General features: G+C 36.9%; 3 protein-coding genes across 6 annotated transcripts; 2 read left to right on the forward strand and 1 right to left on the reverse strand.

Moving 5' to 3' along the window:
• Positions 1 to 6,527: 6,527 nt before the first annotated feature.
• Positions 6,528 to 71,184, forward strand: NRPD1B (nuclear RNA polymerase D1B). Of its 2 annotated transcripts, XM_090019449.1 has the most exons (19): positions 6,528 to 6,601; positions 6,929 to 7,015; positions 9,849 to 9,975; positions 10,083 to 10,198; positions 16,513 to 16,584; positions 17,512 to 17,673; positions 18,501 to 18,659; positions 18,772 to 18,927; positions 19,084 to 20,814; positions 20,887 to 21,062; positions 25,639 to 25,714; positions 25,819 to 25,946; positions 29,813 to 29,982; positions 31,827 to 32,101; positions 33,171 to 33,344; positions 33,456 to 33,596; positions 33,703 to 35,210; positions 43,544 to 43,658; positions 70,532 to 71,184. In XM_090019449.1, exons 2-19 carry the CDS (start codon positions 6,932 to 6,934, stop codon positions 70,748 to 70,750), a joined length of 5,589 nt encoding a protein of 1,862 aa, XP_089875575.1. In that variant the 5' UTR covers positions 6,528 to 6,601; positions 6,929 to 6,931; the 3' UTR covers positions 70,751 to 71,184. The 2 variants fall into 2 exon arrangements, with proteins under 2 accessions (XP_089875575.1, XP_089875574.1); XM_090019448.1 differs by lacking the exon at positions 6,528 to 6,601 and having other exon boundaries at positions 6,851 to 7,015.
• A 1,019-nt stretch (positions 71,185 to 72,203) lies between these two features.
• On the reverse strand, positions 72,204 to 230,620 carry PDS3 (phytoene desaturase 3). 2 transcript variants are annotated; one of them, XM_090019452.1, is made up of 15 exons: positions 230,587 to 230,620; positions 229,810 to 230,116; positions 226,932 to 227,064; positions 200,363 to 200,451; positions 163,799 to 163,856; positions 161,801 to 161,956; positions 128,858 to 129,006; positions 104,151 to 104,270; positions 94,034 to 94,247; positions 93,815 to 93,917; positions 93,592 to 93,639; positions 78,201 to 78,246; positions 77,794 to 77,981; positions 77,164 to 77,326; positions 72,204 to 72,636 (listed from the first exon to the last, which is right to left on the reverse strand). In XM_090019452.1, the coding sequence occupies exons 2-15, from the start codon at positions 230,029 to 230,031 to the stop codon at positions 72,577 to 72,579; spliced, it is 1,749 nt and encodes a 582-aa protein (XP_089875578.1). In that variant the 5' UTR covers positions 230,032 to 230,116; positions 230,587 to 230,620; the 3' UTR covers positions 72,204 to 72,576. The 2 variants fall into 2 exon arrangements, with proteins under 2 accessions (XP_089875578.1, XP_089875579.1); XM_090019453.1 differs by having other exon boundaries at positions 230,282 to 230,589.
• A 20,230-nt stretch (positions 230,621 to 250,850) lies between these two features.
• Positions 250,851 to 266,857, forward strand: ATO (splicing factor-like protein). 2 transcript variants are annotated; one of them, XM_090019455.1, is made up of 12 exons: positions 250,851 to 251,162; positions 254,131 to 254,244; positions 256,849 to 256,953; positions 259,651 to 259,793; positions 259,955 to 260,051; positions 260,493 to 260,657; positions 262,978 to 263,049; positions 263,914 to 264,069; positions 264,202 to 264,279; positions 264,490 to 264,618; positions 264,703 to 264,849; positions 266,259 to 266,857. In XM_090019455.1, exons 1-12 carry the CDS (start codon positions 250,989 to 250,991, stop codon positions 266,403 to 266,405), a joined length of 1,527 nt encoding a protein of 508 aa, XP_089875581.1. In that variant the 5' UTR covers positions 250,851 to 250,988; the 3' UTR covers positions 266,406 to 266,857. The 2 variants fall into 2 exon arrangements, with proteins under 2 accessions (XP_089875581.1, XP_089875580.1); XM_090019454.1 differs by lacking the exon at positions 256,849 to 256,953 and having other exon boundaries at positions 250,857 to 251,162.
• Positions 266,858 to 287,357: the final 20,500 nt, after the last annotated feature.

The raw sequence follows: 287,357 nt of genomic DNA on the forward strand, positions 1-287,357 counted from the left end.
GGTTAAGACATGTGAATGTTAATAAAACCAAAATAATAATTTGCATAAGATTGTTACCTTTACTTAAAATATATAGAATTTGAAAATGTGATATCAAGAAAAATGTCTAGAAAAACATTTTCTAAGGGTAGTAGGACGTGTGACTTACTAGTTATACTAGATATACATATAAGTGGACCAATAACAATAGAAATACATAAAATAAATTAAATTTTATCACATACATAGATGATTATAACATATATGGATACATCTACATGATCTCTAGGAAATTTAAAGCTCTAAAAAGCTTAAGACATAAATCAAGTTATTAGATTTGATAAGGGGGGGTAATATAACTTTGATGAGTTTAAGACTTTCTGAAATGATAATAACATAACTTCTCATATAAATATGCCTTATACATCTCAAAAAAAACATGTATCAAGAATAATGAATAAAACTCTAATGGATATGTTAAGATTCATATTGACACATGCAAATCTTTCAATAAATTATGGAGAGAAACAATAATCATTGCCATGTATATTCTAAATAAGTTTTTTTATAAGAATTTATAGCTTACACATCATGAGTGGTAGACTAACAGGAAGCCAGACTTGACTCACTTGCGAAAGTGAGGGTCACTTGCTCATATGTTGATTTTTAAACAGATGAAAGACAAGTTAGATAGGAAGACTATCAAGCGCATATTCATGGGGTACCCAAAGGCATATTTAATATATAATTTGAGAGAGAATTTATAGAAAAGCAGAGAAGTGGAATGCTCATAAACCAAAGAAAGCGGTTTTGATCATGAAGATGATGATATCCTTCTTAATATCATAAATGATTTTGTGGTACCTACTCAAGAGTTATAGCATAATGATCCAGTTGTGAATGATGATCAAACTTCACAATCAATAACTGGATATAAAAAAATAAGAACTCCTTATTCTTATTTAAATGATTATTACACATTATTGAGCTAGAAATTATGTTAGTTCATGGTCTTGAATGAAATTATTGATAACTTTAATTTTGATGATGAAGTTGCTTTTAATGAACTTGAACATTTGATGAAAGCAATGAAATACAAGATGAACTCCATAGAAAAGAATATAGTTTGATAACTACTTACCTTTTTTTTGACGAGAGTTGAGGTTAGGCTGGCTTCTGCCAATTATACAACTATGCCATTGGGTTTTGAACCTGCAATGTCCCAACACAAGGTGACATGCACTAGTTGCTCTTACGAGACAAGCAGAGCCCCCGTTGAGAACTACCTTGCTTAAACAATACAAGGCAATTGTGGTAAGTGGGTCCTCAAGATAATGCTCAAGACAAATCAAACCATTGATAAGTTCATGGTAAGATTAGTTGCAAAAGGCTATTCTCAACGAGAAGAGAGCAAACAAGAATAAACTTGTTTTTTTTTAGCTTGACCTCTATTCGTATTATTATGGCATTGATAGCTTATTTTGACATTGGTCTATATCAAATGGATATGAAAATGATATACTTAAATGATGAATTAAATAAAAATATTTTTAATGGAGCAACCAAAAGGTTTTAAAATTTAAGGTCAAGCAAACAAAGTATACAAGTTGAATAAATCCTTGTATAGATTTGAGCAATCACCTAAATAGTAGTACTTGACATTTTATTATGCTATAACCAAGTTGGGTTATGAGGCAAATAGTATATACCACTGTGTATATGCCAAGAATTACGTGAGTAGGATTATTGTGTTATCCCACTATGTTATGACATATTAATTACATAAAATGAGATACACATGATAAATTAGACCAAGTGATGGTTAAGTTCTTGATTTGAAATGAAGGATATAATGAAGTCTCGTATATCCATAAAATTAAAATACAGATAAATAACAAATTGAGATTGATATGGCTAAGTAAACAAAAATATTTTCTCCATATTCTAAAGATATTTAAAATTAAAAGTACCAAGGCAAAAGATACTCTTATAACAAAAAGCCTAAAACTAAGTAAAAATGATTGTTCAATATATGAATAAGAAAAGTTAAATGTTATTTATGCTTAGACAATTGGAAGGTTGATGTATACAATACTTTGCACTATACCTGGTCTTAGTTTTGTTGTAAGTATAGTTAGTAGATATTAAAGTAATATTGGGGTCCCTCATTAGTAAGAAATGAAGAAGTTATTTCGATATCTAAAAAGAACTAAAAAACCAAGCTATGTTATCAGTCAAATAAATTAAAGCTTGTGGGTTATTCAGATGCGCTTTGCTAACGATGGAAATGAAATAAAGTTCACCTTTTGTTATGCATTTATGTTAGGAAGTGGGCCAATTGCATGGTCATGCAAGAAGCATGGGTGTGTGACACAACATACCTAGGAAGCCGAGTTTATTTATAAGGCATTGGGGTGTGAACCAATACTACCCATAAAATGATGTAGGCCCATTCCAATATGCCAAACCCCTTGGGTCTTGCTTGGGCCATCTTCAATCATAGTAAACCATTACAATTCAAAGAAAATTGTTGTATTCACTTAAAAAAAGCAACTTGAATGGATTTTAATGACTTTACACATCCTAAACAATCACGTCTTAAGTTTTAAGCAATATATTATTACCAACGTGTATAACAAAAAGGAGCAGAATTTATCAAAGGAGGCTTCATTTGTTTCATAGGAGCTATCAGTGCACATATCTCTATGGTGGGACATTGCAGGTTCAAAACTTGAGCTATACGTTGAATAATAATCTGTGGGGGGTCTACCTAACCCCAACTTGCATTTAAAAAAAAAAGCCAAATTCATAAAACATTATTTACTTCGCCATGTATATTGTCAATCAACATCATAATGTCAATTGCAAAGCAACCTTCATTACCTAGTTCAAAATCAACTACAAACACAATGCATCTATAAAAAAAAACATAAAAAATGATCATATATATTGTAAAATTAATTTAACATATTTTCTTAAATGCCCCACAATTTTTAGTATTATCTCTATGTCCAAAATCATAAATATCCTATTTAAAAAAACCTTTTTACCCTTCCCACGTGCGACTTCCTAAATATAAGTGAATTTTCTTTCAAATATGTGTCTATTTTCTATAAAATAAATTTTTGTTCGCATATATGTATCTCTCCTTTTCGATATCGAAAACTCACATTTTCATAATCATTGAAAATCTGAGACACAAACTTGTAATTTTTTTTTAGTTATAAGTGAAAATCTGTCTAGGGTTATCATTTATGAGTTTCAAAATTGGAATAGAATCATGCTTAGTAGACTGGAAAAGGCCGAGCTATGTTTTTTTGTATGTTTTATACTACTTTTCAACTACCTGCATTAAAAATCAAGAAAAAAAAAATAAAAAGAGACAAATCAAAATACTAGCTTTCCAATGTCACAAAAATCACCGTGATATGATTAGCAATTTGAGAGAAGCGTTCATTTGAAGATAAATTGTTCGGTTGTTTCATTATATAGAGCATGCTTCTATTATAGTTTTGAAACTCTAATATGGGAACCCTAGAGAAGTTTTCGACTCTGACTCATAACAGAGAAATTATAGGCTTATATTTGAGCTTTTCAATGATTATAAAAACATGGATTTTGATGTCGAACAAGAGAGATACACACATGAGAACAACGACTATTATATATATATATACAATTTTTTCTCTTAAACATGCAATTTTCTCCTAAATATACGCAGAGTTCCTCCTATACATAAGATTTTTTCCTAAATATATATGGAGTTTCTCCTGTATATGCATTGTGTCTCTTTAACATGCAATTTTTTCTTAAATACATGAGATTTTCTAAGTTTAACTGAATGTTCACATGTATTTTTGTGCAAACTTAGTCAGATATTTGCGAAGTTTCAAAGTTTGAATTTAATAGGATGTTCACACTTATTTTTATGTAGTCTTCCTCATTATCCTTATGTAGACTTCCTCATGCTCATGTATATTCTAAACGGACTTCCTCATCCTCTCATATATTTTATGTGAACTTTCTCATTTTGTGCGGGCTTCCTCATCCTTGCCTATTTCGAACAATTTATCTTTCAAAGGACATTTCTCCTCAACTGCTATTGAGATCAAGGTGATATTGGTGGCATTAGAAAGCTAATGCTATGATCTGTCTTTTTTCTTTTTGTTGTTTTTAGATTTACAATGTAAGTGGTCAGAAAATATTATAGATCAGACATAAAACACTTAATCATGCTTATTTATTTTTTGTTTTAGAAATGTTGTTAGGGCTGTATCTGAGTGCCCATTCATCATTTTCCAGTGAACAAGGTGTTGTTGGAAAGATATTTCCATCTAGTTTCTTTTTTCTTTTTATGTTTTTTTAGAATCTTTCATTTTTTAGGTCATAATGTTTTATGAGAACAGGTTATTCAGTTGTTCAATCTGTAGAATATGTTTCTATTCCAGTTTTGAGACTCAAAAAAGGGAACACTAGAGGGGTTTTCAGTTATGAATCAAAATCTGAAAGTTATAATCATATGTCTAAACTTTTTTATGGCTTTAAAAGTCCAAGTTTTTGATGTTGAATTAGAGAGATACAATTTTGAGAAAAAAACTATTCTGCAAAATACAATCACATATTTGGGAGGAAGTTCACATGTGCGAAAGGTAAAAAAGTATTTTAAATCCAGATATTTGAGCGTTTGGACATTGAAAAAATATCACAATTTGCAGGCTATTTTAAAAAATGTTTCAAATTAGCCGTACAATATAGTCATTTTTCGTAAAAAAAAAACACACAATTAAGGATGAAAGGGAATGCATACAATTTATGAAATCACACAAAAAAGACTCGCTAGTATATTCAACAAAAAGAAGCCAAAGGACAAGCAACGTGTTTCAACTTATAGTTTGCCATAAAAAAAACCAAACGAACTGCTATATGCTTTGTATAGAGATCCCAAAACACACACACATAACTTATTAAAGTAGTTGGTCAAAAAGTTCTAAATTGGATATAATAAGAAAAATGATCACAAACTAGGCCACCCAAAGCCTGTGGGAAATTGTGGCACAAAACCACTTTAGATACTAACTAGTTTATTGAAAAAAAAACTAAAATTAAACCCACAGGATTTACGAAAACTAAACCTTAGGTATTGGAATGATATCATAAGTTCTAACATGCAATACTTGCAACAAAATACACAATCATGGTTTAAAAACACATAGAACAACCGCACAATATGCAAGTGTAAAAAATATTAAAGGAGCAAAACATGGAAGATGAATTCATAAAACTGGCAGAGTGAATTAAAACAAAAAAGAACAAATCCACTTTACACTAATAAAACTATCAAAATGATGAATACAAGTAAATATCAAACAATCTCATATTATTAAGTGAAGACCCTCTCTATATCTTAGCCACTGTATGTAAGTCTGTAACACTTATACCCTTCGGCGTCATGTCTCTTACTCGTGCCGAAGCAAGGTAACTCCCTGGGCCAAGGAGTGCACCCAGGTGTGGCTCAAGAGAAGTTAAGGCCTTGGGCATATTTCAATGGAGGCCCTCAGCTTGTGAAATATAAGCGGTATAATTTTTTTCTTCATTTGGGAAGTTGCAAGTTCAAATCCCAATGCTATAGTTTTATAACTCTGACTCTTAAAGGCTGACTTGATCGAGATCACCAGGTGCCACACAATGCTTCCAATAACCACGTGTAATTCTTCAGTTTACTTTACCACGAATGCAGAATTGGGCTCAACAAGGGCTCGTGCATTCCGCGCCGGGCTTGGGCAAGCTCGGTTCGGACCGACGCACGTGTGGACCGACCCGAGTATTGGTACCATACCAAAACGGCGTCACCGCATAATCCCGAAAGTACCACCTCACGAACTCCAACAATACAGAACCAAAACTATGCTGTTCCCAAGCAATCGCCGGTTGAGAGTAGCATAGTGGCATTTTCAGTATTTAAAGCAGAATTAGAAGGGGTTTTAAGTAAACTCATGAAGTTGGTAAAACGAAGGAATAAAAAGGGTTCAGGCAGTGGAGATTGAGGAGCACGCGTCCCACCACTTCACCGCTCTCCGCTGCAAGGAAAATGGCATCTTGAACCCAAACAATATTTAAAAAACAAGACCTCAAAAGTTCAGCCACCACGCGCGTGTTCCCCTAAAAAATACACAGAATGGTGACGAAGTGGCAGCGTTTTTGATGGTGACCTTGATTTTTAAGTCACAAGTCCGGACAAAACCCACTACCGTTTCCCGGTCCCACACCGTACGGAATTATGCCAGACTCAGATAACTGATACGTCACAAGGATGCGCCAAATTTTTATCTGTGTCGTGTCTCTTGTTGTATTACGTTTAGTTGATTGTTACACAAAAATATCGTGTCTCTGGTCCCGTGTCATCGAAAAAAGAGAGTAGAATAAAATAGTTAAATCAAACCAATAAAAAGAAAAAGTACAAATTGAAGAAGAAGAGGGCCTGACAGGGTCCAAAGGCAGTCTCTCTCTTCTCCTCTCCCTCCTCCCCCCCCTCCTCCTCCCTTGTTTACGAACAGAAGCCCTCCGCATGCATTGACGTAGAGGGAAGCTCAGAGAAGCAGAGAAGAAACCCTAGAGCCCCTAGGTGACGCCTCTCTCTCTAACTTGGCATTATTTATGATGCTGGGAGGCATTTTTAGTGAAATGCATTTCCCATTTGATGATTCAGTGATTTCCTTTGTTATCTCTCTTTGGTTGATATCACCACCGTTTCGTATGATGATGGCATCCGACGAACTTTCAGTTTCTTGTGTCGGAGAGCTTATGCTAAAATGTTTTTCGTGTTTGCGGTTCCGATTGTTTCTGCTTCGCCATCAGTCTGTTGTTCTTTTTTTTTTTGCTGCAATTAGCAGTAAGGATCGATTGCCGTGTATCCTGATGCTTTTCGATGATGCGTTGGTTGTGGGTGAAGGAAATGGAGAGCGTTGTGACGGCGTCCTCCTATCCAGAAGCAACGCTTCTTAGCGTTGGCTTTAACTTGTCATCATCCGATGAAGTTGTAAGTGCTGATCTTTTTCTTTCTTTTTTTTTCGCTCTTAATGTGATGTCATGCTATTTTTTCGTAGACGTGGTGTAGAAGTATTTTGTCTTTCCTCTATTTGTGAAAACAAAGGGTGCTTTCTCTTTTTCTCTCATATGCAATTCATTGTTAGTTTGGCTGCTATTTCTTCATGTTTTAAATAGATGCTTTTGGGCATATATGTGGACATGTATGTACACATGTCTGCATTGTGGTGTGCTTGACGGTAACACTCATATCAATCTTCGGTTAACATGGTTAATGACTATGCCTCCTTAATACGGCAAGTTTGTTGGTACCCGATATCTTTATGTTCTAAATGTAAAACACGGATTCCATGACGACATCACAGAAAACCTCAGGCATAAACCACACCCAAATGTTGCTTTTCTTAAGCAGCAAAACCCCATGTTAGCTGAAGTGAAGCCATGAAGATGATTACTATGATCTTAACACTAAGAAGAAGAGGGATCTGAAGAGCCATTCGGACCTAGTAAACTGTAAATCAACTATAGGACCTACTTGCCCATTTGCATCCTCAATCTCTTGACCAACTTCCCTTACGCTCACCATCTCCCACCATTCAACTGGAGATGGGGATGGGACAAGTGGGCTATTGAGGTGTGCGGGCTTGTGAGGCTGGCCAAGTTTGTCATGGCATGGTTGGTCAAGGTGTTCCTGTTCAAAGCAATGTTGTCAGTATATCGGCCAATTCTTGTCATATCGACCGAAAATTGATACGAAACAGACCTGAACCAGTTAATTTTCAAATCAATTTGAAGATGGTTAAAAATACTTTTTAATTTTTGCTTTAATATATTTTGGCATGTATCTGTCTGTGGTTTGGTTGTGCGAAACTTCTAAAAAAGCATGTGAAACCTACTTGCTTTATATGGGAAACATATTTCCGAATTTGTTTTGCAAGTTTTTCTTAATTAAGAACTTTTTTTCAATGAAAAGTTGAGATACATGTGTTATTCAAAATTGTAATTAATTATTTTAGTAGAAATCATTGTAATCATACATTTTATAAAAATATTAATCATTATTATTTCTCATAATATCAGTAAAAAAGTAAAGTTTACGTAAACTTATAATATTCCATATTGTCAACATTTGCTGTTTTGCTCGACACACACACACACAGCATATATATATATATATATATATATATATATATATATATATATAATGCGCTCCTGCCCACCTTTTCGTTCTGCCCCCTCATAAATCGTCTTTTTTGGCATTTTTTCTCACATCTAACGCAATAGATGTGATCTATAGGTTTTGTTTAGTGGGAACCGGCCTTTGGATCACCGTAATCTGACCTGTATAAAGGTTTTTCCGGTGATCCAAAATCAATGGCTATGAAGGTACCAGTTTTTCCTGGCTCATAAAACATGTTTTTTTCATCGAAAAAACATGCTCCAAGAGTCGATTCCAACTAAATCGAGCATGCTAAACACATCTAACGGTTCAGATCTGTCATAAAACACTTCAAAACTATGGGTCAGAACGATATCGTCATTTGCAGTTTTGCTGCACACTATATATCTATATATCTATCTCTCTCTCTCTCTCTATATATATATATATATATATCACGTTCCTTGTTTCCCACGAACCTTAGAAAGTCTTGTTTCCCATTTCCCATGAACTTTAGAAAGTCTCATTTCCCCTTTTCGTTTCTCAACATTTTTTTTTCTTTCCATTTCCCTTCTTGGCAACTTTGTGCAAATTTTTGAATGGGTGTGAGAGCTTGAGTGGCTAGAAAGGGCCTTGTACTTGGCCAAATATGCCACTGAGTTCACCTAAGGTGCTGTTAGCTTCTCTATAGGTGTTTGTCATGGTGCAAGAGCGTGGAAACTCTTAAATATGTGTGGGAGCTTGAGTGTCAGTAAAGGGGCATTTTTTTCGATGGTGTCATACCAATGTAGAATGGGAAGGGCCTCACCTCAGGTGATGCTTCTTAAATACACACACACAGAGATCCCATAAAATGATCATTAGAGTTGGTCTCCACGCTAGATATGTAGCAAGAGACATTGCTGAATGTAGTTGAAGGAGTGCTAGTGTTAGGAGAAAGGGGGAAGGGAAAAAGGTGAATAAAGTTGATCAACTCCTTTCCTTTACATTTGGCATTTGTTTAAATTGACCTTCAATACATGAGGTGTGCTTCTCACAAGTTGTTGTGCAGTTCATGCACCTCGTTTTGAGGCACACATTTCATGTCCTGAGGTGATGATCTTATGGCACCAGGCCCAATAACTTTACGCCCATCCTCACATGGATGTCCTTGTGTCATTCTTTCACATGGTACACCGTACATCCCTCCAAATGAGCATGTGTTGGTTTCAGATTTCTAATTTTTACAAACTTCTTACTTCTTCTGGTAGATCTCGGTGTGTTGCTATGGCTGTTTTACATGGATGACAAATTGGAATGTGAATGATATTTATTAATATCAGGATATTGAGGCACATATTAATCTTTGAAACGTATCTAAGGTGGACATGCTGATATAGATTTTTGCCCAACCCATGCAAATGATTTACTTGTATGAGTAGCATAATTGACAGATCAGTCAATGCATTAGAAAATTCATTTGATTTTTTTAGTTGGTTAATTGTTGATGGTTTGTATAAAGAAGTCGCAAATTTTTCTGGGGTTGAAGTTCCAGCAGGCTAGCTTTCTCATTTGCATACTTGTACTATGTTATTTGTGTTCTTGAATTGCATGCACTTGGTTTTGGACATTGTAGAAGTGTGGCAAATTGGCAATTAATATGGTAGCATTTTCTCTCTTATTTCAGCAGTTATATTCTGCGAGTGATTGCCCAATAAATTATCCTAACCAATTGATGAATCCATTCCTCGGCTTACCTGTGATGTCTGGTAAATGTGAATCATGTGGAACATCAGAACCTGGGGAATGTGAAGGTACAGACTTTTGAATTTTGATTGTTATTTCTTTAAGAAAAATCTTTAGTTGCGAGTTTTCTATGTTATAAACATGATTAAATATGTTATTTTTAATGTCTATGTAGGTCACTTTGGGTATATTCAGTTGCCAACGCCAATATTTCATCCACATCATGTCACTGAGCTAAAACGCATTCTCAGCATGATATGCTTGAATTGTTTAAAGATAAAGAAGAGGATGGTATGCATACTTTTGCTGTAACTGATATTTGCTTTACTAAATGCTTCTATATCCTTTTGCAGCCGGAACACATTGATCAATGTGTTAATCACTTCTAAATATCTATCATTTTTAGCATTGATGACTCATCATAGAGCTGTCTATTCTATCAGAATTTTGGCCTTTATAGATTATTGCCGAAGATCATCATAGAGCTGGCTATTCTATCAAGTTTTTTCTGTTTATAGCTTATGCCAAAGAGAAACATGCTGCAGTCTAAGTTTTGCTATTTTAACTTAACATCTTCTAATGTACCATTCATTCATCCGCTGTTGATCAAGTAAATGATTCTCTGCTAAATATGATTCAGGCAATTCTGTTTCCATGGTCACAAAGCTTTTTCAGCGTTCATTTACTAGGTTCAACTTATGTTCAGATTTTTCTAATGACTCCTTATAGATTCATGATGTACAGTTAGATAGATCATTTTGTTAGAATGGCTGGACCAGTTACCTAGTTGTGGTGATATCAGTGCAACCATGTGAGGGTGCTTTGTGTAATTGTCATCCAAGCTGCAACCAAGTAAATGTAAAAAGACTATATCTTCTAGCTTTTTTTAAGGGAAACAACTTTTGCTTAAATAAAAGTGTTGTGGTATTTTTCTGTTATTTTCCTCCGTGACTGGGAAAGGACCTGTATTAAGATGAGGGAGATCTATTCAATTCTCTTGCCTTTCCTTCTATTGATAAACAATTTTCATCTGTCAACTATATTTCGTTTGCTTTGCCAAATTTGAGTTAATGATAATCTGCATCCATCTGTCATTTGTAAGCTGGTGACTTGTCTTGCTGCCCTTTCTTATGATGGTACTTAAGTGCTAGGTAAGTAAGTCCGTCCTCTATATTGGACTTTTAAGTTCTTTGTCCAACTTCAGATAGAATTTCTTCCCTTAGTAATAGAAATACTTATGTGTAATCCTTTGTGCTTTTAGCTAGTACATGCGCAAGGAAATTCTCTCTCTCTCTCTCTCTCTCTATATATATATATATATATGTGTTTGTGTGTTTACTGAATGCTTATTAAAGAGAATTTGTAGAAGAAAGAATATGACAAGCAAGCAGCAGTCAACACCATTTAAGAAATGCAAAAGCAGCAGCTTAGATACATTAAAGTGTTGCCTAGAAGAAGAATGGTTCTCTTTCTCTCTTTCCATCCCTCTCTGCGTTTGCACATATGTGTGTATATTTGTGTTTATGCATGCATGCATGCACGTGTGCACATGTATGCATGTGTGATATCAAAAAGCTCAACGAAAGTGGACAGAAATCACACATGCTCGGTGTCAATGGGTCGGGTTTGACCTGGACCTTAACCGTACCATACCCTATAGGGTCAGGATTTGGTGATAAACAAGGTCCGATTAAAATTTGGGTTGGACCCAAAGGGTCCAATTAATATGTGGAGCTGGGTATGGTTTGTGAAATTTCATACCAGGCCTAGGCCCAACCCGAGTTTCGACTAAGATCCGCAAATTTCAATGTAAAAAAAATAAAAAATATTATTATACCGGGTATGGTCCAGGTCTGGTTCATGGGATCCTTATAGGATTCGGGTATGGTTTCTCTTATGGTGAGTTCGATTAGACCTGGGTCAAGACCCGGTACCATCATCTCAAATCAGCTATGTCACATGGGTGCGGGTGCAGCACTTTCAAAAAACATGGGTGCGGGGGTGCGGCAAAAATATAAAAAATTATATATATATATATATAAAGTCCAAAAGTTGGACATAAATAACCCTGGGTGTGTTGACTGCACCCAGGGTCAGGTTGACCGCATCGGGTGCGGGTGCGATGCGGGTGCGGCACCTAGTTGAAGAGTCCCCGTGACATAGCAAATCAGGTATGGGTTTGGTCCCACCTAGATCCAAACCAAACCCGACCTCACCTGTTGACACCCCTATGCACATGCATGCGTGTGAAATAAAAAAAGTTTGGAAGGTATTTAGCAGATAGAAAGAGATAACAACAGACCCAATAAAACTCAATTGTCAACACAATGAAAGTTGCAATCTGAATATGTTTACTTCTAGGAAAAATGATAGATGATGCATAAGCCTATTACTTGATTGACGTTGAAAGTGAGTAATCTACAGATTCAGATGTTTATGGTACAAACATAGAAGAAAGCATGAGAATGAGAGGAAGAATAGACTAGAAGCTCCATTCGATTGAGAAAATGTTGTAGTAATACGACAGACATGGGTCAACCCCTTTTTCCACAACTAAGATTATTTTCGACCAAAATTGCCCTCTTACATTGACTATCACACCTTTAAATGCTAAAGTACAAAACTACCCCTACACATGCATAGTAATACATAAATAAGTGTTGCCCACACTCGTGATACATAATATTACGTTTCTCAATGCTCTTCCTCAAACTTGAGATGATGTGAACACAATCATTCCAAGTTTGTAGAGGAATATCTGAAATGCTTTAAGAGGCAAACTCTTAGTGAAACAATATGCAATCTGGTGGGCTGTTCCAATGTATGACAATGAGATGACCTCCTCCAAGTATGCTTTGCCTGTGAAATAACAATCTATCTCATTATTTTCGTTCTCTCATGACACTCAAATTTTTTAGCTATATGAATGGCACTTTGATTGCCACAATCAATGGGGTCCCTCCATTTACCTTAATTCTCATGTCTTCTGGCAACCATATCAACTACACAATCTCAACAATGACTTGAGCCATGAGCCCATGACCCTATGCTCGGCCTCAGCTATAGACAAGGCAATCCTCTGTTGCTTCTTACTTTTCCATGCTATTAGAGTCGCTAAAAGATGCACATAATCTCATAGTAGAATGTCTATCCTATGACATCCCTCCAAAACTATGGTACCTGGACGCTCCATTTTGTCCTCCGTATCTGTGTCGACATGCTTTGAGACTTGGACATGCCATTTTACCCTCCGCACATAGAAGTTTGTATTCAATTTATAATTTATAATTATATTTTCAATTTATAACTTTATATTTTCAGTATATAATATATATTTTAAATATAGCATATATATTTAGATTATATTCAGTTTATTTTGAATTTATTTTGTATTTATGTGATATATATATATATATATATATATATATATATATATATATATATATATATATATATATATATATATATCAGTGTCCCCGTACCCACATTGTTGCTCTTCCTTCATTGTTTGTGATCCTCTGACTTAGTTCCACGTACACCTCTTCATTCTCTTCAATGCACTTAACCCCTCACTCATCGCTTGTTGCCATACAGGCTAGAAAATACCTTCATCATAGGATTTAGGTTCATGATATGAATGAATCAAGGTTAAAAAGCTTGGTGAGTGACAAAAAAGGATTCGTACAAAATAAAATGTATGAGATGAATAAAAGGATGAGTACTGCTATGTACCTGAGATGTACATTAAAAAAGATTGTATAAGTAATCAGTATCATATTCAAGTACAAATATGCCTGGTATAAACTTATTGAAAAAATACTAAGCATTATAAGCAGTTTTTGTATTACATAGGAGTTGTATACATTTTCATCTATTCAAACAAGTGAATAAAATTATAGTAATTGGACTACCAAGCTATTTAATCCAATAGTAGAAATTTGTGAAAAAGGAAGCAATTAGGTCTTGAACACTTTCCCAGTTTCCCTTATCCGTCGTTTTTTTTTCTTTCTTTCTTTTTTTATTTATTTCTTGAACTTAGTCCATCATTATATGGTTGCAACAGAATGTTCTTGAGATGCAAGTGGGAAATATGTAGATCATGACATGTGCTTTTTACAACCAAACTGATGACTCAACAAGTTGCACATTCAAATGCATTGATGATATCATTTCAAGATCTCGTTTGCCATAGAACTTACTCAGGGTTCTTACCTCTTTCTGCCTTGGACTGTTGGGGCACGGGTCACCAAATGCTTAAAGACCAGTATGCCGGTTTGAGATCATCTGATTTAAAACACCTTGTTGGCTTGGGAACTTGGTAAACACATCATTGACCATTTGCTATTCTTTTGATTTTGGTAGGTAAACCTATCCTTATCTTTTAGTGATGGTATTTGGACATGATGCTCCTACAGATATATAAATATTTCTAGATACTATGTTATTCTTGGAAGATATTGTATCTTATCTTGTGTATACATGTTGGGCTTGACATCTTTAAGGTCACTTAGATCAGTTGGTAATTCTCCAATGTTATCCAAGCTACGTTTATGATTGGCAACTAAGTCACATGGGTGCGGGTGCGGGGATGCGGCACTTTAAAAAACCTTGGGTGTGGGGGTGCGGCAGGGCAAAATTGTACATATATATATATAATTTTGAAGTTTTAACAGTTAACAACAGTAACACTATTATATATATATAAAGGGAACCTTGACAGTTTCAAGGTTGGCGTAGTCAGATAGACCATTTTCGTAGTCAACTATATGTCTTGGACTGGTCAAAACAGGGGTACATTAACCAGGTTATATGAACATATACATGCTTGAGTGATTCAATGTAACTCCATATTTCTAACATTAAACCTTCCGCAGCATGTGTCATTAAATGAGTTATGAAACGAACTGCAGCAGAATTATGACCACGCAACAGAAACTAAAATCGAGTACAAACACATAAGCATACACATGTACGAAGAGCAACCGGCAAAAGAACTTGAATGAAGAGAATACCTTGTGTTTCTTGAAATAGGAAAGTGAGCAACTGCACCTTAAAATATTGACAAATCAATAACTTCTGTAACTTGGTAGATCTTATAATCCTATGAACTGAACTTAGATAATGAATCAATCCCAAAACAAATAAATTAAACCCATTACATGCCCATAACATAGCAACACATTTTAAGCAATGGTTGATAGAACGACTTTTCCAAAAAGATGAAAGTAGCATTTGACCTTAAGTCATCAAGCATAAGCAACTAATAAAACAGATTATAAACGAAATAAAAAATCATGAAGCTCACAAAACCCATTTTAGCATAGAATCAAAAGCCCCAAAATCAAATAGTCAAAGATCCCCCAAAAATAAATACAAATTTCATTAACTATATACCTCTATAGCATCATCAATTCATCAAAAAATTTCGGAATGCCCAAACCCCCCAAATAACATTATTGATTTTTTTTTGGAATTCCCAAAACCCCCAAATAATATTATTGAAAAAATTTTGAAATGTCCAAAACGCCTATTAATAAAAAGTTAAAAACCCTAGATGCTACCCACGTATAATACAATCAGAGAGAAGAGAGACAGTGAGAGTGACGAAGAGCGAGTGAGAGACAACGAGAGTGACGAAGAGAAGAGAGACAATGAGAGTGACGGAGAGTGAGTGAGAGTGAGAGAGAGAGCAAGTCGGAAGGAGACATACCTGAGAACTGAGGAGGAGCGGCCGGAAGGAGTCGGAGATCGTCGGCATCGGCATTCAGGCTTCAGGAGGATTTTTCCCTAATCCTCCTTCTCTCACTCGCTTTTCATCGGGCGAAAAAAATATTCAGTCTAAAAATTCAGTCTAAAAATTGGACCTAAATGACCCTGAGTGCGTTGACCGCACCCAGGGTTGTGTTGACCGCACCCGCGTTGCATCGCGTCGACGCGGGTGCGGCACCTGCTTTGCCGAGTCTATGTGACTTAGATTGGCAACATTGGAGAACATTCTTGTTTGTTAATCAATTGGAAATTTGCAATTGAAGTTGATCTAAGGATGGAAGAATATCCATCTACTGCAGCAGTTTTCTGCTGATGTTATATTATCTTTTCTATTTTGAAAAGTTCTGAGAATTTCATAAGAATGTATTATATATTGATGCTTGTTTTTCTCGAAGGTTTAACCCTTATCCTGGTTTAATCAATTCTATCGATCAAGCTATTTTACCTATTATTCACAACTGAAATATTGGCTATAGAAAATTTCAATTCCTATATGCTAGTTGAATAGCACTATGAATGATATATATATATATAATGTATAAAGTTTTTCCTGTCTTGCTGGACTAATTTTAGAGTTTGCTGATGTTTAAAAAATCGAGATCCTCTTGCACTGGGTAAATAATTGCGTTTTGACTACGTAGTTTGCGGTTATGGTAACCAAGATAACTGGTTAATTATTTTGTTCTTGTAACTTATTACCTGACAATTAGCTCGTGGATTGTTTTTAATACCACTGTTTGCATTGTTGTTGTTGTAGCTTCTGTTACTATTTCTATTACAAATATTCACTAAATTATCTAATTCTTTCTTAATTGGGGTCTATCTGAAATCTTTAGGGCAAGTCGATTGCTGGTTCTGGCTTGACTAAGGTCTCAGGAATTTCATATCAGCCTTGCTCGAGGTGTCAGGTATACTTTCTTAAATTATTTTGCTTGCAATTGGGACTAAGGTACCTGAATAACCACAAGAGTTATACCAATCAACACAACAAATTTATCTCTACAATTCTTCTTGCTGGTCATGTTAGGAAGGCATCATAATGGCTTAGTTTTGATTTTGTAGGTTGATAGTGCATGTGTCATGAGACTCTTCTTGGTCAAAACCATCCATTGTTCTTGGACTACAACACAATGAAATCTATGTGTTTGTTCTATTACTGGTTGATTCCTTTGCCTCAGTTATGCTTGTGTCATGCTTCCACCTAATTAAGCTGCAATGCCAATTTATAATATCTCCATCTCTCTCATATATATATATATATATGCATATATATCGATATATCAGTGTGTGTCATGAGACTCTTCTTGGTCAAAACCATCCATTGTTCTTGGACTACAACGCAAGGAAATCTATGTGTTTGTTCTATTACTGGTCGATTCCTTTGCCTCAGTTATGCTTGTGTCATGCTTCCACCTAATTAAGCTGCAATGCCAATTTATAATATCTCCGTCTCTCTCTCTCTCTCTCACACACACACACACATATATATATATATATATATATATATATATATATATATATATATATATATATATCAGTGTGTGTGTGCTTCTCAAATGGTTGCTTTACACTTCAGATATCACTTCTATATTTTTTTCCTTTTCATTGGATCAGTATACTTTGCCATTGATGGTTACTTGTACCGTTGATCCTTATGTGTTCTCTTTGTTATCTGTTTCTGTTCTTAATAATTATTGATGCATGTTGACATAATTACTTCTATGTTTGGATTCTTACTAGCATATACTTCTTCCATGGTTACTTTAGCTGCTGCATATGGTAGGTATTTATTTGATGTCACTGAATTTTTTTTTCAAGTTATATTTTGATTTCAGATGTTTCCAATACTGTTAAAAGAGACGAAGAATGTTGATGGAGCTTTGTCTTTAGAGTTGAAATTTCCAAAAGGAAAAGAGCCTGTAGGATATTGGAGCTTCTTAGATAGATATGGGCATTCTTACCAAAATGGACCATGTCGACCTTTACTCCCTTATGAGGTGAGATTTTCAACTTGGTCAGTAGTGCATACCTTTTGAACTTTTATTTGTTCTACTTTGATAGCTGATCTGTTACACTAAGTTCGGTTGTTTTTGTTTCAGAGATCTCTTTAGGCTTATAGTCCATGGATTCTTCTTTTAATATGTGCAGTTTCTTCTTTCAGAGTTAGTTTATCATTGGATTAGCTTATTCATTAGTTACTCACTAGCATTGCTTAGGTTTTGCTCATGAAGAGCTGGCTCAGGTTCCTCTGTGTGCATTAAGATCAGAAATCTTGGTCATGATCTTTTGAGATGAGATGGGTTAATCCATTGTCAGGGTTACTGAAGTTGATATAACATATTGTTCTGAGTAAGGACTTAAAGAAGCAAATCAGCTGCTTCTGTGAAGATTGCACGTATTAACTGTAAATCATAGTGTTTAATGTTGAAATTACATGATTTTTAAACTTTCTATGATAATTAAAAAAATTTATATTATCAGTGTGATTAGTTGTCTTACTTAGCAACTTATGAACTATTTAACTGCATGTGCGATATATGGTTAATAATGATGTATGTTAGTTTTGGTGCAATTTTATAACAGCCTACTTCAGCTAAAACAACAAGCCCAGATGTGATGCTTTTGGAAGACATTTAAGTTTATGTTTAGTTTTCCATGTTCAATAAACAATCTACTGTTTCTTATTTTTCATTTTCTTCCTGTTATAGGCACTCATTCAACTTTCTTTGTACTTGATGTCTATCTTGAAATAATTTCATTATGTCATGCATTGGCTTGAACTGCTGTGCATCATCCTTAACTTGATTTTGCTCATGGTATTCAGGCTCTACAGATTCTTGAAAATCTTCCCCAAGAGACAACAGATGCACTAGCTAAAAGAGGATGTTTTGCTCAGTCTGGTTTTGTATTGAAATGCTTACCTGTGCCTCCTAATGGTCTCTGTGTACCTGACCTTCCTGATGCTATAACTAGCATGTCATCTGTAAGTTGCTCTTCCTCATGCAACTCTCGATGCTGTTGCTGAGAACATTTCTGGAAGACATTTTCTTATTCATCTTTTGTTTACATTGCTGCATCATTTTTTCCTTTTTCAGGATGCTTCCATGTCTATGCTCAGAAGAGTATTGACCAAGGCAGACATGATTAAGAAGTCACGATCTGGTTTTGTGAATTTTGAATCACATGAAATTGAGTCCAGTGATCTGCAGGCTGCATGTGCCCAATATATGCAGAAGAGAGGTGCTGCAAAGGTGCACATTATGATGTTTATTGGCAAACAAATGTTTCTACTTTCTACTGAAATTACTTGTTTTATGTCACAATCAACTAAATAATTATCTATCATGCTTGGCTTCTCTTGTTTGTTATGCTATGCAACTTAGTTCCTATTTCTTTCATTAATTCAGGCTCCTAAAACTGTTGAAAAGAAACTTCAAGTAAGTGGAGAAGGAAATGTCTGTGCAAAGGCATGGCTTGAGAAAATGAGAACACTATTTATTCGAAAAGGTTCAGGCTTCTCTTCTCGTAGTGTTATAACTGGTGATGCATACAAGGGAGTAAATGAAATAGGATTGCCCCTTGAAATTGCCCGAAAGATTACAATTGAGGAGAAAGTTACATCTATCAACAAGGATAAATTGCAGACTTTTGTAGAGAAAGGGTTATGCCTTACATATAAAGATGGGACATGTAAATATGCAGTGAAGGAAAGTTCAAAGATACCTCAGTCACTTAGAATTGGCCAGGTTATAAATCGAAGGATCATCGATGGTGATGTTGTCTTCATCAATAGGCCTCCTAGTACCCACAAGCATTCATTACAAGCATTTTCCGTGTATATCCATGATGACCATGTCGTTAAGATCAATCCCCTAATATGTGGTGCTCTTGGGGCTGATTTTGATGGTGATTGCATTCATATATTTTATCCTCAATCATTAGCTGCCAAGGCAGAAGTCCAGGAGCTGTTTGCTGTTGAGAAACAATTGCTCAGTTCACACAATGGATCATTGAACATTCAACTGGTGCATGACTCTCTTCTGGCTGCAAAACTAGTTTATATGATTTTCTTATTAGATAAAGCACATGCACAACAGTTGATGATGTTGACATCTCCCAAGTTGATAGAACCAGCAATTATTAAGGCAGCGGGAACTGGACCTTTCTGGACTTTTCTGCAAATACTCCAGTCTGCTTTGCCTGAATTACTTGATTGTGGTGGTCAGAGGTATGAGATTTGCAGAAGTGAAATTTTGGAATTTGAGGTCAGTAGAGGGCAGCTGAACACATACTTGACAGAGATTTTTACATCCATTGTTGTGGCAAAGGGTGCATCCGAGGCAATTAAAGTCTTTAATTTGCTACAGCCATTGCTTATGGAGCTTTTATTCTCCCATGGATGTAGTGTTGGATTACATGACTTCTGCATCCCCAAGGTTATTGTCTATGAGATTAGAAGACATCTTCAGGAGCTAATGCCTTTGCTGCATTTTATGAGGTCAACTAATAATGACCTCGTTGAGTCACAAATAGAAAGTTACTTACAGGAGGTCAAGCGTCCGGTTGTTCAGTTTATTTCAAAAGCATCATCACTGGGTTCACTCATTGATACAAACAGTGATCAAGCAATCAATAAAGTTGTTCAACAGCTAGGCTTTGTGGGCCTCCAGTTATATTCAAGAGGCAAGTATTACTCCAATGATTTGGTGAACTACTTTATTTCTCATTCTCAACAAAAATACATTGAGGGAAATCAGTACTCGCCAGAGTCGTTGGGTTTGGTTGGGAGCTGTTTGTTTAATGGGTTAGACCCTTTTGAGGATATGATACATTCTGTTGCATCGAGAGAAGGGATTGTACGGTCATCAAGAGGGCTTACAGAGCCTGGTCTTCTGTTTAAAAATCTGATGGCCATTCTACGGGATGTGACAATTTGCTATGATGGGACAGTTAGAAGCATTTGCACTAACTGTATTGTTCAGTTTGCATACTCCACTGGAGCTGGGCCTACTTCTGAGATTTCGTCTTCTTCTGGTGAGCCTGTTGGTGTATTGGCTGCAACAGCAGTTTCAAATCCTGCTTATAAGGCTGTCTTAGAGTCCTCCCCAAGCAACAATTCGTCTTGGGACAATATGAAGGTATCATACTGCAAAGCTGTTTAGAAATGCCTTATGACGTATGCAATTTTGACATTTTTTCCCCTTGAACAGGAGATTCTATTTTGCAAATTTAACTCAAAAAATGATCCTATTGATACTCGGGTGATAGTTTACCTGAAAGACTGCACTTGTGCCAGAACGTACTGCAAGGAAAAAGCAGCATTTATTGTTCAAAATCACTTGCAAAGGAAGACATTGAAAGATCTGGCAGCTGAGTTTGTGGTTGAGTATGTGACCAGTTTTGCATATCAAACATCTCCTTATTGCGAACCTTTATATTATATGAAATTTTACATGCTCCAACCTCTTCTATCTTCCCAGCAACTAGTTTTCCTTTTCACTGTAAATGACAGTTTAATATCTGAAATTTAAGTCTTATACACATATTGAAGCTATTCATTCAGTGGCTTTATCAAATGATATTTGTTTTAGACAAATTTGTCATTAGCAATTCATACAATGTCAGAGATGTCTTTTTTTATTTTCAAATGAGTTTTTATTGCACCATTTGATTTTCGCAGTAACTATCTGCAGTGCATTAATCATGGCATCATTGTATGAATTGAATGTGTGGTGCCACCTTTTTCTCACGTTCATCTTGTCCATCTTTTAATGGGAAGAGAAACTTTTCTTTTATTTTTGTGATTTTGTTTCATTCAACAATTATCTCTGTGTATCAGAAGGGGAGTTTAAAATGTTGTTAAGTTATTATTATTCTTTAATTGCTCTGCACGAATTACCCTTAATCAGATTTTGCTGCTGCTGATTATTTTTTGTTGCCATAAGCGAGTTACTGTTTGGCTAGTTTTACTACCGTAAGAGAGCTAGATCACATACCTGTGTCTGGTCTCTGTCTCTCTTGTGCACGTGCATGCATGAGCGTGTGCATGTGTGCTATAGCCACTGATACTGGTGAGTTTATAAGAGGTCTTGAACAGCTGTAACAAATTTTTAAAATGAGTAAATTTCACCTTCTCACCTGGGGTTATGACAATTTTGTCATGACAATTTCACAATATTCTATGAGAATTTTAATTAGATAATGATTTCCTGACTGTGAAGTCTGGTTGAGAAAGGTTATTGCAATATTATGTTGTCACTGTAAGCTGTAGCATAGACCTTTTTTTTTTGCTTTAATTTCCTGGCTGCACTTAAGGTTGCACACACATTGCTGAATTACTGTTTTTTTTTTTAAATGCAAGCAGGGGGATTATTCCCATAAGAATTCTAACCCAAGACCCCTTGGTTTTGATGGTGTAACCTAACCATCGAGCTGTCTCCTTCTCTTGGCCTGTGCACATTTTTTTAGAATAAGTGCATCACTACTCATTTTAATATTACATGTATTTTTTTAATATTCCAGTTTTCGGATTTTTCTTGTTTTCATATTAGCCAAGTTTTTTTGCATTATTTTCCCTAGAAAACAAGCTAGTTCATTAATTCTCCAAATGTATCTGATATTGGTGCCTTACTGTGTATATACTGCTTTAGTAGACTTTGTCAACTTGGCAAAATCTTTTTCACTCTTAAGAGTAAATGAAATATGATGGTGTTGTTAGGACCGTCAGAGTTGGTTTAGCAAATTGTAAAAGTTTGCCTGTTGTTTGAAAAAATATCCTTTACATTCCCAAAGTACTACTTAAAAAAATGTTATTTATGCTTTTCTATAATTGCTGAAATGCTCACTTATGGTGCCAATTAAGTACATTAGCACCACCTTTTTGTTTTAAGAATTAATAGGGATTGAAAACCTTGAACCTGTTTCACTCGCTAAAAGAAGTTGACATCAACAATATGCTATCTAGTGGAATTACCTACCATGTCCTGGTCTATCCAATTATATGCCAACTCTTGGTAAGCAGGGCAGCTATAAATGAGCATATGCATCAAGGTTACTAGCGTATGATTCTAGGGTTAAGGTTTCATCATTGACTTGAGGTGTAGATCCTAATTTAGAATATCATGGTCACAAATGTCGTTCTTGGCAATTTTTCAGCGATGAAATTTCTCAGGCGATTTTGAAAATTTTTGTTTTTTAGGAAAATCTTTTGAAAAATATCAGGGTTTTAAAAAATTATTATAAAAAATATATAATAAAACAATATGCAAACTTATTAAAAACTATATATTTAAGTGTAGTTTATAAGATATTATATTAATACAATGACCAAAATATACAAAAATACTAGCATGTTAAAGTGGAAGGTAAGAGGGTAATATCATGCATGGTTATAAGTTATATCTTGTAAAGGGGCAGAAAATAGTCCCATATCCAAGAGGACGGAGGAACACTGGTTTATGTCACCTCTATTTAAGAGAGTTGTCTCCCCTACCTTTAACACGTGCATTTCATGTGGACTATCCACATCATCAGTACCTTTCGTTTTAGCAAGGCAGGGTACATAAATACCCCTGCTTTAAATGATTATTCTTGGCTGCGTTGGTGGCTTCTCAGCTGCCTTAAATTCGTGATGTTGTCGCTTCAATATTGCGAGATATACAAATTAAGCAAGTTTTTTGAAATCTCGTGATATTCTCGGCTTTATCACGTTTTGTGATAATCTTGCGAGAATATCCCAAGATTTTCAAAATCTCATCGATATTTGTGACTATGTTTAGAATCAGTATTTGTGTTCCTATTTCTTTCTTGATAATTGACTTGTCTTGCTGTTTAGTCAAGTCTAATCGACCATGTGCTAGATCTTCAGGTTCAGACTGTATATTCTGCTTAGCTGATCGGGAATCCTACTTTTCTATATTGCCACTTCTCTATGTCTGCTACCATTTCTTGGCAACCTGCTATAAGTGAAAAATGTTTACATCGTTAATAGGACCATTACAAAATAAATGATTGAAGTAGAAATCAAAGGTTCTGGGCGGGATGTTATGATCAATGTTGTAAGTATCATAGTGTATTGTATGATACGTATCGTACCTGTTAGGTGTCCTGATATGATACACACCCATATCTCGATACAGGTTTGTATTGTATCTGTATCAGGTGTATCTTATGATATGCCCCTATATCTCACAATACATCTCGACACAGGGTGTATCTTATGATACACAATAAGTCCTGTTTAAGTTGCACTTATTTTGGTTTTTATTTTTTTGAAACACATAAGGCCCTTTGGGGTCAGTTCATGCTCATTCCTAAAGAGCTTGAGAGTGATTTTGGGGGAGATTTCTTGCAATAGAAGGAAGAACAAGAAGATAATCATGATTGACATTATTTAGTTCATTTTTGTTTGGATTTTGAAAAAACTTGGTTATGTAAAATTTTTAAATATTGAAAAACACTTTATGATATTATTTTCGTTTATGTAAAGTTGTAAACACACTATTATGAATATTGTGACATGTTAAATTAGTTTTGTTGTTTAATATGCATATTATTTCATCATTTGCATTTTTCTTGTGAGATGCATGCCATTCCTAGCATATTATCTTGATTACTGAATGTTCGATGTCTTATGCATGCCATTCATAGCATATGATTGTTTTGATGCGGTATTACAGTTTTATCTTATACAATTCATCATTGTTTCGTTTCGTGTTAATATGTTTTTAATTTTTCTGTTTTTTGGATTTATTGGATGTTTTATTTTTAACATACGATTTTTTATAATACAATACATATCTTATTTTGGTTATGATACAATATATATCTTATTTTAGTCCTGGCTGATATGGGTTCTGATACACTTTTTGCAACCTTGGTTATGATTCTAATCTTGCTATGGTTAAATTTACACTTTACACTTGAAATGATCAGGTGCAATATGATTGCACAAATATTTGTGCATTAAGCACCTGATCACCCTTCATCTTGGGGGCAGGGCCTGTCAGTTGTGGGGCCCAAGGCCTGATGGAGGGCAATCAGGTGCTCAATGCACAAATTTTGTGCCATGTGATTGCACCCGATCCGGACTCCACTTTACACTCCCTTGATCTGTACAAAGGTATAAGGTTTGATGATGAACTATGGCATATAATTTGGACTGGTTACATTCTGGCACTAAATGGATGTAATGATTATATCATTTTCAGGTTTCATACTTCGTATGATATTTATTTCCCAAAATTATTTATACATTTCTTGTGGTTCATTTGCATGGCTTTGTAAGCTTTCTTGCTCCAGCATTCCATAATTTTTTGGCGAATCATCCCTATCCTTAACTTCTTCCATTAGATGAGAAATTCAGTAGCTTGCAGCCTCTAAAAAAAGGTTAACTGGAAAAGGAAAGCAGGGAATAATCAACTTGAAGATGTAGAAAAAATTCCTTCCAAGATATATTATGCAAGATTTCCAAATGGTGTACTTGTCCCTGTTATTGCTGTCATTGAGACAAAACAATTTGAATCAATAAAAAGGTTTTCTGATGCAACTTGTATTCTCTACTTTAGAATTTTCATACTTTTTGCATATGTTTCAGCATTCATAGCTGTTATTTGCTGTTAGCAACACAGGTTAATCAAACGTTAATCTGTTATTTTGCCTCATTCTTCCATGTTATGCTACTTTGTACTTGCTAGATTCTAGTATGAATCTTGACTCACCATCTACTCTATGTTATATTGTTCAGTATCTAAATCTGAATTGGATATCCTCATGAAATTGGTAGAGTAGCATGTGAAGGAGTATTTGATGGAAATATGAAACACACAACTTAGTAAATAGAATGGGATAATTCATGTTGCAGACTCTCAAAATTTATGAGATTTATTACCTATATTTACTGCAAATTGTTATATTATCAAGCAAGAGACTTATCTAATTTTGTTGTTATCTATTAATTCCAGATTTCAAAATGAGGTGACTTTACCTCACTGTTCTGGTACAGTTCCTGGACTTGTGGGGCATGTCCATCTTGATAAGGTGATTTCTTCACACTACCTCATTTTATTTTATTTGGTTCAAAATTTTTTATTATTTCTATGTTCGTAAAATCTCCAACCCACACATTTTCCCATTTTCTACAGATGCAATTTGATAATGCTGGTTGTACAATTCATGAAATTCTACGTGAATGTGAAATTGTTATGAAGCAGTTTGGAAAGAAGAAGCATCCTCTCCATCAATTTTATACGAGAATTGCTTTAGATGCTCAGTAATATTCTTGAGCTGCCTCCTTGTTTGAAAGTTCTGCATTATTTATTGATTGAATTGCATTCATTTGCATTCTATATTTTTGCTACAAATCTTGTCTTTTGTGATGGTTTTTACTTGCAATTTTATTCTGTGTGAATGTATATATAAGTGCACATCTTATTTCAATGTCCTAGCTCGTTGTATTTTTGTGGACTCTGAAAATTGATGAGGAATACCATCTCGGTTTATTTTTCTGGAAATATTTTTTTTTTTAGTTTTTTGTTTTTGACAATGTAATGGTAAGTCCCCTTGTATTTTTTTGGTGGATTGTCAAAATGCTGGATGCTGAATCATTGAATCAACGGTTATTCCTTTAAAACCAGATTGCCCACCATGTGGATAACTGCCACCACTTCCATATCTTTCTCCATTTCTGTGCCTCCCATTCAATATATTGAATAAAGGGATTACACACGATCTCTCTCTACCGGAAGCCAATCCAGGGGTTTATGTTTCCAATACAATTCATCTCCCACATTTTTAGTGGATAAAGAACATGGCATATAGCAGGAGAGGGAAATCTATACAAGATGTTAGAAGTGGAAAATAAACTAACAAGAGCCTGCAGCGAATCAAAATTCTGCTCACATCCTTCAATAGAGCCTGAATATCTGGATGCTGAAAAGAATCTGGAAAAGTGAACAAAATAATGATCTTTTATCAATGAAATTAATGGGTTAGGCATATGAAATGATCAGCCTACTGATTAAATTAAGATATTTGGATTTCTTAGAGCAATGGTGCAGCATGCTTGGTGTAAATCTGTCACATGGGCACAGCTAAAAGGACAAAGAACATGATATTCTTGTGTAAATTGTTATTAATAGTACATAAAGGGACATGGTATGAGAGTAAATTGGAGTGTCCATTTGATATAGGTGCAAAAATTTGTATTCCAGTGGAAGATAGTGAGGGTCAATTAAACTTCTTGTTATTAGTGGTGCTGTCATATAATGTCAGCTTAGGATCAGCCTCATGAAAACATTATAATTCCCTGTGGAGGTTGGATGAAACTTTTCAATCTAGCTTCATATTTTTTGTTACTGTGGATTTTTAGCTTGGGAACATTGATGGCTTCCTCATAATTCCACTACATATCACTCCTTCCCACAAGTACTCCGTATGCTGGTTTCTTCAAGTCCTGATGCTCCCACGAAATCATGGCAAACATAGCAGGTGTAACTTCAATCTAAACAGCATTGATAATGCAATGAGTAATTATCTATGAATTTGATCTAATATATCGCTGTATAAGTTTTAAATAGGGCATTAGTGAGCCTTAACTCATCATAAATGTATCACATGTGAATGGAACTGGTGATTAGAGAACATAATTTCATTAGTATGTCTTGATGCAAAGTTAAAAACTATGTTGGCTAGTTGTATAAAGTGCTAATGCATGTGGACACTTGTTCAGTAAATGATACTGTTTTAGTTTTTGCGTATTATATCTTGATGAAGGTTTCCAATGTTGTGAAAAGCTTTCAGGTGTAGCGAGAAGTATCACCCAAATTTGAAGCGGGGCGCAATGAGTAATCCTCATGAACAAATAAAACTTGGCAAAATTTAAAAATACAAATAATTACAGACATTCATTTCAATATGAACCAACAACCAGTAACAATAGCGAAATTAAAATAAATTCCAATAATGAGTGATGACGTTAATGCAATAATTTGACCCAAGTATCTAACAAATAAAATAGCAATATATATATATATATATATATATAGATAGATAGATAGATAGATAGAGAGAGAGAGAGAGAGAGAGAGAGAGAGAGAGAGAGAGAGAGAGAGAGAGAGAGAGAGAGAGAGAGAGAGAACAATTACCTATAAAGCACATGCGGATACACTTTTTGATACATAAAAGGGAAATATTCCATTTCAAAAGATAGGGCCACCATGTGCATAACAGTAGGAAAAATGAAGATCTGGTGTCCTAAATCTGAAGGTTATGCAAGGATAATGGGATTATCTTGTGCCTAGACATTCTGTTCATACTTTAAAAACAAATGTTAGTTTGTGTTTTTGTACAAAAAGAAAATCAAATTTCGTTAATGGACGATAAATGTGTCAAGTGTCTGCATGAAAAGAAGTCAGCATAGACTCCTACATCCTTTATTCACATTGCAAATCAGCAAATCACATCTAAACATCCAAATTTTATATGCAACCATCATATACAGGTTTATTGGATTTTCTATAAATCTTAAAAAATATCAGAAAATCTAAAAAATTAGAAAATGAAAAGGGTGAAAACAATACAAAAATAAATACGGAACCAGCTTTCCTAAAGCAACTTCTAGCGCACGAGACAAAAAAGAAAGAAAGAAAGAAAGAAAGAAAGAGAAAAATAAAAGAAGGAAAAAAGAAGACAAAAAGAAAAAATAAAGAAAGAAAGAGAGAAAAGAAGAAGACCGGAGAGACAAAAAAGATGAAAATAGAGAAGAGAATAAGAAAGAAAGGAGGAAGAAAGAAAGAAAAAGGAAGAAAAAGTAGACATCAACAAGAGAAGAAGAGTGCGAGAGAGAGGCATACCTTAGAATGTCAATGTCAGAAAGGGTTGCCAGAAGCTCTTGCTATGCTGGAAAATGTCATAAAAAAGGCACGTGAAGGGGAGAAGTCGGGATGGAGATGGATGCCAGAAAAAGTGGAGTCGAGAGGGCAGTAGTTAGTGTTTGACTAGGGAGCCCTAATTATCGCCCCCCCCCCTTTGTCCCTCCTTTTTTTTTATTTTGGGTCAAATGGGGGCTTTGAAGTTTGAACCCCATTTGAAGCATGTGCTTAATATTGGCAGTCTGCTTTGAGGGCAAACAATGCACCTCAAGGCCTATGTAACACACCTAACAATCTATGTCACATGGACTCTTCTAACAGGGCACCGCACCCGCGTCACACCCGCACCCAGGCGGGTGCTACACTTGGACACAACTTCCTTTGTGTTAGGTGAAGTTAACCACACTGAGGTCCATTTCTCTCCAAAAGTAGATTCAGTTAACCCTAATCGAATCCATTCTTATCTATATTATATATATAAATACATAAATACACACAAATACACAGTATATATAAATACATAAATGCACACAAATACACATAGTATATATAAATACATAAATGCACACAAATACACAGTGTTAACTTAAAACTGTTAAAAATTATATATATATCCTCCCCACACCCAAGTTTTTTTAAAGTGCCGCATCCGCATCCGCACCCGCACCTATGTGACATAGCTTACAATGTAGTGCATTACGTGCCCTCACCTCAAGGCAAAAGGTTGCTCGCCTTAAGGCGAGCTGTGCTTTTTTCGCCTCAAAGCATGGTTTTAATGGCACTGAAGGTTTACTTCAGTTGGTATCTGAAAATAAAATAGGAATTGATTAAAATATTACTTGTTTTAATGATATTATGGTGGATATAATTTTTCCAAATTGGTATATAATAATTCCAGTCTGTTGTCCCTGATGATAGGGCTAACTGTACTATATGTGAAACCTGATTGACATGCAATGTGCCAATGATGGACAGTGCATTCTTGTCAAGAGCTGGATATACCTCCTTGGCATCTCACTTATCTTCAAGAGCTACCTGAATGTTGAGTGCAAATTTATCAGGGTCACAAATGAATGTATAATGAAACACCACAAAGTGGAATTTTTATGCTGGAAATGTTGGGGTAAAGAAATGGCGATAGCATGGTATACAATGGGTTATTGATCTATCTGTCTTGTTCTTTGGATTATTTTTACCGTCACGGATTATCTGATTTTTTGGTTTATTCTTTTATTTGATAAGTGCCATTTTCCTTTTATCTTCATAGTGAGCGCTGTGGGCTTAATCTTCCCAGTCATAAGAATAGTTCCCGACTACCATGCTTGCGGTTTTCATATAAAGACAAAGATGGAGCATTATATGGTGGTTGTATTGAGAAGACTTTAAAGATATTGGCTAATGCTATTTGTCCGACTTTGTTGCAAACTGTTGTTCAAGGTATTTATTATTTCCTTATTTAGGGATTAGTTTATATAATGTATTCTCTACTGCTGTTTTTAGAAGATGCTTATATAAATATAAATAATACGTGTGTGTGTGTGTGTGTGTGTGTGTGTGTGTGTGTGTGTGTGTGTGTGTGTGTGTGTGTGTGTGTGTGTGTGTGTGTGTGAAACACTGCTTAGCAGCCTAGCACCAAGGGCAGGCCAGGTACTGTTTGACCCCAAGTGCCCAGGCGAATGCCTAGGTGGGGCATCAAGGATATATATATGTATAGGTTTAGTAAAAAATGTTAAAATATTAAAGTTTGTGCACATATTTTTTCTTATTTTATGAATTTTATAATTTTATTGTAATTTCCTTTTTTTGGTCTCTAGGTGCCTAGGCACCTGTGTCACATGTATACAAATGCGAGTAACAGGGCTTGATGAAGAGATACTTAGTACAATATGATAATTTCTAAAGTTTAGGTCATGGGAACACAGCTTCACACACAGAGATGTATATAGGCGTGCATTTGTGTGTGTGTGTGTGTGTGTGTGTGTGTGTGTGTGTGTGTGTGTGTGTGTGTGTGTGTGTGTAGAACTGCAATTTTAAATCACTATAATTAGGAACATTAAATGATGAAACTAAGCTACAATTAGAATGTAATGTAACTAATAACAAATTTTAAATATAGAGAACATGAGAGAATACAGAATAAGTAAATAAGATCGTAAAAGGAAATATATAAAGTTAATGACGTAGTGTTGATCAACTTGATTGTGTGAAACTGATTTGACTGTGTCCATGAAGTGTCTTGGAATGTCCATGAAATGTCCGAGAGTAACGTTGCGTGGACATAGAATACACATGCTAAGTGAAGTGTCCATGTGACAGCTAGACACTGTCTAACACATTTGACTACTAAAGTCAGTCAGAATCTTAGGCCACAAGAGTATTCTCAACAATGAGAAGTAAAAAGAGATGCAAATTGTATTCCATAGGGTTCAAGAAAACTCATGAATGAAATGTTTAGAAGATATAGAAAAAAGTTCATGACAATTCAGCACAAAATAGGGCCATAACGCTCTGCAACGGTTTCAGGCTATATCTTCCCACGGTATGCCATGGTTAAGGAGATACACATTTTCTTGAAGGAAAAGACAATTTATTTATAGTTATCTTCCTAATTATTTCAGCATGTGGATTTTCTATGCAATTTTTAAGATAAAGTGCGACTGAGTTGAAGTAAATTTCGATTCATGAGATACATTGTAGAGGAAGGAAAGGAGGTAACTATATTCTACCCACTGATTCATCATGTGTTGCTTTTGGATCCGTTCCAAAATACCCATGAGGACAAGGAACTTAGCTCCAGTTACTGGTTCTTGTTCTGTTTCAGGTTCGATATAAAAGCTTTAAATGTACAAAGAGAACTCAAATTGAAAAAGCAAACTTACATACTTTTTATTTAAACAATGTACAATGGTCTAGAGACCATTGCAAGAAAATCTTTATTTGGTCAGATAACACAAATAATATTATGTACACATAAACCAGAATGACTCCTATGTCAGAATATCCTTCTACAGAAAATCTTAGTTCCTTACTGGAAATATTTGTAATGGAGTCTCAAATTAATATTGTATTTTTGTTTTTTACATGAAATATTTATGAAGAAATCATGCATGATAATATTTGTATGTTCTTGCTCATTTTTATGGTGTAAAGAGTTCAAATTTTCACAGAAGCTTAGAGCATTAACTGTCATTTGTATGTGGCAAATTAATTGAAGTAATTCAAAGTCATTCATGGTATTGATGGTGTATGGGCTGACGCACATTCTTTATCTTCTGTTATAGGTGATCCACGAGTAGAAAGGGTTAACATCTTTTGGGTGAACTCCAGTTCAACATCTTGGGTTAAGAATTCTTTAAAGACAGAACGAGGCGAACTAGCTCTTGAAGTTGTGATTCAGAAAAGTGCTGTTAAAAATAAGGGTGATGCTTGGAGGATTGCCATGGATTCTTGCTTGCCTGTGATGCAACTGATTGACGTGACACGTTGTATCCCATATGGTATCCAGCAAATTCAGGAACGACTGGGAATTTCATGTGCCTTTGATCTGTCAGTCCAGGTACTATTCCCCAGCGTCTTATTGTTTGAACCAGAGTTACCGGAGGCTTCTTAGATAGGTGGGAAGCCCGCTTCCCGGAAACTCACTTCGGAAGCGCGATACTCGCTTTCGAAACTTGATGGGAGTCTCGATTCTCCCACGCTTCTCTTATGCTTTCCACATGCTTCATATATTCTTCTTATATATTTTCTCACTCTATTTTTCATATTTTTATGTGTTTTCTCTCAAGCTTCTCACTCACTTCCATGTGCTTTCTCTAAATTGGCAATCATTATTTTTAGATTTTGTTAAAAAATTAATTCTTACACTAAAAAATCATGAAATTTAAGAAAAGTCACTTTCATTTAGTTTTTATTTTTGTTCCATTTTGATTCTCATTCAATTCTTATATTGTTTTTTTATTCCTTGCTTCCTGCTTCCTATACATTTTAAAATGCATCGCTTCTCGCTTTCACTTCCCGTGCCGTTTTCCGCTTCCGCTTCTTGGTCTGGCAACCTTGGTTTGAACATATGGGGTATATGAGTTTTCCTTGTATTGAAGTTTTAGCAGCCTTCTGTGCATGCATATGCGTAAGTGCACAGTGTATTTTTTTCCTTGAAGAGCAGGGGGTAGTTGTTGGAGGGGGCAGGCATGTTGCAGATAGTTGCTAGTCGTGTAGGTATTTCTAATGTTCTCAAAACACAAAAGCTATCTGAAGACATCATGATTTGAATGTTACTTTCTTTACTGACAAATGCTAATGTCATCTTTCTATTCTCACCTTGTGCAAGATTGACAACTTTTACTGCTGATTTTTTTTTTTACAACTTGTATCTATGTTCATTTGCCCTCATTTGGATCTTTTCCTTTTGCCTTTTGGTTTCTATTCTGTTAACAAATTTTTGCAAACCTGTTCTTTGTATGACAAACACTGTCATGTTATTCTCTTATTTGTGATTCAACTCAGTTTTAAGGCATGACCATTTGAGATGTGTGATATCTGTGTGCTTTGGTTTCACCAATTTGGCGACAGCTACTTTCCTCTCACATTTTTCAAATGTCATGATGATACCTATCCTATCCTTGTAGAGATTATCGTTATCGATGAAAAATGTCGCAAAGGGCATTCTGAAGGAGCACCTTATTTTGGTGGGCAGCAGTATGTCCGGTACTGGTAATCTTGTTGGCTTCAATACTGCTGGATATAAGGCATTATTTCGCTCTTTTGAAGTGCCAGTGGCATTTACAGAAGCTACACTATATGTAAGGAATGCCTCCTGTGTTCTATTTTATGTCTGATGTTATTGATATCCTCTTTATCCTGCATCAAGGTTGTACTTGTGCTAATAATTTGATAATTGGTGCTCTGGATAGACACCAATGAAATGTTTTGAAAGAGCAGCAGAAAGGTGCCAGAGTGATTCTTTGACGAGTGTTGTTGCATCTTGCTCTTGGGGAAAGCGTGTAGCTGTGGGTACAGGAGCATCATTTGACATTAAATGGACCAACAATGAGGTTTTCTTCTTTAATATCTTCCTGGGTCATAGATCTATGAAAGGGTTTGAAATTCTTTTTAGATGTCTAATGATATTCTCACATTTCTTCTGTCCTATTATGCCAGATGGATTTGCTTGAAGCAGAGTGTACAGATGTATATAACTTTCTCCAGTTGGTGAGAAAAACGACGAGTGACAGAGAGATGAGCACCTTATGTCTTGGTGCTGATGTTGATGATCTTGATGATGAAAACAGAAGCATGGACTTCTGTGCATCTCCAGAGCATCCCTCAAATGGTGAGAAACTCTCTTTCGATGATAACACAGAAGATATCTGGAACTCTGACGGTAATCATGTCACTGACAAGGAAAATTTGGGCAAATTATGTTGGTCAACTGGACCCGATTTGCCTGTGACATCAAGTGGTTTGGGAGACTGGGGTGCTGAAACTCAAACTACCACAGGTAAAGTTTCTCAATGGGCTTCCAAACAAAGCACTTGGTCTGATTGTGATGCATCTGGTGGTTGGGGTGGATGGGGTTCCAAGGATGAGCAAGCTGCCACTGGTACATGGGGTGGATCGGATACAAAAGCTGAACAAGTTTCTCAGGTGGACCAATCAGTGGAGTCAAGTGGTTGGGCTTGTTCTGGAGCAAAAGAGAAGCAAAATCCGGATGAACATCCAACTGATGCACTGATGAAGAAACATGGTTCCATCTCATGGAATCATAAGGAAATGCAGAACCATGAAAATAATGATCTTTCTTCAGTTCACTCCGCTTCTTGTGCATGGAGTCGAAAAGATGAACAAGCTACCACTAGCTCATGGGGTGGATGGGAGTCAAAGAATGAACAAGTTTCTCAGATGGACCAACCAGTGGAAGTAAGTGGTTGGGCTCGTTCTGGGTTAGAAGGAAATCCAACTCTGGATGAACATCCCACAAATGCACTGGGGGAGAAACATGGTTTCAGTTCATGGAATCAGAAGGAAGTGCAGAACCATAAAACAAGTAATCCTTGTTTGCCTCTCTCAGATTCTCAGGGTGGATGGAGTGAAAAAGATGAACAACCTGAAAAGGTGCAATCCACCAAATTTGTTGAAGAAGTTGGTAATTCAAGTACGCAGCCCCTGATGGATCAAGGAACAAATGCTTCAAATAAATCAGAAGGTTGGAAAAGCTGGGGCACAACTGAAATTCAACAAAATGAAGCCAACATCCAACCATGCCTTGAAAGCAGTGCGTCCCCAGAAATACTCATTTCTTCCTTGTCTGTTCCTCAGAGTTGGGGATCTTCAGAGATGAATGTGAAGCAGAAAGAGAACACAAAATCTTGGAAAGCTTGTGACAAAGAAAGGGATTTTCGACGTCGGCCAAATCCACCTGGTTTTGCTTTTAAATCTAGACAGACTTTCGGGCGATCTTTCAACGCTGCATACACATCAGAGCGTGATGTTTCTACTGATGCAGTTCCTGTTGATTCCTCTGGGGAAACAACAGAAAATATCAATAAGAGAGGTCCTCTAACAGCAAGAGGAAGACCTATGGATATGTTCACAGAGGAAGAGAAAAAAATTCTTGCTGATGTTGAACCATTGATGCTGGCCATGAGAAGAATTCTACATGATGCAAGGTTTTTCTTTTTGCTTTTTAATTTCTATGCTAGCATGTGTTTTTACACTCTTTACTTTCTTTTACCCTTTCTTTTTTTTTTGGAATAATGGGGAGAAACCACTGGTGTAGTTCTGACGTTTTGTTGCAGGCTGAGACATTCCATGTTGACCATGATCCTGTTTCAGTGTCTTTAAGTGTAAAACTCCATGTGTAAAACTCCATGTGTACTCCCACCCTGCCCATCAAGGATAGTGTCCTGAGCAAGGTTTTTAAAGGCGAGAGGTGTATTGAGGTGGTTTTGAAAATTTTGAGTGAAGCCGAAGTCTCAATATATATAAAGGCATAAGTTAAACCAGAGTTGCCAGTCAAGGAAGCGGGAAGCGAAAGCGGGAAGCGAGGTACTTTTAAAATTTTAAGAAGCAGGAAGCGCAAGACGACTTAGAAGCGAACCAGGAAGCGTCTCGGAAGCGACCTAGGAAGCGAACCGGAAGCGACCTAAGAAGTGACATAAGATTCGAGTGAAAAACGAATAAGAATCGAAAGGAAAGCGAAAATGTAATTATATATTTTTATTTTATCAAAAAATAAGATTTATGTCATAATTGACAAAATAAAACACGTATCTAAGACAATAAATAATATAAGTCTCAATTATATAACAAATGCATCATATTGCAACTGTCAAACATTTAAAAAATAATACATCAAGAGAAGATCATAATTCACATTATTGCTGCAACCATTTAACAAATGCAATTAAGCACTAAATAATGCATTAAGAAAACAAATAAATTTGATTAAAAAACATACATTTTTCAACGAAAGAATCAAATGACTTGTTATTTGATGTTGTGATTGTTGTAAATCTTGTGATCTCTGCAACATAGAAAATGAGAAATTAATAAACTCAAAGATTACATAAAGATATGGGTAAATTTTTAAGCTATAAAGTTCTAAACTGTAAATTATAAGCTATAAAGTTCTAAACTATAAACTTAAAATTAACATAATCCACTACTTCACTTCATCGTGCAAGGTTCAAAATAAAAGTACATATCAAACCAACAAAATATTACAAGACCATGACAAAAAAAGTAACATAAAAGTTTCTAAATTTGACTACTCCAACTACATCATCAAAAAAATAATTAAAAATTCAAGAGTTCATTAATCTGTCATCTTTCTCTTCCCCTTCAAGTCAACAATAGATCGAGAACTTTGTGCATCATCACGTGCTTCTTGTCCTCCACGACCATGCCTTCTGCTCCTTCCTTCATTTCCTATAATGAATATGTAAAAAAATAAAAATGTTCAAAAACCTTAATTTAAAATATAAAAAATACATATATAAAAAAAAGTAAAAATAAAAAACACAAGATCAACATACCTTGCCTAAGTCTCCTGCTAAAGAAACGATCAATTCGGCCTTGAGGAACTGATGGTCGCTCTTGTATATTTGCAGTTCTACTAGCTCTGTTGGATTGATTTGTATCATCTTCAACTTCATTTGTACATATGATTATTGGAGGTAATGAAACTCTTGGTTGTGCATCTTTGTGTTTGAATTTGAAAATAGTGCTTGATTGTTAATCTCTCCAACGCATTTCCTCTAATCTCAATGTATTTTCTTCTACAATAGGAAGTTTTGGATTGATATCTCATTTTCGACTAGGTCCTTCTTTGTAGCAATTGTTGCACATTTTTATAACAAGAATATAAAATATGAATGCTAATAAACAATCAATGATAGAAAAAGAGAAAAAAATACTAAAACAAAAGTACAACACAGTTTAATTATACCTGTCAATCAATCGAAGATTGAAATGAATATACGCTAAGGTATCAACACGATTTTCATTAAACCTATTTCTTTTAACATTGTGAATATAACTATAGGTGCTCCACACTCTTTTTGCAGAAGATGTGCTAATAGGTTGAGATAAAACCTTAATGGCTAATGCTCTCAACTCAGGTGTATCACCACCATAAAAATGTCACCAATTAAGCACCGACATTGTAGGATTCAATGCATTTATTCTTGCTGCATTTCGGCTAAATCTTTCACTTCTTATGCAAAAGCCACAAGTTGTGACCTATAAAGTGTAGATAGCTCTTCATTTTCAGCAGATATGACTTCAAGCGTGAGCATTGCACCGTCTAAGATATCATTATCCTTTTCTGTAAAAAAAAATATTTAATAACTATAACAAAAAAATGCAAATGGAATAATAAAATAATTAAATCATTAAACTTTAAACTTTATTAAATAGATATAATAAAATTTTTACCAAGAGAAACTCGTTTGACCCCTCCTGCTGCTGGGATCTTGAGATACTTCGACTCGTAATATTTTGGAGTAAACATGTGGGCTAGACTATAGAGAGGCACATTCATTCTATCCCATCTATTTGAGACAATCTGATAAATCTTTTCATACAAATCTAGTTGTCCTTTTAGATTGTCTTTGATTTCTCTCAGCATGTTGTCCATGCCTTCGTACACTTCACCAATTATAGGGCCTTCCTGATCACAAAATTTAATCTATCTTATATATGGGTTTTGTAATCAATAATGCTAAACGTACAAAATCTCAATATTTTTCATCAAGAACCGTTGTTTCTGTTGTAACAATCCTTTTTTTTATAGTTTCATCCGTGCATGACTGCTTCCATTCGCTCCATCTATCTGAAATTACTGTGAGCCTTAAGTTCTCCCTCACATCAAGCAAGCGCTTCAAAGTAGTATAATGTGAAGCAAACCTTGTTTTTGCAATTTTTATTAGCTCTAATTTTCCATTGCTTCTAAAGATTGCTAGTGCTTTTGAATCATTTGTGATATACTTCACAATTTCTTTATTCTGCAAATATGTTTATCCCAACCAATAAAACTCATATGCCAAATCCTTAAAGATCAAATTAAGTGTGTGCACAACACAAGGTGACCAAAAAAATACTTATATGTTTGTTTTAACTCTTCACCTGCTAACTTGTAATTTGCTGCATTGTTTGTAATCACTTGCACTACATTAGAAGGCCCCACAAGTTTAAATCCCGTCTTCAAAAAGTCAGTAATGTTTGCAGCTGACTGTTGCACATTAGAAAAATCGCTTGCATATAAGAATATCAAGCCAAAACAGTTTGATGCAAGTATATTTATCAAGTGTTTGTTCTTGATATTTGTCCAACCATCTGAGACAATGGAAACTCCAAACTCCTCAAACTTTTCTCGAAATTCATTTATTTCTCTGTGAACACACTCTTTCTCACTGTCAAGCAACGTTGTTCGCGCTTTTTCATATGATGAGGGTTTATATCTAGGCACTTTACTAATTACAGATATCATCTCTTCCCAATATGGTGATTAAAGCACATTGAAAGGTATGCCATTTGCACACAAAAGTCTGATAATTTTGTGATCTACATCATCTCTTTCTACCTTTTTAAAAGTATCACGAATATCAACTGTTTTTCGGCTTCCACTAGATGATGTAGTCATTCTAATAGGCTTCTTCGGATTATCAATTCTTGATCTTTTCAACTCAAATGCACTTGATGAAACCTCAACTCGGCAAACTTGCCTCTTAATTTTTCTTGACAATTCTGTATTTTTTGCAACTACATGGCAAAAGGCAATCCCAACACTTTGTCCCTTTGGAGATCCCATGAGATGTGCAAAAACTCGAGTATATGACCCATGATAAATATTTTTGCAGTGCCTGCACATAAAAACCTGGGTTCCACCTTGCTTTCCTTGCCCACTCTTCTTTTGTTTCAATACATGGCGCCATAACACTGTTGTTTTATGCATGCTAAGTGGTTCATATTCTTGGTCATCTTCAGAATAGTAGTCATCCAAGTCATATTCTTCTTCATCTTCCTCATCAAAACAATATTCGTTTTTGTCCTCAAACTGATATGGACAATCAGAAGACCTCTTGCCCTTTCTTGTATTGTCATTCCCAACACCACTAGACGATTCATGCTCCAAATTATACAAAGAATCATCATCGTCATCATAATTATCGTGATCATAGCTTGTGATGGTCATTAATGAAGCAAAGAACAGGTAAATATACCTGCATCATAAAAGTATATGAATCATTTTAGAACACTTTAAAAAAGCTATTATTAACAACAAAGGATGGAGAGTGAAGAACACAAATCATTAATGAATCTGGAATGCCAAAACAAAAGGGGAAAAAAAGAGACCCAAAGTGAACCATGAACGTCCCTTGCAATAGAATTCTTGTAAATTACCGTGGGGTTTACTAAACAACAACTTCAGTGTCAGCGCACATAAACTAATCATGCTCATTTCTTAAAATAATCGAGACAATATGTATCACACAGCTTCGCAATCACAATCTAAATTTCAGAATTGTGAAACCAATCAGATTTCCTTTTTCTAATAGCATTAACATCCGTAATTAATACAGAGGAAAGCATCAAGCCTTAAAATTCAAGTTTAATTAAACTAAATCTCAAACAAACATGACAGTTGGAACACCACATATTTAATTTAAACCAGGAAATCACAAATAGGTAGAAGCCTGATAAATCCAATCTAAAAATAACTGCAGACTATAGTTCTATTTATTCTTATCAGAAATTTTGGTTTAATGGCCATCAAATCAAATTGAACGAATGAGTACATGAATCAGCCAAGAGTCCAAGACTCAATGCATATAACAAAATCTGTGTATAAAACCCATAAGGTTATATATATGATTCTTGAAAACCTGTCCGTAATAAACATCGGACTTATACACACAAGCATCGATAAATAGATTTAACTACAATCAGTGTGAACCCATTTTAGAAGGATGCATATTAAAAATCTATAATACCAATCAATTTATTTCAAACAGAAACAATCTTGATCATATGTGAACCTAGTACAAGAAACAAGCAAATCAACATTTAAACCAACATATCTAATATAAACAAAATTAAAATCTCAACAAAAGTCCTTAAAAGAAATTATATCTTTTTATGTTCATCTAAAACCCAAATCAGAAAACTGATACCCGAATCAGCAAAGACAGTCTGTGTTCCGCTCGTATCACAGGGGGTGTACCCGGAGTGATATAGCGATTCCTATACAAGGCGGCGATAGCCCCTATTCGAGTCTAAAGCCACTCACCCTAGGGTAACTGCGCCTACTGATTCCAATTTTTGACAGATTGCAAAAATCTGAATGAGAGACATTCAGACAGACTTAAGAAAAAAGAGGAAGAGGACATCATAACTGGTTTAAAGAAATAAAAAATTACCGTGTGTTCACCCGGTCGTCGGTGTCTGTCTGAGAGAGAGAGAGAGAGAGAGAGAGAGAGAGAGAGAGAGAGAGAGTCAGGTGAAAAACAAAATCCTAAGCCTTTGTTGTTTATGTTTTCACGATTTTTTTTAAAATGTCCATTTTGCCTTTATTCAAAAAATATTTTTTTTTAGTTTCTTGTTTTTCATGTGTTAATTTTGTTTTTAAAAAGGGTAAAATAGACATTTCATAAATGCGTCTCCCTTTAAAGGGGGACGTGCACCCCTTTAAAGGGGGACGTGTCTCCCTTTAAAGGGGGACGCATTTCCCTTTAAAGGGGGACGCGTTTCCCTTTAAAGGGGGACACACTTCTTCTGTTTTACGTGCGCTTCCCCATGCGTTTCGGAAGCGCCGCATTTCGTGCTTCCGAAGTGCGTCTCGGGGAAGCGCGCTTCCCCTGGTACATGTGCGTTTCCGGTAACTTTGAGTTAAACACACACACACACACATATATATATTTATATATATTTATATGTAATATAATTACTAAAAGGGTATTTCACTAGTAAGCTTCTAGTTTATGGCTTTGTGATAAAAAAATATTAGATTGAAAATGAAAAACTTAAATTAAAAAGTACAAATATTAAAATGGAATAGATTAAAGATGAAAAACGTTTTTTTTATATTTTCTTCTTCCCTAGCAAATAAGGACCGTGCCTTTAGTTTTCTGCCATTTATATCTCTTAAGCAAGTAATGCCCAAAATTACATTACATTTATCATTTATAGCATTCACTCTTTAAGACTACAATAAATAGAAAATTTCCCATTCTAATAGGTTTAAATGCCAACTGAAAAAAAAAACTAAAAATAGGGGAAGGCAACCCATATTTCAAGGCAACATGTGAAAAGCCAACGCCTCTTATTTGAGGCCTAGGCCTCTTTGGTAAAGAGGTGTGGGCCTCATATCCAATAAAGAGGCCCACGCCTTGAGGCTTCTTTATCGTAGAGTTTAAAGGCATACTCCTTTAACGCCTCAAAGAACGGCCTTAAAAATACTGGTCCTGAGTACTCATGGAGTTCTACGTTGCAAACACGGAAACAGACCATGGTCAGCATGCCACCTCTGGCCCATAACGGGATGTCTGAACCATACCAGTGGTTTCTCCTTGTAGAAAAAAAACAAGAGTAAATAGTGTAAAACTTTTGTTAATAACATCAGTGAAATGAAAGTGATGATGTCTCACTCCTGAAGGTACGAGAAAATAAAAAACAAAATATAGGGTTTGAAAACCTTAGTGTAGGTAGAAACATGTCCCCATTTTGGTCAGAAGCAACCTAAGAGTGGTTTTTCCCATCTATTTGGGTTTGGTCCAAGCACAAGTTTCTCATGGTACATGGGCATATTTTGATAACTAATTCGTGAATATCTGAAAAGTTTAATCTTTCCTTCCAAATTTTCCACCAGGAGAAAAGCCACCATTTCCAAAGTGCACACAGTTAATTTTCCTTTCACTCCCACGTTCCCGCCTCGTATAGACTGCATAGGATGAAAAATATTTGATGTGAAATGTTGTTCCCCTGGAAAAAGTAGTTTGGAAGGAGTCCTGAAAGACTGTGCATAAACGTGTAACACCACCCATTTTGATGATAGCGGAAATTCTTAGATTGGTATCCTAACCCAAAAGTGCATCCTTATATATTTGAGTGCATATTTCTTCAAGATTTGTCATTAATGCCTCAGTTACTTGTTTCATCAACTTTTAGTTCCCTGCAGAAAATAATCCATCATTCTGCCACTAGAGCGTACCCCAAAAGTGCATCCTTCTCTATATATTTGAGTGCATATTTCTTCACGATTTGTCATTAATGCCTGTCAGTTGCTTGTTTCATCACCTTTTAGTTCCCTGCAGAAAATAATCCATCATTCTGCCACTAAAGCATCATATATTTACCACACAATTTGTGTTCTGTGCACAGAAGCTAGGTTGCTAAAAGAAACGAGAAGATCAAATAAGCATGAGTCTTTCAAAACGGGGATTTCATTCTGTTTCCCTAGCATATAGAATTGCTTCTACAATAGTGCTTATACTTCAAGCAGGCCTTCATAAATTTTTGACTTCTACCTTCTGTTAATTTGGTCCTTTCAATCCTCTAATGAACTTGGTTGTCTATAGTTGGAGCTGACCATTATAAGTCACCAACCCATGTCGTCATCTATTGTAGGCTTCCATCATCGTATTGTATTAAAGCATCACCAACCAATTCATGCATCAAATGCTAAGGAATCCTCCAATCCAACCATGTTTCAATTAGTTACATTAATTGTGTTCTCTATATCTTTCCAAAGGAAGTTTCAGATGATACATTTAGCCACTTAGGGTGATATTATGGACGTATAGAGTGGTTTGCTGATAGGGGAGAAGTTATGCTAGCCCTCTTTCAGAGATATCTCACCATACAAGTTCAGACTCTTTAGCTTCCGTCACATTCCATAGGGTCAATCAGCATCTCTGCAACAATTTTTTGTTGGAAGAGTACAAATGCAACAGATGGGGAAAAAAGATCACTGGTTCTCTTTTTGTATTTATGTGAAAAGTGAAATTGGTGCTCTTGTTATCATTGACCTTCAATGCAGTTGCTGCTTTGAACATTTAAGAGCCAATTACATTCTCAAAGCTTGTTATTAGAACCTTCCATCTTGTTGTCCATGCATTTCAAGTGCACATGTGGTGGGATGTTGGAATCCTGATACCTTTATGAAATTAGCATGAACCCCATTCTTTAATTAGATGGTTTTGACTTTTTTTGCCCACTGATGAAGCAAACTTGCTGACTCTTGGGCAACTATAGCAATTCATTCTGACTCTTGGGCAACTATAGCAATTCATTCTGACTCTTGGGCAACTATAGCAATTCATTCTTTGTCAGCATTAGCAAGTTACAGCAGATTTTTGTTCCTTGAATATGCACTACATTTATCATTCTGTACTTCACTATTCTATGTTGTGTTTCTTCCACATTTGTTTGTCTATAAACTGAATAAACATGTAGTTGTAAATACGTAATGTGAAGTTTTTTTCTTCTATTTACTGTACAGCTACAAGGATGGTGATCGGCTTGCGACTGAAGATCAGACATTTGTGCTAGAAAACATTTTCCATCATCATCCAGATAAAGCCTCAAAAATCAGTGACGGTATTGACTTTGTGATGGTATGCTTTTCTAAACTTGGATAATTTTTATATGCCAATTCACACTCATCTGAATGAGCACATCTGCTCTAGTCAGATAGGATTCATAAAGAGTCATCCCCAGTTTTGCTCAGGCAATGCATTTGTGCAACCTTTTACTTGACCAGGAGGGAATTCGGTCAATTTGCTTTTAGTGAAGATGATTTTTTGCAAGCCTTCAAGCTATTCTGAATAACTACCTCTAGTCTTCTTTTGTGTGCATTAGATTCTTGATGGTAATATGATTGAAATGGTAATTAACCAAGCTCTAACATGGTTGAGGGTGTCATGTCGGTATTTTGTCAGTTGTAATATTATGGTAAACTGTTTTTCTTTGTGAGTTCAATATTTTGAGTACAACTGATTGAAAAGATTCTACAAATGAGGAATTTACTAGCAAGTATACTAAGTAATAGAAATGGTGGATGATGCAGGATAACTTCATAGGCTTGTATGCACTTTCCTGTACATTAATCCAAATGTCAATTATGGGAACTTTTTGTTATCTCAAATAGTGTAGAACAACAAGAGCTAGCCAAAAATCTGACATATTCTTTTAGTAGGAATAGTTTTATGAGAGTTTCCCATGTCTTTATTATCTTTCATTATTCATGTTTTGGTTTTTTTAACCTCCCATAAATGTAATTGGAGAGTACGTGCAATACCAATGTAATTTTCTATAGTTCTAACACGTGGCTGGTGACTTGATTCGAGACTCAACTTTCTGACTTGGCAAGGTCAACGTTTACTTTTTCATATAAAATTTGCAAAAGATAGATGAATAATTCCATTATATATAATGGCAAAAAGAAATAGTATTTTAGTAGCTATTAGGTAGAATTTAATAATTCTGTTTGCATCAAACTATCTAAAAGTACAAATTATTGAATATTTTCATAGGCAACTGGTGTATCAAACATCCATAATCGAGTACAGATTATCCATGTCCCAAATCAAGTGTCATGGAAAGGCCTGTTAGATTTAGAGAGTTCACCAGAAAGTGTTCACGATGAGTGAAGCATGAAGCTGAGGAAGAAGAGGCTGCTGCACAACCAGGCACCATCAGACTTACTGCCTGGGTCCTATTCATTTAACAATATAAAGAGGTAGGGTTACAAAATATAAGGGTCGATTCTATCCCTGATAAAATACAGAAAATTATAACTGTAACAAAAACAAAAGACGTCACATGGATCTGGATTAAAACAAATCCAGTCTGATCCATCCAATCTCCTTTTCTTTCACTCTCCCTCAAGTTGTACATGGTTTTGGACCATGGCCAACTTGCCTTTTAAAGCCCAAAATCTGTCCTTCGTGAGACCCTTGGTAAACATATCTGCCACTTGCTCTTCTGTACGGACAAAAAGAGGTTCTATTTCCTTGTCTTCAACTTTTTGTCTGATAAAATGTTCATTCTCAATATGTTTTGTCTGACTATGACAAATCGGATTGAAAGAAATGTTGATAGCACTCTGGTTGTCACACAATAAGATTGCGAAATGGGTTCTCCTATCTCAGTTAATAGATGCTGCACCCAAGTAGCTTCAACAATCGCAGCAGCCATCACCCTGTACTCGGCCTCTGTGCTAGACCTAGCAACCGCTTTCTGTTTGTGGCTGCTCCAAGACACTAAGTTTGGACCAAGGAAAATATAGTATCCTGAGACAAACTTTCTGTCATCTGGATCTCTTGCCCAATCAGCAGCAGTGTAAATAGTAATTTCATGAGCACTTGCCTTTGTCAAATTTGGTTTATATACAATCCCATCTCCAATTGTTCCCTTTAAGTAGCTCAATATACGTTTTACCGCTTCCATATGACCAGTACGAGGTTGATGCATGAACTGGGAAACTTGATTAACTGAATATACAATGTTAGGGCGGGTAAATGTAAGATATTGTAGCATTCCCACTATGCTACGGTATCCTGTTGGATCTTGATACAAGTCTCCATCTTGTTCACTAAGCTTCTGATGCAAAACACTAGGAGTACTGAGAGGGCGGCAATACTTCATCCCTGTTTTGGTAAGAACATCAAGAGTATATTTGTGCTGGCTTAGAGTCAGTTTTGCTTTATCTCTGTCAACTTCCACTCCAAGAAAGTAACGTAAATCTCCAAGATCTTTCATCTTGAATCTATAACCCAAAAGCTTTTTAATGTTCTCAATATGACTCCTGGAGTTACTTGTAAGAATAATATCGTCCACATATATAAGAAGGACGATAACAACATATTTTTCTCTAAACATAAAAAAGAAATGATAAAAGGCTGAACGACAGAACCCATGTTTTTGTATCTCAAGAGAAAAACTCTCAAACCACGATCGTGAGGCTTGTTTTAATCCATACAAGGTTCTTTTCAGCCTACAAACATGTGTCTGAGGGTTCTTTTCTGCATATCCAACCAGTTGCTCCATATAAACTTCTTCCTTCAATTCACCATGTAGGAACGCATTTTTGACGTCCAAGTGACTCAATGACCATCCATGTTCAGTAGCCAAAGATAGAATGATGCAAATGGTTCTCATTTTTACCACATGACTAAAAGTCTCATCATAATTCTGCCCATGCTCTTGGGTAAAACCCTTTGCAACGAGCCAGGCTTTATACCTCTCAATGCTGCCATCTGGTTTACGCGATTTTATATACCCATTTTGATCCCACAACATTGCGATCAACTGGCCTATGAACAATCTCCCAAGTACCACATTCATGTAAGGCTCCCATCTCTTCATTCATAGCTTCCACCCATCTGATGTGACAGCTTGATAGAATCTAGTCGGTTCACTTTCCTGTTCTAGTGAGGCAAAAAATAATCGAAGATCCATAGAAATTTTTTCATAACTAACCCACTTTTCAACTGGATGTCGAACTCTGCTAGACCTTCTTGGACCAGACGATTCATCAGAAACAACAACCGAAATGCCTGTCCCTAGGCTTAGATTTGGAACAACACTAGTATCACGTCTTACATATGTAATTCCACTGAATTTATTTACACTTGGATCTGTTGAATGATTGCTATCATTCATTTCTGCCGCATCATGAGGTAATGATTCTCGTGTGCATTCTGATAAACAACCTTCTCTTGTATTAGCAAAAAGTTCTGTATTCAACCAAGGATGATAAACCTCAATATCTGATGCTGATTCTTTCAAATGGAGGGTTTGATTATCAAGGTCCATCTCGTCAAATATAACATTCCTTGAAATTCTGATTTGACCATTTGAAGAATCGTAACAACGGTATCCCTTGTAGCTGTCGTCATAGCCAACAAATCTGCATTTCACTGCCTTTGCCTGAAATTTATTTCTTAAGGAACGGTCAATGTGAACATAACACACCCACCCAAAGGCACGCATATGATTATAATCAGGCTCGACTCCATATAGGGACAAATAGGGTGTTTTATCTTCTAAAATCGTCAGGGGCAACCTATTTATCACATAAACAGCCGTATGAAAAGCCTCGGTCCATAAAAAGATGGGAATTCTACTGTCATGTATCATACTCATCCCACTTTCAATAATGTGACGATGCTTCCTTTCCACAACTCCATATTTTGCTGAGGCGTGTGTGGACAGGAGACTTGTCAATTTATCCCATTACTTTGGAGATAATCAATGAATTCTGTGGAGGAAAATTCTCCACCTCCATCACATTGAAAATGTAAAATATTCTCAAAAAATTGATTTTTGACAAAAGAATGAAAGGAACGAAACAACCCAAGCAATTCATATTTTTGTTTCATAAAGAATATCCATGTATATCTGGAATAACTATCGACAAAAATGAGGTAATAACAAGAACCAGATTTCGACACAACCAGGGGAAGGCCCCCAAACATCAGAATATATAGGCTCAAAAGGTTTCGAAGCTCTTTTATTGATGGAATTAAAAGGTAATACATGACTCTTGCAAATTTGGCAACTAGAACACTTTTGACTACTCGACTCTTGTAAACTAGACTTTGGTAAGGCACCATTTGACACAAGTTTTTCAATAAAAGGATTACCACAATGACTAAGACGTGTTTGACAGACTCAAAAGAGACTCAGACGACATACATGGCGATGATGCAGAACTGATGAGCTTCGAAGAAGAGGGATGAATGGACACTGTAGGATCTTCTTTGAAGACATACATATTTTCCTGTCACTTTCCTTCAGCGAACTTCTCTTTCTTGAGAAGATCCTTCACATAGACAGAGAAGGGAGTGAATTCAACAGAAGAATGTGTATCATCAACAAGTTTAGAGACATAAACAATATTTTATTTTATATTAGGTGCATGTAACACATTGGACAGGTTGACAGAAGAAAGAGTCATGGGAATAATAACATTTCCAATATGGGAGATGGAGTGACGGGATCCATCCCCAATAACTATACTATTACTTCCAAAGGGACAAAGTTTGAAAGCTTACCAACATCTTCAGTGACATGGGCTGCTGCCCCTGAGTCCGCATACCACACACCTTGATAATTCTGCTTTAAGTTAAGCCCAGAGAGAGCTGCCAACATGAGTTCTTTCATTTCTCCACTGACTTTCACTGTATCTGATTCCTTTTTAGGATCTCCTTTGGGCTGTTTCCCTTATTTTGGGAGTTGAACCAACAATTTGCTTTAACGTGACCTTTCTTGTTGCATATAAAGCAAGTGGAAACAGACCGCTGATTTTGATGGACTGGAATAAAAGGTGAAGGAGAACTAGGCATAGGAAGTATACCTCTTCCACCATAATAACCTCTTCCTTGCCCATGCCCTCCCTGAAAAATAAAACTCCCACGTCCACAGGCATTGCCAGTGTTAGTCATGAGAACATCATGCGTAGGAGCCTGTAAGGAAATATGCGGAAAAGCAAAGAGTGCACTAAGCACTTACAACATCTACTAATGAACAAACAAAGAAGGGCTAATACCCAAACCCACAAGAGACAACACAACATAAAAATATAAATGCCTCTTATTGAAAGAGAGAGAGCTCTCAAGAGTAAGAAATACAAGAGGGGAGCACCCCTATTTATACACAAGAGAAGGAGAGGGAGAGGGCCAAGAGGCCTTAAAAGGAGAGCCACCTAGGGGGCTCCCCATGTAGTCGTTGGGAGCCCCCAACGGTCACTAATGTGACCGTTGGAGGCCCCATCGACTACATGGTGGGGCCCCTTTTGAGTGAGCAAAAAACAAAAAATAAAAAATACATTTTACAAAAAATAAAGAGAAAAATAAACTAAGAAAAACAAGTACCCCTATCGGGTACTTGTGAAATGACAGAAATACCCCTATCGGGTATTATATATATAAATATATATATATATATATATATATATATATATATATATATATATATATATATATATATGAATTACATATATTTTAACACCCTCCCTCAAGCTTTACGGGGATATAACCGAAAGCTTGTTAAGGAGAAACAAAAACCGAGGAGCCGCAAGAGCCTTAGTGAAGAAGTCCGCCAACTGGTACTCTGATGTGACGTAAGGTAGTGCTATAGTTCCTCTTAGGTATTCATCCCGAACGTAATGGCAGTCCATCTCAATATGTTTAGTACGCTCATGGAAGGTGTGATTTCTTGCAATATAGATTGCGCTTTTGTTGTCACAACACATCTTCGAAGGAGTAGAGATGACAATGCCCATATCACTGAGGAGGCTTCTTAGCCACACAAGTTCCATGGTTGTAGTGGCCATAGCACGATATTCTGCTTCCGTCGAGGACAATGATACTTTGTGTTGCTTCTTGCATCTCCACGAAATCATAGTCACCTAAGAAAACACAAAAACCGGTAGTTGAGACACGGTCATTGGGATTTCCTCCGCAATCTGCATCAGTATAAGCAATTAAATCAAGTGACGAGGCAGAAGAAAGAAAAACTCCCTTAGTTATGGTATTTTTGATATATCTGACAATCCTTAAGACTGCACTCATGTGCACGGTTGTAGGTGCATGTTGAAACTGACTGAGAGAGTGGACGGCATGAGCAATGTCTGGCCGTGTGATGGATAGGTAGGTTAGAGACCCAACAAGTTGCCGGTAGGGAGTAGGATCCTCGAGAGGTGTTCCATCTTCCAACCTTAATTTTGCATTGATGACTTCTGGGGTTTCTGTCTTCTTGTCATCGGAGATACCCGATTTGGAACAGATGTCAGCAGCAAGTTTCATCTGAGAGAGAATGTACCCTCGAGGAGAGTACGCCACTTCAATTCCTAAAAAATATCTTAAAAAACCAAGGTCAGACATATCAAAATTTTCTTTCAAAACCTTTTTAATATCATTAATGCCTTGCTCATCACTTCCTGTGATGATCATATCATCAACATAAAGTAGTAAAATAACTACAGAAGACCCTGCACTTTTCACAAACAAAGCAGTGTCAGTATAACATGAACGAAAATTTAAACTTGTCATTACATTACTAAATCTATCATGCCAAGCCTTTGGAGCTTGTTTTAAACCATATAATGCCTTTTTAAGTTTAAGAATTTTATTTTTACCAATACATACTCCTAGTGGGGGATCCATGTAAACTTCTTCATTTAATTCGCCATTTAGAAATGCATTCTTAACATCAAGTTGATAGATAGGCCATTTCTTTACAGACGCAATAGCAATAAGAGTCCTAACACTAGTCATTCTAGCAACAGGTGCGAAGGTTTCTTCATAATCTATACCATATTCCTGAGCATATCCTTTAGCTACTAATCGTGCTTTATAACGTTCTAATGAACCATCACTCTTGGTTTTAATTTTGAAGACCCATCTACATCCTATTGATTTCTTTCCAGTGGGTAACGAAGTTATTTCCCAAGTTTTTGCTTTTTCAAGGGCACTAAGCTCTAAGTTCATGGCTTCAACCCATTGGGGAATATTTTTGGCCTCATTATAGTGTGAAGGTTCATGAAATGAATGTAATGCAATTAGACATGCTCTATATCTAGGAGTTAGGGACTCATAGGAAACAAACCTATTTGGAGGATTGGAGATCCGACTGGATCTCCTTAAAGATGTTTCTTCAATGTCGGATCCTTGAGAGTATTTTTCTAAGGCACTTATCTGAGTTTGTTGACCACGCCTAACATATGTTTGGATTGGTCTATTATTCTCATCTACAGCATTATCAAGAGGGATTTCCTCTAGGTCATTCAAAGACTCATTAGAGATTTCCTCTTCTTGAGGAGTCTCATCTTCTTGAGATAGAAGATCAAATAAAAAAGTATATTCACTTTCGTCAATATCTTTAGTTTTCACAAAACCATTTTCATTTTCCAAAAATGTTACATCTTTGGATACATAGAGTTTGTTATTTTTCAAGTCAAAACATCTAAAACCCTTTTGATTTTCTCCATAACCCAAGAAAACGCATTCAATAGCTTTAGGAGATAATTTGTCCCGTTTATGAGTAAAGACAAAACATTTACATCCAAAAACTCTTAATCTATTGAAGTCAGGTGTTCTTTCAAATAGTTTTTCGTATGGAGATGTATTTTGTAAGGATGAAGATATCATTCTATTTATTAAATAAGTTGAGGTTAAGGCCGCTTCGGCCCAAAAATTCTTTGGAATTTCTTTGGAAATAAGGAGTGTCCTAGTGGTTTCCATGATATGTCTATGCTTTCTTTCGGCCAAGCCGTTTTGTTGAGGAGTCCTAGGACACGATCTTTGATGACAAATCCCATTTACTTCTAAATAGTTTTGAAATTCATTTGATAAATATTCTCCACCTGAATCGGATCTAAGAGTAGAGATATTACTTGAAAATTGATTTTTAACTATCATATGAAATTTTTTAAAAAACTCAAAGACTTCGGATTTTAAATTAAGAAAGTAGATCCATACATACCTAGTATAGTCATCGATGAAAGTGACATAATAGGAGTACCCTCCTTTAGACATGACGGGGGAAGGACCCCAAACGTCCGAATGGACTAACTCAAAAGGTCTTTTGGATACAAAAGTCCGGTTTGGAAAAGGAGTAGATTTCATTTTGCCAAAAATACAATTCTTGCAAACAAAATGTTTCTCATTACAAAATTTCTTTCCAAATGGAAAGGAGTACATTTTTGAGAAACTTGGATGTCCAAGTCTTTGATGCCAAATATCAATATTTTTATCTTGGACATGGTTACAAAAAGAGTTAATGGGGAGTTTCAAGTTGCTCATGTAATAGAGATCTCTCCTTCTATGGCCTTGCCCAATCAGCTTCCCGGACCGGAGATCCTGTATAGAGCAATCCTTAGTTGAGAAGGAGATTTTACATCCATGATCGCATATTTGAGCAACAGAGAGAAGATTTAAATTAAGTTGAGGTACAACTCTCACGTTTGGCACAAAGAAGTCTTTTGAAAAGTTTAAGGTTCCAAGACTTTTAACTTGTAAAGATGTACCATCGGCAGTTGAAACATAGGAGTTTTTAAAATTATTACATAAATCGGAAAGCTCATTTTCAAGGGGGGTCATATGAAAGGAAGCTCCAGAGTCAAGGATCCAAGACGACATACCTGGAGGAGAGGAGGAAGCTACGGCGGCACCCGAAGTTGATGGAATCTTGAGTAGAGTTTGTAGTGCCTCCGATAGTTGAGCAAGAGAAAAAGAGTCCGTTCCTTTGATTGCTTCCTCTTTCTTTTGAGTAGCTTCTTCAACGGAAGCAACTTTATTTTTTGGTGCTTCATTCAACTTAGGGCAATTAGGTCTTATATGACCCGGTTCTTGACAATGATGGCAAATGGCTTTTCTATAGTTGCCATTATAGTTATTTTGTCTTCCAAAATGTGGAGGTTTGTAGGTTTTCATATGGTTGCCGGGTTTGGATACGGCTAAGACATCATTTCCTCCTTTAATCATGCCAAGACGGGTTTCTTCTTGGCATATTTCGGCTATGGCATCTTCCAAGGGAAGAGGCTTTGATCTATGTAGGAGGGAGGATCTAACTTGTTCATATTCGGGCCTAAGCCCATGTAAAAATTGGAAAAAGTGTTCTTTTTCCATTTGTTCTCTCCTTAATTCCACATCTATACTAGAAACCCATTTTGGTTCTAGTAAGGATAGCTCATCCCATAGAGGGCCAAGAGTGCTAAAGTAATCCCTAACACTCATTTCTCCTTGCTTGATAGTCCGGATTTTTTCTTGAAGAAAGAATTGACGAGCAAGGTCTTTTTGTGTAAACATACCTTTCATGAAGAACCATGCTTCATTTGCCATCCTAAATTTGGCAATGTTGGCGCAAATCTTGAGCTCCACATTATTCATGAACCAAGCAAGAATCTTGGCATGCTTACTCTCCCAATCTTCTATTTTAGATTGGTGATCTTCAATGGCCTTTATGCGGGCATCTCCTTCAAGAGCTTTTTCTTCATCGCCTTCCATCTTAGTTAGTTGGAGTTGTGGTTCCGGAATGGTGCCCATAACGTATCCCCAAAGCTTTTTCCCTTTGAGGTTGTTTTCCATGGCGGCGACCCACATCATGTAGTTGGAACCATTGAGCTTGAAGGAGAGATCAATCTTTTGTTCTCCTTCCATAACAACCACTTACAAGAGAATATCAAGGAGAGAGAAACAAAAAAACAAATATAGCTACACCACTAGCTATATTAAAAAGAAGAGCATACACAAGGCTCTGATACCATGTAAGGAAATATGCGGAAAAGCAAAGAGTGCACTAAGCACTTACAACATCTACTAATGAACAAACAAAGAAGGGCTAATACCCAAACCCACAAGAGACAACACAACATAAAAATATAAATGCCTCTTATTGAAAGAGAGAGAGCTCTCAAGAGTAAGAAATACAAGAGGGGAGCACCCCTATTTATACACAAGAGAAGGAGAGGGAGAGGGCCAAGAGGCCTTAAAAGGAGAGCCACCTAGGGGGCTCCCCATGTAGTCGTTGGGAGCCCCCAACGGTCACTAATGTGACCGTTGGTGGCCCCATCGACTACATGGTGGGGCCCCTTTTGAGTGAGCAAAAAACAAAAAATAAAAAATACATTTTACAAAAAATAAAGAGAAAAATAAACTAAGAAAAACAAGTACCCCTATTGGGTACTTGTGAAATGACAGAAATACCCCTATCGGGTATTATATATATATATATATATATATATATATATATGAATTACATATATTTTAACAGAGCCAATGTTAAAGATTCTTCAGAAAAGCCCTTGAGACTCATCTCATACTGCAGAAGCTTGGCACGCAGATCTTCAAACTTTGGTAATTCAGGCAGGCAAAGTAATGATGTGGATAAGACGTGATATTCCGGGCCTAAACCACTGAGAGCTTGTTGTACCTTTTCTTTATCTGTTACCTCATGTCGAATTACACCCAGCTGATCACAAATATTCTGCATTTTGTTTAGATACTCCATCACTGACGAGGAACCCTTTTGTAACAACTGAAACTGACGTTTAAGATGCAACACACGTGCTTCAGATATTGGAGAGTATGTGCGAACAAGCTTATCCCATAATTTTGCAGCTGTACACTCATATGGGATTCCGATCAATACTTCTTGAGAAAGAGTTGAAGTAATCTAGGCAACAAGAACCTGATCCTTTTTCATCCACACAGTATAATCTGGGTTTCTGACAACCCTAATGACAACAACCCCTTTTTCATCCTTCTCCTCTCGAGAGATGAATTCTGGTGGTATCGGGACTGTTCCATCAAGGTGACCAACAAGATCTTGACTCTTAATGAATGGTAGGATTTGCCTCTTCCAAATTAGGAAATTCGAATTTGTAAGTTTTTCAGAGACAAGTTGGTTCAGGAAACTTGAAAAAGGAATAGAGATTTGAGAAGATGAATCCATTCCAACGACAGGCAAAAAGGGGGCAAGGAAAAATCAGAGATATTCTGCCTTTGCTGCAAACAAGAAGTCACGGCAGAATGAAAGAATGAAAAGAAAGTAAGAAAAGCTCTTACAAACTTTGAAAAGAGAGAAAAGAAATCAAGGAAGGTAGAAGATTGAAGGAAGACAAAATGTCGACAGTGCAAGAAACAGATTTTAGGAAGTCGACAAAGGGAAAAGATGGAAAAGGGAGGGGACGTCAGATCTGTATATTTTTTTACGCCAGATCAGATCTGTTTTGCGTCAAATCTGATTTGATTTTTTTTTGGATTGCGTCAAATCAGATCTGTTCTCCCCCCCCTTTTTTTTTGTTTCAGATCAGATCTTGCATCAGATCTGATTTGCGTCTCTCCCCTTTTTTTTGTTTCAGATCAGATCTTGCGTCAGATCTGATTGACACCAGCCAAGAAAGAAGATATGTATATATTTAAGGAAGATTTTGGATGAAGAGAGACTAAGAAGAATGAGGTAAGATGAAAAGAGGAATCAGATCTAGAGGTTTGAAGAGAGAGATCAGAGAGAATAAAAACCTGGAAGAGAAGAGACGATCTTTCTGGTCATTCCTTCTGGAGATGAAGTCACAGATCCATGTCTAAAACCTGCTCTGATACCATGTTAGATTTAGAGAGTTCACCAGAAAGTGTTCACGATGAGTGAAGAATGAAGCTGAGGAAGAAGAGGCTGCTGCACAACCAGGCACCGTCAGACTAACTGCCTGGGTCCTATTCATTTAACAATATAAGGTAGGGTTACAAAATATAAGGGTCGATTCTACCCCTGATAAAATACAGAAAATTGCAATTGTAACAAAAACAAAAGACGTCACATGGATCTGGATTAAAACAAATCCAGACTGATCCATCTAATCTCTTTTCTTTCAAGGCCTACCTATGAACTTGTAATCCTTCTCAACTTATCAAGATTTCAATGAAAAAGCATCACACATCTGAACTGTTTAAACTATTCTAATGAGCATCTCATACAATGACCACCTCATCCACATATAATATAAGGTGCAGCCTTGAGGAGTAGATGAAGCAAATACAGTAGGATCGTGGTTGCTTCTATTGAACCAAGGGGATTATGATGACAAAGTGTTTCTTCCAAACTAAGGCTTGGGTGCTTTCTTGATTCCATATAATATTCTATCAAGTGTGCACACCCTCACACTTAGGTTTATCATGCATGTTCTCACTGTTTATTATGCTTCCTCATCTAAGTCACCATCAAGAATACATGTATATGTTTATAGTTTTAGCTGCTAAAGTCTCCAACGTTTGGTAGCATCAATAGCAATGTGACTCCAAGTCGTCATATAAGCTACTACTGTAAAAGTCTTTGCAGAGCCGGTGCCAAATTAATGGTTATACCTTGCTACTAGAAGTCTTGCTTTATACCATTCAATTGTTCTGTGTGCTCTTGTTTTAATTTGTGTACAGCCTTGGGAGAAATATTTGTGTTTTTCTCTAGGGTGAGGAACCAAAACTGTGTGCTTTTTGCAAGATCTGCCAAGGTTAAACAAGGCTTTGATATGATTGTGTTTGGACATAGGAGTGAACAAGGGAAAGAAAATCTTGATAATTGACCAAGAAACAATTATATGAAACAAAGTGAGTGGAGGAATGGTTCTTTAATTAATGGTTCATGTTTGTGGTTGTTTCAATTCATAAATGTGCCTGTATATTAGCTATAACTAGAAGGAAATTGTGTTCATGGACCTTGCTATCACCTTTTATTAGTCACTGCAGAAGCTTGCGGATTAAGAATAAGAAGCCATGGTTGTCTTTTTAAAACTACTAATGAAGCACCCTAGATCCTAGCTCTTGAATGCCTAAAATATATGCTTCTATGATCATAATTTTATTTCATATAAAAAAATGATACTTTTTGTTGCTTGCACTTCTAAGATACCAGAGAATCACCTAAAAACACGCAAAAACTAGTAGTTGAGCGTCTTTCATTTGGATCTCCTCCCCAATATCAGTTTGAATAAGCAATTAACTCAAGAGAGCAGGAGGAAGACAATAAAATAACTCTAGAAGTAGAATTTTGTATATGAACTGTGGTGGGAGAATGTTGGAACTGACTTGCAGTATGGACTGCATGCGCAATAATAGGTTGGGCAATAGTGAAGTAAGTCAAAGCGCCAATCATTTGGCGATAATGTATGAGATCTTCCAAAGGTGACCCATCATCTTTCATCTTGACATTGATAACTTCTGGAGTATCTATCCATTTCTCACCAGTAATCCTAAACATGTCAATAATATCATTAACAAACTTGGTTTGAGTCAACAACTATCCTCTACGAGAATAAGCTACTTCAATTCTTAGAAAAAATCTAAGAAATCCAAGATCAGTTATTTCAAAATATTTTTTGAGAATAAATCTATTAATAGTAACTCCCTGTTTATCTCTACTTGTGATGATCATATCATCGACATAAAGAAGTAACATGACTTCCTGCATCAGATTTCTTAATTAACATAGTAGAGTCTGCATAACATGATTTAAATCCAAATGCAATCATAACAAATCTAAATCTATCATACCAGGCTTTAGGTGTCTGTTTTAAACCATATAAAACTTTCTTTAAATGAAGTACTTTTCCAGAAGGAATCTCATATCTAAGAGGTGAATCTATATAAACTTTTTCTTTTAATTCCCCCATTTAAAAATGCATTATTTACATCCATTTAATATATAGACCAACCCTTTATAACAGCTACAACTATGAGAGTTTCAACAGAGGTCATCCTAATTATAGGTGCAAAAGTTTAATCATAATCTATACCGTATTCTTGAGAATATCCTTTTGTTACTAATCTAATTTTGTATCTTTCTAAAGTCCCATCACTCTTGGTTTTAACTTTGTAAACCCATCTACAACCTATGGTTTTCTTTCCTTTAGGTAAATCTTTTATTTCTCATGTTTTTTATTTTTCAGGCTCCTATCCATTCCAGGTATTTTTTTGCTTGATTATAGGTAGCTGGTTCAAAATAAGACAAGATTTTGGCTAGGGAGACTCTATAGCTATGAGATAATGAATCATATGAAACAAATTTATCAGGAGGTCCGGAGACTCTGTCCGATTTTCTAAATTCACCTAATTATTGTCCTTTTAAGTTAGAATAATTTTCTAAGGCACTAGGTTGTCTCTTATTGCCATCTTTATTGAATTACTAAAGGCTCAATTTGGTCAAGGTTTTGACCATCATGGATATTGAGTGGTTCTTTGTTAATAACATCATTAATCATGCAATCTTCATTGCTTTTAGGCAATAATTATAGTAAAAATGAATATTCAGTGTTTCTCTTAGGCACACCTTGATTAAAAAAACTTTCCTTTTCTAAAAAATAAACATTTCTAGAGACATAGAGCCTATGTCATAGGGATTCGGCCAACCAGGTGTCGCACTCACGTCGATGCGACATGACGCGGGTGCGCGTGCGGGTGCAGCACTCGGTGCAGTCAACCCGACCCTAGATGCGGTCAACGCACCCAGGGTCATATATGTCCAAATTTTGGACTTAAAAAAAAGTGCCCGATGAAATGGGCTTTGGAGGATTAGGGCAAAACATTTTTTCCCTATCTCCTCTGTCTTCCGACCCCGACGCTGCGAGCATGAGTCTGCGACACCCCAACGCCGGCGACGCCTATGAGCTGCCACTGTCCGGCGAACACGACGCTTCCTCTCCATCTCCACGGTACACATTCTCTCTCTCATTCTCTTCTTCAATCTCTCTCTCCACTCGTCTCTCAATCTCTCTCCACTCTTCATTAACCCAATGGACTTTTGAGGGATATGGCCTAAATTGATAGGTTGAATCCACTAGTCCATGGATCCAACGGGTAAACATGCATCATTATAGAAGCCCTTTGGTTGATGTCTCTTTTCTAGTTTCAAATTTTTTTGCAAACCATTGTTTTAGATTTTTAGGTGGCCTGCCTCAAGGCATTTTGTGTATGCCTAAAACTCCACCATATGTTAAAAGAGTTGTATTCCTCCACTCCATGTTAGGCGTAGCCCATGTCTGAGGTTGCAACTTAGTTCATCATCTTTAGATCATTTGAACCCAATGCTTGTTTTGAAATTCTATAGTCGATGGGTTAGAAAGGTTTTCACTTCAAGGCACGAGGTCTATGCCTTGATGCATAAAGTCACATTGCTCACTTCAAGGTATGTATCGATGCCTCGAGGAACAAATAGATATGCATACTCTAAGAGTCATATACCGTACCAGATGTAACACAGGGGATACTAAACTGTAACTTTGGAAGTCTCTTCAATCATGCAGCTGTAAAACGACATAGCACATGGGCATTTGTTTTTTTCTCGTATATTTGAATGGCATTTGAACAGGTCTCATGTGGCCAAATCACCAAGACTACCTTATATATTTTAAACTATGCATAAAATTTGCAGGATGCAATGTCTGTAGTGTTACCGTTGTTAACTGTTAAAACTTAATATATATATATATATATATATATATATATATATCCTCTCGCACCCCTGCACCCAATTTTTTTTAAAGTGCCGTATTGCCGCATCCGCACCCATGTGACAACATATAAGCTTGTTTCTTTCAAAATCTTAACATTTAAAGCTTTTTTGGTTTTCTCCGTACCCAAGAAATACACAAGTTATGGCTTTTGGAGAAAGTTTGTCATTTTTGTTTGTAAGGACAAATCATTTACATCGTGAAGTCCTTAGTCTAGACTCTAGAATTATGGGGAGGAGTTTCAAAAAGTTTTTCAAAAGGAAAAATATTTTGGTGTTTAGTAAAAGAAATTCGATTGATAAGATATACGACGGTTAATGAAGCTTCGGCCCAAAACTCTTTTGGAACATGTTTTGAAATTAGGAGTGTCCTAGTGGTTTCAATAATGTGCCTGTGTTTTGTTTCGGCCAAACTATTTTATTGGGGTGTGTAGGCACAGGATATTTGATGTACAATCCCATTTGATTCAAGATATTCTTTGAAATCTTTTGACATAAACTTCCTTTGAGTCAGAGCGAAAAATGAATACATTGGTTTTAAATTGTTTTTTGACAAGATTATGAAAATGTTGGAATATTCTGAAAACTTTATGTTTGTGCCTAAGTAAATCCAAGAGAATCAAGAATAATCATCTACAAATATCACATAGTAAGTATAATTACCTTTAGAGGGAACGGGAACAGGACCCTGTACATCTGAGTGCACTAATTCAAAAGGTTTAGATGAGAAAAAAGTATTGTTAGGAAAATGAAGAGCTTTCATTTTGCCAAGAATACAATCGGTACAATAAAATTCTTCATTATAAATTTTTTTCAAATGTGGTACATAGTATAATTTAGATATATTAGGATGACCTAGCCTTTGGTGCCACCAAACAATGTTTACATTTTAAACATTACAACAAAAAGTTTCTTTTGGAAGAACTAGTCGGTCCATATAGTAGAGATCTCTTTCTCTATGGCCTTCCCCAATCTGCTTCCTTGGACCCAACTTTGGTTTAATGAGGAGACACTACATTTATGGTCGACAATTTGCGATACGGAAAGGAGATTTAAGTTTTGGAAAAATTCTAATTTTTGGAATACAAAAGTTTGAAATTTTTTCAAAATTCTCAATGCCCTTAATATCAAGGGAGGACCTATTGACTATAAAAACATGTGTTGTAGAATTAGTCCCATAATCGAAAGGTAAAGATTTATTTGGGGTCATATGGAAGGAAACTCTGGAATCCAAAAGCCAAGTAACCTTAACCGGAGGAGATGAAGTAGATACTGTGACTTTCGAAATAGATTAAGAGGAATTTTTGAGGAGTGGTTGTAGAGCCTCTACGGACATGGTTCCAATGGATTTGAGATCTCCATCGGTTTCATGCTTGTCATTTTGAGAAGCTCCTACGGATGCCACCTTTTCTTCTCTTCCTTTGAATTTGGGGCAATAGGGCTTAATATGCCTCGATTTTTCACAATTATTACATGATCTTTTTCCTCCTATCATCATTGCAAGGTTTTCCATGATAAGGTTTGGAAAAATGAGGTGGTTTGTAAGTATAGGTGTTGGGCCCAAGTCAAGATTGTTAAAAATGTAAATATTTACAGGCAACTCTCATAAATTTAAAAAGTTGCTTCTCAAGAATTTACTTCTTTCTTTGGAGGGCATCTTAGGTCTAGTTTGACCATTTGATCCCAAAGCCTTTCGAGAGCACTATAGTATTCTCTAACCGTCTTGTCACCTTGTTTGCAATTATGAATACGATCTCTTTGATCCCATTTATGAGCGACGTCTTTTTGGGTATAGGTTTGTTTGACAAACTCCCATGCTTCATCCACCCTTTCAAACTCAAGAATGTTGGAGCATGGTTCTTCATGCATGTTACTCGTAAAAAGGGAGAGGACCTTTGCATGGCCCACCTCCCATTCTTTGTAGGCTTTCTTATAAGTCTATCAAAGCCTTTTTTTCTCTCATTTCCTTTTAAAGTTTCCTTTTTTGCAACTCCATGTTCTTCTATAGTAGTTTTTGTGAGAATAGGTTGAAGTTATGGAGCGAAACCATCAACATATTGCCACAATTTCTTGCCCATTAGGATCCTTTTAACTGGCGTGGCCCACATGTTATAGTTGCTCCTTTCAAATTTGATGGGAACAACAATGACATCCTCTTTGTCGGCCATTGGAGAGAGAGAAAAGAGAGAAAGAAGAATAGAAGAGAGAGGTTGATGGAGATTCCACCAAGAGGAGGCTTCAATACGAGCTCTTAAATCTTCAATCACGAGCATGATCGTGGATCCACAAGCTTTAAGAGCCCAAGCTCTAATACCATGTAATGAAACAAAAAGAATACAAAGATTGCCTCTAAAGGGCTACAAGAATGCACAAATACAAAAGGATCACTTATGGGTCTAATACAATCTCTCAAAGGAGATATACAAGCACAAACGGCCACTTATAGGCCTAATACAAATTCACAAAGGAGATACACAAACACTTGGAGAGCAACAAAGTAAAATATAATGCGTGTATTATCACAAGTATGCTTAGCAAAGCATAACTATTACAATGGGGAAGATCCCCTTATATAGACAAAAAGAAGACAAAGGGGCTAGTCCAACTAGCCCCAACTGCTACTTAATATAAAAAATAAAAAAATAAAAAAAGAATTACAAGTCTTCCCTATTACAAAACAGAAAATAACTGAAATACCCCTGATGTGTATTTGACTACCCCCAACTGCTACTTAATATAAAAAATAAAAAAATAAAAATAGAATTACGAGTCTTCCCTATTACAAAACAGAAAATAACTGAAATACCCCTGATGTGTATTTCATATATATATATATAATAACAAATTAGGTTAACACCATATGAGGAAGAGATGCCACCACTTTTTTTCTCTTTGAAATAGAACAAACCAGATGGATTACAACCTCAGTACCCTAAGAATAATGAAGCACCCTAGATCCTATACCTTAAATGCCTAAAATATCTGCTTCTGTGATCATAATTTTATTTCATGGAGAATTGAGTGGTGAACTGAAAAAGTGCAATGACAAAGTCTTTGATATCAAAGATCTTGGACCATTGAAGTACTTCCTAGGGATTGAAGTAGCTCACTCAGAGAAAGGGTTTTTCATTTCCCAATGGAAGTATACACTTGATTTGCTGGAGGAAACTGTGAAATTGGGAGTGAAAACAATTTCTTGTCCCATGAAACTTCATCATCGTTTAAGTCCAGCTGACCCTGAACTGTTGGATGAACGCTCAACTATTTGATCATCCCCAGCTCTGATCTTTGATATGCAGTCCAGTGTTAAGTTGGTTCATGCTGGCACCATCGAGGTCACACCTTGAGCCTTTGCTGGGTGATTCAAAAATAGGGTAGGCAACAAACGTAGAGTGAACTGCTGTTCTTCAGTTTGGAGCAAGCCTTCTCTTCTTCAGGTGAGCAAGTGCTACAAAAGTTTCTCTCCTAGTCCTTCCAATAGTAGCATGCGATCCAAACTAACCCTCAACATGAGCCTCAAGTGGATTCACTTAATTTAATGATGAAATTTGATCTTTCAAGGCTCTATTTCTGGTATTTTGACCTGAACCTGCCAGAATCCTAATATATAAATAAGAAAACATCCTAAGGGTGAGGTTGTTAGTTTCCCGTTTTGCTTCCTCCTTTTCATCATTCTTCTCAAATTCACATGGCATGAAGCATAAAGCCCTTCTGGTGAGCACGTATCAATTGAAAGTCTGAACTAATTGTTTTTCCTTCCTGATATTCTTTTTCTTCGTTCTCTTATTCCTTCCAATCTTGGTCTGCCTCTCATCTTCCTATGCCTTTTCCTCTTCCTTTACAAGTTATCTATAAGAAAAATCCTGTCAAAGGACACACGACATTTCGGGTGTGTCCCTGGTGACACGAGCGGACATGCTGGCATGGACAATGACACATGTCTATTTTTAAATAATTTAAATAATATTTTAATATTTGAATTTGTTAATATAATTATATATTTACTAGTAAAATATAAAAAAATCATTTTTATTGATTACAAAATTAAAGAATTCCGTGTCCTCATGTCCTACTTTCTGAAAAATTTCAAACTTGTGAGTTGAACCTGTCATGTGTCCTCATGTTCATGAGTATTGGTGTCATAGGAAAAATTACTGACACAAGAGGATGTTAAAATATGTATCCATCCATATATATATATAATACTCGATAGGGGTATTTATGTCTTTTCACATAGTTGTTTTAATAAACAACTATTTTATTAGATTAGGTTTTTCTTTATTTTTATTTTTCACTTTTTTCAACACATGCCAAAAAGGAGCCCCACCATAGAGTCGTTGGGCCCCCCGCGGTCACAAATGTGACCGTTGGGGGCTCCCAACGACACTATGGGAGCCCCCTTTTTGGCCCTCCTTTTGGCTCCTCTTTTGAGACTATTCTTTTTGTATAAATAGGGGTGAACCCCTTTGTATCTTTTAAAGCTTTAGTGCTCTCTCTCTCTCTCTCAATAAAGAGATTTTATATTTGAGTTTGTGCTTTTCTAAAAGCTTGTGTGTGTATTGTCCCATGGTGGACTCGGCTATTATCTCTTTTATTTTTGTCCATTGTTGGACATTGTGAATACTCTTAGCATTCTTTACTTTTTCGCATACTTCGTTACATGGTATCAGAGCCATTCAATTCTTAGAGGAAGAAGCGCGATATTCATTTTCACATATATTGACTCTATCCTTCACACACTTTTGGTGACATCATGAAATCCAAAATCGACCTACCCTTCAAGCTCAATGGAAAGAACTACATGATGTGGGCATCGACAATGGAGAACAACCTCAAAGGTAAGAAACTTTGGGGTTATGTTATGCGTTCTATTCCGGAACCTCAATTGGAGCTCACCAAGATTGAAGGAGGCCAAAAAAAGGCTCTTGAGGGAGATGCTTGCCTCAAAGCCATTGAAAACCACCAAAAGAAAGTTGAAGATTGAGAAAGCAATCATGCGAAAATCCTTGCTTGGTTCATGAACAATGTTGAACTCAAGGTATGTGCTAACATAGCTAAATTTCATCGAGCCATTGAGGCTTGGTTTTTTATGAAGGGTATGTATACCCAAAAAGACCTTGCAAGAGCGTACTTTTTACAAGAAAAAATTAGAACCACCAAACAAGGTAATTCAAGTATACAAGATTATTGTAGTGCTTTAAACCTACTATGGGATGAGTTGACTCTTTTAGAGCCAAAATGGGTAGCTATGGAAGATGTTGAATTAAGACAAAAACAAATGGAAAAGATCGATTGTTCCAATTTTTGTTTGGACTACGTTATGAATTTGAGCAAGTAAGGTCATCACTTCTCCATAGATCTATTTTTTCTCCAATAGAAGATGCCATAGCCGAAATCACACAAGTGGAAACTAGGCTTGACATGAGTAAGAACATTGATAAAGTGTTTGCCGTATCTAAACCCGACAACAATGTCAAAACCAGAGTTGCCAGTCAAGGAAGCGGGAGCGGGAAGCGATACAGGAAGCGGAAGCGAGTCACTTCTAAAATTTTAGGAAGCGGGAAGCGCGGGATGACTTAGGAGCGAACCGGGAAGCGTCTCAGAAGCGACCTAGAAAGCATCTCGAAAGCGATATAGAAAGCGAACCAGAAGCGACCTAAGAAGCGAAAAATGAAGCGACATAGGATTCAAATGAGAAGCGAAAGGGAAGCGATTTTGGGATATGATTCCCAATTTTTATTGTTTTTATTTTATTTTATGTTGATTGCTAGATCATATACATGAATTTAGTGTTCATCATTGTAAAATTGGCTGAGCATTGGAGATTCGAGATATTGTATTTGTTGTTAATGTCCCTGCACACAAATAGAACACCAAGAAAAAATATGCAGAATATATCTAAAACTCGGCACGATAACACCAATAAAATATCATACAAGTAGCTTTATATGAATATGAATACTCAACTATAGGCACCAAAAGTAAGCGAGAACTAACAATAAGTTCACATCCAAACTGAGTATATCACATCCATACTACCACAAATATCATACATGATATCCAAGCCATCAATACAATGAGATGAACTTACCTCACAATGCCGATAAGCGCATGAAGCCAAATCCAGGTTACCGCCTCTAGTACCACTTCATAAGCATCACGAGAACTCAGCCATACATGAATAATATCAACCCAAATCACGTTTGTCTGATGGTATACATCAAAACGACCAAAATACAATCCATCCGAGACCCAAACACTCACCGATTGGATTACATTAAACAAAAAACCAAATCTGGACATAAGAAACCTCAATATCCAAAAATCACCAAAAAATCGATAGAAAATCAACCACTCAACTGATTGTCGGACGTCAGAGGTCGCCGAAAAAGGTTGCTAAATCGACTGAGCGAGAGAGGGAGGAGAGGCTCGAAAGAGGCGTGAAAAAAAACCCTAAGCCTCTCTTTCGAGTTTTTATTTCACGATTTTTTGAAATTTCCCATTTTACCCTTAATGAAAAAAATATTTTTAAAAAAAGGGTAAAGTGGTAAAATGCATACCCGTTTAATGGGGTACGCGTACCCCTTTAATGGGGTACGCATACCCTTTTAATGGGGGACGCGTACCCCTTTAATGGGGGACGCGTATACCCCATTAAAGGGGGACACACTTCCTGTCATAAGCGTGCGCTTCCCCACGCGTTTTGGAAGCACTGCGTTTCGCTCTTCCAAAGCGCGTATAGGGGAAGCGCGCTTCCCCTATAGTAGGGGCGCTTTCGGTAACTCTGGTCAAAACCTATAAACCACCACACTTTGGAAAACAAGGAAACTATAGTGGAGGAAGAAAGATGATTGTATGCCATCATTGTTATGAGCTGGGTCACATCGAACCCGCATGCCCAAAGCTAAATGGAACATTCAAGCCCAAGGTGGCTTCTCTTGAAGAATCTACCACCAACAAAGAAGATGAAGGCAAGAGTGGAGACCTTAAAGAAACACTTGGCCAAATTTCTATGGCTCTACAACAAATTCTCAAAGCCACTTCCTCCACATCGGGTGCGGCCATTGCGTCTACATCATCACCCAGTACGTATTCTTGGATCTTAGACTCCGGAGCATCCTTTCATATGACCTCTCATGAAAATGCTTTAACCGATGTATGCACCAATTCAAAAGGTTCATGTGTTTCTACGATGGATTGGGACTTTTTTAAAAATTACAAGTATTAGAACGCTACTCTAAAAATTCTCAAAACCTTTTTGTTCCTAAAGCAAGAGTTGTTCAAAAACTAAATTTGAATCTTTTTTCGGTTTCCCAAATTGCCGACCATGGATGTGAAATATCTTTTTCATCTAATGGTTGCTTTGTCGGATTGGGCAAGGCCATAGAAAGGGAGATCTCTACTATATGGATCATCTAAACCTTCCTACAATATCTTTTTGTACTTATGTTCAAGATAAAAGCATTGAAACTCGGCATAAAAGACTTGGACATCCAAGTTATTCAAAAATGTATCTTTTTTCATTTGGAAACGAATTTTGTTAGGAAAAAGACATTAATTGCAAAGATTGCATTTTGGGAAAATGAAGTCTATTCCATTTCCAACTAGAACCTTTCTTTTTACAAGGCCTTTTGAATTGGTGCGCTCAGATGTTTGGGGTCCATCTTCGGTTATGTCTAAAGGTGGTTACTCTTACTATGTCACTTTCATCGATGACTTCACTAGATATGTTTGGATCTATTTTCTTAGTCATAAATCAGAACTGTTTTCCTTCTTTAAAGATTTTCATATGAAAATACAAAATCAATTTCAAAGTAATATATCCATTCTTAGATCCGATTCCGATGGAGAATATTTGTCTACAGAATTTCAAAATTATTTAAAACAAAATGAAATGTCATAAAAAATCGTGTCCTAGAACTCTACAACAAAATGAACTAGTGGAAAGAAAATATAAGCATATTATCGAAACCGCTAGAACATTACTTGTCTTTAAAAATATTTCAAATTTTTTTGGGCCGAAGCCGTCTTAACCTCAACGTATTTAATCAATAGAACACCTTCTAAATTAAAGAATGCCTCTCCTTATGAAAAACTCTTTAAATTTTCACCCGACTTCAATCACCTTCGCATTTTTGGTTTTAAATGCTTTGTTCTCTTGCATAAGAGAGATAAGTTGTCACCAAAAGCAATTGAATGTGTTTTTGGGGAAAATAAAAAGCTATAGGTGTTTTGATTTCAAAAATAACAAACTTTATGTTTCAAAAGACGTGACCTTAGAAGATGAGAATGGATTTGAAAAACTCGATAAAGAAAATGAAATCGACTATATGTTTTTGCATGATCTTATGGATGATATATGTGATGATTCTATGAATCATCTCGAAAGTATAGAGGATACTTGTGATGTATCCAATATTGATATACCACCATAAAATGGTGGTATTAGTAATGAAAATATTAATGTTTACACTCGAAGAGATCAAGAAAGGGCTATTAGTGCTTTAGAGAAATTCTCTCAAATTACTGAATCTTTAAAAAAAACCCCGTTAGGCAATCTTCTAGAGAATCAATACCACCTAATCGGTTTGTGACCTATGAGTCCCTATCACCCAATTATCGGACATGTTTAATAACCTTACATTCATATTATGAACCCGCTCATTATAATCAAGCCAAAACTCTACCGCATTGGGTTGAAGCAACAAAGCTAAAATTAGATGCGTTAAAAAAGGCTAATACTTGGAAAATAGTCAAACTCTCTACACATAAAAAACCTATTGGATGCTGATGGGTCTTTAAGGTTAAAACCAAAAGCGATGGATCCTTAGAAAGATATAAAGCCAGATTAGTGGCTAAAGGATATTCGCAAGAATATGGAATTGAATATGAGCAAACATTGACCCCTATAGCCCCAATAACTAGTGTCAGAACTTTAATAGCTATCGCATCAACTAAAAAATGACCTATATATCAACTCGATGTGAAAAATGCATTTTTAAATGAGAATCTAAATGAAGAAGTATATATGGATCCACCACTCGGAGTTAATATTGGACAAGGTCAAACTCTTAAACTTTTAAAAGCTTTATATGGTCTTCAACAAACCCCCAAGGCTTGGTATGATCGATTTAGTGATAACATGATTAAATTGAGATTTCATTCCTGTTACACTGACGCTGCTCTCTTTGTTAAAAGTGTAGGCACTAGTATTGTTATCTTATTACTTTATGTTGATAACATGATTATCACAGGAAATGATCAAAATAGTATTGTTAATGTTAAAAATATGTTAAAAAATAACTTTGACATGTCCGATTTAGGCTTCATTAGATATTTTCTTGGCATTGAAGTTGCATATTCTCTTCGAGGATATATTTTGTCACAGATGAAGCTTGCTGAAGATATATGTACTAAATCTGGCATTTCAGATGATAAAAATGTAAAGACTCCAGAGGTAATTAATGCACAATCAAGGTTGGAGGATGGGGTTCTTCTAGAAAATCCAATACCTACAGAAAACTCATTGGATCTCTCACATATCTGACTATCACCAAACCAGACATTGCTCATGCTTTTCACTCTGCTAGCCAATTTCAACATGCTCCTACCACTGTGCATATGAGTGCCATGATCCGGGTCATCCAATACATCAAAAACACCATAACTAAAGGGCTATTTCTATCTTCATCTTCTTTGTTAAATTTGCTTGGTTATACTGATACAAATTAGAGAGGTAACCCGTAGAATCTCAACTACTGGATTGTGTCTTTTTAGAAGATTTTTTATTTGCTTGGAGATGCAAGAAGCAACAGAAAGTTTCTCTATCTTCTATTGAAGCTGAATACCGAGCTATGGTGACTACTACAATGGAACTTGTTTGGCTTCGAAGCCTTCTCAAAGATATGGGGGTTGACATTATTAGAGCTTCAAAGCTATGTTGTGACAACAAAAATATCATCTATATTGCCAGCAATCACACCTTTCATGAGTGCACCAAACATATAGAGATGGACTGTCATTATGTTCGTGATGAATACCTACGAGGAACAATTACTCTGTCATACACTTCAGAATATCAGTTGGCGGACTTCTTTACTAAAGCCCTTCCTGATCCTCGCTTCATATTGCTTCTTGACCAACTTTCGGTTATCTCCTCGTAAAGTTTGTGTGTGTGTGTGTGTGGGGGGGGTTAATATATATATATATACCCAATAGGGGTATTTATGTCTTTTCACACATTTTTTTAATAAACAATTATTTTATTAGATTAGGTTTTTCTTTATTTTTATTTTTCATTTTTTTCTTTTTTCTTTTATTCCACACATGCCAAAAAGGGGCCCCACCATAGAGTCGTTGGGCCCCCCTTTTGGGCCCTCCTTTTGGCTCCTCTTTTGAGGCTATTCTTTTTGTATAAATAGGGGTGAACCCCTTTGTATCTTTTAAGCTTTAGTGCTCTCTCTCTCTCGATAAACAGGGAAAGCATCCAATGACAAGTGTCCCATCTATTAGAAATTTAGAATCATTATGTAAAGGCGTCACAAGATACTTTATAATGACATTGCTCACATAATATTCATGATCAATGTATGAACATGATATTTTATGCTACTGCCACTGTTAATTAAACAAAATGCTGCCGAGAAGCCAATCAAATGAGTCCTAGGTCATCTGTAGCAAATATCCATGCTGTAACTGAAAATTACAGCATCCAGTCTTAGAAACGTTCCACATATTAAAATCATTATGTAATAGCGTCACAAGATACTTTATAATAATATTGCTCACATAATTTTCATAGCTATTACAAGATACTTTATAATAATATTTCTCACATAATATTCATAGTTAATCAACACATGAACATGTCATTTTATGCTACTGCCACCATTAATTAAAGAAAATACTGCTGAGAAGCCAATTGAATGAGTCCTAGGGAATCTGTAGCAAAATAATCAAAATATTCATGCTGTAACTGAAAATTACAGAAATACCTCATGTCCAGAAATGTCCAGGTCACTCTAGATCACTTAGAAACATTATCTCTAACACCTCCACTCAGATTGTGCATAGGTAAGAACCATGGACAATTTTCTCGTGCCTAAAGGAAGTGAGTGGTCTTGTGGAAATGTCTGCTACTTGCTGTTGACCTATAACAATAGGTAGATCTCTTGTCTTCTACTTTTTCATTTGTAAGTGTTGATCCAGTTGAATATGCTTCTTTTTACCATGATGCACGGGTTTCTTTTCTATGAAAACTGCACTTCTACTATCACAATCAAGAACTGACTGTAAGAGGAGGCTGCTGCCGGTGGCAGAGGTATTTTTTTATTTTAGTTTATGTCTGGTTTACATGGTCACTCAAACCACTGTCGTAAGGGTTTTCTCCAAGTAGCAACTTGAACATCAGAACACGTTTGGAAATATACCTTGCTTAATGCTGAATCGATTTAATTTACGAGTCATTTGTTTTTTGAATTATCAGATTGACAAGCATGACACTCACAAGGAAACACGGTGCTTTCATATTGTGTCAACCAATGGAACCAGTGCAGATTTTTCTTATTTGAAATGCATGGAGAATTTCGTCATGGAAAAACATCCAGAGTATGGGGAAGCATTCAACAGGAAGTACTTTCCCAAAAAGCGGCGTGCTGATAGCCAAAACACCCCGGGCACTCCAAGTGAAAGAATGAATTTGTAAATGGGTGAGCATTTTGCCAAAGAGAAAGCAAGACCAAACAGTGTAATAGGGCTACATTGCTGGATCTATGGTCACAGTAAAAGCTTCATCACCAGCGGAGGAACATGGCTGTGGCTTGGAAGGGAATCCCCTCTTGGTCTTTTTTGCAGTCTTGTGACATGAGATGAGCTGTTTTTGTTTTTTCGCCGTGTGCGGAACATGGCTTCGAAGGGAATCCGCATCTGGTCTTTTTTGCAGTCTTGCAACACAGACGAGGGGTTCTTTGTCCCCTCTTTTGTAAACGTGGTACGTGGTGTTGAAGCTGACCGTCTTCTGCCTTTTTTTCTGCAAATGTAATTTGATTGTATATCCTGTAAAATATGCTGACATTCCATTTCCTCATCTTGCAAACATGAACGTTCCCATGCTGAAGCAAGGAATGTCATTATATTGAATCTTTTTGGTTCTCTTTTCATGCAAGTGCTCATGGGTGGAGAAAAGGTTGAGCAGCATTTTTTCCTATTTTGAAATCATGGATATTTTGGATCATGAGTATGCATTAGATGTGCTCAGTTCATGGACAGTAGGCTTAAATTAATGTGTTGCCTGGTGAAAACATGAAAGGCATATGCCTACATTTTTTCAGTGTTCATCCATCCTGAGGGGGGAAAGAATGCACATGAGTGCGGATTTAGTTAAAGGTTAATTCATTGCCCAGAGTTGTGTTTGGGCAAGCCTGGTGCATGTGGTTGTTGCCATGGTAGGTTGTCACTGTTAACTTTTGTCTTGCATGATTCGATTATTTGTTTTTAGTACTCTGGTCCCAACCACCGGAGTGGTGTTTGGCCAAGCCCGGTGCATGTGGTTGTTGCCATGGTAGGCTGTCACTGTTACTTTTGCCTTTCTTGCATGATTCGATTATTTGTTTTGATAGTACTCTGATCCCAAACAATATCAGAGGATTTACATCCCCATAAGCTCCCCTGTTCAGCTCATCTAGCGCATTGACTACCTCAACTGAAGTGTGTTGGATGGATGCCCAAAACCACGTTAGGGGCGATGTTCAATTTTTTAGGCTGTTTTATTTTTTCTATCGTTTCAAACAAGTTATTCTTTATGAAAACGTTAAATGTTTTTAGCACTAATAGTAAAAGCAAACTTATTTATTTTAAAATATGCACACAAAATTTTCATTATATATATACAAACACACACACACACACACACACACACACACACAAGAAAATAGCTCATTTTAAAAATAAAAATATAATTAATGTAGCTTTAAAACTTCTATGTTAAGATTAACATTGATTGAAATAAGAAACCTCCAGGAGTGGTAGTATTTTTTAAAATACATTACTGTTTAAGGATTAACATTGCATCCATGTTCATCTGATTAAAATGACCACAATACCATGCTTAAGGATTAATACTGCATCCATGTTATTAAAATGACCACAATGCCATAAAGTGAGAAATTATGTAATTGCTTTTAAATGTGCATAAATAATAGATCCGTAGCGTAAACAAATTCTAATACGATAATCATTGTTTCATTCATTCGTTGTCATTATCATTCCTTGACCATTAGCTGCTTCCAACTAGCTGGATTTTCAGTTGCACCAGAATTTCTGGTTTTACAATTAGCTGGACATCTGAAGGAAACTTGTGGCAGTCTAGACGTTTGTAATAAAATAAGCTTATGAGGGAGAGAGCATGCCATGGTAGAGGTAGAATGATCGTGCATCCATAAAACAAGGGGAAGATCGATTACGGATAAAAAAAAATTATACAACGGAGAGAGAGAGAGAGAGAGAGAGAGAGAGAGAGAGTCTTCCACTCAGTTACGCTATTGTTGCTGACTGGCGTCTTTCTTCAGCCTGAGCAACCAAAATGTTGTAATCCTGCAAGCATCATCATCTCATGCATTAGCTAGGAAGTATGAAGCTGAACCTATCAAACAGTTACCATCTACCTTGTTAATCAATGTAAATTAATGACCAACCAACTGCCAATTGGACATTTATACTGATTTACTGCACATTAATAAAGAAACTAAATCTCTGGAAACTTGATGTTCCTGAATGGTTTTGTCATCAATTTAACTGCCACCCCCAATCTGCTCTGATTAGCTCAGCATGGATCTCATTGAGGAACAAAGAAATGATCATGACATGCAAACCTCTTCAACATCGTAAGCATCATCAAAACAAATCAACCAGGTAACCAGAATATCTAATTGAAACCGTATCAATCACAAGCACTTGAGGATACTAAGCTTATGATTAAGCACCTAGCTAACTATGACACATATTGGCATATGAAATGTGCTAAGTATTAAAGAATACCCACCAGGGGTATTATTATAATTCAAGTTAAATCATTTAATCAGTGGCATGCTTGTAATATTTTATGTTTTTGCATTAAGTGTATGGGTCATTCAACTAATTATAATGGTCCTGTAATATGTAACAAATGCAAACCTATTTGGATTGCCCTGATTAGGATACATTGCATATAAGAGCAAATATAGGTATTCCTCACTTTAGATATAACAAAGGGTAACGGATGCTAGAGCTCATTCTTTCTCCTTCTAATGTGTGGTTATACTAGATTTACAAGGTATCATAACAAATTTCCTTTATTTACAGGTATAGATACACCTTTATCATGTTCTTCATTTATATTGTTTAAGAGGAACCATCATGAGTTCGGAGATGAAAGTGTGAAATTGGGTGATTGGTTGTGCCCTGGTGAACACACTGGTAATCTGATGGACTGAATGAATATAGAGCAATGAGATGACGCCTCTAGGTACTCTTCACACACAAAGTGACAATTAATCTCTTAAGGTCTAGAGGACATAAAGATCTCCACCACTTCATGTGAAGATCCTTCACAAAAACTGAAGACAAAAAAAAAGAGATTAGTGAATTATATTGATCACATAATTGAAAAACAAAAAATAAGATTTCATTGGATGCTAAGAACAAGAAAGGAATTGGGAAAGAAAGCATTTTCAGATTTTGTACGGACAACAGTTGTTCCCACAAGTAATGGGGTGATGCTTTCCATCACCAGTGACTGTCCTACAGGTACCATGATAAGTTATGTCATTCAGAAGCGTACAAAAATCTTCAGTCACATGGTTTTCTGCCTCTGAGTTGATAGTACCAACTACAATGCTGCCCTCCATAAGAATAGGTTGAACTTATCCAAATGTTTCCAGAAAGATTCTGTAGCATGTGCATATTGCTGAAACCAGTGCTCAAAGTATCAACTTCTTGAGGCCAGAGATGGTACATGTGAAAACGATGGTGCTGGTCTTGTAAGTCGGATATATGTTAAAAATGACCTGAGTGGCCTTGTAGGACATGGTCCTTGAGTGGGATATGTACCAAGAACATGAAATCTTGATGGAATAGACACTGCCGGAGGTTATGTAGGAGCACATCGCCAATAAAAATCTGAGCACGTATGACTGCACTTCCCACACATCTGACAGGTAATAGCACTTGATGTATATCCATCAGAGAGCGTGGAGAGAAGATTTGTGAGGCATCAACCATAAATCTTTGGCAGTAACTCCTAAAGGATCATGAAGAAATAGCTCTCTAGAATGTGTGGTTATAGTAACCCACAACTGCCTGATCGTTCTTCCTCCACAGTACATACTCAGAATTCTTAATGGTAGAACCTTGAGTTGACTGATTATCCTTCTCTTGGGACACAATATACTTTGCAAGTAGCAGATGAGCCTTGTCAAGATCTCATCAAAACTAAGCTGCTAATGAATGAAATGATTTGTTTATTTCAGGTAACAAAACTAGAAGAACTTAACTTGTGTGTGATAAATTGATTGAGGAACCAGGAGTTAAGAGTAGAGCTTGATGACAACATGGGTAGGCACAAACACGATCAAGGATAAAGAAAGGAAGAAACCAAGAAGAGAACACAAACAGTTAATAAGAATAATTCAGAGCAGATTTGATTAAATTCGATCCTTAAAGAAAAGAAGCTGATGTATATAATCTTTTTATAAGAAATAGGGACAATAACAAAAACAAATACAAGAATTAAGAAAAGTAAAATACCAAACACATAAAATGAAGATAGAATAAATATAGGGCACAAGAAAAATTCTGCAAAAGAACAGAGAATCAGACACACAAGTTGACAGTAGTGCTGACATCAGCAACCCACGGGATTTTTTTTTTAATTGTGGGCAGATCTGTTTCACACATAATCCAGATCTGATCGAGATACCACCTTTTTTTTTGTTACGATACTATAACTACTGTTAAATTATGTATATATAAATATATATATACATATACTTATATATATACATTCGTATATATATAAGTATATATATGTATATATGTATATATACATAATATATCTCTTTTTCTTTTTCTGTACAAACCAAAAATCCGATAGGGGTGTTTTGGTAAATCCACATGTACTTTTTCTTTTTTGCCTTTTTTCTTTCTTTTTCCCCTTTTTCTTTTTTCTTTTTACTTTTTCAGTTTTACTTTTAAAGGACCATAAGGGGCCCCACCTATCTAGTCATTGGGGTCCCAACAGTCATATTTATGACCGTTGGGGCTCCCAACGACTAGAAGGGAGGCCCCTTTATGGTCCTCCTTTAGCTCTCCTCCTCTATATATAGAGGAGGCTCCCCCTTGTAAATGTATTGGGTTTTCACCCTTCTCTTCCTTTCTTCAATAATATCCAACTTATGACTTTAAGTCATTTTCTACTTTTGAGAGTTTTGTGTGTGCACTTTTAGTGTTTGTGCTCTTGGCTCTAGTGGTCACTCTTAAGGAGTGCTTTTTGCTCTATTGGTGCTTCCGCCTCTTTTCATTACAACTACTATAACTTTTTTTTTAATTGCAAAACATTCCTTTTTTTCATAAAAATGTCTACCAATAATCAGACCTCGTGAATGCTGATGATCAGACTTTGATGAGTTCTGATCCAAAAGAGTATGACAGGACACAAATCTATGGAAAATTTGTGGAAGAAAAATAGAGAAGAAAACAAATGAGAATGGGAATAAAGAATGGATACCAAGTTATTGCATATTCTTTGATAAAGATTTAATTTCATGGAAAAGCAGAAAACAGAAGAACGAGCAAATTTAAATATTAAAGCTAAATGCGGCACTTGAAATTATCATTTCTGATATGGCCTGGACACGTGGGTTAATTATTTGATGTCTTGGGAATGCAAGCATGTTGGTATATAGTATACTGTGATAATAGAATACTTTAGCACTAACTCTAAGAATTGAATCTGAAGAAATAGATGCTAAATTTATAAAGTCAAAAAATCAAATAGCTAATATATCCACTAAACGAATATCAAAGTCCATACATGTTGCGTGATGAACTAATTGAGGAAGCATATTAAGGAATATTAAAGAATACCCACCAAAGGTATTATCTTCATTCAGGATCAATGACATGTTTGTAATATTTTATATTCTTACGAGTGTATGAGAAACCCAATTAATTATAATGGCCCTGTTGTAATATGTAACAAATGTAAACCTATTTGTATTATACCTTCTTTAGAGTTTTTTATAAATAAAAAACAATGCAAGCATTACCCACCTTGTATAGAACAATAATGTGTCAGCTGCTAGCTTCTCTCTATTCTTCTAACGTGGATGATACCAGATTTACAAAATGCATCCAGCCAGGTTGTCTCTAGTACGAAAGATGCTATCCTGTTCTACTCCAACACTTTGGCTTAGTGGCTCATAAGTCAATGGAAAAGAATAATTGACTCCTAGAAAACCCACAAGCTTCATAAGCAGAACCTTTTATTTGTTGCTTATATTAAACAAGTTTTTCCTTTTTTTCTGATTTTCCTTCTTTTGTTTCTTTTTTCCCCCCAATGTTACTTCTGTAGGGATCTTCCATTATTATCGAAGATTCAGCATACATCGTGAACTATGTAACAAGGACTCTTCTAACAGGGCACCACACCTGCGTCGCACCCGCACCCAGGCGGGTGCAACACTTGGACACAGCTTCCTTTGTGTTAGGTGAAGTCAATCACACAGAGGTCCATTTCTATCCATTTTTATCTATATTATATATATAAATACATAAATGCACACATATACCCGTAGTGTTAACTTAAAACTGTTAAAAATTATATATATATATATATATATATATATATATATATATATATATATATATATATATATATATATATATATATATATATATATATATATATATATATATATATATATATATATATATATATATACCCTCCCTGCACCCCTGCACCCATTTTTTTTAAAGTGCCACATCCGCACCCGTACCCGCACCTATGTGACATAGATGGTGAACTTCACAGCTTGATGTACATTTCAGTATCCTTTTCTGGGTCCCTTAGAAGTACTCATTTACCTGCAGAATAGCCTGAGCACAAAGCTTGCCAGATAGAACAGCACCCTCCATTGATGCTAAATACTTCTGCTTCGTGAAGTCACCAGCTAAATAAAATCCTTTGATAGGAGATCTTTGCAATGGCCGGCATGGTTCACACTTAGGCACTGTTTTGTAAACAGACCTGAAAGCCCACATCACATGCAAGTGGAGTGAGAAAAAAAAAAGACAAAGAAAGAGAGAATAAGTTATCACAGAAATAAAAGAAGAAAAAATGCATTTAAGCATCTGAATTCCTTCCAATAGAAATTGTAAATGTTATTTTGTGATGCATTTAAATTTGAAATTAGTATTGAAAGAATTACCAACTAGTTTGGAAGTAACTAAACTTAGTCGGCTGAAATCCTGGTCAAGGCCTTTGGCCATGGTAAGTGGGGCCTATAAAAGATCTAAAGCCATAAACTTCAAGAAACAGGTAGCAGCGGTCGTGCTATTTGAGTCATGATACACTTTGTGACAAAGCCGACTTAGGCTACAAGAGTTTCAGAAACTACACAGAACACAGCATGCATCTCCTCGTTCAACCAAGCCATCACTACATCCAATCCTGCTGCTTAACAATCTCAAAAGTTCACGTCTCTACAAACTAACCTTGGAGTTTTGACAACATGATACTTCAAAATCTTTGCTTTACTCTGATCGGCAGCAATTTCATCAGGGAAGAGTTTTGAAAGCTCCTCCATAGTGGCTTTAATAATATCAGCATCATCAAGCGAAATCCATTCCTCTGCAGGTGCAAAAACTAACTCTAACATGGACCTATTTGGATCAAAATATTCCTGCATGCAAATGATAAAAGGTGAACAGAAGACAAAAATAAGGATGCTTTCCTATTTGACCATGTGAGCAACCTCTTAGGACAAAATCATATGGTCCAACTTAGCAGTATTTTAAGCAGTTAAATCCAAACAGAGTAGCCCTTTGCAACTCTGAGAAATGATATTGGTAACAGGGAAAGAAAAAGATCCTATAACCTAGCATTTAAATTGCTTCTATACCTTACAAGTAACAGACATGTCTGCATAGACACTTAGAAGGGGACTTCTGCAAAGTAAACACACAAACTCATGTTAGAGAAACAAGCTATCGACATTGCTGGCAAACTAAATCTGGATTCATGAAACTTCAGGTGAACCAGCTGAACAGCAAGCAGTTCTACATAGCAAACTCACAAAAAGATGATAAGCGTTACATTTAGAAGTTAAACTATATGTACAAAACCTTATTTATTTGATGAATGAAAACTAGAAAGCAAGAGGAGCTTCATGATTTAATATGACTAAAAAATGGGTAGGATATGCATGGCTGAAGAAACATCTATTACCATCTTCCTCTCCCTGAAAAAAGAAAATAGTAATGAAGTCTAGGAAACAGTTTGTGCAGCAAACAAGAAAATATTCCCAAATAAAATCCAGGAAACAGTTTGTGCCCCACAAACCTGTATTAGCAAACCAGAAAAGATCCCCAAATAAACAATACAGTGGAGATAAATGATATTATGTTTGACCTTGCAAATAATGATATATACCATGTGTGACATAGTAAGCACATGACAACCAAATACCCAGATATCTAGAATAAAACACAGATTCTTTACCACCTATTCTCAGAATCCACAGTACACCTAGTATATCAGATTTTCCCTAGCAAGGAAATTCATCATTCCAGTCAAAATCAAAGGGTGTCAATTACAAAAGAATCAAATGATCACATGCAGTATAATCAGCTTAGAATAGGTTCAGCTTATCTGGATGCAACAGCTGTCTTATTGTTTGTTTTGGGTTCAAAATAGTGCATGTCCTGTGTCATCAAGGCCCCAGCTCTAAGTAGAAGTCCAAAAACACAAGAAATGGAAGACCGATATAGGTTAATGGACCATGAATCAGAAATCATCAGAATCCAATTATAAGGTGCTACATCTAAGTGGAAAATGGGAAGATATTGACAAGAGCAACTCATCTGGTCATTCTGAAAAGTATATATGTTTTGTTCTTCCTGCCATTGAATGTACACAGGTTGAAAGAAACAAGTGTGAATCAGATTTGCGCTACCAGAAATCAAGAGAGAGAGAGAGAGAGAGAGAGAGAGAGAGAGAGAGAGAGAGAGAGAGAGAGAGAGAGAGAGAGAGAGAGAGAGAGTCTGCAGCAATACTCCATGCCAATCCCAATGTGGGACGTGTGGGGTTTTCTTTTAATAAAATAACTGCCTTTTGTGTAGAAGTACAAGAACGCCCCTTGTATTAATGTACATGATAATGTATAACTGAGAGCAAAACTGAAAACATACAATACATTAAAGAATATGTTACACGTTACATATGAATGTCAATATGGATCCAGATCCAAATATCACATCTCAACAGCCTCCCTAAATTGTGCATGGTGAGAATCATGGACAACTTGCTCTTCAAATACCAAAACCTCTGTTAACTTAGCCCTTTTGTGAACGCCACTTGATTTTGAGTTCCAATAAACTAAGTCGTAATCTCTCCACTTTCTATTTTGCTTCTGATGAGGCGCTAGTCTATCTCAATGTGTTTCGTCCTTCCGTGTTGTATCAGATTAAGTGAGATCTTAATCGCACTTTGATTATCACAAAACAATATGAAACTTAGTGTTTGCCAGGTTACCTCTGATGAAGCTACAACCATGGATCGATATTCAACCTCTATGCTAAAACGAGCCACTGCCTTTTCTTTTTTGCTGCTCCATGAAAAAAAATTCCCTCCAATAAAAACACAATATCCAGAGATTGACCTTCTTTCATCTGGATCTCCTACCCAATCCACATATGAAAAGGCCATCATTGTGATCATGTGTTCACTGTTATCTTTCTTTTTATAATAGAGTCCATCCCTGAGAGTGCCTTTCAAGTATCTAAGTATTCTTTTGACAACTTCAACATGACTGGTTTGTGGGCAATGCATGAATTGTGAAACTTGATTCACAACATAAACTGTAATATTGTGTTTTTTCAGGGTTTTTAAATTTGAAAACTACGAAATTTTGACTAAGTACTTTACTGAATATGATAAAAATCATGGAAAATATCCTCAAATATAGGTGACATCAGCTGGGTCTAGGTGTGGCCCAGCCCCCTTGACAAGACCAAAATGAGATGATTAATATTTATAAAACTTTTTGTTTTTAACATTTAAATTCAAGCGAAATTCAGGTGAAATTCGAAGGCAAAAATCAGGCAAGTATACCATTATATGCATCTCGTAATTCTGAGAACATTGGTATTTTGTTTTTCTAAAATCGGGTTATGGTTGAACCTGAAAATCATGTTTTTCAAAACAGACCTGCTTTTATTTTTACCTTTTTTGGATTGGCTCAGACTGGATCGGGACTCAGTCCAGGACGCATATTAATTAGTATCTAGTCCAGGTTGGGATCCATATGGGGTTTGGATATGAATTTGGATCTTGGATCTAGACCCATATCCAAAATCCAAGTATAACCAGTTTAAAACTTTAAAATCAATTTAAAGGTTAAATTGAGTAAGAATTCTGCTATGAGAGGACTTCCAGTGAGGAGCAACATCCTCTGAAATATTCTTAAAATCAATTATTTATTAATTAAATATTAAATAATTAATAAAAAATAATAATTAATTAAATTTAAAAAAATTATTTATTTAGATAAGGTGGAGTTCTCCATGGAGTAGAACTCTACCTAGATAGGTTTTCTAGAGGGGGCATCGCCCTCTAGATAGACCTCTAATTAAAACAATATAAAAAAAATATATATATATAAAGATTAAGGAGTGGTTAGAGAGATAAAGTTCTACCTTAGGTAGATCTCTACCCTCTATGGGAATAGAGAACTCTAGAGGGGGCGCCACCCTCTAGAGGAATCTTTTAGAGATTAAACAAAAAAAAAATAAAAAAATAAAATAGTCTAGAAAGAATATAAAAAGGGGGTTGGATTCTCCCTCTCTCTAGAATCGATATTCTAGAGAGAGAGGGAGCCCAACTCGTGGGAGAGAGAAAGAGAAAAGAGAGAGGGAAAGAAAGAAAGAGAAAAAGAAAAGAGAGAAGGGAAGAGAGGAAAAGAAGAAGAGGAAGAAGGATGAATCCATCATTCTCACCAAGAATCCGACGATTTTTCGATCCTTCTACTCTTCCAAAATAAGGTACGGGTTCCTCTCTAGATTCGAACGGGGAGAAATGGGTTTAAATCCGATTCATGTAAAATTTTCAAGGGAAAAATCAAATTTGATTTCAGAAAACAGGTTTAAACCTATGTTTTGAATCACGGTTTGTAAATCCTTAGATGAAGTAATCTTACCAACGATTTCTATGTTTAATCAAGGGTTTAACATGAAATATTTTCGAGTTTAAGTATGTGCTGTTGATTTCCCGTTCCTAATTCTTATTTTTATGCTGAATATATATATATATATATATATATATATATATATATATATATATATATATATATATATATATATATATATATATATATATATATATATATATATATATATATATATATATATATATGAATTCTTAGCCCTGCCAATTTTGGCATTGACTGGGTTTTAAATACTCATGTTAAAAAAGAAGAAGGTATAAATATGTGTAAACATATTCAGATCTATCGATCTTAGTGATCATTGTATAGGCATATTATCGAATCTCATGATTCATGCATCAAAAAAATAAAATATGTATGCTCATGGTGTAGATTCGGTTACATGTATTAATATTTTCTTTCTCATATGAAATCGGCATATATTAGTTCTGTTATCTTTTTGACACAAAAAGAAATTTATACAGGTTCATGCTCTTAGCCTATTTCGTCAAGGGATATCATGGTTCACACATGCAACAGATAACTGCATTTTTTTTTGTTGGGATCTGACCTACATCACATTATATATATATATATATATTTATATATATATATGCTTGCAGATCTGGTACAGATCTGCAACATATCTATATGTGTGTAGATCTGGCCCAGATCTGCCAAGTGTTCTATGCACGCAGATCTGATGATTGTCGATGGATTTGTGTCATGCTATTATGTTGACGAGATTTGAATCAGTTTGATTTCATATCATAAACTCTATTTTGATACTTATATGTGGACTATTATTAAATTAAGTTTGTTTGACTGAAAAATCAGATTTAAACATGCTTTATTGTGGACTGTTATTAGACTAAAATTTTGACCTATAATCAGACTTGATGGACTATGTTATTGACTGTTATTAAACTCATCATTGTTGGACTGATAACCAGATTTTTTCATGCCTTACCTAGGACTGTGTTGAGCATATTTTTGGTCATACTATTGGCCGACTGCTGGCCGACTGTCATGTAATATCGTGTTTTTCTACCGTTTTAAATTTTGAGATTTCAGAAAATTTGGTTAAGTGTTTTGGTAAAGTTGATAAAATCCTCGATCTTAGGTGGCGTCAGCTGAGTATGGGCATGGCCCAGGACCCATTGACAAGACCTAAACGAGCCAATTAAGATTTGGTAAATCTTTTTATTTTTTGACCTTTAAAATCGAGCGAAATTCGGAGGCAAAATTTAAGAAATATATCATTAGATGTGTTTCAAAATTCTAAAAATATTGATATTTTGTTTTTCTGAATTCGAGATACGGTTGGCCCAAAAATCACATTTTTTAAAAAATGACCCGCCTCGATGTGATTGGTTTTAGATTGGATCCGATCCGTTTGATCCAAGTTAATTTGAATCTGGACATAGTCCAAGACCCATATTAATTAGGATCAGATCCAGTTTGATATCCATATGGATATTGGACATGGATCTTAGATCTTGGATCCGGATCCAAAATCTAAGTCCAACTAATTTAAAAGTTTTCAATTCAATATAAAGGTTAAATTGAATGAAATTCGAAGTTAAAAAAGACTCCTAGAGGGGTGAGACACCCTCTGAAACTTTCTAAAATTTTATTATTTAATAATAAATAAATAAATAAATATTAAAAGTTAATTTCAAATAATGGGATATCGTTGGTTGTGAGGCTGGATCTCATAAGTAGAAATGCTTATGTTTTCTTTTGTGTAAAAATTTTGGTTTCATCTGACATATAAGTGTCTCTACATGCTTAAACTCTGTGTGGATCCTTTGATCTAAATGGCTGAAATGTTATGTTAATACAGTTGAAATTTAACTGTTACAAATAGATACAAAAAAAAGGGGTATTTGAATAAAGCCTGACCTGTGATTCCGGTGTGATCATTCACAATTTACTGATATACTTGTTTATTCACATCATATTTTCTACCTGCCTCGTTACTCTGGATTTGCTAAAGGGTCTTCCTTTTCATATGCTCTCTCAATATCGACTCTAATTAGATATGTTGCGATCTAAGAGGCTTTTTCCTTATAATTTGAAGAAGGTTGGCTGTGATTTTTAGTTAGGACTCCTATGCTTTCTCAGTATAAATTGTACTCAGAGATGTGATTTTCAGTAATATCTGTGTGACACTGTTACCTCTATGGGTTCTTGAATAGCTTCTGCCTGGGTTGACAGTTTTGCCAAGTCATCAGAAAATAAACACTTATTGTGAAAGGCTGTGCCAATATCAGGACACTAAAGTGTCCTACACATGTGCACTCAGATACGCACCTGCACACCAGTCACCTCACCTTCTCTTCCTTGTGTTCGGCAGACACCCCAACGACCCCCGCTTGGGCCGTTCCTCGCCATCGACATCCATGAGCTTTTCCCAAGCATCGATTCTGAGGTACGGGTTCTTTCTTTTGAATCATGTGAGAAATCGAATACCAATTCGATTTCCATGCAATATTTAGTGCAAATCCATGGTTAAAGAGTTGTTCACTCTAGATTACATGGATAAGGATTCATAGATCCTCTTTTATATGGGTGTTTTCGGTTCTTTACACATAAAAATTCTGTGTATGGGGTTTTTATACAAAAACGGATTCATATTGGGTTATGATCGAGATTTATTTCTGTTTGTTATGATCAAGATTTATGCTTGTATTTATACCTTAATCTGCGTTTTCTGTTCTTGAATTGGGTTCATGCTGGATATAGTTTGAATGACTTGATCGATGCTTATAAAACTGATTTTTTTTAGGCATAGTTAAGATCAATGCTTAGGTTTGCAAAATTGTTTTCAAGTTCATTGACTCAGCAAATTGCATATGGCTATATACAGATTCTCATATGAAAATTGTTCGTGTTATCCCCTGGTTTACATGTGTTAAAGATTTAGTTTTTTTTCTACGCATGTGAATGTATGGACATATGCATGTATTGAAAACATGGATCATGAAAGTTAATTGTTATTGCACTCGCATGCTTATATACTTGTATGCATGTTTTGCTAGAGGTGAATCAAGGAAAGAATGATATTTCTCTTGTACTTAGAATAGACATGTTATGCTTGATTAAGACATTAGTGCAAGGTTGCTTGCATATGCATGTGCATACATAGAATTGATGTATTTTGGCACGTACTTCATGGCGTGCGTGTTCACATATTTTAATTGGAACTGGTTCATGAATAAAAGTATGCATCCGAATTGAACAAAGACATGCTTATGAATATTTTTGTGGCATACACATGATACATGTTTGCATTTCTGAATATGCATATAACTTTTCAGAATGTGTGGTGTGCATGTATTTTGGTTCTCGAGACATGTCAAGATTTGAAATTATTTATATGCTTTGACTTGATGTGATGTGCTTAAGCATCATACTATATGAAGTTTGTTTCAAATGCATGTGCATACATGCATTGATGTGTGTTTCGCATGTACATAAATGCATGAGTTGTTCACTTGTCCCAATTGAGATGATTCATGAGTGAATGCATGTATGTGGAATGATTTCGTAAAAGCACATGCACATGAATGGTGAATACATGCATATGAATGTGACATCATGCACATGGTTAAATTGACATATATAAATATGCATTTGGAAGTGTGTTGACCTCATTGCATGATTTGTAGGTTGTTATGGTTTTTGCGTATGATGCATCGATGGTCTAAATGAATCATCACAGGCTTTGGTTGCTCTTTCTTTAATTGTTTAAATGCATCGCAAAAATCATATTTATATTATGGTTTTAATTGCGTTGTACTATTGTTGCCATGGGTGGTAGACCGTGAAGAGCTGCACATGTTGATTTGCGAGCTTATGGTTGCATGTTGATTTGCAAAATTATGTTATTAATTTTGCATGTTGATTTGCAAATGTAAAAAAAATGAATTAATAACAAGATAAAAAGAAAGTAAAAAACAATGTAATTTATATTTCCTTGATGTCCCTTCTTTAAAGTGGGAATCTTGGATATTGCGGTTTTGGGGAAACATTGAGGATACAAAAACTCCGTGTGTGTTGTTGTTGCCCTTGAACCTGATATTGAGGTTCTTCTCCTGGCTACGGTTTTAAAGAGAGTCCGCCACTTTGTTTGGGAGTGGTATATTTGACACAACTGTGGTTGTTTTGGATGCTGATGTTCCAGGTGTTCCCAATATTAGATGTTGTTTTCTAATGTTCCGATGGAAGGTGTTGTTTCCTTATATCGGTCAAGGGCTAAGTTTGAAATACACTAATAAAATACAAATTGTGTGTTAAGCTACCTTGGGTGTAAAACCCGTAATTTTTAAGGATTATTATTAATAAATAAAGAACTCATTTTTTTTATCTTCAAATTAAAAATGTATTTCTAGCTTTTGATTTTTATTTATTTATTTATTACATATTCATTTGTTCATTCAAGCCAATGAGGGTATAATTTGCATTTATAGAACTATTTTGAGCTATAAATCACTATTTATATATATATATATTATATTTAAATATATTTTTGATGGAGTTTGTAAATTATTGGAGTGTATTTGTGTATTATTTGGCTCTTGGTAATGATTTATAGGGTAATTTGCTACTTTTGACTAATTTTGTTATAATTGGCATTTTTTAGTTTTTGGCATTTGCGATCGCACACAAAGGGTTTGTTGTATTGCTTGGGTAGCGGTCTTTGCAGACTTCAAAACTCCTCGATCTTTTGAGTTTCGATTCATTGTTCTTCACATTATTAAGGTAAGATACCTTAACTGAACTTGTAGAGAGCATGTTTAGGCACTAATTGTATAAGCATGATGTCGTTGCACTGAATATTTAAATAAATTGCAAATATAAGATATGCTCACACACTTCACTTAGTTATGAATATTTAGGACTCTTGTGATTGAAATTCGAAGATCATGCTTGTCATGATTGTAGTTAGCAGAATATGGAGTGTGTTTGCTGCAGGTACATCTGTGTGTGGGTTTGAATGCTCGTGCACTTATGAATTTATAATATATACGCAATGTGTACCATTATACTTTGGTTTGTGCATACTATGTTGCTTTGTGTGTTTGTATGAATTTGATACATGATGCACATATAACTACTATGGATATGTATAAGTCGCGTTCGATGCATAATGTGAATGTTATATACATTGTCGTCATATGATGAACTTATTTATTCTTGTATGGAAGAATGCATGCGAATGTTATAAATTGTTTGAACTTGTATGTCTTGTTTGCTTGAGAAATATATGCGTATGATGTACGATAGGATGGTCAATGAGATTTTGACCAACTCTTACATAGCTATATCTAAGGTGATATATCAATTCATGTGGTGAAAAATGCATATGACTTTTATCGTGTGTGCAAATCTCGAACTACGTAGGAGTTATATATGTTGAGGTGTAGTTGCTTCGTCTTATAAAATGTGCATGTTCATGTATGCATGCATAAAACTCATGTTTTGTTTACGCATGCTTCGAGGTTCAATTTATGAAGTGCAATATTTTTTGTGGCGATGATATGATACGTAGAATAATATGCTTCTGTATGATATGATTTAAATGCCACGTGGAATGAAATTATGAATGCATGCGATAAATGTTTAAGTTCAACAATGAACTTTGGTTTATGAAGCCTTATTGGTTAAATGTGTGATTTTATAATTTTAATGCCATATGAAGTGATGTATGATGTGATGCTTTGATTGTATACATGTTTATGCCCGTGTTGATGACTACCTACCTTGAGAGTGGTCAATTGTATTGATGCATGTATCACAATAGTTTTCACTGGATATGGTACCCGTTGAGGAACTGTTCCCAAAGGATTCTCTGTGAGGGTGTGCATGACCAGATCAAGTAATCCGGCTAGAGTGGTAAGTCTCTATGAGGAAGTGCATTGTCCAAGAGCGGGTAGCCCGCGAAGACGATATATTCCTGTGAGGAAGTGCATTGTCCAAGACCAGGCAGACCATCTGTCTAGGGTGGTAACTCCTTGTGAGGTTGTACATTTCCTAGACCAGGTGATCCGACGTGAATTTTGTAAATCTTTATTATGAATAACCAGTGTTGTGAAAAAGCGTTGAGGCGTAACGAGGCGCTCCACCAAAATCTGAGGCGAGGCGTAAGCCTCAAAGTTTTTTTTTTAAAACTATAAAAAAATATCTAAAATTATAAATAAAAAAAAATCTTTATTGATGAAGCAACAACCAACAGGAAATAAAAAATCTCAAATAAATACTAAAAAAATATGAGAAAAACAAACGTATTATTCTGCGCATGAACTGCAGAAAAACAAATGAATTTTCATAAAACAATTTTTTGTCAAAAATTATTGTGTTTTCTTTGCCAAGAAAATTATGAGATTTGTGACACTACTTCTTACATTGAACGACGAGCTGAGTCCCATCCCTACTAGGAGCCAACTATACTTTGTTTGGTTGAATTCAGATACACCCAGAATGGATTGGATATCTGACATAATATTGACAGCCCATGCACTTCCTCAATTCCTCTTTCAGTTTCAATTACAAAATGGATTCAACCTGAACCCGATCCACTGACAACTTCGCTCACAATTAGGGCTATCAACGGGTTGGGTACTCGACCCAGAGTATACCCAAACCAGCCCATATAATAAATTTTTGGGTTCAGTTTTTGCCCGGTCATGATAATGGAATATCAAACTCAGACCTGCATAATTTCATAAATTTATTTTTACTCAAAACACATAAAATACTTGGATTCATACCCGACATAAATCATAACCCAAACCCGTCTTGCACTACCTGAATATTATTAGGGTACTTGGTATTTTTCATGCCATATCCCAGAATTCAGGTTCAGATTCAGATCGGGTCGGGTACTCGATACAAGCCTGACTCGTTGAGCCCTGCTCACAGCTCAAGGAACGCTCGCGCCCAACCATAGCAGGGAAAGTGGACAACCAACCTCCACCGCGCCCTCTTGCGCCCAACCGCCTCGGCCACTCGCCTAACCCGACGAACCCTCCTCACGACGACGGCGACAACGATGACGACAACAGCGGCGACAACCCTGTTGCTGCTGCTAGGGCAACCATCAGCGGTGGTGGCAGCGGACGAGGAGTACACGAGGGAGACGACGGAGGTGATGATGCTGACGATGGACATGTCAGATCCGAACGTGCCGTCGGCGGTGGCTGACCTCCGGCAGGCGTCCAACTCGCGGGTGGCCAAGTTCCGGCGGGAGAAGGCGCTGCTGGGTCGGGGGTTGCTGGTAATATCTTTCTTATGCTTCCTCCTGAACAAAGTGGTTCACCATCCTGTTGTCGAAGTCCTCCCCACCAAGATGGGTGTCTCCTGCCGTGGACTTGACCTCGAAGATACCCTCTTCAATGGTGAGAAGAGAGGCATCGAAAGTACCGCCACCGAGATCGAAGATGAGGACATTCTTCTCGCCCGCGCTCGTGGCATTCTTGTCTAGACCGTAGGTGATAGCAGTAGTGGTGGGCTCGTTGATGATACGATCACGTTCAAGCCAGCGATGACAGAGGCGGTGTGCGCCTTAGCCTGAGGTGTGCCTCGCCTCAAGGCCTATGAGGCGCACGCCTCAGGGGTATTGCGCTTTGTACCTGCGCCTCAAGGCACAAAGGCCCTCGCCTTGAGGCGAAGCGCGTTTTTAATAACACTGTGAATAACTAAAATGTTATGATGAATTAGGATGATCTTTTGAGTTGTTTGAGATAGTCAGTTATGAATCTATAGATTTGGCTTTTCTATTATAGCATGATTATATATTGAACTCAGATGTGATAATCATATCCTTATTGATTTTAGATCTTGATATGAGGTTATGATTGTGACGCTTATGTTAGCGTATAGGTGAATGACACATCACTCCTACAAATGACTAGATTTAGCTTATTAGGTGAATGACACATCACGCCTAGAAATGACTAGATTTAGCTTATTAGGTGAATGATACATCACGCCTACATAGTTTCATTGCAAATGATTGCATTATGATTGTCAGAGTAAATATATGACACCTATGTATCATGATTGATGTGTATCATGAATATTTAACTAAATTACTTATAAGGTATATACGTGTGTTTCACATTGGAATGGTCAAATGTGATTTGACTTATTGTTTATAACAATTATGAATGTATATGAAAATGATGCAATAATCTGAATGTCTTATATATATATATATATATATATAGGGTTCCTGGCAGTCAGAATCCCCAAATCTGCCGATTTGGGGTTTCCGACAACCCCTGAATACCCCTATGCCTTGAAAAAACTTAAAAACCCAAAATCATAGATTTAGAGTTTTTCATTAGCCTCGATCCATGATGAAATCCGAGGCATGGGCATAAGGTTTGGGCTACCCCGGTAATCTGAACCCCCAATTCGACCGATTTGGGGTTTCAGACAACCCACACCCCATACAAGACCCATGCTATACCCGAAAGAGAAAGTACAGGGTTCCTACCTTTTCCGACGAGAGGAGGAGGTGACTGCCGCGGGTGGAAGGTCGCCGGCTCCGTGATGGTGGCTGCCGCCGCGAAGGGTTTGAGAGGGAGGGAGAAAAGATGGGAGAGACAGAGAGAAGGAGAACGAGAGGGAGAACGAGGAGGAGAGGAGAGGAGAGGAGAGGAGAGTGGGAGAAAGGGGGTTTGAGGACCCCCTTTTGTAGGAGGGTGCCCGAAAAGGGAGGAGCCTCCTCCCGGCGGCTGCGCGCACCCCAACTTGATTTCGCACAACGTTAGGGTTTTGAACCCTAACGCCTTCCCCCATCTTTCCATTATCGGGTTCAGCCCCGTAGCGGCTCAACCCTTTAACATTTCATTTTTTTTTCATACCTTACGTATGCAGGGTGCGGTCTGGGTTCGGGTCCGAGACCCGGGAACCAACCTCTAGTTGGGTCCGCGCCTCACCCATACGATATGGATCCACAAGTTGGATCTGGATGGATCCAACAGTGGATCCTAGAGTTATATATATATATCCTATGTTTATTATTATTATTTTATATATATAATAATAGTATTATTATTTATTTATTTTTTTCTAATAGGTTTTCATGACACTATACATATGTACCCTTTTATGGATCCTGGATCCGAAATACAAATCCCAGGCCCATTCTGCATATTTCACATTATTTTATTTTATAAACAAAAGTAATTAGCAAAAAATTACGATTATTACAAGGCCCCTCTCTGTTTTCTCTTTTAGCAGAAGAGGGGTCGGGCCACTCTCTATTTCCTCCTTTTTCACAGAGGAGGGGTCGGGCCCCTCCCTGTTCCCTATGCTAGCAGGGGAGGGGCGTCGCCCCTCCCTGCTCCCTTTTCAGGCAGAGGCGACACCCCTGCCACCTCCCATTTTCCGGCAGCAGGCAGGGGCGAGACCCCTGTCTCTGCTATTTCAACAAGCAAGTGTGGGACTCCCCTGCTGCCTTTGGAATTCCGGCCCCTGCCATTTCTGAATTCTGGCAAGCAGGGGCTTCGCTCCTGCCTCCCTGTGTTCGGTTAGGTAGAGGTCGGGCCCTGCCCCTTTTTCTTTTCCTCATTCTTGATGATTTTACTAACATGTATACTTTTCGCAACTTGCGCAACAGAGCCCTCTCGTGCCCCGCGACCCAAGTCCATCATTAACTACGCTCGTAGGCGCACGCAGCCTCGCAACTCTCCAAGGTAGGGAAAAGTTGCACAAAGGACTATAAAGGACTAAAATAACACAATATGGATTAAAAATCTAAAAGGACAAATATATACGTATACGTATATCTATATATGTACGCTTTTAACTCAAGGACGTGGTTTCACGATCCTTGTCCTTTTACTTTCTTGTCTTTACATTTTCTGTCGCTGCCACGCTTTTATGTGCACAGACTCCTTTCCTGCATTTTAATTTCCGCCTTTACTTTCCTGCATTTATATTCCTGTCTTTACTTTTCTGCACTTAAATTCCTATCGTTACTTTTCTGTTGTTGCCACGCTTGATGTGCATAGGCTTTGTTTTTGCATTTCTGCTTTCAGTTGTTCTCTTGCTTTCTTGTCGTCTCACACAGTGCGTGGTCGTACTCTTATGGCTCCTTTCGCGCATTGCCTCACAAGGCGCGCTGGGTCACCTACCAACTTCACTCTTTTCAGAAAAAATGCGAAATTGGGTATAGGTGCTTTAGTCTCAAGAAAAGGGTTCTCGTCCGGGGCTTCGGCTTCTCGAGAGCGCATATATGCAAAGCAGGCTGGAGCACCCTAGCTCCTTGCTCCACTCTGAGTCGATGCACTCGGGAGTGTTTTGTTGGATCCAGTGCGATCCTAAGACTGGCATAATACTTTCTGCTTCACAATATGTTAAGCATGTTAGAAATTTCTTGTTATACTTTATGCTCTTGCGAAGCACTATGCTGGGTTCTCCTTGAGAGACCCATACCCCTATCATCGTAAACATCCACTTAAATGGATGATTCTACGATGAGTAGGATGAGAGGTCATAGAACCTCGAACGTGCAGGACGCACTAGATGAAACACATACAGTATGGTTACAATTCGCCTTCACAGGCAAGATGCTCGAGTGGGTCTAACAGACCAGAGCATGTAGAATGGGGCGGCAGTTAAGAAACCCCCACCGTGCCTATTCGCCTCCTACGGTTCATCAAGAGAGAAGATGAATGATACAAAAACTCCGATGGATAGGTCATTAATGACCACCCCACGGGCAAATGACTCGGCTTCCCCAGTCATCGGAGTTAGGGGAAAGGGACTACCGTAATTATCCTAGGTGGTAGCTCTCAGGTACTTCTGTAGAAGTAGGATGCATCCGTAGGCTACGAATGCCCTCGAAGAATTCTCTCTTTGTCACTAACCGTCTTCTTAGGGAGCGGACTCAGTCAGCCATCCGGGTTATCTAAAACACATGGCATAATAAACCCCCGAATCGGTCTTGGTTGTTTCTACGTTTCGCGTCTGTGCGTAACCATAGGCCAGCTAATATCGAAACAATAAATATCCTGTTCACACTTTTGATCACTTATGAGATGTATGATTTGTTTATGCTTAACTGTGGTACTTAGCTACTCCCTGCCTGTGGAATCAATTATCCACGTTAGCTCATCTTTGCTTATGATATCAATTAGTTGTACTAATATAGCTTATTTCTTGCTTTCATAGTTGTAAATTGTCTCAAACTACTTATCATATGGTTATTTCAGCTCTTTATTGTTTTACTTGCGTACCTACCAGTTTTTGTCGACTGACCCATTTTATGGGAAGGTGAAGATTAGGCGGTCTACTTGACGGCGATGATGTGATGAGAGATGACTCGAGGCCTCACTCTCTTGCTCACAGTTTTTGAGTCCTGTTTCCTTGTTGGAGTTTTGTCTCAGGAGGAATCCCCAAGCTTTTGTACAAATGATAGTTACTAATGAATATATTTTGATATCACTATTTGTCTTGTAAAAATGCTTTTGATAGTGGTTTTGAGCAAGCTTTTTGTGCTAACGTACCCAAAGTTGTCGACTTGTTTTATTTTCAAAATAAATCGTTTCCGCTGATTCTTTAAAAAAATTAAAAACTCTAAAACCCCCTTTTTATTTTCTACGTATTTTCAATGATTTACAAGTTTAAAATTTTGGGGCGTTACACTAGGCCTGCCTGACCTTATTACAAAGGTGAAATGACTAAAACACCACAGATAGGTATTTCAGTTTACATACATACATAATATATATATATATATATATATATATATATATATATATATATATATATATAGAGAGAGAGAGAGAGAGAGAGAGAGAGAGAGAAACAACATTAACATATTTTAACATTTACAAAAATATGTATTAGTGACATAATAGCATATAAGAACCAAATATTTCGAAACACTCATGCATAGAACACATCGAGTATAGATTTTGGATATGATTGGAAATTTGTCTTTAACATCAACTTTGGTATCCAGAAGTTATTTCATATGTCACTGATACTCTGTGGTTGGAAGATATGCAAGTTTTTAGTTAAAGTATTGCTATGGTTATTTAGCAACTTAGAGAGAAAATAGATATGGAACCTGCTGAACAGAAGATGATTGTAAGTGTTCTTTAATTTCCTGTCAAACCTGCAAAAGGAGTTTTAATGTGATTAAGATTTAGAAACAAGGAATCAGACACATCTTTAGCATCACAAACAAGAAAAATTGCATAAACGTTGAATCAGATGATGCATAACAATAGGATTGAGATTAGTACAGAATTATGAAAATAATACATGTAAATAAGAGAAAAAAAACTGACCATATGTGAACATTAATTACAGGCACTCCCACCAACTTTTCCAGCTTCTTAAAGTAAGAGATTTCTTTCCATTCTTGGGGCAGAAGAAGCTTCAGAATGTCAACTAAGTAAACATACAAGACCATGATGAAAATGGTCACTTCATTATCTTAAAATAGTGAAAAAGAGGTTAGACAAAAAGAACAAAATGAATCCAAACCACTGAAACAAAATTTGCACCTGGTGTTGCAATTACATAGGCATCTCCTTCAACAATTCTTCCATTACTAAGGATGAAATGCTTCACAGTACCATCATTGTTAAGCTCAATTTTTTGTAGTCGGGAGTTAGTCTGGACCTGGCCACCCAGCTGGTGAATATGATCCACAATTGGCTTACACAATCTCTCAGGAGGATTACCATCTAAGAATGCCATTTTGGAGCCATGTTTCTCCTGTCAACAGAAGCATATTCATGTTTCTTCTCCTTTTTCTGTGGTTCATCAATGCTAAAGCATTCCACTGTATCAAGAGTCCATTTGAAAAATTCAGGTATTTGGATTTGGAAACTAAGAAAAATAGGAACGAAATGTGGAAATTTGAAGAAATCTCCATCCCCTCTTTATGACTAGAAATCCCTCTAGATACCTAAAAGGTTTTGTATTTGAGATCTTCCAAAATTCTACTCTTTTTGGCATGTGATGGTGATCTGGTGGTTACTTGTCCAGAGAAACAGGACATTTCAAGCATTCCCAAACATGCAAGGATTTCACCAAGTCTTCACTAGTCTTATCAAATCTCATTCATCCATTTTCTAGGTTTCCTCCAAGCATTTGAAGGCAAATGAACCTTAACATTTTTCTAACTTCAGGATAAGAGCTCATGTCTCAGTTTCCACATCTACACATGAGAAAAGATATTCTTTCTGGCATGCATTGACTTCTTGGACTTGCAAATTTTAACGCTAAATATTCTTAAAATTTTAGCATGTCAATGTCTTATCATTCAGGTATGCAAGCATGAGGCTCCATTGTTTATGATACCATTTAACAGTTTAACCGGTCATATGCCTGTATGATGAGAAGTGTATTATATTGAATGTTAATGGTATTTTGGACATTTCAGTGAAGAATGACTTATCTGTAATATGTACTGTATGTATTTTATACCTGTCAATTAAGGAATACAGTTCTACCCTATACGCTGCAGATTGTGGGTTCCCTCATCAAGCTTGCAAAGCTTTCACTCCTTCCTCCTTTCTATCCTCCTCCTCTTTATTTTCTTTCTTATTCCATAAATTATTTACTAATAATCCATTTGAGTTTACACGTTTGCAGGTGGAATCAAAAGGTCTTCAAAAAAATTACTATAAATTTTAAAAAATGTCATTGCTTTAAAGGTGTTTGGCCATTGCAATCAGTTGAACACTGCTAGCATCAATTTAAAGTTACATAAAGGTTTTATATATATATAGTAGTAGCTGCCTACCACGTGCAAATGAGTGTTTTTGGGTTGTTTTCGCAAATCTGACCCTGCAGATGTGTTCGACATGGTTGATTTGCTAGGAAACAACATTTGGATCATGTTTTTCAATAAAAAAAAATGATTTTTGCCTTTAATATTTATCTAAATCTTAGATGGCCGATTTTTAAACCTTATAAAAACCTACCTGCATGTCGGAATCAGATTGGAATCAGACGATCCAAGAGTCGATTCCTATAAAATCGAGCATGTAGAAGTAGAACACATCTGTATGGTCAAATTTAAAGAAAACAAGGAAAATTCCTTCAAAAATCTGGTAGGTCATAAAAGTGGTAGGCAGCTACCACCTAACACATCTGTATGGTCAGATTTAAACAAAACATGGAAAACTCCTTAAAAAACCTGGTAGGCTGGCGGTAGGTCACAAAAGTGGTAGGCAGCTACCACCTACTATATATATATATAATTATATATGTTATTGTAATACACTCTTTAATTCACTTTGATCCAACCATAAGAGCTAGTACTGAGCTTTCAGAAATGTTCAGCATAGCCTATTTACCATTTCCAAGTGAGCTGAATATTACAATAAGCCATTTTCTGAGCATGGATATCATAGCATAACAGAGATCATAAACCCTTTATCCTCTTCGATAAATGAATCTTACACCTTACTACCTCTAATAAAACCTATGCACTTAGTAAATGTTAAGATAAGTTGACTACTTTAGAGTTTATCTATTCTCAAGGCTGTTTTGATATTTTATGAATAATGAGGGACCTAAATGTAATTTTATTCCTTTGGCTAATCTCTACTTAAACTAAAGGAGATTAGACCTAATCAGACAAAAAGACGTCTCTTTCTCTCTCTCGTCTCTTAGTCTTTTACTGTTTTGTTTGCCGCTTCACATGGTATCGAAGCCATCAACCTTGGGAGTGTGATTTCGGGTTCTGCGCCAAAGCTCGCGTGAAGGATATCAGATCGCGTGAAGGAGATCAGATCTAAGGTGTGTCCATTTTTTTTTTTTTTTGGAGGAACCGAGTGGTACAGATCTAATAACAGATCTGTAGTCTGACAAGAGTCATGACTCAGATTTGTAATCAGATCTAAAAGTCGTGGTGAAGCTATGTGTTTTCTGTCGACCAGATCTGGTGGATACAAGTACGGGTGTTGTGCTGACGTCGTAAAGTGGGTGACGGTCAGACAATCGTTATTTGTGTTTGTGTTATGGTGATGATTAAATACAGTCTATAGTCATGAATCTGCATATTGTGGAGCAGTTTTTTTTAATATCTGATCGCATGTTGTGGTTGGTTCAGATCTGATAACAAATCTGGGTGTTGTGAAGATTAAAATATCATATAGTCATGGATTTGTCTCCTATTTTTTTTCAAATCTGATCATATGTTCTGATTGGTTCAGATCTGATCACAGATCAAGGTGTTGTGGTGAAGACTAATCACCGTAGTGGATCTGCATATTGTGGAGCAGATCGTAAGTTCTTGAAGAACTCAGATCTAATTTCGTAGTGGATTGGAGAGTGGATTATATTTTTTTGTTGATAGTCGACCAGATTTACAAACTGTGACAATTTTTTTTGTGTGTGCTCGTGAACGTCTATTGCAGCAACGACATTTGTTGTGAATTCTGAGTTAGTGTTATTTATTATGGGTGAAGTTCCCAAATCTGATTAGAAGAATGAGGCTATTGGGGAATACAAAGCCTTTGCCAATCCTTTCTCATATGGTTCTTCCGTGAAATTAAATGAAACAAACTATGCAAGGTGGTCAAGAACGTTTATGATGTCGGTGTCTGGACATCGTAGAAAACATATTCTGTTGGAATCTGAACCAAATGATAAGACAGAAAAATACAACACTTGGGAAGAAGATAATGACATTGTTATGTCATGGATCATGAATAACATTAAACCTCATATTGCAGATGGCCTAATTTATTACAATACGGATAAAAAAATGTGAGACAATCTTCGAGATACGTACTCTCAAGAGACTAATGTGAGGAGACTAATGTGAGTCGTATTCTCCAAGTTGAACATGAGATATATAATTTACAGCAAGGTGATCAGACCTTGACCCAGTACTATGCTTCCGTTAAGGCTGCCTTTGAGAGACTTAATGCTCATATGCCTCTGTGTTGCTCAAAACAAAAGGATCATCAAGGACAGACTATGGTTGCTCAGTTTCTCATAGGCCTATCATCAGATTTCTAAGTTGCTAAAGTCCAAATGTTAACCGGGTCTGATGTTCCTACTCTTGCTGATGCATACAATCGATTGAGTAGACTTGCCATCTCTCTTCCACAATCTCAACCTGCATCTCAGTCATCTGCTTTAGCTGTTCCATCTAGTTATGGACGAGGAAATACTCTGAATGCTAGAGGCAGAGGTCGTGGAAGAGGTATGGGAGGTAGAGGTAAACTTTAATGTACCTATTGCGAAAAACCAGGACATTTAGAAGATCGTTGCTGGGATAAACATGGACGACCAACCTTTTCTCCATTGAAGCCAAATCTTCCAAAAGCTAATGTTACAAAATTAGAGGTAGAGAATGAAACTAATTCTCCTTGTGATTTTATCACTCTTAGTCGTGCAGAATATAATGAGTTGGTCGTTCATTGTCCTTCAAGTTCCTCTTCTCCTGTAGCTGATGTGGCCTACTCAACAGGAGACCATCTTTCTCCCCATGATAGTAAGTGGATTATTGACTCTGGTGCATCTAGACTTCTATGTGGAAACTCTAAAAATTTTTCAGATCTAAGGCTATTTCTGCACATCGGGGAGTCTCATTAGCCGATGAGAGTTTCTCCCCGGTTATCGATCAGAGAAATGTCTCTGTATCCTCTTCCTTGCAATTGAAAAATGTTCTTCACGCTCCTTCATTTCCTCAAAGTTTACTCTTAGTGAATTGCCTTACAAAAGAGCTAAATTGTAGAGTGATATTTGACCTTGTATGCTGTCATTTTCAGGATTTGCAGATGAGGAAGAAGATTGGTGGAGGCTATGAAGAAAATGAAGTCTACTATCTACATCACCCAGTGAGAAATATTTATGCTGCAGTCGATTATTCCTCGAGTCCTGTTCAGTGGCATCGTCGTCTCGGACACCCTTCATTGTCGAAGCTTCGTCGTGTCATTCCTCAAATTTCGTCTACTACATCATTCCAATGTGAAGCATGTCAGTCGGGCAAGCATCATAGGAGTTCGTTTCCTTCTAGTCAGAGTCAGTCAAGTCATAAAGTCTTTGAACTTCTTCATGCTGATGTATGGGGCCCTAGTAAGATTCCTACCAGGACCCAATGTCATTATTATCTTGTAATTGTCGATGATTTTTCTAAGTTGTCTTGGGTGTTCTTAATAAAAGAAAGATCTGAAGTTCCTAGTATCCTAAAATCATTGGTTATTGAAATAAAAACTCAGTTTAAGTCCGTTGTTAAGATTATCCGCACTGATAATGCCTTTGAGTTTAAAACCACAACACTATTGCAATTTTATCGAGACCCTGACATTCAACCTCAAACCACCTGTGCCTATACTTCCCAACAAAATGGGGTGGCTGAGCAAAAATACAGCATCTCCTTGATGTAGCACGCATCCTTAGGATTCAATTCAATGTTCCTGCTTTATATTGGGGTGATGCGGTTACCACAGCCTGCTATTTGATCAACCGCATGCCTTCATCATCCGTGGAAGACTAAATTCCTTTGCAAATCCTATATCCTAATGTACATCTCTTCTCTCTTCCGCCCAAGGTATTTGGGTGCGTTTGTTTTGTGCACAGACTTGAACCTGACCGTGATAAATTAGCCACTCAAGCCACTAAGTGTATGTTTATAGGCTATCCAAAAAATCAAAAGGAGTATCGATGTTATGATCTGATTTCCCCTGAGAGTATGTCAGTGCGGATGTATCCTTCTTGGAGTCTCTTCCATATTATTCCAATACTGGTGCTCGGTTGCAAGCTGATCAAGATGACTCATTTCCTCTTCCTGTTCCTCCTTTTTCTTTGGAATCGGTGCCCCCATTACCGAATCCAACTCCACATTCCTCACGGTTTCACAATCCTCCATTGGTGTATGTGCGTAGAGCTCCAGTGTCTCCATCTTCTTCTCCTGAGGTAAGTGCTCCTAATAACAATGACATTAATGTTGATGACAACAGGTCAATCGCTCTACGAAAGGGGACACGACAATGCACTTTATATCCTATGTCTCAGTTTGTGTCTGATGTCAGACTTGGTAATCAGATGAAAGAATTTATTTCAGCCTTATATGATGAAACTATTCATCTGAGTTATCAAACGACAGTACTCGATAGCAAGTGTAAGCAGGCTATGCAAGATGAAATGGATGCTTTACTGTCTTAACATACATGGGACCTCGTTGATCCCCCATTAGATGTGGACATTGTTGGATGCAAACGAGTATATACCATTAAGTACAACTCAGATGGTTCAATTGAAAGGTACAAGGCCAGGTTAATAGCAAAAGGTTATACTCAGACATATGGTGTTGATTTCTTTGAGACATTTTCCCCAGTAGGACGGATGGGCACCATTCGTCTTGTTCTCTCTATAGTCGTTCACCATGGATGGAGTTTGTGTCAGCTAGATGCGAAAAATGCATTCTTATATGGGGATCTGTCTGAGACAGTCTACATGCAACAACATCCTGTGTTCGAGGTTGAGGGGGAGTGTCAGAAGGTGTGCAGATTAAGAAAGGCAATATATGGTCTAAAGCATAGTCCTCCTGCATGGTTTCAAAAGTTGTTTGAGGTGATGTCAAAGTTTGGTTTTAATATGTCAGCGTCAGACCACACATTATTTATTAAAAAAACTAACTCATGCATAATAGTTATGGTGGTATATGTGGATGACATCATCTTTATAGGAGATAACATGAACGATATTGCAACTACAAAGGCTCATCTTCAAAAACATTTTGTTACAAAAGACCTTGGTTCCCTTAGATACTTTCTGGGCATAAAAGTGGCCAAGAGCAGTGAGGGCGTGGTTCTGTCTCAACGGAAGTATGTTCTTGATTTACTAAAAGAGACAGGAATGTTGGGAGCTAAACCAACAAATATTCCCATGGATCACAAAGTTCATTTATTGGATAAGGAGTCAAAACCTATTGATAGCAAGAGTTATCGCTCATTGGTAGGGAAGTTACTATATGTGACAGTGACTAGACCTGATATTGCTCTGCTTGTAAGCAAGGTTAGCCAATTCATAGACAAACCAAATGAGGTACACTGGAATGCTACAATGATGATACTCAGATACTTAAAATCTTCTCTTGGAAAAGGGTTGTTATTCAAGAAAGGAGGCACTCTGGAGGTAGTTGATTACTCTGATGCTGATTATGCTGGGTATGTAAAGGATAAGAAATCTACCACAGGATTCTGTGTATTTGTGGGAGGTAACTTAATTTCTTCGAGAAGCAAGAAGCAAACCGTGGTTGCTAGGTCAAGGGCTGAATCATAATATAGGGCTATGGCCCAAACGACAACTGAATTAATGTGGGTTCGAACTGTGCTAACTGATCTTCAAGTGAAGGTTTCATCTCCTATGGTGATGATGTGTGATAACAAGGCAGCCACATATATAGCCAATAATCTGGTATTTCATGAGAGGAAAAAACATATTGAAGTTGACTGTCACTACATACGAGATATGGTTCAAGCTGAACATATCTCTACCAAGCATGTAATCTCTGAGGATCAAGTTGCAGATATTTTTACAAAGCCTCTTGCCAGGTCCAGTTTCTCAAAATGTTGTGGCAAGCTGATCATGATTGATATCCATGCTCCAGCTTGAGGGGGAGTGTTAAGATAAGTCGACTACTTTAGAGTTTATCTATTCTTAAGGTTGTTTTGATATTTTATGAATAATAAGGGACCTAAATGTAATTTTATTCCTTTGGCTAATCTCTACCTAAACTAAAGGAGATTAAACCTAATTAGAAAAAAAGACGTCTCTCTCTCTCTCTCTTAGTCTTTTACTGTTTTGTTTGTCGTTTCACAGTAAATATAGTGTAATATATGGCCCTATTTTCCTAAGTTATAAGTCATAATTTTACTCCAAATATAGTGATTTATATAAAAAGTTAAACTTAGGTCCTTATCTGTCCAAGTGTTGTGAAAGGTGCCCATAGCAGAAAAATATTTTTAATAATTAAATTCTGAAAGATTTTTGCTCGGACTTTTGACACAAAGTAATAATATGTAAAAAATAGAATTTTTAAAAATATAAGACCAAAGAAATACTTAAGATTTCAAGAGGCACATTCTTGGACCCAACCTCAAATATCCAAAATTTGTACTTGAACCATGAAGTTGACTTTTTATCCTTCATGAATTTGAATTTTTAGATATTTTTAATGAATTGAAATATGGGAGTATTTGCTTATTTACATGTAAAATCTTAAGTAAATAGAGAATAAAAATAAAATAAATGTAAATGATAAATAAGTATTTGCTTATTTATATGTAACATCTTAAGTAAATGGATAATAAAAAGAAAATAAATGTAAACGAGGATACGTAAATAAGGAAGGCCAGGGGCTTACAATACATCTTAATTAAATGGATAATAAAAATAAAATAAATGTAAATGAGGATATGTAAATAAGAAGGATGACCAAGGGCTTATATGTAAATAAGTAGGAAGGTCAAGGGTGAAATGGTCATTTCACCCCAATCTCCCAACCGACTTGGCCCCGTCCTTTTGCCGCCTTAGCTCCTTTATAAATACCCCCTTAGGGGTTATGGAAAAGAGGAGAGAGAGAAGGGAAGAAGAGGAGCGAGGAGCATGGGAGACATGTGCCGGAGGAGCTTCATGTCCAGGTAAGTGATTAATTTCAGTTTTAGTAATTAGATTTTCTTAAATTTAGTTTTGTACGTAATTATAGTTTTGATAATTAGGATTAGGCCAGCTTAAGTTAATTATTTAAATAATTAGTTTTAGTTTTCATAATTAAACTTAGTTTAAGTAAGTAATTAGTCACATATTTCTGTAAATAGATTTAGGCTTTCTGAATTAGTTTCTTGATAACGAGATTACAATTTTGATAAATTAGTTATTGTAAGCAATTTGAATTAGCTGATTTACAGCATTTGCTTGAAATGCTCAAAAGTTCATTCATCCTCTTAATTACATATTTTGAAAATAAATATCGTAAACCAAATATTTTATTACAACTTTTGTATTTTCTAAAAGTTATTGATTTTTCAAACCTCACAAGGTTTTATTGTTATTAAATATGGCTTTAGAACCTCTTTCAAGTTAAATTGGTTTTCTAAAATCGTTTTGAAAATCCATCAGATTTCATAAATTGCTTCAAAAGTGATTAGCTATATCTTTATAGATTTAATTATTGTTTCAAGTTTCATTTTAGTTACATTTTATCTTCTTTAAATTGATTTGAAAACTATGTTATTCAGAAGTGTAATTTGGCATTGAAAATCATATGAAAGTTCATTTCAAGTGTTATCAAAACCCTTTATTCGAAAGGAATATTGTTGTTGATTTTTAGTGTTTGGATTTAAATATCCATTCACAAAAGTGTAAGTGGACCGCCAGCCGGATAGTATATGGACCCCGACAACCTTATCGGGGTTTAAGCCCATTTGGCTTGTTATTGGGATTATTGGCCCAGTTGACTTAGTCCTGACGCGGCCCTTTGACGTAGCCAATGGGAGGTGGAATCCCTCACCACTGACCGGCCCATTGGAGTTTCTGAAAAGGATATGGGATCTTTGGCTCAATTGGATATCCAATGGGTGGTGGAACCTGCCACTGCTTGTGTTATCGGCCCATTTGAAGTATAGAGGGATTTTATCTGCCAACTAAAATTGGGATTTAGTGGCCCTTACGACCTTCGATGGGATTGTGAATCGGATCTTTTAAAAGTGTTTTCTAAAAGTTTAAGAAAATGAGAAATGTCAGCTTTTGAAAAGAAATTTATGAGTTTGCAAAGTGATTTATAAAGTGTTTTAAAATCAATTTTATCATCTTTTATATATGTAATGCATTTTGAAAAGCTAGTTTTATTGTTCAATTAAATTTGCAAAAGTGATTTAAAATCTATTATGTTGTCTTTTTCGAAAATGTCCTTTTCAAATGTATTTTGTTAAAAAACCTCAAAAACTTAATTATTAAAATTGTAATTAGTTGCTTATTGAACGTGTAGCTCATTGAATGTTATTATTGTCTTTTTCAGAGTGAGAATTTTGATAGAAGTAGCAAGAATTTAAAGAGACTCATAGGATATTTCAACGAGGAGAGCGACAAGGAAGTCACGCATTTTAACCTTGGTGGAGATATTAGTTTGATCATTTAGAAGATATGATGATCATCTCACAGTTGTATTTTGTCTTGTATTGAAGATTTTAATGAAAGATGAGTTATTAGATGGAGTTGTTAGAATGTTTTATAAATGTTCATGTTCTTGCTTTTATAAAGCTTTGTTGGGTTATTTAAGCCCCAAAGACAGACATAAACGCAAGAATCACATCCGAAGACTGGACCAAATACGGGCTGGTTTTGGGGCATTACATATAGCACATTAAAAATATTCCAAGGGCTACATTTATCTACTCATGGTTGGATCCATACAGACTATAGTCAAATGGAATAAGGAATAGTAAAATTCAACATAAGAGACTCTATGTCTCTCTCTCATATATATATATATATATATATATATATATATATATATATATATATATATATATAGAGAGAGAGAGAGAGAGAGAGAGAGAGAGAGAGAGATGCGCACACACACATGTATGTATGTATGTATGGACTGTGAATGTGTGTGTGTGTTCAAAGAATTAAATGAAATATTTAAAGTACCTGAAGGAAACGGTTCAATGCAATCAAAATACACTGCATTGACAGCTCATCTGGATTTATGAAGTTTAAAGCCTTGGACATTGCAATAAAGACTTCATCATTTACTCGATCAGGTACACCCTGTGATTTCAATTTTGACAAATTGCAAACTAAGACTAGGAAATATTTTGAGCTACATAAAAGCATGTACACACATTTACTATACTGGCATTAGCCCAAACTGAAGAAACATTCACCAGCAAAACAGGAATTCAACGTTATAAAAGCACCCTGAAATGAATTTATGATGCTCATATCCTTATCATGCAACTGCCTAGCTAGCCATATGGTCATTCTTTTCAAGTACAATACCGAAGTAAAGGTAAACCAATAAACAATTTATGAAAGAAAACCATACGTGGACACTTCATGGGCATATATGAGGCACAAAACATACCCCTTTTAATGAAAAGTAGAAGACAAGGATATGTTCACATCTATATAGATTTACGGGTGTGCATATGGCTCTAAATTCCTCTTGCACAATTACAAAATACTAAATGAAGCATCAAGATCATGGATAAGTAATGTGAATGACAAATCATAAAAATAAAACACAGAAATTCAGCAAGATATTAAGATTTAAGATCATAAAAAACACAAACTGTAGGTTTTAACCATGTACGTAAAGCATTTTCAAGCATCTGATGTCAATGCTGGTGTCAATACCTTGAACCTATATGGATACATGGTGCTAATCTATGTCACAGAGACACATCCTTTTGGGTGCATGTCCCTAGTGACATGAGCAAACATGCTCGGACACGACGACACAGACACAAATATGTACACACATTATTTTAATTTTTTTAGTAATATTTTGATACTTTTTATTATTATTTCAATAAAAATGAAATTTTTACTATTAAAAGGTCAAAATATAGTTTCTATTGATTAAAAAGATAAAAAAAAAATCTAGGTCCTAACATCTAATTTCCCCCAAAAAATTGAACTTGCAAGTCAAACTCACGCCACGTGTCTTTGTGACATAGGTGCTAATGTTGCCTAGAAAATATATCCAAAAACAGCTAGTGCATGTTGTTCAATGAATCACTGTAAAAAGTTACAAAATACATAAGACGATAAATCCAAAAACCATTAGTGCAAAACTGTAAAATTATTCAATGTAACACATTCAAAATATACAAAGAAACCATTTCTATGTTACATATTGTTCTACACAATATATATACTATATATGTATGTATATACATGTCTTATATGTATATGCATATGTATTTAATATATGTATATAATGTATAATTTTATTTAATATTTTTTCTGCATTTTTTTTGTTTCTTTTTTTATTTTTTCTAACTAGCTGTCAGAGCCAGCTACCAGTTAGGCATGCCATGCCTAACGGCTAGTCCAACATGAAAATGCTTCCTTTTGGAACTAGAACTTTTGTGTCAAAAAAACCTTTTGAATTGGTGCACTCGGATGTATGGGGACCGACTCCGGCTATGTCAAAAGGGGGGTTCTCTTATTATGTTACTTTTATAGATGATTATAGTAGATATACTTGGATTTATTTCCTTAGATTCAAATTGAAGTTTTTGCATGTTTTAAAGAATTTCATAATCTAGTTAACCGATATAAAAATTTTTTGCTCTGATTTAGGAGAAGAAATTTATCTAATGATTTTCAAAATTATTTGAAGTGTCATGGGGTTTTACATCAAAAATCCTGCCCAAGAACACAACAAAATAGAATTGTGAAAAAAAACACTGACATATTATTGAAACTACTAGAACTTGGTCATGTCAAAAGAAGTTCCTAAAAATTTTTGGGCCAAAGTTACTCTCACTTCAGTATATTTGATAAATAGAATGCATTCATCAACAACAACAACAACTACGCCTTCATCCCAAAATAATTGGGGTCGGCGATATGAACCAAAAAAGAAAATCATTTTGGGTCTTCCACATGAATCCTTCTCCTCCAATCATTTCTATCCAATGCCATGTCCTCGGTGAGGTTCAAAGCATTCATATCCTTTCCTATCACCTCCATCCATGTCTTCCTAGGCCTACCCCGACCTCTTTTAACTAATATATTTTCCCATTTCTCCATCCTTCTAACTGGAGCATCATTCGGCCTTCGCCGAATATGTCCAAACCACCGTAAACGATTCTCTCTCAACTTATTTTCAATGGGTGCAACGCCTACCTTCTTACGTATCTCCTCGTTCCGAATCTTATCTTTTATTGTATTTCCACACATCCATCTCAGCATACGCATCTCAGCTACACTCATTTTTTGAATATGATTGGCAGCCCAACATTCCGTACCATATAGTAAGGCGGGCCTAATAGTCGTCCTATAAAACTTTCCCTTCAATCCCAATGGCATTCTACGATCGCACAACACTCCAGTTGCACTTTTCCATTTCATCCACCCAACCTTTATCCTATGATTTACATCTCCATCAATTTCTCCATACTTTTGAATGATAGATCCCAAATATTTGAAACAATCATCCACCGGTATTTCTTGCTCACCAAGCTTCACTACACTCCCATCACTACTTCGTTGCTTACTAAACCGACATTCCATGTATTCTGTCTTACTCTTACTCAACTTAAAACCTCTTGCTTCCAATGTCTGTCTCCATAATTCTAACTTAGCATTAACCCCAGCTCTAGACTCATAAATCAAAACAATATCATCAGCAAACAACATACACCATGACACATTTTCTTGAATTGATCTCGTAAGCTCATCCATTACTATAGCAAATAGGAAAGGGCTTAAAGCAGATCATTGATGTAACCCAACCGTTATAGGAAAATTGGTTGTCACCCCTCCACAAGTGCGAACATTGGTTACTACTCCTTCATACATATCCTTAATTATACTAATGTACTTGAGAGAAACACCTTTCTTCATCATTGTCCACCAGAGAACGTCCCTAGGTACTCTATCGTATGCCTTCTCCAAATCAATAAAAACCATATGCAAATCTTTGTTCCTCTCTATTTCTCTCAATAAGTTGTCTAAGAAGATGTATAGCTTCCATAGTTGATCTTCCAGGCATAAAACCAAATTGATTTTCCGATATCATGACAACCTTCCTCAACCTAGACAAATAGAATGCCTTCATCAACTTTGAAAAATAATTCTCCTATAGAAAAACTTTTTAAAATTAGTCTGGTTTGAAAATGTTGAGAATGTTTGGATGCAAGTGTTTTGTTCTTATTAAAAAACATGACAAACATTCTCCTAATGCTATAGAATGTGCATTTGTTGGATATTGTAAAAATATGTGTATATGTATATATATATTCTTATGTAAATATACATATATTCATATATTTATTTTTGGTCTTATAATAGTTAAATACCTATAGGGGCATTTCTATCTTTTTACATGTAATAAATATTGTGTATTAAAAATAGTATTTTTCTTCTTTATTATTTTCTTTATGTATTTTTTACTTTTTGTAATTTGGGAGTTCCTTGAGGGGCTCTATGGTCTTTCAGACCATAAAGTCCTTGGGAGCTCCACAAAGGTCTCTCCCTCTCCTCCTTTTTTGTGTATAAATAGGGGATATCTCCCCCTTATTCTTTTAATGCTTTTACAAGCATATTATCGATAAATCTCTTATTCTTTTACTTATTTGTGTTGCCCTTTGTTGGCTCTTTGTATTGTCCCTTAGTGGACTTGTGCTTATGCACTTTAATGCTTGCTTTGTATTGTAATATTGCATAATTTTTCATGATTTTTAAATTCGCAAAAAAAGAATTTTTAATTTTATATTTAATTAAAATGATAAAAATCATAGAAAATATATTAAAATATAGGTTATGTCAGCTGGGTCGGGGTATGGCCCAGAGCCCGCTGACAAAACAGAGTGAATTTCGTTTTTAACCTTTAAATTCGAGCGAAAATTGAGTAAAATTCAGGTGAAATTCGGAGGCGAAAATCAAGTATATACACTGTTAGATGCACCTCGTAATTCTTCTCGTGTTGGCGGCCTGTTTTTCCGAATTCGGATTACGGTTGGCCCGAAAATCGCATTTTTCAAAAATAACCTGCCTTTATTTTTGGCTAAAAATTCCTGCTTATTAAATTTGCCCAGAAAATTTCTTTTCTGCTATATATATATATATATATATCTTCTTTCAGCTTGATGTTGCCTAGCCGATAGTAGGCTGGGCATTACCAGTCAAGAGACTGCCTAGCCGACTGTCGGCTGGGCTCACAAATTGCAATTTTTTTTTTATTCCTGCATTCAGTCCATGTTGTTTTGTTACTACCAGTCAATAAATCAAAATCTGATCACATGAAAACTAGTCGGTTCATGAACTGGACAATGTCAGACTGTTTTCATTATGTAAATGGTCACATGCTGATCAAGACAATAAAACACAGGTTAAATTTCCAGTTTTACACCATGATCTAATCATGCTTAAGCACAATAAAGAATGGCAGCAAAACAAACTTTGGTACAGAAATTTCTGATCCAACATAAACCAAGAAATAATTATATTTGTTCTGTTAGGTACAAAATTTTTAAGGCGATATACACTTTATATATTCAAATCAATGGTACACGCAGATTTAAGATGGGCCAAATAAATCGAATCCTACTCAAACACATTCTGATTTTAGCCCAACGTGAAACCTAGTTCAAGAACAGCGATGCGGGCCAACATATGTGTATGTCCAGTTTACCACCTAATCAAAATCGATCTCAGCAAAAGAAGACTGATTCTTTTAGATTCATAAACACTAAACTAAGTCTTTTGCCTATAGAATCCCACGAGAAAAAAAGAAAGAACCGTATAACATGTCCATTATGAAAAGAATGTAGATATATAATCAGACTCAGATTTCAGCATGTTTTAGCATACACAAACAAGATACATGGTTCTTGAATCAGATACATATTTGTATCAGATTAAGCATGCTGGACACATGTTTAAATCCTATCACAGATTTACAAACTGGTTTGCATAATAAATACCCAGATTTATTATCAAACACAGTTTGCAACAAATTTGTCATATATATATATATATATATATATATATATATATATATATATATATATATATATATATATATATATATATATATATATATATATATATATATATATATATATATACGTGTGTGTGTGTGTGTGTGCATTGGTCATAAATAAAACATGCTTCTGCCAGGAGAAAAGGGGTTTAAAATCTGAAATACACAAGTCCAGCCATGCATATATCGATATTTCATAGGTTGATTATGGGAAACTAAATCAGATTCATGGTTTCCCTTCAAAAATATCCTATAAATCAGATTTAGGCTCTTTTCCCTATTCGAATCAAAAGAAAGAACTCGTACCTTTTTAAGAAGTAAAAAAAAAACGGAAGAAACGCCGGATGATCGGAGAAGATGATGGATCATTCCTCTCCCTCTTCTTCTTCTTCTTCTCTTCTCTCTCTCTTTCTTTTTTTTTTTTTTTGATCTATTTATAGAGGGATAGGGGGTGACGCCCCACCTCTTTCCAGCCCCTTCTAATGTGGGCTGGAGAGAGGACTTCTCCTTTTTGGGAGTCTCTCTTACTCACTTTTCAATTTTTTTAAAATTCTCTCTTTTAACTTTTTTAAATTTCTTTCCTAAAGAAATCTTTCTTCTTTTTTAATAACTCTTCTAATTTTTATCTCTTAGCAATTTAGGGAGTCCATTTAGTTAACCAAAACTGAAATTCAAAATTAATTTTAATTTAATAATAAATTAATTATTTATTAATAATTAAATATCTAGAAACTTTCAGAGGGTACCTTATCCCTCAGGGAGTCTTTTTAACTTTAGTTAACTTCAAATTAAACTTAAATATTGAATTTAAAGTTGTATTTTTGTTGGGTATGGATTGTGGATCTGGATTCGGATCCAAGATCCAAATCCATATTCCAATTGGATCCTGGGTTGGATCAATTCCTAATTAATATGGGTCTTTGACAGAGTCCAAATCCATTTTAATTTGGATCAGATACATTTGATCCAGTCCGATCCAAATCTGGACATGGCTTGTCGAGGTGGTCCTTTTTTGAAAAATTACAATTTTCGGGACAACTGGAGCCCGAATTCAAAAAAGTAAAATATCATTGAACTCAGAATTTCGAGACGCATCTAACGATATATATTTTGATTTTCACCTCCGAAATTCGCCTGAATTTAACTCAAATTTCGCTTGCATTTAAAGGTCAAGAATAAAACTCTTTATCACCTTTCGATTGACTTATCTAAACCTTGTTGATGAGACCTGGGCCAAGCCCAGATTCCAACATCATACTATAATATCGAATATGTATCGATTCTTCTTTAACACTTAGCCAAATTTCAGAAACATCTAAATTTAACTAAGTATAAAAATATACGATATTACAGATTTAAAGATGATGCAGATGATAAGAATAGCCCTTTAGATATAGTTTTGTTGATGTATTGGACTATTCTTAATACTGCACTCATGTGAATCGATGTGGGCATATGTTGAAATTGACCTGCAGTGTGCACAGCATGCGCAATCTAGCCTGGTGATGGATAGGTACATTAATGATCTGATAAGTTGTCTATAAGGAGTTGGATCATCTAATAACACCCCGTCTTCAGCTCTCATTTTTTGCATTTATCACTTTAAGAGTATCGGTATATTTTGTGTCAGTGATTCCTGAACGCGCAATAATATCAGCTACAAACTTGTTTTGAGACAAAATGTACCCTCTTGACGAGTAGGCCACTTCAATTCCTAAAAAGTATCTCAAAAAACCAATGTCAGTAATATCAAAAGATTTTTTAAGCATGATTTTAATTTCTTCAATTTCCTTCTGATCATTCCCAATGATGATCATATCATCAACATATAAAAGGAAAATGATAATTGAGGTACCTGTAAATCTTACAAAAAAGCAGTGTCAGTGTAACAAAATCCAAGATTCAACACAAATCTTGTCAGCCATCCTCCTCACTCTTCAGAAAATGAAATACCTAGAGATTTTCAGAGATTCTCTAGTCAAGTTTATGTCAGAAGGGCAAGAGATCATGTCACAGATAATGTTAAGGAGGATATGAGTTAGTCTTTTTTGAGAAGATCGAGAATGACCGTCATCCTATTCAAAGATGGGTCAGATATGATAACTTTTTCATGGATTTTCAGTTGTTCATGTCTCAAGTAGAGAAGCATGATGAACCTGGTAATTTTCATCAGTTCATTAAATCGCATAAATGGATAGGGGATATGAATGAGGAAATTGAAGCTCTTCATGAATGTCAAACCTGGGAAATTGTTCCTAGACCTGAAAAGAAAAATGTTGTTGGGTGCATATGGGTTTATAAGATTAAGTATAAACCTGATGGATGTATTGAAATATATAAAGCAAGACTTATGGCACGTGGTTTCACACAAGAATATGGGCAAGACTATGATGAAACTTTCAGTCCTATGGTTAAGATGGGAACAATACGGGTTGTTATATCTTTGGCTGTTGATTATGGTTGGCAGTTAAGTCAGCTTGATGTAAAAAATGCCTTCTTGCATGGAGATTTGAAGGAGGAAGTCTTCATGGAGCAACCTCCTGGATATGCTGAAGGAGAACCCAAGGATTATGGTTGTAAACTGAAAAGAGCTCTTTATGGATTAAAGCAAGACTCTCGTTCTTGATTTTAAGAGTTTTTCTCTCAAAATTCAAAACTATGGTTTTCGCAGATGCTCTCTTGATCATTCTCTTTTTATTTTCAAGGATAAGGATGTTACTACATTATTACTTATATATGTTGATATAATTCTCACAGGCAATTCTAACAGTCATACAGATTGTGAAGGAATTATTGATGCAAAATTTCAAGATGAAAGATCTTGGTGACTTTAAGGTATTTTCATAAGGTTGAGGTGGATAGAAGAGATGATGTTTTAACTCTTACTCAACATAAATATACTCTTGATCTTTTGAGCAGAGTAGGGATGCCAGATTGTAAGCCTCTAAGCACTCCATGTATTCTGCATTAAAAGCTGAGCTCAAATGATGAAGATTTATATAGTGATCTGACTAAATATCGAAGTATCGTTGGAATGCATCAGTATCTCACTTTTACCAGGCCAAACATCGTATATTCTGTTAATCAGGTTTCTCAATTCATGCATGAGCCAAGAACTAGTCATGTTGAAGCCGTAAAAAGAATTTTAAGATTTTTGAAAAGAACCAGTGTTGTGAAAAGCGTTGAGGCGTAGCGAGGCGCTCCACCAAAAACTGAGGTGAGGTGTAAGTCTCGAGCCATAAAGCGTAAGCCCCCAAATTTTTTTTTGAAAACTTTAAAAAATATATAAAAAATATCTAAAAATACAAATAAATAAAGAAATGCTTTATCAATGAAATAACAACCAATAAGAAATAGAAAATCTCAAATAAGTACTAAAAAATGAGATTAACATATAAAAGTAACTAAAAACTGATTACATAACTGGAAAATATATGACATTAACCAACAAAAGTTAAAATATACTAAGAAATTGATTACATAACTGAAATAACTGGAAAATATATGAAATTAACCTACAAAAGTTAAAATATATGAGATTATTCTAAAAAATATGAGATTAACTTATAAAAGTAACTAAAAAACTGATTACATAATTAGAAAATATATGAGATTAACCAACAAAAGTTAAAATATACTAAGAAACTGATTACATAACTTAAATAACTGGAAAATATATGAGATTAACCTACAAAAATCTTGTTGATTATGCCTTAGAAATTAAAAAAAAAAAAAATCCGCCTTGAGGCACAAAATGTCGCGACTCTACGTGAGGCACGCCTTTTGCGCCTTAAGGCACATTTTTAATAACACTGAAAAGAACTATTGGTAACGGTCTTCTTTATCAAAGAAATTGAATTGACAAGGGACATGAGATCATTACTTATATTGATGCAGATTGGGCTGAGGATCCAGATGAAAGGCGAAATGTTTCTGGGTATTGTATATTCATTAAAAAAAATGGTGTCATGGAGTAGCAGAAAACAAAGAGCCATTGCTAGATCTAGTATTTAAGCTGAATATAGGCCTATGGCAGCTGGGACCGCTGAAGCTACATGGCTTAGACATCCTCTTGTTGATCTTGGAGAAGGAATCTCACAATCATTTATGTTGTGTGATCGTTGAAGCTACATGGCTTAGACATCCTCTTGTTGATCTTGGAGAAGGAATCTCACAATCATTTATGTTGTGTGATAATAAGAGTGCTATTAGCATTGCTCATAATCCTATACAACATGGTCGTACAAAGCATATTGAGATAGATCAACACTTTTTCAGACAAAAAGTTGAAGACAAAGAGATAGAGCCTCGTAACATTCGTACAGAAAGCCAAGTTGCAAATTTGTTCACCAAAGGCCTAACAAAGCATCAATTTTGGTTCTTAAAGAACAAGTTGTCCATGGTCTATGGTCCATGGTCCATGCCCATGCACAACTTGAGAGAGGGTGATAAAATGTGATTCGACGTCATCAGATCTGGATCAGATCCAGATGCGTGCGTCTATCTTTCTTAGACTGTTATCTTTATGTAATGGTATTTTTGTTATTTGAATGTATTTTAAACTCATTGTTTTATTTGTTCATAATAAGAGAATTAAGGCATGCCATCTTATGCTTGGTTGCCGTTTCTAAGCATCTCCTCTCTCTCTCCTTCTTCCTCTTATTCCTTGACAGCTGAATGCAAACTGTGTAAATTATGGTAAATTCTTACACACCCAACAAGCCTTAGATGAGAAGAATACACCCATAATTGAAAATTTGAGATACTGAAAAAAGGTTTAAATCTAATTTTGGAATAACCCTCATATTTGGAACAAAACAAAAACTTCAAGGTATTGTTAAGGTTTCTTATACTTTTAACTTTCAAAGAAGTACCATCGGCGGTTGATACACATGAAAAATATAAATTAGCGCAATCGGATAATAGAGACGCATTATGACTCATGTGAAAAGAGACTCCCGAATCCAAAATCCAAGAAGACTTACCCGGAGGAGAACAGGAGATGGCGGTGCCAGATATAGGAGTGACTTTCAGAATTTGTGAGACGGCCTCCGCTATTTGAGCATTTGTTAAATCATTTAAGTTGCCCCCTTTCTTTGATTCTTGAGGTTCTTCACTTACGGCGGCCACTTTCTTGAGCTTGGGACAATCCGGTCTTATATGTCCCGGTTCTTTACAATGGTGACAAATGATTTTGCCTTTGTATCCTCCTTCATTATGTCTTTCTTGAAATGAAATAGGGATCTTCGAAACACGAGCTTAGATTCACAAGGGAAAGTGTCAAGAATGACACTAAAGCATTGTTAAAATATGTATATATAAATATATATATACATATACTTATATATATATACACATACGTATATATATAAGTGTATATACATATACATATACGTATATACATACATATTTTATTTCTTTTTATTTTTCTGTACAACCAAAAACCCGATAGGGGTTTTTTGGTAAATTATCATGTATCTTTTTTCTTTTTTTGTATTTTTCTCTTTTCTTTCTTTTTTACCCTTTTCTTTTCTTTTTTGTTTTTTATTTTTCCATTATGTAGGACCACAAGGGGCCCCACCCATCTAGTTGTTGGGGCCCCAACGGTCATATTTATGACCGTTGGGGCTCCCAACGACTAGAAGGGAGCCCCCTTGTGATCCCTTCCTTTTAGCTTTCCTCTTCTATAAATAGAGGAGGCGCTCACTTGTATTTGTATGGGTTTTTCACCCACCTTCTCTCTTCAATAATATTAATCTTATGCCTTGTAGGCACTTTACCCCTTAGTGGGTTACGTATGCACTTTTAGTACTTGTGTTCTTGGCTTCTTTAAAATGTGTTTGGCATTATTGGTGTTTTCACTATTTTCATTACAAGCATAACCCTTAAAAAGGGTATAACTGGAAACAAAATAAAAATAAAAAGGTATTCTTTATTGATATGAAAAACCAATTGCTTAAGCATTGGAATTCAATACAAGAGGGGTTGCACCCCTTTATATACGCAGCTGAAAGAGGAGGACTCAATAGAGTTGTTGGACACAGTCCAACAGCTCGAAATAGAGTCGTTGGACTGTGTCCAACAACTCTATTGCTAGTCAAGTCTGGACAGGACTTGACTAGCAACTGTCATTCTAGTTCAAACTGAACTAGATGACATAAAGACAAAAAATAAAGGAAAAAAAGTTACAGAAAAAAAAGAAATGAAAAATATATTTATATATATAATAATATTATTATATATATACAGTTTTACATAACACTCTCCATCAAACTTACGGTACAATGAGCGAAAGTTTGTCTAAGAGAAAGTGAAATCGGGCAGCAGCAAAAGGCTTTGTAAAGAAGTTTGCTAACTGATATTCTGAAGTGACATATGGCAAATCAATTATCCCGTGTAGATATTTTTCTCTGACGTAGTGACAATCCATTTCGATGTGTTTGGTGCATTTGTGGAATGTTCTGTTAATGGCAATGTAGATCGTACTTTTGTTGTCACAGCACATTTGTGAAGCCTTTGTTACTTCAGCTCCCATGTCAGCAAGCAGTCGTCGGAGCCAAACTACTTCCATGGTCGTAGTTGTCATGACTCTGTATTCAGCTTCGGTGGATGAGAGAGATACATTTTGTTGTTTTTTACACCTCCACGAGATCAATGATTCCCCTAAAAAAACACAAAAACCAATGGTTGAGTGTCTGTTATTGGGATCACCTCCCCAATCAGAATCAGTATATGTAATTAAATCAAGAGAAGAGGAGGAATATAAGAAAAGTCTTCATAAAAGAGAGGACTGGATGTATCTGATAATACGCATGACTGCGCCCATATGAATAGAAGTATGAGCATGTTGAAATTGACTTGCTGTGTGAACATGTGTTATATCTGGTCTGGTAATGAATAGATAGAAAAGTGCCCCGACAAGCTGTCTGTAAGGAGTAGGGTCTGCAAGAAGTTCTCAATCATCAATCTTCATTTTAACATTAACAACTTCTGGAGTGTCGACTTTCTTATCATCAGTAATACCAGACCTGAAAACAATATCAAAAGCAAATTTAGTCTGAGATAATAAATATCCTCTAGGAGAATAAGCAACTTCAATGCCTAAAAAATATCTCAACAAGCCTAAATCAGTCATTTCAAAATGAGATTTAAGAAATGTTTTGATCGTTTCAAATCCTTGTTTATCGCTTCTGGTGATGATCATATCATCCACATAGATAAGCACAATGATCCCTGCATCAGAATTCTTAATAAACAAAGCAGTGTCAGTTAAAAAGAATTGAAAACCAATATCAATCATAACACGACTAAACCTATCATACCAAGCTTTCGGTGCTTGTTTAAGTCCATAAAGAATTTTTTCTAAGCGAAGGACTTTACCCTTAGGAATACTTAGACCAGGAGGGGGTTCCATGTATACTTCTTCAACTAGCTTTTCATTTAAAAAGACATTTTTGACATCCATTTGAAAAATAGACCATTTTTTTATAGAAGCTAAGGCAATTAAGGTTCAGACAGTTGTCATACGAGCCACCGGAGCAAAGGTTTCTTCATAATCAATCCCATATTCTTAGGCATAACCTTTGGCTACTAATCGGGCTTTATATCTTTCAAGAGTACCATCACACTTTATTTTAATTTTATAAACCCATCGACATCCTATAGTTTTTTTCCCTGAAGGAAGATCCTGAATACTCCACGTAGAAGCCTTTTCAAGTGCATCTAATTCAGCTTTCATGGCTTCTATCTATTTGATATTATTTTTTGCTTGAAAATATGTGGATGGTTCTTCATATGAGTGAATTAATGCAATAACTACCCTATATGTGGGTGAGAAGGACTCGTATGATTCAAACTTTTCTGAAGGCCTCGAGACTCGGGATGATTGTCTAGTTGGAATATTAGAATATTTTTCAAATGCACATGGAGGATTAGACTCTTGTCACCTGGAATATTGAATACTAGTATCCCTATGAACTTCTTCATTTTCAACATTATGATTAAGATCAATAATTCTTTGATCATCATCAAAGTTACAGTCAAGGTCATATTCATTTGATGTTGATGTTAGATCTAGCAAAAATGAGTACTCAGTGACGTCTTTTAATTTTCTAAAATCAAAGAAGCCCTCCTTTTCAAGAAAGGAAACATTTCTAGACACATATAGTCTATTATTTTTGAAGTCAAAACATCTATAACCTTTCTGATTTTCAGCATATCCTAAAAAGGCACATAGAATCACACGAGAGGAAAGTTTATCATTTTTGTCAGTAAATATGAAACATTTGCACCCAAATATTCTTAGTCTAGAGTAGTCTGGAGAAATATCATAAGTTTTTCAATGGGAGTGATATTTTGGAACGAAGAAGATGGCATCCTATTAATGAGATAGGTGGCACTTAAGGCAGCTTTTGCCCAAAAGTCTTTCAGGACTTGATTTGCTATTAATAAAGTCCTAGTGGTTTCTATAATATGGCGATGTTTTCGTTCCGCCAGTCCATTTTGTTGATGTGTATAAGGACAAGATATTTGATGTGTGATGCCATGCAATTTAAGATAATTTTGAAAATCTATGGATAAAAACTCTCTCTCTGAATTTGTGCGAAAAATAGCAATATCATTTTGAAACTTTTTTTAACCATATTATAAAAAGTTTGAAAGTATGAAAATACTTCAGACTTATGTTTGAGAAAGTAAATCCACGTATGTCGGGAGAAATCATCGACAAAAATAACATAGTAAACAAATCCTCCTTTAGAAATTACTGGTGCAGGACCCCAAACATCCGAGTGTATTAATTCAAGTGGTCTTGAAGAGAAAAAGGTTCTGTTCTGAAATGATAATCTTTTTATTTTGCCGAGAATACAATCTTTACAATCAAATGATTCAGAGTTATAAAATTTCCCTAGATTTGGAAAATGTTGGATTTTGACTATATCTGGATGACCAAGTCTCTTATGCCACAGTTCCAACTCTATTTTCTGAATATTATAACAAAAAGCTTTCTTTGGCATTTCAAAAAAAAAACCATGTAATAGAGTCTTTCTCTATGGCCTTCCCCAATCAGCTTGTCTAACTGGCGATCCTGTACCCAACAACCATGAGAAGAAAAGGAAATATTACACCCACAATCAGAAATTTAAGATACAGATAAAAGATTTAAATTTAATTTGGGAACATGTCTAATTTCTGGAATAGAAAATTTCTTTGTTTTATAATTTTTTTCAAAATTTCCTATTCCTTCTATTTCAAGAGAAGTCCCATCATCATTAAAGACCCTTGACACACTTGTTTTATTTTTAACACATTTGGATAGACTTTGATTATCGTGGTATAAAACTCATGAGTCATACTATGAAACTTTGGGAGAGGGTGATTGAGTCTAGGTTGAGGAAGGTTGTCATGATATCGGAGAATCAATTTGGTTTTATGCTTGAAAGATCAACTATGGAAGCTATACATCTTCTTAGACAACTTATTGAGAGAAATAGAGAGGAACAAAGATTTGCATATGGTTTTTATTGATTTGGAGAAGGCATACGATAGAGTACGTAGGGACGTTCTCTGGTGGACAATGATGAAGAAAGGTGTTTCTCTCAAGTACATTAGTATAATTAAGGATATGTATGAAGTAGTAGTAACCAATGTCCGCACTTGTGGAGGGGTGACAACCAATTTTCCTATAACGGTTGGGTTACATCAAGGATTTGCTTTAAGCCCTTTCCTATTTGCTATAGTGATGGATGAACTTACGAGATCAATTCAAGAAAATGTACCGTGGTGTATGTTGTTTGCTGATGATATTGTTTTGATTGATGAGTCTAGAGCTGGGGTTAATGCTAAGTTAGAATTATGGAGACAGACATTGGAAGCAAGAGGTTTTAAGTAGAGTAAGAATAAGACAGAATGCATGGAATGTCGGTTTAGTAAGCAACGAAGTAGTGATGGGAGTGTAGTGACGCTTGGTGAACAAGAAATGCCGGTAGATGATTGTTTCAAATATTTGAGATCTATCATTCAAAAGTATGGAGAAATTGATGGAGATGTAAATCATAGGATAAAGGTTGGGTGGATGAAATGGAAAAGTGCAACTGGAGTGTTGTGCGATCGTAGAGTGCCATTGCGGTTGAAGGGGAAGTTTTATAGGACGACTATTAGGCCCGCTTTACTATATGGTACGGAATGTTGGGCTGCCAAGAGACATCATATTCAAAAAATGTGTAGCTGAGATGCGTATGCTGAGATGGATGTGTGGAAATACAATAAAAGATAAGATTCAGAACGAGGAGATACGTAAGAAGTAGGCGTTGCACCCATTGAAAATAAGATGAGAGAGAATCGTTTACGGTGGTTTGGACATATTCGGCGAAGGCCTAATGATGCTCCAGTTAGAAGGATGGAGAAATGGGAAAATATATTAGTTAAAAGAGGTCGGGGTAGGCCTAGGAAGACATGGATGGAGGTGATAGGAAAGGATATGAATGCTTTGAACCTCACCGAGGACATGGCATTGGATAGAAATGATTGGAGGAGAAGGATTCATGTGGAAGACCCAAAATGATTTTCTTTTTTGGTTCATATCGCTGACCCCAATTGTTTTGGGATGAAGGCGTAGTTGTTGTTGTTGTTGTTGTTGGATAGACTTTGATTATTTGGAGTCATATGAAAATATGCACCAGAGTCAAGGAGCTAAGAAATTTTACCTGGATCATAAAAAGATGAGGTTGCTGTGTCGGTTGAAGCTTCAGATAAGGAAGAGACACCTTTGATGAGAGGCTGAAGAATCTCCATTAGTTGGGCCAGAGAAACTGGTGCATCCTGATCTTTAGGCTCCGATCCAGCAATTGCAGCTCTTTTTTCTCCCAGCTCCTTAAGTTTGAGACATTGTGGCCTGTAGTGTCCTAGTTCATGACAGTGATGACAAATAACTTTCTTCTTATCATAGTCACCATTTTGTCGGTTAAAGTGAGGAGGCCTATATAATCGAACATGATTCCCTGATCTAGACACGACTAAATCGGAATCATCTTCAATTTTTGAAGAACCTTTCCGGAGACAATTTTCTTCCATTGTTAACTCTTCAATAGTTTCAACAATAGAAGGAATTTTTCCCCGGTGAAGGAGGGTCGATTTAGTGGTTTCAAATTCCGGCCTTAATCCAGTGATAAACTGGTAAAAATGTTCAGCATCGAGTTGTTTCTGATGAAGCTCGATGTCTTCGGCACAATGCCACTTTGGTTCTAAAAGGGAAAATTATTCCCAAAGTTCGGACAACCCATTGTAATATTCACGAATAGTTTTGTCTCCTTGTGTCATCATTCAAACTTTTTCTTGGAGGTTGCACACATGTGCAATATCTTTGAGGGAATACATATTCTTAAGGTATTCTCATGCCTTATCGGCATGACCAAATTTGGCAAGACTTGAGCATTTTTTAATGTCAACGCTATTGATAAGCCATGACATTATCTTCGCATGAGATATTCTTCATTCTTTCCATTTCTTCACGTATGAGGCAAAGCCTTGATTTTCTCTTCTTCCGATAGAGGGACCTCTTTATCTCCCTCATTTTTAGTAAGAGATAGCTTAGGTTCCGAATCGGAACCATCCACAATCCCCCATAGGCCTTTTCCCCATATATGGTGCTTCATGATTGAAGCCCATGTTACATAGTTCGTATCGCTTAGTTTCATAGGCATGATGGTGACTTTATCATTGTCATCAATTGATTACAAGGAGAGAAGGAATAGGGATAAAAGAGAAACAAGAAGAGAAATGAAAAAGAAAGAAGAAAATACAATACAACAAGATGTGAAATTTTCCCCAACGAAACGATAAAATACTTCTCTTCAAGTGGCGAACAGTTTTGCAACCGGGCACAAAAATCGAGGCAACTTTTCCTCAAGATCTAGTACTTCCGCGGCTCTGATACCATGAAATGAAATAGGGATCTTTGAAACACAAGCTTAGATTCACAAGGGAAAGTGACAAGAATGACACTAAAGCATACCCCTTAAAAAGGCTATAACTGGAAACAAAATAAAAATAAAAAGGTATTCTTTATTGATATGAAAAACCAATTGCTTAAGAAGCATTGGAATTCAATACAAGAGGGGTTGCACCCCTTTATATACACAACTGAAAGAGGAGGACTTAATAGAGCTGTTGGACACAGTCCAACGGCTCTAAATAGAGCCGTTGGACTGTGTCCAACATCTCTATTGCTAGTCAAGTCTGGACAGGACTTGACTAGCAACTGTCATTCTAGTTCAAATTGAACTAGATGACATAAAGACAAAAAATAAAAATAAAGGAAAAAAAGTAACAGAAAAGAAAGAAATGAAAAATATATTTATATATATATATATACATTTTAACACTTCTCCATTGAATTTCCTCATAAAGTGATGTGGTTTATATGTTTTTACAAAATTTTCGAGTCTTGCCATGGCAAGGACCTCATCATCAGACTTGTGCATTCCAAGTCTTGTTTCCTCTTCGCAAATTTGAGCAAGAGCCTCACTTATAGAAGGAGTTGAGGTCCTATGAAGCAAACATGACCTAACTTGCTCATCATTAGACTTGTGCATTCCAAGCTTGCACTATTTGATTGCTCATATTAGAGCTTGTATAGTGCCTTAATGTTATATGAATCTGACGTGATTTAATTGTACATGTTGCTCAGGTTGATGAGAACCCAAGAGGTATGAATAATGTATCATTCTGAATGATACATGCACACATAAAATAATTGATCCACCTTCATGAGTGAGATGTTCAATGATTAAAGGCACCAGAGCACACTGAATGGGTTAGGAACACATCAAAATAATGAATAATGGATCTACCCGGAATGGGTAGCGAGTGTGTGGCCTATTGGAATTAGCTACACTTGGTAAAATATAAACCCTATAATAAAAAGGTCCTAGTAACCCATTTAGATCTATGGTCTACCTTGGAGAAGGTAGGCGGTACAACTCCGAGTGACCCTGTTGTTAAAATGTTAAGTGAGAGTATTGTTGAATTGCGGCTCGCTTAGTCTCTAGTCCTCGGGAGGTAGAAGATCTGAAACTACCAAATTTTTTCCTAGATGATAGATTCCCATGACTAGTGCACTTAATATAGGATAAATCCTAGAATATATTATACCTATGCGAGGATTCTTTCTGGTCATTGACCGCCCACATTTGGTTTTTGATTCAGTTAGAGACTCAGGAACAATAAAAGACATAACATAATAAACACCCGATGTTTATCTCTTCTGTCATGAGTAGTTCCGCAAGCACCCGATGGAACGAGTAATAAAGTGAAACAAAGACCTTATACAAAGATTAGTTTCCTTTCTGCTAAACTAAAAACATGCCCTAATAATGCAAACACTTCGGATTTGTTATTTGCACATCTTGAGAATATTGCATGTTATTAATATCCTCTTGAATGATTGGTGTCATTCTTATTGAAATGGAATTGTATATCCTATCTATGATTGTGTCTCATAAGTGAATGTTACGTTTGCATAAACATGTATATGCTATGATAGAGTTGTTATGTATGTATGCAAGTATTGTGGGGTTACTGTTAACCTACTATTGTTAACCTACTATTGTTAACCTACCAGAATTGATAAGTCTAACCCCTTGTATCTTAACATTTTTTTAGGCGATGGGTAGATGTTGTAGGCAATGGTGTGATGGTGTAGCGAAGTCCAAGAACCATACTTTGTCTTTCTTTTTCGTTCTTGGTCTTATTTTGATGTCTGAACTATTTCAATTTTTGGAGAATGTTAACTTTTGATGTTTAACAATTTTCAATTCAATTATGGTTTAAGTTTGGTTTGAAATGAATATATTTGGATTCAGAATTCTCTGTTAGACTTGGTGTGTGGGGGTTTAGACCCAAGTCCAAGTATCCAAACAGTTACAGTTGTGTGTTTGCCTGTAACTTTCCCAAGATTGGCTAACTTAGATCAACCAAATATTTTTTTTTGTGTTATCGATTTGATTTAAAGGATCATTAATCATTTACAAAGAAAAAATATATATTATTCTAAATTTTCAAGTTAGAAATTTTGGGGGGCTATATTCTTTGTGTATATGTATGGGTTGTGAGCAGTGTTGTGAAAAGCGTTGAGGCGTAGCGAGGCGCTCCACCAAAAACCGAGGCGAGGCATAAGCCTCGAAGCGTAAAGCGTAAAGCGTAAAGCGTAAGCGTAAAAAAAAAATTGAAAACTTTTAAAAAATTATAAAAAATATCTAAAAATACAAATAAATAAAGAAATGCTTTATTGATGAAATAACAACCAATAAAAAATAGAAAATCTCAAAAAAGTACTAAAAATATGAGATTAACATATAAAAGTAACTAAAAACTGATTATATAATTGGAAAATATATGAGATTAACCAAAAAAAGTTAAAATATACTAAAAAACTTATTACATAACTGAAATAACTGAAAAATATATGAGATTAACCTACAAAAGTTAAAACATATGAGATTATTCTAAAAAATATGAGATTAACATATAAAAGTAACTAAAAAATGATTACATAACTGGAAAATATATGAGATTAACCAATAAAAGAAAAAATATACTAAGAAACCGTTTATATAACTGGAAAATATATGAGATTAACCAACAAAAGTTAAAATATACTAAGAAACTGATTACATAACTTAAATAACAGGAAAATATATGAGATTAACCTACAAAAGTTAAAATATATGAGATTATTTTAAAAAATATGAGATTAACATATAAAAGTAACTAAAAACTGATTACATAACTGGAAAATATATGAGATTAACCAACAAAAGTTAAAATATACTAAAAAACTGATTACATAACTGGAATAACTAAAAAATATATAAGATTAACCAACAAAAGTTAAAATATATGAGATTATTCAAAAAAATATGAGATTAACATATAAAAGTAACTAAAAAACTGATTACATAACTGAAAAATATATGAAATTAACCAAAAAAGTTAAAATATATTAAGAAACTAATTACAAGACTGAAATAACTGAAAAATATACGAGATTAACCAACAAAAGTTAAAATATAGTAATATACTAAGAAACTTATTACATAACTGAAATAACTGGAAAATATAAGAGATTAACCTACAAAAATCTTTTTGATTATGTCTCAGAAGTCTTGTTAAAAAAAAAAAAATTGCGCCTCAGGCTTGCACCTTGAGGCACAAAGGGTCGCGCCTCAAGGCGAGGCGCGCCTTTTGCGCCCTTGAGGAGCGGCCCTTTGTGCCTCAAGGTGTGTTTTTGATAACACTGGTTGTGAGCATTATTTATCAATAAAATACATATTTTTTATGTACTCTTCATTATTATTTGATTACAATCTAAAGAACAAATTTGAAAAAAAAAATATTTAAGGATCACAATACTATGCCCATGGTAGTGATAATGTGTATATGTGGCCAAGTACATAATTTTACTTGTAAGGTGTCTAGCCATTCATATCACTCAATTGCTCTGAATCTATTCTTATTTGAAGAGGATTCACATCTTGAAGCCAAAGGATAGAAAAGTTTTTCACACTTTTAGTTGAATGTTTACCTTTAGTTTTTATCATAGCCACCAGTATCAAACAACAACAACAACAACTACGCCTTCATCCCAAAACAATTGGGGTCAGCGATATGAACCAACAAAAAAAATCATTTTGGGTCTTCCACATGAATCCTTCTCCTCCAATCATTTCTATCCAATGCCATGTCCTCGGTGAGGTTCAAAGCATTCATATCCTTTCCTATCACCTTCATCCATGTCTTCCTAGGCCTACCTCGACCTCTTTTAACTAATATATATTCCCATTTCTCCATCCTTCTAACTGGAGCATCATTAGGCCTTCGCCGAATATGTTCAAACCACCATAAATGATTCTCTCTCATCTTATTTTCAATGAGTGCAACGCCTACCTTCTTACGTATCTCCTCGTTCCGAATCTTATCTTTTATTGTATTTCCACGCATCCATCTAAGCATATGTATCTCAGCTACACTCATTTTTTTAATATGATGTCTCTTGGCAACCTGACATTCTGTACCATATATTAAAGCGGGCCTAACAGTCGTCCTATAAAACTTTCCCTTCAATCGCAATGGCATTCTACGATCGCACAACACTCCAGTTGCACTTTTCCATTTCATCCACCCAACCTTTATCCTATGATTTACATCTCCATCAATTTCTCCATACTTTTGAATGATAGATCCCAAATATTTGAAACAATCATCCACCGGTATTTCTTGCTCACCAAGCTTCACTACACTCCCATCACTACTTCGTTGCTTACTAAACCGGCATTCTATATATTCTGTATTACTCTTACTCAACTTAAAACCTCTTGCTTCCAATGTCTGTCTCCATAATTCTAACTTAGCATTAACCCCAGCTTTAGACTCATCAATCAAAACAATATCATCAGCAAACAACATACACCATGGCACATTTTCTTGAATTGATCTCGTAAGCTCATCCATCACAATCGCAAATAGGAAAGGGCTTAAAGCAGATCCTTGATGTAACCCAACCGTTATAGGAAAATTGGTTGTCACCCCTCCACAAGTGCGGACATTGGTTACTACTCCTTCATACATATCTTTAATTATACTAATGTACTTGAGAGAAACACCTTTTTTCATCATTGTCCACCAGAGAACGTCCCTAGGTACTTTATCGTATGCCTTCTCCAAATCAATAAAAACCATATGCAAATCTTTGTTCCTTTCTATATTTCTCTCAATAAGTTGTCTAAGAAGATGTATAGCTTCCATAGTTGATCTTTCAGGCATAAAACCAAATTGATTCTCTGATATCATGACAACCTTCCTCAACCTAGACTCAATCACCCTCTCCCAAAGTTTCATAGTATGACTCATGAGTTTTATACCACGATAGTTTGTGCAATCTTGTATATCACCCTTATTCTTATATAAAAGCACCAAACTACTCTTCCTCCACTCATTAGGCATCTTATTTGTCTGCCAAATCTTATTAAAAAGATTTGTCAACCATTATAAACCTTTCTCTCCCAAGCATTTCCAAGCCTCGATAGGTATACCATCTGAGCCAACTGCCCTTCTTGATTTCATTTTCTTCAAAGCCTCTGCAATTTCTTTCTTTTGAATCTTGCGCATGAAGTCACGATTCATCTCATAAAAAGGAATGGATAAGTCTCCAAGATCCTGAGCATGACTTCCATTAAATAGCTTATCAAAATAATCTTTTCATCTCTCCTTAATCTCCTCATCTTTGAATAAAACCCTTTGTGTTTCATCTTTGATACATCTAACCATACCCAGATCCCTCGATTTCCTATCTCTCATCTTTGCAAGCCTATAAATATCATTCTCGCCCTCTTTGGTATCCAACTTGTCATAAACCTCCTTATATACCTTATCCCTCGCGTTTTAAACTACTTTTTTAGCTTCCTTCTTTGCTATCATATACTTCTCCAAATTCTCATTATCACTACTCTTACTTAGATTTCTATAACACTCTCTTTTAACCTTAATAGCTAATTTGACATCCTCGTTCCACCATGATGTATGCTTACCTAGCGGTGCACCGCCTTTAGACTCACTCAATACCTCCTTAGCCACCTTTCTCATGCCACCCGCTATCTTATTCCACAATGATTCTGAATCCTCCTCGAGACACCAATCAGCTTCCTTAACTACCTACTCTACAAACATTCCTTGTTGAGCTCCTTTCAGTGCCCACCACTTAATTCTAAGATCTATCCTATGTCTATCCCTTTTGCGGAATTGTCTAATTCTAAGATCTAAAATTAAGACTCTATGTTGTGTAGCTATACTTTCTCTCGGTATAACCTTACAATCGATGCAACAACCCCTATCTCTCTTTCTAAGTAGGAAAAAATCTATCTGACTCGTATTAACCCCCCTTTTAAATGTTACTAGGTGAGACTCCCTCTTCCTAAACCAAGTGTTTGCTAAGATCATATCATAGGACAAACCAAAATCCAAAATCCTTTCTCCACTTTCGTTTCTTTCTCCTATACCATAGCCTCCATGGATACTCTTAAATCCATTCCTACTAATGCCTACATGTCCATTAAGGTCACCGCCGATGAAAAACTTTTCTCCATAAGATATCCCTTGTACTACTCTATCTAAATCTTCACAAAAATAACGCTTACTGGAATCATCTAAACCTACTTGAGGTGCATAAACACTAATAATATTAATAATATCCGTACCTAATACTAATTTAATAAGTAAAATCTTATCACCCTTCCTACGGACCTCAACTACATTATCTATAAACTCACGACTCATAACAATCCCTACTCCATTCCTATTTCTATTTATTCCTGTATACTAAATCTTATATCCCCAAGGTTCTATCACTTTTGCCTTCTCACCTACCCATTTGGTCTCTTGTAGACATAAAATATCAATCTTTCTCCTACACATAACATCTACTAACTCTACCAACTTACCAGTTAAAGACCCTATGTTCCAAGTGGCTAACCTAATTTTATGGTCTTGGACTAACTTCTCGCAGAGGGTTTTTCTTAGAGTTTTTTTTTTCAATAAGTGGTTTTTCTCATAAACTTCTTGAAAGTTTAAAAAATTTACATAAAATTTTAAAATTAAAAAATGCAAAAACTAGAAAAAACTAAGATCAATACAAAATTTCTTGCTTGCCTCTTTTTTCTTCTTCCTTCTTTCCTCTTTCTTTTATTCTCCTCCTTCTTCCTTCCTTTCTTCTCTCTAGCTGTCTCTCCTCTTTTTCCTTCCTTCTCTCTGGTTGTCTCTCCTCTTTTCTCCTTCTCCTCTTCCTTCCTCCCTTACTTTCGGCTCTAGTTGTCACCTTTTATTTCCTCTTTCTCTCTTCCCTTCTTTCTTTCCCTCTCCTCAACTTTCCTTTTCCTCTTCTTTCCTTCCTTCTCCTCTTCCTACCTTTCTTCCTTCCTTCTCCTCTTCTTTCCTATTTGAAAAAAAAATCCAAAACTGATAAAATCATCAAATTTTTTGGAAAGACTTTGATGATTTTCGGTTTTTCTAATCCCTAATGAAAAGGGAAAAAAAGGCGGTGTTATTTCTGTGCTTATATATCACGATATTAATGCAATATATATTTTGCCAATGTTTTGAAAATAGCATGATATTTTACAGATATTTTTGTCTAAGTCAAAAGTGTCAATATTATCACGATACTTTCAAAATATCAGTGACTAAGGTTTTTATGATGTGCAATGCGCACTGTTTATAACCACTTGTAATTTTTTTTTATTTGCCTTTAGTATTTTCTCATGATTATAAATTCATTTTTAGTGCATTTATCATTAGCTAAATGCTTTTTACCAATCTTGATTATTCTTATTTACTTTATTTGTTGTTTTTACCCTGTTTTGTCTATGTTGCACCATGCTGATAATTTAATTAATAAGAATTGTTCCTATACTTGCTTCTCTATTGAAGAAAGTATAAAAAGGAATAGTACAGCCTGTGCAATTCAACATTTCCCCTTCTTTTGGTGCTTAGTGAACTAGAAATAAAGTATTCAATGTAGTTTGAATGATATAGCCTCAATACCAGCATAGCACAAAAACAAAAGGATAACAATGAAAATATTTACTCATGCCTGCCTTTTCATCCACTCCTTTACAGTCAAAGCATCCTGAGCTTCAACATATTCTTGACCTCCAACCATTGCTGGCAAAAGTCCAATTGCAAAACGAATTTTTTCAGGCCAAGTCAGCATCTCATCATTCTTTAAGATGGCCCAAATACCTGCAAATAAAATTCAAGAAGTAGAACAAATGCTAAATCAAGCATCAAGTCGAAACTACACATAAAACTATGACATTGACAGCAAACACTAATAAGAGGGAGGTCACAACAGCACAGTACACAAGATAACAAACTAAACATATGATCGCATGAAACACCTGACCTTTCAACAAAAACAAGAAACAGATTACTTTCTTAACGCTTTTTCAGTTAAAATGTGTCATAAAATATGTAGGAAGTGAAAAGAATGACCCTGTGCACATGAATCAATGGAGAAGCTGTGTTGCTGCACTCATGACCACTGATTCTTTTGCAAGTTAGGATCGGTACATTAAAATATTATCAGTATATGTAACAGTTAACACTAATAGGGTACTGCAAAAAATAAAAGTTGTACAAGATCTACAATAACCATTGCACAGCCCTCCTGTTATCTTCTTTGTTCTTGTTGTGAGAATACTCCGAAGTCTGAACCTTTGTAGATACCAAAGTCTTCTATCCTACACAGGTATTAAAATATTTTCCCAGGATGACTCTTGGCCAAGCAAGTGAAGACATAAACTATAGCTGCCTGCTTGTCATCTTTCACTTGGATAAACATTTTATAGACTTATTGTGCAAGGTTTTCGTTTGTCATATAATAGTATTTTGTGCTTGAAATACAACATTGCATTTGAATCACATGGTCAAGTGGCAGTTGTTTCATTATGTCATTACAGACATGTCAGAGAGGGACTTGGTGCAAAATGAGAGAAGAAATTTGATCTCTCCAAGTCATTCTTCACATGAAAAAGCTTGATTAGTTTTAGATATCACAATAACTAGGGTTTAATGTGATCTAGGGTAGGGGTGGTAGTATTGTTAAATTATGTAATCTAGTATATATATATATATATTTAGATACATACATATATATATATATATTGAAATACATATGCATATGTATTATGTATATGTGTATATGTATTTAAATATATATATATATATATATATATATATATGAATATATATACTTATTTCTTTTTTGTTTCTTTTTACCCGAAAAGGGTATTTCTGTAAATTCCTATTTTATGCATATTCCCCTTGGAATATGATTGTAATTCTTCTTTTTCTTTTACTTTTTCTTTTTCTTTCTTTCTTTTCTTTTTTCTTTTTCTTTCTTTCTTTTCTTTTTTCTTTTTCTTACTTGGCTTTTGCGCCACATAGGGAGGCTCCCCAAAGAGTCGTTGGGGGCTCCCAACGACTCTCTTGGGAGCCCCCTTTTGTGGCTCCTTTATGTGCTTATAAATAGGGGTTTCACCCCCTTTGTATTTCTTATGGCTTTGAGTCAAAGCCCAAGTGCTCAATAGAGTGGTTCCAATATTTTTATGTCGTTGCGCATTTGTGAGATTTTGTGAGTTGTGCTTTTGTGCACAAGTGTTCTAAAGTGTTCTTATCGTGCATGTGTGCCGAGTTTGTTATCAAGAATATAAAGGTTTTGATCTTAGTATCTTGTTAGAAATACTTTTACATGGTATCAGTGTAACGCCCCAAAAATCCAGGACTTGTAACTTTTTTGAATAGTTTAAAAAGCTTTGAAATCATACAATAATCAGAGTTTAAATAATACTTCAGCGGAAAATGATATTTTTAAAACCACAAGTCAATGGACCTTGAGCGCATTACAGCGTAAACTTTCCTTTTGTCAAATCCCGCACAACCATTGAAATCAAATGGTCTAGAAACGGAGTTTCAATAATTGAGAATTCGTTTGCTGAAACCAAGAAGAAGCTTACTAAAACAGTTTTATTAACTCACGGTTTAAGAAAAGAGAAATTTTGAAACACACTTTATTCCAAATTTACCAACATGTCCTCAGGAGCGAAACGTCAGGGAAAGAGCTCTATCTTGATCTCATCACGCCATCATGCCATCGCGACTGTATTACCTATCCATTACTTGCCCATAAAATGGGTCAGTTTCACTAAAAACTGGTAGGTGCACAGACATGACAATATTGAACATAATTAAGCAGAATAATTTAATATGTCAGGTAGACAGGCAATTATATAGCAATTTAATTTCAACAGATTCAGAGAGCAACTATCATGAGCACAATGCTAAAATTATTACAAGCATTTTACTGGCACAAGTAGGCTAACTATTACAAGCGAAGCACTGCACAAGAAAGTTAACTAGCAAAATACAATGCTTCGTCAACCACACACACAATTCCATAAGTATTGAACCTGTTGTACCCTATAACTTCCATATGGGCATAACTCAACAAATTGTGTGATCAGATTATGTTTCGATATTAACTGGCCAAGCGAGTACGCACAAGGCACGACTCTAGAAACAGCCTAGACTGATCCGGGGGTTTATTATGCTATGTATTTTATGATAACCCGGATAGCTGACTGAGTCCGCACCTAAGGGGACGGTCGGTGACCAAGAGAGAAATCCCCGAAGCAGCATAAACAATGGATGCATCCCAAACATGGAGAGCTACCACCTAGGATAATTATGGTAGTCTCATTCCCCTAACTCCGATGACTGGGGAAGCCGAGTCTTTTGCTCGTAACTGCCATTAATGGCCTGTCCATCGAAGTTTTGTACCATCCTGTCCTCTCTCCTGACAGGAGTCAGCGATTCAAATGAGTACATCAGGGGTAGTTAACTGAAGACCCATTCTACATACCATGGTCTTTCGACCCACTCGAGTATCTTGCCGGTGAAGGCGAAAACATCACTTATTTAGGTGATCACAACATTTTCTTATTTGCGCTCATCGAGGTTGCCACAACCTACTCATCCAATCATCGCAACGTAAGAAGACGTACTTGTCAAAAAGTACGATCGTACATGTCATAAGTACGACTACGATGAAAGGGATATGGTTCCACAAAAGAAACCCCAACAGATATTATCTGCAAAAGAATTAATACAACACAGCCTGGCAAGATAAGTTTTGAATTCACTTCAACAACATTTTTCATATTTCATAATGCAAGGTCATCTCGGATCTCTCCTCCGATCAACAAAGTACTTAACATGTTGTGCATGTCTAAAAGTACGCTATACTGAACCAGGGAGGTCCGTGGGCATCTCAAAAGGAATACCCAACACACAACTTCATAACAATTCAAAAAAAATATAGGAGTGCTCATTTGGCACGATTCATCCTTAAAAGCCATAATGCCACATTAAGTCATTCACACAAGACACAACACTATCAATCTTACATCCAAAATTTATTTTAGTATCGACATGTGACACTAGATTGATACATAAAGGATGGGTCCTTCAACAGAACCCCACTCATTCATATGCTCATGCCCCTGATCGGGGTTATTCAAAATGAGCCGCAACTTGAATCAAGGTTATAAAACATTTCTCCCAAGTGTGTGGACTTGGGAGGGGCCAAATGTGACTTCGCAATCATGCAAGACTTAATCATACTTTGCAAAAGTTGTGCATTTTGAAGAGCCCTGGGTTTGCAGAAGGAAATCCTCTTTAAAAGAACTATAGTGCACAAGTGCAACTTCTAGTGTTTTGAAACAAGTGATATCAGGATAGGCACAAGACTACGTTTATGTAAGTACATATTTACCATAAATATGAGCATATGCAGGTTATAACCTGACAACAAGCAACTCTCGACTTGCAATGCCGCACATCGAGCGAAACGCACATAAGTAACACACGAGGTACCAAAACCATACCTTGACCAGTTAGATAGGCAAACACATAAGGTCATAAGTAATACACGAGACACGAAGTCGTACCTCACTCAAAGGAAACGTGCAGGCAAAAATGTATGCAAGCAAACAAGGGCATATGTATTTCAAGAAATACGAAACCACACCTCAACTCATAAGCAACTATGCAAAATAATGATCGAAGAATGAAATTGTACATCGACCCATAGGAACGTACAGGCAAGTATATATGCAAGCAATTAAGGGCATAAGTATTACAAAAAAGTACGAAACCACCTTCAACCACATAAGCAAATACGCAAATTAATACTCAAAGAGTAAAATCATACATCGACTCATAAATATGCAGACAAAAAATATGCAATGCAGAAGCAATATAAATCTAAGCATATCTAACATGGGCATCTTAATTATTTCAACTTAAATAGGTTCATTTATTGCCCTTTGTGCGACTTTACCCTACCTCGGAATGCCGTGCAGCTGCGTACGCCTACGCGTGAGGATAATACGAGAGTCGGGCCGCGGAGCACGATCGGGACCTGTTGCGTAAATATGCAAGAGTGTTAAATATTCCATTTTGCTAATATAATTAATGGCGCGACTGAGGCATTGGTAGAATTAGGCGACAGGGACGAGCCACTGCCGAAAACAGCAAAGCAGCAAGGGCCCTCGGCTCCTACCGACAGAACAACAAATGGTAGGGGCCTCGGACCCTACCCGACAACAACTGACAGGGAGTAAAACCCTGATTGTTGATGACAGCGAGGCGGCAGGGGACGAGCCCCTGCTGACGGCATTAAAGCGGCAGGGGGCAAGCCCTTGCCAACAGCAGCGAAGCGACAGGGGGAAAATAACCCCTGCCATCGGCAGCGAATCGACAGGGGTCGAGCCCCTGCCGACAACAGCGATTCGGCAGAGGTCGAGCCCCTGCCGACGGCAGCGGATCGGTAGCGAAATGGCAGGGGTTGAGCCCCTGCCAATGGCAGCAAAACAGCAGGGGAGGCAGCCCCTGCCGTCAGCACCGAAGGGGCAGGGGCTAGCCCCTGCCGACGAGAGAGGGATCGGGGCGGCAGGAGCCATCAGCCTCCTGCCGACCCCTTCGCAGATCATGGCAGAGGGGAGGGTGACAGGGGTCAAAGGCCCCTGTCGGGCTTGAAAAGAAATGGCAGGGGCCATCGGCCCCTGCTGGGTTTTAAAAGAAGAGGGTCCGGGAGACAGGGGGACGACCGACCTCCTGTCGGTCGCCCGATCTCTCACAGGAGTAGACAGGGGCCCCGTAGGCCCCCTGTCGGCCTCAGATGGATACGCAGGGTGCTGCAGGGGTCGTGCGCAGCCTGCCGGCCTCCCTACGAACCCCTAAGAAGGGGAAAAAAATAGAGGGAGGCGAAGAGGGAGGGCACGGCATGGACTGTGCGCCGCCTGCCGGCGTCCTGGCGAGGTGACAGAGAGGGAGATGGGAGGGGGAGGAGGAGAAGGTAGAGTGATGTACCTGGAAGGAGAGGAGGCGAGGTGGCTGGCGGTCGGCGGCGCGCGCAGGGAAGGAGGAGGCGTCGGTCGGGGTTGCCGGCGAGGTTGTCGCCTGCAGGAAACGAGAAGGGGGGCGGGGCATCTATCCTCCCCTCCCGTAACGCTCTTAAAGAGCTCGGGGAGGGGCGATAAAAGGGGAAACCCCGATGGGTTTCCCTTAACGGGTCGAATGCGCGGGTGAGGGGTTGCGGCGCACAGGGGAGGGTTTGTTTTTAAACAACTCCTCCCTCTGTGTCGGGTTTTAAAACCCTACCGTTAACGGGCCCGGGTCGGGTCCCGACCCGACCCGGCTCGGGTCCGATTAAATAAATTTTTTTTTTTGTGAAAAACGTGGGTTTTACAATCAGAGACTCGTTAAATAAGGAGGATCGTGCATCTCTTCATTTTTGAAGTGCCCCAAAAAATGTGCCTTCAAGCTATTGGAATTTGAAGTGGATATTCTTCTTCGGGCAATATTTTAGAAGCTTCTTTTGGCAAGAAAAACTTGAAAATCTTTTGAAGTACGTGTTATTTTCTATCTTTTACCCTCTCTAATGGGTGAAAAGGACTCCCACTTCTCCCTTGGTTTTAAACTTAGTGGTTCGAACTATCATGTTTGGGTCGGTAACATGGAAGCCCATATCAAAGGAAAGGGCCTTTGGGGGTACGTTCAAGGTTCAATACCAAAACCCAAACCCAAACTTACAATCATTGAAAAAGGGGATATTAAGATTCTTGAAGGGGAAGATAGACAAAAAGCCCTAGAAGATTACTCAAAAAAACATGATGAATGGGAGATGAAGAACTTCAAGATCTTGTCTTGGATTTTTTCATCCATTGAAACCAAGATCAACGCCAACATCATTAAGTTCAAAAAGGCCTCCGAAGCTTGGTTGTACCTTTAAAAAATGTATACTTCAAGGAATTTATCTCACAAGTATTACCTCCAAAAGAAGGCTTTGACCCTTCAACAAAAAGATTTGACTATTCGAGAATATTTTGCTGAACTATCGTCCATTTGGGACGAGCTTGCTATGCTCGAACCAAAATGGAGCGGAGAAGCAATTGAGTTAAGACACAAACAACTAGAGGAAGATCGATTCTTCAATTTTCTAAATGGACTTAGACCCGAATTTAAACAAATTCGGTCCTCTCTTCTATCCGCCTTCACATCTCCCTCTATTGAAGATGTAATCACCAAGCTAAGTGGTGAGGAAACCCGTATGGGGATTAGTAAGAATAACCCTAGCATCCTTGCTACATCATCTTCTCAAGATGATTGTGAAGAGGTTAATGTCGTGTCAAGACCCGGGAATAATATGAAGGCCAACAAACCTCCTCATTTCAAAAATCAAGGTCAAGGAGGAAATGATTGATATGGCAAAAGAGACTATAGCAAATTAACTTGCCATTTTTGTAAAGAACCCGGGCATATCAAACCCATTTGCCCCAAATGGAAGAAAATTCTTGCTGCGGCTATGGCATCCTGTGAACACCCCAAATTTTTCAAGAAATCCAAAAAAATCCCTTTTTGCCCCTGACACATCTTTTGAATAATCGGGTCAACTTCTGATAAAAAATTCATTCATTTCTCGGATTCACTGGAATCCAAATTCAATTCTTATTTCTGACCCAATTTCTGATCCAAATCGGATATCCGGATCCAATGATCCTGGATCATCTATTCTTTAAAAATTAAAAAAAAAATAATTCGTGGCATTTTCTTAAATATTTTATCTGAATTCATCCCCATTCAAGGCCCAAACTTGAACATTTACCAAAATCTTGGATCCAGATCCATTTTCAAGTTATTTTCTGAAATAAATCCTGCATTTTTCGCAAAAACCTCATTTTTGAAAAATCTTAAAGTTTTAAAGCAAAAATGTTACAAAAATACTTCAAAAAGCCTCGTTCGGGTCCTGTTTTCCTCAAAATCCCTCTTAAATTTTTTGTATCTTAGATTTTCATCAAAAACATAAAAAATTCCAAAAGAAAATAGCCCTTTTACCCTTTTCTAAAAAAATCTTGTAAATAGGACCCTATTTTGAAATTTCAAAAAAATCAAGGGTCGATCTTAAAGAAGGCCTAACGGCCTTCTGTTATAAAACAGAGGTCGATCGCCTCTTCCTCCTCATCGCCTTCACCCCTCCACCCATCTATCATTCGATCTTCTCCTTTTCCCCTTTTCTTTTCCTTCCTTTGTTCCCTTCCCAATCAACTGAAGGAAGTCGAACCTCCCATCTTCTCCTTCTATCATTAGAGAATTCTGACGGCAAAGCAAGGGAGGATTCCCTCAATCCACGTCTCAGGCTCCCATCCGATCCTTCTCAGCCTCTTCCCTCTTCCGAAAGAATCGATCAGAGTTCCTGCGAGCAAGAACACGGGAGGTGCCTCTCCTACTTCAATTAAGATAAATCAATCCGGTAAGCATTCTTCGCCTTTACTTTTCCGATTTGTCTCTTGGCTTCTTTACTGTTGGCCCCATTGACGCACTCTCTGTAACTTCGATTTGCATATAGCAAATCGATTTAAAGACTTGCAATATCAAGGGAATCACCGTATTCCAACATTTTGTTCTCCTATTTCTGTTTTTCCTTCGTTTAAATTTCTTTCGGTTTATTGTTGTTTATGGTATTTTTCCTTTCCTGTAGTCTGTTTAAGATCGTTTCAACATTGTCATTCTCTGCATTATACTTCTTGTTTTTCCTTTATCATTTATTGCTCTCCGTTTGCATGTTTACCTTCTTGCTCTGTATGCATTTTCTTCCTGCATCTATTTATTTGGCATCGCATAAATGCATTTGATCCCTGCCTTCACTCTCCTCCTCCTTCATGTTTTATGAACCTCTGAGTTATTTTTTTTCCTTAAGATTTCCTTTTAAATTTATATTTCAATCTTGATCATCGGCCAATTGTGATTAATGTGTTAATATTGATTTCTTATTTTGCATCGGATTTTCCTATGTTATAGTCAAGTTATATATTTTATGTTCTTTGTTCCTATTTCGTGCGTTCTCATCCACGACCATCGATCCCTCAATTAGTTGATCTCCCCCCCCCCCCTCATACATTTTACTGTCTGATCCCCATAGTGGTCAAACGCATACTATTGTGAAGACAGGAGAAGCTTCTAAGTAAAGAAAATGGTCCATCAAATGCCAGTTGATTTGAAGGTTACCATGATCGATGCTTCAACAAATCATCTTAAGAACGACCGAGTGACATTAGGTCGAGTTTTCTTTTTACTTTATTTGCCATAGTTCTGTGATTTATGCGCTAACACCATTAAGATATGCTATCATGTTTCTGCTGCTACCATCACTCTCAGAGTCGTCGGCAAGGCTTTAAGCTGGAAGAGGTCTGAATATCTTGCCCTTTCCATTGGTGAAAATGGGTCAGAAATCTTGCTGCACCCTCCTTCATAAGCTCAAGCTTCCTTGCTAATCTGATTGACATCACTATACTTAATTTATATATATATATATATATATGTTTCACTACATGGTGATTGTAGAAATTGTCAAAATATGATTGTACATATATATATATATATATGTATATTTAGATATCGACACATACACACACATATATATATATATATAATTACATATATATATATATATACATATATATATATATATGTCTATGTGTCTATCTACATGTATAAATATATATATTTATATTTCCTTTGTAATACCCACTAGGGGTAAAATAGTCTTTTTACCCCCATTCACGCCATGTACATTTCTCCCTATTTCTTTTTCCTTTTCCTTTCCTTTTTCCTTTTTACCTTGGAATAACCCCCTTAAGGGACGTTGGAAGGGCTCCAACGTCCCTTAGGAGCCCTTCCAAGGGTTCTCCTTTGTGCCTATAAATAAAAGGGTCCTCCCCCATTGTAAGTATGCTTCTTTTGAAGCCCACTTGAGTGGAATATATTTTCTCACTTCATCTTGTGTGTTTTTACCACTTTTTGTGGTGTGTTGTATTTTTGCCCATTAGTGGCTACTCGTGTATGTGTGTTTTGCTCTTGGAGATATCGCTTCTCTCATTTGGCACTTCATTACATGGTATCAGAGCAAGGTTAAGGAAGCTTCATCGGGATCTCACTTGACAAGTAATATCTATCCTCTCTCTTGCCTTTAAACTTTTTTTAAATATGGCCAACAAGGATGCAAAAATCGATCTCGCATTCAAATTGAATGGGACCAATTACCGAATGTGGGCAGCCGCCATGGAGAATAACCTCAAAGGTAAAAGACTTTGGGGGTATGTGTGTGGGACCATTCCGAAACCTCAATTGAAATTAACTAAGTTTGAAGGCGATGAGGAAAAAGCTTTGAATGAAGAAAAAAAGAGAAGGCTATTCTTGACTTCTCTTCAAAAATGGAGGATTGGAAAAGTGAACATGCTAAAATTCTAGCATGGTTCATGAATAATGTGGATTTAAAGATTTGTGCAAATCTTGCAAAATTTAAGAAGGCCAATGAAGCTTGGTTCTTTATGAAAGGGATGTACACACAAAGAGATCTTGCTAGGCATTTCTTTTTACAAGAAAAAGTGAGAGAAACCAAGCAAAGTGATATGAGTATTAGGGACTATTATAGTGCCCTATCGTCTTTATGGGATGAACTTGTTCTCCTTGAACCTCAATGGAAAGGTAGTGCTATTGCCATGAGGCAAGAGCAAATGGAGAAAGATTCTTTCAATTCATTCATGGGCTTCGTCCCGAATTTGAGCAACTTAGAGGATCCCTACTTCATAAGGCTTCTACTCCTCTAAGTGATATTTTGGCCGACTTATGTCAAAAAGAAACACATTTGGCCTTGAAAAGAGATGTTGATGAAGTTCATGCCGTATCTAGACCTGGCAATAATGTTAGGCCATATAAACCACCCCACTTTGGAAGAATAATGGTGGTGGAGGAAGAAAGATTATATGTCATAATTGTAATGAACCGGGTCATATTCGCCCGGATTGCCCTAAATTCAAAAGGAAGGTTGCATCTGTTGGTGAAATTCCTCCAAATACTAATGAAGATCAAAAGAAGGATGGAGACATAAAGGAGTCCATTGCGCATCTTACCGAAACTCTCCAACAATTCATAAAGATGAACTCCTCTACATCATCTTCTTTGCCTTCTACTTTCGGTGCCGCCATTTCCTCCTTTCCGGGTATGACTTCTTGGATCCTTGACTCAGGTGCCTCCTTTCATATGACTCCAAATGCATCACTTTTATCAAAACCAAGTCTAAATAAATTTAAATCATTTGTTTCAACCGCCGATGGAACATCCTTGGATGTTGAAGGCATTGGAAACCTTGAGAAAACTTTTGACCAAAACAAAGAATTTTTTGTTCCTAAAATCCGAATTGTTTCAAAACTTAATTTAAATCTTTTTTCCGTTTCTCAAATTACCGATTTTGAATGTAATGTCTCTTTTTCACCAACCTATTGCTATGTGCAGGATCTCCGGTCCGGTAAACAGATTGGGCAAGGTCATAGAAGAGGGGACCTTTACTATATGGATTTTTTGTCTTTTCCATCTAAATCATTTTGTAATCATGTTCAATCTAAAGATATTGAGACTTGGCATAAGAGGCTTGGACATCCTAGTATTTCCAAGTTGTATCTTTTTCCTTTTTTGGAAAAACTTTGCAATACAAATACATTTACATGCAATGATTGTATTCTTGGAAAGACTCATTCGCTTTCGTATTCGCATAGTAATTTTGTGTCAATAAGATCTTTTGAACTTGTGCATTCCGATGTATGGGGGCCGGCACCCGTTATGTCCAAAGAGGGATATTCCTACTATGTTACCTTCATTAATGACTTTTCTAGATATACATGGGTATACATTATTAAAAACAAATCTGATGTCTTCAATATTTTTAAAGAATTCCATGTTCTTATTCAAAATCAATTTTAAAACAATATCGCTATATTTAGATCCGATAATGGTGGGGAGTACATGTCTAGAGATTTTCAAAATTATTTTAAATCAAATGGAATTTTACATCAACGTTCTTATCCTAAAACTCCGCAACAAAATGGTCTTGCGGAAAGGAAACATAAACACTTAATTGAAATCACAAGAACCCCTCTTGTCTCTAAAAATGTTCATAAAAATTTTTGGGCCGAAGCGCTTCTTACCGCATTATATCTTATCAATCGTATGCCCTCCTCTTCATTAAAGAATGTATCACCTTTTGAAAAAAAATTCAAAATTATTCCTGATTTTAATAAACTAAGAATCTTTGGATGTAAATGCTTTGTGCTTATTCAAGGACAAGACAAGTTATCACCAAAGGCTCTTGAGTGTGTATTCATTCGCTATGGTGAAAATAAAAAAGGTTATAGATGCTTTGATCTTCAAAACAATAAACTCTATGTATCAAGGAATGTAAACTTTCTTGAGGATCAAAATGGTTTTGATATTCACATCTAAAAAAGACATTGATTATTCCTTCTTATTTGATTTAGCTCCTCGCATTGAGTCCCTAGATACAAATATTTGTGATAATACTTGTGATGGGATATTACATCAAAATGACATACCTCAACATAATGAGGTTTTTCAAAATGAAAACCTTAATGATTTAAATGTATATACCCGACGGCTTGGAAATGAACATCAATCGGCTCTTGAAAGATATTCTCAAAACTTAGAAGAATCTATTAATGACAATCAACCTAGAAGGTCTTCTCGTAATAGTAGGCCACCACAAAAGTTTGTCTTATGAATCTTTTTCACCTAATTATAGAACTTGCCTCATGATGATACATTTGTATCATGAGCTCACCTCTTATAAAGAAGCTAATGATCATCCTCATTGGACTGAAGCAATGAGAACTGAATTAGAGGCTCTTAACAAAGCCCAAACTTGGAGCATTATTCGTCAACCATTAGAAAAAAAGGCTATCGGGTGTAGATGGGTATATAAAGTCAAAACCAAATGTAACGGATCCCTTGAAAGATACAAAGCTCATTTGGTTGCAAAAGGCTACGCCCAAGAATATGGGATAGATTATGAAGAGACCTTTGCTCCAGTTGCTAGAATGACTAGTGTTCGAACGTTAATTGCCTTAGCCTCTATTAAACAATGGTCAATTTATCAACTTGATGTTAAAAATGTTTTTTTAGATGGCACTTTACGTGAAGAAATACTTATGGATCCACCGCCAGGTCTTGAAATTGGTAAAGAAAATATTCTAAAATTAAACAAAGCTCTCTATGGTCTCAAACAAGCACCAAAAGTTTTGTATGATCTTTTTAGCAAAGTAGTTCTTGATAATGGTTTTTCTTCTTGTTATACCGATACTGCTTTGTTTGTTAAATCTTCTAATGAAAAGATAACAATTTTGTTGCTTTATGTTGATGACATGATTATCACAGGTAATGACAAAAAAGGTATTGATCTTATTAAGAATATTTTGAAAGAAAATTTTGATATGTCTGACCTTGGTTTTTGTAAGGTATTTTTTAGGAATTGAAGTTGCATATTCCCCTAAAGGGTATGTCCTCTCCCAAATGAAGCTTGCCTCTGATATCATTGTCCGGTCTGGACTTACAGATGACAAAAAAGTGGAGACTCCAGAAATGATCAATGCCAAGATGAGAGCCAGTGATGGCACTCCTTTAGAAGATCTCACGCCTTATCTTCAGTTGATTGGGTCATTAACATATTTATCTATCACCAGACCGGACATCTCCCATGCGGTTCATAGTGCAAGCCAATTTCAGACTGCTCCTTCTACCATTGACATGGCTGCAATCATGAGAATTATCAGATATTTAAAGAACACCATAACTAAAGGATTATTCTTACCCTCTTCTTCACCTCTTACTTTACTTGCTTATACTGACTCTGATTGGGGTGATAACCCCGATGATCGTATTTTCACCACAGGTTATTGTGTGTTTCTTGGAGAGTCACTTATTTCATAGAGGTGTAAGAAGCAGCAGAAAGTATCCCTCTCTTCTACCGAGGCAGAATATTGTGCGATGGCTACTACCACCACTGAGATTGTATGGTTAAGAAGTCTGCTTAAAGATATGGGCGTTTCATTACTCCTTCGAAGCTGTGTTGCGACAACAAGAGCTCTATCTACATTGCCTGCAATCACACCTTCCATGAATGAACCAAGCACATTGAGATGGACTGTCATTATGTTCGTGATGAGTTCCTACGTGGCACTATTCACTTGCCATATGTTCCTACCGAATACCAGTTGGCAGATTTCTTCACCAAAGCTTTGCCATCGCCTCGTTTTTACTTTCTTCTCAGCAAACTCTCGGTGATCTCCCCGTGTGTTTGAGGGGGGTGTTAATATATATATATATATATATATATATATATATATATATATATATATATAATGTCTATGTGTCTATCTACATGTATAAATATATATATTTATATATTTCCTTTGTAATACCCACTAGGAGCAAAATAGTCCTTTTACCCCCATTCATGCCATGTACATTTCTCCCTATTTCTTTTTCCTTTTCCTTTTTCCTTTTTACCTTGGAATAGCCCCCCTTAAGGGACGTTGGAGCCTCCAACGGTCACATTTGTGACCGTTGGAAGGGCTCCAACGTCCCTTAGGAGCCCTTCCAAGGGTTCTCCTTTGTGCCTATAAATAAAGGGGTTCTCCCCCATTATGAGTATGCTTCTTTTGAAGCCCTCTTGAGTGGAATATATTTTCTCACATCATCTTGTGTGTTTTTACCACTTTTTGTGGTGTGTTGTATTTTTGCCCATTAGTGGCTACTCGTGTATGTGTGTTTTGCTCTTGGAGATATCGCTTCTCTCATTTAGCACTTCATTACAGAAATATGTTAAGATTATCAGTAGGCCAAAAGGGGTAATTGAAGTTCTGTTAGATTTATGTTTTGATATTCTGCTCAAGCATTGGACATAGGGTAGTTTCTACTGAAAATTATGTGAGTTTGATTCCTATCTTTGGGGATCTTATGGGCGTCACCTTGCTATTCTTGGGGCTGGGATTTGGAAGTTCAATCTGGAATGGTCATAAAATAAAGCAGGATGGCAATTACAATTGATTTTCGAGATTACCTATTGTTGAATTTTTAGAGGGGCTGGGACTCATCAATGACTGGACTTTCATAATTGGTTACTTGGTTATTGCTTTCATTGAAATTTAGGAAGATTTTAACCCTGTGACGGCTAAGGTTTTCTGATTGGGAATTCTTATTTCCACTAAGTCACAGTAGTGGCTGCTCTCCGAAGATAGTTTTGCAGTAAATCGATTCGAGGTGAGCAATCGATTTGCTGTAAGATTAATTCATTGTTGTCAGAGCATTGTCCCATTGATCTGTTGTTGTATTGATATGCTGAAATCGAGATATTAGCTGAAGACAATTGGCTGCTGTTGAACTTAATTTGCAAAACAAAAAAAAAGAGAAAGAGAAACCGATTTGCTATTGACTCACTGCAAACCACTTGCTACTGCAGAAAGGGGAATCCAATGGTATTGCTATTGTAAATTCTTTTCGATCTGGATGTCAAGTAAAAACCCCTTCACTATCTTCATCTCTTCACCTGTCAGCCCCAGCATGATATAGGTATTGCTCATTAATCCTGCTATGTAATATCTATCTCAGCACTTCCTCATGCACACAGTACAAACAACAGCCAGCATAGCCCCACCTGCATCACCACCTTCCCTCATTGATGAAAACACAGTGTCGCCATCTCCATTCCCCTTGTGTACAGCACCTCCCCTGCACTCACCTCTTGTATATAGTCACTACCACTTACCTGCCATTATATCAGTACACTATACAGCATACCCTGTACACATGCACAATTGCACTGGCTACCCCTGAAAAGAAGTGTATTCTTCAGTTACGGGTCACGGGTCTGGAAATCCAGACCCGTAATGTGTCATTAATGGCACTGTGTAATTTTCCTATTTGTAATAAGGGTACTTTTGTACCCTAGTCTTATATTTGTATGTTATTATAAATGAGATGAGATAGCAGCCGACCCTGTGTGATTAAGGGTTATCGGTTTTTTATTTTCTGCTCTCTCTCTCTCTCTCCCTCTCTTTCCCTGTCTCTCAGCTCTTACGAGTGAATCAAAAAATAACACGGTATCAAAGCCACGTTACAGGTGAAGCTGGAATCGATCCAAAAGGTACGTCTTAAAGATCCCTTTCTCCTCGATATTTTCTCTTTCTCCCAAGTCAAGAAAGTACTTTTGTTTTTCCCCAATCTCGTCTGCTCCTATTTTCTGGTTTACCCAAGTTCAATCAGACCTGAAGATATTCAGAAAAATATCTTTGTCTTTCCCTAATCTTGTCTGCACTTTCTTTCATCTCGTATTTGTTTCCATCTCCAAATAATGATCAGATCTGACGTTAATCAGATCTGATCATTTCCTCTCCTTCTTGTCTGAGTTACAAAGTTAGATATCTCTTACATACATTTTAATATCCCTTCATTCTGTTTTTTTTTTTTTCTTTCATATCCTTCATACACTTTGCTAGTTGATTTTGATCACAGCGTGACCTAATCACGCAATCGGCTTTTGTTTTGACACAGCTGCACTTCATTCTGTCCTTCATACACTTTGCTAGTTGCCCTCATACACCTTGCCAGTTAACTATACTGCTTTTCATTTCACAGTCGTGAATTCATATTCACGACTTTCATAGTCAATATTCAATCACTTTTGAAAGTCAGAAATCTGACAAATATTTAATTTCTGCTTCAAATTCAGCCACTGTCGTCGGCCATTGATCTGAATTAGAATTAGTTTCTGCTCAAAAAAAAAAAAAAAGAGTTACAGAAACGGTAGACAGATTGTGCTAAATTCATCCTTAATACTGTAAACCATGGATTCCCTTTCTAATCAGTCAGTTCTTTCTTCAAGCTTCCTCAGTCAACTCGTGTCTGAAAAATTAAACAATGGTAACTTCTTGACTTGAAAGAGACAAATCATACCTTTTATTAGGAGTCAGGATCTTTCTGGACATCTGGATGGATCTATTTCAGTTCCTCCTGAATTCATATCACATGAAGAAAGGGACAATAAAGGGGAACCTACTATAGTATATGTTAGAAATCCTGAATTTGTGGTTTGGATGAAAAGAGACCAAGCGCTTGTTGCTTATATTACATCTACACTGTCACAAGAGGTACTTGTAGCAATTCCAGATGACTGTACTGCCATGCAACTTTGGAACAGACTTGTTCAGACATACTCACAGGTTTCTCAGGCCAGGATTATGTTTCTTAAAAGAGAATTTCAAATGTTAAGAAAGGATTCCATGACCATCATGGAATACTTGAACAAAATGAAAGTTATCACAGATCAACTTGCAGTTGTTGGAAGTACAGTTACTGATAAAGATTTGGTACAACAAACTCTCAGTGGATTGGGACACGACTATCATATGATTGTTACTTCATTGTTATGTTTACCTGAGCTCCCCAATTTTGAAGATCTGCGGGCAAAATTGTTATAATATGAGATGAACCTAAAGGGGTTTTCTGAAGAATCATCTATGCATACTGGGGCACATGAAGTTCTTGCTACAGGGGTTACTTATGCACGAGGACGAGGAAGCCATGATATCAAGGGAAAAGGAGGACAAGGGAAAAATGGTCAAGGAGGTCGTGGATTATTACCCACACCCAACACATATACCAACTCACAAAGACAGAGGCCAATCCCTACATGCTTTTTGTGTAATAAAAGGGGGCATATCAAAGCTAACTGTTGGTTCAATCCTTTAAATAAAGGAAAATCAACCCAAACTGAAGCAAAAAGAAGCACAGACAGTACAAGGACCAATGGAGAAGTAAAGGAATTATTGTTGTCAGCTTTAGCAGAATTGAATCTGAAACAAAATGAGCAAGGTACTTGGTATGTGGACTCTGGCGCGGCGACTCACGTTACTGGTGATGCAGGTAAGCTCCTAAAACTTGTTCCTTACATTGGTAAAAGCAGTATAGTTACTGGAGATGGATCACACCACTCTGTCTCTCATATTGGAAACTCCATTATACCGCTGTCTGAATCTTCTATCAATCTTTCAAAGGTTCTTTATGTTCCTGAAATCAAGAAAAACATCGTTTCAGTTTCTAAACTTGTTGATGATATCAAAGCCTCAGTTGAATTTATTCCCTCTTCTGTTCTTGTCAAGGATCTCTGCACGAAGGAGACGTTCGCTAGAGGAAAACGGCAAGGCAATATGTATGTTTTTCAAGAAGATCCTTCAGCACATATTCGCTCTGCAGACCCAAACTTGAAGCTCCAATCATCGTTGCCCTCTCAAAATTCCACTTGTGTCTTCAGTGTCTCTGAAATCAATAAGCCAAATCTTTGGCATGGTCGTCTAGGTCATTGCAGTAGTAGTTTCATTGAAAAGCTTGTTTCAAATAACCTTATTCTCAAGTCAAGTTTAAGAATAAATGTCGATGACAACAAATGTCCTAGTTGTCTCTTATGTAAGAGTCATGTTTTACCATTTCATTCTATCAATAAAAGAGCTTCAAGACCTTTTGAGACTATTTGTTCTGATGTTTGGGGACCTGCTCCAGTTGCCTCCATATCTGGAACTAGATATTATCTTTTGTTTGTTGACAGTTATTCTCGTTATTCTTGGATATTTTTCATGAAACACAAATCTGAGACCTTCAAGTTGTTCCGAAACTTCCATTCCTTTGTCAAAAACCAATTTTCTGAAAACACCCTTAGTTTCCAATGTGACGGAGGAGGTGAATTTTCATCCATTGACTTTACTAACTTTCTCCAAAGTAACGGGATAAGGAAAAAGGTGTCTTGCCCACACACACCTCAGCAGAATGGGATTGCTGAAAGAAAGCATCGCCATATTGTTGAGAGTGCGATGAGCATGATGCATGACAGCAATCTCCCGATCACTTTATGGACAGAGGCTTTTCATTCTGCAGTTCATGTTATAAATCGTTTACCCATGACTATTTTGGAAAACAAGTCTCCTTACTTGTGTCTTTTTGGTGTACATCCCAACTATCATGATTTGCATGTGTTTGGTTGTCTATGTTACGTTCATGTTGATAGTTCAATGAGACATAAGTTTCAGGACAAGGCCCTGAAGTGCAGGTTTGTAGGTTATGCCGATGACTATAAAGGGTACAGGTGCTATGATCCGGTGAGCAAGCGCATCAAAATATCACGAAATGTCATCTTCGATGAATTGAATTTTGATTGTCGATGTACTAGTTCTTCAGAATCACAACCTGAAGTTGAGGCTTATCATCCTTGGTTGAATTATGAATTTCTTTCCGGAACTAGTGAGGTTTGCTCTAACTGTACTCAAAAGAATGAGGAATCTATGTCTGCTGATGAAATGGTTGCTCATGAAAATACAAACCCAACTTCAAATTCACAAAGGTATAAAGGTCTTGTCTATGCTCGCAGAGAAAGAGAGCCGCCCACCATGGTTAATTCAGAAACAGACAGATCCTCTACACCCAACATCGCTGATAATAGAAGATCGACACGTACTCGTCATCCAATTGAAAGATGGGTCAGTTATGAAAATTTCTCATTAGACTTTCAACTCTTTCTAACAGCCTTGAATAAAGAAGATGAACCCACAACGTTCTCTCAAGCATCAAATTCCAGAAGATGGATTGAAGCCATGAATGAGGAGATGGAAGCTCTACATGAATGTGGTATGTGGGATGTCGTATCAAGACCACTTGACAGAAATGTTGTTGGTTCGAAATGGGTGTACAAAATAAAGTATAAACCAGATGCGTCTATAGAGCGCTACAAGGCGAGACTTGTAGCCAAAGGATTTACACAAGAGCAAGGACAGGATTATGATGAAACTTTTAGTCCAGTGGTGAAGATGGGAACAATCAGGATTATACTTTCTTTAGCTATTGAACATCAATGGACTATTAGCCAACTTGATGTGAAGAATGCCTTTCTTCATGGAAATTTGAGAGAAGAAGTATACATGGAACAACCCACTGGCTACGCAGAAGGCGATCCTACAAAATATGTATGCAGACTAAAAAGGGCGATATATGGATTGAAGCAGGCATCCTGATCTTGGTTCGACAGTTTCTCTGTTGAAATTCAAAAATATGGTTTTAAGAAATCTCTTCTTGACCATTCTTTATTTATTTTTAAGAACCAAGGCACAACTACTCTGTTATTGATATATGTAGATGATATCATCATCACTGACAGTTCCAATGAGCACATTAAAGAAGTGAAACATCTCTTGAATCAAAGGTTCAAAATGAAGGACCTTGGCAAGCTGCGATACTTTCTTGGAGTTGAAGTCGACAGTACTTCTGACGAAATGACTCTCACTCAACATAAGTATACCATTGATGTTCTAAATAAAGCCGGTATGAAAGACTGCAAGCCTTTGGGAACTCCTAGTGTCCTTCATCAAAGGCTTAGTTCTCAAGATGGGGATCCTTTTGATAATCCCACACAGTATCGTAGCATAGTAGGTATGTTACAATATCTCACCTTTACTCGTCCAGATATAGTCTACTCGGTGAATCAAGCTTCTCAATTTATGCATGCACCATGTGAAGGGCATATGGAAGCAGTTAAACGGATACTTCGATACCTCAAGGGAACTGTTGGAGATGGCCTCATATACCAGCGAAAGACAAATGGGCAAAATGCACATGAGATCACTGTTTATTCTGATGCGGACTGGGCAGGAGATCCAGATGAACGCAGATCGGTATCCGGCTATTGCGTGTTTGTGGGGATGAATTTAGTTTCTTGGAGTAGTAAGAAACAAAAGGCTGTTGCTAGATCCAGTACAGAGGCTGAATACAGGTCAATGGCAGCCGCCACTGCTGAAGCTACTTGGATTAGACATTTACTGACAGAAGTAGGGGAATCGATCTCTCGATCACTTCTTTTGTGTGACAACCAGAGTGCCATTAGTATGTCTTTTAATCCAATCAATCACAGTCGTGCCAAACATATTGAAATAGATCAGCATTTTGTGAGACAAAAAGTAGAAGAGAAAGAGATTGAGCCTGAATTTATACGAACCACAGATCAGGTAGTGGATATATTTACAAAAGGATTGACGAAAGACAGATTTTGGATGTTAAAAGGCAAGTTGTTCATGGTCCAAGATCATGCACAACTTGAGGGAGGGTGAAAAGAAGTGTATTCTTCAGTTACGGATCACGGGTCTGGAAATCCAGACCCGTAACGTGTCATTAATGGCACTGTGTAATTTTCCTATTTGTAATAAGGGTACTTTTGTACCCTAGTCTTATATTTGTATGTTATTATAAATGAGATGAGATAGCAGCCGACCCTGTGTGATTAAGGGTTATCGGTTTTTTATTTTCTGCTCTCTCTCTCTCTCTCCCTCTCTTTCCCTGTCTCTCAGCTCTTACGAGTGAATCAAAAAATAACAACCCCTGCATTCATTACCCATTCCTACTTATCTGCCACTTATATATCAGTATGTCATATTCCACCTGTAATCACATCTCCCAATACTTAACTCTCATCTGCATACACCCCTACAACCACCTAACACCTTCACTTCACAGCATCCAGCTCTTCTACCTGTGGCATTTCACCAACAACACCCTTCACTACCACATATACCATCGGTGCACCATCAATACCCGGTCACCAGTATATCCCTTGCGTTTTTACTGTATTCATGTAGCATCCCCTACGCACATCATGCTCTCAGGCACACCCCATCATTGCCACTGCTATCTAATGTATAGCATAGTCTTCCGTTGCCACAGCAGCACATGGCTATAACCTTCTTCCTTTCCCTGCTGTATCCATATTACAACATTTCCTGCATCTCTTCCACAAATGTCTACAGCATTGCATCTACCCACTTCAGCTCACCTCACTGTTAACACATCTTCACACTCCACTTCTGCACTTATTTCCTGCACTCATATCACTTCCAGCCGTTATGTCACAGCCATTACACCACTACCAATACGCGTAGCAGTCCCTACAGCTGCTGCACTTATTGCATCTTCCACCCCACTTCCATCATACTGCATTCACCTGCAACTCCATTTATGTTTGCTGCAAACATAATATCCACCTACACCTTCATCCAACACTTTCTTCAAACACATCCCTTTCTCTCACATGGATATTTATGTATCTCTTTTAACTTGGAATATCACATGTGAATCTCATTAGTTGAAGTAGGCATCACATTTCCATTTAGTTGAAGGCATCTCTATATGTATTTCCCCTTTAATATAAGTATAGCATTTAGATTTTTGCTTCACCCTCCATGTTTTATAATCTTGCCCTATACTAACTCAATGTTTTGCAGGAAATACAAAAAAAAATGCAATTTTCCTTCTTAGTTTAGAAATTTTGATTTATTTCAAAGATGTAATAGCTAGATTATAATGAGAAATTTACATTTCTTGTACTAGATTAGAATGTATGAGCATGCACATCTTTTAGAATTGCTTGTTTCATGTTATTTTTCTCTTTTATTTCAAAAATCTACAAATGGAAACACGAATGACACATGCACCATTCTAATAAGAGGTAATTAATCCTAAGCAAATGACCCACACTCATGGCCATAGTCAAAATGTAGACAATGCTTAGGATTTTTATCTTTTATGGAATAACATTAGATCCACACTGGATTTCTTTTCAAAAATCATCATATTTTCTAAATTTTTCTTCCTTTATCAGAGTTTAATTTGAAATTAACTTAAAATATATATCAATGGTCATAGTCAGGATATATTGAGAGTTAATTTCATTTTAAACTCTATAAAGGCACCAAAATATGTTTTATTTTTCATCTGAATTTAAATACAGATTATTTTATAATACATTTCATGACCATAGTTAGGAATGTATTATATCTTCAATCTTATTTCAATTCATTTAAAGAATAAAATATGTTTTTCAATATCCAATTTCCAAAATTTTTTAATTCATTCATCATTTAGGGTAGAATTGCATCATTCTTCAAATTGTTTTCAAATTATTTTCAAAAATCCAAGTGATTTTGAGATAATTCTTCAAATATCTTCTTCATCTCTCAAATCAATCTTCAATTCTTATTCAAATTCATCTTCCCATTCTCAATTTTATCTTATTTTTCAAAATTCAATATTCCAATTTCAAAGTTCAATTTAACTTTGAAATTTCAAATTCATCTCTAAATTCAAAATTCAACTTCCAATTCAAATCAAATTTTAAAGTTCAATTCAACTTTGAAATTCCAAATTCATTTCCAAGATTCAAAAGTCCAATTTCAAAATCAATTCAAATCGAATTTCAAAGTTCAAATTTAAATTTGAAGTTCATCTCCTGATCAAGTTTTCTATTCTTCACTTCAAATTCTCAAAATATCCAAGTTCTTTCTGAAATCTTTTTGAGCTTTTAATCTTCAAATCACTTTGAAATTAAGGATCGAAATTCTAAAGATTAGTGCTAAATCCAAATTCATCTTCAAGTTCTATCTGGATTTCTTGAATCCAATTCCGAATTCTATCTGGATTTCCAAAATCCAGATCTACCTTCAAATCCCATCTGGATTTCCATGGTTCAGATCCATCTTCAGATCTCATCAAGATTTCTCAATATCTAGATCCATCTTCTAAATTCCACCTTGGATTCATATTTTCAAATCTAATTTCCTCTTGGATTCCAGATTGCAAAATCCAATTCCATCTTGGATTCCAGATTTTGGATCAAATTCCATCTAGGATTCCAGAGTTCAAATCTGATTCCATCTAGGATTCTAGATTTCAAATCCAATTCCATCTTGGATTCAGATTTTCAAATCCAATCCCATTTTCCAATTTGATTTTCAATTCCAAACTCATTTTCATTCTCAAATCTCATCTGGATTTCAAGATTTCAATTTCTATTTCTATTTTCCAAAACCACTTTTAAATCTATTTCTCCAAGTCTAAATTCAATTTCCAAATCAAAAATTCCTATTTCAGGTTCTGAATTCAAAAGTCAAGATCAAAGATCCCTTTTTCAAAATCGATTTTAAAAAATCAAAAATTCAAATTCAAAGTTCATTTTAACTTTAAAATCTCATTTTTTCTTCAAAATTCTATCCTAGATTCAATTCTTCTTTTCTCTTCATTCTTCAATACAAGATCTATCGCAAGATTATTTCAAAACTCAAAGTCTCTTTTTCAAGATCTATTTCAAGTCTTATGTTAGATTCAAAATCTAACTTTTCCAAGTCAATCTTCAACTTTCAAAAAACCATTTCTTCATAATTTCAAAATCACTTGGAAAATCCCAAAATTTCTAAATTATTCTTCTCAAAAGCATACATTTCTACATTTGCATTGCACAAGCGTGATTTAATGTGCATTCTTAGACTTAGAATAAATTCTTAAACAATATTTAGGCAAAGCAAAAGGCACAAGTTCGATCCTTTGTTCGATTACCCCTGGTAAAGGCGTCAGGAACGGTCAAACCTCGTACCGACGAGCAAATCCCATCTCTCCATTTTCCCGCAAAATTTTCAAAAACGAAGGCGAGTAATTTCGAAATCTTTTCAAAATTTAGGTCAAGTGAAACCTTTGCAAAAGAGTTCCTCTCTCTTCTTTCTTTTCTTTTCTTTTCTCTCTTCTTTTCTATTTTTTATTTTCTCATTCAAAAAGGGAAATAGAGTCTAGAAAAGGGAAAGAGAAGAAAAAGAGAAAATAAAGAGGAAAATTTTTGCAATGATCACACGTCCCAACCAGAGGAATGACCATCTTCATCAAATGGGTCTCTTTTCCTTCAACAAATTATGGATGCTCTACAACCTCTTCTCAAGGGAGGCATTTTCGGAGCCGCTATGTTATCCTCCTCACCTCCCGGTAAGACGACTTGGCTCTTAGATTCCGGTGCAGCTTTTCATATGACTCCAAGTGCTTGTTCTCTTTTCGCTTTTTCTAAAAATTCTCTTCCATCTTTTGTCTTAACGGTGGATGGAACACCTCTTAAAATTAAAGTAATAGGAAATTTTGAAGAACAAGACTTCTTTATTCTAAAAATTCGTCTTATACCAAAACTAAACTTAAATTTACTTTCGGTCTCTCAACTTAAATTCAGTCCAGGAAGTTGATTGGGGAAGGCTCTAGGAGAGGAGACCTCTACTATGTTGATTTTCTCCGAATTCCCAAGAACCAATTTTGTAATGTTGCTCAAAACAAAGATATTCATGTATGGTATAAGAGACTAGGGCATCCCAACATTGTTAAAATCTCTTATTTGCCTTTTATTAAGCATCTTTGTAATGAGAATTTTGTATGTAATGAATGTATTCTTGGGAAAATAAAAAGTCTACCATTTACTCAAAGATCCATGTTTACAACAAAATCTTTTGAAATTGTTCACTCCGATGTATGGGGTTCGGCTCCTGTGATATCTAAGGGAGGTTTCTCATACTATGTTATTTTTGTGGACGATTACACTAGATTTTGTTGGATATATTTTCTTAAACATAAACATGAAGTTTTTTCAATTTTTAAAACATTTCATATGATGATTTTAAATCAATTCAATGGAAGTTTAAAAATTCTTAGAACCGACTCCGGTGGCGAATATCTTTCAAATGAATTCAAAAGTTATCTTGAAAGTCATGGTATTCTCCAGCAAAAAACTTGCCCAAAAACCCCACAACAAAATGGGTTGGTTGAACGAAAACATAGGCATATCATTGAAACTACTAGAACCTTGCTCATTTCTCAGAATATTCCAAAAAGAATCTGGGCTGAGGCAGCCCTTACATCGGTCTATCTCATAAATAGACTCCCATCAAAAAATTTGAACAAGGTTTCCCCATTTGAACGATTGTATGAAAAAGAACCTGATTATAGCAGGTTAAAGGTTTTTTGATGTAAATGTTTTGTCCTTACTGATAAAAACGACAAACTTTCCCCCAAGGTCATTCCTTATGCCTTTCTTGGTTATTCTGAAACTCAAAAGGGTTTTCGGTGTTATGGTATTAAAAATGATAAACTATGTCTCCAGAAATGTCAGCTTTTTGGAAAATCTCAGTGGTTTCGAAAAACTTGAATCTAATGACGAGGATGTAGACTATTTTTTTGTATTTGATCTTTTAACTGAAGGTGATGAAACTAGTGACGATGAGTCAAATCAAAATGACTCAAGTGATAATGAAATCAGTCTTGTGTCCTCTTCATTTCATCAACATGTCAATGAGGAACCACATAGAGATCCCATAACCTATACTCATAGAGATAGAAATACTTTAAGAAGTGCCCTTGAAAGATATGATGAAACTGGTGGGACTGCTCCTCAAAGTGAGGAGAACCTTCGTAGGACCGAAAGACATAGAAAAACTCCTTCTAGGTTCATCTCATATGAGTCTTTTACACCTAAATATAAAGCATGTCTAAGCGTCATTCATTCTTACATAGAACTTAGAAACTTTGAAGAAGCACGAAAATGTCCTGTATGGATAACCGCAATGAATAATGAACTCGAAGCTCTGAGAAAAGCCAAGATATGAAAATTTCAAGACCTTCCTAAAGATAAGAAAGCAATAGGGTGTAGATGGGTATTTAAGGTTAAGACTAAGAGTGATGGGTCCCTTGAGAGATACAAGGCCCGTTTGGTTGCAAAAGGATATAGTCAAGAATATGGGATTGATTATGAACAGAGTCACATGGGTGTGGGTGCGGGTGCGGGGATTCGGCACTTCCAAAAAACTCGGGTGCGGGGGTGCGGCAGGGGCAAAAATGTAATATATATAAAGGGGGTCGGGGGAATAGGTGTTTTTTTTTTCAAATTTTGCAGCTGTCAGCAGCTGATAGACTGTCAGCATAAATTTTTTTTAAAAAAAATTCGAAGCCCATTTGGGCAAAAATTTTTAAAAAAAAAATCCAAAAAGAAAAATGGACCTTAATGATCCTGGGTGCGGTCAACGCACCCAGGATCGGGTTGACCGCACCCGATGCCGCACCCACACCCGCGTCGACGCGGGTGCGGCACCCTGCTAGCCGAATCCCTGTGACATAGATTATGAAGAGACCTTTGCCCCAGTAGCTCGAATGGTCATTGTCCGATGTCTTATAATTGTTGCCTCAATCAACAAGTGGAGCATCTATCAAATGGATGTTAAGAATGCTTTTCTAAACGGAGATCTAAATGAAGAAGTATATATCGATGCTCCTCTTGGTATAGAGTCTCCTAAAGGAAAAGTGTTTCGCCTTCGAAAAGCATTTTATTGTTTGAAACAAGCCCCCAAGGCTTTGTATGATAGGTTTAATTCTGTAATGATAGAAAATGGTTTTTCATCTTGTTTTACTGATACTGCTCAGTTTATTAGAAAATTCAATACAGGGATAGTTATTTTACTTCTATATGTGGATGACATGCTTATAACCGGAAGCGATTCTAAAGGGATTAAAAGCATAAAATCAATTTTAAAGGATAGGTTTGAAATGCCTGATTTGGGATTCCTAACTTATTTTTTGGGTATTGAAGTAGCATACTCTCATAGAGGGTATTTTTTGTCTCAAACTAAGCTTGCATATGAGATTATTGACAGGTCAGGTATTACAGATGATAAGGTTTGTGAAACTCCTGCTATAGTAGGAGCTAAAATGAAGATTGATGATGATGTTCTCCTCTCCGATCCTACTCCCTACAGACAGCTTGTAGGATCGTTGATGTACCTGAGTATTACCAGACCAGATATCTCACATGCAGTTCATACGGCAAGTCAGTTTCAGCATACACCAACTTTTGTTCACATGAGTGTCGTCTTACGGGTCGTAAGATACCTAAAGGGTACTCTAAATAAGGAAATTTTTATGTCATCTTCTTTTGATTTAAAATTAATTGCTTATGCTGACTCTGATTGGGGAGGTGACCCAAATAACCGTCACTCCACCACTGGTTTTTGTGTGTTCTTAGGTGATTCACTGATCTCGTTGAGATGTAAGAAGCAACAAAAAGTTTCTCTATCTTTGACTGAAGCTGAATATCGTGTCATGACAACTACTACCATGTAAATTGTATGGATCCATCAGCTGCTTGAAGATATGAGGATCACTATTAAAGGGCCCACCAAGGTTTTAAAACTCGCTGAGTCAACTCGGTGACTCGGCTCGGCTCAGCCCTCCAGCGAGTCAACCCAGCAAGCTAAACTCGGTCTGCGAAGACTCGGCTGTGACACGGCCTGACTCGGCTTGACTCGGCCTGACTCGGGCGAGTTCTGGAATGTTTAAAATTTGATTTTTTCAGTATTTCAGAATAAAAAAATTTGTAATATTATTGAGAATATTGTTGTTACTTTCTTAATGTCTTCAATATGTAAAGAAGACAATATGTGACTATGATCTAAGGTAAATGTTATTGGATATGAATCTATTTCTAGAAGCATCAGGCAGGACAATCTTCATATTCAACAACAGCTAATTAATATTTTATGATCAAGTAGATTGTTGCTTTTATTATGTTCTACACAATTATATTTTTTGCAGTTTCTTTGCATAAATGCATTTAATATTTTGCTTTAAACTTTACTAACATGACTATATAACAAGGAAGAATTTGGTTTTCTCCTCACACCTTTCCTCTTTGCCCCCATCTTTATGAAGGCATAATAGACAAGAAACTGGAACAAAGTCATACATAACTTTGGCCTTAACATCCATAGAGTTCCAACATCTACTTGGTGCTTCTTTCTTGTCCTTTCTGACTTTATATTTTCTTTGTATCTCATATAGGCTATACCCCTTTAATCAGAACCAATTGTCCTCACCTTGCCTTATCACATCCAACAAAAATTCTCTTTTTTTTATAGGCATGTGCATTTTTAATGCATAAAGGCATCTATGTAACTGGAATAAATTGTGCTCTTTCATTCCACATTTCCAACTTATTGCTCATTAATGAACAATTTATCCACATGCTACGATCTCCTTATTTCAGTTCAACCCAAGATTCTGCATGGAGCCAAAAAAACATCTCTTGTTTACTGAAAAACATGGTTTGAGACAAATTATATATTGTTTTTCTTTTAAAATCAAAAGTTAACAAAACCCGGTCCGAGTCACCGAGTTGACCCGCCGAGTCACGAGTCAATAAAGAACGAGTCGAGTCCCGAGTCACTGGGTTTTAAAACCTTGGGGCCCACTAAGCTATGCTGTGATAACAAAAGTGCAATTTATATTGCCAAAAATCATACTTTCCAAGAGCGGACTAAGCACATTGAAATAGATTGTCATTATGTTCGTGAAGCTTATCTAAAAGAAATCATTGATCTACCTTATGTTACTTCAGAATATCAGTTGGCAGATTTCTTCACCAAAGCTTTATGTGCACCACGATTCAACTTTCTCCTTGGCAAACTTTCGGTCATCATGCCCTAAGTTTGAGGGGGGGTGTTAAATTATGTAATCTAGTATATATATTCATATATATATATATATATATATATATGTATTATGTATATGTATCTCAATATATATATATATATGAATATATATACTTATTTCTTTTTTGTTTCTTTTTACCTGAAAAGGGTATTTCTGTAAATTCCTATTTTACACATATTCCCCTTGGAATATGATTGTAATTCTTTTTTTTCTTTCTTTCTTTTTCTTACTTGGTTTGTGTGCCACATAGGGAGGCTCCCCAAAGAGTCGTTGGGGGCTCCCAACGACTCTCTTGGGAGCCCCCTTTTGTGGCTCCTTTATGGGCTTATAAATAGGGGTTTCACCCCTTTGTATTTCTTATGGCTTTGAGTCAAAGCCCAAGTGCTCAATAAAGTGGTTCCAATATTTTTATGCCATTGCGCATTTGTGAGATTTTGTGAGTTGTGCTTTTGTGCACAAGTGTTCTTATCGTGCATGTGTGCCGAGTTTGTTATCAAGAATATTAAGATCTTGATCTTAGTATCTTGTTAGAGATACTTTTACAAGTATATGTTTGTCCATCTCTTCATGTTGACTTTTGTCTATACCCAAGAATTAGTTCATCAATTTCTTACTTATATCTATGACTTCATCCAGTGTTGTACTTGGAACTTATTCATATAGGGTTATGTGCCCATTTTATTTACATCACAAACATTGTGTATAGTGTCCTCTTAAACTGATCCTATTCAAAACATAACCCAAAAAATGAATGTGTTAAATGATGATATAATTTGAGTTCTGACTTATAAAATTATCACAAATTAATGCATTTATATAACCCAATTATAGTGATCATATGTCTATATATATATAATATTAAATCCCAGTGAATCTCACTACATCCTTATCATCCCAATGAATCATGATATCTCCTCTGTGTGTGTGTATAGAGTAATTGGTCTTCCCTACCCAACTTGAGTATGGACTCAGTCTGCAGACTCTGCACCATATTATTTAACAAAGTTTCGTTGCAATTTGCATGTATTCTTAGATGAGGAATTTCTTATGTTAAGGCAGGTTTTTAAAAGAATATAAAAATCAACACATACTGCAGCAGAACTTTGAAATGCAAAAGTATGATTTCTGCATCGAAACAATTTGATCCAAAGCATGTTTTAGGACAGCCTCAGATTGAAAAACATCTGCAGCTATGGTTTGTTGAAGTGGTCCACACTTTTTTTTTTTGAGAAGAAAGGCAAATGTTGAAGTGGTCCACACTCAATTAGGGAGATCAGACCAATTACACACACACATGTTAAGATGATGTAATCTTATATATATATATATATATATATATATATATATATATATATATATATATATATATATATATAATATCTTCATATATTTATGTATACATATATATATGATATATATGTATAAATATGCTAAGAGATATGTATATAATGTATACATACATTATATATATATATATTTATCACTGTAATAGGTAAATACCCTCTAGGGGCATTTTCATCGTTTTCTTGTGTAATAGGTTATGTCCTCTAGGGACAGATTTTCTTTTTCTTTATTTTTTTTTTTTGTATTATCTTTATCCCAAAGACCAAGGATATTAAGGTCTTTTTGCTCTTAAGAGTCGTTGGAAGCATCCCAACAGCTATATTTATAGCGAGTTCCCTTTTGGCTCTTCCTTTGTGTATATAAGGGATCTCTTGTCCCCATGTTATGTAATGCTTCTCTTAAGCATTTATGCTCAATAAAGAATAATATTTTTTATATTTTGTGTTTTTTTATTTAATTCCTTAATGTTTTATATGCACTTAGTGCTTGTGTTGTTGCCCCTTGATGGCTATTATTTTGTCCTATAGTGGACTTGTAAATGTGCACATTGTGTTGCGATCTTATAAGCCCTTAATGGCATTGGTTTGTGCTTATGCACTTTTGTGATCGTAATCTTATAAAGCCCCTAGTGGCATTGTTTTTGTATTTTCTATTGTTTCATTACAATCTATGTCACAGGGATTCAGCTAGCAGGGTGCCGCACCCGCGTCGACACGACTCGACGCGGGTGAGGGTGCGGCACCGGGTGCGGTCAACCCGATTCTGGGTGCGTTGACCGCACCCAGGATCATTTCGGTCCATTTTTGTTTGGATTTTTTTTTAAAAAAAAAATTGCCCTACAAAATGGGCTGCAGAATTTAAAAAAAAAAAAATCTTGACAGCTGCTTGTTGCTGCTGCTCTTGTTTTATAAAGGGGCACTTGTGTCCACAACATCTGACGAGCTTTGTTGGCATCCCATGCTATTCCTGCCTCCAAACAATTAATTCACAGCGTTGGAAAACATACTGTTAACTTGGAAATGATGATTCATCTTCCTCAAAAATTAAAACCAAAATTCAAGAGCCTTTTGAAGTCTTTATGCTTCAACCAACCAAATCCTTTTTCGTCAAGGATTTTCTCTCTCCATAATAAATGATAATAAATGATAATGATGGTGGTAGAGTAGAGCCTTGGTGGCTATTAGTATTCACTTTTCTCCTGACGAGGTGCTCTAGCCGTAGCCTTGTGTAGACCTCTCTTTTCCACATGTCAAATCCAATAAATTTCTTTTAGTTGTCATCTGTGTGCAACTGTATATAAAATGAAATTTGAAGAGCCCTAGGCAGTGGCGTCGTAGGCCGAGTGAAGACTCTCTCTCCAACAAACCACGTCAAACCTTTCGCTTATATTTTTTTTCATGAAGACCAGGGAGTTTCAGACATGATTGAATCATGACACTCAGCAGAACGGAGCAGGCTAGGTCGATCAGATTGCCAATCCTTTCGGTTCATCAATTTTGTCCCGTTGAGCTAAAGTACACAACAAGCAGAACGTGGGTAACAAGTCTTCACCCCTGACCCCCTTCTATATATATATATATATATATATATATATATATATATATATATATATATATATATATATATACATTTTTGCCCCTACCGAACCCGGGTTTTTTAGAAGTGCTGAATCCCCGCACCCGCACCCGCGCCCATGTGACATAGATTACAATATACATTGTTATTTATATAAAATATATATTATATATAATAGTCAACTTGGGTTGACTAAGTCAACCAATGTTGACTTTATATAACCGTTGGAGAGGGTCCAATGGTTATATCTCTAGCCATTGGATCCTCTCCAATGGCTAGAAGGGTTCTCCCCTTCTCCTTTTCTCTCCTTCTTCCCTATAAATAGGGGTGGGTGGATGCATTGTAAAGTGAGACATTGATAGGTAGTATTAGGTACTTTTTGTGTTTTGAGAATTATGTAGTGAGGAATTTATGTAATTTCTTTTTTGTATTCTATTTGTGTTCTCTATTAATGAAGATATTCATTCATATTTAATAGGTTTCACCTTTGTTGTTATGGTCTTGTCCAAATGCATTATGTTTCAACTCTTGATGCTGTTTTTGGAGTGCATCGGGATCCGTACTATTTTGTGACCACACACACATATATATCATCCCTATGAATCACACTATGCTCCATGTAGATTGATGTCCACATCAAATCCAAGACATCATTTTCTTTTCTACTTTTTCATGGTAGATAGTGACTAAACAACTCAGTAATACCTTTCATTCTATATGCTTCCATTTCTCAAAAAATAACCATACAAATTTATCATTAACTGCCATCTTCATAGGCATGCAGCATGCAGATATTATGAAATAATACTTGTTAAATGTTTTGGAAAAGAAAAAAGAGAAAAAAAAATCCACTAAAATGGAAACATGTAACCTCTAAGGTCTAACAACTTCATAATGATATCCGAGCAAAATGACTATAACACGAAGTGACATATAACCAGTAACATAATAAAAGATGGTAAACTAACCTACTTCTGGCAATATAACACACTTCATTAATGTTCGAATCAAAAAGCAAAGGTCAAAGACAGTACAGCTCTCCTATGCACAATGTTCACAGTGATATTCTCACAAACTTCAGCTTGTTCCAGATTTTGCATGTGTTGCAAAGGTTTACTACAGATATGTAAGAAGATTTTAACTAAAGTGAACAAAATATATTAGTCACTGGAGCACGTTATGCATATCATCTTCAACCCATTGCTTCCTAAGTAGGAATATCCACAGAAAAACATGAACCAAAACAAACATCTTCTGAGGCTGCCTGATAACTACTTACCATTCAATGGAGCAGGAAGAACTTCAGGAAAATCAAAGCGGCTGAACTCTCCAGGTTTATTCGGCATTGCAAAAATCATTGAGTGTTCCTTCCATTGTAATCGATCATTTATACCAAGTTCACTGAACAAATTTTGGATGTTCGGATAAGCCCCAACTGGAGGAAGTCATAACCATACAAGACAATACACTCATCAGTAGGGATTACAGATGCTGTGGAAAGACAGCTACACAATAATGTTTGCATAACAAATTGATCTAGAAACAACTAAAGGACAGGAAACATGATGACGAAGATGCATCCAGATGTTTTAAATCTGCACATTCATAATAGGAAGGCAGTAAAAGCCTGATTTATCATGCTAATGTTGAATTGTTTTTTCCTTTATCCTTTGTTTTTACCTTCTGGCTGCTCATCACTACTCTCTTTTTCCTTTTGATGAAAGTTCTCTTTCTTTTGAAATAAAAAATAAAAGATATATATACTCTTGATTCGTCATTATCCTGAATGCAATCCTATTGACACATCCACCAGTCCATGACAAACTCCTTTAGTTCTGGTGCAAATACCACCAAGCTTCCATTCTGAAAATTCACCTGACTTTTTGTTTCTTTCCCCAAATCAGGCTAATAGAACCATGATCTGAAACAGTCCTGGAATCAATGGTATTAATAGTGTTCTTTGCCTTCTCAAAGAAGACCTGCTCCAAAAAATTGTCTAGACTACAAAAACAAGGCGGATACCTATTATTAGAACAAGAACGCATTTACCCAGATAGCAGAAAGTCTACAGACTTAGATTTTCCACAAAACTGCCAAATCTCTATGCATTGGCTTCCCTATAAAATACCTTATTGCTTCCACCCGTGGACAAGAGGGAACTAAAATCCTTGTTGATAACGGAGGGATCCTGAATATTGTCACCAATTCCCTCAAACTGCTCCCAAACTCTTTTTGCCGCTACTAACCAGTCCATAAACTAATGATAGCATGAAAGGACTATCGGACAACCTTCCCAAACCTCACAAAAATTGAATACTTTCTGATCTTCCTCACACCCCCATCCAGGTTCTTCTGCCACATTATAATAATAACCCAACATTTCTCACTTGCTAGTGAAAAAGAATAGTTATAACCCCTCCAAATAGAGTTGATAAAGCAATGATTGACCTTCTCAACCTTGGACTCTGAAACATAGATTATTATGTCACATTTGGTGGATTGTCGAAAATTAGCTAGGAAATCCCTTCCACCTGTCATGAAGTGGCGCGAAACCCAAGACACAAACGAAAGACAAATAAATAGGAACAAAAGCATAGACATAACTCATTTGACCATAGATAAGAAATAGCATGTTTATGCATTCATAATAACACCAAAAAATAAAATACTAATTTTTATTAATAATAAAATAAACAAAAAATTACACATAAACCTCACTACAAAACACTCACACACAATATGTACAATCATCCTCTCTCAAACTCACAATGAGGCATAAGCCTCATATAAATAGCCAAGCAAAAAACTAGCCGTTAGGATGGTCTAATGGCCAGTTTGACAAACTTTTGCAATTCACCCGAGTAAAAGTAGTTTGAGTGGTTTTTCATCACGTATCAACAACAATGGATGCAGAAGTTTAATTTTTGCTTCCACATTATGGTGATATCATTGACATGCTGGACTCAGTTACATGCCCTGAAAAGCTCTATGTCCATTACTACCTTCTGTGGAGGCAGATGTTTGATTTTTCTTTTTCCATTAGAGATACCATTGACTTGCTTGAGTCAGTATGCTATGCAAGACTTGTGTTCCTCAATGAATTTCATTGTCGATATCTGTGTGCCTAGCAAGAAACTGCAATAGTGAAAAGATTTTCTAGAGAAATTTATTTCCAACCCAAAGGACTTCGTTTACAACATCTGGTACAGAGTAATATGAAATCTTGTGAAGGATTTGTGTGCTGTTTAGTGCTGCATGAGTCAATGGAAAAACTTACAGAATATATGTAGCCCAGTCTCATACCAATCACCGTCACTATCTTTCCATGCAGCCACCTTTACAAGTAACAACAACCACACCAATCAGAATCAGAAAGATGTTATGAGATACCAAGCAGAAACTAGATATGATAAATATCAAACTCATAACAGGGGCATGAAGGAAAACTAAGACTAATTTTCACATATAGAAGAGGAGAGGGTAACAAGCAAGAGTAGAAAATCTCTCTAGCTAAGTATGTCTTTAATCCGTCTTCACCTCAAACTGCATATTGCTTCAGTTGCACCAAAGGAGCCAGCCAAGTAGAGAGTTCAAACTGAAATCTACATTCTATTTCCATCTAAAATTTTATATCCTCAAACAGTCTTGTTCACATTTAATTGCTTGTAGAAAGGGCCAATTATCACCCAAAACGAGAACTGAATTTTGTTTTTAAAGAACACTTTACCTGGTCAATCCAGTAGATTGGCCAGGTTTCTACTAAAACGTGGCCGAGACTTGCTTGACTCTGATTGAGTCATAGGTTAACCTAGGTGAGTCACATGACATGACCAAATCATTAGGTGCACATATTACCCCAATCCCCCCCCCAAAGATAAGAGAGAGAGAGAGAACACTACCTCGCGTATTTCTATATGTTTCATAACATGAAGTTAACATGACCTGAATGTTAAAGTTGTATATATAGGTGTATATATAGCTATAGACAATGTTGTAAGTATTGTACCATATTGTACGATACGTATAGTAACTATGGGAAAAATCGATACGATACACACTAGTATCACGATAAGAGTGTGTATCATATCTATATCGGGTGTGTTTTACTATACAACCATGTATCATATGATACACCTTCAGCGCACTTTAAACAGGGCCAAATCGTATTTTTTATTTTTTGTGTTTTAAAGACCCCTGGAGGGCCAACTTTGACATGTGTGTAGAGGCCATTAGAGAGGTATCTACGCACTTTAGGAGTCGTGAGAGTGATTTGGGGGCCGATCTGTGCGCAAGGGTGAGGGCTTTTGCGATTTGCTCAAGAGTGCATGTAAAACCCACATAAAAAAAAAAATCGCACTTGGGATGGATCCGGACCCGACCCTGGCCTGTTAGGGTTAAAACACGGGGGGCGAGGGTTTCGTTTAAACCCTCTTCCCCCCCTCCCCCCCCCCCCTTTCCACGCAACGAAACGGGAGGGGTTTCCCTGTTGGGCTTCCCCTCGATCCCCTTTAAAAGCACGATATGGGAGGAAGGGCTCCCATCGGCTGCGCCTCCCTCCTCCTCCTCCTCTACATGCGGCGGCGCCGACGACGCCGGCCTCCTCTCCTAGGTACGTCTTCTATTTCTTCTACTACTTCTTCTTCTTCTTTCTATGCGTTCACCGGGAGGCCAGCAGAAGGTCGACGGCCCCCTGCCGCGCTCTCCCCCTCTCTCTCGGTCTATTGGGAGGCCGACGGCCCCCTACCGCACTCTCCCCCTCTCTCTCGGTTTGTTGGGAGGTCGGTGGCCCCCCTTGTCGTGGCCTCTCCCTCTTTTTCTGCGTTCGTCGGAAAGCCGGTAGGAGGCCAACGGCCCCTGCCGCACCCTCCCCTTTTCTTCTCTCTGCCTTCTTCTTCGATTTCCCCATTCAGCAGGGGCCTGGACCCCTGCTGTTTGGTTTAGCAGAGGGCAGGGCTTCGCCCTGCCTCTGTCCGGCTATCGCCCCTGCCACTTGAGCATTTCGGCAGGCGGGGCGAAGCCTTGCCTACCCCTCTCGCTCTTCTCATGATCGCCAGAGGGCCGACAGAAGGCTCTGTCGCACCCTCCCTCTCTTTATGATTGTCGAAGAGCCGACAGAAGGCCGACGGCTCCCTGCCACGCTCTCCCCTTTCTGCCATTTGTTGTTCTTGCCAGGCAAGGGCTGTGGTCCCTGCCGTCTGATGTGTTTAGCCAGGCAGGGGCCTTGGCCCCTGCCACTCGATAGATTCCGTCCGACAGGGGCTTCGGCCCCTGTCGCTCTTGCCCTCCGCCTACAGGGCATGCTCTACCATTGTCCCTTTCTATTCTTTATGATGACTAAGCATACTAAGTGTTCACACTTTCGCACTTCACACGACGGATCCCGCTCGTGCTCCGCGGCCCGAGTCCTTCATCACCTACAGTCGTAGGCAATCGCTCCTGAGGTAGGGAAAAGTTGCACAAGGACTTTAGAGGAATTAAATAGAGTATTTGGATGTTGATACAATGATAAGTGATATTTACATGCATATGACTTTGTGATATCCTGTTCTTTATTTGTCTTTATTTATCTGAAATTCACATATTTTCTGTATTCTACATGCATAGGCTTGTTCTATAGTAAATTCTTGTTACTGTATTCCTTTACTTGCTTTCTGTTGATGTCGCATTGTAGATACTTAGTTTTGCTAGTATATGTTTGTTCGCTTACCGCCCGCAGGCAAGCCTCGCAGGGTGTGCTGGTGCGTGTGCAACATTTCACACCTTTCAATAGGGGTGCGAAATTGAGTACAAACATTGTAGTGTTGAGAAGAGGGCCTTCTTGGTGCAAGGCTCAACTTCTCGAGCACGAAAGCATGCTTATAAACCTAGTGTTCTCTCTGCGAGTCGCTAGATGCAATTAGCTGCACCTCGAGTCGGTTACTCGGGAGAGATACTCGGATCAGCGGCAATCCTTAGACTTGTGTTCTTGTTTCGTAGAAATTAAGCTTGCTAATCGAAATCACTTATACTATATCCTACGGAACACAGTGTTGAGTTATCCTTCGAGAAACCCATGATCTACCATTGTAACCGAACCTTTAGACATATACGGTACGCACACTATAATGAGAAGTATGAGAGGTCGTTGACCACCTCGAACTGTACAATGAGCACTTTGTTGAAATAAATAAATATAATAATATTTGCCTCCATAGGCCAAACGCTCAAAGAGCAATGCATGTCAAGTTGGAACCAAATGAATTTCAATATATTAAAATGTTACCCTCGCATCGTAGTCGTACCCTTAGACAAGTTGTGAAAGTATCTCCAACAAGATACTAATATCAAGACCTTAATATTCTTGATATTGAACCCACCACGAAAGCACAATAAGAACACTTTAGAACACTTGTGCACAAAAAGCACAACCCACAAATAACTCACAAATGCACAAAGGCATAAAATAATGGAATCGATTTATTGAGAACTTGGGCTTTGACCTAAAGCCATCCAAAATACAAAGGGGAGAACCCCTATTTATAATACCAAAGAGGGGCCTTGGAGGGGCTCCACCCATAGTCGTTGGAGCCCCTCCAACGGTCACAAATGTGACCGTTGGAGAGGGCCCAACGACTATGTTGGTGGGCCCCCCAAGGTACCTTTTTGGTACACATACAAAAAGAAATAAAAAATAAAAAGAAAAATAAAAATAATTACAATCACATCCAAAAAATGAATGTGCGCAAAAATAGGGAAAAGACTAAACTACCCTTATGACTAGAAAAGACTAAACTACCCTTATGACTAAACAAATAGAAATATATATTTTATATATATATTTGAGTAGATACATATACATATATATTAATATATGTATATGTATTACCATATATATATAAAATATATATATTACATTTATATGATTATGTACATAATTTAACACCCCCCCTCAAACTTAGGGCAGGATGACCGAGAGTTTGCTAAGAAGGAAGTTGAAGCGCGGAGCACACAAGGCTTTAGTGAAGAAGTCCGCCAACTGATACTCGGACGTGACATATGGAAGGTCAATGATTCCTTGGAGATACGTCTCTCGAACATAGTGACAGTCCATCTCTATATGTTTGGTCCGCTCATGAAAAGTGTGATTTTTAGCAATATAAATCGCACTTTTGTTGTCACAGCAAAGCTTGGTAGGCCCTTCAATTTTGATTCCCATATCTTCCAGCAACTGATGAATCCAAACAATTTCCATGGTAGTAGTCGCCATGGCACGATATTCAGCTTCAGTTGATGATAGAGATACCTTTTGCTGCTTTTTGCATCTCCATGAGATCAATGAGTCTCCTAAGAATACACAAGAACCAGTGGTGGAGTGACGGTTATTTGGGTCACCTCCCCAATCAGAGTCAGTATAATTAATTAATTTTAACTCAGAAATGGAAGACAGAAAAACTCCCTTATTAATGGTGTGCTTTAGGTATCTCACGACACGCAAGATAGCACCCATGTGAACAGACGTTGGTGCATGCTGAAATTGACTTGCCGTATGCACCGCATGTGAGATATCTGGTCTGGTGATACTTAGATACATCAACGAGCCTACTAGTTGCCTGTAGGGAGTAGGATTGGAGAGAGGAACACCATCATCAATCTTCATTTTTGCTCCTACTATAGCAGGAGTTTCACAAACTTTATCATCTGTAATACCTGACCTGTCAATAATCTCAGATGCAAGCTTAGTTTGAGACAAAAAATACCCTCTATGAGAGTATGCAACCTCAATACCCAAAAAATAAGTTAAGAAACCCAAATCAGACATTTCAAACTTATCCTTTAATATGGACTTTATGCTTTTAATTCCTTTAGAATCATTCCCAGTAATAAGCATGTCATCCACATATAGCAACAGAATAACAATCCCTGCATTAGACTTTCTAACAAACAAAGCAGTATCAGTAAAGCATGATGAAAAACCATTATCTAACATCACAGAGTTAAACCTATCATACCAAGCTTTGGGAGCTTGTTTTAAACCATACAGTGCTTTCCGAAGACGAAGCACTTTCCCTTTAGGATACTTCATTCCAGGAGGAGCATCCATATATACTTCTTCGTTTAGATCTCCGTTTAAAAACGCATTCTTAACATCCATCTGATAGATGTTCCATTTATTTATTGAAGCAACAGTTATAAGACATCGGACGGTGACCATCCGAGCAACGGGGGCAAAAGTCTCCTCATAATCAATCCCATATTTTTGACCATACCCTTTTGCAACTAAGCGGGCCTTATATCTCTCAAGAGACCCATCACTCTTAGTTTTGACTTTAAACACCCATCTACACCCTATTGCTTTCTTATCTTTAGGAAGGTCTTGAAACTCCCAGGTTTTTGCTTTCTTTAGGGCTTCAAGTTCATTGTTCATAGCAACTATCCATTCTGGGTATTTTCGTGCTTCCTCAAAATCCCTAGGTTCTATGTACGAGTGAATGGCGCTTAGATAGGCTCTATATTTTGGTGAAAAAGACTCATATGAGATGAACCTAGAAGGAGGTTTTCTTGGTCTTTCGGTCCTACGAAGATTTCCTTCACTTAAAGGGGTAGACTCACTATCATATCTTTCGAGGGAACTTCTAAAAGTACTCCTATCTCTATGAGAGTAGGTTATAGGATATCTATGTGGTTCTTCATTAATGAGTTGATCAGTATGAGTTTCATCATTTTGATTTGTTTCATCATCGCTAGTATCATCATCTTCAGTTAATAAATCAAACAGAAAAGAATAATCTATATTCTCATCATTAGTTTCAAGTTTTTCGAAACCACTAAATTTTCCAAGAAGCTTACATTTCTGAAAACATAAAGTTTATCACTCTTAACATCATAACAACGAAAACCTTTATGAGTTTCAGAGTAACCAAAAAAGGCACAAGGAATGGCCTTAGGGGAGAGTTTGTCATTTTTATCAGTAAGGATAAAACATTTACATCCAAAAACCCTTAACCTGCTATAATCAGGTTCTTTTTCGTATAATTTTTCAAACGGGGAAATCTTGTTCAAGTTTTTAGATGGAAGTCTATTTATGAAATAGACAGAAGTAAGAGCGGCCTCCGCCCAGAGTTTTTTCGGTATATTTTGAGAAATGAGCAAAGTTCGTGTGGTTTCAATAATATGCCTATGTTTCCGTTCAGCCAACCCATTTTGTTGGGGAGTTTTGGGACAAGACTTTTGATGAAGAATTCCATAGTTTTCAAGATAGCTTTTAAATTCATTGGAAAGGTATTCGCCACCCGAATCGGTTCTAAAAATTTTCAAATTTCCATTGAATTGATTTAAAACCATCATATGAAATGTTTTAAAAGTTGAAAAAACTTCATATTTATGTTTAAGAAAATATATCCAACTAAACCTAGTGAAATCATCCACAAAGATAACATAGTAAGAAAAGCCTCCCTTGGATATCACCGGAGCTGGACCCCATACATCGGAGTGAACGATTTCAAAAGGTTTTGTTGTAAACATGGATCTTTGAGGAAAAGGAAGACTTCTCATTTTTCCAAGAATACATTCATTACAAACAAAATTTTCATTACAAAGATGCTTAATAAAAGGCAAATAAGAGATTTTAACAATGTTGGGATAACCCAATCTCTTATGCCATACATGAATATCTTTGTTTTGAGCAACATTACAAAATTGATTCTTGGGCATTTTAAGGAAATCAACATAGTAGAGGTCTCCTCTCCTAGAGCCTTCCCTAATCAATTTCCCGGACTGGCGATCCTGTATCCAACATTTATTAGAAGAGAACTTTATATCGCAACCATAGTCCGAGAGTTGAGAGATGGAAAGTAAATTTAAGTTTAGTTTTGGAATAAGACGAATTTTTGGGATAAAAAAATCTTGTTTTTCAAAATTGCCCATTCCTTTAATTTCAAGAGGGGTTCCATCCGCGGTTGAGACAAAAGATGGAAGGGGATTTTCAGAATAATTAGAAAGAAAACAATGAGTTGGAGTCATATGAAACGAAGCACCAGAATCAAGTAGCCAAGATGTCTTACCAAGAGAGGAAGAAGATGACATGGCGGCTCCAGAAGTGCCTCCTTTGAGAAGAGGTTGAAGAGCATCCATAATTTGATAAAGCGAAAGAGGTTCATTTGATGTTGAAGGCCGTTCCTCCGATTGGGATGCTAAAGCCGCGGCGAGGAATTTCTTCCATTTAGGACAATTGGGTTTGATATGTCCCGGTTCTTTACAAAAATGGCAAGTTAATTTGCTATAATCCCTCTTGCCATATCGATCATTTTGCCCTTGATTTTTGAAATGGGGCGGTTTGTAGGTCTTCAAATTATTACCGGGTCTTGACACGGCATTGACCACTTCATAGTCATTTTGAGAAGGTGTAGCAAGAATGCTTGGATTATTTTTACTAATCCCCATACGTGTTTCCTCACCACTTAGCTTGGTGATGACATCTTCAATAGATGAGGAGGTAAAAGCCGATAGAAGGGAGGACCGAATTTGCTCAAATTATTACCGGGTCTTGACACGGCATTGACCACTTCATAGTCATTTTGAGAAGGTGTAGCAAGAATGCTTGGATTATTTTTACTAATCCCCATACGTGTTTCCTCACCACTTAGCTTGGTGATGACATCTTCAATAGATGAGGAGGTAAAAGCCGATAGAAGGGAGGACCGAATTTGCTCAAATTCGGGTCTAAGACCATTTAAGAAGTTGAAGAACCGATCTTCCTCAAGTTGTTTGTGCCTTAACTAATAGCTTCTCCACTCCATTTTGGTTCGAGCATGACAAGCTCGTCCCAAATAGATGATAATTCGGCAAAATATTCCCGAATAGATAAATCATTTTGTTGAAGAGTCAAGGCTTTCTTTTGGAGGTAGTATTTGTGAGACAAGTCTCTTGACGTATACATTTTTTCAAGGTATAACCAAGCTTCGGAGGCCCTTTTAAATTTGATGATGTTGGCATTGATCTTGGTTTCAACGGACGAAAAAATCCAAGACAAAATTTTGAAGTTCTTCATTTCCCACTCATCATGCCTTTTGGAATATTCTTCTAAGGCCTTTTGTCTATCTTCTCCTTCAAGAATTTTGATTTCTCCTTTCCCTATAATAGAAAGCTTGGGTTTGGGTTCCGATATGGATCCTTGAACATAACCCCAAAGACCTTTCCCTTTGATATGGGCTTCCATGTTGCCGGCCCAAACATGGTAGTTTGAACCACTAAGTTTAAAACCAAGGGAGAAGTGGGAGTCTTTTTCACCCATTATGGAGAGGAGAAGATGAAAAATAAAGCGTACCTTAACGGATTTTCAACCTTTTCTTGACGAAAGTTGCTTCTAAAATATTGCCCAGAGCAAATGCTTTACTCAAAAACTTCACTAGCTTGATGGCACGATTTTTGAGGTGCTTCACAAGAGGCGAGAAACACGATCTTCTTTCTTCCAACGAGGCTCTGATACCATGTGAAAGTATCTCCAACAAGATACTAATATCAAGACCTTAATATTCTTGATATTGAACCCACCACGAAAGCACAATAAGAACACTTTAGAACACTTGTGCACAAAAAGCACAACCCACAAATAACTCACAAATGCACAAAGGCATAAAATAATGGAATCGATTTATTGAGAACTTGGGCTTTGACCCAAAGCCATCCAAAATACAAAGGGGAGAACCCCTATTTATAATACCAAAGAGGGGCCTTGGAGGGGCTCCACCCATAGTCGTTGGAGCCCCTCCAACGGTCACAAATGTGACCGTTGGAGAGGGCCCAACGACTATGTTGGTGGGCCCCCCAAGGTACCTTTTTGGTACACATACAAAAAGAAATAAAAAATAAAAAGAAAAATAAAAATAATTATAATCACATCCAAAAAATGAATGTGCGCAAAAATAGGGAAAAGACTAAACTACCCTTATGACTAGAAAAGACTAAACTACCCTTATGACTAAACAAATAGAAATATATATTTTATATATATATTTGAGTAGATACATATACATATATATTAATATATGTATATGTATTACCATATATATAAAATATATATATTACATTTATATGATTATGTACATAATTTAACACAAGTATGGTCTTACTTTTGGACAAGTACATCACGTTGGTGTTACGATGTTTGGATGATGAGGTTGTGGCAACCTCGAAGCGTGCATATAGCATAATGTTGTGATCACATAAATGGTGACAATTTGCCTTCACAGGCAAGATGCTCGGGTGGGTCTAGTAGACCAGAGCATGTAGAATGGGGCGGCGGTTAAGAAACCCCCGTCATGTTTATTCGACTCTCACAGTTCATCAAGGGAGAGAATTGATGATACAATAACTCTGATGGACAGGTTGTTAACAACCACCCCACGGGCAAAAGACTCGGCTTCCCCAATCATCGAAGTTAGGAAAAATGAGACTACCATAAATTATCCTAGGTGGTAGCTCCCAGGTACATCTGCAGAAGTTGGATGCATCCATGGGCCACGAATGCCTTTGAGAATTTACTCTCTTTGTCACTGACCGTTCCCTTAAGAGCGGTCTCAATCAATCATTCGGGTTAATGAAAAATACTTGACATAATAAACCCCCGAATCGGTCTCCGTTGTTTTCACGTTTCGCGTATGTACGTACCCACAGGCCAGTTAATATCAGAACTTAAAGAATATCATGTTCACAATAGTTATAGATTAATAAAATTCATATTGCTTACAATGTTGCTTATATCTTGTGATGAATATCTCTTTCAGTACAGAAGTTTTTTGCATATGTTGCACATGCTAGAATAGATTTACTTTCTCGCATTTCAATTACGCATTTTAATTACTGCTTTTAATGAAATAAATTGTTTATTCTATGATGTTCTACTTTATTTATTCGTGCACCTACCAGTTTGTTATGAGACTGACCCATTTCATGGGCAGGTGACGAGTAGGACCCTACAAGTGGTTGATGGCACGATGCAACTTGGCTCGAGATTTTCTTCTTTCTGCTGGCGTCTTGGCTCTGTATTTTGGGTTTTTCTTTAGATTTTTGGATTGTGGAAAGAATGCATATTTTTGTAATAAAATTGCAAATTCTATTAATAATCTATGGTTTTATTCATCACTTACTTAGAGTAACTGTTTTATAGATGATGATGATCTCAAAGCTCACGTGCCTAGAATTTGTCAACTCGTGCTCCTTTCTAAATTGCTTCTGTTGTCGATTTGAAAAGTCAAAATCCTTATCTTTGAAAGGTTTTTCATCAATGTTTTTCGAAATCACAAGTTAAAATTTTGGGAGTTACAGTGCATTTTCACCATTTTTTCACTCAAGAAAATGGAGACGATGTGGATGCGAAGAAGGATGAGGAGAAGAAGAAGAAGATAACGATGATGATGATTGAGGCTATATTTTCAAAAAACTTGGTTATTTAACACTTAAGTATTCACAAACTTGGTTATCTTGTTTTTGTTTACGTAATATGAAAGTAAGAGTCTTATGGCATGTTCTTAATTACAAGATATTTAATATTTTGCATTGTTCTTGTGAGATAGTTGATGTTTGATGATGTCTTATGCAGCTCATAGAGACATAAATATTTCATATGTGATTTTATGGTTGTATTTTGTGCAATTCATCATTGTTTCATATGTTATGGTTTTTTAAGAAATTTTATTATTTTTTCTGATTTTTCTTGATTTTTTTGAAATATTTGAAAAAAAATATTAAAAATTATGATTTTTTATGATACGTACCTTTTTTTGGGCCCAACCGATACGAGTAATGATATGATACTTACAACCTTCGCTATATATACCCATATAATATGTATGTATATATACATATAAATATGTATATATATTTTATATTGTTGTAATAGGTAATACTCATTAGGGTATTTTTGTCATTTCACTTATATGTAATAGGTTGTGCCCATTAGGGAAACTTTAGACTTTTTCTATTTCTATCATTTTATTTTCAGCCAAGGGAACTTTAGTCAATAGAACTAAGATTCGTTGGGATGCTCCCAACCGCGGCTCTATGTGCCTCCTCTTGTCTATATAAAGGGGATTACTCCCCGCTTGTATTATGTTTTTCTCAAGCACTTGAACCTCAATAATATTTATACTTTTTATGTTTGCTCTTTCCCTTAAGTGGCTTTGTGAGTGTGTTTTGTATTGACCCATAAGTGGTCCTTTTGTATGTGCACATTCTTGTATGATTGTAAGCTCATAAGAAGCATCTATTTGTGCACTTAATTCATTACATTGAATGGGTCACCAAGTTGACCCAGACAAGTATTGAGTGAGGCATGACCAAATTGAGTCCCAAGTCTCTTGATTTTTCAACCTTGTTTAAAATCCCCACATAAAGGAGACAAGAAAGTTCACTAGCCTTAATATCTTCTCTTAACAATTATTCGAAGAAGAACCGTACCTTATTGAAGATTTTCGGCGATCGGAGGCTCGGGACGTGCAGGCACAGACGGCTGGTGTCGCTCCCCGCGGCTGCCGTGAAGAAGGGAGCTTGCTGGAAGACTTTGGTGGCTACTGGTGGCTGCGGTTTGCCGCAGCACTTTCCGGCGACCTCTTCTTCCTCCGGTGTGCGCACGCAGACAGGGAGAGGGAGATTGAGGGACTGAGTGGAGAGAGAGAGGCGAGTGAAGAGAGTCCCCTCTCCACTCCCTCTTATCGGGCCAGACCCCTCCCCCCTTCACGCCGAGATGGGGGGGGGTCGGTTACGCCCTGCGTAACTCCCCCTCCCCCCCCCCCCTTTCCTTTTTTTCCTGCTAGGTATTATCGGGCAACCCTTATCGGGTTGCCCTTTTCATTAAAAAGGCTGTCATGGGGTGGGGCTCGGGTCCGAACCCGGGATCCGTAACCCGGCCCCCAACTGCATGGATCCACAAGTTGGATCCGAATGGATCCAACTGTGGATCCTCGGATAAGTTTTAAAAATAAAATTTTATTTAATTTTAATTTCACATTATACGTAAAATTTTACCCCCATCAAAATGGATCCGCAAGTTGGATCCAAGTGGATCCAACTGTGGATCCTCGAATCCGCTTAATATATATATATATATATATATATATATTATATTTCTATAGTATTACCAATATTAATATTATTTATTTATGATTATACACATATATATATATATATATATTAGATATATATAAATATATATATATATGTACATGGATCCGGTATATGGATCCCATACCCATCTACGCACCCCTATTGAATGATTATTCTCCGAATTATTTAGTTAATTACAAATTATTGTACTTATACGTACATATAAAATTTACGAGGTAAATGTATGCGAAAAACCCCTTTATGGGTCCTGGATCTGTAATTTGGATCCAGGCCCAATTTGCAAAATTTTTATAAAATTTTCGGGTTTTACATCCCTACCCCCTTAAAAGAATTTCGTCCGCGAAATTAGAACGTACTAAATGTGAGTAGTACCAAAATTATATATCGCACGTAAGCCTCGCAAATTTAGACCCTCTATGATCCTACCTCCTTGGGGTTGATCACGAACAATAATCATTCATATACTCACATCAGACTTTTAAAGTCACAACAAGGAATATTAAACTATAATTGCAATCAATCACACAGAATTCACATACTTAAAGTAAAAGTATTAAATAATCATATCAGTGAAGAAGACTGCTCTGGAGGACGAGTCACACTTGTTGACGCTTCAGGACAGGGCTCATATACTAAAATAAAAATTTAACACTTAAAAGATGACAAAATTGCAAATCTTTGTGGTGGGCTCTGATACCAAACCTGTAACGACCCCAATCCAGACCCTTTAAAAATGCGGAAGATTTTTTTTTTTTTTCTAAGAGTTGCGGAAACCTTCCCAGAGATCTGGGGTCCTCACAGTTCCACTTTCCATTGGATAGCCCATCCACCACAAACGAAGTTGCAATTATCATCCATAACAACCAACTAAAACTCTTTTATTAATGAGTAAGTAAATTTCAAAGACAAGGTTTTCTTCAACTGAAAGTAAAGTAACAATTGCAGAATTTAAAAGAACTGAAAGACAAAAGAAAGAGCCACAATATCCTCTACTGAAGCTGACAAGTCCAAGTATAACTCATCCATCCCCAGATGCATGTCCAACTTCACTGTTCAGCATCTCCTGTGAAAAACCAACAAAGTAGGGTGTCAGAACCGAAATTCTGAGCACAGCTACTTCTAAAGAAACCAGATGAGAGAAAGAACATGGATAAGATTTCATGCAGTGATTTAAGTGAGTGCAGATATAAATTTCCATAACTACCAATGATTTCATATACTCACCAGTCAAGAACAGTAAACAGTGTCATATATCGATAACTAATTAATCAAACCTTTCAGCATGATTTCACAAAGTAGGTCATATGCTACCACCAAATGATGTCCTAATATCAAGAATGATTCAAACCTTCATGATCTAATGCATAACAGAAAAATGCATGAGTATGTGCAATGTATGACTTCTTCTGTTATCTTTCATTTAAGTTTCATCTTTCCATATGCATGCCCTATTAAATGCACACATCTTTAAGTTCCTCTTTTTAATTATCGTGGCCCGCGGATACACCAAACGGGTACAAACCCCGAGGTCAAGTAGGTTCCCAGGGTAGCTTAACACACAATTTGCATTTTATTACTGGGTTCCAACTTAGCCCTCGACCGATATCAGGAAACAGCACCATCCATCAGAACATTAGACCTCCACATCTAATGTCGGGGACACAAGGGACACCCCACGCCCACAAGTGCCACTTCCTTGGTACCATAAACTCACAGTTGTGACTAACACACCACTCCCGGGTAAAGTGGCGGGTTCTCCCTAAAACCGTGGCCAGGAGAAGAACCTCAATATCGGGTTCAGGGGCAACAACGCACACGGAGTTTTTGTATCCTCACAGTCTCCCCAAGACCGGATATCCAAGATTCTCATACTCCAGATGAGATATCCCAGAATGTATATTACACTGTTCTTATTCTTTATTTTTATTTAAAGTTCATTCTTTAAGTTTGCAACACTATATGCAAAAGTAAAGTGAAAACCCTGCATCCTCCCTTGCAGGGACCCATTCGGGACTTCAGCCCGTGTAAACACATAGAACAGTGTAGTAAAGTGTCAAACCATCTTATGTGGTTTAAGTGATGCTGTTAAAAACATAAATAAAAGAAAACCAACTCACGGCACTCCAGGCCGATGATGGTCCAATTTGGCCATCGGTGCATCACCTAATAAAACCATAACAGTGTTTCCTTTATAACATTAAGCCAAAATGCCAAACAACATACATATTCATGCAAATATAAACCCAAACATATGCATGTCATAATTCATTCATATGCACTTTCAATATGTGTGTGTGACCTACATCACATATTTAACCAAATTCATGGTTTCTTTTAAGTGTGTGAGTGTACATGTACCAATTCACACAATAATCAAGCGTACAGGTTCAAGAAGAATTAAACATAACTGAATCATGCTCACACCCATGAGTACCATAATCATAACGGTCAAATGAAAGCATAAACCTCCACGGCAAGTGTTTCTATACCATCCAATACACAAGCTTTTAAATAACACATGGATTCTAGCCAAAAATATAATGTCCAGCTAGGGACAAAAAGCAAGATACATTCCATATGTATAATTTCAGTTTCATGTATCCATCCTCCCTAAACAGTGTAACATGAGCACTGTTATACACAACTGACCCATTAATGATAAATAACAAGTATAACTAGTTAGTCATGCTTCATTTTATTCATTTTATATCAATAGATTGCCTAACAGAAAATACTAATGAACCCATTCTCTAATGATAACAGTTGTGCCCAGTTTACCGAATATGAATGGGGAACTGTACAAAAGAATGGAGGTCGGCTATGTGTACCTAATAATGCTGTCCTCCTATTTGGCACATCACAATATGACATTTCAAGACAAATTTTTAAATAGATTTCGGAGGCTTGATAACCCCAAATGAAAACAGCAAGAACAAAACAAATCATCCTTCTCATGAAACAGGTTACAGATTCCTTTCAAGTATAACTATGCCATGAAGACATTAATTTAGTAATAATCAAGCACAGGTAAGAAGAATAAAGGAAGCAAGAGTGTGGAAGGACCATATGATTTCCAGCTCAACTCAAGTGAAAACTCCATTATGACAGGTTACGGACTAACTATCAGTCTAGTGAAATTTCAGTACAAGAATACAAGGCAAAATACGCAGGCCAATACATGCAGTTTTAAAACTGAACACACGTTGAGCTGTGTAATGGCATTCCAACATTCAGTTTTAGATTCTCATTCTAATACCCAATTTCAGTTATATCATGCAGCCTTTCATAAGTCTGGGTGTTATGATTTCAAATTTTTGCGTATTCAGCAGCAAGTATAGCAGTACATTATCCTACTTATCAAAATATGAAGGAATGATATTCAGCAACCAATCACATCAATGTACACGGCTTAATATGAACATTTTAATCCAATAGCATAAAAAGATTTTGTCTACAAGAAACTTCATGATGCACCTAATGCCCATCGTGTAACCTACCCAAGTCAGGTTATACATGACTCTTCCTATGCACATACAATGATAACAAAACCCCAAATAAAGTTTTATTTTAATTTGATAATGGCAACCGAATCCCCCAAATCTGATTGATTAAGGTCTCTGACAACCTTCATAACCTCCTCCCCATTCAACATCAACACTGAAACCCAGCAGTTTATGTGCCCAGAACAGTTCTTTTTGCTATTTCACAAACACTAACTTAAAAAAAATCGCCCAAATTAGAAATCTCTGTCCAGGCTATTTATTTTTCCTAAGCAATTCACCTCTTTACGTAATACAATCATACTAAACACCACAAGAAAATCCAAAATGAAGAAAAACAAGTAAAACAAACAGATCCAAAGACTATATATCTCCAAAAACGATACCAACATCCAAAAACATCATCTACCGAAACACCCGTTAAAAATCTCTAAGATTTTCATTAAAGGGGATCAAGTGCACACACAGGAAACCCCTTTTCTTTCTTTTTTTTTTCATACGAGTCACAGGCCAGCACCCAGCCGACTGGGTCGGCTGGGCCTGCTATGGCCCGGTCCAAAAGAAGTAGAGCACCCAGCCGACTGGGTCGGCTGGGCCTGTCGCCCCCTACCAATGCACTATTGGCCTGCAACATGAAACAACACATATTTTTTTTTTCAAGCATATACGATTATTGTTTTCATAAGCATATACGATTTCAGTTCTCCGATTTCAATATTTAGGGCATATTAAGAAAACCCCCAAATCAATTTGATTTGGGTATTTAGGGTTTATCAAGAAAAACCCCCAAATCAACGTATGGAATCGAACCCCTGTTCGATTCCTCACCCAGGTTCGAAGAAGAACCATACCTTATTGAAGATTTCCGGCGATCGGAGGCTCGGGACGTGCAGGCACAGACGGCTGGTGTCGCTCCCCGTGGCTGCCGTGAAGAAGGGAGCTTGCTGGAAGACTTTGGTGGCTGTTGGTGGCTACTGGTGGCTGCGGTTTGCCGCAGCACTTTCCGGCGACCTCTTCTTCCTCCGGTGTGCGCACGCAGACAGGGAGAGGGAGATTGAGGGACTAAGTGGAGAGAGAGAGAGAGAGAGGCGAGTGAAGAGAGTCCCCTCTTATCGGGCCAGACCCCTCCCCCCTTCACGCCGAGATGGGGGGGGGTTGGTTACGCCCTGCGTAACTCCCCCTCCCCCCCCTTTCCTTTTTTTCCTGCTAGGTATTATCGGGCAACCCTTATCGGGTTGCCCTTTTCATTAAAAAGGCTGTCATAGGGTGGGGCTCGGGTCCGAACCCGGGACCCGTAACCCGGCCCCCAACTGCATGGATCCACAAGTTGGATCCGAATGGATCCAACTGTGGATCCTCGGATAAGTTTTAAAAATAAAATTTTATTTAATTTTAATTTCACATTATACGTAAAATTTTACCCCCATCAAAATGGATCCGCAAGTTGGATCCAAGTGGATCCAACTGTGGATCCTCGAATCCGCTTAATATATAAATATATATATATATATATATATATATATATTATATTTCTATAGTATTACCAATATTAATATTATTTATTTATGATTATACACATATATATATATTTTAGATATATATAAATATATATATATGTACATGGATCCGGTATATGGATCCCATACCCATCTACGCACCCCTATTGAATGATTATTCTCTGAATTATTTAGTTAATTACAAATTATTGTACTTATACGTACATATCAAATTTACGAGGTAAATGTATGCGAAAAACCCCTTTATGGGTCTTGGATCTGTAATTTGGATCCAGGCCCAATTTGCAAAATTTTTATAAAATTTTCGGGTTTTACACTTTTGAACAACCAGCAGTTGCTGAGTTTTTTATGCAACTTCGCCACAAAGCCATTAATTCACTTTTGAGCTCATTTGCTCCTGGTCCCATGGGTATGGCAAGTAGATTCCACAGAAATTTTGGATCACCAACCCGAACTAGCCCTGTCATGGCTAAAAACCAGCACGTGGTACTTGATGTGCCTAGATCTTCCTATATCTGAGCTATTACTTTTCTTTTTGCAATTTTACCCTTTTATTGTCTAAATCAAAGTCACATGTATCGTTCAAGGTAATTTCTCAGCGACGGTTTTTCTCGGAGATATTTTCAAAAAGTGATTTTTCTAGGGAAAATCTCAGAAACTATGAATTCTAAAAAAGGATAAGAAATGGTAGGTTTTATAGTTTTTTTTTTGCAAGAATATAAAGAAACAATTAGAAAAGGTTTTAAAATATAAAGAAACAAAACAAGATACTTAAAATATATAAACAGATGTTTCTTTGAAAATCTCAAGAATACCTCGAGAAAATACTGTGATAATATCGCGATATTTTGAAAATCTCAAGAAAATATTGGCCGACATTGAAATACCGATAATATCGTGATGGTCTAAATCATGTCTATCATTCTACCTCTGGTTTTTTACTTGAATTCTTTGGTTCAAGGGCAGGGCAAAGAAACCATGGAACTGAAATAACTCATTTTGAACACCTTTCATACAGTACGGAATCCGGATCAAATAAAACCCTATGGAATAACTACTTGGCTACTTGCGAACACTCAAGTAGCGTCTTCTTCAAGGTTTGTTCAATTACTCTTTTACCCGCAAATGCAATGTAGGCATTGGATTCTACAACAATGATATCTCCCATCATACCAAAACTAGTTGTCACTCCAACAAGCAATGAAAGGATCGATACATAGAATATGGCCAAAACAAATGTTACAAATCTCAACTCAATCTTCTTTAAAACACATATTGCACCACTAAATTCAAACACTAGGGCACAAGATTCCAACCTCTAGAAGACAACCTATCAAGCTCAATTGTTTGTTCATACTTGAGATATTTTCACTTATTAATGTGTAATCAAGGCTGTGTATTTGATTGATTTTGCTCTGACCCACCTCTTCTTAGTACAGTGTTCATGACTAAAGTCAAACAACAGGGCACAAGATTCCAACCTCTAGAAGTCAACCTATCAACCTCGATTGTCTGCCCATGTTTAGAATTGAGATATTTTTACTTACTAAAGTCTAATCAAGGCCATGCAGCAGATTTTTTGTTTTAATCCACCTCTTTAGTGTAAGAGATAAGTAATATTACTGTAATTGCAGTTAATGGCAGTTCTGTAATTTCTGCAATGTTATGTACTAGTTTTATTTACTGACATTCAGATGCACATTATTATTTGTACCAAAGGGTATTAAAATAAAATACTCTTAAGGCAGTTTTAAAAGGTGTTTATAAGATGATAGGAAATCCCAAGATAATTAGTTTTGGAACTCCTCTTTAACAAAAGTGCGAAGTACCTCTCTCTCTCCTTCTCATCTTCTCCCCAAAATCTACTCCTTTTCTTTTAATCCATCATTGATCTACAACATATGCAACAATACTCCAATCACTTAAGCATGGAGAATAGCAGTTCTTTATGTAATATCGTGTTTTTTACACTTAGTTAAATTCAGAGATTTTTGAGATTTTGGCTGTGTTGTAGAAAAATCGATAAATACCCGATATTAGGTGGCGTCAATTGAATCTAGGCTTGGCCCAGGTTTCATTAACAAGACCTAAACGAGCCAAACAAGATATGATGAAAACTTTTAATTTTGACCTTTAAATCAAGCAAAATTCGAGCAAAATTTGGGTTAAATTCAAGCAAAATTCAAAGGCGAAATTCAAGTTATATATCAATAGATGCGCCTCAAAATTTTGAATTCAACAATATTTTATTTTCCTGAAATTGGGCTACGGTTGGCCCGAAAATCACATTTTTTTTAAAAAAGGCCTCTCTCGATGGGACCGGGTCTAGGTTGGATCGAACCGAATTTGATTCGTATGATCCAAGTTAATATGAATCTAGACCCAGTCCAAGACTCATCTTAATTAGGATCTGATCCAATTCAAAATCCATATGAAAATTGGATATGGATTTAGATCTTGGATTTGGATCTAGATCCAAAATCTATGTCCAACGAAATTAAAGCTTTAAATTCAAAATACGGGATTAAATTAAGAAAATTGAAGTTAAAAGGACTTCCAGAGAGATAAGGCACCCTTTGGAATTTTTTGGATATTTATTAATTAATAATTAATTAATATTAATATTAAAAATAATTAAATTTTGAATTTCAGTTAGATATGGTAGTTACCAAATAATGGGGTCTCTAGAAGAGCCCAATTTGGTTGAATAAACAAAACAAAAAGTAAGTAAAAAAAAAGGAAAGAAAAAAAAAGTGAAAAAAAGTCAACAAAGAGATTAGGAAAGGAGGGCAAGAGATAGAGTCTCGTATGGGGAAACTTCATCTCCCAACCCATATGGGAATCTGGGGGGGAGGGGTCACCCTCTAAAGGGGCCCTCTAGTATAAAAACTCAAAAAAAAAAAAAGAGAAAGAGAGAGAGGGAAAGATGTCTGCTCATTAATTAGGTCTAATCTCCTATGGTTTAAATAGAGATTAGCCAAATGAATATATTTACATATGGGTCCCTCATTATTTAGAAAATACCAAAAACAACCTTAAGTATAAATAAAAATTTAAGAGGTCCACTTATCTTAACACTCCCCCTCAAGCTGGAGCATAGATATCAATCATGCTCAGCTTGCCGCAATATTTTAAGAAATTGGACCTGGCAAGAGGCTTTATAAAAATATTTGCAACTTGATCCTCAGAGATTACATGCTTGGTAGAGATATGTCCAGCTTGAACCATATCTCTTATGTAGTGGCAGTCAACTTCAATATGTTTTGTCCTCTCATGAAATACCAGATTATTAGCTATATATGTAGTAGCTATATATGTAGCCACCTTGTTATCACATATCATCACCATAGGAGAAGAAACCTTTACTTGAAGATCAGTCAACACAGTTCGAACCCACATCAATTCAGTTGTCGTTTGAGCCATAGCCCTATATTCTCATTCGGCACTTGACCTAGCAACTACAGTTTGCTTCTTGCTTCTCCAAGACATTAAGTTATCTCCCACAAATACACAGAAACCGGTGGTAGATTTTATATTCTCTACAGACCCAGCATAATCAGCATCAGAATAAGCAACTACCTCCAGGGTACCCCCTTTCTTGAATAATAACCCTTTTCCAGGGGAAGATTTTAAGTACCAGAGTATCATCATTGTAGCATTCCAGTGTACCTCAGTCGGGTTGTCCATGAATTGGCTAACCTTGCTCACAGCCAAAGCAATATCAGATCTAGTCATTGTCACATATAGTAACTTCCCTACCAATGAGCAATAGCTCCTGCTATCAATAGGTTTTGACCCCTCGTCCAATAAATGGACTTTGTGATCCATAGGAATATTTGTTGTTTTAGCTCCCAACATTCCTGTCGCTTTAAATAAATCAAGAACATACTTCCGTTGGGAGAAAACCACTCCCTCACTGCTCCTGGCGACTTCTATGCCCAGAAAGTATCTAAGTGGATCAAGGTCTTTTGTAACAAAATGTTTTTGAAGATGAGCCTTTGTAGCTACAATATCTTTCATGTTATCTCCTGTAAGAATGATGTCATTCACATATACTACCATAACGACTAGGCCTGAGTTAGTTTTCTTAATAAATAATGTGTGGTCTGACGCTGACCTATTAAAACCAAACTTTGACATCACCTCAAACAACTTTTGAAACCATGCAGGAGGACTATGCTTTAGACCATATATTGTCTTTCTTAATCTGCACACCTTCTTACACTCCCCCTCAACCTCGAACACAGGAGGTTGTTGCATATAGATTGTCTCAGACAGATCCCCATATAAGAATGCATTTTCCACATCTAGTTGACACAAACTCCATCCATGGTGAACAGCTACTGAGAGAACAAGACGGATGGTGCCCATCCGTGCGACGGGAGAAAATGTCTCAAAAAAATCAACATCATATGTATGAGTATAACCTTTTGCTACTAACCTAGCCTTGTATCTTTCAATTGAACCATCTGAGTTGTACTTAATGGTATATACCCATTTGCATCCAACAATGTCCACATCTAATGGGGGATCAACGAGGTCCCATGTATGTTAAGACAGTAAAGCATCCATTTCATCTTGCAAAGCTTGCTTCCACTTGCTATCGAGTACTGTCGTTTGATAACTCAGAGGAATAGTTTATGCATATAAGGCTGAAATAAATGCTTTCATCTGATTACCAAGGCTGGCATCAGACACAAACTGAGACATAGGATATAAGGTGCATTGTCGTGTCCCCTTTCGTAGAGCGATTGGCTTGTTGTCATCAACATGAATGTCATTGTTATCAGGAGCACTTACCTCAGGAGAAGAAGATGGAGACACTGGAGCTCTACGCACATACACCAATGGAGGATTGTAAAACCGTGAGGAATGTGGAGTTGGATTCGGTAATGGGGGCACCGATTCCAAAGAAAAAGGAGGAACAGGAAGAGGAAATGAGTCATCTTGATCAGCTTGCAACCGAGCACCAGTATTGGAATAATATGGAAGAGACTCCAAGAAAGATACATCTGCACTGACATACTCACAGGGGAAATCAGATCATAACATTGATACTCCTTTTGATTTTTTGGATAGCCTATAAACATACACTTAGTGGCTTGAGTGGCTAATTTATCACGGTCAGGTTCAAGTCTGTGCACAAAACAAACGCACCCAAATACCTTGGGCGGAAGAGAGAAGAGATGTACATTAGGATATAGGATTTGCAAAGGAATTTAGTCTTCCACGGATGATGAAGGCATGCGGTTGATCAAATAGCAGGTTGTGGTAACCGCATCACCCCAATATAAAACAGGAACATTGAATTGAATCCTAAGGATGCGTGCTACATCAAGAAGATGTTGTGTTTTTGCTCAGCCACCCCATTTTGTTGGGAAGTATAGACACAGGTGGTTTGAGGTTGAATGTCAGGGTCTCGATCAAATTGCAATAGTGTTGTGGTTTTAAACTCAAGGGCATTATCAGTGCGGATAATCCTAACAACGGACTCAAACTGAGTTTTTATTTCAATAACCAATGATTTTAGGATACTAGGAACTTCAGATCTTTCTTTTATTAAGAACACTAACAAGATAATAACGACATTGGGTCCTAGTAGGAATCTTACTAGGACCCTATACATCACCATGAAGAAGTTTAAAGACTTTATGACTTGACTGACTCTGACTAGAAGGAAACGAATTCCTATGATGCTTGCCCAACTAACATGCTTCACACTGGAATAATGTAGTAGACGGAATTTGAAGAATGACACGACGAAGCTTCGACAATGAAGGGTGTCCGAGACGATGATGCCACTGAACAGGACTCGAGGAATAATCGACTGCAGCATAAATATTTCTCACTGGGTGATGTAGATAGTAGACTCCATTTTCTTCATAGCCTCCACCAATCTTCTTCCTCATCAGCAAATCCTGAAAATGACAGCATACAAGGTCAAATATCACTCTACAATTTAGCTCTTTTGTAAGGCAACTCACTGAGAGTAAACTTTGAGGAAATGAAGGAGTGTGAAGAACATTTTTCAACTGCAAGGAAGAGGATATAGAGACATTTCCCTGACCGATAACCGGGGAGAAACTCCCATCTGCTAATGAGACTCCCCGATGTGCAGAAATAGCCTTGAGAACTGAAAATTTTTTAGAGTTTCCACATAGAAGTCTAGATGCACTAGAGTCAATAATCCACTTACTATCATGAGGGGAAAGATGGTCTCCAGTAGAGTAGGCCCCACCAGCTATAGGAGAAGAGGAGCTCGAAGGACGATGAGAGAGCAGCTCATCATATTATGCACGGCTAAGAGTGATAGATTCACTAGGAGAATTGGTTTCATGCTCCCCCTCGAATTTTGTAGCATTGGCTTTTGGAACATTTGGCTTTAATGCAGGTCGTCCATGTTTATCCCAGCAACGATCTTCTAAATGTCCTGATTTTCCGCAATAGGTACAGTGGAGTTTACCTCAACCTCCTATACCTCTTTTATGACCTCTGCCTCTAACATTCATAGTATTTCCTTGTTCATAACTAGATGGTACAGCTAAAGTAGATGACTGAGATGCAGGTTGAGACCCGGTCAACATTTGGACTTTTGCAACTGAGAACTCCGACGATAGGCCTGTGAGGAACCGAGCAACCATAGTTTGTTCTTGATGATCCTTTTGTTTTGAGCAACACAGAGGCTTATGAGCATTCAGTCTTTCAAAGGCAGCCTTAACAGAGGCATAGTACTGGGCCAAGGATTGATCACCTTGCTGCAAATTATATATTTCCTGTTCAACTTAGAGAATACGACTCACATTAGTCTCTTGAGAGTACGTATCTCGAAGAGTGTCCCATATCTGTTTAGCCGTATTGTAATAAATTAAGCCATCTGCAATATGAGATTCAATGCTATTCATGATCCATGACATAACAATGTCATTATCTTCTTCCCAAGTATTATATTTTCTTGTTTTATCATTTGGTTCAGATTCCAACAGAATATGTTTTCTACGATGCCCAGACACGGACATCATAAAAGTTCGAGACCACCTTGCGTGGCTTGTTTCATTTAATTTCACGGAAGAACCATATGAGAAAGGATTGGCGAAGGCTCCCCAATAGCCTCATTCTTATAATCAGATTTTTGAACTTCACCCATACTGAATAACACGAACCAAGGATCCACAACCAATATAGCTGCTGCAATAGATGTCCACAAGCACAAAAAAATTTGTCACAGTTAGTAAATGATCTGCTCCACAATATACAGATCCACTATGGTGATTTGCCTTCACCACAATACCCAGATCTGTGATAAGATATGAACCGACCAGGTTATAAGAGAAAAAACCATATGCAGATCCACGGTACAGAAACAAAAGACAACGATATGAGCTTTTGAATCTTCACAGCAACCTGAACGTACGATCAGATCCAAAAAAAATGCAGATCCACGACTATATAAGAATACCCTTTTCTATTTTCGACAACAAAAAAATATTTTGACCCACGACACATCAAGTCGTCACAACGTTATTACTGCACCCGAACGTGTATCCACCAGATTTGGTCGACCGAAACTCATATTTCCACCACGACTTTTAGATCTGATATGAACAGATCTCAAACAAACTGCTCCACTCGTGTAACGACCCGATCCGGGGCCTCTTGAGCCCGGGTTCGTGGACGTTAGTTCCCAGAGGGAAATTACTCAATAATCTCAAAAACAGCTCAAAATCGTGCCAGAAAATTTTTTTTTTCTTTTATTCAATACTTGAAGGTCCATACATCCATTTACAATAGCATAACCATCCAAAGACAAAAGCAGAATAAAAAGTAAAGGGAAACCATACTTCCGATGTGGCTGATGTGGCAGAATCGTACTAAGTCCTGAGAGTGGTGGCAACAGTCCCTGAACCTACAGTTGCAACCAAAAGAAGGGGGTGAGTCTACAACCCAGTAAGATTCCATTTACAAATAGACACGACCGTTGCAACTGTAGTGAGCTCTAAGCTCCTAGTCTTGGTTTAGTTTGCTACTTATGCACACATGTTAGTTATGAGTTTTACCCCCTTTACTGCATCTCTATTATCATTTTCAAACAACTCTTCTACTCTAATCGGTTATTCCGGACATAGCCTCCTCGGGCGTAGCAACCCATGTAGACAACTCAGAGTCTACAATGTTGGCCAGACTTATGAACCACTCACAAACAACGTAGTCCAAACCGGCCCAGACTACGGACACAGGTGCTGCAGCAGCTCGCCGGTTGCAAGCCGGGAGCGAAGGGACTCAAACGGTAGCTAGCCGAAGAGCCAGGGTGGCTATACCTGCCCCAAGGTGTCTCAAGGAGCTATACCTGCCCCCAAGGTTTTGTGGTTCATGCTACATCCTACATGTGTCTAGTGGCAATGTTTTAACCCCTAAGGGTCACCTAGAAATGTCTGCGATATTCCCAGGTTGCTTAAGAGGTACACACCTCAACATTGCCTCAGACCATGCCTCCTAGTAGAGTTCCCATCATACACTGGGTGGTCATCCTATAGACAACTTTTACTCAACATTCACATCTTGAATTTAGTGTGTTATACAATCCTCAATGTATATCCAATAATTACTTTTTAACACATGTTTACGTGTCTGAACTGTTAAGGATGGTAACCCACCACAGATTAATTCACGATCCTTACCATGCCCCTCCCAAGGCATAAGCGTGACTTATCCCCAAGGTAATACCTACCTTGAGACTTTGGAACTCTACCCTCAATTTTCACTTAATACATCGATCTCATACATGCAATCATGTCATGCCACATTTATTTCATAACTCAGAAAATATGCATGATCAGGGGTTTAAGCATCACACTTGAACTTTATAGATTCCTAAGCATGCAAAACAGTGTCTATCCTCAATAACAGAACTAGCATACTTGAAGCATTGGAATCACATTAAAGAATGCCTAAACTAGCTAGCATGTGTTTTAATTAACTAAGGAGGAATTTGCACATGTTCACTTACCTGGAACGCTTAAATTCCAATCGCAACCCTTGATCTGAAAACAACGAATACCTCATATCATCAAAATTACCAAAACACCCTTAAACTTAATTGTCGACTCTGACTCCATTCTTTCAAAGTTTGTTCACACATCCCCTACTAATAGACTCTACCCAAGCAGTAGAATCCATGGATTCAAGAATCACATAGATCTGACTTCGGGCACTTAGCTATGCCTTGTATATTTTGTGTAGACGTATCAAGGGCAAAATGGTCTTTTTGCTCTTTCAATGACTCCTATGTCCTCTTTACATCATGTTATATTAAGATCCACATCCATAATAGAATTTGACCACTTAGGTCATCAACTCAACTATGATTTGGATCATGGATTCGGTATTCTTGATCCAAACCTGCTTGAAAAGGGTTTGTATGGATCTAAACCAGTTCGTCTAATTGAATCCAATCTGAGTTTTGGGTACAACTGAGATCCAAACCCAAATCCAATTTATAATGGAAAAATCGAGTCTTCGCTACTTCGATTTTTCCACCGCACTCGATAAACCAATCGCACACGCATCCGATTTGTCTCGGTCTAGACTTAGTCGGTCTGACCCATATTGGGTCTACCTTTGGTTTGGACCGAATCTATCCCCCATCACAAACCCGATTCCATCTGCTTACTAGTCAGGACCCGACTTGATCCGAATAGACTGAAACAGTCTGTCACGGTATATAGACCCGACTTGGTTCGTTAAGACCGAGTCAGTCTGTCAGAGTACTCAAACCCTAGCTCGGTTTGCGTCGATCTGGCTCGATCCGGTCATGCTCAAACCGGGCAAAATGGCTGACTTAGTCTGCAGAAAATGCATACCGATTCTGCCCTGCATAAATTCTGCAAAAGTACTGGCAACACCATTGTTGCCGAACTGTTGCATCTTCTGCAAATGGTCGGTGCACGTGGTGATGAGGGCGGCGATCGGACATACTGCCTCCATGCGACAGCCGATCCTCTCCTCCCCATTTCTGTCACCAACGAGAGGCAACGACAGAGGGGAAATCCCTCTGTCGTTCTCCTTCTTCTATTGCAAGGCTGGGACAGGGTTCTCCCTGTCCCTGTTTTTTTTTTTTTTTTTTCTTCAACTCACCGACAACAAAGAGGTTGCCGGTGACCCCTCCCCCTGCATTCGGACAAAGCACGAGAAAGGGAGACTCACCTGACGGCGATCAGCGATGTCTGCTCCTGTTTCTCCTACGCGCTTCCTCTCTGCTCCTCTGGTGATCGAATGGGGAGATGAGAGGAGGCCCCCCCATGGCTTTTATAGCCATGGGGGTTGCTCGGTTACCCCCTCCCACCTTCAGAATTAAATGGGGGCAACCCGCTTCCTCTCCCACGATCTGATTCGTGGGAGAGGAAGGGGCGTCGCCCCCTTCTCCTTCCGTAACCCCCCCACGATGGGGGGAGCGTTACAACTCGATACAGAACTCACGACGACACCAGATCTGTGATCAGATCTGAACTAACCAAAGTGACAAAAAAAAACAACGACAATAGGCTGCATTTAGCCAAACAAAAAAACAATTGGCACCCACTTCACGGCTTTTGCACAGCAACCATACCTGTCGCTACCCGATCTGGTCAACAAAGGTATATGGATCCACAGTAACTTTTAGATCTGATTACAGATTTGAATCATGACTCTTGTCAGACCTCAGATCTGTTATCAGATTTGTACCACTCGGTCTTAAAAAATAGATCAGGCACACCTTTTTTATTTGATCCCCTTCACGCAATCTACTATCCTTCACTCAAGCTTTAGCGCAGAACACGAGATCATGCTCCCAAGGTCGACTGCTCTGATACCATGTAGTGAAAAGAGAGAGAGAGAGGGAAAGACGTTTGCTCGTTAATTAGGTCTAATCTCCTATTGTTTAAATAGAGATTAGCCAAATGAATATATTTACATATGGGTCCCTCATTATTTAGAAAATACCAAAAACAACCTTAAGTATAAATAAAACTTTAAGAGGTCGACTTATCTTAACAAGAAGGATAGAAGGGAAAATCGTGGGAAAGAAAGAAAGAGAAGAAGAAAAGAAGAAGACTCTCTTCCTCTCCGATCGTCCAATTTTTTCTTCTGGTCTTTTTCAAACTTCAACAAAGGTCCAGGCTCTCTCGATTTCGAATGGGAAGAAATAGCATAAGCAAATTTTATGTAATGTTTTGGTGGAAAGGGAAAAGAAGGAATGAAAGAAAAGACGATTTAGAACATGTATATATATATATTGTTAAGATTAATTGTCCTATTGAGGTTTTAAGCGTAAGTTTTCTCAAAGGTAGGTTATTTGATATTTCATAAATAAAGAGGGACTTGTAAGTAATTTTTTATAGTGGCGTCTCTCTATTTAATGAGGAGAATAGCCCTAATAGACTTTAATGAGTTTTCTCCTCTCTCTCTCTCTCTCTCTCTCTCTCTCTCTCTCTCTCTCTCTCTCTCTCTCTCTCTCTCTCTCTCTCTCTCTCTCTCTCTCTCTCTCTCTTTCTCTCTCTCTCTCTCTCTCTCTCTCGGTTCTGGCGCACCTCAGATAAGTTTCCACATGGTATCAGAGCAGTGGATCTCGGGAGCGTGAGCACATGATCGACCTACACCAAAAAGCATCAAAAAAATTATATATAGTAAACAGGTGTTAAAAAAATTTTTTGAGGCTGGTGTGATTTCTATGTTGTGTGCAGTTGCTCATATCAGATCGTGAAAGTTTTTTTTTATATGAAGCAGTCGTGGGATGTCTGTGTCGTATGCAGTTGAACAAAGTAATCTTGTCCTTGGAGGTCGTGTTCGATGTTGTTCTGGTTTTCTCAAAACTACATTTCTGATCTAATTTTTAATTGCCTCTGATGTGGATTGAATAACCTAATGAAGTCGTGAATTAGGTTGTCGTATGATCGTAAAACACACTGTTTTTCTTGCTCTGCTGGCGTGAACTGGTTTTTGATATGGTGAAACAGTACTATGTGGTCGTGAAATTGGCTGACGCGTGATCATCAAACACGTTCTTGTGTCAACTGCTGTGTGCTTGATGAACATCCCAGATTCAAAATCTGAGTGATTAAGAAAGTGAACTTTTTTTTTGCAGCTGTATTAGCATCAAATATATCTCTTATCTTGTTAATACTACTCAGTATGGGTGAAGCTTCGAAACTTGATTCCAAAAATGATGCTATTGGGGAGTATAAGGCATTTGCAAATCCCTTCTCGTATGGTTCTTCTGTGAGATTGAATGAAACTAACTACGCCAGGTGGTCCAAAACTTTTATGATGTCGGTATTTGGACATCGTAGAAAACATATTCTGTTGGAAACTGAACCAAATGAAAAGGTGGGAAAATATATTACTTGGGACAAAGATAATGACATTGTTATGTCATGGATCATGAATAGTGTCGAACCTCATATTGCAGATGGTCTAATTTACTATAATTAAGTCAAACAGATGTGGGACAACCTTCGAGATACGTACTCTCAAGAGACTAATGTGAGTCGTATCCTGCAAGTCGAACAGGAGATATATAATTTGCAGTAAGGAGATCAGACCTTGGCTCAGTATTATCCCTTCACAGCTCCTGGCAACTTCTATACCCAAAAAATATGCAAGTGAACCAAGGTCTTTTGTAACAAAATGTTTTTGAAGATGAGCCTTTGTAGCTTCAATATCTTTCATATTATCTCCTGTAAGAATGATGTGTGATAACAAGGCAGCCACATATATAGCGAACAATCCAGTCCAGTGTTGTGAAAAGTGTTGAGGCGTAGCGAGGCGCTCCACCAAAATCTGAGGCAAGGCGTAAGCCTCAAGGCGTAAAGCATAAGCCTCAAGGCGTAAAGCGTAAGCCTCATTTTTTTTTTTTTGAAAACTTAAAAAAAACTATAAAAAATATCTAAATTTATAAATAAATAAAAAATGCTTTATTGATGAAGGAATTACGCCTTATACAAGAATAGCCAAAAAATAATAAACTGAGCATGTTTGGGCTTGGCTCATTTACCAAGGGACAGAGCTAGTGACTCATCTTCTTCTTGGAAGGACATAGGACATTTAGGAAGATGGTTTCTTGAGGGAACCATCCTTACAGGTTGCTAGTGTGTGGTGTTGGTTCAAGTCTATCATCTTTCCATTGAATGAAAAAATAAGAAATTCTTTTTCCTATTCAATAACCATGTTATGTTGACATCCACAGAGTTGGGTAATTTCATAATATTAGTTATTTGCATTGATCACCTAAAGTTTCCCTCTTTGCCTCAATGAAAGGCAAACCAGAGAAACTTAAGCCTCAAGCTCCTCTTCAAGACAGAAACCAAAAGCAAGTCTATGAGCAATACATGTTCAGGTATCCAGCTTCCAAGAGGACCTGTACAAATCATAGTGGAAAGCTACATGATCCTTCATGAACTACAGAGCAGGTGCCTTATAACTAATTTCAAGAAAAATATGATCAAAATGACTCATGGTTATGAGGAATGCTTACAGCCAGTAGAAGTTCTACATTGTAAATAATCTGAAATCATACACATGAGCATTCAACATACCAATCACCTTTAAGGCTATAAAAGAACTTGTCAACCTGAAGCTGGAAAGTTTCATAAACTCGGACAAAAAACTACTCATAAATGTTCAAGTGGATTAGATATATAGTCAACAGACAAAACAGAAAGAATGAGTGGAGTGGTTCCAGAATCATGTAGATACTGATGAGTTGTGGAGCCTGATTCAGAGTTTTTACCCTTGCAGTAAGGGGGGGTCTGGGGGCTCCCCCCAGCGTGGGTCCCGTTGCGCAATCAGCGGGCGGGGATCCAGGGGGCAGCAACCCCCGAAAGATTTTTTTTTTTTTGGCTTATGTTTGAGACCCGATTTCTTAAGGATCAGACCCGATTTTCTTGGGCTTCTTCTACTTTTGAAAGGCAAGCTCAGGTTAGGTTGACAGACGAGACAGAGAGAGGTGGGAGAGACCGAGACGAGAGGTGGGAGAGAGCAGAGAGATCAGGGAGAGACGAGCAGAGAGGTGGGAGAGAGCAGACGAGTGTGAGACGAGTGAGAGATGAGAGAGAGCAGACGAGTGAGAGAATTTGCAACCCTAAATTTTGGTCAAATGGGGGCTTTGACCCCCATTTGACCAAAAAAATGAGGCGCCTACGCCTCACCTCAAGGCGTGCCTCGCCCTGAGGCGTACGCCTCAAGGCGTATGAGGCGTACGCCTTGAGGCCTTTATGCTTTATACTTGCGCCTCAAGGCACAAAGGCCCTCACCTTGAGGCGAGGCGCGCTTTTTGCGCCTTGAGGCGCATTTTTAATAACACTGATCCAGTCTTTCATGAGAGGACAAAACATATTGAGGTTGATTGTCACTACGTAAGAGATATGGTTCAAGCTGGTCATATCGCTACCAAATATCTAAAGTCGGAGGACCAAGTTGCAGATATGTTTACAAAGCCTCTTGCTAGACCAAATTTCTAAAAATGTTGTGACAAGATGAGCATGATTGATATCTATGCTCCAGTTTGAGGGGGAGTGTTAAGATTAATTGTCCTATTGAGGTTTTAAGCATAAGTTTTCTCAAAGGTAGGTTATTTGATATTTCATAAATAAAGAGGGACTTGTAAGTAATTTTTTATAGTGGTGTCTCTCTATTTAATGAGGAGATTAGCCCTCTAATAGAATTTAACGAGTTTTCGCCTCTCTCAGCCAACTTCTCCCTTCTCTCTCTCTCTCTCTCTGCCTCGGTTCTGGCGCACCTCAGATAAGTTTCCATATATATATAATGTCAAATCTATTGCAAAACTGTGTTTGATTACTAAATCTGTGTATTTATTATGCAAACTAGTTTGCATATCTGCGCTGAATAAGATCTGTGAATCTTTATGTTAAATCAGTTCGCTATTAATCTGTGATAGGATTTAAACTTGTGTTCTTACATGCTCAATCTGATTACAAATATGTATTTGATTCAAGAACTGTGTTCTTGTACGCTAAAACATGTAATCTGGTTTTGATTATAGATCTGCGTTCTTTTCATGATAAACATGTTGTAATCTGGTTTTGATTACAGATTTGTGTTCTTTTTCATGTTAAACATGTTGTAAATCTGGTTTTAAATAAAAAACTGCATTTATATATATATATATATGACAGGTGTTTTATTTACAGATTAGTTAAAGACTACGTTCTTATAAAAGAATTTCATATATATATATATATATATATATATATATATATATATATATATATATATGACAGATTGTGTTTCCTGCTGCTCTTGAAAAAAAAAGGGAGAGTTTTAGCCCAGCCGACTGCAGTCAGCTGGGCAGCTTTCAAAACAAATCCAGCCAACTGCAGTCAGCTGGGCAGTTTCTCTAATATATATAGCCTAGCCGACTGCAGTCAACTGGGGTTAGATTCAAAAATATATATAATGCATGGGAATCAGCCCAGCCGACTGTCAACGGCTGGGACTGTGACCAGACACATCAAGCCCAGCCGACCAACATCGGCTTGGGCTGATGTCAATAGATTTTGCCCAGCCGACTGTCATCGGCTAGGACTGCTAACCAATCTCGTTTGATGCTGCCACTTAGGCCAGCATCAAACAACCTTTAAACTTCTCTTTGTAAGTTAAGTTAATAGCATGACAAAAAACCTCATGTATGCTGCCATAGTTAGACTGAATATGATTTCATTTTGTTGCTGTCATATGAGTTATTATAAGTCTGATTTTCGGACCATCATAAGTCTGATTTTTTTTGGACTGTTATATGCATGACTTTTTGGACTGTTTCGGTACTTGCTATGTGTTATAAAATATTACTCAGATGCATGTTGTATATGGCTGTTCATGCCCATGAGATGTTACCGAAAAGCATGTTAGATGGGACTGTTTATGCTTGTGAAGTGTTAGATATGCAAGGGTAATCATGACTGTTCATGTGTTTAAATTGTCACCAAATTACATGTTTATGTGTTTGTCCATGCACACTCGTTTAGTTGTTCATTTGATGGACAATAAAGTCTTAGTGTTGTCCCATGTGCGGGCAACATAGCTTCGGGCTCGGTAGCTATGTTTTTGTATCCCGAGCTGGCTCGAAGTGGCAAAAACATTTATACTTGACATATGCTCATGAAATTTTATATCTTGTCGACATAAATAAGCATATTATGACCACGTGAATTCTGAAGTTATATTGTTGTCGCATTAACATGATCATGTGCATTTTTTGGCATATTATGCATGAGATGAATCATGAGACAGGATGTATGTTGCAAGCGTGTGCTCATATGCATATGTGAATGATTTTACTTGTACATTCGTATTGTGTGTAAATGAATGTGCATTTGTGGGTATATTGGATTATTATATAGTTACATGTTTCCTGTGGTTTTTGCATAAGATGCATCAGTGGTCTGATGTGAACCATTGTAGGCCATGTGGGCCACGAATAGGTGTTACTCTAAGTTTTATTTTATTCATTGCAAAAATTCATTTGAAACTATTAATTTCTAAATTAATTGCACTGTTAAATTTTGTAACAGGCAAAGGTCTCGTGTTGTGTTTTGCATGTTGCTTTGCAAAACTAATCTTTTGAAAGGAATCGGTCTTTTGATAAAAAGATAAAAGAGATAAAACAGTGTAATTAATGTTTCTTCCTGAATGTCTCTTCTACAGTGTGGGAATCCTAGATGACGGTTTTGGGAAACTGTGAGGATACTAAAACTCTGTGTGCGATTGTGTCCCTGAACCCGATATGGTGATTCACCTCCCGGCTATAGTTTTAGGGAGTTTCCGTCACTTTGCCTGGGGGTGGTGTGTAGACGCAGCTGTTGTTTTGGTATACCAAGAAAGTGGCATCAGTGGATGTTGATTTCCCTATTGTCCCGATATTAGATGTTGATTTTTAATATTCTGATGGATGGTGTTGATTTCTGATATCGGTCGAGGGCCAAGTGTGGAACCCAATAATAAAATACAAATTGTGTGTTAAGCTACAACTGAGAACCGATCTTAAACTTCGAGAATTTGTTGTACCTGTTTTGAGTATCGGCGGGTTTTAATGAAAAGTGAAACTAAATTTGTGTGCATTTAATAGAGACATGCATACAAAAGAAAAGTCTGATAATAATTTAATAAGTGACTCATGCATGTGCATTGATATCATGCATATTTACTATTATTCTGCATTAGTTCATGCAACTTTACTTGTTTATTTTCCTGTTAGCTATGGCCAATGCATGATATTTAATCTTGAATGCCTGAATAGCTATTGAGTTGTGAGATTGTTGTAATTATGTTTCCTCTAAAATTATTGCATGGATTTGATTTATGATTTTCTTGCCTATTTGGATCTTTAGAGGAATTCGTACGCAGGATCTTTGATTATGACCCTGTACCCTTTATGTTTTTCACAGGACCTGAGGCCCACTGATAAAGACATCTGCTATATGGGGCTTACTACAAGGTTGCATGACTACTTTCTGATATTTTCTTTGGGACAATGTAGCTCTATTATTATTGACATTTATTTGATTATGTTCATAAACTTTAATTATTGATGAATAAAGTTAATTAGTTGATTGATGGTTAATGTAAGATGCCTTGTGGTTTGGACTGTGATATGTTTGTAAGGCCCCGGATCTCTCGGTATGATTTTCGTAATTGTTTTAAAAAAAATTTATTTTCCACTTTTCAACGGGGATGAATTGAGGTCGTTACACTTTATAAGGTACCAGAGCAAGAAAACTCTGAAAGAAGAAACTTCCTCTGATGGAAAGGGTTAGGTACATCAAACTCATTGACTCCTTTCATATTTCATCTTTTTCTCCTTTTTCATCTTCTTCCTTCTCTTTTTTCCCCCAAATCTATATTCTTATTTCTTTGATATTCTCATCTCTATTTCATCATATTTCTCCTTTTGTTCTTAAACTACTTCCTTTTCCCAAGAGAACCCTAACTTTTCTTTCTAATTTTTGTGTCCCCTTTCATTAATCCTTTGTTTCTATCCAATCAGATCTGGCTATATTCCTTATGCCTTGAAAAAAAAATCATCTGCATCCTCACCCTGTTAACTGCAACATATTTTCTTGCTTATCAGTGCATCACTATTTTATCATGTGATCATCAACAAGAAAAAGGAAAATGGAAAAAAAATGTAAATCTAAAGAAAAGGAGAGAGAGAGAGAGAGAGAGCAGCTGATCCCTATATATCTCTTATTTGATCCATATTCTTCTTTCTCTTTCTAATCCATCCTATTTGATATTGTGTCTATCACTTCTTTCTTAACTCAACTCGCTATCAAAAAAATTAAACTCTGATCAATTTTCTCACTTGGAAAAAATAAATTCCTCCCTTTATTCATAGTTTGAGGTTGATTGGCCACTTAGATGGATTCATTCCAACTCCACCTGACATATTCTCATGTGAAGAAAAGGATGATAAAGGAACAACCCTCACAATCATAGCTTCCAATTTAACATGTTTGGATTGGATCAAGAAAGACCAAGTAGTTGTGACACACATTATTATGACTCTCATCAGAGGTTCTTGTCTAAGTTCCTGATAGCTGCAATGCCCCCGAGTTATGGGGCCTTCTTCACATGCTACAACAACAACAACAACAACAACAACGCCTTCTTCACATGCTGTTTATACAAATATCAACACCCAAGATTTTTCAATTGAAAGAGGTGTACTGATTGTCGGAATAAGATGAAATCTATAACTGATCAACTTGCAGCAATTGGTGGCCCCATCTAAGACAAATTGATCAACACCTTGCCTAGTTTGGGGCCCTACTGCAAACTGAATGATCACAAGCTGGGTACCACAACCTATGTTTGAGGAGTTGGGGTCTATAACACTATGATATGAATCAGTGTTTATCTACAGTTTACACTCTTTTAATGCACATAAAATGTTGGTTACAAAATTCGGTGGTAGACACAGTCGTCATAGAGATTGATCAACCAGAATAAAGGATGAGAAAGGACTAACTTTAGAGCCATCAGGTGGTTGTAATTAAGGATGTGGCCTTCTTTTCTCCATTCTCATTATCATATTTTCCTTCTAACCATTATATGTTTCAATTGTTAAATGATCCATGCTGGTATCTAGTAAGAAACCTCCAATAGGAATCAGGCAGAAAATGGCCATAATATCCTGAAGTACCAAAACCCAAAGCACATGGTCCTTCCTCTGCTCTCTTCTATATCTTTGTAGTTGTACCTAGAGGTGATCTCTTGTTATCCCGTTATCCCCCCCAATCATTTGAATAAAAGTTTCCTTTCTAAACAAACAGGAAAAAAAAAGGTCTAGACCAGACCACCCAAAATATATTCCACCTAGGCCTCGACATAGTGGCAGTCTGAGGTGTCATGTTCTAAAAACTGCAACTTAGAGACAACACCATCCTACTTTTGATCCATAACTTCATGGAGTTTTGATTTCTCCTAAGAGTTGATTGGAAGTGATGCATGCAGCAAGATGAATGATTAAGGAAAGGTCATACATGAGTTATTACATCATTAATGGATCAAAGTTTGGTACTTAGTTCTTAAAATACGGTATCTATATACTGCACAGACATTTTCAGAAATTGAAACTTTAAGAATTGCTAGACATTATGTGACGGAGGAGCAGCTAAATCAGCTAAAAAGATGGGTAGAAAGTTATCAGATTTATTGTAGATCATTTCTTCGAACCTTTCCACCCAAAACATCTCTTGCCTCCAATAACAGAGGTTCATATCCCGCATCAGCAAGATACTTTGCAGTTGATAGACCGGCCAAACCTGGCAAAACAAGTAATCTTTATCAGAGAAAGATTTCAAGCTCATAAATCAGGATTATTGAAATTTAGGGTTTTAGACAACCAAGTCAGTTGTCAGCATATTAATACATGGAGATGGGTGCATATAAGAACTAATAGTCTAATAGCGCTAAATTTCAGTGGTCATTTCTTGACCCAGCTGTTGGTTTGAAAAGATAAGACTTGACAGCTGATAGATGCCACACAATGTAGTTAAAGTTTTCTACCTAAAATCAAATTCACATTAATTCCAAAAATTAGTCTGGAATTTTCTACAGCTGCCAGAATGAAATGTTGGAGACTTTGACATTTGGGCATCATCTGAGTCACCATATCAACACTATTAAATTTCAGATTCTTAGATGGTCAATGAATATATGGTACATGGAAAACTTCGACCCTTGGACAGTTCAAAAAGTGACACCTCTCAAATAGGAGCACATATTTATTTTGTTATATATCCAGTCTCATAGCAATTACATATGTTTTTGAAGGCATCTGTTGTTATAGTCACTAAAAAATGGCTTGGCAATGTTGTAAGAATTTGATCAATAGTCCTAATGACATTGCTTCTAGGAGGTCTATAATATTGGATAACATAAGGATGGCAGCACACGTGAAAAAGAACTTATTAAAAAGGGTATTTTTGTATGTTATCTTTGTAATGAAATAGCGGAAAATATAGAACCAATGCCACTAAGGGCTTCCAAGATCACAATCACAATGTGCACAAGCACAAGTCCATTAAGGGACAATACAATAGCCAACAAAGAGCAAACACAAAAGGATAAAAAATATACTCTCTTTATTGATCAAAGGATTTAGTAAAAGCTTAAAGGAATAAGGGGGAAACACCCCTATTTATACACAACAAAAAGGAAAGTGAGGGCCATTGAGGGCTGCCATATAGAGACGTTGGGGAACCCCAACGTCTCTATGGTCCGATGACCATAGAGCCCCCAATGGCATTGTTAATTACAAAAAGTAAAAAAAATAAAAAGAAAATAACTATTTTCTAAAACAGTTATTTATTACATATGTGAAAAGACAGAAATGCCCCTAATGAGCACTAGCTATTACAAAACTGAATATATATATATATATAAGTATATTTTAACAATCTTTCGGGGCATTATTGTATTATATTTGATTTCATACTGTTGTAAAATCTGCCATCAAGGGAAGTTCCGCGATTGTAACATGAGATGACCACCTATAGTGGTTATCTTTACCCTTTTGTATCCTTATCCTTATGTAACCAAATCCATCTATAAATACAACTACCTAGCCTGCATTGGGAGTCATGCAGCCTGAGCCCCATATTCAGAAATCTCTATCTATTCTCCAATTCCTTAGGGACCAGATCCTATTCGGGTGTATTCAGAAATATTGACTCTTGATATTCCATTCTTCTTTCTTCATCTCAGTTTCTGCTTCCTGTTTAAGAAACTCATGTTTTCTTTAACATTTATTTTCATATCTGATCTCCCTCCCTTTGACCAGTACTCTTTCTGTTTTACTGTGCATTTACCAAGATCTGGTTTGAGATCCATCTCTGTTTCTGAACCAGATCATATCAGATCTGATGAGTTTCTGTTTCTGTTTCTGTTTCTAAGTCATTACCTCTGATAAACCATGTCAACCAGATTAGTTTCTGTCTCTAACCATCCTCGCACTAATTGGGTATCATCCTATGTGTGTGTGTGTGTGTATATATAGATAGAGAGAGAGAGAGCAAAGCTGTGGTGCTTCAGGAGCACCTACACACATCTACTGGAAACAATGGATGTAAGCTGCAACTTATCAAAACCACATGGATCATCATACTTCTGATCAAACTTTTTAGATGTAAAAACAGGAGTTTTTGAGTAATGAAACTTAGGTACATTGTCAGCAGTAGATATTTGAAGATCTTAAAAAACCCACATGCACATCACAATCACATGATCTAAAACCGAACTACCTACTCATGACAAGTTATGGATTCTAAAAGGTGGGTATAGGTGCTCCCTAAGCACTGTCATTAATCTTTATATATATATATATATGTGTGTGTGTGTGTGTGTGTGTGTGTGTGTGTGTGTGTGTGTGTGTGTGTGTGTGGAAAGTATTTGTTAGTTGCTACCATCGTGGGTAGGGGTGTCAATGGGTCGGGTTTACCCAGACCCAACCCGTACCAAACCCTACAGGGTCCAGGTATGGTGATAAATAAGAAGACCTGGGACTGGACCTGAAGATCCGATTAATACATGGATCCAGGTATAGTTTGTCAAATTTTATACCAGACCCAGGGCCGACCCGAGTTCCAATTAAGACCCGCAATTTTTCAATGTAAAAATGATAAAAAATATTATTTTACTGGGTATGACCCGGGTCCGGTTCATGTAGTTCTTATCGGGTCCGGGTATGGTTTATCTTATGGTGGGTCTAATTAGACCCGGGTCCGGACCCGATACCATACCCGAAAATCGGGGCCAGGTCTGCTTCCACCTGGGTCCGAACCAAACCCGACCCATTGACACCCCTACTCGTGGGTAAAGAACTCCCTAGTTGGTACTCATAAGGGGAGGTTGTTTTGACCAAATCTGACCCCACGGATGTGTTCAGCATCGTCAAAATAGTAGGAATTGACCTTTGGATTGTAATTCTTTGGATGTAATAATATGATTATTTGAGGGTTGAAATTTTTTAACATTGTAGGCCTTTGATTTTTCAACCTTCCAAAAACCTGACATACATTTCAGAAAAGAATGACCCAAGGGCTGGGTTATACTCCAAACATGTATATCACATCTGCAGGATCAGATGCGCAAACAAATAAAATAAAATAAAATAATTACAAATTTTCACTAGGGGGCTCCTTACCCATGAGGGTAGACAATATTATCCCACATATATATATATAGGTGCCCGAATTTGAGTCTTATTGATAGCCCAATCATATATATACCCAAATTTGAGTCTTATTGATAGCCCAATCATAATCTGCAGCATATACATATATTGTGTTTATTTCACTATCATCTGTGAAATATATAAAGGAAGCCATTTGTTATTTCAAATAATCAGACAGATCAAACCAGTACTTCAGATTGACCAGATTAGTGTGACATCTCCACATTAACTTGATCTACCAAAAAAAAGGAAAAAGGAAAGCAGATCAAATTTGTATAAGTTCCCTAGTTTCTATCATATTCTCTTAGATTTTGTGATGGACCCAAGTACACAATCACCAATGAACTCCTCCTCCTTGCCCCAACTCATGTTCGAGAAACTCAATAACACCAACCTTTTGACTTGAAAAAGACAAATAATTTCATTCATCAAGAGTCAATACCTATCTGGGCATTTGGCTACGTCTAAGTCACAGGGACTAGGCAAACTGGGTGCCGCACCCGCATCGACGCGACACAACGCGGGTGCGGGTGCAGCACTCGGTGCGGTCAACGGGACCCTGGGTGCGGTCAACGCACCCAAGGTCATTTGTATCCATTTTTTGAACCAAAAAAAAATGCTCCCAAGTTTGCCTCCTGTCGTCGCCACCCGAACGGGTCAGCACCTCCCACTCTGGCAAACCCAGAGCCACCACGATGGTGGCTCTGGTCCACCGACCGGAGAACAGGAGGGTCGAGGGAGAAGGAGAAGAGAGAAGAAAACTCGGGGGAAGGGGGCTTTACCTGAGAAGGCCGCGGAGGGTGCTAAAGTCACCGGCGAACAGGGTGCCCGTGGGAGGGAGGGAGGTTGTCGAAAAAACGTTGTGAGAGAGAGGGAGAAACGAGCGGTGGGGCTCATCGGGGTTTCGGTGACTGAGGGAGCTCGAGAGGGAGGGAAACCGAGGGGGAGGAGAGGGTAACAAAGAGAGGGAGAGAGACGAGCACAGGGGGGCTGGGGGGAGGCTATCGATCGGCGCTCCGACGAGCCGTCTGCCGGCGGCTGGAGGTCGAACAGGAGGAGATACCAGGGCAGGCGGCGGAGGTGGGGAGGGTTTTCTCGAATGAGAAAAATCTAACCCCTCTGTTGCTTTATAAAAGCACGAGGGTGGGGTATCCAGTTTGGGTCTAGGTCGGGTCCAGACCCAACCCGAGTCCGACCCAATTTTTTTTTAATCGAACGAGTATTTCGTGTTGGTTTGAGGCGCAATTCGTGTTGATAAATTAGTAATACTGGAATTGGGTTAAGATGGCATTGTAATGATGAACTTACTTGGATTTATTTTTTCTTTCAAACTAATCTGATGGTTTGATTAGAGAATGACGGAGATAAAAGAATTCATAAAAAATCATAAAAATTATATATATATATATATATATATAATTTTTTATAGTTTTGCCACACCCCTGCACCCAAATGTTTTGAAAGTGCCACACCCCCGCACCCGCACCCATGTGACATAGGGCTACATCCTCGATTTTGCCTCTTACATGAGGAGAAGGATGAGAGTGGGGCGACCACGTTGTCTATATCAATTAAGAACCCAGATTAAACCACATGGATGAAAAGAGCCAAATCTTGGTTGCTGACATCACCTCAACAATCTCTTAGGAGGTGCTTATAGACATATCCCATGACTGTACCATGTTGGAGTTGTGAGCATGTTCGGTGCAAACATACTCGAAGATCTCATAATCAAGAGCCATGTATCTCGGAAAGGAATTTTAAGACTTAGAAGAGCATTCTAAGTCAGTTATGGAATATTTAAATAAATGAAGAGTATCAGTGACCAGTTGGCCTTGGTAGGATATGAAGTTTCAGACAAAAACAAAGCTCATAAGGTACTTGATGTTTGGGAGTGAGTACTGTGTTCTATCCGCTACCCTCCAGTAGCTCCTTGTACTTCTTTTGAGAAGCTCAAGCCTAAGCTCCTGCAATATGAAATCACTGTATAGTATTTACTATAATGAAACAAAGTGTGCACAAATACAATGCCACTAAAGGGCTACAAGGTGCACACTCACAAATGCCACAAAGGGCAAACACAATATGTAAAAATAATAATTTATTGAAACCTCACAAAAATGCAAGAAGCATTCTTCAAATACAATGGGAGGGGATCACCCCTATTTATATACAAAACAAGGGAGAGAAGGAGAGCTAAAAAGAGTTGTTGGAGCAAGCTCCAACAGTCACAAAAATAGTCGTTGGAGCTTGCTCCAACATCTCTTTTGACTAGTCAACCTAGTGTTGCCTAGTCAAACTCTAGTTTAAAAGTGAACTAGAACAAAGTTTTGAACAAAGTTCTGGTTCAAAGAGAACTAGATAAAATAAAAATAAAACGAAAGAAAAAATAAAGAAATAAAAAATATATACATCAAAAGAATATATATATACAATTTAACACTTAAAGTTTGCCTAAAAGGAAGTGAAACCTAAGAGCAACGTGAGGTTTGGTGAAGAAATTTGTTAGCTGGTATTCTTAAGTAACATAAGGCATATCAATAGTCTCATGTAGATACTCCTCTCGAACATAGTGACAATCCATTTCTATGTGCTTGGTGTGTTCGTGAAAAGTGTGGTTGTTGATAATATAAATTGCACTTTTATTGTCACAGCACGATGCGTTGGTCACTTGAACTCCCATATCTGCCAGTAATCTTCTGAGTCACACCACCTCCATCATGGTGGTTGCTATGGCCTGATACTCAACTTCAGTTGACGAGAGTGAAACCTTTTGTTGCTTCTTATATCGCCATGAAATCAGAGATTCACCTAGAAAAACACAAAAAACCAGTGGTTGAGTGTATGTTATTTGAATCACCTTCCCAGTCAGCATCATACAAGCAATTAAATCTAATGTAGAAGAAGAAGACAAAAAGAGGCTTCGAGAAAGAGAGGTCTTAATATAATCTAATAATACACAAGAATGCTCTCATGTGAACAAAAGTGAGAGCGTGTTGAAATTGACTAGTGTGTACAGTGTGTATTGCATCAAGTCTAGGAAGTTGTCAGTAAAGGGTAGGATCTTCAAGAGGTTTTCCATCGTCAATTCATATCTTGGTATGTCAACTCTCTTATCATCCGTAATGCCACACTTTGAAACAATATTAAAAGCAAATTTAGACTGAGATAACAGATACCCTACAGGAAAGTATGCAGCTTTAATTCCTAGAAATATTTTAAAAACCCCAAGTCAGTCATTTCAAAATATTTTTTAGAAGCTTTTTAATATTTTTAATAACTTGTTTGTCTCCTCCGGCGATGATCATGCCATCCACTTAGAAGAAAAGGATAATTACACCTGCATTAGACACCTTAACAAACAAGGCAGTGTCAGTCAAACAAGATCTGAATCCAATATCAAGCATAACTTGATTAAACCTATCATACCAAGCTTTAGGTGCTTGTTTAAGGTTATAAAGAGTTTTATCGAGACGAAGAGCTTTACCCTTGGGGATATTTATACCAGGTGGTGCCTCCATATAAACTTCTTCAACTAAGTTTTCATTAAGAAAGGCAGTTTTAACATATATTTGAAAGATAGGTCATTTTTTAAATGAGGCTAAGGCAACTAGGGTCCTATAAGTGAACATTCTAGCAACAGGAGCAAAAGTTTTTTAGTACTCTATGTCATATTCTTGAGAATATCCCTTGGTGACTAACCTAACTTTATATCTTTCAAGTGTTCCATCACTCTTGGTTTTAACCTTATATACTCACCTACAACCTATAGGTTTTTTTCCTTGTGGTATATCTTGAATGGTCCAAGTTGTAGCCTTCTCTAAAGCTTCTAATTCTACCCTCATGGATTCAACTCACTCAGAATGTTCTTTGGCTTGAGCATAGGTTTAGGGTTCTATATATAAATGAATTAATGTAATGAATGTCTTATATTTGGGAGAAAATGAGTCATAGGACACAAACTTCTCAGGTGGTTTAGAGATCCTAGATGACCTTCTGGTTTGTTCTTTAAACTGAAAAGAATATTTTTACAATGCACATGGGTGATTTGAATCCCTACGCCTAGAGTATTGTAAATAGTTATTATCCTTATGGGTTTGCTCTTCATCAATCATATCATCATCATGACCATTGTCAAGGTCACCTTCTATTATATTTCGATCATTATCAAGGTCACATTCATGACCATTATCAAGGTCACATTCATGATCATAGTCATTATGTTCTGAAACTAAGTCACATTCATGATCATAGTCATTATGTTATGAAACTAAGTCAAATAGAAAAAGAACACTCAGTTACTTCCTTAGTATTTTCAAAATCAAAGAATTTTTCATTTTCTAAGAAAGATACATTTCTCGAAACATATAATCTTTTATTTTTAAAATCAAAGCACCTATAACCTTTTTAGTTATCTAAATAACCTAAAAAGGCACAAGGGATAGCATGAGGAGAAAGTTTATCATTTTTATCAGTAAAAACAAAACATTTGATCCAAACACTTTTAGTCTAAAATAATCAGGAACTCATTTTAAAAAAAAATCAATTGGTGTTGTGTTTTGTAAAGAAGAAGATGACATTCTATTAATGAGATATGCAGCAGTCAATGCAGCTTCAACCCACAAATCCTTAGGTACTTGAGTTGCTACTAGCAAGGTTCTCGTGGTTTCCATAATGTGTTTGTGTTTGTGTTTTTGTTCAGCCAGACTATTTTGTTGTGGCGTGTGTGGACAAGATCTTTGATGTGTGATGCCATATAAATTTAAATAATCCTTAAATTTCTTTGATATAAATTCTCTCCCTAAATCAGTACGAAAGATAGAAATCTCATTTTCAAACTTATTTTTAACTAGGTTATGAAATATTTGAAAATGTGTAAAAACTTCAAACTTTTGTTTAAGTATATCCAAGTATGCCTAGAGAAATCGTTAACAAAAATCACATAATATGCATAACCACCTTTGGATAAGACTAGTGTTGGGCCCCATACATCTGAATGTATTAACTCAAGCGGTCTAGAAGAAACAAAGGTTTTTTCATGAAATGGTAATCCCTTTATTTTCCCAAAAAATACAATCCTTACAAGTAAAATTTTCAAATTTACAAAATTTTTCTAAACTTGGAAAACATTGGATTTTAGATACATGAGGATGGCCAAATCCTTCATGCCACAAATCTAAATCTAATCTCAGAACATTATAACAAAAAGTATCCTTGGGTATTTCTAAAAAATCCATATGGTAGAAGTTTCCTTCTCTATGGCCTTCTCCAATCAGCTTCCCTAACTGGCGATTTTGCACCCAACAACGATCAGAAGAGAAGGAGACATTATTGTAATGAAATAAGAACAAAAGCAAACAAGTGTGTCTTATGGGTTTACAAGAACACAACCAACCCACAAAGAATACCAATTGATCAATCCACACCACCCACACAAGGGTCAAGAGAATAAAAATAAATATTTTTTGTATTACACAAATGCTTAAGAAAGCATTGAATATATACAAAAGCTTATGACCTTATTTATAACAAGTGAGAAAGAACGCTCACATTCATGACCATTGGGGGCAACTCCAACAGCTAGTTGGCGTTATCCCAATCGATTACACCAAAAAGGCAAAATACAAAAAACAAAAAATAAAAATTATACAGTCAGTCCCTAATGGGTTGACTTCTATTACAAGGTAAAATAACCAAAATACCCTTGATGTGTATTTCGGTTTACATACATATAGACATACATGTTAAAATATATGTACTCACATATATATATATATATATATAAATACCCGATAGGGGTATTTTCAGCATTTCACAGTTGTTTATAAAAACAACTATTTGTTTAAATATTCTTTTTTGTTTTTTATTTTCTATTTTTCTTTTCCTTAAAAAACCTTTTTTATTTCACAATGGGGGTCCCACATAGAATTGTTGGGACCCCAGTCATATTTATGACTGTTGGGGGCTCCTAACGACTCTATGTGGAGCCCCCAATGGCCTCTCCTTTTTGCCTTTTCTTTGTGTATAAATAAGGGTCACTCCCCTTGTATTCTTCAAGCTTTTGAGCTTCTTTTTAATAAGAGCATTTGTTATTTTTATTGTTGACTTCTTTAAGGCTTGTTTGTATTGTCCCATAGTGGACCTCTCTCTCTTATTTCCCTCTCTTGTATTTGTCCATTGTAGGACATTGTGAATGCATTGAGCATTCTCTATATTTCTGCATACTTCATTATAATACATATATATTAATATATAAATAGATATATATATATACATATAAATATATATATTAGAAGCACATCTTAACACCCCCCTTCAAACTTACGGCGTAACATCCGAGAGTTTGCCAAGTAGGAAGTGAAATCCAGGTGACGGAAGCGCTTTAGTGAAGAGGTTTGATAGTTGATACTCAGATGGAACATAAGGCAACGTGATGGTCTTCTTCAGAAATTCCTCACAAAAGTAGTGGCAATCTATTTTAATGTGTTCGGTCCTTTCATGGAATGTATGATTGCTTGCAATGTATGATTGCTTGTAATGTATATTGCGCTCTTGTTGTCACAACATAATCTCAAGGGTTTTGCAATGTGAAGTCTCAAATCTTCTAGCAATTGTCTCAACTATATCAACTCGGACGTAATTGTTGTCATGGCACGATACTCTGCTTCAGTGGAAGAGAGGGACACCTTCTGTTGCTTCTTGCATCTCCCTGAAATTAGAGAATCACCTACAAAAACACAAGAACCAGTGGTTGAGCGTCTATCATTCATATCACTTCTCCAATGAGAATCAAAATATGCAATAACTTCTATCGGGAAAGAGGATGAAATAAATAACTCATAATTAATAGAATTTCTAATATATCTAATAATTCTCATTACAGCAGTGATATATATTGTAGTGAGAGAATGTTGAAATTGACTAACAGAATGAATAGGATCAAAAATATGAGGATGAGTAATTGAGAGATAAGAGAAAGTTCCAATCATTTGTCTATATGGAGTTGGATCTTTCAGAGGTTCTCCATCATCTTTCTTCATCTTTGCATTGATGACCTCTAGAGTATCAACTTGTTTTTCATCGGAGAGTCTTGATCGTTCGATAATCGTTGTTGCATACTTAGTCTGCGATAACAAATAACCACGAGGTGAGTAAGTCACTTCTATTCTAAGAAAATACCGTAAAAAATAATATATGTCATATCAAAGTTGGCTTTGAGCACATCTTTGATATCACTAACTCTCTGGTCCACCTCCTGATAATCATATCATCAACGTAGAGAAGTAATATCACCATTCATAAATTAGAAGACTTAACAAACAATGCAGTGTCAGTATAACAATGTTTAAAGCCAAGTTGTGTCATTACACTACTGAATCGATCATGCCAAGCCTTAAGGGCTTACTTTAAGCCATACAACGTTTTTCGTAACCAAATTTTTTTTCATATGCTAAACTTAAACCTGGTGTAGGATCCATGTAAACTTCCTTATTTTTTATATTCATTTGAAAAAACTGGTCATTTTTTAATTGATGCTATAAAAATAAGGGTTCTAACAGTAGTCATTCGAGTGACTGAAGCAAATGTCTCATCATAGTCTATTTTGTATTCTTGACTATATCATTTGGTTACTAACCTAACTTTATATCTTTCTAATGTCCCATCACTTTTAGTTTTTATCTTGTAGAGCCATCTACATCCTATAGCTTTCTTTCCTTTAGGTAATGTTTGAATTTTTCAAGTTTTTGCCTTTTCTAAAGTTTTTAATTCATCATTCATTGGCTTAATTCATTCTTGATGAATTTTAGCATCTAGTTCTACGTATGAGTGTATAGCCATTAAACAAGCTCTGTATTTAGGTTCAAAGAAATCATAGGATACGAATCTACTAGGAGCCTTTGAAATTCTCATAGATCTTCTAACACTAAAGGAATTTATATCTTGATTTTGAGAGTATCTTTCTAAAGCACTTGGTGGATGGTCTTCGGTACATCGAGTATAGGTTTGAATTTCATTATGAGATTGGTCTGTATTATCAAGAATGTCATTACATCTTGAGTGTCATCATTGACACTCTCAAGCATATCATGAATGTCATTACATCTTTCATGCTCATTAACAAGGTCGAAAAGAAATGAATAGTCACAATGCTCTTGGATTTTCTCTTTACCAAATCCATTTTCGTTTTTAAAAAAAAATAACATTTCTTGAAACATATAGTTTATTCCTTTTAATTTCATAACATCTATACCTTTTTTTATTTTCGGCATAACCTAGGAAAACACAAAGAATAGCTTTTGAGAAAAGTTTATCATTTTTGTCAGTAAGTACAAAGCATTTACAACCAAAGACTCTCAACCTTTTATAATCAGGAGATGTTTTAAATAATTTTTCAATAGGAGAAATGTTTTCAATAGTTTTTTAAGGCATGCTATCTTTCTAATAAACCGTCGTAAGAGCAGCTTCGGCCCAAAACATTTTTGGAACATTTCTTGATATAAGAAGTGTTCTAGTAGTCTCAATAATATGTCTACGCTTCCTTTCGGCTAGTCCATTTTTTTGAAGAGTATAAGAACATGATTTTTTATAATTTCATGTAAGTCAAGATAATTTTTGAACTCCTTTGATACAAATTCTCCTCCAGAATCAATTCTAAAGATTTTAATATTAGTTTTAAATTGAGTCTTTGTATAACAATGAAATTTTTGGAAGCAATCAAATACTTCGGATTTACATTTAAGAAAATATATCCAAGAGTGTCTACTATAATTATTCACAAACACAATATAATAAGATACTCCTCATTTGGATATAACCGGAGTCGGTCCCCATACATCCGAATGTACCAACTCAAATGGATTTTTAGATATAAAATGACTAGGCCCAAAGGGTAAAGATTTCACTTTACCGAGGATGCAATATTCACAAACAAAATCTTTTTCTTTATAACTTGTAAGAAATGGAAACAAATGTAATTTTGATATACTAAGATATCCTAGTCTTTTGTGCCAAATTTTTATATCTTTCTTTTTCATAAAATTACAAAAAGTATGTTTTGATAATATAATGAAATGGTGGTCTTCAACAAATGCACGAATAACTCACAAACAAGTGTCTATTGGAGACACTACAAGCATGACCCTTGAATGGGTATAAAAGGAAGAACACTTGAAAAATAAATAATACTTTATTCAAGAACAAAATGCTTAAGAAGCATAGTTATTTACATTGAAGGGGTGTTGTTGGACTACAGTCCAACAGCATTTATTATAGTTGTTGGACTACAGTCCAACAACTATTTGCATAGTCAAGTTCTAACAGGAACTTGACTGGATCAAATATCTAGTTTCTATTGAACTAGATGCTAAAAAAGAAAATAAAGAAAAATAGAAAAAGAAAATAATAAAAGAAAATATAATAATATTAAATTATATATATTACAGTTTACATTTTAACACTCCCCCTCAAACTTACGGTACAATGAGCGAAAGTTTGTCTAAGAGGAAGTGAAATCTGGGAGCAGCGAGAGGCTTGGCGGAGAAGTCTGCTAATTGATATTCTGATGTAACATATGGCAGATCAATGGTTCGATGTAAGTATTCCTCTCTGACATAGTGACAGTCCATCTCAATGTGTTTAGTGCGCTCATGAAATGTCTGGTTGCTTGCAATGTAGATCGCACTTTTGTTGTCACAGCACATCTTTGAAGCTTGCGTTGCTTTAGCTCCCATATCCGCTAGCAAGCGTCTGAGCCAAACAACCTCTATAGTGGTGGTTGTTATGGCTCTGTATTCAGCTTCGGTGGAAGAAAGAGAGACTTTCTGCTGCTTCTTGCACCTCCACGAAATTAAGGTTTCACCTAGGAACACACAAAAACCAGTAGTTGAGTGTCTATTATTGGGATCACCTCCCCAGTCAGCATCAGTATATGCAATTAAATTTAATGAAGATGAAGCAGGCAAGAAGAGTCCTCGTGAAAGAGAGGATTTTAAGTATCTAATAATACGCAAAATTGCTCCCATATGCACGGAGGTGGGAGCATGTTGAAACTGACTGGTTATATGAACCGCATGAGTTATATCTGGCCTAGTAATGGAAAGATAAGAAAGAGCTCCAACGAGTTGTCTATACGGAGTAGGATCATTAAGAAGTTCTCCATCATCAATTTTCATTTTAACATTGACAACTTCTGAAGTGTCTACTTTCTTATCATCTGTAATTCCAGACCTGGAAACGATATCAAGAGCAAATTTAGATTGAGATATCAAATACCCCCGAGGGGAATAAGCAACTTCAATGCCTAAAAAATATCTAATAAACCTAAGTCAGTCATTTCAAAGTGAGTTTTAAGAAGAGATTTGATATTTGCAACTCCCTGTTTGTCGCCTCCGGTGATGATCATATTGTCCACATAGAGAAGAAGAATAATGATGCCTGCATCAGTTTTCTTAACAAACAAAACAGTGTCAGTTAAACAAGGTTGAAAACCAATATCAAGCATAACATGACTAAATCGGTCGTATCAGGCTTTTGGAGCCTGTTTAAGATCATAAAGAGCTTTTTCTAGACGAAGAGCTTTACCCTTAGGGATACTAATACCAGGTGGGGCTTCCATGTATACTTCTTCAACAAGATTCCCATTCAGGAAAGCATTTTTGACATCTAATTGAAAGATAGGTCATGTTCTAATGGAGGCCAAGGCTATTAAAGTTCTAACAGTGGTCATACGGGCCACAGGAGCAAATGTTTCTTCATAATCGATGTCATACTCTTGGGCATATCCTTTTGCTACTAAACGGGCCTTATATCTTTCCAGGGTCCCATCACTTTTGGTTTTGATTTTGTATACCCACCTACAACCTATAGGTTTCTTACCTGGAGGGATATCTTGGATCGTCCAAGTATTGGCCTTTTCTAGTGCATCCAATTCTATTTTCATGGCTTTTATCCATTTTATATGATTTTTGGCTTGAGAATAGGATGATGGTTCAACATATGATTGTATTAATGTAATGGTGGCCCTATACGTGGGTGAAAAAGATTCATAAGACACAAATTTTTCTGGAGGTCTAGAGATTCTAGACGTTCTTCTAGGTGAGACTTCAGAGTATTTTTGTAATGCACATGGAAGATTTTGCTCTCTACGTCTTGAATATTGTAGACTAACATCCCTATGGATTTGCTCTTCATTATCATCATTTTCAACAATAGGACTTTGATCATTGTCAAGGTCACATCCAACATCACATTCATCGGATTTTGAAGTTGGATCAATTAAAAACGAGTATTCAGTGACATCCTTGGATTTTTCAAATTCAAAGAAACTTTCTTTTTCAAAAAAAGATACATTTCTTGACACATAATTTGTCATTTTGAAAATCGAAACACTTGTAGCCTTTTTTATTATCAGCATATCCTAAAAAGGCACATGGGATTGCACGAAGAGAGAGTTTGTCATTTTTGTTGGTGAAAACAAAACATTTGCATCCAAAGACTCTTAATCTAGAATAATCTGGAGTTAAATTAACAAGCTTTTCTATTGGAGTTGTATTCTTTAATGAAGAAGATGGCATCCTATTAATGAGGTAGGTGGCAGTTAGGACCGCTTCAGCCCAAAAACTTTTTGGAACTTGATTTGCAATTAGCAATGTCCTAGTAGTTTCCATAATGTGCCGATGTTTGCATTCGGCTAGGCCATTCTGCTGTGGAGTGTGTGAACATGATCTTTGATGTGTAATACCATGTAAATTGAGATAGTCTTTGAATTCGTTGGACATAAACTCTCCCCCTGAATCAGTGCGAAAAACGAAAATATCATTTTGAAACTTATTTTTAACCATTTTATGAAATATTTGGAAGTTAGCAAAGACATCAGATTTATGTTTAAGAAAATAAATCCAAGTATGTCTAGAAAAGTTATTAACAAAAATGACATAATATGTATAACCACCTTTGGAAATAACTGGTGCGGGGCCCCAAACACGCGAATGTATTAACTCAAGTGGTCGTGAGAAAACAAAAGTTTTACTAAGAAATGGTAACCTTTTCATTTTGCCAAGAATGCAGTCTTTACAAGAAAATTTTTCAGAATTACAAAATTTTTCCAAACTTGGAAAATATTGAATTTTAGACATATGAGGATGGCCAAGTCTTTTGTGTCATAAATCCAATTCTAATTTCTGAATATTATAACAAAATGCATTCTTGGGTAATTCCAAAAAGTCCATGTAATAGAGTCTTCCTTCTCTATGGCCTTCCCCAATCAGCTTCTCTGACTGGCGATCATGTACCCAACAACCATGAGAAGAGAAGGAGATATTACATCCATAATCAGATATTTGTGAGACAGATAAGAGATTCAAATTAAGATTAGGGATATATCTAACTTCTGGGATAAAAAAATGGATTTTTGAAGATTTTCAAAACATCATATTCCTTTTACTTCAAGAGATGTGCCATCGACTGTAAAAAACTTTGACACACTTGAGTTATTTTTAAGACATTCAGATAGACTATTAACATTGAGGGTCATGTGAAAAGAAGCACCAGAATCTAAAAGTCAAGGAAAGTTACCTGGACCGGAGAAAGATGCAACTACCGCTCCAGTTGAGGCTTCGGTTGAGGAGGATACCCCTTTGAGAAGAGGTTGAAGGATTTCCATCAGTTGAGCCATAGACACAGGTGCATCTTAATCTTTTGACTCGGATTCAACAGATGCAACTCTTTTTTCTTCTCTTCTTTTTAACTTTGGACATTGAGGCCTATAGTGCCCCGGTTCATGACAATGATGACAAATAACTTTTCTTTTATCAAAGTCGCCGTTTTGCCATACAAAATGAGGCGGCTTGTAAGTACGAGTATGATTCCCCGGTCTAGATACAGCTAAAACTGAGTCATCATCAACTTTTGGAGTACTTTTTCTAAGTCTATTTTCCTCCATAGTGAGCTCTTCTATAGTATCAACAATAGAAGGAATTTTTCCACGATGTAATAGGGCCGATTTGGTGGATTCAAACTCCGGCCTTAGACCATTCACAAATTGATAGAAATGTTCCATATCGAGTTGCTTTTGGCGAAGCTCGATATCTTCGGCACAATGCCATTTGGGCTCAAGAAGAGCCAAATCTTCCAAAAGTTCGGACAACTCATTATAATATTCTCGAATAGTTTTATCTTTTTGAGTCATTGTCCGAACTTTGTCTTGTAAATTGGATACATGTGCAATATCTTTAAGGGAATACATGTTTTTGAAGTATTCCCAAGCCTTATCGGCATGCTCAAACTTAGCTAGACTAGAGCATTTTTTAATGTCTATGCTATTGATGAGCCCTGACATAATTTTTGCATGCCCTATCCTCCACTCTTTTCATTTCTTTTCATAAGTGGCTAACGCCTTACTCTTCTCTTCTTCCGTTAGAGGAACCTCTTTATCACCCTATTTCTTGGTAAGAGATAGTTTAGGTTCCAAATCGGAACCATCCACTATACCCCATAAACCTTTTCCCCAAATGTGGTGCTTCATAATTGAAGCCCACATTACATAGTTAGTATCATTTAGTTTCATAGGAATGATGGTGATCTTATCATTGTCATCCATTTTTTACAAGGGTAAGAGAGGAATAAATAGGAGGAGAGAGAGAGAAAAATAAAAAGAAAAGAAAAAGAGTAGACAAGGGAACAAGAGAGGATACAAAACCAAAATTTTTTATAGCACAAGTTCGCCTTTCTTCAAACAAATCTTCTTGAGCCAAGAACAAGGTGATGAAACACCTTTTGTAAATGTTGCACGGAAATCGAGGCGAAAGCACTTCAAGATCTAAGGATTTCGTAGCTCTGATACCATGTAATGAAATGGTGGTCTTCAACAAATGCATGAATAACTCACAAACAAGTGTCTATTGGAGACACTACAAGCATGACCCTTGAAAGGGTATAAAAGGAAGAACACTTGAAAAATAAATAATACTTTATTCAAGAACAAAATGCTTAAGAAGCATAGTTATTTACGTTGAAGGGGTTCACCCCTATACATACAAAAAAGTGGAAGAGAGAGGAGAGCTCATTTTGAGCTCTCCAAAAGAGACGTTGGACTCTAGTCCAACGTCTTTTATTATAGTTGTTGGACTACAGTCCAACAGCATTTATTATAACTGTTGGACTACAGTCCAACAGCTATTTGCACAGTCAAGTTCCAACAGAAACTTGACTGGATCAAATATCTAGTTTCTATTGAACTAAATGCTAAAAAAGAAAATAAAGAAAACTAGAAAAAGAAAATAATAAAAGAAAATATAATAATATTAAATTTTATATATATATATATTACAGTTTACATTTTAACAGATAATTCAAGATTGTCCATAACATAGAGATATCATCGTCTATGCCCTCACCCAATCGGTTTCCTGGACTGAAGATTCTGTATCAAACAATCATTAGATGAAAACAAGATTTTACATCCAGGGCCGTAATTTAGGAAACGAATAAGAGGTTTAAATTCAATTTTGGTACTACTCTAATATTTGGTATAAAGAAAGTTTGTTGCTTTTTAAAAGACCCAAAACTTTTCATTTTTAAAGAAGTTCCATCGGCGGTTGAAATATAAGAATCATTTGGATTAGTATAACATTCGAATAATATGGACTCATTTGGGGTTATATGAAAAGAAGCACCGGAATCAAGAATCCAAGTCTTACCGGGGTCAATGCCTCTGGATACAGTCGCACCCGAGAAGGAAGAAGCTTGATTTTTTAACATTGATTGCAGTGCCTCCATGAGTTATGCCAAGGATAATGAGTTGATGCATTTGGAGTCATCTATACCATTTCTTTCAAAAGATGGTTCCACCGAAGCCCCCTTGTTATCATCTCTTTGATCATCTTTACTTCTTTTAGAGCAAAAAGGCTTGATGTGACTTGGCTCATAGCAATGGTAACATATAACGCCCCAAAATTTCGACTTGTGATTTCGAAAACATTATCGAAAAAAAAACCTTTCAAAGATTTAAAGTTTTTACTTTTAAAATCGACAGCGGAAGACATTTAGAAAGGAGCACAAGTCAACAAATCATGGGTACGTTAGCTGAAAAACCATCATTCACATAAACCACAACTTAAAGAAATTGAGGAAATAAGGCAATAGATTAAAAATCTGTAGTTTATTACAAAATGAGCATATTTCCAAAGTTCAATAATCTAAAGAAAAACTCAAAAAGACTCAGAGCCAAACCGCCAGCAGAAAGAAGATAAATCTTGAGCCATATTGCACCACGCCATCGGCCGTCTGTTAAGTCCTACTCCTCACATGCCCATGAAATTGGTCAGTTTCATAACAAACCAGTAGGTGCACGAACAGATAAGTAGAATGAAAATAAAGCAGGACATTCATGAGATAAGCAGTTATTATATTAAAACAATCATTACAATTATAATCTATTATAACAAGTGTAACATGTGCAAAGAGTTATTGTTTGAATCATTTCAAGCAGTGTAAGTCTCAATCATCTACAACTATTCAAGAAAATATTCTTTAAGTTCTGATATTAACTGGCCTGTGGGTACGCACAGACGCGAAACGTAGAAACAGCCAAGACCGATCCGGGGGTTTATTATGTCAGGTGTTTTCATTAACCCGGATGGTTGACTGAGTCTGCTCCTAAGGGGACGGTCAGTGACCAAGAGAGTAAATCCCCAAAGGCATTCGTGGCCCATGGATGCATCCAACTTCTGCAGAAGTACCTGGGAGTTACCACCTAGGATAATTTATGGTATTCCCAATTTCCCTAACTCCGATGACTGGGGAAGCTGAGTCTTTTGCCCGTGGGGTGGTTGTTAACAACCTGTCCATCGGAGTTTTTGTATTATCCATCCTCTTCCTTGATAAACCGTGTAGGTCGAATGGGTATGACGGGGGTTTCTTAACAGCCGCCCCATCCTACATGCTCTGGTCTATTAGACCCACTCAAGCATCTTGCCTGTGAAGGCGAATGGTCACCATTTATGTGATCTCAGCATTGTGCTAAATGCACGCATCGAGGTTGCTACAACCTCATCATCCAACCATCGTAACCCACATGGGACGTACTTGTCCAAAAGTACGATCGTACCTTCCTAGAAGTACAACTACGATGAGAGGGCAACATATAATGTTTTATGATTCTTTTGGTTCATACATGACATGTATTGCTCTTTGAGCAATTGGCCTGTGGAGGCCGACATTATCTCATCTATATCAATAAAGTGTTGAGTTCCAATTCAAGGTACTCCATGACCTCTCATCAAATTTATACCATACCTGCCTTAAGGTTCAGTTGTAATAGTAATTGCAGTGGGTTTCTATCTAGAAATGAGTCTATTCACAAAGTTTACATTAAGTATGCAATTTCAAAAGGATAAGCATGCAGGACAGACAATCACAAGTCAAGAAGTCCTACAGGTAAACAGGTATACCAATTAAACTACTTGATTCTCTCTAGAATGAGTCTACCCATAGAGTTTACTCTAAGCATGTAGTTTCAAAAGAATCAGAACGAGTAAAACACTGACTAGCAATTCATAATTAAATACTTCTTCAGATAAGCAGGTATGTAAAATAACTATTCTATCTCAGGAGTCTTATTTTATTCATCCAAAATCCTCGTGCGACTTTCCCCTACCTCGGGATGTCGTGCAGCTGTGTGCGTTTACGGGTGTAGATGATACGAGGCTTAGGCCGCGGAGCCAGAGTGGGGTTCGATGCGATGTCTGCAAAAGTATGAATATTCAATGCTACATTATTTATCATGCGGAGAAATAGAAAGTTAGGCCTGTCGATCGAAAAAAAGAGAGGCAGCAGGGGTGTGCCCCTGTTTGCCGAAATCAGAAAAGCGACAACAGCGGGGCGACAGGAGCTGAGCCCCTGTCGAAAGCACTGAGGCGGCAGGAGGCCAGCCCCTGCCAACAGCAACGAAGCGACAGGGGCTGAGCCCCTGCCGACGGCATCGAAGCGGCAGGGGGGGCAGCCCCTGCCGACAGCATGAGACGGCAGGGGGTCTGCCCCTGCCGACAGCAACGAAGTGGCAGGGGCCAGGCCCTGCCAACAGCACGAGACGGCAGGGGGCCAACCCCTGCCAACTGCATCGAAGCGACAGGGGGTCCAGCCCCTGCCGACAGCACGAGACGGCAGGGGACCAGCCCCTGCCGACTGCATCGGAGCGACAGGGCTCCAGCCCCTGCCGACAGCACGAGATGGCAGGGGACCAGCCCCTGTCGACTGCATCGGAGCGGCACGGGGGCCAGCCCCTGCCGACAGCACGAGACGGCAGGGAACCAACCCCTGCCGACTGCATCGGAGCGGCAGGGGGGTCAGCCCCTGCCGACAGCACGAGACGGCAGGGGACCAGCCCCTGCCGACAACATCGATACGGCAGGGGAGGCCAGCCCCTGCCGACATCATTGAAGCGGCAGGGGCTGAGCCCCTGCCGACATCAACAAGGAGGCAGGGGCCAGCCCCTGCCGACAGTCGAGAGGCGGCAGGGGGCCAACCCCTGCCGACAGAGAGAGGGAGAGAGCTCGGGAAAGGGGTGACAGGGGGCAACCGACCTCTCGTCGGTTTCCCTATCACCCACAGGGGTAAGGCGGTGTCGCAGGGGCCATTGGTCCCCTGCCGGCACTCTGGCGCACCCCCAGAGGGAAGAGGGGACGACAGGGGCCTCGTAGGCCACCTATCGGGCCTCTGATGAGCACAGAAGAGGCGGGAGGGCGCGGCAGGGGTCGTGCGCCGCCTGTCGACCTCCCGGCGAGGTGACAAAGAGGTGGGGTGAGGAGGAGAAGAGGGAGGAGAAGAGTCATACCTGGGAGGCGGTGGCCGGCGTGGGTCGCAGCGACGGCGCTGGTGGCGAGCGCAGCAACGGAGGAGGGGGGTCATCACGAGGGGATCGAAGGCTTCGAGAGGGAGGCGCGCCTCCCCTCGCCCTCCCTACAGTGCTCTTAAAGAGCTCGAGGGCGAAAAATCGGGGAAGCCTCGGTTGGCTTCCCTTATCGGGTCTCAGGCGCGGGAAAGGTTGCGGCGCACAGGGGAAAGGGTTTTCTCCAAAACCCTTTCTCCTATGTCGGGTTATTAAAACCCTAATGAAAAGGGGCCCGGGTCGGGTTCGGACCTGACCCGACCCGGCCCGGGTCCAATACATTTTTTTTTAATGTGGGTTTTACATATTAGTTTGTCACTCTTCTTGTATTCATTATCGCCTCTTTTATCATTTTGATTTCTTCCATAGTCGTTGGAATTTCTTTCATTCTTATTATTTCTTCTAAAGTGAGGAGGTTTATAACTCTTTATGTTATTGCTGGGCTTTGACATAGCAAGTACGGATTCTCCATCTTTTAAAGAAGATGATTTTTTCAACCTATTTTCCTCCATAATTAATTCTTCAAGAGTTTCAACTATGGTAGTTACACCTCCTCTATGAAGAAGGGCTGATTTGGTTTCTTAAAATTCAAGTCTAATCACATTAACAAATTGATAGAAATGCTCCATTCTAATTTGTTTTTCACAGAGTTCTACATCTTCGGGGCAATGCCATCTTGACTCTAGAAGAGTCAATTCGTCCCAAAGAAAAGAGAGGGCATTATAATATTGCCTAATGCTTATCTCTCCTTAGGTCATAGTTCTTACCTTATTTTGCATATTACATATGTCAGCAATATCTTTAAGACTATATATATATATATAAGATATTTTCATGCATCACTAGCAAAACCAATTTTTGCTAAACTAGATCATTTTTTGTTGTCAACATTATTGATGAGCCATCCAATTGTCTTGGAATGACCCATCTTCCATTCTTTTTATTTTTTCTCATATTCAGTGACGGCCTTAGACATCTTTTCTCCTTAAAGAGACACTTTTTTTTCATTTTTCATCTTGGTAAGTATAAGTTTAGGCTCTCTTTTAATGCCATCAACCAAACCCCATAGACCCTTTTCTCATATTTTATGTTTTACTATGGATGACCACATCACATAGTTAGTATCATTGAGTCTCGCGGGAATGAAGAAGATCACTTTTCTTTCATCCTCCATTTTTTACAATAACGAGAGAAAGAGATAGCCGATGCTCCACTAATCACACGATCCTCCGCTTGGCCTTTCTAAATGAATCACAACCCAAGAGCACCAAAGCTCGGATACCATGTAATGAAATAAGAACAAAAGCAAACAAGTGTCTCTTATGAGCTTACAAGAACACAACCAACCCACAAAGAACACCAATTGATCAATCCACACCACCCACACAAAGGTCAAGAGAATAAAAATAAATACTTTTGTAAAGCAGCCCCTACAGCTAGTTGGAGTTGTCCCAATCGATTATACTAAAAAGACAAAATACAAAAAATAAAGAATAAAAATTTTACAGTCAACCCCTAATGGGTTGACTTCTATTACAATGTAAAATGATTGAAATACCCCTTATGGGTTTTTCGGTTTACATACATATGGACATACATATATATTAATATATACATATAAATATACATATTAGATGCACATCTTAACAATTACATCTATGGTCAGAAATTTGAGAAACTAATAAGAGCTTTAAACTTAATTTGGAAATATATTTAACTTTTCAAATTTTGCAAAATATTTTCAAAAAATTTTACTCCTTTTATTTCAAGAGATGTACCATCAGCTGTAAAAACATTTGACATGCTTGAGTTACTATGATATTTAGATAAAATATTATTATTGGGGGATATGAAAACAAGCACTAGAATCAAGAAGCCAAGGAATTTTACAAGGGTTGTTGAAGGATGAGACTGTAGCTCCAATGGATGCTTCATGTGAAGAAGATGTCCCTTTGAGTAGTGGTTGGAGAATTTCCATTAGGCATAGATACAGGGGCATCATGAGTTTTGTCATTCGATTCTTGAGGAGAGCCAACCGAAGCCACCTTCTTTTCTTACATTTTTTTATACTTTGGACATTGAGTTCTAATGTGACCCGGTTCATGGCAATTATGACATATAAAATTTTTCTTGTCATGCTCAGTGTTTGGTTTCCAACAAGGCTTATTTTCATACTCATTCACTTGTTTCCATTGAGGTGGTTTATAAGTGCGCATGTAATTGCCCGATCTAAAGGCGGCAAGAACGAAGTCATCTTCATTCTTCAAAGTATGCCCTTTAAGCCTATTCTCCTTCATAATTAACTCTTCAATAGTGTCACCAATAGAGGGAATTTTACCTTTCCGTAAGAGTGTCAATTTGGTACTTTTAAATTCTGGTCTCAATCCATTTATGAATTGATAGAAATGTTCCATATCAAGTTATTTTTTACGGAGCTTAATGTCTTCAGAAGAATGCCACTTAGGCTCAAGAAGAGATAATTTTTCTCAAAGTTTGGACAAGGCATTATAGTATTCTTTAATACTCTTGTCTTTTTGTATTATAGTACGAACTTTGTTTTGTAAATTGTATACATGTGCAATATCTTTAAGGGAATACATATTCTTAACGTATTTTCAAGCCTTATCGGCATGCTCAAATGTGGCAAGGCTAGAGTATTTACTAAATCCACGCTATTGACAAGATAAGTTATAATCTTGTCATATCATATTCTCCATGCTTCCCACTTTCTCTCATAAGTGGCTAAAGCTTTGGTTTTCTCATCATCTATGAGAGGTATTTCTTTTTCGCTTTCTACCTTAGTGAGAACCAGTTTAGGTTCCGGATCGGAACTATCCACTAGTCCCCACAACCCCTTTCTCCAAAGGTGGTGCTTCACAATTGAATATTATGTTACAAAATTAGTATTGTTGAGTTTCATAGGTATGATGGTGACTTTTCATGGTCATCCATTCTTCAAAGGGGTAAAAGAGATAGAGAGATATAGAGGAGATGAGAAAAGAGAAAAAAATAGAGGAAAGAAGCAAAAACACGTGCACCACACCACGAACAAGAACCATGAACCACTCTTGTCTTCAAAAGCACGATCACACGACCACTTGAATCACCAAAGAGAAAGAGGTACTTTTTTTGTTCTCACAAGCACAGAAAACGAGGCATCAATCTTCAAAGATTCAAGAGCATCCAAGCTCTGATACCATGTAATGAAACAAAGTGTGCATAAATACAATGTCACTAAAGGGCTACGAGGTGCACAATCACAAATGCCACTAATGGGCACACTCAAAAATGCCACAAAGGACAAACACAATATGTAAAAATAATAATTTATTGAAACCTCACAAAAATGCAAAAAGCATTCTTGAAATACAATGGGAGGGGATCACCCCTATTTATATACAAAAGAAGGGAGAGAAGGAGAGCTCAAAAGAGTTGTTGGAGCAAGCTCCACCGGTCACAAAAAGAGTCGTAATCTCTTTTGACTAGTCACCCTAGTGTTGACTAGTCAAACTCTAGTTCAAAAGTGTTCTAGTTCAAAGAGAACTAGATAAAATAAAAATAAATAAAAAATAAAGAAATAAAAAATATATACATCAAAAGAATATATATACATATGTATATATGTATATAATACATATACATACTCTCGTATGTACATATATAAATATATATATATATGTTATATATACATGTATATACTATATGTATAAATATATATACAATTTAACATTTACTATAGAGACAAATAAAATATTTGGAGACTCTCATGAAGTCCTCATTATAGTAGGACCTTCATCACATGGACAAGTCAGGAAATAATTACTGAGGAAGAGGTTGTAGCTGCAATAGGAATCAAGGGGCCTTGGTATATTACCACTTCCTTTCTTTCCTATCAGCACAAATCCAGGTTGCAATATTCCTATATGCCAGATATGTAAGAGGTGTGGCCCTATGAAGTGGTCATGTGAAGTTGAACTGTTAACATAAAAGATGATCCGAAACATAATCATGAAGCCAACTTTGTGCAATACGGCATGAAAGTTCAACAAGGTGCAGGTAGCTCACAAAGTAGTAACCTACACTTAGGGTGTGTTTGATAGTGGAGCCCACGCCGCTATCAAACAGTGAGAAAGTTCTCCCCGAATTTCAGGGAGAACTTTCTCTAAAAAGGGGGGCGGGGGAGTCGCGACACCCACCCTGTGATTTTTCCCCTGGGTAAATATCCAACCCAAAAAATAAAAAACTCGGGGCCTCTCCTCATCAGGCTCTCGTCTCTCCAGGGCATCTCAGCTGCAGCGAGCTAGGGCATCGCTCCTTGCCACGGTGAGTAGATCTCTCTCTCTCTCTCTCTCTCTCTCTCTCTCTCTCTCTCTCTCTCTCTCTCTGCTAGCTATGGTGGCCGGATCCCTAGGATGCACTCTGTGGTAGACATGGTCGCCGGCAGCCTAGGGCACGTTTAGGATTGACTGTAGCCAGAACCTTACAGTCTGTGGTAGCCATGGCTGCACAATCATCTCTCATCTGGTTAGGGATTTTGAGTTTTTTTTTATTAAGGCCCTGTATATGTGTTTTTACATTTGATCAACGGACCTGTATATGTGTTTTTACATTTGATAAATTCTAACTTATTCCATTTTTGCAATCAAACACAGGAAATTCTTCCATATGTTTTTTTCCAACATCATCAAACACAAGATAAACTCTTCCTGTGACAAAAACTTCAGGAAGTTTTTATCTCCAAGTGATCAATTTGTTTGATATGCAAATGAGATTCTCTTTTTAGCTATATGAATGCACTCCACAAGGTAAAACTATAGAAGATGATAATTCAATGGCCAATCTATAAGAATCCATCTCAAGCAAGCTATCTAAGTTGTAATTTGCATCATGGCTCGATACTCTAGCTCTACAGTAGATAGTGCAACGGTCTGTTGCTTCTTACTTTTCCAGAACAATCTAGAAGGAAAATACAAAAGTCTGTGTGCAGCGACGACTTTACTGCATTTACTAAAGTTCGAATCATGATATTCTCTACGTTATTGAAGGAAAAGAACAGGAGAAAAACAGCCAAAAACAGAAACTTCAGAAGACAATCTCTAAAGAAGTTCTCTTCACAAAGAACACAGAGATTTAACTGTAGGGCCATGCAGATTCAAAGATAACCCCCAACAACTAACCATACTCGTACCATATCATGAAGGAGAGTATTAGAAGATAATTCTCAAACATGGAATAACAACTAAGCCACGGTTGTTTAGGTACCTATACAGTGGATAGCAATCATAGCAATGGACACTAAGAAAGATCAAAATTGACAAAGAATCTTTCAAGGGATATAAAAAATGATTAGACTGAAAACCTTTTTTATGAGCACAATGCAGTGAATAATTAAAAACTCTGATAAAAGATATGGACATGTTGGTGTATCTCTGGCATAAGAGTTAAATATAGAGCATTGACGGCAGTGTCACCACAGTTTTAGCTATTTAAATGCATATCAGATTCCTAATGATCCTGCCAAAGTCATAAAGGCCAATGAATTTCTAGAAATAGACAATTGCATAACAATCTGAAATTAGAAAAGGGATACAAAAGCATCAGATGAAGCAAAATGTGAAGGAGATTCATCCATATTGTAAAAGAAAGCTACAACTAAGTAGAGAGGCTGGTGGTTCACAGTTTACCTGCCCCAGCAATAACAACCTTCAGACGCCTTTCTGGGCGGGGAGAAGCACGAAACAATGAAGATAAGTAAGCAGCTTCTGCGTAATTCACAGTGTTTTCAAGCTCTGGCCGTGGGTAGTCAACACAAACAATCTGCAACATGAAAACAACCAACATTGCACTATGCAAGATCAAAACTACTACTAAACCATCTGAGTTACCAAAATCATATTCAATACTCATAGAAGCTACAAGAAGGTGCTCTTACAAAGCAAAGGAGCATAGAAGACATGATTATAGCTCTGAAACAACACATTACAAAATCAGCAATTTTATGCACTTAGAATTTATGTCTAGACATGAAAAACTTCCATCTGGGTACTACATTCTTGACTCTGAAGCATAAAAAGAACGGGAAATCATTATGCAAGAAATTTGTTATAACTCGAAACCAAGGTAGCCAGAGAGATAATAACAGTAAAACTCGAGGTATACAATTCCACGGTGGCACAATGGGAAATGCATTCCCAAGATAGTCATGATCATCCTAACATGTCTGAAGAAGCATATATAAGATTTACCTTAATAGAAGAGGAAATGTTTATAAAGAGCGAGAAATACATCTTCTTTAGAACAGATAGATAAAAGAAAGCTACTCTATTTTTTTATTGTATGTTAACCGCTGCAGGAACTCACCAACTAAATGTGATTTGTCCATCAGATGCAAATGAATATGTGTGTGTGTGCGTTATGATTGTAGAGAATTCCTTTTTTGTTTGTCAAAATGACTCCATGGATGTGAGCTACATGCTACTTTTAGTAGGAATTGGCATTTGGATCACCAGCATCTGACCTGTACAGGTTTCCTGCAGTGTGTATATATGAGAAGGTGGTAGCTGCTAACCGCCCAGCTAACTGGGTTTTTGAAGGGTTTTCCCCATGTTTTACATAAATCTGACCGTACATATGTGCTTGGCATAGTCAATTTACTAGGAAACGACACTTGGATCATGTTTTTTAGATAAAAAACATGATTTTTTAAGCCTTAAATATTTAGGAAAATCTTAAACCGCCAATTTTCTAAACTTTATAAAAACCTACATGTGCATCGGAATCGGATGATCCAAGGGTAGATTCTTATAAAATCAAGCAGGTAAAACACATCTGCACGCTCAGATTTAAGGAAAACATGGAAAAACCCTTCAAAAGCTCGGTTAGCTAGAAAAGTGGTTAGCAACTACCAATTTTTCATATATATGAGGAATGAAAACCTAACCACTAAAAAACATGCCAAACCTACCCACCACACGTTTTATTGGATTTTTGGTGGGTTTTTTTTATTTTGACCGTATAGATGTGATCTATATGCTTGTTTTTATAGGAATCAGTTCTTGGAGCATTTGATTCCGATACATGGATAGGTTTTTATAAGTTTCAAAAATCAACAGCGTACAATTTTTATAAATTTTTGAGGCTCCAAATACCATTTTTTTATCCAAAATTCATTATTCAAGTGTCAATTTCTAGTAAATCAATAACACATCTGCACAGTCAGAATTTTGATAAAAACACAAATAAAAATCATTGGGTAGGTTTGGCATGTTTTTTAGTGGGGTAGGTTTGCATTCCTATATATATATATATATATATATTCATGCTAAATGAAACATGATAAGTGGGTTTTTCGGGCTTTTTCATTTTATTTTTAAATTCTAACCATATAGATGTGATCTATGTACTTGATTTTATAGGGATCAGCTATTGGGTAGGTTTGGCATGTTTTTTAGTGGGTAGGTTTACATTGGGTAGGTTTGGCATGTTTTTTAGTGGGTAGGTTTGCATTCCTATATATATATATATATACTTTCATGCTAAATGAAACATGATAAGTGGGCTTTTTGGGCTTTTTCATTTTATTTTTAAATTCTAACCATATAGATGTGATCTATGTACTTGATTTTATAGGGATCAGCTATTGAAGCGTTCGATTCCGATACATTGGTGGGTTTTTATAAGGTTCGAAAAAACAACAATCAAAAATCTTTGTAAATTTTTGAGGTTCCAAATATCATTTTTGTCATCGAAAACACATGATCCAGGTGTGGATTCCTAGTAAATCGACCATGCCCAACACATTTATGGAGTCAGAACCGCGGAAAAAACAAACGAAAAAGCCGAAAAACTCATTTAGCATGTTTCATTTGGCATATTTCATTTAGCATGGATGTATCACCATATATATATATATATATGGAGAGAGAGAGAAGGCTTAGTTTCTGTTCTCAATAGATAACAATACAAGCAGAAGGCAACAGCTGAAATTTTTAACTTTACTAGTGATTAAGCTTTTCCATTTATCAACTCATATAGTACCCCGAAAATTCATCCAAATCCATCAAAGTCTCTCTCTCTCTTTCTCTGCTTAGTTTCTGTTCTCAACAGATAACAATACAAGCGGAAGGCAACAGCTGAAATTTTTAACTTTACTAGTGATTAAGCTTTTCCATTTATCAACTCATATAGTACCCCGAAAATTCATCCAAGTCCATCAAAATCTCTCTCTCTCTCTCTCTCTCTCTCTCTCTCTCTCTCTCTCTCTCTCTCTCTCTCTCTCTCTCTCTCTCTGCTTAGTTTCTGTTCTCAACAGATAACAATACAAGTGGAAGGCAACAGATGAAATTTTTAACTTTACTAGTGATTAAGCTTTTCCATTTATCAACTCATACAGTACCCCGAAAATTCATCCAAGTCCATCAAAGCAACTTCAACAACCAAGCAAGGTACAGCGACAAAAAATTTTCTACATGCACCAAAGTGTCAACTAAGCTGCAATCTGTAAAAGGTGGGAAAAAAAAGTGACTGAAGCAATAAAAAAAAATTTAAGTGCAGATGCCAAACCTTCAGAGGACTAAATTTCTGCCTCACTTTAATCTTGGTGGTGCCCAACGCGCTCGTTCTCAACTGGCGACCCATCGACTCGCTACTTCTAGATGCTAGCACATGCCCGCATTCAAAATACTTAGCAAGAGAACACCTCCCTTTGGAGGATTGATTCATAGAACTTCCTGTCCTGGGCACCATGCTAGCATCTGCCACTGAAACAGAACCAATTCTGTACATTTCGATTCAAACAATCTCCAATATGCAAATCCACAACAACAGTTAATGGAATCAACAGCCAATTTTTTCCGCTAGAGACGCAAACCTGCCCATAAAATCCCGAATAAGAAATAGATAATCACCAAAAAGCATGTAAGCATTATAGCTTCCTTGTTTTCAACAAAATAAGGCAAAAGGGCAATCACTTCAAAAGGATATTCAGATGCATCCCATTATCCAGAAAAGTTGGTTAAATTAGTACATGATGTACCTTTCCTTTGCAATTTCCGACCTTTCGCATCTACCAAGAATAAAAACATGCGCCCAAAAATCACAAAACACGCTCATGGGGTGCTTGCATGGCCCAAGTAATCCAGAAAATCAGGATAAATTGAGAAATTTCATTGAACTCCACGTTACAGGAATCCAACTCGTCCTCATTTCTGGATAAGTGGGGAGGCGCGTCCAAACCCCTAAGGCAACTTTAAATTGCAGACTTTTTCTCCATCAAATCTAAAATTCAACGTACTCAAAAAAATAAAAACAACTGAAACACAAATTGATGAAGGTATTTACCTCGGCTTTTGCAAGTTGTCGGTTCAAAGAAAATGGAGAAAGAGGAGGAGAAAAAAGCGGGTTATCGGATTGCTTTTCAATTTTAATCCATGATATGACCTCAATTCACGTTGATGCCACTGAATCTGCTTTCGAGTCATACGTGTTGGCTTGTCCAACTCGGCTACGTTTGCTACTGTACTGACCACGACACATGTCACAATGATACGGGGACACGGAGACGCATGACACGGTTTTTATCTTTTTTTATAAATAAAAACTATTTTTTGATATTTTAATTTTAAAATGCACTTTTTATTAAGTAATATTCTAAACATTAAGATAATATTAAAATATTAACATACCGATCAGTGTCCATGTCCACGTATCGGCTCGTCTAACCAAGGGAACGCCACTGAAATTCATAGCAGAAGGTCATTTAACCAAAATTGACCTTAAAGGATGAGTTCAGCATGGTCAAAAATGCGAATGTAGTGACTTTTGGGCTGCCTTGGATCAGGTTCTAGGTCTTCTAAATATCCAAAATATCCCATCCAATTCATAATCAAGAAGATGAATATGAATTACAGACCCAATCTGATAAATGGAATTACTGATCCAAAATATCTCACCCATTCTATGTCAGTCATTTGGCTTCAGTTGGTATCATTTCTCTCTGCCAGTAAACTCTTATAGTTGTGTTCAGGAACTCGCAGGTTCAAAACCCAATGGTATAGTTGTATAACTTGCAGGGGTGGTCTGCCTAACCATAGTTTGCCTCAAAAAAATAGCAGTAATATATTTACTAATAGGAAAATGATTGTATTATATGATAAATATGATACATTTTTCTAAAAAAAACTAGAATTTCTACTATTCTCCTGATGTTCAAAATCGCAAATGTTGAGTATTAAAAAGTCCTTTTTACCTTTTGCACACGTGGACTTCTTAAATATATATGAATTTTTTTTCAAATGTATTGTTCTCCCATTTGTATCTCTCTTATCAAACATCAAAAACTTGTGTGTTTAAAGTCATTGGAAAGTTGAGACACATCCATGTATGTTTTTTGTTTTGAGTCAGAAAACCCCTTTAAGGTTCACGTTTATGAGTTCCTAAAACAAAAGATGAGCATGTGCAATTATGCCTTTTTAGTCTATTTGATACTATTTTTCAGTCAACTGCATAAAAAATTCTTAAAAACAATAAAAAGAACAGATATAGATCGGGTTGTTAACTTTTCAACACCACCAAGATCACCATGATCTGATGAATAGTTGTAGAGAAACATCCTCTAGAATATAAATATTTCGAATGTGTCGCACCATGTAACTAAAAGTTAGATTCGTATGATTTTTTTTTTTTGCATGGATGAGGAGGTCCATGTATATTTTATGTGAAGATGAGGAGGTCTGCTTATATTTTATGCATGGATAAGGAGGTTCGCATATATATTATATGCAAATACGATGAGGTTTGCATATATTTTATGGTTGGATAAGGAAGTTCGCTTATATTTTATGAAAAAATGATCGTACTGTACGACAAATATGATGTATTTTTTGAAATATTTCATAATTTTTGTTATTTTTTACATGTTCAAAATCGTAAATATATATTTTTAAAATACATTTTTACCCTTCGCACATGTAATTTTCTAAATATATGTGAATTTTTTCTTAAACATGTGTCTATTTTTGCATAACAATCTTTATTATAAGATTTGTATCTCTATGATCTAACGTCAAAAACTTATGATTTTATAATCGTTGGAAAGCTGAGACATAGAACTATAACTTTTCTGTTTTGAATCATAACTAAAAATCCTTTTAGGGTTTCCGTTTTTGCATTCCAAAACAGGAATATAAACATGTTCTGCAAACTGGAATAGGCATGGTTGGGCCTCTTCTGTCTGTTCTATACTATTTTTCAGCCACATATTTTAAAAACAAAAACAAAAAAAGAATAGAGATACATAAGGAAGTTAGTTTTCTAACGCCATCAAGATTACCTTGATCTGATGAGCGATTTTAGAGAAACGTCATTTGAAAGATAGACTTTGATTGTTCTAGTCTGCAAAGCATGCTTTAATTCTAATTTTAGAACTAAAAAATGGGAACCCTATAGGGCTTTTCAATTCTAACTCAAAATAGAAAAGTTTTAGGCCAATGTCTTAGCATTTCAACGATTATAAAAATAAAGATTTTTGATGTTTAAGTAGAGAACTAAAGACCTGAGAATAGAGACTGTTCTGATGAAAATAAAATTTTATATATATTTTCTACAATTTCCTCTTAAAGTATATGTGAAAACATAGGATATTTATGAATTTAGTGGTAAGTGATAAGTGAAGTTTTAAATATATTTTTGTAAAAAAATGTAGGATATTTGGAAATTTAGTAAAATATTTATGAATTTAATGGTAAGTGATAAGTGCGGTTTCACACACATTTTTGCGATTTCGTGAAATATTTGTGAATTCAGTGGTAAGTGGAGTTTCGCACATATATTCTTGTGATTTCCTAAAATGTTTGAAAATATCCTATATTTTTGTAAAAATATACGTATGAAACTCCACTTGTCACTAATTTCTCAAATATTTTATGTTTTTGCATATATTTTAAGAGGAAATCACATAAAATATGTGCAAAAATTACATATATATTTTATGTAAAATAATTTATGTTCTCTGATTTTTATCTCTCCACTCTAACGTCAAAAACTTAGATTTTTATAGTTGTTGAAAAGTTGAGACATAGGTCTACAACTTTTATGTTTTGAGTCGAAGCTTAAAAACCATCTAAATTTCTTATTTTCAATAGCCAAAATCATAATAGAAGTATGCTCTGCAAACTGGAAATACCAAACAATCTATCTTCCAAGTGATGTTTTCCCTCAACCGTTTATGAGATCAAGGTGATTTTGATGGCGTTGAAAAGCTAACGTTTTGATCTATTTTTTTCTCAATTTTTAGCATGTATATTTAAAAATAGCATAAAACATACATAAAGGGCGGAGTCATGCTTGTTTCAGTATGCAGAGCATGTTTATATTCTAGTTTTAGAATACAAAAATAGGAACCCTCTATGGGTTTTTAGTACTAACTCAAAATAGAAACGTTATAGGTTTATGTCTCAGCTTTCCAACGAATGTAAAAACATAAGTCACATATTTATGAGATTGTTTGGAGAGATCCAGATCTGAGAATAAAGATTGTTCTGCAAAAATATTCACATATTTAAGAAAAAATTCACATATATTTTGAAAATCGCATGTGCTAAGAATAAAAAGGTGTTTTTAAAATCATATATTTGTAATTTTAAACAAGGAGAGAATATCATAAATTATCAGGCATTTCGATAAATCTGTCATATTTGTTGTACAATACGATCATTTTTTATAAATTTATGCAAGGATGAGGAGATGTGCATATATTTTATACGAGGATGAGGAGATCCACATATATTTTATGTGAGGATGAGAAGGTCCACATATATTTTTATGCGAGGATGAGAAGGTCCACATATATTTTATGTGAGGATTGTGAGGTCCGAATATATTTTATGCGAACTTTGTGAAGTTAAAAAAAAAATATGAATCTAACTTTTAGTTAAAGGGCGTGATACATCTGAAAAGTCTATTTTTCATAGAATGTTTTTCCCAAATCACTCATCAGATTAAGGTAATTTTGGTGGCATTATAAAGTTGACGCCCCGATATGTTTATCCTTTTTTATTGTTTTTTTGGATTTTTGGCATAGGTGGCCAAAAAAATCAGGTGAATCCTTACATTTTTGGGTTGAAAATCACTCGTAAAGTCTGTAATAAAGAAAATTCACATATATCAGGAGGTCTGCATATATGAAGGTTAAAATGATCATTTTAACACCCAACAATTGTGATTTTGAATATAGAAATAATAGCAAAAAAATAGGTTTTTAGAGAATCGTATCAAATTAGGCATACAATACTATCATTTTTCGTTTACTAATAATACATTAAGTTGGGAAAATATTGGCTACACTTGCAGGCTCTATACTCTGTAGTTGAAACTCATAGAGGGAGGTCATTTTGTCCAAAATTGACCTCAATAATGTGTTTAGAGTGGTAGGAATAAACCCTTACATCATTTTGTTTTTCTAATGTACATATATTTGTTAAGGGTTGAAAATTCATATAATTGTAGGCTATTTATGTTTCAACCATCAAAAAATCTTACTCGTTGGAAAAAACATGATTCAAGGGTTGACTTTTACTAAAGCAAGTATGTATAGCGCATATGGAGGGCTAGATGTGCAAAGCAAAAATAACTAAATAACTAAAGACTTTTTAACAAGGGGTTTGAAACCCACGGGGTTAATAAACATATTTCTCATTTGGATAATATCTCTAGATGTAGAAACAATATATTTTGCAGTCATGACATTTTGCTATATTGTATATGGACATAATATCTTATAGAGAAACGAAAGAAAGATGGAGGTTCAAAAAGCGGTTTTGAGTTAGACCATGAAAGCTCTGCGGAACCATATGGTTTTTCAGGTATCTTCTTTCAAAGATACTGAGACATCATGGGAGGTGACTTTTGTAGGTCAATGGCATTTTTTTCAAAACTAAGAAAATGTTTAAACACATCAATCACATTGTTCCCTTGCGACTTACATTGTAAAGTTGTGCTTAAAGTCTATTTTGCTTTTGTTGAGTCTGATGTAAGTTGCCCGGTTCAGGTAAATCAATACTCTCAAAGGGCAGCTTGTATGCTTGAGCTGTAATAGCCTTAGGGAAAAATTGTAAATGGATTAAATGTGTTGAGCTTTCTTTTGTTCACCCTCGTTGTGATTGCTTCTTGTGATTGCAATTCTTCTCCCTCTATTATCTCTTGCTCTCTGATTACAAGCTTTTGCGACTGGCAAGCAAGCTGACAAGTAGGCTTGTGGTTGTAAGGAAGGACTGTCGCATTGCGCTGGCCTATTAAAGGAAATAGGTCCGTGACAAGTGGTACCAGAGTCTGTTCTCGTGTTGGGGAAGGGACTCCGGAGTCGGTGTCGTCAGACTGCGATTTGTGAGCAAGACATCGTGGCGCCTTATCAAAATCTGCGCAACACTAAAGGCAAGGCAAATGCTGAAGCTGAGAAGATGGGTTCACCTCGGAGCCAAGATGAGATGGTTGCAATTGTCAACAAGTTGGTGGAAGATGTGACTTTGCACGAGGAAGCGATTTCACACATAGTTGAATCATTTGGTGGACTGAATGATATGGTGGTGAGCCTGCAAGAACAGGTGAACTTACAGATGGGGCAGATCACTTCGTTGACGACAACAGTGACTGACTTGCAGACTGAAGTAGTGAAGCTTCAGTTGAAAAATTGCATATTGCAGCAGTCAGTGACCCTAAATGGCAAAAATGGTGAGAGACCGTCAAGGATTGATGTGCCAAGACCTGCAAAGTTCAATGGTTCTCGAAACAGCAAGGCCATTGAGAACTTTTTGTTCAAAGTAGAAGACGACTTGGATATTTAAAATGTGATGCTTGAAGATCTCCGCATTAAGGCTGCAACAACATTATTAGATGGGGATGCTATCACTTGGTGGAGGTGGAAGCACAACGACATGGAGAGGGGTCAATGCATGATAGACACCTTTGACGACTTCAAAATAGAGTTGCACAACTACTTTATGCCGAGAAATACGCAGAGGCAGGTGTACTAAACGGTTCATAAGCTTAAACATACTGGTTCATTACAAGACTATGTCAGAACATTCCAGAAGCTTATGTTGGAGTTGCCTAACATGCCAGAAGATGATAAGCTCAACTGGTTCATTGTGGGACTTCAGGCATGGGCACAGTCTGAAGTGAAAATGAGCAACCCTCGTAGTTTGGAAGATGTATATGTGGCGACCGAACGCTTAGTTGACACTCAGCGCAAGTCTTTCACCTCATCAACCAAAGTCGAGAAGAAGCATGACCACGAAAGAAAGAAGGATGAACGATGTGACAACAAAGGTGAAGCGTCAACATGCCATCAATCCGACAAGAAACAAAACTACACAAAGCATAACAACAACAACAACAACAATGGTACAATTATGACATATTGGTTCAATGGTGATAGGCATATCGCCAGACAGTGCCCCAAGCGCCTCGTAAAGGACGACGGGCAAGCCAATGCAATGCAGAAAGAATGCAGTGATACTGAATGCAGTGACACTGAGGCCATGCAACCGCTGATGGGAGTCATGTGGTCAATCAACGCAACTAGAAGTTACGCAGTTGAAAACAGGCAGGTTAGCAAAGAACTGATGTATCTCGAAGTCATTACGAATGAAAAGTCTACTTCAACTATGGTAGACTCCGGGGCCACACACAACTTTGTCTCGCGGGAAGAGGCAGAGCGGTTGGGCTTGAAGTCTGGACCAAAGCAGAAGACCATAAAAATGGTAAACTCTAAGGCCAAGCTTATCCTTGGTGAAGCAAGAGATGTGGCTATCCAGGTGGGGAGTTGAGCAGGCAAAGTCAACTTCTCTATGGTGCCCCTAAACGATTTCAAGATGATTTTAGGTGTGGAGTTTCTGCAAAGCCAAAATGTTATGATGCTGTCAAAGTTTATCACGTTGACGATTATGAGACCAAACTTGTCCCACACAGTGCAGTGCCTTACGCAGAAAGACAAGTCTTCAGTGCTATCGACGATGCATTTCAAAGAGGGTGTCAAGCATGATGAGCAAACATTCTTAATTGTTGTGCGTACAGGATAAAAGAAGGTAGAATGAGCAGTGTCGTCAACCCTAGCCTCATTGTTGGAGGAGTTTCGAGGAGTGATGCCTCCGAAATTGCCAAAGCGTCTTTCACCAAGACGTGAGGTTGACCATAAGATTAAGTTGACCCCGGGAGCGAAGCCTCTCGCAATGGTTTCATATCGTATGGGGTCAGCTGAGTTGAAGGAGTTGCACAGGTAGTTAGACGAGATATTGGACACAGGCATTGTTCATCCATCAAAAGCCCCATTTGGCACCCCAGTTCTTTTCCAGATGATACATGACGGCTCCAAACGGTTATGTGTGTATTATCGTGCTTTGAACATGGTCATGATGAAGAACAAGTACTCATTGTCATTGATAGCAGACATGTTTGATCAGCTAGGCAGTACCCGTATCTTTTCTAAGTTAGATTTGCGATCGGGTTACTGGCAGATGAGGATTGCTGAAGATGATGAGCCGAAGACAACTTGCGTCACTCGCTATGGTGCTTATGAATTCTTAGTAATAACATTCGGGTTGACAAATGCTCTAGCCACATTCACGACTTTAATAAACGAGATCTTCTACCCTTACTTAGACAAGTTCATGATAGTCTACCTGGATGATATTGTGATCTACAACAGCAACATGGAGGAACATGTCGGGCACTTGCGAACAGTGTTGAAGGAGAATGACCATTGTGTCAAATGAGAGAAGTGTCTCTTCGGGAATGAGGAGATCAACTTCCTTGACCACGTTGTGGGGCGTGATGTGTTGCGTATGGATGAGCAGAAGATAAGGGCCATCCAGGAATGGGTTTCGCCAAGCAAAGTGCCGGAAATTGCGATCATTTTTTGGTTTGGCAAATTATTATCTACGTTTCATCAAAGGTTATTCCCTTATTGTTGCACCCTCACAAATTTGTTAAAGAAGAATCATGTATGGCTCTAGATAGGAGCGTGCCAAGATGTCTTTGATGGTTTGAAAAAAACTTTAGTGAGAGAGTCAGTGTTGTGACTGCTTGATCATTCAAAACCCTTTGAGGTACACACAGACGCCTCAGACTTTGCCATTGACAAAGTTATTATGCAGGAGGGTCATCCGATTGCATATGAGAGTCAGAAGCTGAAGGATGCAGAGAGGTGTTACACGGTGCATGAATATGAGATGACCGCTATCGTGTATTGCCTCAGGACCTGGCGGCACTACCTTCTGGTTGTCGAGTTCATCGTCAAGACGGACAATGTGGTCACGAGCTACTTTCAAACACAGAAGAAGTTGATGCCTAAACAAGCTCAGTGGCAAATGTTCTTGGCTGAGTTCGATTTTTCCTTGGAGTACAAGGTTGGAAAGACCAATGTTGTTATGGATGTCCTGAGCCGCAGAGCTGAACTGACAGTTGTGCGCATGGAGCCTTCTGAAGTGCATTTGGAGGGCACATTGTTGAGCTGCATACGCAAAAGGACGCAGCAAGATCTGACAACATAATATCGTGTTTCTCTGGCGTAGGCAGGGAAGACTCGGCGATTTTGGCTACAAGATGGCTTTTTTCGTGATAAAAGGAGGACACATCTTCGTGCCGCGGTGGGGAAGCCTTCGCCGAAAACTGCTTAAGGAGTGTCATGATACACTATGGGTTGACCATCTTGGTCAGAAGCGGACCTTAGTACTCTTTGAGTGCGGCTACTATTGACTGCAGATGAGGGACGACATTGAGGGGTATGTGCGGACATGCCTCATTTGTCAGCAAGATAAGAGGACAAACCAAAAGGCTGACGGTCTCCTTGAGCCTCTACTAATTCTAGAACATCCTTGGGACAACAACTCCATGGACTTCATTGTTAGTCTGCCAAAGGAAGAGGGCCTCAGTTCTATTTTGGTTATGGTGGATCGTTTCTCAAAATATGTCACCTTCATCCGAGCTTTTAGGAAGTGCCCTACAGAAAAGACTACAAAGTTGTTCGTAAAGGATGTTGTGAAGCATTGGGGCATACCAAAGAGCATTGTGAGTGATAGCGATACTCGCTTCACGGGCAAGTTCTAGCATGAAGTATTTTGACTACTTGGCTTTGATTTGTTGTTTTCAATAAGCTTTCATCCGCAGACAGATGGGTTAGCAGAGCGCATTAACGGGATAGTTGAGCAGTACCTTAGGCACTTTGTTAGCGTTAATCAGAAAGAATGGGTGAAGCTCCTTGACGTGACACAATTTTGTTACGATCTGCAAAAGAGCGAGCCTTCAGGCCACAATCTATTTGAGATAGTCACGGGGCATCAGTCACTGACCCCACACACTCTTGCCGCACAAGAAAAGGGAAGGTCATCCTTCGCCTATCAGTTTGTTCGCAACTGACATGAGTAGAATGAGTTGGTAAAGACATTTTTACACAAGGCAACAAAGAGAATGAAGAAGTGGGTGGACAAGCATCGTCGGCCCGCTGGGTTCCAAGATAGGGACCAAGTGTTGGTGAAGTTATATCCTGGGTGCACATGCATCTTCCGCGGACGACACCACAGACTGCTCAGAAAGTATGAAGAACCCTTCACCATCACAGAGAAGGTGGGCAAGCTGGAGTTGCCCCCAGACTTTAAGGTGCACCTAGTGTTCCACATGTGCAACCTCAAGCAGTTCCATCCAGACGATGGAGATCCAGAACGCGGCGTGCCACAATGCGCTCCCATTATGCAGAGAGCTTGACAGCACAACTGGCCGAGAAGCGCCTCAGTAAGATCCTTCGTCACAATGTCAACTACTTAGGTGAAACAAAGAAGTATCTAGTGCAATTGGAGGAAACAACGAAACCAACATGGGAGCCTGCATTCTGAATGAATAGCCGCTACCCGACTGAAGTCAGGCTTATCATGAAACAAATGGCGTTGAGGACGACGCAAGATTTGAAGAGGGGAGCATGTTCTCTTGCAACTTACATTGTAAAGTTGTGCTTAAAGTCTGTTTTGCTTTTGTTGAGTCTAATGTAAGCTGCCCAGTTCAAGTGAATCAATACCCCGAAGAGGCAGCCCGTATGCTTGAACTGTAATAGCCCTCGGGCAAAATTGTGAATGAATTAAATGCGTTGAGTTTTCTTTTGTTCACCCTCATTGTGATTGCTTCTTGTGATTATAATTCTTTTTCCTTTATTCTCTCTTGCTCTCTTGCACTCTGATTACAAGCTTCTGCGATTGGCAAGCGAGCTGACAAGTAGGCTTGCGGTAGTAAGGAAGGACGGTCGCATCGTGCTAGCCCATTGAAAAAAATAGGCCAGTGACACGCATCAAGATTGTCCTTATTCCAAAGTGCTAGTCAGGTGCAACGACACATGCACATTATAATTGATTTTATAGGGATCAACTTTTGCAGCTTTTGATTCCAACACATGGATGAGTTTTTATAATATGTTTGAAAATTCAACGGTCGAAAATCTTTGTAAATTTTGGAGGTCATATGATCCGGGCATTGATTCCTAGTAAACCAGAATGCAGAACACATTTATGGGGTTTGAATTGTGAAAATAAAAAGTTACCAAAAAAACTAAAAACCCATTTAACGTGTTTCATTTAGCATGGTTGCTTCACTTCCCTAAATACTACTGAAAAGCCTAAATCTCTTCAACACTTTAGAAATTAATGGATCTTTGGCACTTTGTAAGCACTTTAATGTTGCTCTCAAACATGTTAAAGATACCCATAAAAGTTCACATTAGTGATAATTCCTATATAGGTTATCCAAGTGCACCCTCGATATAATGGAAAGGAGTTTGACATGGAAGGGTCAAAACTTCAAAACATTGGAAGGTTTATGCATAAAATATTTTTTCAACTAGAAATATGCAAATCTTAAATCTAAAACAAAGTATGAGATTATTATGAAGCAAAGTGAGGTTTAAATCCATAGGTGAGAAAGCTATATCCAAAGTGAAATTTTTATGAGGTTGACAACTTAACTTGAAAGCATAGTATTTTTTGTTTGGATAATCCAAGAAAAGAAAAAAACCCATCACAGACCATACATTGGCTGGCCTCCGGTTGGTAATTCCCTTGAGATCGATCCTGCCCACCGAAGAGTACACCTTGAAAGCTTAGTTATTGATTCTCTATAAAATGATAAAACTTATTTTATTGTTTTGGAATTTTTGGTTAGTGTTTATGTAATAGAATGTGCATGTTAGTGTGCATGTTTTTGCATAAGCACGCCACAAATCTAGTATCAACTAAACATTATTGGCCCCAAGGGGGGTGGCGTAGTGGGGTGGGGCCGGGGCCTTGGCTGCTAGACGGGGCATTCAAGGTTAGATTCTCATGGGTGTTGTCTCTATGCGCCAGCCAATGCATAGCATAGGCCTCAGAGACAGAGGGCCTAAACTCGAAGTTTTATACTATCGGCACGACGATCGTAGGTATGGCAGGCTAAGCCAGCACAAACTGGTCTTCGTGCCGGATGCGGTTTCTTCGGATTATAAGAAAAAACAAATATCATTTATTTGTTTTTTAAAAGGCAAGCTGGGTTAGGGAGACCCCTGCCAGTTATACAACTGTACCATTGGGTTTTGAACCTGCAACGGCCCAACACAAGGTGATGTGCACTAGCTTCTCCTACCAGACAAGCGACGATGGTAAAAAAATCAAACATTATTGCTCATACTTTTTTGAGTAAATCTGACCCCAAAGAGGGAGACATGTCATGGCTATCTTAATTCTGAGTATGCAATCAACAAATAAATTTAAATATCAATACATATTTAAAAATATAAAAACCAACCATTTAGGCACAGAAAACTGTAATTATCAAAAGACTTGACTTTTTATATCTAATCGTTAATGTGATACATGTTCGACGCTAAACGAACCAGCAGTAAAACCGATCCCTTTAGACTCTGTTTGGGAGAAGTCACTTGGAGGGATTTGCAAGCAGTTGAAAAAAGTGCAAATCCTGGATTTCAATAGAAAATGGTTTTCAAAGGAGTTTTAAACTACTACTATTGTTTGGAAACACTAGTAAATCCTCCTAATTCCTTAACATGTTTGAAGAGCAATTTAATGTAAAATGTGATTTGATTAGAGTTCCATCAGATTTACTGGATAGAAAAAATTATATTTGATTAGAATTTACACGGTTTTATTGAAGCATTCGCTTTCAATAAAAAGTAAAAGACCCAAAAAAATAGTACTAAATGCATAAGTGAAATTTAAAGTTGATTTGAAAACTTAATTAAATTAATTGAAATATCAAAATTAAGCATCCTAAAATAATAAACCAAAAAATAAGAATATAATAGAAGTTAATGTAAGACTATCAATGGTGCGTGTGACCACCTATTTAAACAAGAGATAAAACTCATCAAGGTATTGGAAAAAAATGAGTCAAAATATCAAGATAATACACAATATTTTTGGTAGTTTAAAACAATGATATTCTAAAAAAAAGTTTTACGCAAACCAACAAATCAGGGACCCATCGGACTCCACCTTATTCAGGAAGTCGTAAATACCTCCTCCTCATAAAAGGAGCTGAAATTGAGGTTTTATTGGATTTGGGTTTGGCGGATTCTTAGTTGAACTTCGTGCCTCCATTAATTTCCTTCTCCCAAACATCCTCCAAACTTTCTTGAAGGTCCAACTCCGTCTCCGACACCATGTCATCTCTTCCGACACCCTCTTCCCAAACACAGCATTACTTGAAAAAACATGAGTAGGTGATGTTTTACCTATTCTATCACATCATATCGACAAAAGTCTAAAACACGTTTTTTTGGCAATAAAAAACTTGAGAGATTTTGAATGTTTTTTAACATCTCGCATTTTTTTGGCAAAATCTTGGCAGTAAAAAATATAAACAATTAATTTTATAATAAAATATAAATAAATTATTTAAAAATAAAAACCACACAAAATTTTTTATAATAAATAGTCATTTAAAATGTAAATATTATGTTTAAATCACGATATTTTGAAAATTCTTGCGAGAAATTGTCATTTTAAACTTCCAGGCAATTTTTCACAATATTATCGCGAAATTTTCATAAATCTCACGATATTTGTGACTATGCTTCACATGCTTGGCTTGGTGGGTAAGCTTTAAGGTATCTAAGTTGAAGGACCTCACGAGTTCAATAGCTCAAGTGTGTTTCTCGACGAGGGATCCAAGGATGGCTTACTTGACACAGGCCAATCACATGACATAGCCTGACACGTTGTTCAGTTTCTCATCATGATGTTGAAGTGACTGAAGACTCATCTGATGATGGGTAGAGTGGAGACTGGATCGGGTGATAATTATCGTACAAATGCAATCGTGCCACTGCACCTGGTTTCCCTCCATCTGCTATTCTACAGCTTGGGTTTTGGCGTGGTGGAGATGCAAGAGGCGTCAGCCATGGTGGATAAACTGCACCACCACCTTCCTCTCACTCATTTTTTTCTATTTTATTGGTAATTATTCGCCAAGTTATTTTTTTGCAAAAAAATGAATTTCTTGGCGATATTTGTTACTATTGGTTTTGTAAGATACTATCTAACTTTACTTCATTCTTTAGCACACAACAATCTGGAAAATGTAAGCCACTAAAGTGGCCCAAACCCACAGATAGAAATATGTCACAAGGGTTGTGTCTGACACCAAGAGAGAAGGTGGTCCCAAGTGAGTTATATTTTTGAAAGATGATAGGCCTCTTTTTTCATTGGCCAAGTAAGGATGTGAGATTAACACACACTAGGAAAAAAAAACAAAAAATGGTGGTACTGTATGAGTAGTTTGATCCGTAAAAATTCTAGAAATTTTTATATTCTTTAGATGTCTCAAATTGCAAATATATGACATTGTAAGGACCCTTTATACCTTCACAACTGTGAATTGAGGTTTTTTTTATGATGAAATTGTACTGTATGTTGGCTAGGTTCAACTCTCACTTAAATACAAAAACACTACTTTTTTTATACAAATTTAAACCTCATGAACTCGCATAAATTTATTTATGAAATTTTGATGAAACTGAAACTACCAAAATCACAAGTATCCTACGCTTTCGCAAAAAAAAATTGCATAAAAATATTTGTGAAACACCTCTTGCAAATAACATATTGTTTTGCATATATTCTGAAATCGCATAAATTTATATGTGAAACTTCACTTAAAGAGAATCAACAAACTCGTAAATATGATACCAACATATTTGTAAAAATTTTATTATATGTGATTTTTCTTAATAGTAGTGATTTTGTCTAATCATATATATATACTCATTTTCTTTTTAGGGTTTCTTCTTCTTGTTTGTGTCTATAAAAAACTTCTCTGTATAACACTTGGTTCTCGTTCAATGGGTTCTCATACAATGAAGAGTAATTAAAAATCATTTAAGAAAAGACATCTGATTTATATAAGCAACTGTGTAATGAAAGTCCTAATGATTATGAACATCTGATTTGTATGAGCAATTGTATAATGAAAGTCTTAATGATTATGAACAATTTCAATGGCTATCAACACATTCAAATGATCGAGAAATTGCTTTGGGCAAAAGGTTTAATAATATCTAGCACTATCACGAGCATTTTAAATATCATGTGATCAATAATAACTATAAAACAAAATTCTTAAAGAGTTGTAATAACAAAGTCATTATTGTATATACGAGAATGAATACTCATATGTCAGTTGATTACCCTTAGAAGATTCATTGCACAAAGGTACACGGAGCAGGTTTCTTTCAAGTGAAGGGGTATGATAATGGGGATACATGTGGTGGATCACTAGGCAACTTTATAGTGGAAAAAATATCTTCCAAGTGGATTTCAAGTGTTATTCACAAACGCATGTACGATAGCCAAAAGATAACTTCAAGAAAAATCATAAATGACATCAATCATGATAAAAGTGTGGAGGTAACTTACAAACAAATATGACATAGACGAGCACACGCTAAGACTGCAATATATGGTTTTATTCGAACAATCCTTCAAGACGTTTCCTGCCGATTTGGATCATCTGATAAATGTTAACCGAAGATTACTAAGGTATATTAAAATTGATTTAAAAGATCAATTTTATTACATGTTTTTATCCTTTTGGTCAAGTATCGATAAGTTTTTGAAATGATGCCCTCCACTTCTTATGGTAGATGACACGTTCCTAAAATGAAGATACATGGGTATATTGTTGTTAGCCCATAGTATTGATAATTATGGTGAGATGTTTCCAGTAGCATTTATAGTTTTTGATAATGAGTTCAAAGATACATGGGGCATGGTTTTTAGTGGTATTAAAGCATGAATTTATATACTTCGATGAGTTTAGAGAGAAGACTATTGACAGTTATCTTAGATAGGCATCCATGTTTAAAGTATGTTATCCCTCACACATAGCCTATATGTCATGTTGGATTTTGCATTAAGCATTTGACGAAAAACTTTTCAAAATTTTTTATTTCACCACTCACTGCACTTTGGTGGAGTGAAGCTTGAGCAACTACAAAACAACAATGCAACTATTTTTTTGGCAAAGTTAAGGAACAAAGCACAAACACATCCAATTATATTGTTACTGATGTGAATCTGAAACATTTGGATAACTGTTACTTTCAAGCAAAAATATGTGATTGTTTAACATCTAATATAGCAAAGAGTTTTAATTAATGGATTCTAGTCATACTTAACAAGCTCCTAATTCTACTTATTGAAAAGATTCATCTCATGTTGATGAAACTGTTTGAGAAAATAAATATTGTGGGGCAATATATAGCAGACGTTGTGGTGCCGAAGGCAAAAGAAAAGCTAAAGAAACTCAAGAAAAAGGCACAACAAATATGTGTGCAAGTAGTGCATTGCCTTTGACAACTGTACAAAGCCTGCAATCAATCTCACGATTACAGTGTTGATCTTAAGAGGCATTTGTGTTATTGTGAAGAGTGATAGGTTAGTAGGATTTCTTGCGAACATGCGATCACATGCATTTTGTATGAGGGTAACCTACTGAAGGATTACTGCGATAAGTGGTTCAAAGTTGAATCGTATTGAGATGCATATAATCAATATTCATTCTTCCTGATGGCAGATAATGTCTCACACATCACTCCACCTACTCTTATAGCTGTATATCCACTAAAAATGGTTCACAATGCAAGGCGACCAAAGGTTAATAGACAGAAAACATAATACAAGGATGTTGTGTCATACGAGTGTAATGTATATGGTAAAGTTAGCCACAACAAGTGGCACCACAAATAACAATATGTATAAATGCTGAGTGTTGTTTAATAAATTGCTTATTTGTATATATCTATTGTTTTTAATTAATTATTTAATTATGTGTATGTTTAATGTTTTTAAATTAATTGCTTATTTATGTGTATATCCAATGTTTTTTAATTAATTGATTCTTTATGTATATATCTAAGTAGTTCGAGATTATAGTCGGACACGTTCTTACAAAATAAAGAGATTCAAAGGGCCCCGATTTTCAAAGGGCAAGGAACAATCAGTCGTATACAAGGTATAAGCAATTTTCCAAATCATGTATCTATATTTGATATTAATCATATATAATTTATTTTGTTATTAAAAACATGTTAATGAGAAAGAAAAATCTATAGAAAAAAATACCTCATAACCAAAAGAGAATGAGTTTAACAAAAAAAATCTCTTAGCAAGTGACGTAAGTATTAGTTTTGCACGTTAATTTGTTTATTTTTTTGTTATATTTGCACATAATTTTGTTACCACACTAGATTTACTATGTAACATTTAGGAAAATTTATAAAAAGAATCCAAGTAGAATTAGGGGCTTGTCAAAACCCCTCTACCTTGCCCTGTATTTCTATGTGAGTTATAAATGCGATGTTTATATTATTTTATTATCGATTAATAAAAACTAACTGATAAACCTTGTCTATTCACGATAAATAGTTGCAATTAAAAGGCATCGAGGTGGGGCAATTGACTGCTTAGAGAGCAACAACTTGCTGTATCATTTTCTTGATATTTATAAGGTATGTTTTTACACAACTTTGTATACTTACAAATAAATTTTTATGTGCACAATGACGTTACAATAGATTTATATTGCAGCTTTTAATTTCTTTCAACTAGGGCAACACACACTAGGTTCATTGGAAAATGAACATGAAGGAAAAAGACTCCAGGCTATACAATTTCATGCCGAACATATTTAGCATATATAAACCTCAAACAAATAGTATAATAACATAACTTGCTAAATAATGTACTTGCCATTTGTGTATGTTTGTTATCTATTTTCATGCATATATGTTGCAATTTTATTTTTTTAGTGCAATTTTGGGTTAGACTGTTACAAATATTTGATGGCGCAGAGGATGAAGAATATTCTTTAACAAGAGAATGAGTAATTACTTTGCATTTGTTTGTTAACTCATTTCGTACATGTACATACTTTTTACTTGGTATTTCCTTATTTTATAGGTATACTGTAGTATATTTTTCATATAGTATATGTAGTACTTGGATAAAAATTGAATATTGAATTTCACATAGGTATGTGTTTATATGTCAGTTGTTCACTAGTTTGAGATGAACGTTATAATTGTTTGCTAATAAAGGGTTATTTTCAGCAAGATGTCACAAATATAAGGATTCATATAATCAAGTTCTACAAGCACATGAAGAAAATAGCTTCAAAGCGTGCGGAAGACAATGAAAAGTCGAAAACATCAATTATAGAGGTGTTGAAAGAGTCTGTCCAGTTAACTAAGTTTCGAACAATTATGCACCTTTGTTATAGATCAAGTTAAACTTACATTATAATTGGATGGATCAAGTTAAACTTTATAATTGAATGAATCAAGTTAACCTTTGACTATAACTTTGTAATAAAACCCATGTATTGAATATAACTTTGTAATTGTTAAACTTTAAGTTATTTGATTTTGTGCAAACCAATCATATTTAGTGTGATGTTAATTGTATTGACTTGTCCATACTTGGTGAAAGAACTTTGCTAAATTATCTGATTTTTTGTCGATATATAGGATTTTCGTAAATATACTTCACAAGATTTCGAAACATATATGCGAACAAGTATGATATACACAAATGAGTTGAAAATATTTATTGAAAGGAAAATAGGTTTGGGACCACTGGTTGGGGAGAAAATACAAAAAAAATCCTTGATTATGCAAAAATAAGTAGGCTAGGACTACAACGAGTTTATATATGATTTGAAAAATTCATAAAAAATAGGAAATATCGCATATTTATTATAATTTTGCAAATATTTAAGTACGATATTTGCGATATCTGGAGATTCACAATTTTTTTCATGCAAGAGAGTGCAATATATGCATAAATGTAAGATATTTGTAAAATTAGTCTTAAGTGTTTGGCACATAAATTTATATGATTTCAGGATATATGCAAAATATTATGTTATTTACAAGAGTTGTTTCACAAATATTTTTATGCAAAAATTTTTATTACATGCAAAAGCATAGGCTATTTGAGCTTTTAGTAGTTTCAGTTTCGCTAAAAATTCGTAAATAAATTTATGTGATTTTGTGAGGTCTAAATTCACATAAAAATATACACATTTGTATTTAAGTGGGAGTTGAACCTAGACGACGAGCCATACAATTTTGTCTTAAAAGACTTCAATTTGCAGTTACAAAGAGTAAAAATGTTCTAAGGATGCCAGATATTTATAATTTTGAACACTGGAATAATATATAAAAAATTATAGGGTTTTTAGGAAGTCAGGTCAAATTATCCATACTGTATGGTCGTTTCCCCCTCCCGTATTGATCTTTTTAGTTAGTGTATTTATAACTCCCCCAATCAAACTTAAATGTTTATGTTGGCTCTAGGTTAAGGGCACATTTGAAAGTGAGAAAGTTGTAGGAAAAGTGATACTAATTGAAAAAATAGTAAAGTTTATTCAGCCATTCCAAGGGAGAGAAAAAATTTGTCTAAAAGAGTTTTTTCTAAAAAGTACATTTTTTGATAAAAAAACATTCTTTCATGGAAGAGGTGGAGGAATGTTTTCACCCATGAGAAAATGGTGAAGTCTACTCCCCACCACCCACCATCTCACCACCACCACCACCATCCATCTCACCACCACTACCACTACCCACCTCTCTTAAAACCGCCCTCCCCACCCTGATTTTTCACTATCCATCACCGCCAGCCATCTCACCACTACCAATACCACCCACCATCGTTGACCCTTCGAAAAATGGCATCGAAGAAGATCCATCGTCACCCCCCCCCATGATTTTTTACCACCATCAATGTTAACACCACCCACCTCTAGGAAAACCACCCTCCCCAACATCCATCACTACCCACCATCACCCACATCCTAAAAAAAAAAGTGGGAGAAGCTCCAACACCACTACCTTACAATGATTTTTCACCACTCACCACCCACTATCATCCACCTCCCGAAAAGCTGCACCCGAAAAGCACCACCACTACCCTTCCTCTCTCTCATTTTTCAAGATTTTTCATTTTATTTTTCTTGTGCTACCCCAAAAAGTGAAAATTGTTCATTTTTAGAAAATTTATCATACCAAAACTTCTCATAGACAAATTTTCCTACAAGAGTTTTTCTTGCTTCTAACGTGTCCTAAGTCTCTTGACTGGGTATTGTTTGCATGGTATATGGACACGACAGGGTAAGTTTTCCATTGCACGATGCATGGACACCACTTGTTAATAGGGGTGCCAACGGTCCGGTTTGGTTTGGACCCAGGTGGAATCATGCCTGGCCCCGATTTTCGGGTATGGTATCAGGTCTGGACCCAGGTCTAATCGGACCCACCATAGGAGAAACCATATCCGGACCCGATAAAAATACATGAACCAGACCCGGGCCATACCTAGTAAAATAATAATTTTTATCATTTTTACATTAAAATTTGCGGGTCTTAATCAGATCTCGGGTCGGGCCCGGGTCTGGTATAAAATTTCTCAAACTATACCCGACTCCATGTATTAATCAGACCTTCAGGTTTGGACCCAGGCCATAATCAGGTATTTTTATTTATCACCATACCTCTACCCTACAGGGTTTGGTATGGGTCGGGTCTGGGTAAATCCAACACATTGACATCCCTACTGGTTAGGTTGACACTTGGAAGAGGGCATTTACAAGTCAGGATGTAAACGGTTCGGATTCTGATGCATAAAACCTACGGGTCAGATTCTGATGCATAAAACCTATACCAAACCCCAATCCAGTTAGAGTTTATATTTTAATAGATCCAACATATCCACATGATTGGGTTGGATCTTGTAAGACTTTAAGTCACACACGAATACGAAAACAAAAAGGTTTCAACCGAATCCATGTCCTCTAAGCATTCGGATCTGGTTTGGCCTACCGAATCTGACCATAGGTATGGCAGTCTGAGCCAGTGGTCTTCGTGTCGGGTGTGGTTTCTTCCGGTTATAACTTATAAATTAAAAAAAAAGCACTTTTGGATAGCTCCCACTAGTTTTTGGACCCAAGATCCACTGTTATAGTAATGTTTCTCTAGCAAGTATGGCTATTTTATTTGACCTAGAAAAGGAACCTCCAGGTCTTCGTGCCGCGCGCATGTTGGAGTGGTTTCCCCGCTTCATCTGAGAAACCCTTTCCAAGAGAAGAGAAGGCAAAACCCTAAGACCCATCAGCTCCGCTCCCTCGAGCCAAAGCGCCGAGCCGAGCTGAGAGAGAGGAGGATGTCGTCCACTCTGTTGGAGGTGACTCGGTCGGCTCACGAGGAGGTGGAGCGGCTCGAGCGGCTCGTGGTGAAGGATCTCCAGAAGGAGCCCGCCACGGGCAGGGACAGGCTCTTCCAGAACCATCGAGGCCGCCACATGATCGACTCTGTCGTCTCCACCACCGAGAAACTGGTAAAATGTTTCCCGTTTTCTCTCCGAATCCTTCGAAAAACATCCATTCGATCGAGTTTCCTTTCGTATTCATTCCACCTTCTTTCCCTATCCTGGTGGAAGTGCTTGCGGATCTTCGCTCAATTATAAATTCTGTTTGTTTCGGTGTTCTCGGGTAGAAATAGCAGTCGAAAAAGTACTGTTTTCTTTTCCTTTCCATTGTATTGCTGGTTTAGGGAACTCAAATCATTGGATACTTTGAGAATTATTGCAGGCAGTGATGTGCCACAACTGAATAATGGATTTTAAGGTGGAAAACGCTCGAAAAAAGGGAAATCTTGTACTTTTGAGACTCTCACAAATATTACAAATATTACCCAAGGATCAAACCAAAAACTCTATTAGGTTTGCTTTCCCAAGCCACCCATTTAACTTTGCTTCAAGTAATGGAATACCTTCTGTTGTACTTTTTCATCCCTAGGAGCCAGATACAGATCTATACCCATTACCTAAATCAAATGAACTTGACGTTAAGATACTTGGAATATTAAAGTTTGGCCCGTGGACTATTACTAAACTATAAGCCATCTTGGTTCGGAAAATAGTGCCAAATTTGTATCATCAGTTTTCCTAATCCCAAACCCATTTTTTCTCTTGGGGCAAAGTTTATCCCATCCTAGGACATGGATTTCTGTTATGTTTTGAGCCAGGCCAAAGGACGGTCCGTATGATAGACTCTGTTGAAGAAATGATGGCCCTCGACAACTTAAAAGCACATAACCCAGTAAACTGGAAAGTAATATGGCGAGCCGTTTAGAAGTCTACCTTTCCAACCCTCTAAAGCATTAAATGAAAGTGTATCATACGTATTTGATTTCATTTTGTCTTTAAAAGTTGAAAGACCCAAATGTTCTATTTGGAGCATGCCCTTGGTTTCACATGAAATGTTGTTGGTAAATATAAATTTAGCACATTGGATTTAAGCTCGATATTTGAAGTTGACCAACACTCTTGATAAGTTGATTGACATTGGTTGAGACTTCTCTAGCATGAGTAGCCAGAGGTAGTTTTAGTAAATGAAGTTCATGAGTGCTTGGCAGTTTGAACAAATATTCATAAATACTTTTGAAACCATGGGTTCAATTTTATATGTTGTAGATGTTATCAAATAAACATGAACTAATCTCTTTAATGGATAAATAACTTATAAAGTCAAAACATGATCTTCTTCAAGAGTTTGCAGTGCTGCTACTGCTAAAGCGGTCTCTATGTTCACCTGGCTATCCAAGTTTATCTTCCTCCACATTGCTCACATTGCTATTTTGGAGAATTTATATTTTGTTTTCTCTCTAGCAGGCTTCATAACATCCAAATGATCACATATCCAAACCTACAACCAAAAGTCATTAGTACTATTTATGTGCATTCATGTGAACACACACACACACACACACACACATAGGACATCAATGAGTTAATATCAAGAAAATAGAATTGCAGCTATGCACGTGAATCGACTGTTACAGAGTGCATAACAACAACAGAGGTTAAAGGTCAAACTAATCCATTACATAGACACACATGAACTGGTACTTAACAAAAGATTTTTACCGCTGTCAATGGCACCAATCCACCCAATAACTTCATCTTCAATGACGATACTCTCCAAAACTGATTATACAAGTGAGCTAGCCCAATTGAACCCCATGCAAAATCATCTACATGATCGAGATCTTCCAAAAACTGCAAATACAATGTATGAATCCTTCATCCAGAGCAATCACTGAGTAGACAATGGCAAAAAACAAAACAAAAACTCACGCGACTTTACATCTGCATCATCTGAAGGGTACTGTGTAAAAGGAGTTTTCCTGCCATCCCCATATTTTTATCTCAACCTAGACAACTTGATCATGCATCCATCTACCAAATTCTCTTTTATTTCATCTTCCGTCATATGAAATAACTACTTGCACTTTTCAATGCAATCATACACGGCTGTTCTAGAAACAGCCAAGCCATGACATTTCAACCCAGTGATCCAAGCCACGTCCTCAAGACTGATAATCATCTCAAATTTAGAGAACTGAAATGTATTTGTAGTATGGTTCCAAAACTTCAACAAAGCACTCAATGAACCCATGCTACATCTCCATGGCTTTTATTCCATGAAATCAACAAAATGTATAGCTATTAAATGGTCCTTTTGAAATAATAGAAGTTTCTCATACCACCTACATACTGCATACCAACACGATATCAGATCTAGTGTGTCCTGTCATAATTTTAAAATTAACATTAGATTTAAACATCTTCACATCATTTCAACTGAAAGAATGACAAATACACATGGACATCTTTTTTTTTTTTGCCACAGAAATACATCGTCCTTCCTTGTAGTGCGGTTGGTTTTGAGCAGATATTGTGCCAATATGCCACAGAAATACATGGCAATATGAAGATTTTTACATACAACTTTAGAATAATTTTTCTCCATATGTTTGGTTAAGAAAGATCCCTCATGTACACTTGTAGAAATGGTAGCTTTGACATATTTTGCTTTGGTTCTTCTTATTAATGCTTCTTGGATAATCTCTATTAAGTTATGAACCATTTGTTTATTTCCATGTAGTTTGTTAGAGAGATTAAAAATGCCATTATCATGTTTTCTTTATTTCTTTCTTTACATAAAAATTGAATACTGTTTCTCTCTCAAAAAAAGGAAGAGAATACTATCTTATTCTATTGAACTTGTCAGTTATTGAAACAACAAGAACCAAAAAGTTTATTGTGAGCAATGATTACCATCTGCTGCAATAATTTGAGCTTTAACATCTTATCTTTTTGGTTTGTTTCTATTCTGATTCATAATTAAGAAATCACATTGATTTTATTTTTATTCCTAAACATGTTATTTTTTGGGTGTTCCTGTTCTTAATGTTTTACATTCGAATTGTAGTCATCATTTAGCATTTCCTTTATCTGGCAGATTGATATATATGAAGATAAAGATAATGCAAGGAAGGACGAGATTGCTGCACTTGGGGGTCAGACCTCAAGTGGGCAGAATGTATTCAGTGCTTTTTATGACAGATTGAAGGAGGTAGGTGTTTTACCTTTTTAAGCAGTTCTTTTGGGTGGTTTAATTGGTCGATATTGTTTTGGAAGTTGGTACTAGTGGGAACACTCTTCATCTTATATCAGACGTATGTAGTGGTCATTCAATATCTGAACCATGGTCATGGTCACCTGTATCAGTCACAACATTATTTCAGCAAGACAATTTCTCAAGATATTATATGATTTGTTATAAATCTTGAGAAAATGTTGACATTTTTAAAATATAAAAATATTATAAAAGATATGAAAGAGTAGGTTTTTGATAATATATTTTTCACAAATAGTATAAAGAAAAATAGAAAAATTTTCAAGACATTAAAAGCAATAGTAGAAGCATATTTAAGTTAATAGTCATTAATCCAAATAAATAAATCACATGATATTATCTTGATACCATTAGGTTGTGATAATGTCGCAATGTTTTTAAATATTAACTATATTTGTGTTTGTAATTCTAACTTCTAAGTGCTTAAAAAATGAAAAGAATAATTTTCTACAAGATTAAACAAACAGATTGGAATGAATCAACTAATAGATTTTATATGATGATCAGATAGGAATTATCAAATTTCTTTCCGGTTTCATTTTTGATTTTTCAGCAATAAACCCTCCCATGAGCTATAGATGTATTGCAATTTAATGTATCGTCCAATGCCCAAAAGGAACAGTTGGTTCCTATCATCTTGATCTGGTTCTACTTCCTTTTTTTTTTGTTTTTTCCCCCTATTTTAACAATAGAGAGTTGGGTTCCAATCCTCCTCGCCCACAATCAGCTTCAAAGGAGAAAGCTGCTACCTTTTATTTACTGCCTCTAGGGTAGGAAAATCATGATCTGGATAGCGGAAGCAAAGCTATAAAACTTGGGTATAGTTCTTTTTTCAAAATAGAATGGCCTTGTTATTTATCAATAATAGTTACACCTACACATAGTATGCCCATCCTCATTACTCAAGTTGGATAATTCTCAAAGGACTCTCCTAAGCTATCTATAAGCCCTTTTTTTGCCTCATCTGGAATCTACTTCGATTTCATCAAAATGGAATAGTCTTACTGTTTATCATTGATAGTTACATATAGTGCCCTTGTCAAAATCAACATATTTATGTTTTACGTCTCATAACTCTTCCTCATTAGGCTTAGGCAGAATAGCAGAGCAAGCCTTAGTAGTATAACACAAATCATTCCTCGTCATTGCATTAATATTAATATGCTCACTTGTGGTCATTGTGGCCTCTCGAGATATTTGATCACCTTATCAGTGATAAAATCAATGGTCGGTTCTATTTTATATCCAAATTAGAACTGAATCAAACCCAATACTTGTTGGGCTAGTGTTCTCATGTTCCTTCGATTCATTGGAGTAAGACATCAATCTTTCAATAAGAGATCAATTTCTTTGATTTCATTATGAACTCTCCTGAAAAGCATTGGCACATGTGTAAACAAATGAATTTTGGTAAATTTTTGAATATTTAAAGAAAATATACATAGGTTTCTAAAAATAAAAAAGATAATGAATAAGAAAAATCATATGTTTAGTATAAAAAATGATAAACAGAATTTTTTGAAAATATATTGATGAAATTACAATATTCCAATCTGTCACATGGGTACATGTACAAGTATGGATACAGAGGGTACAACACAGAAATTTTAAAAAATGTGGGTATGGAGACATGACTATATATGTATATATATTATTTATAAAAGTAATATTTTTAATGAAATGGGAGAATCTGGTATTTTGAATATAAGGGGGAAAATAAAATTTTTTAAAGGAAAATAGAAAAGAAAGGGAGGGGGTATTGAGATATTTTTTTTTCTTTTTTTCTTTTTAACTATAAAAGAGAAAAAGCCGAAAGGGGTACTTCGTAACCCCCGCCCCACCACCTCTCTCTAGGGGTGCACACGAGCCAGGCTCGAGCCAAGCTCAGGCTCAAAAAGCTCGGTTCGACTCAAGCTGAGCTTGAAAAACTGTGTACGAACTTGGCCTGAGTTCAAGCTCGATTTTGGCTCGGCTCAGCTCGAGCTGCATTAAATTACATAAAAAAAAGAATTCAGTCGCTTAGCAGACGAGATTTGAACCCAGGACCTCCCAAATGCACACAAAGTGATTATTATCTAACAAAAATTATACATATCCTAAAAGTGGTCACCATATGACACTATTAATCAAGCTTAATCGTGCTAATCAAGCTCTAACTCCTGATCAAGCTCGGTTCGTTTATTTACTCGGACGAGCCCGAGTCGGGTTTAGACGAGTCGAGCCCAAGCCGAGCTTGCTCGGCTCGTTGTGCAGCCCTACCTCTCTCTCTCTCATCAGTTCTGGAACAAGGCAACTGTAGATAAATTTTTTTACAGCATTGTATTTATAAATGAAGACTGCTACTGATTACATGTTGAATGATTCTTAGTTGGACTCAGGTTATGGCCTATTTTCAGGGCCTTACCATTTCACTAATGTTGCCTCTCTCTCTCTCTTGGTTGGTGCTGCTTTTGCTGCACTTGGTGCTCCCTATATTGCATTGCAAAAGTCATGTGTCCTTTATGGGAACCTTTTTTTTTAACTAATTGTCTATCTTTTCAGATTCGTGAGTACCATAGACGACATCCCATTGCGCACGTTCTTGATGCAGCTGGAGATCTTGAAGAGCTACTCAAAGAAGAACCAGTTATTGAATTTAGCGGCGAGGTCTCTCTCTATCTCTCTGATATATATATATATATATATATATATATATATATATATATATATATATATATATATATATATATATATATATATATATATATGGGTTTATATTTAATACAGTCGATTGTTAATATAATCTAGTTGGAATTTCACATTGCAAGTTCTTTTGACTCAATTGAACCTCGCAGATGTGTTCAGCATGCTCGATTTAGTGGGAAACAACCCTTGGATCATGTTTTTTGATTGGGAAAAATTAGTGCATTTACAAACCATCCATTTTTACATCACCAGAGACACCTGTATAGAGGTCAGATTCCGGCGATTCAGTTCCCACTAAAAACAGTATGTAGATCACATCCATGGGATCATTAGAAAAAAAAATGAAGTTTGCTAAGTTGTTTTTACATACAAACGATTGTAGCAAAGTTTTTATATATATGCTCATGTCACCATGACATCATAATGAGTAGAACATGTAAATTTTTTTTTATGTTTTGGCATATCATACTCTACAAAGGTATCGACATTATTTAGTAGGAAATGTGTGTTGCATCATGCAATCACGCGATTATGATGTGTAAGTAGGTTTTCTAGTGGCTTGAAAAATCAATGGCTCAAAAGGCCAGGTTTTTACATTGAAGAAACATGATTTGAGGTGCAATTGTTAAAATATATGTAACTATATATATATATATATATAAAATATCCAATAGGGGTATTATCGTCTTTTCACATAGTTGTTTTAGCAAACAACTATTTCTTTTTCTTTTCTTTTCTTTTTTTCATTTTTATTTCTTGTCTCAAAATCCAACCCAAAAGGGGCCCCACATAGAGTTGTTGGGCCCCCCAACGACTCTATGGGAGCTCCCTTTTGGCTCTCCTTTTGAGACCCCTTTTGGGGTGTATAAATAGGGGTGAACCCCTTTGTATTCTTCATGCTTGAGAGCTCTCTCCTTCAATAAAGTGTATTTATTTTTAGTTTGTGCCTTTCTCAAGGCTTGTTTATGTTGTCCCATAATGGACTTGGCTATTATCTCTCTTGTGTATTGGACCATTGTTGGTCATTGTGAATGCTTTTAGCATTCTTTATTTTTCCGCATACTTCATTACAGCAATGACTAGGAAACTGACCATGCTGAACACATCTACGTGGTTGGATTGAGGCGATACAGGTTGTATCCATGATTTCTGGCTAGATTCGACTGTCATGGTATCATGTGCAAATATTATCACTACACACTCACACCCACACAGATAGTCCAAACCACTTTCTTAAAATCAATTTTAAAGGTGTTATATTACAAATCTGACTGCATAGATGCAATTTCCATGGTCAAAAACCTAAAAACTGGCTCTTGTAAGAATTATTTCGACGTATAGATAGGATTTTATAATGTGTTAAAAGTCAATGGTTTGAAATTTTTGTAGTTTTCTAGATGATAAAATCCAATCTATGCATCAAATTTGCAATAAGAGTCAATTCTTAGTTTTTTGGTCATGAAGATCACATCCGTATGGTCAGATTTGCGAAAGTTTCTTTTAAATATGATTTTTAAAAGTGGTTTGAACAGTTTGGACCTTCCTTTGGTTGAACCAAAGTTGCTAGTTGAGGAAGCGGGAGCGGAAAGCGAGGCACTTCTAAAAGTTGATGGAGTGGGAAGCACGGGACGACTTAGAAGCGAACCAAGAATTGTCTCAGAAGCGAGAAGGGAAGCAAACTAGAAGCGAATAAGAATAGAATTTTTCCGATATTGGGCAAAAAAAAAATGTTAAAGGCTCCAAACCCCCTCCTTAAAAGGAAAACTCACTTCTTGATATTGGGAAGCAAGTGAGAAGCTAGTAGGAAACGAATTGGGAAGCACACTTCCCCATGGGGAAGTGTGCTTCCTATTTAAAAGGGTCGCTTCCCCACACGTTTCGGAAGCGACATATTTCACGCTTCCGAAACGTGTGGGGGAAGCGTGCTTCCCCGAGTCCTATAGCGTTTCCGGTAACCCTGGGTTGGACAGTCTTTGGGAATCTTCTTTTTCTTGATATACTATTATCATTGTCTACTATTCATGATGCTGTAGAGAGTACTGAACTAGCCTATGTTGATGTTCATTTATATGAGCCACTAGTCACTGTCAAAGATCCCAATTTATATGGCAGTAAAGAAAGCCACATGAGGGTCTAGAGACCATTAAGATCAATAGGCATTGACTGGTTTGATACTGTTTTTTGTGCTTGTGTCATGTCTTAGACAATGTAGTTCAAAAGAGTATATAGTGACCCTTTAAAATAGAAAGGAGCTGTCTTGCTTGCTGACATCCAGAAGGGGCTTGGAAGAGCAACTGAAGTAGATCTTGCTTTGGTTACCAACTTTGAGATTGCAATCTTTTTCCAAAACATCTCTGTCAGCAATTCTAGAACAATGATCTTTGATGCAGATTCAATGATTAAAGGCATTTCTTATTGAGCTTTTCTGTTTCTTCAGAAGATTCTTTGTCAATCTGCTGTTAATAGCAGTTAAATTGAGGAATTTGAGATATTCTGGAAAGATTGACATTGGTGTGCTTAGCTCATTTATCAATGTTTATTGTACTAGTAGATCTCAGACTGGTGCAGTTGATGCATGTTTTCTTAGAAGCTGTTTCATGGTTGTTTTGTATTGTTGTGGTGCTTGACTTATATGGACACACTTTTTGGACTTATCAGGAAGCTTTTGGTCGTTATCTGGACTTGCACGAGTTGTATAATGAGTTTGTCAATTCTAAGTTTGCAAAGGTTGTGGAGTATTCTGCTTATTTGGATATCTTTCCACAAACACATGATATTCCAAGGAATTTGAAGTTCACAAGGTGAATCATTTGGACATTTCTTTTGGCAATTTGAGATGTAAATTGTGTATTTGAAGTTTGACTAGTTTAGGCTTTCTGAATGCATGAAAATAAACTTTTAGCTGATTAACTTTTATGTTAGTGAATAGTTTTTCAAAGTGCCATGTTATTTATTTCTGCAGGCAATATAAAGACTATTTGACACACCTGCTAGAGTACCTAATCTCTTTCTTTCAGCGGACTGAGCCTTTACAGGATCTCAACAGAATTTTTTCAAAGGTATGCACACAGCATGTCAAATAAATCTCAGTTACTATGCACCAGAAATATTTAGCTTCTTTTTCAAAGCTTTTGTACATATTTTGAGTGAAATTAGGATTCTATTTGCCTTTTAGGAAGGCATGAATTTTGTCATTGCCAGGCTTCTGTGAATTTTGTCTTTGCATCTGCAGCCACATTTTGATAATAATAAAACTGAGTCAACCAGTTACCTGTTATTGTATCATTGATTGAGTTATTTGTGTTTAAGATATTCTCACTGTAGTTCATTTGGAGATATCTCTTGATTATGAATCAGGAGCTGAATAATTATATTATTAATTAATGGGGAGAATATGGTATGAGACCTATAATTTTGTTGATAAGATGCCACTTATGTTCTATTTTGCTTGTCTGCTGCATTCTGGACTGTCATATATTAGTTTTATTGGTGTTTGATAGGTTGAGACTGAATTTGAAGAGCGCTTGGAAGATGGTAAAGTGCAAGGATGGGAAAATAAGGGCCTAGAAAATGGACAGCTTTTTATAACTGAGCCTATAATTGATCTTGACTATTATGACACTGCAGAAGAGCTGGTTAATGTAGGCCCTGAAAAGCTGAAAGAGGTGGGTGTTTTTTACCTGTTCCTTTCATTAATCTAACAAAATCTTGGGATATCCTCCATGCTGTCTTTCTATTCAAAGTTATCTTCTGCTATGCATTATGCATGTGTACTTATGCAACGCCATTTTAGTTGAATGCCCCTCTCCTTGATATTTTAGTCACTTTTGCTTGTGAATACTAATGATTGTATTTGGTCCCAGTGGGACTACATAATATTGGATGCTTGCTGTCAGTCTTCTTTCATACCCTGATCTATCTTGCTATCACATGCTGCATATGAGTTTCATTATTTTGTCAAATCAAAGTTCCTAGCAATTGTAGACTAAGTATCACACTTTGTGGTCACTGTCGCCTCAAATTGCTTTGAAGTGCCAACTGAGATAGATTTGAATGCCTCAGACCTCACATCAGAGGATCTGAGTTGGCGTGGGTCATGCAGATGTTGTGTGGGCCCATGCAAAGATCTGAGAGCATTCAAACACTAGACTTTATATCAGGGATTTTTAAGTCCCTGGTGTAAAGGGGGTGGAAAAGAGATATGCTGATCTCTCGTCTGATGGGAGAAGGCCAGATGAGAGATCAGCGGATCTCTCATCCGCTGATCTCCTTTGTATCTTTAGATCCGAGGGATTAAAATGCCCCTAGCAGAAGTTAGATAGGCTATCTTCTGGCTTACAATCATTATCTTTGTGTAGTTGAATCATGTAGTCACTTCAGAGTGGTAGATGATACTAGTAACTATATTGAGCATTTGCTTGACCCTTAAAAAAAAGAGTTTTCTAGTTTCAGTGCATCCAGGTTATTATTTTCTTAAACCTTTTCAAAGGCCAGTGGCCCCAACAAATTGTGGTTGAAAGAAAACGTTACAAAGTTGAAGGCATGATAATGATAAGACACCAATTAATGAGTGAATATAAAATGCTGAATGGCTTCTGATAAACTGAACTATTTACATCAAGAATACATTTCTGTGTTTCTATTGGGGGCAATGTTCACCAAATTTTGCATTCCACAAAGTTCTTATTTCCAAAAAGCCTGTCTGCTTTGTTTGGTTGAGGTCATATATTGTGAACTTCAATTTTCCTAACAAATATTTTTATAATATTTTGCTGATTTAACTGAGGGCTTATGAATTTGTATAATTTTAAAAGTGAAAATTTGTATATCGTGACTCATGCTTTCTTAGCTTGCTTTGACCAATAAAACATTTTTTTTAATCTCAACGTGCTTATTGTCTTATAGAAACAGATATTTGTTGAGATTTTGATGCTCTCGTAATTTTGTCTGTTCAAACTGATAATTCCAAAGAAAATTAATTTTAGTATACTTCAAGAAATTCCCTCTGATCTGAGAATTTCCTCAAAATGGGATTTGTTACTGTAGCTTATAATAAAGAACCCACAAGTTGTGTCAGCCTTGTAGATTTTATGGGATGTTTGGTGTCAAACATAATGGTGATATTGATGCAAATATCATCCTGATTTCCTTTAGGTAAGTAAGGAACTAACATCTTTGATTTCTTTTTTTTTTTCAATTCCCACCTAGATAGGATGTAACTCCACATTTCCTGATTCCCTCTTATAGGTGTCAACTCATAATTTTCATATCCTTCATTATTTAGTAGGTATTCCATGACAAGGAGAGCAAGGGGCATGATCCCCCCAAAATTTCAGCCCTTCAATTCCATAGTCCTCTTTTCATAGCTCCCCTTCCAACAGCTTGGATACAATCACAATGCAGTGATTTTTCTGTTTCACTATTTCTCTTTCTGCTGTTTTAAACTTCTTCTCTGCTAATGAATTATATCTTCATGAACTACTTCAATATCATTTCCATACTAAGCTTGGATGTTCATAAAAAGATATTTTCCAGATCTACTTTAGTATCATTTGGATATTATGCTTGGATGTTATAAAAAAGTCTGTGTGTAGGTGCATGCATGTGTGACTGCGTGCAAATCTCTTTTTTATCTTTGCTGAACCTAAGGGTGTGAAGAATTCTTGCTGGAATTGCCTATTACAGTTTTACGTGTTGTATCAAATTAAACCTAGTTTCTGTCAAGTCCTCTAGATTTGGCTGGTTATATTGTCGTTTTAGTGGGAATCCCTGCTACCATGCATATAGGTGATGAGGATTTTGCTTTAGCAGGAGTTTGGTGTGAGTATTTATGCTCCTGTACGAGATGCACCCTATATAGGTGAGATGTTCATCTATGCATGAGATTTGCATCTAAGGCATATGATAGAGAGGCCAGTTCTGTTATCAATTTCTTGATTATTCATTACCATTGTTCTCATTGATTTTTTTTATTTAAATATCTAGGCACTAGCGGCTCTAGGGTTAAAGACTGGAGGTACAGTTCAGCAGCGTGCAGAAAGGCTTTTCCTCACAAAGGTGATTATTGATCTCTTTTTGGCTGGTGATTGTGTGAACTGGCATTTGGTCTGTGATTTCTTGAAAGAACATTTTGCTACTCTTTTACTCATGAATGCTCAAATCAGCATTTGATTTTTCTGTTCTTACCTAGAAAGAACTGGAAATTTAAGAATGTTACCTCATGGAAATCGTGATATACCAGAAAAGTCTTATTGCTTGTGTATACTATGACAGGAAAAATGTTTGGTATTTACTAGAGTTTGATGTGTGATTTAACCTACTTTTTTGCTGGAGTTGCCAAAATTTAAACAGATTTAGGTGCATTTAGAAGCATGTTGAAATTTGAAAACATGTAATCATCATTAGTATCTTGATTATCACTGTCCTCTTTCAGTGAACCGTGGGATGTTCTTTTCTCCCCCAGCATGAATGCTACACTTATGATACTCGATGTCCTGGTATCTTATTTTGACATTTCAAAGTCTTGCATTAGTATACATATATTTTTATGACTAATTTGTTGAGATATTTCTATTCTGGAGATGAAAAAGAGAGACATCTTCAAACTTTTAAGATATCTTTCTTTTTTATAAAACTTGTGATGATTTCATAATATTTCTCAAAATAAAACCTTTTTGAATATCACATACAAGAATATCCCAATAATGAGAATGAGTTCTACTTGTACAATTACGCATGAACCTTCCTATTTGTCTGTCTGATTGTGAATCTGATAAAGTTGCATTTAAGCGAGTGCTTGTTTGGGTAAAATATTTAGCCATACATTAATTTCCGTGTGCATTTTATTTCAGTTTCAGCTTCATAAAGTTATAAATTTTTTTGAATTGTTGTCTTTTCTGGTTTTATTTATCTGTTATGCAGATTACACCACTCGAGAAGCTTGACCGAAAATATTTTGCCAAAGGTTCCCAAGGTTTAGTGCAGAATAATCCAGCTGCCATTTCACAAAATATTGCTTCAAAAGAGATCGCTCTGATGGAGGCTAAGATACAAAAACTTTGTGAATTGCTAAAAGAGGTTAATTTGTCTCCATATGAATTCTCTTCTTTTGCAAAGATTTTTTTTCTATTTCTATGTGATTTTATCCTCTGATTCATGAGTCACTTCTATGCATTTTTTCCTTATTGGCCATCTTTGAAAATGTTTCAGACAATTGTGCGGACAAAAGAAAATGTTGAAAAGAAACAGACACTGACATATGAAGAGATGGAGGCAGAGAGAGAAGAGGTGAGTGTCCTAAATGAACACCTTGTCTAGTTAGCATATATTAAGTAATTCAACTAGGTTGGCAGGCTACTCATCTAAAATCTTATTTTCCGTTCTGACAGTTGTTTGCATCCTTTCTTCTTAAGAAAATCAAACTTTATATTACTTGGTTGATTGATTTTATTGATATACCAAATTCATATGTTGCTTTCATGTGACTTTTCTGTTCAGGAGGAGGTTCAAGCTGAGAGTGAAAGTGATGATGAGGAGCAACAGATTTATAATCCTCTCAAACTGCCTATGGGTTGGGATGGCAAGCCTATTCCTTACTGGCTTTACAAGCTTCATGGTCTTGGTCAGGTATAGTGATGTAGCCATTGGTGGACTTCATTTTCTTCTGCATGAATGTGTGCACATGCTCATTAGTTTCCATCTATTCTTCAGGAATTCAAGTGTGAGATATGTGGGAACCATAGTTACTGGGGACGAAGGGCTTTTGAACGGCACTTCAAGGAGCCTCGTCATCAGCATGGGATGAATTGTCTAGGTATCCCAAACACTAAGAACTTCAATGAGGTTACATCTATTAAGGTATGTTTTTCTCTATCCTTTTATAGACATGGTACCACTTCCGATTGCCTGATTTTAGAAAACAATGTGCCATCTCAAAAATCATTTAGTTAAGCCCGACTCATCATGAACCCAACTAGCTATTATTCCAGAATTTTGAGAGTCAAAACCAACTTGTCTAATATTGCTATGCTACTCCTGTGACTCTTGTGACTTAGCTACTCAAGCCAAGCCGTTCAAGTGTGTAGCAGGCATGTAGATTTCCTTTTGTCAATTGCTTGCTGAATTTATCTATAATCGTGTATCCAAGTCAATATGAGATGCAACTCAGATCAGTGGCACGTTTAAAACCAAAGCTGTGGCCTTGTTTTGCGGGTTATGATGCAGTAGTGCTGGGAAAATTTCAGTATTGTAGCAGATGGATCCTGTTCTATCTTTGATTGGAAAGTGGACATTCTGGATCTTAGGCCATTACATTTGGTTGGAAGTTTTCTACATGATCGATTTTCTTATTCGTTATATATCTTTCAACAAGTGGCAAAGATTTTGGTTCTTGACATGAATAAATCCTGTTGTTTTTTTTTCAAGTTTGAAAATTTTTCTTTGCTACGCTTCCTGTTTTGTACTTAGGAATAAATTAGGAAAACTTGTCTAATTCCACGAGAAAAAGATATGTTATGGACATACGGAAATATTGATGATTTAAACAAGAACGTCATGTTGATGCTATTGAGAATGGTGAACAATTTGTCTGCAATCAATAGAAGCGGTTGGATGCACAAGAATGAATTAGAAAAGCATTAATGAGCATAAGAACACAATACATAAGTTTTTCTTGTCCAATACCAACTACATTAGCTAAAAGAATGCAGTTCATTAGGTGTTCGATTGATGAGGAATCTTTTTGGAGCTATAGGACAATTTCCAATTAGCTATTAAAGGGTCTGAGGTACACTGAGTTGATCGAGTCACTTTGAGATGATGACCCAAGAGTTTCTTGGTAACCGTAACGACTGTTGCTTAGATTCCCATACTTCCTAGAGTCAACACTTAATTGGAAGGCTCAAGGCCACCCACTTGCAATCTGAAAGCAGCAAAGTCTTCTTTGAGCTTGGATGCTTTTTTCACTTGACACAATTAGCTCTTATGAAAATGCATAATCTGTCAAATGACCTGTTATGGAAGTTGAATCAAACATAATGTATTGATCGACTTAACTCAAATCACCACCCGTAGGGTATGCAATCAAGTCGGGGATGCGACCAGCATTAACCTTCCAAAGTTAATTATTCCTTACTCCACTGTCAAATAAAAAAGAGTTTATATTTGCCCAAACAATACATTTTCATGCTCATGCGCATATGAATTTTCAGCTACCATTGCTAGAACGCTTCAGCAAAAATCAAAGCTGGTTTAATTCCTTGATGCAGGAAGCAAAGGTTTTGTGGGAGAGGATAAAGGAGAGGCAGGGTCTGAACATGTGGCGGCCAGATCTTGAAGAAGAGTATGAAGACAAGGAGGGAAACATTTACAACAAGAAGACATATACAGATCTACAACGCCAAGGCCTAATCTAATCACAGCAAGTTGCTTCTACTTGAATTCTGTATTTCTTGATGTTTAATTGTCAGACTAAGGTTGAAGTGGTGCATGGTCTTAGAATTCAGCATTGTAGTGAAATATGAAGCTGTTATTTGCCCTCTTTTTGTTCAAAATTCCTCGCGATTGTAAAGTAACTTGTGTATTCTGGCTCCAGTAGAGAAGCGAATCATTCTCCTCTTTACTTTGTGTGGAGCCAACTGTGGCTGAAGATCCGACGTCTGCTCTCTCTCTCTCTCTCACGTGGTGTGGGGTGAAGCTGTAACATGGAACTATTTTGAATCTATCTTTCACCACTTCTGGTGTATCCAATACCTCTAGGTAGTGTCAAGACCATAAAACTCTTGCATGGACTATGCATCCCTCTGCGAATGGCTTCTGTTAAGATTCTTTTTTATGACTTTCTTAAGCAAATGGTATTATGCGAAAATTAACATTTACACTTTCTTTTCCTTTCTGTTTTTTGAGGAGGGTCTTGTCTTTTCCTTTCTGTTTTTTGTGAAAATTAGCAGTTTTGCAGCTACCTTGGCTTCTTTGGTGAAGTGGTGCAGTATGATCACACACGTCAGGCAGCTTGAATAAATCAATAGTTTTGGCACCTGACAATGATGCGCCATTATTAATAGTTTGGTTTGGTGGGCCACATGCGACCGGTCTTATGAATCAGAATCACATGAGGCTCCTTGTGATTCAGATTCTCACAACTCTCATTTCTAAAGGGAAATGATAGTCCATTTCTCATCGCTCATTTTCTCATGTTTGTTTAGTCAATGCTATTCATTCTCTTATTTGCATGAGTCAAAAATTTGATGAAACTCAACTAAACATGCTCTAAGTAGGCCTCAGCGTCTGTATGGGGGGTGTTTGCATAGTGCAGAAATAGGCTTTGCTTTCGCGGTGGTAGCTTTAGCAATGCCAACTTGGGAGTGACATGCCTGAGGAAGTCACCCCATAGAATCAACAGGCGTCTCAAAGGGGAAGGAAACCTCTTTATAGGGGAGTTTCATCTGGAACCTCCTCTGTGCCACACAACCACCCTGTTACAGTGATTGCTTCCTAGGAAGGCAAAATCACCCTGTTACATAGGGAGTCTCTTGTTGCAATGCTAACTATTTATTGTCTCCTAGGAAGGCAAAGCCAGAAAAATGGGTGCGTTTATATCGCATTTTTTTTGGAAAACGTGTGATATAATTGCAAGATATTAAGTTGAAGCGATATTTTGAATATATCGTGTTTAATATGGTAAATATTCGGCAAGTTAATTTTTCACGAGAAATTGAATTTCTCGGCGATATTGTTACTATGGGTTTTGCAAGCTGCTTTCCAACTTTCCTTCATTCTTTAGCACACAACCATCTTGGAAAATGGAAACCACTCAAGTGCCTCTAACCCATAGATCGAAATATGTCACAAGAGTTGCGTCTGGCACCTAGCGAGAAGGTGTTCCCAAGCGAGTTATATTTTTGAAAGATGATCTACCTCTTTTTTTCACTGGGCTACTAGGGGATGTGAGATTAACACACACGAGACAAAAAAGCCTCCCGTATTGATCTTTTAGTCAGTGTATTTATAAGTTTATAACTCCCCAGTTAAGCTATGTGACCTACGCACTAACCAACTCAAACTAAATTGGTAGATAAACCCATGTTGTTCTACTCAGGCTGAAACTGTTCACTGCTGCTACTTTTCAAGTCTGATGATTGGGTTGCAATACTCTGACCTTGTGCTTCCCAGGCGTCGTCCTGTCCGGCATCAGTGCGCTAACTGCTGGAGGGATGTATCTAGTGCGCTAACTGCTGCAAAATCAGTGCGCTAACTGCTGGAGGGATGTATCTAGTGAAGTTTTCTTTCATATTCTGTTTTAAGGATGGCAGTGAACCGGGCAGAGGCCGGGGACAAGGTCTCCACCCTCCTCGTCTCAAAATTCTGCCCTCCATCCCCGCCTTTACCCCCTCACTAGTTTTGATTTTAACCTTCATCCTGGCCTCCATCCCCGTTTCATGTCCTCTATCCCTGGTCTAAACGGGGTGAGGCGGGGCGGGGCGGGCCCCGTTTCTCTCTAGTCGACTTCCATCCCTAAAGGTATTTTAATTATTTTACTAAGTGGGGGGAAAGCACAAGTTCATCCCCACTTCTATCCCTACATGAGTTTTGATTTTAACCTTCATCCCCGTTTCATGTCCTCCATCCTCGATCCAAACGGGGCCAGGCGGGGACCGTTTCTCTCGGTCCACTGCCATCCTTATTCTGTTTTGGCATGAAGAGAAGATAACTGCCAAAACCAAATTCACCTTGGATGGGGAGGATAACTAAGTGCAATGACTGTCCCAGTACTCATTTTATCTCTCCTCTATGGTCCTCTCTTCTGGTTATACATTTACCTGCTTCTACCCGTCTTTACAGATTTCCTTGTACCTGTCTTCGCCAAGGTGCAAAATCTTGCATAGGAAGGACCAATTTTAATGGGGTTCTCTGTCATGGTGTTTTGCAAGCTATCTATAGTCACTTGCACCAATTCTATACAATCACTTACAGCACATCGGTACTTATCTCTTTTATTTAAATTTGATATATTATTTTTTCAAAAAAACTCCCCCAGTTAAACTGGAATGTTTATTGGCTCTTGGTTTAAGTCTTTTGATTGGGTATGGTTTGCATGGTATATGAAGGGTGACAACACCCAGTGGCACATTGGATTTGTACGTGCAATGTGATTGCACCTTATCCCAATTCAGTAGAGTTGGGGTACATCTAGGGGTGTCAACGATCAGGTTTTGTAACGACCCCAACTCATATCTCTTAAAAATGCGGATTTTTTTTTAACCATAACAAAAATCTTCCCAGAAACCCGAGACCTTTACAGTTCCACTCTCAATTGGATAAAATAGCCAACCACAATAGAACTTACACTTATCATCCCAAACCATAACAACTTATTGTTTATTAATTATGAAAGAAAGAGTATCTAACAATAATTGCAAAAGACATATCAGAGTTATTTTAATGACATAAAAATAAATAAGAAAAAAGACTGAGCCACACTGTCCCTATGTGATCTATTTAACAAGTGCGTGACACCTGTGACTCTCTCAGAAGCCAGTCGCTTCACTGATCACCTGCGGCTGCAAAAAACTATAGAAAGAGGGAGTAAAAAATCTAAAGAATTTTGAGTACAGATCCCTCTAATAAAATAAATGAGCATAAAGAGCACAAATACGATTTCATGCAACAATTCAAAGAAATGCAATTATGATAATTGCATAATTTAATTAAGCATTCATGCAAATCTGAAACATTTATTAAGTATGAAAGAATATTAATCATCAACAAGAATTATAATTTAAGTAAGCAGGACATTTCACATGCATTAGAAATTAAGCATCATGCATCCACCAACATGTAACAATTAAGAGAATAGATAAAATATGTACGTTCTAATGCATAGAAGGAATATGCATGATTTATGTGCAATGCATAAACGCTTTATTATCTTTTATTAAAGTTTTCCTTTTCATATGCATGTCTTATTAAATGCATACAATTTAAGTTCATTTTTTTAATTATCGTTGCCCGCATATACACCAAGCGGGTACAATTTTCTTGAGGTCAAGTTAAGTTTCCAGGGTAACTTAACACACAATTTATATTTTATTGCTGGGTTCTCACTTAGCCCTCGACCGAATCACCTTCGAAACATTAGACCTCCACATCTAATGTCGGGGATACTAGGAACACTCCACGCCCACAAGTGACACTTCCTTGGTATACCAAAACAACAACTGTGTCGAATACACCACCCCCAGGTAAAGTGTCGAACTCTCTCTAAAATCGTGGTTAGGAGAAAGAACCTTAATATCGGGTTCAGGGGTCAAAGTAAAACACATAGAGTTTTTGTATCCTCGTGGTCCCCCCAAATTGAACCTCTAAGATGCTCATTCTTCCGATGAAAGATCTTAGTTTATACATTACACTGTTCCTTTTTCATTATCTTTGATTTAAATGCCAATTATTAACTTTTGCAATTTAACATGCAAAAATAAGAGCAAAAACTCGCATCTACCTCTACGAGAACCATCACGAGACTCCCGCCCGTGGAAACACATAGAACAATGCAATATAGTGAAATCAAAATGAATATGGTTTTTGTGATGCAATTAAAAGTAAATAACGAGAGAGAATCAAAGCTCAAGGCTCTTTAGGCCTACGACGATTCATTTCGATCATCAATGCACCGTATGCAAAAATCATAACAATAAGCAATTTATGCAACGATACCAACATGATTCTAAATGCACATTCATTCATACCAATTTAACAATGTGCATGAGCTACCACAATCATATGCATGTGTTCACCATCCATGTGAAATTGCTTTCATGTAATCACTTAACACACATGCATTCATTCATGATTCATAAGTACATGAGAATATTTATACAGGATTGTACATGCTAAACACACATCGATTTCATGTATGCACATGCACTTGAAACCAATTCATAAATGCACGATAATTAAACATGTCCCATAAATTTAGGCACATGAAACTTTTCATTCATAACATGTGTTAACATCCACACACATGAACATAACTCGGATCTAGAAATTGAATTTCAGGGCTGCACACATTCATATCATATATGCATCTGTACCAAAACAAACTTTGCAATAACATGTTAACAAGCATGCATTCATATCTAACATGCTAAATCGAACTAAAGCATAAGAAGAATTTCATTCATTAGATTAAGTCCACCATACTTATGTCACACACAAGTTTATATTCATGGATTTCTTTAAACATATGCCCCCTTATGCAACTAATACATATACAACATAAATCTAAAATTTCAGATTTTACACATGCTCACAAAATTCTCATGGAGTTGACCTTATATTTGGACATTTGTCACACATCAATAGTTAATCACAGGCATGTGAAAAATATGTTCTAGCATGCACATGGCTGAAGCCTTCGCAATGGCAAAAATCTGAAGATATGCAAAGGCAACACAAAATACAAGATTTGTTTCTTGTAAGCAACACAAGGATTCATCACCCTTAACAATTTCTTTTTCTTTTTTTTTTAAAGAAATTTGCACCTAGTCGGCTGGGGTTCCAAATCAGAGGTCAGCTGGGTCGGTCTGGTCAGACCTAGGCCAGCCTGCCTGCCAAGCAGGGTTAGCCAAGTCAGCCCAACCGACAGGGTCGGTTGGGTCTGACAGCACATCATAGCAACATCTAAGACACTCTCCATATTGATTACTTCATGAGTATTATATAACCACAATCTTTCAAGAAATACCATTATCTACAAATATATTCCATATTCTGAAGACATCTTGTTATTTTCAGAAATAATGTTAAACACCATTTACAGTGATACATTTGAAAACTTCAAACCATTTTCAGGTACATTGTAACATGATAAAAAAATTCTCATGTTTCTTCTTGCTAATGTCAGTCACATTAGGAAGGCCCCTAATTTTTTTAACATATTTATTTATTCTTTTAAAAGGCATGCCCATCCGACCTCTCAGCTGGGCTCAGCTGCCACATGGCTCGGCCTGTCAGGCCAGCCAAACTGGGTTCGGCTGGTCTGACAACCAGCCTACCAACAAAGAAAAACCTTCTCTCTTTTTGTTTTTAAAGGCATACCCAGTCGACCTCTCGGTTGGGCTTGACAGTCAAATGGCTTGGCCAATCAGGCCAACCGAACTAGATTCGTCTGGTCTGACAGCCAGCCCAAACAAAAACTTATATTTTTTTTCAAGAAGCCAACAAGGAAACATATCTTCCGAATATTGGTTTGAATAGAAATACAATTAAAACGTATAGGGGAGGGAAAAACTCATGGCCACTAAAATGGCACAATTAGGGAAAAGTTTTTAAAAGGTATTAAACAATAGATACAGAGGAATGATATGAGACACAACTATCTAATACACATGTTCTGGTGTTGAACCCAGTCATGAAGAAACAAAAGAATGGGCTTTGTAAATACCGAAACATACTCAAACATCACCCCATACATATTCACATCAAGGGCTCATAAAAAAGAGAAATCAGCACCAATAAGGTCCCAACTATTAACTTGTGACATGCCATAGAGAGTGAATGTCATAGTTTATTACATAAAAGATTTAATGAACGGACATGTTATCCTTAAATGGGATTTGTATTCATGACAAAAAGTAACACAGATCTAACATCATATTATATATTGCAACAAAAATAAATAAGCAATGTCTACAACAAGTTCTGATGTCAACATCCTAAAATTTGTATTACTGTGCACGTATAAGATATCCCTTTGATACATTAGATGACTTTTTCTGGAAAAAAAATTATGTTAAACTAACAACAGAATTAGACGTGTAAGAACAATCTGAAAGTCTATAAGGTGCACGGCTTGGCAAACTAACTTAACACACCCTTCTAAACACATACCAATTCACAAAGCTTTGTCAACTACAAACCACCTTAACAGAAAAATTGGTTCTTTTTTTTTTTTTTTAAAGATCTCAACAAAAAGTGGAAAAGGTTAGCTTCAACTATGAATCTTAGAGTGAATATTAATATTCACTCTTTTCTCATTGGATTCACTAAAATATTGTATAAAACAAATCCGCATCCTTTTTCTCATTTGAAATCAAAAGAGGCAACACTTTGGAACTGTTGTCGCTGCGAGAAGGGGATTTTGCCGGCGTCGATTGCTTCGCTGCCGAGCACGAATCGAAAGAGAAAACGATAAAGAGTTGAGAGGGAGAAAACTAGAGAGACAGAGAAAAGAGAGGGAAGGTGCGACTGGGGGCCGCCATCCTCCAGACGACTTTTCGGTGAACACAAAGAGAAAGGGGGAGGGGACAAAGAGCGACGGAGGGCGAGACAGGGTCGTCGGCCTCCTGCCGGCCCTCCGACAAACATGGGCTGAGAGAGAGGGAGCACCCTGCCTGCCGAAAGGCTTAGGTGGCAGCCAACCAAAGGCAAGGCTTCGGTTTGCCATCAATGAATCCGAGCGGCAGGGGCGAGACCCCCTGCCGGACGAATATCACGATCGGCAAGGGTCCAAGCCCTTGTCGAACTAGAGAAATCGAAGAAGAAGGAGAAGATAGAGGGAGAGGGTGTGTATCTTCGTGATCATCGGTGACAACGACGACGGCGGCGTCAGCTCCCATGAGAGGCGTCGGACGCGAGCTCGTCGGGGTTCTCTCGCGCGACGGGAGCGAGAGACGAGGAGAGGAGCGCAAGGAGGGGAGGAGGAGGAAGGCAAAGGCAATGGGTGCCTCCCCTCACCGTGCCTTTAACGAGAATCAGGGAGTCGTAAAGGGAAACCCCCAAAGGGGGTTTCTATTTTCGTAAAGGGACAGGGGAGCGCAGCTGCGGCGCAGGGTGAAAAGAAATGGTTTTTAAAACCCTGACCCTTGCGCTGCGGGTATTAACCTCAATGGGTCCGGGTCAGATCCGGATTTGATCCGGGTCCATTTTTTTTCAATTTCGTGGGTTTCAGGTTTATCTCGGACCAAACCTTATAGGGTTTAGGTATGGTGATAAATAATAAGACCTGATTAAGACCCACGTCTGGACCCAAAGATGCGATTACTATATGGAATTGGGTATAGTTTGTGAAATTTTATACCAGACCCCGACCCAATCAGAGTTTCAATTAAGACTTGCAATTTTTCAATGTAAAAATGATAAAAAATATTATTTTACCGAATATGGCCGGGTCTGATTCATGTACTTCTTATCGGGTCCAGATATGGTTTCTCTTATGATAGATCCTATTAGACCTGAGTTCAGACCCAATACCATACCCCAAAAATGGAGGCCAGGTCTGGTTCCACCTGGGGTCCGAACCAAACCCGACCCGTTGACACCCGCAGCTACAATCAACGCGTCACCTTTCAGCCGTATTCAGGTCGTTTGATTTGAACCATGGCGGTGGACAATCCTCACATAATAAAATAACAATTTACAAAAAAGCGCATACCTTGCTTATTTACAAATCCAGCTTATCTTTCCGAAAATTTCATTTAACCACCTTGATTAAGGAGGTTAATATCAAAGGGCCGCTCTGCCAATGCCCAATGGCAGGGTACGGAAACCATCATCTGCCACCTACAAATACTCTTATGCCCTTAGGTTAAACACCAAAACACACTTCACACAAAAGCATCTCTCCAACCTTTGCCGTTTTGCTGTGAACCTCGAGCAGCGCCGTACGAGCAAGGGCATTATTCCATGAGGAACTGGTGCAGCCTTTCTCTCTGTCTCTCTCACCCGTGAGGGAGAACTTTTGAAACATTCCTTGAAACATCTCTCGGTTTTGACATGGCGTTGGAGGTAGGGATAGGGTTAGAAATGGGGACTTTTTGGTTCTTTATTTTTCATTGAATTTGTGTATACGTGGAACGGATGCAGCAATATTTCATTGTTCTGATGATTCAAAATTGTGCATTTTGGTTTATTTTTTATGTTTTCTGTGTGAGAGAGAGACTAAAGAAATTCAACATTACCACTCATGAAGATCAATAAAAATGTTGAACCCATGAACTAAACAAGAGCAAAAGCCAAAACAAATAAAGAAATCAGAAGAGAAAATAACATCAGACAGATAAAATGAGCTCACGCCAGAGCCGCTTGCCTAGATTGCCGCAAAAGAGAGGCAATGTCAGCAGGAGAGAGCGAAATATCACTAAGATGATACGCAAGATCACATAAACATCTACCAAGATTTTATGCACAAGGTTTTGAATGTTAACCGGAATTTGACGAAAATGAGCATCATTTTGCACCATCCAAAGAAACCAACAAGAAGTAAGCAACCACGTTCGCTAGACGAACCTCCACCTCTTGCTGCGCCAAATACAAACCGGCCCCAAGATCAGATCTAGCGCAAAGGACTCCTCCTTAACAAATACTTCTGGATGCCTCCAAGTCCTACTAAAGAGTTCCACAAATATTGGGCAAGACCAGAACAAGTGAAACATAAATTCTTCTGCAGCTTGACAAAGCACAGACCAACTCGGGAGCTGAATACCCCACTTCTTTAAATTACTGTGGGTTTGGATCCTATCGTGCAAATATAACCAAGCCAGGACTCGAGAACGGGGAGAAGGACCCTTCGCCCAAAGCACATCCTCGGGCAACCAATCAGCCCCCGGGGGAGCAACGATCTATAGATTTTTTTGTGAGAAACTCTCCGCTTGGCGCCAACGCCCACTGCAACCACTGACCAAAATTTTTGGAGTCCTCAAAATGGTCTCTAAAGCAGTCTAAAGCCCTCAACAACGATTTACGCAAGTGCGAGAGCGCCAAACCCCGGGTTCCTAGACGAACCGGGATAAGAGCAGGAGCCCCATCTTTAGCAAGAAGCAAACTAGCACAAGGGTTATCCGATTGGTGGGCCAACCAACGTTGCTTGGCGACAAGAACAATGCTCCGCAGTCTGGACGCAAGAATGCCTAAACCAGCCATACGCCGAGGTAAGACCACTGAACGCCAACCAATCAAGTGACGCTTACCCTTGAGTTGACACCCAGCCCATAGAAAACCTGCCAGCAAGCGCGTCAGCTGCTTCTCTACTCCCACAGGCATCACAAACATATACATGGAAAATTCTGAAATAGTTGAAAGAACATGTCTGACTAAGGTTAGACGGCCAACGATGAAGAGATAAGACGACTGCCACGAAAGCAATTTGAGCTTCACTTTTTAAAGCGTCGGAGCCCAAGTAGCAGAAGAGACGTGCTTCACTTGTAACGGCAAACCCATGTACATAATAGGCAAGTCAGAAATAGTGCAATTAAAATTCTTTTTCCAGTTGCAAGCATATTGGCATGAACATTGAACATGTTAATAGAGCATTTGGTCTCATTTAGAGAAAGCCCAGATAGGGAGAGAAAGAACTGAATGATAAGCTTGAACCTAAGCATCTGTTGAACATTTGCACAACAAAAAATAATCATATCATCAGCACAAGAATATGACCCGAAAAGTCGAAAACCTGCAAATGATCAATAAAACACGATACAACAGCCCACTTAAGTAAGACCACAAGACTCTCAACAACTGCATTGAACAACAAAGGCGATAGGAAGCACCCTTGCCGCAAACCCTGCCCCAAAGAGAGAGAGAGAGATTACCGGAAATCAGTTTCTAGAGATTGCAGCAGTCAACGAGAGATTGCTGAAAATCAGTTTTTGGAGACCACAACAATCGCCCAATCACACAGGGCGTGCATCTCCTTTGGATTTGGGGGAAATGTGAGGAAGTAGTTCTGTAGCATTCTTCACTGGCTTTAGGGATATTTTGGTCTTTTTCTCTTACTAACCTGATTAAGTTAACTGTGCTATTGTGGAGCGGCTGTTCATATTTATTTATAAAGTTTAAGTAGTAAATGTAATTTCTGATAAGTTAAGCGTGAATTTGTAAATACACCAAAAGATAGGAGCCTTTCTGTACATTGTTCTAAATTAAAAGCAAAAGAGAGAGAGTAGTGTTTCACGAGTTGATACGGCGCAAAAAAATTAATGATTTACGCCAATCTATTGTGTTGGTTTAATTAAATATCCATCCACTTTCTTGGTCGTGTGTGAAAAATTGACAAGGTTGGGAAAAAAAAGTGATGATTTACGTGTTGATATGGTATGTGTAACGCCCCGGATTTCCAAAACAAAGCTAAGTTAAAATTTTCATGAATTTCTTTTTTTTTTTTTCTTTGCAGCGGAACTTAGAAAAGCTTTTAGCAGCGGAATAAGACGATAATGAGTCGTCAGTTTTAGAAAACTCCGAGCACGTTGCAGGTATGTGGCCAAGCAACTCATTGACCACCTAAGTGTTCCATTTTATCGAAAACATATGTTTATTACAACACTACTGCTTAGGAGAGCAGTGTAGGTTCAATAAAAAGGAAGCAGTACAACTCTGTCTAGAGAAACCCTGGAACTTGATGCCGCCTTGCTCCGCATATCGCCACGCAGGTTCAACACCTGAAATCCCCATTAAACGGGGTCAGAACCACTGATGGTCTGGTAAGTAGGCAAACACCTATCTAATCAACTCAAGTAAATGCATAGACCACTCAGGGTCGCAGTTCGTAATACGACGCTCAAGCCTCCATGACTTAGCGTATATCGCACAAGCCTCATCAGGGCTATGAGTTGAACATCCACGCAAGTCGTCATGACTTCGCATAAGCCTCTTCAGGGCTGTGAGTTAGAATAACCTCTCAAGTCTCTACGACTTAGCCTTGACTTCCTCAGAGTCACGAATGGATGTCTAGCTCAAGCCTTTATGCTTGGCACATCCGTATCCTACGAATCTAAGGACAGCTCTCCGAGCTTCACTTAGTCGTACGGATATCAATGGGGTTCTTTCCCAATCGGTCCAGTAGTATACCGACCATGACACATTCACAAAGGTTATGCAGGACTGACTCAACAACGTCATCCACTCATACATTCAAAGTAGCGCTGTACCTAAGCTAATGCTTTGTTTCGATAATTGCACCTCCCCCTGGGCTTAGGGGACTCATATCTGGGCGACAACGCGACGATCTGGGGGTTGATTATTCTATGTATTTTAGATACCCCAGAGGCCTGTTGACCCCATCCCCCTAGTAGGACGGTACAACATACCGGAAGAGATCCTTACTAGGTATCCGAATGCATTCTGCTACTGCAGTAGTTGGGTTCAATCCTTAGATATTTAAGGATAACCACGACCTCCATACCTCTGAGTGACGAAGGCCATCAATGAACTCTATCAGGTTCGGGTGAAATATATGTCACTCAAGGCCGCGCCATCACCGTCTTCCTCGGTGAGAAATTCTGAAAGGGGCCTGCCGGTCTTACAATTACTTGACGAACATTGCATGCCTATAGGGCAGCCTTTGAGAAGTATGTACCCGACCCCAATCAACCACACGGTTTTCACCGTGGAACAAAGGTTTTATTCATATGCATGCTTAACTCTGCTCTCAGCACTTCGGCCTTGACGAGCACTTCACCTCTTTCGGTGGAAACAACACACTCTGGCTCAGCGGCCCTTACGAGTCTGGTTGTCTGATAATTCTCAATGAGCATGCACATGACTCGATCTCTACGGATCGGCTACTCGGCGTATTTTTACGCAACGAGCTCAGGACCTCGTCAAGGCGCTACCACTACTTTGGCGCAACGGCTCTTACAAGTATGATGCCCTTGCAGGTGCCAGGGAGACGAGTCATTCTGACATCGTTCCAACAAAGGACATCATTGTGCCACTTAACTGGTTTTGGCAGCTCTTCTGCCAACCATTCTGTCAACACCTTCACTGTTCTACCGACAGTGGTGCGACGAACCTTTCTACATTGTAGAAGGCGTTTCATAACTGGGTAGCACTTCTGCTACGTTCTTTCTGAGCCATTCTTAGCTCCTTCAGGAATTTCAGCAGCACTTCCTCTCTTTTACGGAGAAAGCGTGCGTTTCTTTTATCCATTTCAGCGGCATCTCCCCTCTTTGGTGGGAAATCGCTACGCTTAACTCGGGAAATGGATGCGCACCGTTGTGCGTACTTTGCATCCATCAAGGTTGCAGGAACCTTGGGCCATAGCTAGGCCATACGTAATTGATTTAGTCTTTACGTAAAGAGCATTTTGCCAAAAGGCGAAGCCTTTCCAATAGGGGCTTCATTCGTCAAGCAGAATCTTGTACGAGGAGCGGTAAGGGAATCGCATGGGCGATTTTGGAGTTGATCTCCGTTTGAACGCTCACTTACGCGCCATATATGTAATATAAGCAGAAGCCTGTGCTTTATACAGCGGCGGCGTAAAGAAATGCATATACTATTGTTCAGGGTGTGTAACTGAACGAAATATTCTACATATATAACAAAGCAGAAGCCTTGGCATCGTTCGACGCGACGGCGTAAGTAAAGACATTGCAGAAAGCAGGAGCCTTGGCATCGTTCGACGCGACGACGTAAGTAAATACATAATCGGAAGTGCAGTAATCGGAAGTACAGAAAGCAGGGAGCCTTGGCATCATACGACGCGATGGCAAAGGTAAATTACATGGCCTGTGCGATATAAGACGCGTCGGCAGTATCAGCAGATATACACCTAGATCTGTATCCAACGATAGTTACGAGGCGAGCGAGTGAACACCGAAGTGTCCTAGAGGGCTCAACCAAGAACTAGGGTGAGATACTATTTTGAAGAACGCATATACTGCGTATTCGAACATATATATCCGACGATAGTTACGAGGCGAGCGCGTGAACACCGAAGTGTCCTAGAGGGCTCAACCAAGAACTAAAGCAAGATACTACTTCAGAAAGTATATTCTATATACAAACAGTCAAATACTTGAGAGAGATGGATCAACGAAGCGAACTTACTTCAAATCGTGGAAGAAACGGCTCCGGGTTGCTTCTTTGACTTCGAGCCTTCCTTCGAGAGGTCAGACTAAGTCAGATGAAGCTGACTTAGTTGAGAAAGAGGTAGAGCAGGTCAAGCTACTCAACCTAAGTGGTTTGAACCTAACAGGGTTCAATCCAAGTCAACTGGGTTCAGCAGGTTCGAACTCAGCTCAAGTAGGCTAAGTCTGGGTTCAGAAATCCAAACCGGAATCTGGACCAAAAAGGACTTTGACTTTGACTTTAAACCCAACTAGGTTCAAGTCAAGTCAACTGGGTTTGGACCAGGTCAAGTGGGTTCAGACCCAGGTCAGGTGGGTTAGGACCAGGTCAGGCAGGCTCAGGCTAGGTCAGGCAGGCTCAGACCAGGTCAGGTGGGCTAGGCTAGGTAGGGGAGGTTTAGGAGAGAGAGAGAAGGCAAGAGAGAGAGGGGGTCGATTTTTATGAGAAGAGAGAGAGTGAGGAGGGCTATTTATAGCCCAAGCCCACCTCCTCTTGGGTTTTTTCCATGCCCAAACTACCCCCTTGGCTTCTTTTTAATTCCAAGAGGTTCCTTGGTGTGGGGCCCACTTGGATATTCCATGGGATATTTTTGTGGGTCCCACCAGATATTTTCTGAGGAATATTTCTGTGGGTCCCACCAATATTTCCGTGGGTCCCGCAAGAATTTCGGGTTTCCGGCGATTTTTTCCGAAAAATTCTGAGTACGCCATTTTCTTCGTATTGACGTAACTAAGAAAGTTGGCTCGTACGAATCTATTGATTTCGTTTAGTTAGGAAGTTATGGCTTCCCGAGTATTTGAGCATATATTCGCAATTCGACGAATACCCTAAGTATAACTGGCTCGCAGGAATTGATTCGTTTCGCATTCTGAGAAGAAATGCTATTTTTACCGGTAAATGCCTCATGAATTTTATTCAGATATTTTCTGAAAAATTGCGGGTCTTACAGTATGTGTGCATTCCCGTCAATTTTTTATGCCGACTTGTGTCTAGTTTAATTAGGAGGATTTTTACAAATAGGCACTTAACTTTAAAAATACATATTTAACCGACTTATTTTTTGAAACTATTTTATATAAAAGCTTATTTTTTCAACAATTTGTTCAAATAATCACCTCTGTCACTTTTCTTGTTAAAATTATTTATCTGGCCTTAATTGTGGGACAACTACACACACTAGATCATTTAAGAGAAAAAATTGTTAAACTATAAATAGTGAAACTCTTGCTTAAGTTACTTATTTGTCCCAACCACGCCATGACAACTACAAAAATGACTTCCAATCATTTAATGAAAAGAAATGACTAATATGAAGTGATAGAAAGAGCAACTCAAAACGGTTATATGAGCAAATTTTTGAAAAGATAAGCGCTTATCTGAATAGTTTTACAAAATAGACTGATTAACATAATTTTACTATAAGCTAAGCGTTCATGTACAAATTTTCGTTTAATTAAAAATTCAACTTTTTTTTCTTTTGTATTTAGCAGGTCAGAACACAATCCAACACAGTTTTGACCCTAGCTTACATTAAATCATCACTAGAGAAGTGTGTAGTTCTGTTTGGTGCATCCCCAGCTTAAATGAATGGTATCACTTCCCTTTGTGAAGTGAATACTTTCACAACAACAGATCCTTGTAAGAGTGAGATAATGATGTTGCATAAATTCAAGAAAATACATGATTCTATATCAAAATTCATCATCAACAATACATTTATTATCGTTGTCCTAACAGCGTAAAACTCTGAGGGCTTTACTTGGTAGGTATCAAAATTTGACAAGGTCTGTACCCAATGATGATTTTGGGGGAGAAACATTGGTTGGCTAAAAGACAAGGAATATAAAAGTTATATGTGGCATATTCATGGCAATGATCTTTCACATCGTGAGAAGGGTGGTGGCTGCTTTGATCTTCTAAGAATAATGATTTTAAAATTTAGTACAAGCAATAAACAAGCCACATGGAACGTGAGGTAAACTTGGTCTTCAATGTTCACAACTAAAATGGAGGTCAGATCAAGTGATATGCCAAAACACAAAAAGTTTTTTTTTTTAAATCACCACCTATGGCAGTTTTTATCTTTGTGATGGACAAAATCAGCACTTTTGGTTGGCCTCACTATTTACACAATGAATAAAGATGATGAAGGCTATGGATGGCGGTGATTTTAGAACACAAAAAAATTTGTGTTTTGACATATCACCTGATCTGACCACTAAAATTGCATAGTAATTAGCAAGGACTTCGTTTAAAGCATGTCACTACAAGGATGAAGGTTAAAAGCGGCGACTCTTTAACGATGACAAAATATCTCGCCGCTATTGATCAAGCAATAATGGTGATATTTTTATCCTCGCTAATTGATAGGTAATAACAACGACATAAATATAATGCCGTTATTACTCTACTACAACCACGAATGTCGCCACTATAGCTTATCAATAAGAGTGATATTTATGTCCCCACAAATACCTTGCCCTTGCACACATCTTGTCGTTAAAGACCTATGTATAATGGTGATATTTTTTAAACGTTAGATATTGCGTTAAAACACATTAATATGTTTAACGATCAAAATAACGACAAGATTTTACCATTATTGATCAATAACGACAAGATTTACCATTATTTAAAGACTGGATGCGTTATCTCATCGTTAACTACTCATGTATAATGGCAAGATTTTTTTGTTGTTAGATATTGCGTTAAAACACATTAACATAATATATTTAACGGGTAGAAGATCTCACCGTTATTGATCGATAACAGAGAGATCTTGATGTTGCCGTTATAGGGTTACTATATAACGATGCAAATTATATTGCCATTATAGAGTGAGGTCAAAGCCCTCATTTGACCAACATTTGGAGAATTTTTTTAAAAAGAGGCTTCGATAGGGGTCTCCCTTTCTTTCTCTTTCTCTACTTTCTCCCTGCTCTCTCGTCTCTCGTTCCCTACTCACTCTAGCGACTCACTCTCTCCCTCTTCGTTGGTCACTCCAACGACCCCCTTCCTCTTCGTTGCTCAATCCGGCAACCTTTGCTCTGCTCCCTCCCTTCCTCTTGCTCGTTGCTTACTCTGACGTCCCACTCCCTCTTTGCTCTCTGCTCATGCTCAAGGTATTAGGTTTTTTTTAATTATCACATATATATATATATATATATATATATATATATATATATATATATTATGTGAATGGTTTTAGAATGAATATTTAATTAGGGTTTTGGTGTTCCCTTTTAGGATATTAATTTTTCTTAATCTCTTGAAATAATATTATAAATAAACATGGTTTGATCATATTATGCATTGCTTTGTGCCAAAAAAAAGCTCATCTCAAGCTAACATTGTGATATTGGTTTGTTTGCTTTGTAGTTCCAATAGCATTTTTTGGCATAAAGCTTCTCATGAATTAAACTGATTAGTATTCTTTCTAATTGCTACTGCTTCTTGAGTTGAGGTCCAAAACTACTTAGATAATTTTAGTTTTCATGTTTTACAGTCCAAAATTTCAAGTTCAATTGGAATCTCTTTTTGTCAAATGGTTAAAAGTTTTTTGCTCTAAAAGATCAGCAACACACTTTTTGGATCAAGGTTGTCTTTCCTCTCTTTAGATCTCAAAGATTAAAAAATTCATTTTTATTTGACTTCGATGTTTGATAGTTGAGAATCCAATATTGTGCACATCTGTCAATTCCACTAGCTGTTTCTTGGTTAAAAGAAAAGTGATAAGAGCATATTGGTTGAGTTGGAGTTATTTAACAGTAAGAATTGCAGTGCCCTGATAGTAGGCTTCAGGGCTAATCAATTCTTTGCAGGAGTATAAGTTGTTCAGACTTGAGTCAAATATCTAACTGAATTGAAGACCATTTAATAGGATTTGGTAAGCAAAGCCATATCTAAATGTAACTAGACCCAGTTTGGTCTTAGACTCTTAACAATTTTACATCTGACTCAAAGTCCAACAAGATTCTATTATATACAAATGTAGATCAAAACAAAATATTTAATTAGGGTGCTTTGGCTTATTTTTTGTTTTTATGCAATAACCACTTCATTAAGGAGATTCAGAAATAGAAAATATGCACTCAAAAGCATTGAACATTGCTTTAAATTTAAGTAGACATAAGTTTATGTGTTTGTTACTAGTGTGCAATGCTCAATGCTTTTGAGTGCATATTTTCTATTTCCAAATTACACCATAGTTGGCCAATCTTATTTAGGTATGACTATCATTCACTATTGTGGACATTCAAGTTTGTTCTGATTCATATTTTTGGTATTATAACAATTCTATGTTATACCAAATTTTGTGAATCTTAGTATCACATTCATGATTTACCAGAGAGGAGATGCAAGTAATATATAGTTCTTATGACATGGTGATGTGACCTTTAATTGATTGGATCTATCCGAGCATTCTAAACCTAATGTGTGGTCCAACTTGGCCCATATATATAAGGTAAATTTATCATCATATGACAATCTATATCAATTGGTCATACTCAAAAGCCACCAAACAATATTAATTGCACTTATATCAACAAATCTATTCAGCCTAAAGAACCACAAATATTTAATTAGGGTGACTTTATTGCTCATAGTGATATTTTTCTGTGATGACTAAACTATTGTTTATTTGTAATCATGATGGTTCATATGTATTGGATTTTTTTGTGGTTCTTTACCTTTTTGTAGGCATTAGTTTGTTTTTTATTATAAGTTTTTTACCTTTTTGTTTCTAACCTTTTCTCTTGCCCAGTTTCTAGCCACCAAAGCTAATGACTTTGAGGTTCCATTTCATTGGATAGAAAGAACAAACTCATGACTCAAAGAAATTGAATCGGATCCATGTAGCTATATCCATTAGCAACTAGATAATCTACAACCAACAATTATCTGAGTTTCTAGAGTCCAGATAATGCTTTATTTAAACTAAAACACTTTGGGGTCTAGTTTTTAGAGTTTGAGTTGATCAAATGTATGATGTACTATCTTGAGAAATCATTTAAATTCATTTTTATGTAAATGATCAAGTTGACAATTTAAATGATTACAAATTAACTCAGATTTTTCCTTGTCGCTAAAGCAAACACAATTAACAATCATAATTTACACTCTTGTTATTGTCTTATGAGATGTCTGGATATGAAGTCTTATAATGTCTTAGCATCTCTTCAATTTTGTTTGAAAATCCATAAAAAGCGCCATGTCAACCTACAGTTCACAAGTACTCTCATTTCTCCCATAACCTCTAATGATAAGTGATTAGGTTTAGAAATATATGTTTTGAAATGAATGCTTATGTGCCTATGTGATTAGGTTCTGAAATATATTTGTTGAAATGAATGCCTATGTGATTAGGTTATGAAATATATTTTTTGAAATGAATGCTTGTGTGATTAGGTTCTGAAATATATTTTTTGAAATGAATGTGTGTATGATTTGTTACTCTACGATGAATTTGGTATTAAATTTGATATGTGGGCCTTAATAGGTCATGCGTGTTGTTTTGAGATTTATAAACACTACAAAATTTCTCTATCACAAGCAGAGAAGGAAGACCCTGTGTTGCTAGAAAGTTCTAATTGATTAGAGGACTCACACTACAAGAAAAATGCTAATTAGCAACGGAAATTTGCGATGGCTTAGCGAGAGAAAACTATTTGTCGCTAACATTCAAAATATTTGCAAAATTAGCGACGAAAATATCTCCCTCGCTAAATTCGTCGCTACTTAGCGATGGATTAGCGACAACATTTTTCTGTCACCAAAACACTACAAAAAAATACTAATTAGCAACAAAATTAGCGAGAGAATTTTTTCGTCGCTAATTAGCGATGGATTAGCGACAGAAAGATTCCCTTGCTAATTCCGTCGCTAATTTTTGATTTAAACCGTCCCACCTGAGGCACGAAATTTTCCCTCCCCTCGTTTAAATTTTTCCCTCCCCCATTCGATTTAAACTGTCCCCACCTGAGGCACTTCTCTGAACACCAGAAGCCCCGAGCCTGAAACTGGAGCGTTGTTAGGATGAACATTTCTTCCTCAATACGAATCCAAATTAGGTAAAACAAGATTCTAAAATCAAGCCCAAGTTGAGTGGATTAACCTAGTATTTTTATTTAGATTTTTTGGACTGATATTCAAAGAGATATCAAATTATTTCTGAAACTAGTCCGGAATAATTTATTAGTCATCTCAAACTTAGGTTTCTCAAAAAATGTTTTTGCTAAAAATCTTCTTGAGACCATAAAACCTTTGAAATCTCAGTATTTTAGATTTAATCAGATCTAATAGGGGTTAACTTATGAATATCATCAACAATAATCGCATTATGGCCGAATCTAACCCAAATCAACAAAGAAACCCTATTTAGACATGCTCTTCAAAATCATTTTGATGAAAAACCCATGATTCACCCTCTGCAAATCTGAATAATAATTTCTTCATAAAGAAAAATATATATGATAGATCCAGACATATAGATATGCTTATGAAAAAAAATATTATTCATATATGCAAGTTTAGTGTATGTACAAAACATCTACTACATAAATCTTACCTGAAAAATTGATAGATCCTTTATACAAAAAGGAAATCGAGTAGTCCGATCTCTACACCACCACCACCAAGGTTTTGCATATTTAATGGCTACTCACCACAACTTCAAACCTCCTATACGTTTTTATGAGAAGCGGAAGAAGAAGAGCAAAAAGAAAAAAGAGAAGAGAGAGAAAGATAATTTTCTGAAAAAAATAAGAAGAGCATGTGGGAGGGGGTATAAATAACCCTTTCACCAAGCCCTAGCCCTAAGTGGTGAAGGACTCTCCCCTCCAAAATCCTGTGGAGGGGGAGAGGAGTCTTTTCTGAGAAGGACTCTATCTTCTAGACTCCATTTATTATTTGATTTTCTAAAATTTGTATTTTTTAGGGTTCTTAAGTTTAACTATTCTACAACTAAGCACTAACAATTCCAACAAATTTTTATCTATTCAAGAGGTGTGGGACGTCCCACCCTCTTTAATATCTTAGTTAATAATTTAATTTAAAAAAATTAATGATCTCTTTTATTTATTTATCTAAATTAAAACTAGATAAGACTTTAACCCATATGGACTCTTGGATCCAAATAGGGGTCCACATAGGATGTCCCCTACGAGGGTCCAATTCATTACCATTGGATCCAATTAATAATTTTAAATTGGATCCAATCCAAATATCACCTCCGATCCATATTGGATCCAAATGTTGAATTTAGATCCAAAACCAAAGTCTAAGATCTAAAATGACTCTTACTTGTTTAGTCCTCATACTTTAGCTTTTCTAATTATTCTTACAATATTCTTCATAACTTGAGACAAAAAATCATAATTAATCGAAATCAAGAAAATCAAGAATTCACAATATAGTCATCAATGCACCAATAATTCATCATTTATTTATTTTAATTACCAAAGAAAAAAATCTTGGGTTTTAGAGTAAGTGGTTTGTATTTGAAGTGTATTTGTTGCAGGCTTAGA

The sequence above is a fragment of the Nuphar pumila genome, chromosome 10, assembly GCF_984573655.1.
Source record: "Nuphar pumila chromosome 10, dmNupPumi1.hap1.1, whole genome shotgun sequence".
Classification (NCBI taxonomy): Eukaryota; Viridiplantae; Streptophyta; class Magnoliopsida; order Nymphaeales; family Nymphaeaceae; genus Nuphar; species Nuphar pumila.

Bases quoted from the DNA above. Each gene is read 5' to 3' on its own strand.
- PDS3 (XM_090019452.1), bottom strand. From the start codon at position 230,031: ATGTACAGAATTGGTTCTGTTTCAGTGGCAGATGCTAGCATGGTGCCC. The intron at 161,957-163,798 runs GTAAGTTTTTCC...GACTTCCTCCAG, and splicing joins GACTGGGCTACATATATTCT to TTGGGGCTTATCCGAACATC. The intron at 77,327-77,793 runs GTTAGTTTGTAG...GTGGGCTTTCAG, and splicing joins CATGTTGTCAAAACTCCAAG to GTCTGTTTACAAAACAGTGC.
- ATO (XM_090019455.1), top strand. From the start codon at position 250,989: ATGTCGTCCACTCTGTTGGAGGTGACTCGGTCGGCTCACGAGGAGGTG. The intron at 264,070-264,201 runs GTTAATTTGTCT...AAAATGTTTCAG, and splicing joins TTTGTGAATTGCTAAAAGAG to ACAATTGTGCGGACAAAAGA. The intron at 264,619-264,702 runs GTATAGTGATGT...TCTATTCTTCAG, and splicing joins AGCTTCATGGTCTTGGTCAG to GAATTCAAGTGTGAGATATG.
- NRPD1B (XM_090019448.1), top strand. From the start codon at position 6,905: ATGATGCGTTGGTTGTGGGTGAAGGAAATGGAGAGCGTTGTGACGGCG. The intron at 7,016-9,848 runs GTAAGTGCTGAT...CTCTTATTTCAG, and splicing joins TGTCATCATCCGATGAAGTT to CAGTTATATTCTGCGAGTGA. The intron at 17,674-18,500 runs GTGAGATTTTCA...CATGGTATTCAG, and splicing joins GACCTTTACTCCCTTATGAG to GCTCTACAGATTCTTGAAAA.